Source organism: Podarcis melisellensis (genome assembly GCF_964234715.1).
Source record: "Podarcis melisellensis genome assembly, chromosome: 9".
NCBI lineage: Eukaryota > Metazoa > Chordata > Lepidosauria > Squamata > Lacertidae > Podarcis > Podarcis melisellensis.
In genome coordinates this window covers 56,522,228-56,762,340 of record NC_138541.1, presented here as the reverse complement: position 1 = coordinate 56,762,340, position 240,113 = coordinate 56,522,228, and the positions used below count along the sequence as shown (strand labels likewise).

The 240,113-nt window shown below is 42.9% G+C and overlaps 3 protein-coding genes and 1 long non-coding RNA gene across 18 annotated transcripts; 1 reads left to right on the top strand and 3 right to left on the bottom strand.

Moving 5' to 3' along the window:
• Positions 1-25,068: 25,068 nt before the first annotated feature.
• On the bottom strand, positions 25,069-35,126 carry UCHL1 (ubiquitin C-terminal hydrolase L1). The gene is made up of 9 exons (XM_081924646.1): positions 34,932-35,126; positions 34,319-34,330; positions 32,614-32,742; positions 28,899-29,049; positions 28,622-28,707; positions 28,485-28,532; positions 26,951-27,020; positions 25,918-25,976; positions 25,069-25,515 (listed from the first exon to the last, which is right to left on the bottom strand). Exons 1-9 carry the CDS (start codon positions 34,962-34,964, stop codon positions 25,429-25,431), a joined length of 675 nt encoding a protein of 224 aa, XP_081780772.1. The 5' UTR covers positions 34,965-35,126; the 3' UTR covers positions 25,069-25,428.
• On the bottom strand, positions 29,140-30,146 carry LOC309377465. The gene is made up of 2 exons (XR_014171600.1): positions 29,987-30,146; positions 29,140-29,911 (listed from the first exon to the last, which is right to left on the bottom strand). It is a non-coding gene; the product is annotated as an uncharacterized lncRNA (long non-coding RNA).
• A 7,385-nt stretch (positions 35,127-42,511) lies between the features above and the next one.
• Positions 42,512-212,465, top strand: APBB2 (amyloid beta precursor protein binding family B member 2). Of its 12 annotated transcripts, none has more exons than XM_081924472.1 (17): positions 67,970-68,136; positions 98,502-98,618; positions 108,480-108,594; positions 115,497-115,565; positions 121,580-122,404; positions 142,475-142,680; positions 148,767-148,829; positions 149,253-149,338; positions 150,342-150,402; positions 163,189-163,335; positions 164,717-164,844; positions 202,125-202,239; positions 203,102-203,189; positions 203,686-203,769; positions 207,094-207,209; positions 208,949-209,128; positions 210,204-212,465. In XM_081924472.1, the coding sequence occupies exons 4-17, from the start codon at positions 115,547-115,549 to the stop codon at positions 210,369-210,371; spliced, it is 2,286 nt and encodes a 761-aa protein (XP_081780598.1). In that variant the 5' UTR covers positions 67,970-68,136; positions 98,502-98,618; positions 108,480-108,594; positions 115,497-115,546; the 3' UTR covers positions 210,372-212,465. The 12 variants fall into 12 exon arrangements, with proteins under 12 accessions (XP_081780594.1, XP_081780595.1, XP_081780596.1 ...); XM_081924471.1 differs by having other exon boundaries at positions 67,971-68,136; positions 108,480-108,590; XM_081924468.1 differs by lacking the exons at positions 67,970-68,136; positions 115,497-115,565 and adding an exon at positions 42,512-42,752 and having other exon boundaries at positions 108,480-108,590.
• A 565-nt stretch (positions 212,466-213,030) lies between these two features.
• Positions 213,031-239,423, bottom strand: NSUN7 (NOP2/Sun RNA methyltransferase family member 7). 4 transcript variants are annotated; one of them, XM_081924481.1, is made up of 14 exons: positions 239,223-239,423; positions 238,412-238,491; positions 234,854-235,224; positions 231,647-231,705; positions 229,908-230,038; positions 227,392-227,544; positions 225,898-226,081; positions 223,751-223,961; positions 223,309-223,449; positions 222,517-222,618; positions 221,178-221,295; positions 218,956-219,079; positions 216,707-217,171; positions 213,031-214,836 (listed from the first exon to the last, which is right to left on the bottom strand). In XM_081924481.1, the coding sequence occupies exons 3-14, from the start codon at positions 235,164-235,166 to the stop codon at positions 214,825-214,827; spliced, it is 2,013 nt and encodes a 670-aa protein (XP_081780607.1). In that variant the 5' UTR covers positions 235,167-235,224; positions 238,412-238,491; positions 239,223-239,423; the 3' UTR covers positions 213,031-214,824. The 4 variants fall into 4 exon arrangements, with proteins under 4 accessions (XP_081780607.1, XP_081780605.1, XP_081780606.1 ...); XM_081924479.1 differs by having other exon boundaries at positions 213,031-217,171; positions 239,121-239,423; XM_081924480.1 differs by having other exon boundaries at positions 213,031-217,171; positions 239,133-239,423.
• Between the last annotated feature and the right edge of the window lie 690 nt (positions 239,424-240,113).

The following is a 240,113-nucleotide window of genomic DNA, read 5'->3' as shown; positions in this document are numbered from 1 at the left end:
CTGCTAGCCAAGTTACAGGCTAAGTATTGAGTATTGAGTTAAATTATAAATGCGTGTGGCAATTCACTTCCTTTTTGAATTGTGTTATGTTTATTTGCATTGTCGCAGTGTGAAAGATCGGAAGATATTGTTTTTTTGCCATGCCTCGGGGAATTATTATGTGCCATCAATAGCCCTTGGCTAACTAGTAAAGATTTGAACTTGGCCATTTCACCACTAAAAATCCCCACCAACTCCAAGTTGCTTTTCTCTCTGCAAGGGAAAGATACAAGATACACACCCAGCTTGTGCCTTAGACTGAAAAACCTTGGAGCCACAGTGCTATGTAGTAAACTGGACCATTTCACTGGTCACTTGACCAAAAATTCTACTCTGCCAGAAACTATTCTGAACCCTCTGGAGATCTAAGAGATGGAATCTAGGACCTTCTTCAAGCAGAGAATAACTTTGTATTCTACCACTGAATTGTGGGTCCCCCATATAGGAACAGAGACTACAACACAAGAGAGGCAGTGTAAATATGCATCGTACAGGAAAATGACCCCGACTAGATTCTCACATCCAGGTAAAGAGAGCCCAGACACACTGCTGGATGAACCACAGGCACTCTATTCCAGCCACTGTGTGTGTGTGCTGGGCCCAGGGGTTAACCCGAGCAATGCAGTCCAGGTTCAGTCCCGAATCCAAGGATTCCACGAGGTGTCCAGCAGGAAACCAGGCTAGGTCATGCATAGGGTAACAGGCAGGTTCCAGCAAGCTGCAATGTTGCTCCCACAACCTGGGGCAGGGTCCAGCAGCCTTTTATCTCTGACGGGGTAATGGCCGGTCCTGACCCCCCAGGGACTCACCTCCCTGTCTCGCCCGAAGGTGAGCACTCCTCCTGCGAGTACTCAGGTCTCTCCTTGTCTCAGACCTGAGTCTCTGCAGCTTGGGAGATGTTGGTGGGTTACTAGACCCAGAGGCCGCCTTAGCGTCTCCTGACCCAACCGGTAGTGGAGCAGCTGCACGTGATTGCCCAGCAGAGGGCACCGAGGTAATCCCCGCATCTGGAGCCAGGGCAGGCTCAGGCCCCTGACTCGGCCCAGCTGGTGCTTGTTGCAGGGGAACCTATGCAGACTGGGCCTCTTCAGAATCAGGCACCAGACTTGGTTCAGGTGATGCCTGAGGCAGAGGATCCAGTGCGGACCGAGACTCCTCCGGTTCCGAGTCTGAGCCCGAGTCCCAAGCCATCACAGTGTGCAAATGAACGAATCTTTATTTGCATCAGCCTTCAGCCATAGAAATAAAACAACAACACGATATACAAAGAATAGAAATAAAAAGTCAATTATATAAAATACATTTTAGGGTTTTGAATCAATAGTCAAATAGTGGATATTATTCTGATTGCCCCAGCTAAAAACCTTGCAACCTTTGCTGTCACCTGCTCATCTTGATCAGCCAAGAGAAAGGACACTGTGGCAGTGGCTGGGCGACCCAGAATGGACAATAAAAGAGGGGTGATAACCTCATTCCTCAGGTCTTTATAAAGAGTGCAAGCCAGAAGGATATGCGCCACCGATTTGGTACTGCCATCTCCACAGGGACATAAGCGTTTTTCGTGTTGAATCTATTGGAACTGTCCCTCAAGTACAGCCAAGAGCAATGCATTGTGTGCATATAAACTGAGGCATGGTTCTTGCAAACAGCAGCCAATGTGCTAAGAACCTTCCCTGCCCTGTAACTCTTATGCAGAAGACAGAAGCTTTCAGAAATGGCAGCAGATCCCTGTGTGAGAAAGCCCCACCCTGGAAAGGTCTAACATCTGGCTGCTCCAGCAGCCATTTCCAGGCCAGGTTGATTTCCCCTGAAATTTGAAATCCAGGCCAGGATTATTTCCTTTGAAATTTTCTGAGCCTACGAAATCGAGTCACAGGGAGGCGGCTGAAACATCTAAGGACCTGTGAAAACTCATATACACTTTTGTCCCTCCATAGAAACCTACTTTAGTATATTTAGACACACACACACCCCAACTATATTACCTGGGTTATGAAGGCGCCCTAAAGACGTTAAAGCAAAGATTATGGGATAATGCACACAGTGACTTGCAATCTCGATCACACACAGTCTGTAGTCTGCTGGTAGTAGGAGTACAATATGGGCATGTCTTTAAGTTAACATCTTACATTAAAAACCTGACAGTACCAAACTATTGAAGGCTTTTCACCAAAGCCAGACTAAACGTCTTTCCTTCTGCAGTGTTGGATGGCAGGTTGAGAGGAGTTCCCTACCAGGACAGACTTTGCTCGTGTGCTCAAGACATCGATTCCATAAAACATATTTTGTTGCACTGTGCAAAATATGAGCAAGCCAGGGCTGAACTGATACTACCCTTGCTGGTACCTTTCCCTGGAAAATCAGAGGCTCACTATGTCAGGTTCCTATTGGAAGACCGGACAAATGCTAGAACATTAGCAGTGGCCAAGTTTTTATCGGTGGTTGCAAGAACCAGTGATTCCTATATTCTGAACAAAATGCTTGTTTAACCTGGAGGTAGGCTGTATGAATTGTGTATTGCTTTGTAACGATTTGTTGGGTCTCTGGACCGTAATAAAGATTGATGATGATGATATTTAGAATCGATGGCAAGCAGTCTCTAGAAGTTACGCTATTAAGATTTGGAAGACTCCAAATAAATAAGCGAGCCTCGGTCGGGACTGTGTTACTTCAGAGCAATGGAATTCTCCTCTCTGTAGATGGTGACTATTGTAAAATAACTTGTGACTTGCGGATTGTTTGTACATCATCCTGTAAGACAATGGGGTTTATGTTGAGGAACCACATGATAGAAAGCTCCTGGGGCAGGGACCCGAAGCTTTCTTTCTCCCTGACATCTAGCATTTTACATGCAAGGGAATTTCCTTATGTCTATTTGCATGGAGCAGCATTTCGTTACGCCGGTCCCCAATAGCAGCCAGTCCTGTCTAGATGCACAGCTGCAGTATCTGAGAATGAGGCCACAGGGACCTCTTTATTTTCTTTTTTTTTTAATAAATTTTTATTAGATTTTCCACAGTGATAACACAAACCACAAAGCAAAATGGTACACAGAAAAAGAAAAAGAAGAAAGAAAGAAAGAAAGAAAGAAAGAAAGGGGGGAAATAAACAGATAAACAATAACAACAAACTTAATTCTTCACAAATCCAACCTTTTAAACATCTTGGTTGACTTTCTCAAATCTCTCCCTTCTGAGTTTCCTTGTAATTAAAAGTAACAGCTTTCCAATATCATTATTAAACTAAAATAATTTCCCATTATAGTCCATCTTATTCACTTTTCTTAACATTCTAAATCCCATTTATTTAATTGTAACTTAATTTAATCCTAGGCCTATTTGTTTCTTTCAAGTAATTTCTAATTTTTTATATTACAATGTTTATTCAAATAGTCCTTGAATTTCCTCCAGTCCTCTTGAAACTCCTCTTCTTTCTGGTCACGGATTCTTCCAGTCAGGTCAGCTAGCTCCAAAAAGTCCATCATCTTCATCTTCCAATCTTCCACTGTTTGTAGTTCTTGTGTTTTCCAATTTTTAGCAAGTAATATTCGGGCGGCCGTTGTGGCATACAAAAATAATATAACATCTTTCTTGGGCAATTCTAAACCTGTTATTCCAAGAAGAAAGGCCTCTGGTTTCTTAATAAATGTATATTTCAACATCTTTTTTCAGTTCATTGTAAATCTTCTCCCAAAAGTCTTTCACCTTGGGACAAGTCCACCACATATGGAAAAAAGTACCTACTTTTTCTTTACATTTCCAACAAAGGTTATCACTATTGTGACAAATCTTTGCTAGTTTTACAGGGGTCAAGAACCATCTATACATCATCTTCATAATATTTTCCTTTAACATCGTACATGCAGTGAACTTAACCCCTTTCTTCCATAGCCTCTCCCAATCCTCCATCATTATACACAGAGACCTCTTTCTTTGCAAAGTGCATGAGATTGCAGCGCTGAGTTTCTGTACATGAGGACCTGCGGTGGATTTGCAGTAGTTTCCGGGGATGTGACTGAAATGCAGTGGAATCCCCTTCTCTGTAGACGGTGCCTATTGTAAAATAATTTGTGAATTATTGTTCGTTTGTAAAAAGGAAAAAAGGTAAAGGACCCCTGGACTATGGGGTTGTGGCGCTCATCTCGCTTTTAGGCCGAGGGAGCCAGCGTCTGTCCACAGACAGCTTCTCCGGGTCATGTGGCCAGCATGACTAAACCACTTCTGGCGCAACGGGACACCGTGACAGAAACCAGAGCGCACGGAAACACCATTTACCATCCCGCCACAGCGGTACCTATTTATCTACTCACATTGCCATGCTTTCAAACTGCTAGGTTGACAGGAGCTGGGACAGAGCAACGGGAGCTCACTCCGTCACGGGGATTCGAACCTGTAAGGCAATGGGATGGCTTTGTGAAGATGACAAATTTAGGACTGGGTGCTGAGTGGCTGAAAAAGGCAAGCCTCCTGCTGAAGCAGCATGCCTCTGTTGAATATATCGAGACAGTCAAGTGTAAAGATTGAAGTGATGGCCAAGATAAGGCCTTATTTAGTTTTGCCACTGCTAAACCTGTTTCCCTTTCAGCCATGCAGTATCTTTGCTTCCCTGTTGCCATGGCAACGTGCCTAGAAAGAGCCTAAGCTACTGGCTACCTTTCTTCTTCTTTTTTCTGCCATCTGCCTGTGGCTCTGAAAGAGCTTTCCCTCACTCTATGCTCCAGAACAAATGATTTTCCCTTTATTCTGACCCACATTGTTATTCTCTCAGGTGATGAGAGGGTGCATACTCTCCAAAGGAAAGAAGGCCGACTTGTTCCCCCACCCAAGTTTCCTGTTTTCTGGCTGGCAAACCCCTTTGTCAGTACAGGGACAATACAGCTAAAACAAGGATCAGGTTCAGAAGCAGTGCTTTTAGGACAAATTTTTAAAAATATGAGGTGCTGGTACTGATATATTGGTAAAGGTACCATGTTAGTGCAAAAGTACCATGTCAGTTTTTTGCAGCTGGGCACTGGGAATCCGGGACACGGGTGGTGCTGTGGGTTAAACCACAGAGCCTAGGGCTTGCTGATCAGAAGGTTGGCGGTTCAAATCCCCGTGACGGGGTGAGCTCTCGTTGCTCGGTCCCTGCTCCTGCCAACCTAGCAGTTCGAAAGCATGTCAAAGTGCAAGTAGATAAATAGGTACTGCTCTGGCGGGAAGGTAAACGGCGTTTCCGTGCGCTGCTCTTGTTTGCCAGAAGCGGCTTAGTCATGCTGGCCACATGACCTGGAAGCTGTAAGCTGGCTCCCTCAGCCAATAAAGCAAGATGAGCGCCACAACCCCAGAGTTGGTCACGACTGGACCTAATGGTCAGGGGTCCCTTTACCTTTACCTTTTTACTGGGAACCCACGCTATGCCACTGCATAGAAATAAATTGTTTCTTTCTCACGCTTGCGCTAAGAAGCAGCCTAATTAATAGCTCTGCCCTGCGCCTGAGCTGTGGCCCCTCCCCTCTGGTCCCCACATCCTCCAGCAATACAACAGAGAAACACCTTAGGACAGCCTGTGAGAACTGAGCATGCTCTGTGGCCGTGGAATGCTAACCAACTGAAGGGACAGTAGGAAAGAGAATGAAATGGAGGGACAGGAATGCTGGAAAGGAGCTTTCTGCGCTGCAACATTTCATTGCAGCGTCACACTTGTTATTCCACAAAAATCTAGAATAAGAACTATTGCTCTTATGCAGTGCTTGAAGAGCACTGATCAATGTCTTCTGTTGGCAGGCAACAGGTGGCTTAATCCTGTTTCTTCCAATCCTGATGAATCCCCTTAGACTCTGTGCCCATCTTCTTCTTGGCAGAGGAAGGCACAAGCATAGCTGCTGCAGCCACTATTAAAAGTCTGCTCGTCTTGGAGAATGGCTGGGATTGTGTGCTCGTGGTGGCCAAACCCAGGAGTTATGAGTTCCTCTGTGACTCATTTGTACTCACGGGAGAGAGAAAGTGCATTTGCAGAGATGGACTCAAGCCTAGCAGACACATGGCAGCAGTGGCGTAGTGTGGGTTGTCAGCACCTGGGGCAAGGCAAGTAATTTGCACCCCCTAACCTGTGGATTTGCGCCCCCTAACCCTAACCCACAGATGTTGCGCCCGGTGCGGCCGCCGCCCCCGCACCCCCCACACTACGCCACTGCATGGCAGGGAAAGGGGATTTTGAAAAAGGGGAACGACGTAAAGAGGGAGGACATGATTCACAGATCATTTCTACTAGCTTCCCACAACTTGAATACTAATTCTGTAGTGGAACAGTTCGTGTTTCCATTTCCTTCTGCTTGAGATCGAATAGACACACCAGATTTTTCCTCTCTTTTTTAATGTAAAGGAAGGCCTGGGGAAAATATATAAACAGTGATGTAGCGTGGGCACAAAACACAAAATTTCAACAGCCGGTGCTGCCTCAGTACTGCTGCATGCTTCCGTTGCTGGGCTCTGTGGAACCAGGAAGGGAACTCTACAGACACTGAAATGACTCTTCTTTTCTTATCTCTGCAGCTGTGATCTCCTGGGTGACACAGACAGGTGGATGCACATGCGTACTCCGTTTCCCTCCCTGACACACAGCCCTGGGCACTGGGAACCCACGCTATGCCACTGCATAGAAAGAAACTGTTTCTTTCTTTCTCACGCTTGCGCTAAGAAGCAGCCTAGTTAAAAACTCAGCTCTTCCATTTATTGTATTACCGAGGCTGTCGTTTGCACACAGACCATTGATTCATCTTGTCCAATATTGTTTGCTGTCGTCGTAGTCCCTCCAGGGTCTCGGGCAGCCTCACCAGCAACCTGATATTTTAACAGGAGATGCTACGTCGCCTGGGACCCTCTGCATGCGAAACACGGGCTCTGCCCCTGAGCTGTGGCTCCTCCCCGTATTTTTCTTCCATCATGCAGATAAATGCTGCAACTTTGCGACGCAGTAAAGACATCTGCTGCGGTCCGCAGCGTTTGCCTGCTGGCACCTGTTTGTTTATTTCTGTCATGCTGCCTTCTGTCGGAGTCACACACATCTTGATAGGCCATTAATCCTAGCTAGCGTATTGTCAAGCTTGGCGTCAGCAAGCTGTGCGGTTCAAGATGCAATGTATCATCTCGTCTGCTTTTGCTCTTTTGGCACGACTCTGTGATCACTGCTCATGCAATGGAAATGTCAGACATAAAACCATCCTCAGTAGTCATCACGAGGCCATTGAGACCTGAACAGTGTCGTGCAGTGGTTGATGTGGTAGAATTAAAGCAGGAAGATCGGAGTTCCCATTTCTGCTTGGCAATGAAGTTCACTGAGGGAGCTTTGGTCAGTCGCACTTCCTGCCTAAGCCTTCCTCACAGGGTTGTTGAGAGAGTAAAATGTCTGTGCACCTGCGCGTGCGTGGGTCGTGATTTGCCGCTTCTGCGCATGCACATGATGTCATTTTGAGCGTCTGCGCATGTGCGAGCGGCGAAACCCGGAAGTAACCCTTTCCGGTACTTCCGGGTCTCTGCGGGATGCAACCTGAAAACGCAACCTGAAGCAAACGCAACACGAGGTATGCATGTAATATTATTACATATTATAATTATGAATAGTTATTATTACAGTGGTACCTTGGTTCTCAAATGCCTTGGAACTCAAACAATTTAGAACCCAAACACTGCAAATCCGGAAGTAAGTCTTCCGGTTTGCAAACCTTTTTCGGAAGCTGAACGTGCTCCGTTTTGAGTGCCACACTTCCATTTTGAGTGTTACGCCAAGGTCTGTCTGTTTCTGCTATTTATTTTGCATTTTTTGCTTTTTTACGGCTCTTTTTTGTTTTTGTGACTCTGTGGAACCCAGTTCAGCTACTGATTGACTGATTGACAGTAGTTCAGCTACTGATTGACTGCAGTACATTGTTTATTGCTTTCGTTTTATGGATCAGTGGACTCATTAGATAGTAAAATTCATGTTAAATTGCTGTTTTAGGGGTTGTTTTTAAAAGTCTGGAACGGAGTAATCCATTTTGCATTACTTTCTACGGGAAAGTGCACCTTAGTTTTGGAGCGCTTTGGTTTTGGAACAGACTTCCAAAACGGATTAAGTTTGAGAACCAAGGTACCACTGTACTACTACTACACTTACTTGCCTCTCAAGGTGATGTACAAAATATAATAAAAATAGTTTAAAAACGTAACAAAAAACCACACACACAAAAAGAAGTTATTCACTGAGGAAGAAAGCATTGCCTGCCATATTTCTTCTCCCTGTTATAGCTGCATGGAGAGCCAGCCTGGCAGGATTCGATCAAGGAAATGCCAGCGTCTTCCACCACAGTCTGACATAACATTTTCTAATTTATGTTCATATTCTAGCAGCTCGTTAAATCGTAGAAATAAAACATGAATGCAAACATTTTTTTCTGAGCATTGTTGTTTTGGGATAGTCCGAATAGCAGAGACATTAGGTAGTCTTAAGAGAGATTCTGCCTGTAGGAGCAACACACAGCTCAACGTACGTGCTGTAAAATGGCACTTAACTAATTGTTAAGTGGAAAGATAACAACCAGCCTTATCCCTGTTTTGAACTGAACTGGAACCAATCCAAAATGTCTAGCAGCATTTCCTTAAATTTGCCTTCAGAGTTTTAATGTTGTTTCCAATATTTCCTTCCTCTGAATAGCTTAGCCGTCTCTTCCCTTTCCCAACATCTCCTGCCTCATTTGGAGGCAGCTGACACATCGAACAGCACCCAGAACAGAACTTTCAGCCAGTGCCAGGAAGAATCCAGCCTCCTGTGCGTCTTTTTAAATGTTTTTGCTAGTTTCATACAAGCCATTCTGCTGAGGTTACCACTGGACGTTTTTTTACTGGCTCCTTCCCTGTGATTTGCAGACATTAGCAGGTGATTTATTTCCATCCCGTTTGTAAAAAAAAAAAAAAAAGGCACCTGCTAAGTTTCTGCAAAACAGGCTACTGTTGAAGGCACAGGAGCTGTTATGCTGAGTTATGTCTTCAGGACTTTATTAGGATTAATAATAAGCATACATAGTAACAGTGACCCCCATTCTCTGAGTGCTGCTCTTCCTGTGGCCAAATCAATACCATTCACACAAAAGTTGATCTGCTATATTACTGAGGTTGTCATGCACTCAGACCATTGTTTGCTCTGATGGTCCATCTCCAGGGTCTCCCCATAATTTGTAACTGGATCCTCTAACTGGAGGTGCCAGGGATCACTTGGGACCCTATGCATGCCAAGCATGTGCTCTATGGCTGAGCTATGGAATCCATGTTTAAAACAGGATTAGACCATTTAATGGAGGACAAGCCTATAAACAGTTAATAGTTATGATGACTGTGTTCTACCTTCATTGTCAGAAGCAGTGTGCCTCTGAATATCCATTGTTCAGGAGGACATGAACAGGTTTGCGGGCTTCCTGCAGACATAGAGGTTAGCCACTAAGAACAGGAACCTGAGCTGGATGGACCACTGACCTGATTCAGCAGGCTCTTCTTATGTCCTTACGATTCTATGTGTTTAGGAATGGGATTGAGATCTTTCAACCCAAACTGGACCTCTGATCCACTTCATATTCTACCTATATTCTTGGTCACATTCAGAAAGTGATTGTCAGAGTGAAACAAGACAGACGTTGTATTGCTGAAGAAGACCCTTTCCCTCCCAACGCCTACATTAGCATCAGCATTCAACTGATGTCTGCCTTCCATCATGCAGCTCTTGAACTCCTAGTAACATGGATTATGCGATAGTAGAGGCATCCTGCAGTCTCCTTCCTCCTCATTCCTTGCACATGTTATCTGTGTATGTCCTGTGTTGCCGGAAAACGGCTTTGGAATAAATGCTCTGCAAAGTGCTTACTCGTGTAAACACGGCGGCTTGCTGGAAAGACGCCCAGGAATGTGGAGGAAAAGCAGAGATCTCGCCCAGCAGCCTTTCCTTGTTAGAAAAACCATCCAGGAAGAGCGGGTGAATAAACAACCTAGCCTCTTTCTGGTCTCCTTTGTAGGATGAGGGGGACCGAATCAGGAATGAAGACTTGGGCTTATGCCAGAACAGTGTTGTTGTCATATTGAAAACTTGATGGAATGCGGTGTCGATGTGAGATAAGGAAATGGGAAGGGAAACTAAGATAAAAGTCAGAAAGCTTTGGAGCAAAAGGGACGGGAGTTAAGCTAGCAGAGGCAACAGGGGGAAATGCTAAAACCCAATATGTTGGGCCCCAGATCTCGTTGAACTACAACTCCCATGAGACCTACCCAACAGGACCACTGGTGAGGAATGATGGGAGTTGTAGTCCAACAACATATGTGGGCCCAAAGTTGAGAACGGATGTTTTAATACCTGAAGGATGCAGCATTGACTCATGGCATCTCCTGGAAAGCTCAGGTGGTTAGAGTGTGATGCTGATAATGCCAGGGTTGCAGGTTCGATCCCCAGTGGCATATTCCTGTGTGGCAAGGGTTTGGATCATATGATACTTAGGGTCCCTTCCAACTCCATGATTTACTTTTACACTGTGACCATCCTGATGTTCATATGTATTTGAAAATTTATATATAAATATGTGAAAGGAGAACAAAAGCATAGGAAGACAGCATATTTTGGAAAGGAGATGTATCTTACACTCGCTTGTGAAGAAATGTATGTAATTCTAAACAAGTAGCCAGAGAAGACCTGCAGAATTTAAATGGGTTTGGCAGGTCACCTAGATCCATATATTCTGAAAAACGAGCGTGGGGAGAATCGGAACTGGGCTCCTTGGTTGGCCTTGAATAAATCACTTGTCCTGTCAAATGTGAACATTAACAAATTAGCTCACATGCTTGTGATGAGATGAGGTAATTATTGGCAACCATTTTGCATAGGAAATAGGCTATGGAAATGGTAAACAGAATAAAAGCCCAATTATCTTTTTGATACCCTGAGTGGTTCAACCTGTAACCCTATATACACTTACATGGGAGGAAAGTCACATTGAACTCAGTGGGGCCTAGTTCTGAGTAGACCTGCATAAGATCGTACTGTTAATGTCTCAGAATGTTTCCTACCCTGATGGCTGTCCAGCATCACCTACGTAGCAGTCACTTAGCTATAACTGGAGGAAGAATTTCTTTTTCTCAGCAAGAAGATACTGGTATTTGGGGGGAAATGTCACATCCTTAAGTAAGAACAGAAGGCAGGATTAGGCCAATGGATCATCTAGTCCAACCTTCTGTTCTCACAGTTGCCAACCAGATGCCTATGCAAAGCTCAAAGACAGGACTGCATTAAGACCTTTGGTGGCTCTAAGCACTTAGATGATTTGGGCGCCCCCATATATATCTAATTCAAGATATAAACAATAACAAACCGCAAAGTAAAATTTTATTTTTCAAAATGAAACAAAGCCTACGGCAAGATGGAAATTAATGCTGATCTTTGTGTGCTTCCATCCACTTTATTTACATTTGAAAAAGTTTTATCCCACTTTTTCTAATGGCAAACTCTTCAGATCCTGAAAACGAATCTTATGTGGCGCATCTGCTTCTATACTTAGTAGAGATAAGGCATCCAGCCCGCCTTGTTGCATAGTTGTTCTGTTGGGATTTCTAATGAACGCTGAGCAATTTGTGACCATTAATGTTCAAAAACCGGCAATGGAAAATTTCTGCGGTGCTCCTCTTCCCTTGGTGTCCTAAGCATGTGGTTATTTCTATACTCTCCCCACTTGTGAGTCTTAGCAACTGCTATTCAGAGGCCTACTGGCTCCATCAGTGGAGCCAGAACGTATCCCCCATCATGATATGGTACCTCAGGTTAAGAACTTAATTCATTCTCGAGGTCCGTTCTTAACCTGAAACTGTTCTTAACCTCAAGCACCACTTTAGCTAATGGGGCCTCCTGCTGCTGCCATGCCGCTGGAGCACGATTTCTGTTCCCATCCTGAAGCAAAGTTCTTACCCCGAGGTAATATTTCTGGGTTAGCAGAGTCTGTAACCTGAAGCGTCTGTAACCTGAAGCGTCTGTAACCCGAGGTACCACTGTAGTAGCCAATGATCATCTTAATCTCCAGTATAGACAAACACACCCTCCAATGCACAGATCTCTGAAATGATGCATCCCTGTGGATGGTGTAGAACTCATTTTATCGTTATTATTTATCTTCTAACTGCTGGTTTGGAATCTGTACCATTCTTGTCTCTCCCCCCCCCCTCTATTTATTTATATTGTGTTGACCAGCTCTAGGGGGAAATTATATTTTGCTTTTGCTGAATTACTGAATGAAATAAAAGCAATCACAACCATAATGATTTTAATATGAGAGCTGCCTACTTAGAGAAAACCAGACGGTTGTTAGTGTCAATAATTGTGGGTGGTCCGACTGTGTGCCACCAGGAAGTCTCACTCTTAACAGACTTCTTTTTTTAAAAAAAAAGTAAGAAAATTCTTGCTAGACTATTTTTATCGGCTCCGTATCTTTGCATGTGTTATTCTTTCTGTATTGCTGTTTTCGTGTTAAGTCAGCAAGTCATGCCTGGAAGGCTTCCCAATCTCAGAGGCTCTGTGGCTTCTCCATAATGTCCCAATGAAAGTGTGTAGTCAACAAAACACAAATTGGATAGCCAGGAGGGACCACACCACCCTCCCCAAAATGAAGAGCTGTGTCGCTTTCAGATCAGACCAGAAGAATATTTATTTGCATCAGCCATAGCAATAAAATGTACTGAAGATAGAGGTAAAAACTTAACTATACAAAATACATTCTGGAGGTTTACATCAATAATCAAATAATAGATCGTATTCTGATTGCCCCTGCTAAACAAAAAATGCAGTTTTTGCTGTCACCTGGTCATCTTGATCTGCTAGAACCAGGGATCAGCAAACTTTTTCAGCAGGGGACCAGTCCTCTGTCCCTCAGACCTTGTGGAGGGCAGACTATATTTGTGGGGGAATGAACAAATTCCTATGCCCAGGAAATAACCCAGAGATGCATTTTAAATAAAAGAAAACATTCTACTCATGTAAAAACATGCTGATTCCCGAACTGTCCGCAGGGTGGATTTAGAAGGCGATTGGGCCGGATCCAGCCCCCAGGCCTTAGTTTGTCTACCCTAGAAGAAAAGATACAGTAGCAATAGTTGAGCAACCTGGCATGGACAGTAGTAGAGAGGTAATAACCTCACTATGTGTCCCTCCACAGTCATATTCATGCAGCAGCTAAACTGGTGACTGGGAGTGGCCGCCAAGACCATATAACACTGATCCTGAAAGACCTACATTGGCTCCCACTACGTTTCCGAGCACAATTCAAAGTGCTGGTGCTGACCTCTAAAGCCTAAATGGCCTCGGACCAATATACCTGAAAGAGCATCTCCATCCCCATCGTTCAGCCCGGACATTGAGGTCTGGCTCCGAGGGCCTTCTGGTGGTTCCCTCCATGCGAGAAGTGAGGTTACAGGGAAGCAGGCAGAAGGCCTTCTTGGTGGTGGCACCCGCCCTGTGGAACGCCCTTCCTTCAGATGTCAAGGAAAGAAACAACTAGGTATCTGATTTTTAGAAAGCAGCCCTGTTTAGGGAAGTTTTTAATGTTTAATGTATCATCCTGTTTTTAATATTATGTTGGGAGCCGCCCAGAGTGGCTGGGGAGGCCCAGCCAGATGGGTGGGGTATGTGATAAATAATAATTATTTTTTATTATTATTATTATTATTATTATTATTATTATTATTATTATTATTTCTGAAGAACAAATACATGCCAGCTGAAAGATCAGTGAGAGCAACTATTTGTGCGCTATGGCATGCTCCAAGAGTCCTTGGGTAGATCTAGACATGGGGAGGGGCACTATAAATAAGTCAAAAATTAGATCATTATAACAAAAGAAAGAAATCCCTATGGAAAACAGAGTTTTAAAATGTCCTGCTCTCTGGCACCACCTGGTGTTGCATGTTTATAGCTCGCTCAAATCGCTGTTCCTTTACTAATGTAGCTGAGTCCCTTCTTTCCAATCACCTTTCTTTCTCTTTGCGACACACAACAGTCATGTGTAGGCATGTCCAACTTCTATATTTTAATATAATTTGAACTGCAACACATGAACCTGTGCACAAACACACAAGCAGAACCCAAAGCACTGTAATACAGGACAAACTTAAGTCATTTAAGTGACTCTGCAGGCGTTTCTGTCCCTTAAGCTACAACTTTGCAGTACAGATACTGTACTGTAAGGAGCTACAATAGTCTTGAGACAGTGAAACAGTTAATTTCTCTTTCAATTCTCTTTCCCTTAAAAACTGCTGCAGCCTAGAATAAAGCACCACTGTTACTGTAAATAACTATTATACAGTGGTACCTCAGGTTACGTTCACTTCAGGTTACATACGCTTCAGGTTACGGACTCCGCTAACCCAGAAATAGTGCTTCAGGTTAAGAACTTTGCTTCAGGATGAGAACAGAAATCGTGCTCCGGCGGCACGGCAGCAGCAGGAGGCCCCATTAGCTAAAGTGGTGCTTGAGGTTAAGAACAGTTTCAGGTTAAGTACGGACCTCCGGAATGAATTAAGTACTTAACCCGAGGTACCAATGTACCATGCTTATAACCTATTAGCAGCAGTGGGTATGTGACTATTTGTTTAGCTGTATGGTGTGGTATGTTGTCATTCTTCATTCCAAGGACTCCTATATTATGGTAAAATTGCTCTTCTGGGTCATAAGAGAGAGAGAGAGAGAGAGAGAGAGAGAGAGAGAGAGAGAGAGAGAGAGAGAGAGAGAGAGAGAGAGAGAGAGAGAGAAATTCATTACAAATTACAGCCTAAAATCTAGGCCACTGTACAATGGTTTTACCTTTTAAAAATGAGCTTTGTTCTCTAAGGACAATATTTCAAATTAGCTGCCATTTTAAACGAGCTGTGAAATGAGTTGCTCGTTCTTCAATATAATTGGCAAAAGCATTGCATCAGGAGACACTGATAAAAACATTTGTAGGGGAACCTGGAAATAATTTCAAATAATTGTTAGGAACCATTTTTCTTTTTCCCAAAATGAAGGCCCGTCCGAATTCAAAAAGCAAGTGGCACAACTGTGTTGCAAAACATTTTAATTAGCTATGAAATTGCTTCTGCTGGCCTGTGGATTGCTAACAATAGCATCTGCTTCTTGGCTAAGACCATTATTTGCACTTCTAATTAGATCTGTTTAATTGAATGATGCTTGGTTGATCTGAATAGTTCCACATTATCTGCTAGTGCAGTAATCGATAATAATGGCTCGTTTTCAGTTCAGAAATTAAGCAAATAACTAGCCTTTGGCATTAGAAAGGGCTTTTGGCTTATCAGTAAAAAGCTTTGCTTAAAGGATGAGCACTTTTGTGAAATGCTGACCCTGGTCCAACACTTAGCAAACTTAGGCAGTAACACAATTGCACGTTTGTTCTTTAACTAGGTTACTGGTTCCCAGTGCTGGATTTACGTATAAGCTAAACAAGCTATAGCTTAGGGCTGCAGTCTCCCCAAAATTTTAAAGGGAAAAAACACTGGATGTACATTTCCAAAATCTAAGATACAAAACAAATACAGTAAAATAAAACCTGCATACAGCAACAGTGTTTTGTGTTGTGTAGGCTCCTATGATGTAAGCAATTGACCCCGCCTGCTAGCCTGCTCCCTAAAATATCACTGGTTTGCTCTTTTCGATATATAGGGTGCCTACATTCCACATGGACTGGTTGCATGGCCTTAGATACCATAAATTACCATATAGCATATAAAGGTAAAGGGACCCCTGACCATTAGGTCCAGTCGTGACCGACTCTAGGGTTGCGGCGCTCGTCTCGCTTTATTGGCCGAGGGACCGGCATACAGCTTCCAGGTCATGTGGCCAGCAGACTAAGCCGCTTCTGGCGAACCAGAGCAGCACACGGAAACGCTGTTTACCTTCCCACCAGAGCGGCACCTATTTATCTACTTGCACTTTGACACGCTTTCAAACTGCTAGGTTGGCAGGAGCAGGGACCAAGCAACGGGAGCTCACCCTGTAGCGGGGATTCAAACCGCCGACCTTCTGATCGGCAAGCCCTAGGCTCTGTGGTTTAACCCATATTCAACACAAAAAACAGCAACAATTTGTTGTTGACAAAGGAGAGCTGGACATACAAAGGGCCCCATTACCTTCAGTAGCTTAGGGCCTCATCAAACCTAAATCTGGCCCTGGTGGTTCAGAGACTTTTCCCAACATGACATTTAATAGGGAGCAGCAGATCATCACAATTCCCTGACAAGTGTACTGATGCAGTACATATATTTGCAAGCATACACCTTAATAATGCAACGTGTGAAGTGGCTGCGTAAGTTGCCAAGTAAGCAATAGAAATATGGATCACTCATGCTTACACACCTGTGACTTCATTTCAGCAGGAACCTGTGGCCCTCACAGAATGATGGAACTGCCCAGCTACAAGGAATCAACCCCCTGCAATGCAGGAATAGACAGCTGTCCCATTTGGGAATCGAACCTGCAACCTTGCCGTTATCAGCACCATGCACTAACCAACAGAGCTGCTGAGATGTTGCTGGAATTACAACTCCCATCATCCCTGACCATTGGCTATGATGGCTGGAACTGATGCTTGAAGTACTGAGATGGAACATTTCACAGAAATAAAATAGCAAATCTTAGCTTGCTTCCGGATTTCCTTGTTTGTTAAATGCAAGTTAAATAAGCATTCTCTAACACCCACAGAATCAGAAAATGGTCCACAAATTATTCTGCTACGGGAAAGGATACTAAAACTCAGGTTGAAGATAGCACAAGTCTCATATTTTCTCATCTTAGTAAACCGCCATGTTATTTGAGCAAACAAATACATTAAAAGAACGTCAGTTTGAGTCATTTTATTTATATTTATTTAGCTCACTGTTATTTTTAAAAAATGTTTTGGAAAAGAGTCGCATGCTTATGTTTGGAGCATCAGTTAGATTGTTAACATTTCCAGCATGCTTATATCCTTATAAACATACTTTTTGATCAATGCTAAGCTTTTCCTTCCAATTCACTTTAATTTCCTAAGGTAAATACCATTTGATTAATGTATATTTTAGATTAAATTGGTGGGGAATGCTGCTTTCTCTGGAATGATCTAATCTGATGCAGCTCACATGGATTTTTGCCTAGGGCAAAGTTTAATTTCCACTGATTTCTTATGATCTTTTGGACGACATCCCAGCTATTGTCCCGTCCCATATCCTTCAACGGTATTGGACCTTTTCGAAATGCTTTTTTAATCTGATGGTGCACCACCATCCTGCTCACCAGCGTCCACATAGTTACCTGGCTTCTATTTCTTTCCTTGTACAGAGGTACCTCGGGTTAAGTACTTAATTCGTTCCGGAGGTCTGTTCTTAACCTGAAACTTTTCTTAACCTGAAGCACCACTTTAGCTAATGGGGCCTCCTGCTGCTGCCGCGCCGCCGGAGCACAATTTCTGTTCTCATCCTGAAGCAAAGTTCTTAACCTGAAGCACAATTTCTGGGTTAGCAGAGTCTGTAACCTGAAGCGTATGTAACCTGAAGCGTATGTAACCCGACGTACCATTGTACACCCCATTTTACAAGCCAATCAAACACAAAGTTCCAGTCACCCTTTAAAAAAAAACTCCAAACCTGTACATAACCCAAGAAGGTGTGAAGCCTTTGCAAGTATAGTGGTACCTCGGGTTACAAACACTTCGGGTTACAGACTCCGCTAACCCGGATGTAGTACCTCAGGTTAAGAACTTTGCTTCAGGATGAGAACAGAAATCACGCAGCAGCGGCAGTAGGAGGCCCCATTAGCTAAAGTGGTACCTCAGGTTAAGAACAGACCTCCGGAACAAATTAAATTCGTAACCAGAGGTACCACTGTGCTGTACGGAATGTGTGTATTTTGCTTTTCAAACCCGGCTAAGTCAATGAAACACTCATCTTTTCCCACCTCTTAAAAGTGTTCCATTATATCATTATTTTTAAGTTTTTATTTACACTTTTCAAATCTATACATTTCATTGATTTTACAATCATTTTAATATTTCAAACCTGGACTTCATTTCCCCTCTTTCTGCAGTTCCTTAAGTTTATTTTTAATATCTTCTGCATATCCAAATTAACTTAATTTGCTCATTTATTCATCTACTTTAAATATATACTCTTATGAAACTGCAGGTTATTACAGTAATCCTGCCAATGTTCTTATCTGTTTACAATTTATTTGTAAATATTCAATAAAGCATTTCCATTCTTTTATAAAAAGTTTGTTATCTTGATTTCTTATTCTTCCGGTAAGTTTCGCCATTTCTGCATATTCCGTAAGTTTTTGTATCCATTCTTCCTTTGCTGTGACTTCTGCTTCTTTCCATTTTGGGCGAGTAACATTCTTGCCTCTGTAGTAGCACACATGAATAAGTTTCTATACAGTTTAGGTAGTTCTGTCCCTATAATTCCCAAAAGAAAAGCTTCTGGTTTTTTTACAAACCTTATTTTAAACATCATTTTCAATTCATTATATATCATTTCCCAGTAATCCTTAACCTTACTACAATACCACCACATATGATAAAAAGAACCTTCTTTCTCTTTATATTTCCAACATACGGTATATTCGATTTAGATTTAGACATTTTTGCCAATTTAATCCATGTTGGATACCATAGGTATATCCTTTTCATATAATTTTCTTTTAGACTATAACATGCTGTAAATTTTATATCCATATTCCACAATCGTTCCCATGCTTCCATGTCTATATTATGGCCAATACCTATTGACCAGTGTATCATTGAGAATTCTACTTGGTCATCCTTTATCTCCCATTCCAATAATATTTTATACATTTTAGATAGCACTTTTACGTTACATTCCAATAGGTCTCTTTCCAATTATGATATTTGTTCCCCAAACCCTCATATCCCATTGCTGAATCTCAAGAATGCTTTTATTGACGGATATCTATTGGAAGGTCACGAATAACAAGGAAGGTCTTTGTCGGTTCATCTGTACACTTAAATTGACAAGCGCTTGCCTTGCAGGAATAATTGGGAAAATCTCCACTGGGAACGTAGAGGAGCTTTAACACAGATGCTTCTCAGAAAGCCTTCTCCTACGTCGGTGCCTACAGGCTAATGTGCTGGTACTTTCCAGTTCTTATAGTGAAGCCCTGGCATTTGGGCCAAAAAGGTCACATTGTGACCTTCTCCTAGACAAAGGAAGCATAGACTTCTGGCACTTTGTGGAAGAACGTTCTCCCTGCATGGGGTACATTTCTTCAACTCTGATTTCTGTCGGGACACCGTCAGAGGTAAAAATAAACAAAGCAGCAAAGCCTAAATTTGACACACATATACTGTCCAATTACACAGTCTAGACAAAGGAAGAAATAACCCCTTTCAGGAGGAATTTTAACAAACAGAGAGGTTCCTTCCTGCTGTTGCTCTCAGAAGTCACAGATAAGTAGAGCAGACCTTCTCTACTTTCTAAAAGTGTGTGTGTGGCGGGGAACACTTCTCAGTGTGAGATGTTAACAGTGCCCCCTCACAGAACTCTTCCATTTTCCAGATGGTTCTGCCATGTGGCATACACAAGTGACAACAGAAGCTGCAACCTGAGTTTCTGCTAGAAATAATTCAAGATCTGAACAAGGACTTGCGGCTAAGGATGTCCATGTTTTGAATGAGCGGTTGTTTAACATGTACATTTTATGTGTAGTCCGATCCTATGCATGCTTACAAAGTCCTACCAAATTCAGTAGGGCTCATTCCCAATACAGTGGTACCTCAGGTTAAGAGCATAATTCATTCTGGAGGTCCGTTCTTAACCTGAAACTGTTCTTAACCTGAAGCTAATGGGGCCTCCCGCTGCGCGATTTCTGCATGATTTCTGTTCTCATCCTGAAGCAAAGTTCTTAACCCGAGGTGCTATTTCTGGGTTAGCGGAGTCTGTAACCTGAAGCATCTGTAACCTGAAGCATCTGTAACCCGAGGTACCACTGTAGTGCATATAGTATTATTAATAATAATAATAATAATAATAATAATAATAATAATATGATTTCTCATCCACTATTCACCATAAGGCCCCAGGGCTGGCAGATCAATATTAAAAACACTTCAAAATATATGAAATGATATGATACCAGCCTTAATATTTCACCTTTTGCTTAATTTTTTGTTATGTATTTCTACACGCCCTGGTCCTTCGCTGTTAAGAGCTGCTAAAACAGGGGGGAAGCAGGAATGAAGAGAGATGCCCAATTTAAAAGGTCGTAACAGTAAGTTCTTTCTCTGTGATGCAATCCCAGCTCATTCATTGGCACACTTTCCATAGCAAAGATGCATAGCCAGAGGCTGTTATCAGCCACCAGCCTTCCTCCTTTTCTTAGGAGCAGGTAGGCTGTTCACCTTAAAAAGAAAAAATGGAAAGGAACACACAGGTGTTTGTATGGCTATGCATTCATCCTTTGGCCTACAAAGAAAAAGAATCTTAAACATTTAAAGTCATAAAACTACACCAGGATTTGCTGGCAGATTCATTTATATTGTCTGGGGACGCACCAGGGTGTTCATGCACATGTGAGTTGCACAGGTCTAATTTTTGTGTGCGCGCTTTTGTACATACTTCTTCGCACACAACCCTCAGTCCAGTATACCTGAAGGAGTGTCTGCACCCCCATCTTTCTGCCCGGACACTGAGGTCCAACGCTGAGGGACTTCTGGCGGTTCCCTCACTGCGAGAAGCCAAGTTACAGGGAACCAGGCAGAGGGCCTTCTCGGTAGTGGCACCCGCCCTGTGGAACGCCCTCCCATCAGATGCCAAAGAGAAAAACAACTATCAGTCTTTTAGAAGACATCTGAAGGCAGCCCTGTTCAGGGAAGCTTTTAATGTTTAACAGACCATTGTATTTTAATATTTTGTTGGAAGCCACCTAGAGTGGCTGTGGAAACCCAGCCAGATGGGCGGGGTATAAATAATAAATTTGTCGTTGTTGTTGTTGTTGTTATTTCAGCTGAACTCTGTCTGTGTTTCCTGTCCACACTAGTAGGCAGTGCTTGATGGGATGTATTTGCACTGTGTGGATGGCCTCTCCCTTCAATTCGTACATAAGGTAAAGGTAAAGGTACCCCTGCCCGTACGGGCCAGTCTTGACAGACTCTGGGGTTGTGCGCCCATCTCACTTAAGAGGCCAGGGGCCAGCGCTGTCCGGAGACACTTCCGGGTCACGTGGCCAGCGTGACATCGCTGCTCTGGCGAGCCAGAGCCGCACACGGAAACGCCGTTTACCTTCCCGCTGGTAAGCGGTCCCTATTTATCTACTTGCACCCGAGGGTGCTTTCGAACTGCTAGGTTGGCAGGCGCTGGGACCGAGCAGCGGGAGCGCACCCCGCCGCAGGGATTCGAACCGCCAACCGAATCTTAATTTAAGGGTCATGGGTTCGAGCCCAATCTTGAACAGAAGATTCCTACATTGCAGGGGGTTGGACTCAAGGACCTTCGTGGTCCCTTCCAACTCTGCAATTCTATGATTCTCCACCCTCCCTGAGTTCTGGAAACCTGAGTTCCATTGTGGGGATGCACACAGGTATTTGTTGACCTGCACGCACACACACAAAAAATTTAATTTTTAAGAGACACATTCTCTGATATACCAGACTTGCACAAAACTATGGGTTAGCAAACTCACACATCTCATGCCCTTCCCCACCAGAAGCCCACTGAGAAGCGCCTCCTTCATGTCTGCTGTAAAATTAGACAGTTCCTAAATTTCCCCAGCAGTACAATACTCTGTTTTGATTCAGGGGAAATGCGGTTTTATTCAAGACCGAAGCGGTTTCCAAAGGAAATTAAGTCTCGGTTGCCTGTAACAAAGGGTGCTATTCAACTAAGTTTTACTCACAGAAGACACACTGAAATTAATGAACATGGTTAAGTTAGGACCATTAATTTCAGTGGGCCTACTCTTGAGTAAAACTTAGTTGATTTCCTAGAGAGATGTCTGATTGCTACAAGAGGGGACAGACCCACTGTAATCCTTTATTGGCATTTCTAGAAACTGAATTTAAGTTTTTGCCACTCAGTGCAAAACAGAATGCTTTGCCCAGAGAACAGTCAGACACCATATTATATTGGAGACTTCGGTCAATGATGGTTTTCAGCTTAAAACTGGAAGTTCAGGCTATGTACTTGTATTTCCAGAGCATTTATATCTTGAAAATACCATTTGGGTTTCTTTCAATGCTTGAGTATCTTAACAGTATCCCAAGTCTGCCATCTAGAGAACAAAGCATAGCACTAACAGTCACCGAGTTTGTTAGCATCTAACTGCATTTCCAACAGTCCAACTGTATGCACACCTTCTGTAAGAGGAAGCAGATACCTGTTGCCCTAGTCCAATGTCAGTGGAAGCAAGCAAATTATCTTGATTGATTTCAATAGGGGTTTTGAAGGTTTTACTGCTGTGTACATAAAAGTACTTGCAAGAACAGAGCTCAAATGCCTAAGACAGGGGTCAGCAAACTTTTTCAGCAGGGGGCCAGTCCACTGTACCTCAGACCATGTGGTGGGCCGGACTATATTTTGAGGGGGGAAATGAATGAATTCCTATGCCCCACAAATAACCCAGAGATGCATTTTAAATAAAAGCGCACATTCTACTCATGTAAAAATATGCTGATTTCCAGACCATCTGCTGGCCGGATTTAGAAGGCGATTAGGCCGGATCCGGCCTAAGACATGGGTAAGCAAACTAAGGCCCGGGGGACGGATCCAGCCCAATTGCCTTATAAATCTGGCCTGCGGATGATCCGGGAATCAGTGTGTTTTTACATGAGTAGAATGTGTGGAGGAGTTTGGATTTGATATCCTGCTTTATCACTACCCGAAGGAGTCTCAAAGCGGCTAACATTCTCTTTTCCCTTCCTCCCCCACAACAAACACTCTGTGAGGTGAGTGGGGCTGAGAGACTTCAAAGAAGTGTGACTGGCCCAAGGACACCCAGCAGCTGCATGTGGAGGAGCGGAGACGCAAACCTGGTTCCCCAGATTATGAGTCCACCGCTCTTAACCACTACACCACACTGGCTTTTATTTAAAATGCATCTCTGGGTTATTTGTGGGGCATAGGAATTCATTCTTTTTTCCTTCTTCTTCAAAATATAGTCCGGCTCCCCACAAGGTCTGAGGCACAGTAGACCAGCCCCTTGCTGAAAACGTCTGCTGACCTCTGGTAAGCAATCCTCAGCATCGCTTGGTAGTAAATGTGACCTTCCTCAGAAAGGCATATAGAGAGGCCTATATATTGTTGAAATACCTATGGGAGGTTGTGTGACCCATCTCAGCTCATGTTTACAGAAGACATGACCCACCTTTCCATTCCTCCTACTCCTCTCACTGGAAGACAGATTTTGCCACGGCAACACCTTTTCTCCGTAAGAGTATATGACCTCCCATTAGCTGAGACTGGGGAAAGTTAACACTGTTGGATAGCCACAAAATCCCCAGCTTTCAATTTGCTGCTTACGAGTGCAAATAAATTTGGATTTGCATTATCAGTTTATAGCAAAATTCACAGGGATGAGAAACTCCTGCCCCTTACAAGCGACAACTTTCCTATTGAGCCAATTCATTTTGTTCCGCATTTTTTCAAAATTCAGGAACTAGCCGGCTACAGCAGTTTCCTGGTATTCAAAGTGTTTTGTTATTGTGAAGTTTCTTACAAATTCAGATCTGGAACTGAAACCTACCATAGGTTCCAATTTTGTCCCAGGAAACAGGGAGCAAGAAACAGCTAGTTCTAAAAACTGTTAAAAGCATTCGTTTATATTGTGTGGTTTTTTTTGCTGACAGCTGCTTGGTATTTAGTTGGCTGTCTTTGCTCTTCTTTGTACTGTCTGTTCTGCTAAGTACAGATGGCATTTCCTTTTTGTTTCTGTAGCTTTTCCTCCCCAATGACGACACACGCTGGTTCCTTCCATGCACCAGCCTGTTGCCTGGTAGCAAAGGAGCCTATGATACAATTCAGTGCAATAGGTCACCTTGACACCTGTTGGCAGTCTACCTAGCAACAGCTTCCCAGCAGCGTTGTCATTTGGCAGAGACCGTACCAGTGTCCCTTTATGGCTTAGGGAGTCTTACATGTGGCCATAGGCTTATGTTATTTTGCTGCCCATGCAAAAATCATTCCCCTCTTCCCTTCTGTGGTATAGGCAGCTACCTAGCTCCTATGAGGCCAGTTCACTTACACAAAGAGAAACAATCCATTCTTATCTCTCCCCCCCCCCAGGGCGTAGCAAAGGTACAAGCAAGGAGCCAATGTATATTTGAGCAGCAGCAGCAGCAGCAATAATTTTATTATTTATACCCCAGCCATCTGGCTAGGTTTCCCCAGACGCTTCTGATAGGCAGCTAGGTAACGGCAGTAGAGCATTTTCAACAGCTTCCTGGGCAACTATTCCCCCTGTGGCAAGAGCGGGGTCTTCTGTGGCTGGAGACCTCCACCCTGCCATGGCCAGAAACAGGAATTCTGCCCAAATTACAAGGACTAGAAAGCCAACACAGCCCAACTCACTTTGCAAAGTAGAAGCAGCATCTAAGACCCCTCCCATTTGGCATTCACAAAGCCTACCGGGTGTTTAGACTATGCCTGCCCTTCATTGGGCCTCTGTTCTTGTTTGTTTACAGGGTGGCTCTTAAACAATGAGCATGCATCCCAATTTGCTGGCAGGACCATTATGTGTCTTCCCATTAGGCATGTGTTCATCCTGCACTCCAGTGCATTTTCCAATCACTTTCCTAACCTGGAGGCTTTTTATTATTATTATTAAAGGAGGCTTGTTCATGCTAGGACTAGGGAGAACTTTAATCCACATTTACTGTGCAAATTTAGTTTTGGAATGTGCTTGAACCCCACCAGTAAAACAGTGACACCCCCTAGCTAATATCTTGCTTTAGAAGTAGATCACCTTCCAACACTGGAGACGAAGATGGCCGTGCAAAAAAACAAAACCAAAACCTTCTGCTTTGGAATACCAAGAAGAGATTTATTTTTGTGATTGACAAGAAGTCACAACAGCTTAAAAAGAAACTTTGGAGGCACACGTCCAAGGAAGCCCTATGAGGCGTTTAAACAAGTTGCAGTCAAGAAGGGACCCAACATATCTGAAGTGCCAAAGACTTGGAGCTAAACTTTTAAGACTAGCTCTGCTGAAGCTGCTGTGAGTAAGTGAGGGGGGAGGAACGAGGCTAGGATCAGCAGGACACTTTAAACGGAAGATCAAGAACAGCAGTGCTTTTGTTTTTTAAACACAAGTACTAAAGCACTAGGGGCCTGGATTGCTTTCTGTGAGGGCCTACTATGGGGTCGCTCTAACTCCTGAACTTCAGGCAGACTTGCTCAGCGCCACAGCAGAAAAGCGGACCTCTCCTTGCTCACGTTCCGTGAACTGCCGGCAGACCTTGGCAGCAGCCTGAAAAACAAAAAACACAGGTAGTTATCCTACTGTTTTAAATGCATGAACGCAGAGCCTCAGTAGACCTGGCATCAAGTCGACCACATCCATGAACAGTGTGGGCTCACATTGTAGTTTTAGCCAGACATTATGTAGACAATCAGCATCTATACTTCTCCCCACTGAAGTTGTGAGCAAGGAGTAGCTATAAACAGCGTTCTGATAGGATGCTGGGAATAGCAGAAGCCATCTCGCTGAGAGCTCCCATCTCTAGGCACTGTGTCTTGCTCATCCCCATATAGTTACAGAATGAGAAATACACAAAGCAAAATCTGGAATCTGCCAAGTAAGGAATGACAACATGTGTAGTGCAATCTAAAAGACAATTATGTCAGAAATTTCAATTATAAGAACGCTTACCTTCAGCATGGTGTCATCCGAACTCGCTCCATGATTTACAGGAAAAGGCATTCGTCCATCTGCAACCAAGTTTTAGATCAGGTTTATGACTTAACCACTTAACTTACTTCAAGTATGCCAAAGGTAAAGGGACCCCGACCGTTAAGTCATCGCAGACGACTCAGGGGTTGCGGCACACATCTCGCTTTACTGGCCAAGGGAGCTGGCGTACAGCTTCCGGGTCATGTGGCGAACCAGAGCAGTGCACAGAAACGCTGTTTACCTTCCCACCTCAGCAGTACCTGTTTATCTACTTGCACTTTGATATGCCTTCGAACTGCTAGGTTGGCAGGAGCAGGGACCGAGCAACGGGAGCTCACCCTGTCGCGGGGATTCGAACTGCCAACCAGAACATCGCTAGTATAGGAAGAAGCAACTTAGGCCATGCCCTTGTGGGGCTGCCTTTATTTGCTTCTGGACCTACAGCACTTTGCAGTAGAGTTGCAATGCTGGATCTCATCCCTTGGTTTTCTGCTTGCAACCCAAGCAGCTCCAGACATTTCAGAAGCAGAACAGATTTACTGCAACAATTTATATACAGTCTCTCTGCCCCACCCAACCTGCCACCCTCAGGAAGTTTTGGATTCTAAGCACTGGCCATGCTGAAGCTGGGTCCCAACAACTACTGCAAGGGGCCAGGTTACAAAAGGCCCAATTTAAGGTTTAGTATTAGATTCTCACCCTACCCAGTGCTGCCTTCTTGAAATTCTTGCTATTGCAACTTTGCTCTCGAAAAAGATCAGTTGCCCCGGTGAAAGTGGTGGTACATGTTTTGGGGGAATGCAACAAACCGCTTCAGACAAGCCAACCCCTGAATTCCAATGGGAATCCTTGCCGATGTTATGCTCATCTCCTAGGTAAGCCACAGGCTGTTTCTAGATAATGTGGGCAGAAGCTGGCCACCCCAATTCAACTCTCCTCCCCACCCAGACCCAAGAGAATCCCAATTTGTTTTACTCGGTGTTATACTGGGGGAGGAAGCACACAAACCTACCCAGTTCATAGAGGTGTCCATCCACACTGGCAAAGAGAATGAAATGGAAGTTGACTTTGTCATCTTCAACCTATGGAGGAGGGTGCATAGGATGATCAACAAAGAAGATTTTAGCGACACTCTGCTTCCTGATTCTGCCCTTTTTGGTTCTCATAAATAACCTCTCTAACAACAACCACCTCCTTCCTTATGTTCCAAATATATACAAATAGACCGCTACTGCCTTGTCATCTGGCGCTGCACAGTAAAAAGGGGTCATTGGGATGACAAACCATAGGATTTCTCCAGGATTACAGAATCTCAGACTTGCTGGCCAAGTAGGAATCGTAGACTATTTTTCTATTGCTGGTTTTGATACCAGGAAGAGGACAGCCAGAGATTTTATTTTGGCTATTTGTATAATGCAGAATTACCAAAGTTTTCCCGTGTTCTAAAAACATGTGGAGGAAAGTATCTCACAGGAAGCATAGCAATGAAATATTATTGTTATTGTTAAACAATGTCCATAATGGAGAACACCTTAAGTAGCCTGAGGGTTTCAGGCACCAGAAGCCCCACTAAGCAATTTACCCAAATGGCCCATTTAATGACACAGATGTGGGAACTACCTGCAAGTTCTCTAACACACATCTTGAAAAATGCTGGCCGCTGTGGCATATTCTACTCCAAGCACAGAGATTTAGATGCACACCAGCAAGCAAGTTTTGCCTATGCAGTCAGTCTTTTTGGTAAGACCACCTATTTTAGAAGCCAAGCTATTTAAAAGGACTATGGTTTCCCCAGTAGTGATGTATGGAAGTGAGAGCTGGACCATAAAGAAGGCTGATCACCGAAGAATTGATGCTTTTGGATTATGGTGCTGGAGGAGACTCTTGAGAGTCCCATGGACTGCAAGAAGATCAAACCTCTCCATTCTTAAGGAAATCAGCCCTGAGTGCTCACTGGAAGGACAGATCGTGAAGCTGAGGCTCCAATACTTTGGCCACCTCAAGAGAAGAGAAGACTCCCTGGAAAAGACCCGTGTGTTGGGAAAGATGGAGGGCACAAGGAGAAGGAGACGACAGAGGACGAGATGGTTGGACAGTGTTGTTGAAGCTACCAGCATGAGTTTGACCAAACTGCGGGAGGCAGTGGAAGACAGGAGTGCTTGGCGTGCTCTGGTCCATGGGGTCACAAAGAGTCAGACACGACTAAAGGACTAAACAACAAAGCGCTGTGTGGAAAGGGAAGAGATTTCTGTGAAAATACCGGGGAGGGAAAGCCAAAACACTACGTACAGCTGGTGCGCTTCAATAATTCCACGATACGTGGAGTGTGAAAAGCATCACTCTCAAGAGCTTGGCCTGCACCAGAAAGCAATTTTGCCCTAACGGCTCCATTGCCCCACATATCCCATCCATCTTCACCATTTGAGATGGGAAGAGAAGAGTTTACATTACACGGGGCCTGTACTAATATACCCAACTATCCACCGCCAGTTCTTGGTACCAACGTTTTACCTTTGGAAGCCTATTTAAGTTCAAGAGAAATTTACCCGACATTGGCCTTCCTGTGCTACTGCATTGTGGGCTTCTTGAATGGCCTGCAGAGGATGGTAAAAAAAAAAACAAGGCATTTTTTTTAAAAAAGGCACCATTAAGAAGCTTCCACCCAAGTTCCCATGTCATTTACCTTGTTGTTTTCAAGACGTTTTGCCCTCTCATCAGGAGAGAGGTCAGCTGTTGCAGTGAGAAACTCCTTTAGTGCAGACCCTTCATCTGCCAAGAAATAAAAATTAGGGGGATGGCAGCAGACCACAAGATGATGAACCAACTGCAAGTGCAAGCCTTAGGTTGTCCAATGAATCAACTTCCACCCTGTTTAAGTCAGCAGTTGCACAGGTTAGAGCCAATATTATCTCCTACCAATGGGTTTATATCCCTTGGATGACGCTTCCCCCCATACTTACCAAATAAAATTTTATCTTGGTTGTTGGCCACTGCATGTAGAAGGCCAATTGTTCCACAGGAATTACTGGCCGTCTGCTTCACAAAATAGACTTTGGAGCTCACTTCTTGGCCCTTCAATTCTTCCATCTGCTTTTTTCTGAAATTTTCATGCTACAAATATGCAGGTATATTGGTCAGGTAACATTTTATTTTTTCCCCATACAATTTATTTACTGCTTGATTGGGTTTTTTTAAAACAACAACAACAACAACTCTCAAAGCAAGTACAGTGGAACAATGGTTCTCAAATGCCTTGGTTCCCAAACGCTGAAAACCTGGAAGTGTTCCAGTTTTCAAACATTTTTTGGAAGCCGAACATCCGATGCGGCTGCTGGCTATTGTTTCCGGGGCGCCTGCACCAATCAGAAGCTGCACTTTGGTTTTCGAACAGTTTCTTCCAGAACGCATTAAGTTTGGTGCTTTTGTTTTTGCTATTTGTTTTGCGTTTTTTTGCAGCTTTTTGGGTTAATTTGCTTTTGTGACTGTGTGGAACCCAGTTCAGCTACTGGTTAATTGTGTGACTGCGGAAATGGATAAAAGCACCCCATCAGTGCAGGTAAGAATTTTGTTTAATTTTTATCATCTACAATGCTGCCTTATTTATTTTATAGTACAGTACATTGATTCTTGCTTTCATTTTAGGGATCAATGGTCTCGTTAAGATAGTAAAATTCATGTTAAATTGCTGTTTTAGGGGTTGTTTGGAACATATTAATCCATTTTGCATTACTTTCTAGGGGAAAGCGTGCCTTGGTTTTGGAATGCTTTGGTTTCAGAACAGACTTCTGGAATGGATTAAGTTTGATAACCAAGGTACCATTGTAAAAACAGTTAAAAACAACTAAAGCCTTCAAATATTTTAGCAACAAGCTAAAAACGATTAAAACACATGTAATTGGTCTACATAACTGGGCAGGCCTGTCTAAAGAAATATGTTTTTAGTAGGTGCTGAAATAGATTACAGGGGAGACACCTGCCTAATGTCAGTAGACAAAGAGATTCAAATTGTGGTTGCTGCCACACTGAAAGATCAAATGCATCTATTAACAGTGCCAGTTCCAGAGATTAAAGATGTTGAATGGACATTTTATGGGGTCAGGTGATCTTGCAGGTAAACTGGTCCCAAACTGTTAAGGGCTCAAAGCGTTTATTGACCAATGATAATAAACTTTCAGCAATCAGATGTTTTGCTTGCACTTGTTTTTATAAATGCACAAGTCAGCCAAGAGCCCAAAGTGAGGCCGCTTCAAAATCTCAAGCATTTAGCAAGTGATGCATGCTATCTACCTTATTACAAATGGTTTGTGGCCAATGCCTACCACAGAAAAATCATACAATCCAATGGAACAAGTTCAGGGAAAGCGACTGAAGCATGCTTCAAATGAGCTACCGCTGGCAACATAACTTGGCCAAGTCATTATGTTCGTGCAGTTATAACCCTTAATCATTAATTCCCGTAAAGACTTCTAGTGCAATGCAGTTTCATAAATGTATTCATGAGCCCTTTTTACAGCCCACAGGCAAAGATTTCCAACTATCATGACGTCACTTCCTAAATATGAAACTGCTTCAAGTAAATCTCCATAGATTCACCAGCCAGGGTAGATTTCCACGCCCCAGGTTGAAAGAGCAGTGCCCCATTTTTCTGGGTATAACTCTGGGTCTCTTGAATGTGATACATTCCATGTTTCAGCCTTCAAACTGCTGTTGAATACCTTAATTCTGATACCCTGCCCATCCATGTGCATTCTCTGTACATACATTGGCATGCATTCCTTACACGTAGACTCTGCTTGAAATATACTGCTCAAAATAGCTACAAAATAGGAGCGTAGGTCTCAAACCAATGGCTTCAAGTTGCAAACATTTGGATAAACATTCTGACAGTAAGAGCTGTTCAGCAGTGGAACAGGCTCCTATCAGAGGTGGTGGACTCTCCTTCCTTGGAGGTTTTTAAGCAGAGGCTGGATGGCCATCTCTCATGGATGCTTGAGCTGGACTGGATGACCCTCGGGGTCCCTTCCAACTCTAAGATTCCATGATTCTATATCAAATACCTTCACCTTCCAACATAAGACCATTTTACAACGGGGGGGGGGGGAACCCTCAAGAGGTGCACAATAAACAGAAGAAGAACAAGGGAATAAAAGAACTCAAAAGAGACATGCAGAGAACAAAGTAGATACAGTAGTAAAGGTAAAGGTAAAGGTACCCCTGCCCGTACGGGCCAGTCTTGACAGACTCTGGGGTTGTGCGCCCATCTCACTTAAGAGGCCAGCGCTGTCCGGAGACACTTCCGGGTCACATGGCCAGTGTGACATCGCTGCTCTGGCGAGCCAGAGCTGCACACGGAAACGCCGTTTACCTTCCCGCTGGTAAGCAGTCCCTATTTATCTACTTGCACCCGGAAGTGCTTTCGAACTGCTAGGTTGGCAGGCGCTGGGACCGAGCAGTGGGAGCGCACCCCGCAGCAGGGATTCGAACCGCCGACCTTTCGATCAGCAAGTCCTAGGCGCTGAGGCTTTAACCCACAGCGCCACCTGTGTCCCTAGATACAGTAGTACCTCAGGTTAAGTACTTAATTCATTCCAGAGGTCCGTTCATAAACTGAAACTATTCTTAACCTGAAGCACCACTTTAGCTAATAGGGCCTCCTGCCGCCGGAGCACGATTTCTGTTCTTATCCTGAAGCAAAGTTCTTAACCTGAAGCACTATTTTGGGGTTAACAGAGTCTGTAACCTGAAGCGTATGCAACCCAAGGTACCACTGTACAAATATCCAAAGCCAGCCTTTTAACAATCCCATCAGTAGTAAGAATCCCACAGCACAGAATTCTAGATGCAGCTGTTACTGGAAAGGTAGATTCCTCAACGGACTTTTAGTCCTTCCCATAATCACTCTCTTCAAGAATGACGATGCTTTTTTCACCCGACCCTCAGAATTCTTTACTTAGAGAAGCTCTTTCATTACAAATCCACCTGTTCTAGTTTTTCCTACCAAGATGAAGTCATCGTAAGCAAGGCTGCGTTTCTAGAGACGGCCACAGCCAATCCAGACACATCATCACAAGAGATCTAATTTTAATGACTGCTCCTTGTTTTCAGAGGCCTCAAACCCTCACGTTAGAAAGCTGCCGATTCATAGTGGCAGCCACTGCACAGGCGTCCACAGTTATTTAAATTGCAATAGGATTCACAATTTGCAGGTCAGTAAAGGAGGAGACAGATCAACAGTCCTAGACCACGTTTGTATAAGAGTTTTGGAAAGCAGGCAGAGCGACCCAAACCTTGATCTGCTGCACTGAAAGCACGAGCGAAGTGCTGCTTTCGCTCAGACAAGCAGACACTAGTGCTAGCAGTCACTCCGCAAAATGGGACATTTCAGGGGGCTGAGTTGGGATAGCTACGAATCTGCTGGATCCTAAGCCTATTAGCTGCAGGAATCCTACAGGACATGGCAAAACAGCAGACTTTTCCTGGCCACAAGGCCTGGTTCTGTGCTCAGCATCCCAATTCAAAACATTAACTCTGCTCATTCACTATCGCAGTTGAGGATTATTACCATCCTTTGCACGCCAACAGCGTAATATAGAAAGCAGAGAGATTTTCCAGAGTTCTTTGCCTGCCCAGCAGCAGGTTTCACCTCCCTGCCCTTGCTCGACTTCCATTACTCACCTGAGCAGTAAGGGGAAAGAGTAACAGCAGAGCGCAAGCTGGGGTGGGTACAGCATTCAAGGCATCCTCCTCAAACCCCAGCACATCCACAAACCTCCAGCCAGGGGCAACTCCAAGGCGGGACAGAACCTGCCGGGTTAAGGGAGGCAGAAAACCAGGGAGAGAATCAACCTCAACATGACACCCTAGCGCTCTGCATCATGAATCTGGTGTAGAAAAAAAAACATTCCCTTGTCCCAGTACTCTCAGGTTAGTCCTGGCACCCTGAGGATATTTCTGGACTCCAGCGCCTATCATCCAAAAACCCATTGGCTAGGGATGGGTGCTGCCACCCATCATCTCCTTAAAGGTACCACGTTAGTTATGCCTACTATTAAAAGTTGCACTTTGTCAGTAGTGAAAAGCTCCCCCCCCCCCAAGTAATCATCACTTTAGGTATGCTAACGAGGGCAGTCAGTGCACATTAAGCAAGACTGTTGTTGTATCTGGAGAGGGGAGGAGACATTAGAGCTGTGGTTCCCCACATGGGGTACACGCCCCACATGGGGGCAATTATTTGGGGAGAGAATTCAAGAATGAGTTATTAACAGTGAATGGCTCTTTAGGCTTCCTCCACGTGAACAGGAGTTCACTTTTTGAAGTGAGGTTACAGGGAACCAGACAGAGGGCCTTCTCGGTAGTGGCACCCACCCTGTGGAACACCCTCCCTTCAGATGTCAAGGAAATAAGCAGCTATCCTATCTTTAAAAGACATCTGAAGGCAGGCCTGTTTAGGGAAGTTTTTAATATTTAATGCTGTATTGTTTTTAACACTTGATTGGGAGCCGCCCAGAGTGGCTGGGGAAACTCAACCAGATAGGTGGGGTATAAATAATAAATTATTATTATTACATGTCAGGGAGTGGGTCAGGATTTTAGAGATGCTTAGGTGGGGCATGGCCAAAAAAAAAAGGTTGGGAACCACTGCATTAGAGGCATCTATGACTCAGCCTCAAGATCCAGTTTCCGCATCTCAACTTCTATTCTACAATAGATGTTGCTGCATCCCTGACGACGTGGAGCGCCTGAGCATATGCAGAGTGCCTCAGCCGTTTCCTAAAGACTTGGAAGGCAAATGAAAAGCTGACTTTTTGGTACAGTACATCAGGCCAACAACATTTACGTAAACCACCAAAGCTTCCCCATTCCACAGGAATACTAAATAGGGTCCAGGAATAGCACCCACGTGGCAAGACAAGGTCTCCTAATAAATCTTCCAGATTCAGAGATGCCCCTAGGACCTTCTGCATGGCTTATAATGGAATCAGGCTCAAAGCCTGCAGGGAAGTGGGGAGGCAGGAGGGGGGGGGTCTCCCCTCCCGACTCTCTTCCTAAGGGCCCCTTGCCCAGCCGTGACACAGCACAAAACACGGGGCTGCAGCGCCACCTGCCGCCCATTCCACGAGCAACCTGCCCATCATGACTCGATGTGGGAGCCCCCGGCCCCCTAACCTGTTTCCCCTTCCCGTTGGCCTAAATATGCCCACGAGCAACATCAGTAAGGATCCAGGATGAGAGTTATGTATCTAATCTATGCTCTAGGGTTCCAGGCGTTCAAGCCTCCCGATGAGTTAACTGAATGAATGAATTGAAACGGAGACTTAAGGAAACGCCCAGCCAAGAGGAGCTGCGCCTTATTCCTCCCCAGGTCTCCGCGGCCACTCACTTTGTTCAGCATCTGAAAGACAAAAGCGGGAGAAAGATGAAGGGAAGGGAGGTTAGCCTGTCTCTGGGCGGGGCCCGCCTCCCATCTTGTGTCTGGATCGCGGAATCGGCGAAGAGAAGGGAGACCTGGGCGCCGTAATGTCTGCATTTGGGGAATCCCGGGGGAGAGGGAAAAGAGGATCCTTTGCCCACGCTTCCATTCCGATTTTATTTTTTAATGCCAGACAGACTGCTGGCTGCCTTTATCCCTCCCCTCTAGGGCATCTCAAAAACGCCCTGGGGCAAGAAACTGCATGCGCCTGGAGAGACCAGCCATGTACAGTGGTACCTCGGGTTACAGACGCTTCAGGTTACAGACCTAGTACCTCGGGTTAAGAACTTTGCTTCGGGATGAGAACAGAAATCGTGCAGCAGCGGCAGCAGGAGGCCCCATTAGCTAAAGTGATGCTTCAGGTTAAGAACAGTTTCAGGTTAAGAACAGACCTCCGGAACGAATTAAATACTTAACCCGGGGTACCACTGTATAGGGCACGCCTTGGGGCGGAGGACCCCCACCCCACCATGCATGCATGCTTCTCCCCCGCCCCCCATCTAGCCCTAGATTTCCCCTTCACCTCCGGGTTGATCTCCATGGGCTGCCACGCCATTGTCTCGATCCTGCAAACCTGCCCGGCCGAACTGCGCCCAAACCTGCAAGGAACCGTGCGCCCCGAAAAAAAACACACACACGCCTGCCTCCCGCCCACCGCTCTATATATATCGCCACCGGGCGGACTCACTGCAAGGCAGGAGGAGGGGGGGAGGAAGGAGCTGGGGCAAGAGGCGAGCCCGGAGAAAGGCGCTTCCCCCCCCGACTTGCAGCAATGGTACGCTCCCGCCCTCTTTCCCCACCCCCACCCCACCCCCCAGCTCCCCAAGGTGCGCAAACCAGCCGCGAGTGGGAGATAGGCGTGGTCGCGCCCCCCTCCCCGGGGCTTAGTACAATCCTCAGGTCGCCTGATCTCGCTGGGTCGGGGTTGCTTGCAAAAAATGCACGCGGGGCTTTCGTCGAGACTGGAACCCCTGCAAATGGACGGGCGTTTGCAAGCGGTGGTGCAAAGGCGAGCCTTTAGCAACACGAACCAGCTGCATTATTCTCCGACGTCGCAATCCAGCAACCGGGGAAAGTGATCTTTCTCCCCCGCTACTGTTTGCAAGGGGGTGGGATTGTACGGAGATGCGCCCACTTTGAATCGCGCGCTAGCAAATAATACATTTCTTTTTTGCTTGTTTCCCCGGACGCCTAGCAAGCCCTGCCAAGTCGCTGTTGCAAATTCGGCTTGCTATTCCTTGGGGATAAAGGGTTTATTTTGCTTTGCAGGGATCCTGCTTCTTTTAACAGGTGTGTGACGAGCGGAAATTCAAGAGGGTGGGGCTTCGATCTCATCCATGAGTAAAAGCGTGATCTGTCTAAATTTTTGCATTTTTTTTCCCACCAGTGAATCTGGTGAACTGCAGGTCGTTTTATTGCTGTTTAAATTGCAACGTTGCCTTCAATCCCAATGAAAAAAACATTGCTTTTTGCTGTTTTGCCTTTCTCACTAGAACATGACTTGGCAGAATTGACATTGTTCAGAAACGGTACTTATTTGAAGCCTCACAGGCCTTGTTCTCATGTGTTGCTGAAGTTACTTAGGGTAGACAAAAGGACCTTTCCTCACACTTTAGAACTTTGTTCAGCTCCATCCTTACTTCAATTTCCATGTCTGCTTGCTTTTTTAAAAAAGCAAGCATTCTGATGTGGGTAACACCTATCTGACACACTGCTGCAGGGATTCTTGCTGTTACTAATCTTAAATGATCCTTACTGGGGAAAAGAAATGCTGTTATCATGAGTGTGATTCCCAGTTTGATTTTTTTCTTCCAAAATCTAATGATTCATATACCAGAGCAAATGTTGAGGAAACGGCAGATAATAAATAAACCAGTTTATTTAGGATTCTGGAAAAGCAGAATCACTAAAGAAAAAAGGTTTTAAGGAATGGAAAGAAGAGGATTGGGTGTCCCAGCTATTGAAGCATGAATGCACCAGTCATTTCTACATTGGTTTGAATACAAATATGTTTATTTTAGGTCGGGGAAAGAGTAAAAACGGACTTGAGATAATTGTGGGTACCAAAGAAAGAAAGGGGGGAAATGCTATAATGGATCAAACCAAATTATCAATGCTTGTTTAACAGTGTGGGAGAAATTTAAAAACTAATTAGCGCTGGATATATTGCTAGTAGCATCTGTATTATCAGATGAAAGATTCGACCATGAGGTCAAATTAGCTAATTTTTTTTAAGTGGAAAAAATGAGGTTTAAATACCTGGTGGAGAATCCCAAATACAAAGGCATGAACAAGCAGTAAGTGTCAGTTTCTACAGATAAGAACCTACTAGAATAAGAAAGAACAAGGATACAATAAAAATAGAGAACACACTGGCTTTGAGAACCTAGTAGAGAAAATTGAGAGGGGAAAATACAGTGGTACCTCGGGTTAAGAACTTAATTTGTTCTGGAGGTCCATTCTTAACCTGAAACTGTTCTTAACCTGAAGCACCACTTTAGCTAATGGGGCCTCCCGCTGCCGTCGTGCCGCTGCCACGCGATTTCTGTTCTCATCCTGAAGCAAAGTTCTTAACCCAAAGTACTATTTCTGGGTTAGCGGAGTCTGTAACTTGCAGCGTCTGTAACCTGAAGCGTCTGTAACCCGAGGTACCACTGTACTCTCTAAGCCAGTGCTTTCCAATCCTTTTTCCCCCGCCCCCCATGGATCACTTGAAAATTGGGCATGAGTAGGTAAACTAAGGCCTGGGGGCCGGATCCAGCCCAATTGCTTTCTAAATCCCGCCCAATCAGCATGTTTTTACATGAGTAGAATGTCCTTTTACTTAAAATGCATCTCTGGGTTATTTGTAGGGCCTGCCTGGTATTTTTACATGAGTAGAATGTGTGCTTTTATTTAAAATGTATCTCTGGGTTATTTGTGGGGCATGGGAATTCGTTCTCCCCCCCCTTCAAAATATAGTCCAGCCCCCCACAAGGTTTGAGGGACAGTGGACCAGCCATCTGCTGAAAAAGTTTGCCGACTCCTGGTCTTGGGAGACCACTTAAATCCCTTTTCTGCCTCATCCTACCCTCCTATCAAGGTTGGCCTGGGGTCAAGTGGGGAAAAATCTGGCCATGAGGGGCAGGGAGAGGCAGCCCCCTATCAATAAAAATACAAAGCAAGCAGGTTCTGACCCCCCTCTAACAAAAGGCCTCTTCCCCCCCAACAAAAATCCTGGCTACACCCATGGATCTGGCCCACCAAACTCAAAAGCTTCCCTTCCTCTGGTCTAGGTAATCTGGTGATACTTGTTCACCCCTGGGTGGCAACATATTCCCCTTATCCAGGATCCTGCTGTGTTCAATGGGGCTTATTCCTAGGTTAACGTGCATATGACTGCAATCTAACCCTACTTCTGAATGAGATCTTTTCCTTTTCAGATATCCCTGTTGGTGGGGGCCAGGTACTATCTTTTTTCTCATATTCCTTAATGGCCATGGTATGTATGCAATGGCTCCTAAACCTGCTCCTTGTCCCTTGTGAACCCAGCTACGCTAGGGTTGAAGAGTTGGCAGGGACCATGGAGATCAACCTTTGAGACAACCTTTGAGATCAGGATTATAGGCAGTATTTGGTGGAATAAGTTCACGAGCAGAGCAACTTCCACTTCTGCAATGGGACTTTCCTTCCTTTCTTCCAACCCTGCACTGTCCCCGAATCTGGGTTTGGGGGAACCAGTACAAAGGATTTAGGCAGATCACAGGGGGAAGAGAGGGAGGAAAGTCCCATTGTGGTCCACTCATGCAATTATTTAATTGAATATCACCCTATGTCTGCATGTCGAGCTGCTGTTAAAAGCACAGCTACAGTGGCCGCTTGAGAAAACTACTTAGGCAGAAGGTGGAATCTTTTAAAATCATAGGCCACCCACAACCAGTAGCATTTGGTGGGGGGAGGCACTTAGCATATCTCCCAACGCTGACATCACTGTGGCTTACAAGAAGGTAGAGGAGGAAGGAGAAAGGTTGATGTGAACACACTGGCATGAGCACCAGTTTGCACTGCGCCAACCTTACTCAACTCTGCCAGCACCAGCCATGTCAGTAGTGGGAGGTCATGTAAGTGCCAGGGCCTTACCCTGCCAACAGTGCTAGCTGCAACCCAACATGGAAACCCTATTCATAATCCTACTAAATCTAGGTGGTTTAATAGCAGTATTAGGCTAGGAAGATCTTGTGAGATCTTCCTGAAATCTCACAAGATCTCATGAGCTCTGTAAGATTTTGCAAGAGCTCAGTGAGATCTCACAAGATCTCACCAGAATACCGCTGCACAATCCAGGTAAGGGAGGCTTGGGCGGTGGTGAAATTCTCAGTGTGCTGGTCCCGGGGGCTGACCGAGAGGCGAGGTCCAAGTCCAGTCCGAGGTCGATGGTGTGGTATGGAGACTGTCCATCAAAGCTGTAGCTGGGTCCAAGGTTGGGGTGGGGTCAGGAACTCTGGCAGAAGAGCAGGACAGGAACAGGCTAGCAACAACATTGCTTCCGCAACCTGGGACTGGGGCTGACTGGCTTTTATCTGCCCCGAGGCATAGGGCAGCCCCGGTCCACAGGTGACTGGAGGCGAGCACCCCTCCTGTAGGAACTTAGTTCCCTCCATCTCTCTACCCTGAGTCTCTGAAAATGATGTACCGGTAGTATTTGACTCCTAGTAAGCTTGCAAAAATGTATAAGAGAAGTGCAAATATCTGCTGGAAATGTAAGCAAAAGGAAGGCACCTTTTGTGGTGGACCTGTAAGTTTCTAAAAGCATTATGGGAAATGATATACATAAGTTGACAGAATATGCACAACTTGCAGACTTAACATAAAGAATAAGAGAACAAGAAGAACATACCTTTGAAGAAGATTGGAAAACGTTTATTGAATATATGGGGGGAAATAATTGTGTACGACTGCAAACACTGGCAGCATTAAGATAAAGTAAACAATGTAAATAAGTTTTGAAGGACACAATAATGGTATAGTTTTTGTAAAATATGTAGGGATTTATGATATGTAAAATGAACCATGTAAAGAAGAAGGGAAGTCATTGATATTTTAAGGATGTAAAATGAGTATTTTAAAATGCATAACAGAAAATTTAATACAAATTACATATAAACAAAAAATATTGGTAGGGTTTTGCTGTACCTTACCCTAGTGACCAACCTCCAATGAATTAGAAGTTGAAGTTTTCTCCTAAAAAGTTTAAATCTTGGACAACTCTCCTAAAAGGAACTAAAGCATTTTGTGGCATCTTAAAGACTAACAAATTTATTATGACATTTGCTGATCTTAAGGTACTACAAGACCCTTGTTTTTGCTGCAACAGCCTAGCACAGGGATACCCTTTTGGTCCTGTGACACCACCTTCAAGATTAGCACATTCCTTGTGTTGGCCCCTCCGCTCCCAATCCTAAATGTGTTTATTTATATTAATATATACAGACATGCACAGGGGCAGGACATGGGAATGTATCAGATGAAAACTCTAAGGGCAGCTACTAGGATTGTAAACTTGAATGACAGGAAAAGCTGAATATATAGGGAATTTTATATCGAAAGTACATTCTCCATCAGATGTGCTAAAATTTGAGTTGGTTGCACAATGCTTGGCCCCTATATAAGAAAGTTACGATTTCAAGACCAAAAGCATTTCACTATGCATGGTTTTCTAAATATTCTCTGGTGTTTTGAATGGATCTATAACCTCATTATTACATGAGGTAACAGCCCTGAGATCTGTGAACCACTCTGAGACCTCTGGGTTTAGGGCAGTATATAAATTCAATAAATAATTATATAATAATGATGATGATGATGATGATGATGATGAAGCAGTAGAAGAGCTACAAAGTGGGTGGCATAGTTGTTCACATGAAGATGCTTTAAGTTTCTGTCATGAAGAGGAAAAGTTGTTAGTTGAACAGCAATGGAAATAAGGCATATGGGAGAGGTATAGAAGAAAATAAACAGAAACTGTACTCTGTAATATCATGTTTATAGCTTTCTGTTTGGTGAAACCTGCCTTTGGTTGCCTTATTAATAAATTTAAAATAATATCAACCAATGTGTATTCTGGGTTACATGACTGTTGGTTGTGTTAAGAAAAGTACCACAGGTAACAGGATAGACCTTTTAAACACACACACACACACAAACAAACATATATATGTAAAATTGGTTTCCCTCCCAGAATGTCCAAACCTAGTTACATGATACTATATAACTTATAACATGCAAATAACAATAAACAGAAACAATTGAGTGTCCATAAAGAAAAGCTGAAGACCTATCCCAAGGAGAAATCTATAAGAGAATTTTTTTACTGTTTTAGCCAAGACCCTTAAAGACTCCCGTTTTAATGTAAAGAACAAACTGCTTTGTATTATATTTTCCTTCATGTTATGGGCAGACGACTTTAAGAATAAAAAAAAATTCAGCCTTTGGATTTTTACATTTGGTTCATAGCCCTAAAGGATTGTAGAAAGGACACTGTCTTTCTAGCAGGTGCCCAGGCCATTTTGGCACCTGAGGCGAACCATAAAATGGCGTCCTCCCAGGACGGAAAAAGGGATAGGTGAAGATTTGCATTGGGAACGAGGAGGGAACAAAGATCTGCAAAGGGGATAAACAAAGGGGCAGACCAGCTATTCGCCAAAAGGCCCCATAGAAGCAGCATTTGGCAGAGGGGCTACCAAGGAGACGGCAGATCTGGGACTCGGCTACCCAGCTGCAAATAAAACGTTTTAAATGTGTTGTAAAGTGCAATACGCAAATGTGTCACCAAGACGGTGACAGCAAGCCAGGCAAAATTCAACGTAGTTTTCAAAACGTTTAAAAATAAAGCATTTTATGTGTGTGTAGATTCCATCATGGCGGCCCGGCGCTGCTTTCCAGCACCTTCCCTTTACTGTTCCAAGGCTGGATAAAGCCATACAAAATAAAATAAAACTATTAGGAGGTAATTTGCCAGGGCCCACCCTCCCTCTCAATGTTGACTGCCTAGGGGCTTCCACAGGGTTGAATCCTGCACTGGCAATTTCTTGAGACCTTAAATCCTGACACCTGCAATTCCCACAAGGCCCCGCTATTCTGTGTCTTTCTTTTTTAAAAAAACAACAACTTTATTTCAGATCTGAAGTTTACAGCATGCTATTCTTTGCAGGAGAACTACTTGAAAGTGATTTATAGATGGTCTTTAACTCCAAGTAGGCTTGCTAAGATGTATAAGACTGAATCAGATAAGTGTTGGAAATGCAATGAGGCTGAGGAACATTCTTTCATATGTGGTGGAAAATAATCCATAATCAATGGGGGGGGGGAGTTTAAAATAACTTTTCAAAAAAAATAATAGCCCAGCCTTTGTTGTTGGGGATAATTCAGATGGAAATTCCTAGGTGTTAAAAAGGGTAATTTATGTATACCGCCAAGGCGCCTGCATTTTGTTGGCCCCAAAATGGAAAACAAGCGAGGTCCCAACCAAAGAATGACAGCTTAAACTGATGGAATATGCACAGCTTGCAGCATATAGGATAAGAGAACAAGAACATACTATAGAGAAGAATGGGAAATGTTCATTGAATATATGGGGGGCGGGAGATTGAAAACGTGGGCAACATTAAGATAAATTCACAGTGTAAGTTTTGATGGATGCAATAATGGAATACTGAAAGCTTTAAATATTTAAAATATGCAGGGATTTATGTTATGCAAAATGGACCGTGGAAAGGGAAGGGGAGTCACTGGTGTTTTGAAGTTGTTTAAATGATTATTCTAAATTGCAAAATTGCAATTTAATACCAATTATATATAAAAAATAAAGTTTTATTTCATATGTTTGTTGTGAACCGCCGTGGGATCTTCGGAGGAAGGGGCGGCAGGCGACCCCTCCTCCATCCCTCGCTTCTCCTCAGCGCCCTGTTAGGGCGCGAGGGCCGCTCTCGGCCGCCACGACCACCTGAGGCGGTTCCCGGCCTCCAGGCCTCGCCCGCTTCCCTGGAAGCGCCAAGGCGGGAATGGAGGGGAGCTGCCTCCTTGCAAGGCCCGGCCTCGGCCAGAGGACGTCGCCCTCTCCCTGAAGGCGGCCTTGAAGGAGGAGGAGGAGCCGCCACAGCAGCAGCAGCAGAAGAAGAGGCAGCAGCGGCCGCCGCCAGAGGCCGGGATTGTTTCCTGGGGAAAGCGCAGCAGGCTGGGAAAGCGTTTCCGGAAGGCGGGCGGCCAGGCAGGCAGGCAGGCAGGCTGCATCCCGCAGCTGGGCTCGGAAGAGCGGCGGGGACCGGCCGGAGGAGGAGCAGCGGCGGCGGCGGCGGCGGCCGAGCAGGTAAGTCTTGACGGGCGACTCTCGCCCCTTTCGGCGCGGCGCTTCGCCCTCCGGAGGCGGCGGGGAGACGCAGGGAGGAGGCGCATCTTGCCCCTGCCAGCTGCCACATCTGCAGCAGCGCGGCTGGATCAGGAAGGCGGACGGGGGCGGAGGGTCCTGCTCCGGCGAGAGGCGGCTCGGGGGGCCGGCGTTGGGCACGGACCCCCGGCTCGCCCCGGTGCCCAGGAGAAGTTGCGGGCACGAAATGCCTCCCGTGCGTTGCTGCTGCTGCTGCTGCAGCAGCCGATCTCGAGTTGCAAGGAGCAAACTCCGGTGTGTGCCTGCGCGGGGGTGGGGAAGGGCACCCCCAATCCGCATTGGGCTCCGAATGCGGGATCCGCATTGGACTCGGGATATTTCTGGGCGGCGGTGCCCGCGGTGCCTGCGGATGGTGGGATCGGTGGCAGAGGAAAAGTCGAGGGAGGGGAATCGGGGGCGAGCTGGGCAGGAAGGGAAATGCAAAAAATACATATGCGAGGGAAGGGAGGCGAAGGCGAGGGCCGGAGGTGGGGGGCTGCCTGGGGTCGTCTTTGTGCATGGAGCTGCTCCACGCCCTGGTTTGGCCCTTGCTGCGTGTCCCTTGCTGGCATCCCCGGCCCTGTCCTCCCCCCAACCTTTTGCCAGGCTGCGGTGCCTGCGTCTCTCCTCCCAGGGCCTAAGGAAGCCGAGTGCTGCACTCGCCGTGGGCATGCACATTGTCTCCGTTATGCGCTATGAGCATTGCTGTTCTCTCGGATGCTTCGGTGGGGTCTCCTCCTTTTCTCCGGGGACTGTGATGCCGCATCCTTAGGGACACCCCGAGGGAGACGCGTGGTTGCAATGCGATGAGCTGTCAGAGGATCTGATGCATATCCGATGCAAGACTGTAGGGAGCCTGCTTCTGAGGACATGGGTTTGGATGAACAGATGAGGTGGTGGCAGTGGCGTAGCGTGGGTTGTCAGCACCCGGGGCACTGCAGTGAGAGAGAGTGAGTGAGCCAGGTAGGGGCAGAGAGCTGCGAGTGTGAGCGCGCCCTCCCAGATGTTGCGCCCGGTGTGGCTGGGCCCCCCTGCACCCCCCACGCTACGCCACTGGGTGGTGGAGGCAGGCGACCTTCATTGCTGAAGCCCCCATATACTGGCTCCTTCCCCTCCCCTTTTTATAATTTTTTTATACATTACAACAATTATTCAACAAACATTCTGACATTTCAAACTTCAGCTCCCTTCCCCCTCTTTCTGTGGTTCTTTGCATTTATTTTCATCATTTCCTGCATACTCCAAATTATCTTAACATATTCTTTAGTTCATCTATTATCATATCTATTTCATATACATTTTTGAAACTGCAGGTTTTTATAATAATCAATAAAACATTTCCATTCCTTCCTAAAGAGTTTATTGTCTTGAATTCTTATTCTTCCAGTAAGTTTTGCCATTTCTGCATACTGCATTAATTTTTGTAGCCATTCTTCTCTTGTCGGGATTTCTTCTTTCCATATTTGGGCACATAACATCACTGCAGCTGTAGTTGCATACATAAATAAATTTCTGTGCTGCTTTGGTAGTTCTGATCCCATAATTCCCAGCTTCTGGTTTCTTTTTACAAACATTATCTTAAACATCTTTTTCAATTCATTATATATTATTTCCCAGTAAGCTTTAACCTTACTACAAGACCGCCACATATGAAAAAGATATTTTTTTCTTTACATTTCCAGCACTTATTCAATTTTGATTTATACATTTTTGCCAGTCTGCTAGGTGTTAGGTACCATCTACAGAACATTTTCATATAATTTTCTCCTAAACCATAACATACTGTAAATGTTATATCCATATTCCTTCCCCTCCCTTTTTAATCAAACTTCACATATAAAACTTTGCAGGGCCAAGTGCAGTATCATCTATACACCATTCTAGACATAAAAAATTAACATATGCAAATTTGTGCCATAAGCCTGCACCTTTAAGTACCTGGTTGAAGCAGTGCCTCTGTTGTGTGAAGGAATGAAATATTGCCAATTTTCAAATAACGGAAAGCAGAATGCCATTGTTGCTTAGCTGGTAGTTTGTTGGTTTTCCAGGCACTCTTAATTCCTTTCTCCAAGGTACAGAAAATGCAAAGGCAGCTGTGTTGATCCATAAAGTGAAAACCAAATCCACAGTCGGATGACACCTTTGTTAAGACTAGTGAAACATTTTGGTTGGTCCCAATAAAGGAATTGCCCTACTGTGGTTCTTGGAACCCCTTTGACATGCCAGAGGATTTTGGCTGTGTAGAGTGAATTAAGATTTAAACAGCAAGGCAGCTGTGGAAGGAAGTGACTTCTAGAAGATGTTGTAGGCGTCCCCCACTTTATTTAAAAGATCACAGATCTAGAACTGAAGTCAAGGTTGTTTTCAGGTTTCATTCATCAGGAAAGAGAAAGGAAAAGGTCTCTGGCATACGTTCAGTCAATATTCTACCAGAATGTTGAATAAGCAGGCATTGGACCTCTTCAGTGTTCAGACAATTAATGCAAAGGCATCAGTTGAAAGAGAAACATACAGGATTGTAGCATTTTTAGTAATAACAAAAAAACTTGAAACAAAGTTATATTTCAGTGAGTGTTGCTTTTTTTGCATTGATTTATAATACCTCTCCCCACCCCACCTTTTAGGCCTGACCACCAGTGTAACATTTTTTTTGGGGGGGGGGAGTCTTTGTCAATTGAGAGACATGTTTTGTGATGTCTGGGGCAGATGAAGGCATTCGGTTGTACCGCTGCAGATAAACCATGGCTTTTCTTCTCTCTTCCCTCCTCCCATATTTAAATCCCATCTTTAAAAAATGATAAAAAATATATTTACCATATTTAAAAATGGTAAAAATAATGGCATATAAAAATAAATTATGGCATATTTTTAAATGGTAAAAATTATCTGCTAAACTTCATTATTAGTTAATATATTGAGCCATGGAAGTGGGTTGGTTTCTTCTAGGCCTTGAATCATGTGGCTTCAGAATGTTTTATCAGCTTATTGTTGTTTAATGAGATATTTAAAATAATGTAATGAAAAGGCATGTTTGAAATCTAATACACATTGATGTGCCTGATGGGATACACTTTAGAGCTTTAATTTAAGCCTGTGGAACGATGGGAACTTGCTAATTAAAAAGCAGATTGTTTTCACTTCAGCGCCATAGCCAGAAATGTGGCTGCATAATAGACATATTCAAACTGGAAATAAATTTGCATTATGAATTGGAACTTAAGATTCTTTCTTCTCTTTTCTAAATTTTGAGGTGCTTCATTACCTTTAATTTTTACCTGTGCTAAGGAATATTGGCGTTGCTGAGTTCACTTATATTGAATGGTCAGGTTCTGGTGGACGACAGATCTAATTTAGAACTGAATATTATTTATTTGATCTTGAAATGTAACATCATGGTGTATTGCCTAAATCTGTGGTGGCTTAGTTTGATCATGTTAGAATTTGCTACGTGTGCAGTGCAGTCCTAAGCATATTTGCTCAGAAATAAGGGCTGTGTTCAGTGGGAGATACTCTCAGATACATATGCAGAGGATTGCAGTCTCAAATGCTGTTCGCTACGCATGCCAAGGACAAACATTTGGGTTGCAACCCCCTATGTGCTTACCTAGAAGTACTGTAAGTCCCAGTGGAACTTACCTGCGTAGACAAATAGGATTGCACTGTAATCAAACTTCTCTCTGAACAATTTTACATGACTTCATTGTGTGGTTTTCTCTTTTCTCTTCCCCCATCACTACTGGAATTTGCTTTCCCCTTAGCATTCCTGTTTGTCTCAACTGTGCTGCCTTTGCAACCTCTTTTCTCCTGTTGCTGTCACAACTTAGCCTTGGCCACTTGACAAGTCTTGGTATCGTTGCTGCTTCACTCCCTCCACTGATCTTGAACCTGGACATTTATCAGGACCCGTGTTCTGCTGTGTTGTCCATTTCCAAGACAGTGTTAATGTATTTTATTTTATTTGTATTTTATCTTATTAAGATAGTTGCCTTGTTTGTCCTAGGCAGTATTCTGAAGATATATAGGAAGTCAATGGACTGTCTGAGATGTTTGAGTACAGTAGGACTTAGTAAGTGTGCTTAAGATTTCATCTTCTGTTTAATAATGCTGACTTGCCTTTATAATACTCCATTAAAATTCTTCATGGCTCATTGGCAATTGTCTTAGATTTGTTAATTCCCAGATCTGGAATACATGCTTGACAGTAAGTGGGGTCAACTCAGGATATCCTTGCACTAGAGCAACCTTTTCAAAACTAGTTTCTTCCAGAAGTTGTTGACTGCATCTCCCCATAACCGCAGACCATTGACTACACTGGTTGGGACTGATGGAAGTAGGCGGGCACCGGATTGAGGAAGACTGCACTAGAGGTCTAAATTTGAATTGTGCAGCAACCTGCTGAATTCAGCAGAATTTACTTCTGTGCATTTGCTGCTGTCGAGATGTCCCCTGGAATTCAGCAGCTGAATTCCAAACTCATTTACTTGGAATAAGAGGGTGCTATGGTGTTATGAAAACTTTTGAACAAGTGTACTGACGCAGGTGGCGCTGTGGGTTAAAGCCTCAGCGCCTAGGACTTGCCGATTGAAAGGTCGGCGGTTTGAATCCCTGCGGCGGGGTGCGCTCCCGCTGCTCGGTCCCAGCGCCTGCCAACCTAGCAGTTCGAAAGCACCTCCGGGTGCAAGTAGATAAATAGGGACCGCTTACCAGCGGGAAGGTAAACGGCGTTTCCGTGTGCAGCTCTGGCTCGCCAGATGCAGCTTTGTCACGCTGGCCACGTGACCCGGAAGTGTCTCCGGACAGCACTGGCCTCTGGCCTCTTAAGTGAGATGGGCGCACAACCCCAGAGTCTGTCAAGACTGGCCCGTACGGGCAGGGGTACCTTTACCTTTACCTTTTATGGTGTTATGAAAACTTTTGAACAAGTGTACTGAATTCCTGAGTAACAGATTCCAAAAGGGAAGCCATGGTAGTTTGTTGAGCTTCTGACCACACCTCTGCTAGAACAGAGGTAGGGATGGAGCAAGTTGTGATATCCCTGTTCATAAGGCTTGCAATGCAGTTGGTACCTGGGCGCCTGCTCCTCATGTTGTGTGTTTGTAGCTCAGTTCATTATTGATGGTCAGGTTGACTTTCACTTCTTAGCTGATCTTTCCTTCCATAAAAAGTGATGTTTTACAGGCATCTTGTGTTCTGCATTTCTCACATGGCATGTAAAGGGTTACTTAAAATTGAATTGATGGAACAGAGATGCTGTGTAAACACCAGTGAGATTTACTAAAATGTATGCCCCTTTCTCTTTATGTTGTTTGTCTAGTATCCACTTTGGTATAAGTGTTCTGTACAACTGGGAGAAATAAATTTGAGTTGAATGTAGTTATTCAAATGGGAATCCTTAATTATATAAGTCTTAAGGTTAATTTGAGTACATTATACTATATTAAAAGCTCTCTTTAATGGCTGAGGTTTCTTTAGCTCATGCACTACAACTACACCATCTGTGTCAATACCTATCATTTTGTTTTGGCACAAATGTTACCTGCTGATATCGAGCGAAGTCCTACTGAGACTAGACCATTGACATTAATGGACATTGAAAATCACAGATTGTCTGCGGACTTGAGCTGTAATCCTACATACACACTTGTGGTAACACAATGAAGCTTGGTTTTTAGTAGAAAAGTATACAGCTGCACTGCAATGTGCAATTCTGTGTTACATCAGTCCATGTTCTTAAAATTATTGCGCAAGAGCCCTTAAGAGTCTGGGGGTCTGTTGCCTGGTTCTTTTTGGCAACTCTACTGTGTTGTCAAAATAAAAGTTTCAATAGCCTCCAGGCCAGTAACCATTTGACACAACCATTCTCTCTCTGGCTCCTGCAGCATCCAGGAAAAGAGTATGAGAGCAGGTTTTCTAATGTATCTATTCAAGAACAATTTATACATTGAACCATGCAATTATACAGTAGGTAAGCAATAAAAAAACAAAGTTGAAGGTCAAAGTAGTAAAACTCTTTTAAAACAGAAAGGCAACAAGGGAAGCAATAGTAAGAACAGCAAAGGAAAGAGAAGTTGGTTTTTAAAACTGCAAGCTTAAAAAGAATTGAGCAAGCATATTTCCACAAGAAATCAGAAGGCACATCTAGGTACATCTAGGTGACATATACGGTATTCCTTTCTTTCCATGTTTAAGCTGTTACATCTCTGAACAAGCTTGGTCTCAGGAACTATTAGAAGTTAACAGTCCACCAGATGACTTGGATTTCAATTAAGAAGGAAGAAACAAGGGAGGTTTTACAGCCTCTGGTCCATTCAGGTGCTTGTTTTCTCAAACGATGCAGGAAAGTAGGAGACCTGAAGGTTACTGATCTACTAGTACCCATACTTAAGAAATGTACAGGATGTATCTAGATTTTCATAGAAGGCCTTGAAGCAAGGATGCATTGGCAAATAACACAGTGGGGCGTATTACAGTTTAGTAAAGATTCAGAAACAGTCAAAGCTTGTTTAATAGACCACTGTATTTTAATGGAAGCCGCCCAGAGTGGCTAGGGAAACCCAGATGGGCAGGGTATAAATAATAAATTATTATTATTAAAGCAGATGTACTGTAATCATGGCCTTCTTCTGACAATCCTTTTGTAATTTCCAGTGACATTTATGTGTGTACATATAAATCAGACATGTATGATAATCAGTACATATGTATGATAATAAATACATAAAGTAAGTAAAAGGGATCTGACTTCTGCCCACCTATATAAGCCTATCTCCATAGCTTTTTTTAGAACTAAAATCATTAGGTGACATTTATTTATTTATAAAATTTGTACGCAACCCTTAATCCAAAGATCTTAAGGCAGTTCACACACATACAAAAATACAAGATAGAAACTCAAAATACACGATAAAAATCATTGTCCCTTGGCCTAATGTGACCAATTTTAATTCCTATGATGGTGCATGGTCTGTTTGCCATCTGCCACTCAATTTCTATGGTAACCAGGTCCCAAACCTGAGAAGCACAGATGCAATTCATTTCCTGTAGTTAATATTTTCATTAGCTGACCACCTGCATCCTGCACCAGGCAATGCTTATGATTTGTCTTGATAAAGTAGAACATATCATAAGTATTCTAGGGCAGACCTTTCCAAACTTCATGTTGGTGACACACTTTTTAGACATACATCATTTTGTGACACAGTAATTCAGTTTTACTAGAAAACTGGAGGTTAAAGTAACCCCTTTCCAGCCCCAGGAGGAGCGTGGGGGAATGTTCGCGCGACACACCTGCACCCTGCAGCCGACACACTAACGTGTCGCGACACATAGTTTGGAAAGCTCTGCTCTAGGGGTTCTCATACTCTGCCATTGCAACACTACTTCCACATATGGGATAAAAGTTGTCCAAGACTTCCCTAAATAAATATAGATTTGCAGAAGTGTGTCTCTAATGTAAAATCACAATATCCACATGATATGTCTGCTATATTTTAATGAATAAGGTCTTTTCATCATGTGGATGCTGTGCCCATCAAAGGAGATGGATCCTTGCATGTGATACACCTGTCGCATGACAGGCACCACCAACCGTGTTGATGTGAATGCACCTTAATATAAAGCAAAGCTTTGGTTGATGTTGCTTATGCTTGTCCTGGAGCCAACCTGTTTGGTATTACAAATCCAGCCCAAAGCTCAAGAGAGTGTCACTTTAGAGAGAGACAGAGAGAGAGATGTGCGGATTTGACTCGAGCCTGTGAGTTGGGAAGTGGGTAGTAGCCAGGGAGAGGCAAGCAGGAGTGTACGTCTGGTGCTGTCATATAGTCCAGAAAGGCAAGCTTTCTCCCTCCCACCAATGAAAAGAGATATTTGCTTTCACAGTGCATTCATTTAGTCATTCAGTCGCCCCCCTGCATTCCAGTCTCTCATGGGTTTCAAAGATATGCATAAATGCCTCTTTTTTTAATGCCGAAATCTGATTTATTTATTTTATTCGTAAAACACAATTGGAGAAGTACATCAAAGTCCTTTCCTGAAAAAAATGTGAAGTCTTTCTTTCCTTTCCAATTTATCCTCCACTCCTTGTTACTGCCATTGCAAGTGGTAGCAGTAGCAACTGTGTTAAATTTGGCATAGCTGGTATTCAGTTTAAAGCACTGTATGCTAAAGCTGATCTGCACGTCTAGATCCAGAGCCTTTGGATCCTAATTTCTGTTTGCTACATTGCGTCACTCTTGTGAAGGTGCTGATATACGCTTCAGGAAGTGCAGAGGAAGTCTCGAGTCTGGATTATTTTACTGGTATGCATGTGTCAGGATTTAAAATAAGACTCCCAATGTGTGTTGGGTAGTACACAGCAGCTGCACAACCAAGAGCAGATCAGGCTAATAGCTGTGCAAAAGCATTTGTGCCATTTGTAATTAAATCTGGATTCTTACTAGATTGGAATATTGATCAAGCATGCTGCAGTTGTTTTATTCTTAATATATGAATAATTACTAAAACTATGCAGCATTTAAGGGAGAGCTGATATGGAGGAAGTGTTTCTCTCTGTGCATCTCTGTCTGAGATGTTACTGTATTGCACAGTTCACGTAAGGAGACTGAGAATCCCGTGTGCATCTGTCTCCCATTCAGGAAATGGAAATGCCCAAGCTAAGCTTAAGCGCCCTAACTGCATTGTATATAGTCCAACATAGCTCAGTTGGTAGGGACGTGGGTGGCACTGTGGGTTAAACCACAGAGCCTAGGACTTGCCGATCAGAAGGTTGGCGGTTCGAATCCCCGCAACAGGGTGAGCTCCTATTGATCGGTCACTGCTCCTGCCAACCTAGCAGTTCGAAAGCACGTCAACGTGCAAGTAGATAAATAGGTACCGCTCCAGTGGGAAGGTAAACGGTGTTTCCGTGTGCTGCTCTGGTTCGCCAGAAGCGGCTTAGTCATGCTGGCCACATGACCACGCCGGCTCTCTCGGCCAGTAAAGCGAGATGAGCACTGCAATCCCAGAGGCGTCCATGACTGGACCTAATGGTCAGGGGTCCCTTTACCTTTACCTAGCTTAGTTGGTAGAGCATGGGACTTACATGAGACCCACAACCCTTAATCTCAGGGTTCTGGGTATGAGCCCCATGTTGGGCAAAGGATTCCTGCGTTGGTCCCTTCCAACTCTACAATTCTACGATTCTATGATATACCTCCAGACCGTTCTTGGGACAAAGTTAATTCTTTATCCTGGGACCACCATTCACATTTTGGCTGTACAGTATTTAAAAATTGGGATTTTTAAAGGGAGAAATTAGCACTGTGGGATGCAATTCTGCATTCCTTTTCATTCCTACAAGGCCCCATTGAACTGAATTGCACTGTTCTAGTGAGCATTTCTTTGTGGGCTTCTATGTTGTTAGTGTGGTTGTGTAAAGTAGATAAATAGGCGGTGGGAAGATAAACGGCATTTCCGTGCGCTCTGGTTTCTGTCACGGTGTTCTGTGCTCCAAAGTGGCGTAGTCATGCTGGCCACATGACGCGGAAAACTGTATGTGGACAAGCGCCGGCTCCCTCTGCCTTTGACTGGACTTAACCATCCAGGGGTCCTTTACCTTTTTTTTTTTACCTTTAGTATGACTGAGTGTGGGTGGTGCTGTGGGTTAAACCACAGAGCCTAGGACTGGCCGATCAGAAGGTTGGCAGTTCGAATCCCCGCAAAGGGGTGAGCTCCTGTTGTTCGGTCCCCTGCTCCTGCCAACCTAGCAGTTTGAAAGCACGTCAAAGTGTAAGTAGATAAATAGGTACTGCTCCGGTGGGAAGGTAAACAGCATTTCTGTGCGCTGCTCTGGTTCGCCAGAAGTGGCTTAGTCATGTTGGCCACATGACCCAGAAGCTGTCTGCGGACAAATGCCGGCTCCCTCGGCCTATAGAGCGAGATGAGCGCCTCAACCCCAGAGTCGATCACGACTGGACCTAATGGTCAGGGGTCCCTTTACCTTTTATGACTCAGTGCTGAGTGTATGACTGCATACAGTAGATCCTTCCATAGAAAACCAGTAGATCAGAAGGGGGCTGGGGAACCTCTATTTATCTGTTAATGAAGAAAAAAGTTGAGAAAGAGGTTGGACACTGGCAAGTGCTATCTTTAGCTTAAGTTATACAGTATTCATAGTTACATAAGTTATTTCCATTTGATTAGCATTAAATGTTTTACTTAAAATTGACTTGACTCTCAATCTGTTTAAGGCAAAGCAGAACCCCTTAGGAAAATTCAGAAAGATCTTTATTGCATATAGGCTTTGTCAATGACTGTTTAAAGTATCTGAATGGACCTGGGGATGAAAGAAAACACCGGACTTACCGGTAATTAAATAATAACAGACCTCTATTTTGAAACAGTTTGCTAGTGTTTACAGACCAGTGAAAATACCAAATCAGGTGTAGGAGTTAATCACAAATGCAGAAAAAAATAAATGAAATATTGGTGGAGTTAATTATTTTGAGTGACACTGATGACAATATTGAAGGGGCTTTATGGACTCCTGCCAGAAAGATGGGAGATGACTCGCTAACCATTAATTCTGCTCTCAGTGGTGTAACATGAATTCTGTGGTCTGAGGGTCAAAGGTGTGAAGTAGAAGACCTATAAATGATCTTGCACTTCATAATAATAATAATAATAATCTGAAATGCAGTTGCAATTTTAGTATAGCTGTAGGGAAAGAGGGGCTGTTTAACTGTTTAAATTGTAGGTTTTTGGGCGGAGCAGCTGTGGAGTTAATATGATTGGAAAAACAGCCCACAGGAAAAGGGTTACGCCCTCCTCTTCTACTGATGCTCTAATGAACTTTATAGCCTCCCCCCATTATAGTTCAGTAAATATATTACAAAAAGAGAGGGCAGTTCATACGTCTCCCATGTCATGCCTAGTTTTATTTGGAGGTCTGTCTATAGCTGCTGGCATTTCATATTCACAGTGATGCCTGCCTTCTCTACGTAGAAATTCTACGATTAATCTTTTGATTGTGTCATTTTATGAGGTTTTTTGTGATTTTTAATCTGTGTAGTGGGCTTTGTGGCTTAATAAAAAAAAAGGTTTTGTGATGTTATCTACAGAGTTGCTTTCAGAATACTTCAAGAAGAATTAGAAGCAATCAGAGATGTTAATAGAAAACCTAGAGAGTAGCTTCAGGGCATTTTGCGGGTACAAAAGTATTACCTTTGCTAATTACAGATTTGATCTAGAAACCTGCGCAATTCTTTTTCTTTTTCTTCTCTTCCATTAACTAGTGTTCTCAAGAGAGCATATTATGGAGCAATTAAGCCTACACAAGTAATATCTGGTTTCCACTGTTTGTTGTGCTTTCCTAGATTACATTAATGCCATGATCTTTATATTATTGTTGTTTATATTATTGTTTAGAATAGTATCTCAATGTGTGTGTTTTTGGATATATATATATATATATATATATATATATATATATATATATATATATATATATTTGCTTTCGTAGATTTTCACGGGTACAGGAATGCAGGTTTTGGTGTCCTCGGGTGTCTTCCCGTGTAAAAGTTGGGGTGTCTAGGTGACGTTTCGACGAGGTCTCACTCGTCATCTTCAGGCTGGTGCTTTCGGCTTCTTGTTACTGGAACAGAGCAGGATCTCAGTGTTTGAGTTCCTATAAATACTGTTGAGGGGGTGTGGTGTATAGCCTCCAATGTTCTGGGCAGAGAGGAAGTTCCCAGGCTAGTGTGCCTTTTCTTCTTTTGTTCCTTAATTACTTGAGGGATATCTTGAGTGATTTCTTGAGTGATATCCTGAGTACCACTTAGGTGGGTCATTAGGTGTGGATTAGTTGCTAAAGTCTTTGTGTCTTGACCTCTTGAACTTTGTGAAGAGTTTTTCTGAGAAGATGGCTGTACTACACTTAGTTGTGCTCTAAGTGTACTACACTTGTGCTCTAAGTTCAAGAGGTCAAGCACCAGCCTGAAGATGACGAGTGAGACCTCGTCGAAACGTCGCCTAGACACCCCAACTTTTACACGGGAAGACACCCGAGGACACCAAAACCTGCATATATATATATATATATATATATATATATATATATATATATATATATTGGGGGGGGGAAGCTCTAGCTGAGTAAAAAGGCCCACTCTTACTGTTCTCAGCCAGCTTAGCCAATAGTTGGGAATTATGGGAGTTGTAGTCCAGCAATGTCTAGGTACCCAAGGTAGAAAAACACTGTGTTAGAGGTTATATTAATGCTAACATTCCCCCAAAAGCAAGGAACTGAAGCCACATTAAGTTAATTGAATTTAGGTCCCTAAAGACTTGAGTTCTGTGGATTTTAATGGATCTTAAGTGCAACTGACTTACAGTTTAGTCCTATGTGGGCCTACTCAGACGTAAATCCAATTTAATAAGACTTTCAGGTAAGTGTGTATAAGAGCTAGCCTTAGTCTAGCTCCAGCCCAGTGTTTCAAGATAATTTGTATTTATTTATTTTTTAAAAATCCATTAAAAATATTGTAGTGGTACTAAATAGGACAGTTTCCCCTATTTGTGGCAATACTCCCTCAGGATAGTGCTACACATTACAACCAATGTGGGAAACCTGTTGAAGGAACTCTAGCAAATAAGTGGCCTAAGCATCTTCATGCTTACCATCAGCTGAGCAGAGTTAATTTCAAATACATTGGACATGTCTTTATCTTGAAAGGGAAGGTTTCTTTGGTGCATATTTTAAAAGTCCTGCTAAGATCTCTGAACGCGGCCCATATTTTTGTTCTGTTAAATTTGGCCGTAATAGAAATGTTCTTGGGAGCCTTGTTCGCTCTACAGAGACAATTTCAAGGAGTTTTAACGCACGTGAAAATAAATGGTTTTTTTTTCTGACTGTGACATTGTTTAATAGAATGGCTTCAACTCCTCTCCGTTTTTGTCTCTTTTCAGATATTTGTATTGCTTTGTGGTGACTAAAAAATATTCTCTGCTTGCATAACCTTAACTGATCTAGCTTTAGTTTGAGAGATATGCTTCTTTCCAAAATCCAGTCTACCTATTTCACTTCTCTTGTCTTTCACTTATGAGAGTCCCTTCTGTGGGCCATGCCTTTTGTCTCAGTTGGGGGGGTAGTGAAGTTGTGGTTTGCTCTGCCTCCCCCCTTTTGGCTCCATGACCCCTTCCCTCTCCCCCTCATTTGTCTCAGTTTCTCTGCCAAGACAGCATCCAGCTTTTTTCTCAACTGCACCTTCAGCAAAATGCCAGCTTATAAAATTGTGACAGCTGCCCATCTAATCAGCCCTTGCAAAGAAGACTTCTGATTCAGTCTGCTAAGGTTTTGTTTTTTTTGTGCTCTGCCAGTGAGAAATAGATGAGCTGTGAAGGTTTAACTGAGCTGCATCTATTTTTGGTTTTGCAAATTCCAGACTTTGCCTGTTTGTTTTGGCACAAGCCATTCAGTGGCACTTCCTCTCAGTGCGCCTTGACTACTGAAGCGCACACTCTGTGTTATGGTTGACTTGGGGATAAAAATATAAAGGAACTGTGATGGAGCTCATTTCCTCTTCCCAGTAATCTTGTTGAATATAAGCAGGATTAGGATTTGTACTTGGTTACAGAAGAGAGGCTGGTTTTTGAAAAGCAAAGGTCATATCTGAGCAAAAGTTAAGCGCTTCTAAATCCCATTGATTTTGGTGGGAGTTAAACATGTGCTTAAATGTCTCTCATTGAAACGAGGGTCCTAAACATACGCAAGGACCAGGCCTGTTGTCAGTTTGTGAAAACGAATTTAGATGTATCTGTGCTAATATAATAATAATAATAATAATAATAATAATAATAATAATAATAATAATAGTAATAATAATAATAATAATAATAATAATAATAATAATAATAATAATAATTTATACCCCACCCTCTCCAGCCAACATCGGGCTCAGGGCGGCTAACGCCAGGTATAAAACAATTGATTAACATACAACTTAAAACAAGATTAAAATACAACATCAAAATTGTGACAGCTGCCCATCTAATCAGCCCTTGCAAAGAATACTTGTATAATGGTTCAGGTCAGACCATGGGAATGTCTAGTCCAGTCTCATGAACTGATTTGTAGCAGCTTTTGACGGCCTTAGGCAGAGATCTTTCCCACCAGAGATTTTTCTTTCATTGGAGAAACCACAGACTACTGTAAACCTAAGACTTTCTACTTTATGACTGAGCGTTGCCGGAGCTTACTTAGGGAAATACGTTTGGATGCTTTCACCGTAGGAAAAGTGTGATATATTTTTTTGAAAATGATCACTGAAATTTAAATATAAATTTTATACATACCAGTACATACATACATACATACATACATACATACATACATTCTGTGATCTAACTGCAGAGAGACAAAATGGCTTTGACATCTTCATTTCTTATATTTCTTGTACTTCCTGTTTGATTGCCTCTGAAGACCAAGCTCAGGGGCCTCCCACATCAATAAAAGAAAAGAAGACACATATTTGCATAATATTTACATATGCTAAATTAGACACAAACTTAATTTTTTTTTTACTATAACTTAAATAGAAATCATAGAATCGTAGAGTTGGAAGGGACTCTGAGGGTCATCTAGTCCGACCCCCTGCAATGCAGGAATCTCTGCTAAATCATCTGTTACAGATGACCATCCAGCCTCTGCTTAAAAGCCTCCAAGGATGGAGAGTCTACAACCTCCCGAGGGAGACCACTCCACTGTTGAACAGGTCTTGCTGTCAGAAAATATTTCCTGATGTTTAGTCGGAACCTCTTGCAACTTAAAATGCAACACATAGTATAATAGTGTGGAATATTCTGCCCGTGGCAAGTAATACAGCAGGCATGGTCTTACAAGAGATATCATCCCTTCTCTTCCTGCCCTATTAGTTATAGTTGAGCAAAACGTTTTTAATCAGTTTGGTCACCTAACTGATTAAACCTTGCAGCTGCAATTATTTCTAACATGTTCTTATTTCTAAAACATTGGCAGTGCAATCCTATGCATGGTGACTCAGAAGATTCTTAAATTATTCCCAGGAAAGGCTAGGTTATTCCCGGAAATTATTTATGGGATTGTGGCCTTAAATCTTCTAGAATGCAGAAAGTTGTGCCCCAAAGAAAGAGCAGGATGCTGCGATGAAAAATTGTTTTGTTTTTAGTGGAATTGAATGTAATTAAATGCAGGAGCCAGAATGCTGCAGCCAGGAGAGAAGTTGCAAGTTTAAAAGGCGTCTCTCTAAGAACAACATGCCTGTTAAATCTCTCCATCCACTAAAGTAGAAACGTGTTCTTTAAACTTGCTTTCTTCAGGCTTTGAGGTTTGTTCTGTGTGATTCCTGGCTGCAGTTCTAACAGCACGTAAACCCAAGTAAATGATAAAATATCTTTGTGATTAAATTTCAGTTCTCTTGAAATATATTTTGTGTGTTGACAGAAGAAAATGAGCCCTTGTCTTGTGGCCATAAATGACCACACATGCATTTTTGAAGACTGCGGGTGGTTAAAGCACTGGAGGGCTTGCAGTATTCTTAAAATCAGAGCTGTGTTCCTCTCCCCCACCCGCCATGAGCAGCAGACACTTCCTGAAGCTCTGTGCTTAATTTCTAATAATTAATACTTATCTGTATATGCTTACTTTGTGGTCTTTTAAAGCACTTGTTTTACTAATGACTGCCAGACTTACTGCAGTTCTCACAGGGCTGCTGCACATTTCATTCCAACATTGTCTCACTCTTTCCTCTCTGCCTCATCCTCTGTTGGAAATTAGGTACTGAGCTCCTTTTCGTTTCTTGCTTGGAAGCCTCTGTAAGATGTAGGGGACTGTGTACCAGGAAACTGACCTAAGGCACATAGAGATGTATTAACTGTGGCAGATATTGATCCAACACTCATATACCTGCAGTGCCATGTAAAGCGTGAAGTTGCCTTTAATGCACAAATGCGATTGTTGTTTTGTTTTGTTAAGGGTGCCCACCAGTACCTCCCACAGTGTCTGCAAAGGGTTTCACTATATATCTTCTCAAAATATTCAAGATACTGTTTCTCTTCCTGCTCAGTTCCTGAACATAAGGGATGCGGGTGGCGCTGTGGGTTAAACCACAGAGCCTAGGACTTGCCAATAAGAAGGTCGGCAGTTTGAATCCCCGCGACGGGGTGAGTTCCCGTTGCTCAGTCCCTGCTCCTGCCAACCTAGCAGTTTGAAAGCACGTCAAAGTGCAAGTAGATAAATAGGTACCACTTTGGCAGGAAGGTAAACGGCGTTTTCGTGCGCTGCTCTGGTTTGCCAGAAGCGGCTTAGTCATGCTTTGCCAGAAGCAGCTTAGCCGGAAGCTGTACGCCGGCTCCCTCGGCCAATAAAGCAAGATGAACACCGCGACCCCAGAGTCGTCCGTGACTGGACTTAATGGTCAGGGGTCCCTTTACCTTTACCTTTTACATGGAACATTCCCTCTTAAATACTCCCACATTTCATTGGGTGTAAGGATTGAATGAACAGAGGAGAGGCGCAAAGAGATTGTGTATCTGACTGAGCATAGTATTTCTGATATATGTGCCTTTCCCCCCATTGGTGGAGGCATGCCAGCGCCTTTTTATGGTGTCATGTGGTTGCCATTTTGTGTTGTGCCATGCCTCCCCTGCAGCCATTTTTGTGGCTGGTGCCCATGACACTTTGTCAGAAGTGCCCTCATGTGTCCACTGGCCTAAAAAGATAAGCTACTCCTGGTTAAAGCCTTTGGCCATAACCAGGATATTACAGAAGCCAATCACAGCCCAAAGCACTATGAAATGAACCAGCTGAAAATGTGTTCTTTCATATACATAAAGGTGGTTAGAAGTTAAGTTCAACTATCATTCATCAATCAGCATTCAGATTAGTCTACTGTGTGCTACTCGGTTTTCATTTGCTGCTCCTTCATGGTCACCAAGGTAAAGTTGGCTATAGTTCACACGTTTCTTTTCACCAGTCAACAGATTTTTTTTTTGCTGATTTGGCCAGTGCTCGCAGTCTTTTCAAAATGGGTTCTGTGAAACAATGTAGAATATCCTCAATTTCATCTCTACAACTACAGAAACATACCCCTTAGCATATACAAAAAGCATGAGGTTATAGTCATCTCTTGGTATCGGTAGCTTAGAATTGTTGAGGCTATTGCTTGAAATTTCAACAGCTGTATAGGTTTTCCAGGCCATGATTAACCTTTATCCTTGTATACCAGGATAGTTTAACATGAGTGAAAGAGAATTTTAAATGCTCTGGTGCAGTTTATAGTGTCGATCCAGCAAAGTAATTCAGAGGGGAAAAGCTGTGATTGGATCAGTTTTGTCACACCAAATATTTGATCAAAGGGGAGTTAGTTGAGATTGTTCACATATGCATAGCCCCTGAAGTGTATAATTTGTCATATGATTTATATCTTAACAGTGGAGAAGTAGCAGCCTAGCTTATGGTTAACACACTGCATTCAGAATAAGAACTGTGGAAAGGAGACATTTTGCGTGACCTACCTCCACTCTGTCAATTTTCAAACCAGTTATGCAGTGATTATTCCCCACAAAGTTTAATTACTCAAAATGCTCCATGTAGCCACATTGGCACATTATGGTATGAGATTGATATGGGCCACTTATTGCTGCATCGAGTTCATCAAAGTTCACATTCAGTTTAGCATTTTGGGTCTGATCAGGACAAGTTTGGGATACTAATAGGATGTAAATGGAATTTTTGGTTCTCTGCCTTTTCCACTCTTCAGACCTTTCTCAAGTAATGGGGCCTCCAAAGTATTCAAATGTATCTTAATACTTTATTTCAAGTCAGTAAGACTGTTGGCTGTTACTAGTGACAGAGAATTATTTGGATAAATGTGTCAGGGGTATTAATGTTCTAAGGAAAACATTTTAACTTCATTGTCTGTCCACTGCCCCCACCTCTGCCATTTTCAAGGGCAAACACTGTGGTAATTTGTAAACACATTTCCTATTTTTTCAAGATTTTTTTTATAAACATCACATTTTATTCTCTCTATACTTTCCTTCTCCCCTACCCCCAGCTGAAAAAAAAAACAAAACCACAAGGTGCAATGCAGAAACAATGAAATACAACCACATATACATCTATACTAGCTTGGAATAATCATGGCATCCTCATCATTTTGGAAACAAAGTGGTTGGTATTTGTATGTACTTGCAGAGCGCTGGCGTATTTGGAATCCAGTTCTGCGTGGATTCAACCACGAGAAACTGCTTTATTATGCTTTCCATTAAGCACCTTGCTTCCTCAGGTTCATGTTTCAGAAAACACAATAGTTTTATATCATTTTGGCCCTCAGGCGCCCTTGAAGTACAAAAGCCAAGAATGTTTGGTTTGCAAAGGATGACTAAGGGCAAACCAAATCCAGGGAGAGATTTGGGCATGCCCTTTTGGCACGTGGAGTGATTTTCAAAGGGCTTTTTTCTTTAACAGTCATTTTCTGTTTCCTAGAAATATTGGTTTCTGCCTTTATTTCACAATACAAAGCCTTAAGTACCCAGCTAGACATTCCCTTGTTTGGCTTCCATTGGCACATAAGCATGAACCCTCCTCACAGCACTGTGAAAGAAGGAACAGCTTAGTTTCCTTACTGAAAACGCAGCACAGCTGTAACAGGGAGATGTGATTCATTTTTAAAGCTAATTATTAGTTCACTGGTGCAAACCACCATAAACGCCACCTGAAAGTCACTGAACTCAGAAGCTAATGGGTATTCACAAATGCCGTACCATTACATTACAACTTCAGCCCAGGGAGAACTGTGGAATAGTCCTCGAACATAAAGCGTGCGTCTTGCTTCAGCTAAATAACTTTTATGTGTGTCAATTAATTCAGAGCTGAAAGAAAGGAAAATGCTCTTTTGAGAAGGGAGTGGAATCACAGGGGTGGAACACTTTGAGATTTTGCACATGGTTAAGCACGGATAGAAGCAAAGGTCCTGTGCTATAGAATAGAGAGGCCATAAACAGAGACATCTGTTATTTGGCCTTTTTCAGGTTTTTGTGGCATACTGGAATTTAAACAAAAGCTATCCTTTTTTTAAAAAAAAAAATGTTCATTATTTGTTTTTGTTTAATTTGACCATATATTATTACCTTTTCTTATAAAATAAAAGACATCCCTCCCATTAGGGTTTTTTAATATTAAAAAATCACAAGCATCAGAACCATAGTAGATGAAGTGCATTTTTTTATGTTTCTACACAGAATTGCTCCTTTTTTGTTGTTCGCAGAGCTTATCTTTGTTGAGCAAGAAGCTGTTGAAGCGGATCAGGACCAAACATGGATAGGATTGACAGCTGACTTGGGGAGTTGCAGGCGCAGTTTGCTGGCAGGTTAAAGCATCACACATATTTGAAAGAAGCAAAAATTAATTCCCACAGGGAATATCCTTCTAGATTTTAAACAGGGAGAGAAAGACCAGAGACTAAATTTCCTGTCAGTCAGATATTTCTTCCAAATTAAAGATTTTCAAACACATATTAAGCCAGCTGGTCCTGGCATTACACTGGCAAGTTTCCAGTAGGGAAACTGACTTTGAAATTGTAAGTGCTGCTTTTATTCTTAATTAGGGAATGCATATGAGTTGTTAGAAAATAAATTATCTTCTTGGAAGCCTTTAATTAAAGCCTCCTGTCTGTGCTTTGTTTTTGTTTTTAAAGCCAAAAAACAGTAGTACCTAAGGATTATTTGGAAATGGACTGACACAAGAAGGTGAAATATGCTGCATATTTCAAAACATGGGGCAGCTTTGAGATTCAAGGAGGGAGGTATTGCAGCATGGGTCTGAAGTACGTAGTTGCCTCATGCCAAATCTGGTTTTGTTATTCATCCAGAAGCAGCTGAAATGTAGGCTGTGGTGATCTGATGACTGATACACAGTGGTACCTTGGTTTGCAACCTCAATCCATTCCGGAGGTCCGTTTGGAAACCAAAACAGGTTGTAACCCTGCTTTCGCAAATGGGGCCTCCCAAAAAAAAATTGTGATCCAGAAAAAATAGGTTGTAATCCAAAAGAAGGTTGCAAACTGGGTTTGACGTGTTTGTAATCCAAAAGGTATGCAAACCAAGATGTATGCAAACCAGGGTACCACTGTATGTGGTTATTATTCCAATCAAATATTAGTGTACCCCATACAGGGCATTTCGATGTTCAACTACTCTGTTTTTTATAATGATGTTCCAACATCTATGGCAATATAATGAGACTAAATTCCAGTGATTTCACACAGTTCCAAGCTCTGTAACAGACAACAACAGGATTGTCTCACTTGCAGATAAAAATCTAAAAACATGGTCCAAGTTTATATTGTGAAGTGTCAAGTACAAGTAAGAAGGTTACACCAGGGGATGATATCTCCAGATGGAATTTAGACAAGCAACTTTAGGGTAGATTCTCACATGGCTGCTCTTCACTTTTGATGCTACTGTGTGCTTGTGAGGATGAGGCAAGCTGCCACAAATGGAACTTGTATACGATTGTAGACAGTACTGCTTTGAGTCACATGTTCAGCATCAAGAATGAAATGTCAAAAAAATGAAATAATGTGCAAGCATGTGTGAATTGGCACTTGGCTTTGCACAGGGCTCTGTGTCTACTTAAAACGGAGTTAAACGGAGTGTGATGTTACATGGAAGTTGCCGGCTTGAATGAAACCTCTCTACTGCTGCCTGTTCCAAATTTAATTTAGTAATAAATAGAAAATAAGAAGCACCACTTAGCCTTTATAGATCATTCTTCAAAGGATGCATATGCACACATTATTTATTTACTGCCTTTTAATATTGTCCTTTCTCCAAGGAGTTTAGGACTGCATACTATATGGGCTTCCCCTTTGTCTTCACAACAAAGGCCCAATGGATCCTTGGGCAGGGAGGCAAGAGCTTTTACTTGATGGACAAACCCTTTTTGTATAAGGGCTTCCCCCGCCTAAAAAATAAGGATTGCGATAGGCTGCCACCACACAGGATGACCCTCCTGCCAGTCTATCTGGTTTCTTGGGGAGTTTCAGAGCCATCCAGCCCAATTTCAAAGAATAAACTTTTTAATTTACTTTCCCAAAGCTCAGAGGACACAGAGGTGAACAAAACATTGTAAAATATCCACAGGGCATAACGGTGCCTTTGACAACTCTGCAGTCTTACACATGGGTAAAGTTCTGGTGACAAATTCCAGAGATGTGCCTATTTATTGATGTAACTTGTTTTTATTCCACAGATCATAAATAATATCTGTGATACACAGAGGAACAAAAACAATAAAAATCAGAACGAACAGTATTAAAATGTGTACAGGACATTAAATTGCAAGGTATTGCCTCATGGGAGAGCTTTCTGAAATAGCAAAGTTTTCAGCTGGTTCCTCAAATACATCACTAATGGTAAACATTTTTAATGTATTTTTTACTCATTTTCAGTATGGACATAAATACCCATATATTGCCAAAGAAGGGAGGAGAAGAGAAAGCACAACAATTATCTACATTTACACCAACGTTTATTTAATAAAGCAGGTTGAGCAAAGCATTATTGCCATCAACCAATAAATATTTATAATAGTGTGTTTTGATACCGTATGTCTTTTAGTGAGGGTGTGGTCTTTTCTGGTTTATTTTAAATATATTATAGTATCTTAACAACTTGCTTTGTATAATTTTGGAGTAAATTGCATGTACAGTGGTACCTCGGGTTACATACGCTTCAGGTTAAATACGCTTCAGGTTACACACTCCGCTAACCCAGAAATAGTGCTTCAGGTTAAGAAGTTTGCTTCAGGATAAGAACAGAAATCATGCTCCGACAGCGCGGCAGCAGCAGGAGGCCCCATTAGCTAAAGTGGTGCTTCAGGTTAAGAACAGTTTCAGGTTAAGAACGGACCTCCGGAACGAATTAAGTACTTAACCTGAGGTACCACTGTATTCAAAACGAGAGTACTAAGAAAGGCATCAAGTGAATCCTGCTTTCTGCTCCACCTGTAATCCTTGAACATGTATGTTGATTATTTGTCAACAGGTCACTTTATGAACGTATGTTTTTGGTTTGTCATGGGAAAGTATTATACACCAATCCAAATGCATTGACTTGGAAGTTAGTTCTGTTGATTTTAGGGAGAACGTTCAAGCAGAGATGTCTCCATGTCATAAAATTAGGATCAAGTTCTTTTGAATCGTTCCTACCATTAGTTTGCTTCACTTGAAAGCAAGCAGAATAGGTGGCAGGAATGTTTTCACAGAAGGTAGAATGAAGAGTGATTTAGCTGAGTGACAGATATAACCTTGTGAGTGACATTGTATTACTCCAGCAGTTGCAGAGTGGCGAGCATGTCAAAGGTGATAAAAAATTCATCTTGTAGACTTCCAGCGTTCAGTCCAGACACAGCAGTCAACTGGAGGGACTGTAATAGCCAGCCATTTGGTACAAAACAATGCACCTTGTGATATGTAATGCAATGTACTTAGTGGATTCTGTGAAAGATGATGCGAGATAGTTAAATGAGCAGCTGGCAGAGAAGCAGTATATGGTGAGTTAGGAGGTAAAATACTGTATTTTTTGCTCTATAAGACTCACTTTTTCCCTCCTAAAAAGTAAGGGGAAATGTGTGTGCGTCTTATGGAGCGAATGCAGGCTGCGCAGCTATCTCAGAAGCCAGAACAGCGAGAGGGATTGCTGCTTTCACTGCGCAGCGATCCCTCTTGCTGTTCTGGCTTCTGAGATTCAGAATATTTTTTTCTTGTTTTCCTCCTCCAAAAACTAGGTGCGTCTTGTGGTCTGGTGCGTCTTATAGAGCGAAAATACGGTATATAAAAAAGGAGGTATTCTGCTAACTTGTAGGCACCTCAAATGACCTGGTTGGCCAACCTATAGAGTGTGCAAGTGGGTGGGCTTTGAGTGTGGTCAGTGGGCTGCGCGCTTCTGTGGAAAGGATAGAAAAAGGAGAGTTAGATGGATCAAAGGTCTAACATGGTATAAGTCAGCCTCTCCCAGTCCTATGATCTTCTTCCTCTTCTTGTTCTGCTCATTCTAGGTTTTGCACTGTAAAGCTAGGAGCCCTTGTGTCCTTTTTGTTGGACTTGGGAGACCTGCTGTGTAATGGACTTTGTATAATGGACCTCTTGCACAGGTCCACACAGGAAAACCTTTTGCTTTCAGGTTTTCTGTGGCTGCTGGCTGTTGTCTCTAATATGTCTTGTCTAATACGTCCTCTATCCCCAACCAGCCCCCAAATCAACGAGCATTTCCTTGCTTTGGAAGGTTTTCCAGGGCAACTTCCAACAAATTTAAACACCAAGCACAGTAAAACACCAAACATTTAAAATTTCCCCATATGGAGTTGCCTTCAGAAGTCTTCTAAAAGTCAGATAGTTGTTTATCTCCTTGACATTTGATGGGACGGCATTCCACAGGGCGGGTGTGACTACCAAGAAGGCCCTCTGCCTGGTTCCTGTAACCTCACTTTTTGCAATGAAGGAACCACTAGAAGGCCCATGGAGCCTCAGGGTCCGGGCTGAACGATGGGGGTGGAGATAGGTATACAGGGCTGAGGGTGTTTAGGACAGGGGTCAGCAACCTTTTTCAGCCGTGGGCCGGTCCACCGCCCCTCAGACCATGTGGTGGGCCGGACTATATTTTGATTTATTTATTTATTAAATGAACGAATTTCTATGCCCCACAAATAACCCAGAGATGCATTTTAAATAAAAGGACACATTCTATTCATGTAAAAACATGCTGACACCGTCCGTGGGCCGGATTGAGAAGGCGATTGGGCCGCATCCGGCCCCTGGGTCTTAGGTTGCCTACCCCTGGTTTAGGGCTTTAAAGGTCAGCACCAACACTTTGAATTGTGCTTGGAAATGTACTATTAATACAAAGTTATGAAGAGTGAAATAAATTACTATTTATTTGTCTTATTTACTTTTTAAGTAAGTACCTAGCTCATTATTAAACTATATGATAATCTCTACAAATTCTCCTTCCCTATCCTCCTGCACAATATGTGTCTCCTGCACATAAGCCATGCCTTGTAAACTACTTTGGATTATGGGTGCTCAAGCCCCAGAGCAGATATAGAAGGGCTATGCAGCAATGACCTCTCTGATTGTTGCATCATGTTAATCCTTTGGGTGGGCAAGGTATAAAGTACAAGGAACCTGACCTTCTGCTCTGGCCTTATTACAGGCCCTGGCTGATTTCCCCTCAAGCTCTTCTTCCAGCTTAAGCTCATCTCCAACTGCAACTCACGTCCCATATTTCAGCAACTGTGCACACACAGGTAACGTTGAGTTAAAAAACCTCCATGCAAAGCCTGGGCACGTTCTCCTGTATATTGGGTCCTGACAATATTGCTAGCAATTCTTTGTGAGTAATAATAATTCTTTTATGCTTTGCTGTAACCTAAAGGAACATTCTGCAGCTGATATAATTCCAAGGGTGGCAGAATATGGAGTTCAGTAGGCGCAAGAGGGGAGTAAAAAAGTGTAGGGTGGGAATTAATTATATGATGTGGAAAAGTCAGGGATTAGCAAGACTTTTGAATCTTAAATCTGTGGCTCACTTGCATTTTCTCAAAGCTTTCATTTCTTTGTGATATCTGAGAATTCCACAGTATGAGTTAATACTGAGTAATGTGAACCTTTTTCTCTGTTCTCCTTATAATATGTAATGTGTTCTTAGTACCCAAATCGCTGCTATACTTCCATTTAGAGAGGTGTTGAAGTAAACTTTTTGGCTTCTGATTAACATATTGCTATTTGTTCTGCTCCGAGGTTGCATATCAGCTTTTCATCAGTTCTTCATACAGTTTTATTCTTTGTTGAATAGGGTTATAAAAATGCTTTTTCTGAAACATACTGTCTTCTAAACTCATTGGGAAGGGCTAGATTAACATGAAAATAAATATTGTAGTTACTTATGCCTTGGGTATGTTGTTACTCACATACTTCTTCCAAAACTGAATTAAAGGAGGCAATGATGCAAACATGCATAAATTGACTTAATTAGTTTTTATCTTCTATATTTAGCATTAATGTTCATACTTTATTTTCCCCTGCCTCTGCATGCTGTCATTTCTTTATTCCCTTGTTTTGCACTGTCAAAAAAACAGCTTCAGCTTAATAGCTTTCTGAGCTGCTAAAACTACCCACCCATGGGTGATGCTGCTGGAGTTACAAGATCAATTGAAAGGAAATCAAAATTCCCAGAGTCCTGCACTAACTGGGGAAAATCAATACATGAAGCTTAGGAGGAGATGGTGAAAACAAAGAGTAGTTTTGCAAAATAGGTATGCGTACCTTACTTCTTACAGTTGCAGCCATAGCCTTCTGCAAATCTCTTTTCAGTTCTGTGTCAGCTACAGTTAGAAGTACATAGTTATTTGGTTGTAGAAATATTGGTGTTAATTTTCAATAGTTTGTAAGGGGTTAAAGGAGGGTTATATTCAATGGTATCATTCAATTGATGAAAAGGCTTCCTTCCATTAGCATAATAATAATAATAATAATAATAATAATAATACAGTAATAATTTATTATTTGTACCCCGCCCATCTGGCTGGGTTTCCCCAGCCACTCTGGGCAGCTTCCCAAAAAGATGAAAAATACACTAAAAATGGGGGAGGAAGTCGTTTTCACCTTTCCCCCTCCCCCTGCAGCCCCTCCACCCTGCAAAGTTCCACAACTCTCTGGAGTGAATTTAGAGATTTAAATTTAGATTTAAATTTGCTCCAAAGAGTTGTGGGATTCTCCAGAACAGATTTAGCAGGTTGGGCGGGCAGCAGGGAAAGGAGAAATTGTTGCAAACTTCTTCCTTCCACATTCTGCTAATGGAAGCCTTGCCATTACTTGGGTGATACCATTAAATGCAATCTTTTCTTTCCCCTCTTATGTTTATGCATCTTAGGGGTCAAAATCTGGAGATCAAATGTGCCTTTCTGCACCCATCACCTAGTGCCCAGCTGTGGTGTGGAAAAGAACTACTTCTTGGCAGGGCTTTTAAGAGCCAAAAGTTGCTTGGTTGCTTGCCAAAGTGGTCCTCCAGGAAAAAAGTTGCCTCTTCCACATGGACAAGAAAACCACCATGTAAAGCCTCTAATAGTATGAAATAGCACTGCAAATATTCCAACCTGCCTCTTTCATGGAAGCTATTATTCGTGTAGGCAGAAAATGTTTAATATCCTAACCTCATGTTATAACAGAAGAAGAAGAAGAAGAAGAGTTTGGATTTGATATCCCGCCTTTCACTCCCTTTAAGGAGTCTCAAAGCGGCTAACATTCTCCTTTCCCTTCCTCCCCCACAACAAACACTCTGTGGGGTGAGTGGGGCTGAGAGACTTCAAAGAAGTGTAACTGGCCCAAGGTCACCCAGCAGCTGCATGTGGAGGAACGAAGACGCGAACCCGGTTCCCCAGATTAGGAGTCTACCGCTCTTAACCACTACACCACACAGGGTGTCTAGATTAGAACATCTCCCATACATTAGACAAGAAAATGAATTTGTAAACTTCAGCTCAAATCCTTATACAGCTATGAAGCAGAGGCCATCTTCGATCCAAGAGCATTTCAGACAAGCAACAAGAAGGGAAGGGAAAGGGACTTGCCCTTCTCCTGCCACAATTTAGAGTTGTGCTCAGAGGTGGAAGATACATGTTCTGTCCTTGCATGTGGGAAGGGTTCTGTATTACCTAGTTTCTGCAGAATAATAAAGCACCCAGACTGGTGTGTAGTTGTTGGGATGTTGTACTACACTGAATAGACAAGGTTCAAAGTCCCACTCAGGGGTGGCTGCAGGTTTGTATGGGCTTCCTAGCCACATAATGGGTGACCCTAGTTCCTTTCTCTCTCTTTCTTTCTCCCTCTCTCTCTCTCTCTCTCTCTCTCTCTCTCTCTCTCTCTCTCTCTCTCTCATCCTTCCTCCCCTCTGCCCTGTAGAAGTCTGCTATTGGTGAATGAGCAGGTAAAGTCTCTGCAAGCAGCATGGTAAGAACTGGAGGTGGCAGAAGAGCCGGGGCAAGGAGTCAGATTTGGTTGAAAGAGCAGTTGCCCAGCTGTGCCCCCCTAGTGCCACTAGGTCTGTCCTCACTTGGCCATGAAGTTCCCTTCAATGGACCTTGAGGCAGTAACTATCCCTTTGGACCTAACCCTAGCTCATAGAATAGATGGAGAATAAAATGGGGCAGAAGACAATGTATGCCACTTTGAGGGAAGGAAGAATATAAGTGCAGGTAGAGCTCATCTTACCTTACACGGGGGTTACGTTCCTGACTATTGCGCATATAAGCAAAATCATGTCAAGTCAGAATGACCCACATGACTATCCCTATCTGTCCAAAGCTGGCGCTGAATGGGCCTTGTCTCTTTCCTGCCCATTGCAAGGATGAGAGGTTTTTTAAAAGCCTCCTGCCTTGCTTAACACTCTCTCCAAAGATCTCAGTTGGCCCTTTCAGGATTTATTTCCTGCTCTCCCACCCCTTTTTATTTATTTAATTTTTTGGCATCTGGGGTAAAATGTGATGTACCTGTACTAGAAATACTACCGAGGCTCATTTGGAGCTATTTCTGGCAACATGATTGGAGTCACTGTGATCATAATACAGGTCTTATTGGGTATTGAAGTCACTACGTTATGGTAAGTGATGGCATCTTGTATACAACATGGTATGACCAACTTTCTTTACAGTTGTGTACAGTCACATTAGGAGAATATGTCCATAGCCAGTACCTTAGTTGCAAACTTACAATTCTTCATGCAGTTCCTGGTAGAAACCTATTAGTTAAGTATATGGGGCCGGAATCATTATTAGCCAAATCATCTTAGCTGCTGCAGACTCTCTGCTGCCTTGTTTGGGTAGGGGCAACCATATAGATCCTTTCTGGCTGTTTGTATTTGGTTGCTTTAAGGGGCTTCCTTCAGCTTCGAGATGAGCTTGCTATGAGCCTGCTGTGTGTTTGATCTTTGCAATGGAGAAACAAATAGATGGAGGATCCAACATGCAGCTTTTAAAATAGAAAATGAAAATAAAGGATAGAGGAATCTGCTTCAGTTGGCCAAGAATGTGCTGTGTTTTCACAGCCAGAAAGATGTCTTAGAGAGGCTTTCCCCTGGCTTTCCCTTCTACATAACATTGTTGTGCTGCTTCCAAACTGGCAGATTCATTAAACTTTGGCACTTCTATAAACCTCATTTGCTCTGTCTGCGTTTCTGCCTTCAGGCAACCTATTCCTTCCGTTTGTGGCGGGGGGCGGGAATTGATGATGGGGAAGGAAAACAAGAAAAGAAGGCAGATTGGTTGTGCACTGTACTTTGACTTGGTCAGTGGCGCTACTGTTCTTTCCTGCTTGCAGCGTGGGGGATAGACTGCAGTTGCCACTTTCATGGATAGCTGACTTGACTCCGGCTTGGATTGACCATGTGGGTGGATGGCTTCTGCCTGCAGACGATGCTGTTCATCTTTCTATTTGGAATCTGATTAATTTGCTTAGGCAAGAAGCCAATCCTCCAATCAATCATGTGTATGTAATGTAAGTTCATATAGTAGGTGCTCCTCTTGTAGGGCAGGTAACAGCAATTTCTCATAAGCAGGAATATACAAGAATGTTTCTAAATGTCAAAGAAATAAAAGCCACTGGTGTCACGAGCAATTGGAAGTCAGCCTCTGTGAATAAGTAGGCTCTTTCCAATCACATCAGTCAGATGGTTGAGGTATCAGAGTATTTCCAATTCGCAAGGTAATGTTAATCTTCTGTCTCTGTGGAATTAGTGGAAAGAACTCCTGACCCCTTCTAAAACTGGGAGACCCAGGCACTTGATCAGGTACTTCCTATGGAGGATGACTATCATCAGGGATGAAGGAATTAAGGAATGCCCTCCAGATGTGCTGGTCTCCAACTCCAGTCAACTCCAGTCAGCATGGTCAATGGTCAGGGATTATGGGAGTTGCAGTCCAGCAAGTTGTGGAAGAACAACTTCTGGTCTAGACCGATTCATGTTGCAATTCACTGAGGTTAGAGCGCATGCATTGAGTGCCCTGTTCACCTTATTGGGCTCAAGCTGATGCAGATGTTTTTCAGATCAGGTGAAGTGCAGACAAAACCATGCTGCAGATGTTGAATGGCTGAAAATGGTGGAACTCTGGGATTTTTCTCATCATCCCTTTCAAGGTGAAGTTGAGCCTTCAGTGGGCCAGAAGTGGTCCTTTCTTGAGTTGATTGAGCTTCTTGTATGCCATTCCTTCCTGTAAATAGATAAGATAAAATTAAAATAAGGGATCATTATCCCAGATGAAAAAAGCCAAGAAACAGCAAAACTAATCTTTCTGGGGCTTCTGTTATTGCTGGTTCACTTTACTTGTCCTGTGCAGAAGCTGTTTGGCTGCCCAGTATCCTGACCATTCATCCTTATTTGTCTTTGTTTCTTGGCTTCCAGAGATGTCAATCTGTTCCTTTCTGGCTCTCTGAGGCATGATTCTTTCCATCAGCCGTTACTGGAACAATATAGCACTGCCTTCTACAGAGGGCATATTGTTGAATCAACAATGAAGCCCATTGATTTTACCAAGTGTTCAAAGAGTAAGGTCTTGCTCAGTATTAGAAGGCATAGAATTTGACTTTCTATGAGCTTCCTCTCCCTACAAACTTGAGGTGTGGTTAGCCAAGTTTTTGTTCTTGTTAGTCAAGGTATTTGGGCTTGTTCTGTTTCCAAGGCAATTCTCTGTAGACTGAAGGTGTATTTTGGTGCTACAGTCCAGACAATCAAAAAAATGTAAACTCTCCATGTACCTATTGGCTAGACCAATTACAGGCCAAAGAGATGGGAGTATCTCATTCTTATAAGTTTTTGATTTTTGATTTATTTAATCAATGAAACAAGGCAAAAAAATTACCATACTAATACAGTATGGTAGATCTCTTGGTCTAGAAGTCGGACCTGGCCTGTGGAGTGATTATTGACCAGCCCTTGTCCTAAAAAGGGATCAGGTATCATTTCCTCTATAGTCAGCATAGAAAACAAACAACTAGCCGTTTTTGGGTGTGGTGTGGCGGGCAGGCTAGTAACTTTTGTGGGCTTATTTACAAGGTTGGCATATATATATATATATATATATGCAGGTTTTGGTGTCCTCGGGTGTCTTCCCGTGTAAAAGTTGGGGTGTCTAGGCGACGTTTCGACGAGGGCTCACTCGTCATCTTCAGGCTGGTGCTTTCGGCTTCTTGTTACTGGAACAGAGCAGGATCTCAGTGTTTGAGTTCCTATAAATACTGTTGAGGGGGTGTGGTGTATAGCCTCCAATGTTCTGGGCAGAGAGGAAGTTCCCAGGCTAGTGTGCCTTTTCTTCTTTTGTTCCTTAATTACTTGAGGGATATCTTGAGTGATTTCTTGAGTGATATCCTGAGTACCACTTAGGTGGGTCATTAGGTGTGGATTAGTTGCTAAAGTCTTTGTGTCTTGACCTCTTGAACTTTGTGAAGAGTTTTTCTGAGAAGATGGCTGTACTGCACTTAGTTGTGCTCTGGCTTGGCTTCGTGTATAGGGGCGAGCTGTGGTTTTGTGGCCTGTGTCCTCGTCGAAACGTCGCCTAGACACCCCAACTTTTACACGGGAAGACACCCGAGGACACCAAAACCTGCATTCCTGTACCCGTGAAAATCTACGAAAGCATATATATATATATATATATATATGCAGGTTTTGGTGTCCTCGGGTGTCTTCCCGTGTAAAAGTTGGGGTGTCTAGGCGACGTTTCGACGAGGTCTCACTCGTCATCTTCAGGCTGGTGCTTTCGGCTTCTTGTTACTGGAACAGAGCAGGATCTCAGTGTTTGAGTTCCTATAAATACTGTTGAGGGGGTGTGGTGTATAGCCTCCAATGTTCTGGGCAGAGAGGAAGTTCCCAGGCTAGTGTGCCTTTTCTTCTTTTGTTCCTTAATTACTTGAGGGATATCTTGAGTGATTTCTTGAGTGATATCCTGAGTACCACTTAGGTGGGTCATTAGGTGTGGATTAGTTGCTAAAGTCTTTGTGTCTTGACCTCTTGAACTTTGTGAAGACTTTGCAGGGTATTTCATAGACCCCTTGGTTTTCCAACTGGATTTTATCCTTGGGGTTTCTGAGGATATTGGCTATTTTTTGGTTGGTGCAAAAGGCTGTTTTGATATTGTGTTTATGGAGGATTTTGCTAATTTTATCTGTAGTGCCCTTGATATAAGGAAGGAGGGCCATGCCATTGTTTTCTTCTGTGTCTTGGTTTTTGGGGGGTGTTTCTTTTTGGATTAGCTTCGTAACCCTGTTTTGCTGGTATCCATTGGCAATTAACACATTTGAGAGATTCTGTAACTCAGTTGTCAAGTGGTCTTTGTCAGCCAGGCGTTTGGTTCTGGAGATGAGAGTCTTGGCTACGGAGTTTATTTGTGCAGGGTGGTGGTGTGATTGTGCAAAGTCTGCCCAGCCACGTACATTGGACAAACAAACAGACGAATAAATGCACGTATCGCAGAACACAAGAATGCCGTCAAAAAAGAAGAAAAAACTTCCTCTCTTTTCCAACACATGAAAGAAACAGGACACGAAATTAATTTTGCAGATTCCAAATTGCTCTTTAACATGGAACATCACCACAAGAGAATAATCATGGAAGCCATCGAGATAGAGAAACACCCTCACAACATGAACAAGCGTGACGACACATCCCGCTTGCCAGACATCTGGAAATTAGCCCTCCCCACAAAAACTGACACCAGATCCAGAGGCACACAGAACGCCATCACCAATCAACCACACCAGACCCAAACCCAGACCCTCTCCACAGATAAATTACAGACACCATCCAGTAGCCAAACCATGGTGGCACCTCCGGATGCTGCACCCCCCTGCAATCCCTACACAGATCTGGCTGACACAGGCCACAAAACCACAGCTCGCCCCTATACACGAAGCCAAGCCAGAGCACAACTAAGTGCAGTACAGCCATCTTCTCAGAAAAACTCTTCACAAAGTTCAAGAGGTCAAGACACAAAGACTTTAGCAACTAATCCACACCTAATGACCCACCTAAGTGGTACTCAGGATATCACTCAAGAAATCACTCAAGATATCCCTCAAGTAATTAAGGAACAAAAGAAGAAAAGGCACACTAGCCTGGGAACTTCCTCTCTGCCCAGAACATTGGAGGCTATACACCACACCCCCTCAACAGTATTTATAGGAACTCAAACACTGAGATCCTGCTCTGTTCCAGTAACAAGAAGCCGAAAGCACCAGCCTGAAGATGACGAGTGAGACCTCGTCGAAACGTCGCCTAGACACCCCAACTTTTACACGGGAAGACACCCGAGGACACCAAAACCTGCATTCCTGTACCCGTGAAAATCTACGAAAGCATATATATATATATATATACAGTGGTACCTCATTAAGTACTTAATTCGTTCCGGAGGTCTGTTCTTAACCTGAAACTGTTCTTAACCTGAAGCACCACTTTAGCTAATGGGGCCTCCTGCTGCCGCCTTGTCACCGGAGCCCAATTTCTTATCCTGAAGCAAAGTTCTTAACTTGAAGCACTATTTCTTGGTTAGCGGAATGTGTAACCTGAAGCGTATGTAACCTGAAGCATATGTAACCCGAGGTACCACTGTAAATCTTTTGCTTTCCTGAGTTCTAAATCCCAGCAGCCTTAAAGATGAATAAATCTGATGCTCTGTCAGACTTTTAACTGGACAGGTGTCCTGATAAAAAGAACTTTCCATTATTGTTTCTAGAAATGCCTTACAGCAGCCTCATAAGCAACTGGTCATGGAGGTGACCACCTACACAACCTGCTCCACTTTCCAGCTCTTTCTTCTTTATGAAGAAGAGGATAGACTTTGGTCTTGTGCTTGAGAGACGGTGGCCTAGTTCTTACAAACAGCAGGCGGAGCTGCACTAGTTGCTAACACCTGCACTCTCATCAGGGCTGGAGAGTAATGAGCTTGTAATACAGTTTCATTTCAATAAGATTGACCCCACGATGATTGCATTTTCTCATTAACTGCACACAGGAAATGTGTCTACTAGAAGTAATTGATCTTTCATTTCCTAAGGTGAACTTTTCTTGGGCATGTTACAATAATATTCCATTCCACACTTGGGTTGTGTTTCTCTCCTGGTCCCTGTTTTTCAAAGTGTTAGGCACAAAACCACTCCTTAGAAGCTCACTGTAAATTTATGTGAAATAAAAGTGACAGAACTTACCTAGGCTGAAAGTAAAAAATAAATAAATACCAGAATACAGTGGCACCTCGGGTAAATAACTTAATTAGTTCTGGAGGTCCATTCTTAACCTGAAACTGTTCTTAACCTGAGGTACCATTTTAGCTAATGGGGCCTCCTGCCCCTGCCACACGATTTCTGTTCTCATCCTGAAGCAAAGTTCTTAACCCGAGGTAATATTTCTGGGTTAGTGGAGTCTGTAACCTGAAGCGTCTGTAACCCGAGGTACCGCTGTATACTAAAAGGGAAATTTTGTAAAGTTTAGACCATCAAAGGAAAATGTTGGGCAATAACCAGTCATCCTAAGAATCCTTAAGTCCATTTATTTCAATGGGTCTACTTTGAGTATGTTGGGGATTACCCGATGTTTCAGGTTTGAATTCTTATTTCTGGCTGAGTGTGTCCATATAACTCAGTGGATAGTAGATATTGAAAACTACCTGGCGTTTAATTTGTTAATCTTTATAAGTTGATGAGAAGGTAAATTGCTGTCCATTAAGCTATTTGGAAATAATACCTTTTGTTTTGAGTCATCAAGGCAAATAAATATAAGTAAATGCAAAATAAATGTTGAAGATGTCAATGTCCATCTATGTGGCTGCTGAAACCATCAAACAGGGAATTCTGCAGAGGACCCACAGTTCTGACTTTCTCTTTTTTCTGACCTTCACCAATTTTCTTACAACCACTTGCCTGTTCCCCAGACTAACACATTTTCCACTCCTGCCACTAGGAAATATCCTCAGCAGAAGACAGTGTGCAGACTCTAGGCTTCAGCCTGCTACTGCAGGGATTTGGGATTTGGCTAAGAGCGCTTTAAGAGAGTCGTTGTTTTGGGGTGGGATTCAATCACATACCGGTATACTTATAGTTGATTAGATCTCTTGCAGAACAAAGCTATTTCTCCAAAACGCCAGGCTTTTTGCAACAAGGAAAGTGACAGGAAAATGCATTGGAAAGTGTAGGATAACACTTGCATTAACACAGCAGCATCTAACCTCCCCACAAACAAATCAGAATGAATGCTCATTAAATATCCAACTAAATCTGATCTCCTGCAAACAAAACAGGATGAATGCTCCATAAACAGCTCATCTATAAATGCCCAAAGAACCCATTGAGAAGGCTGGTCTGAGCTAAATTTTCTCAGTTTTGCTTCAGTTGCCTGGAAGACCAAGGGAGTCAGAGCAAGAATAAATTTGTTTGCTGAAGCAGTCCTTTTGGAATGCTTTGTTCAAGTCGAAGCGCTACTGTACCCACTTACAAGTCACCCAAAAAATAGATAATGCATCTTAAAAAAAAAAAAGGACCAGTTTTGCATATGCTTTGTATGTGTCCATTCATTTGCGTAAATAGAAATTTGCAGATACATATGATGCATTAAATCAAAATACAGTACAGCACACCGTAATGGGAAAGACTTCGTGCAGGGACCTGCATGCCTGATCAGTCTGCTGTCCAGGTGGTCACTGTTGATGGGCAACATCAAGGCCTCTGATCGCCCTTCATATGGTTCTTAAACTTTAAACCAGACTTGGGCCAAGTCAAGCAGAAGATTGTAAAGTCAGACACATGGCCATCCTACTAGTCGTTTCAGAGACATCATGAATGGGATCAGCTTTCTTCTACTGTTGAGGAAATCCTTCCTCCTCTCATATTTTGTCAATTTCTACTTGTGGTATAAACCTCTCAAGAATATGTGGAAACTGCTGAGTATATGGAAACTCTCTCTCGCAAGTCTCGTATATTGTAATGGATCTTGTTTAGAAGAAGTATTTAATGGATTGTACTATTATTTCCTTATAAGGAGCTGTTTTTTATAATACCCCATTCGCTCTCTACTTTCTAAATTTGGGTGCAGGAAGTTTCTGCTGCTAGAACTTCACATGCATCCACAAATAGAGGAGATTCTTAACCCATTGTTTGGAGCCAGTATGCAAAAGAACAGTGCAGAAGAATGTTTGCCAGGAAGAAGGAAGAAGCAGGCTAAGAGATGCTTAATCCTTTTCCTGCTTGCTTGCTGTCTTTTCTTTGCAACATTATTCCAGCATTTGATTAAAAAATGTATTGGTGTGTTGGCTGGGCTCATAATGCTGAGGAAAAAGTAGGGGTGGGGAAAGGTTTAAGCACTTCCTCCCAAGTTAAATGGGCGCGGGTGGCGCTGTGGGTTAAACCACAGAGCCTAGGACTTGCCGATCAGAAGGTCGGCGGTTCGAATCCCCATGACGGGGTGAGCTCCCGTTGCTCGGTCCCTGCTCCTGCCCACCTAGCAGTTCGAAAGCACGTCAAAGTGCAAGTAGATAAATAGGTACCACTCCAGCGGGAAGGTAAATGGCGTTTCCATGCGCTCCTCTCGTTCGCCAGAAGCGACTTAGTCATGCTGGCCACATGACCCGGAAGCTGTACGCCTGATCCCTCGGCCAATAAAGCAAGATGAGCGCCGCAACCCCAGAGTCGGTCACAACTGGACCTAGTGGTCAAGGGTCCCTTTACCTTTAACTTTTACCCAAGTTAAAACTGGCTGCCATCAATCGTGAATGGTGCAGATACATTTAAATTGTTGGGTTTTCCAGCCATGAACACCAGAGCTGTGTAAGAAAAGGAGCACGTCCTTTTTTTTTTAAAATTGCAAGAAAACCCAGCCCTCAAGAGCTTCCTTCCTTCCTTCCTTCTGTATCAAAGTAATGCAGGAATCCAGCTCTGAGTCACATCATAGATCCATCTATGAACCATATCCGGCAGAAGCTTGGGAGCTAAATGCCTGGGCATCTTGAGTAAAGCTCTGTCACAGCCTTGCTTCTTGAATCAAACCTGTAATATCGTACGTATGTTCAAAGTACCGTATGTTATGTTAAAACCCTTCATCTGGTTTTGGAATTCTGTTTCTCTTTCTTTAAAAAACAACACACATTTATTTTAACTTGCTGTGAGATTTCTTGATGTAATGACTCCTTGACATATCCAGTCTTTTTGAAAACAAAGCCACTCCTTGCTTAAAAGAAAATTAAATGACTAAAAATTCAGGTAAGAACTTAGTATTTAATTTCATATATTCTCAGCTCTCTCTGTGTGTGTGAATCAGAACTATAGTACTTCTGGAGAGTCCTTTTTGTTTATGGAGCCAGTCAGCCTGTAGGTTGTTAATTTTATCAGTCATTCAACATTTTTCACTTCCAAGCTAACTGAAAACACCCTTCCTGGAGATATTTTTTAATCACTTCCACTGTGATCTCTGGACTGATAAGGATGCCTGCATCCCTAGAAGAACAGCATTTAAAGCAAAACATTCTCAGAACGCTGCATTCCTTTTCCAAAGAAAGGTTATTTTTTTAAAAAAATGCTTGCTTTGTTACATAAATTACTCATTCAAAATGTCAGAGAGAATGTTAAGTAAAGCAAGTAAGCACAAAGATATTTCTCCTGTAACACTTACTCTCACCACAGAAATAATAACTGGAAGTAGAAGCAAAATAAACAAGGGCTTGTATGATGTGCCAGCCAGTCATTTCCTTCCAAAGCAGTTGGAGCTACTTTCAGTATACATTAATCACAAAGCAAATTTTACTCAGTTGGTAGTAGCCTTATATGATACATATGGATAATATCTCTTCATATTGCAGGTATGGCGTTAAGTATCTTAATGTATTTTTAATCTTTTGTTGGAAGCCGCCCAGAGTGGCTGAGGAAACCCAGCCAGATGGGCGGGGTATAAAATAATAATAATAATAATAATAATAATAATAATAATAATAATAATAATAATAATAGTTTGAATGTTCCTCAATATCAGATATCCCTGCACACAGATAACTAGCATTCTACAGACAGAGAGGTTAGTCTAGAACCTTCTCTCTAATGTGCTATTTGTGGATTTACAGAGAGCTTTTTTAATGTAAGGGAGCATTTAGACACTTACACTTTCATGGCCACCAGCTGTCTGAATTGATACAGTCTGGAAATGGGTAGGTCACATGAGGCTGCTGACTGCATAGCTTGGCTCTTAGACAGAAAACAAGTAACATTTCCAGGTCAAGCAATTTAGAAATTTATTTTTGAAATGCAGTTTTTATAGCTCCAGCAAAATGGTGTGTGCTGCAGTGATGGTCTTCTGCTGATTTATAGAATTGTGACTCCTACTTTTTTGCCAGTTACCCATGATGCTTACACTCTCTTTTCTCTCCCTGCATTTAGCGCCTCAAGCTGTCAATTCTGCCACGCTCTTATGATTCTGTCCATTTCTCTTCCTCTCGCTCTTTCTACCGCAACACTGATTAGGGGAAGCAGAGAGAGCTGAGTGGCACTGAGACATAATAGGACTGTTTTCCTTTCCCCTTCCTGCCCTTTGACATAACATTACAATCAAGCGTTATATGGCAAGCATGTGATACCGTGCTTAGCATCTGGGTTCTGGTAAAAGGATAATTTCCCTGCTGACAGCAAGGAGGCCCTACTGTCATGTGAAATGATGGCTCTTCTAATTTGGAAAGCTTCTGTTTTCAAACCTAAAGTGAATACCTTAAATCAGTAGTTAAAGCGTAAGTGGTGCAATTTTTGGATAAGTTGATTATCCAGAAAGTTGAATTAAATCACTGAGAACTACAGGAACAGGTGATGGCTTTAACAAAGTACGACATCAGCAGTAGCATAATGGGTTTTTTTATATATATCATCTCAGCCCATTACAGGTTAACGCTTTGCGGTTTCATGTCTTCGGAAGTGTGGCAGGGTGAGCTAAGTATGATGTCTCCGCTTCCCTTGTATTCTGCTGGAATTCCTGATCAACTGGTTCAGATTGTCTATGTTTTTGAGAATATATTGCCTGGCTTTTTTTAATCATTGGATGTGTCTCTTGTCCAACAAGGTTGTGCCTTGTTTGGAGCTATTCTAGTGCTCAGTGTTGTATACCAACATCTACAGTGGTACCTCGGGTTACATACGCTTCAGGTTACAGACTCCGCTAACCCAGAAATAGTGCTTCAGGTTAAGAACTTTCTTCAGGATAAGAACAGAAATCGTGCTCCGGCGGCGCGGCGGCAGCATTAGCTAAAGTGGTGCTTCAGGTTAAGAACAGTTTCAGGTTAAGTACGGACCTCCGGAACGAATTAAGTACTTAACCTGAGGTACCACTGTACATGTTTATCAAAACATGTAACTCAACAGTACAGTGGTGCCTCGCTAGACGAAAAGAATTTGTTCCGCGATTCTCTTCGTCTAGCGGTTTTTTCATCTTGCGAAGCAAGCCCATTGACAGCTTAGCGGATTAGCGCTACAGCTGTCAAGCGGCTTCCAGCGATCAGCTGTTAAGCGGCTTATCAGCGGAACAGCTGATAAGCGGCTTAGCGGTTTAAGAAAAGGGCGAAAAAGCGGAAAAAAACCGCGGGGGGATGCAAGATTTTTTTCGTCTTGCGAAGCAACCCCATAGGGAAATTTGTTTTGCGAAGCGCCTCCAAAACGGAAAACCCTTTCGTCTAGTGGGTTTTTCGTCTTGCGAGGCGTTCGTATTGCGGGGCACCACTGTAGATGGTATGCTTTGTGTATAAAAGATCCCAGATCTCTGGGATCCTTGGCATCTGTAGGTGGAGCTTGGGAAGACCTGTCTAAGCCCTGGACATCTGCTGTCAGACAGCGGCAATTCTAAGCTAGTATTGGCTTGTTGGTAGGCCATGGAACCTCACCACTGATTTATGATTGACAGTAGGGTACGGAAAGCTGGTACATCAGCTCCACCCCCTTTTTCTAGTGGGCACCTATTTGAATTCCCACTAAAGAAATTGGCCAGTTTCACCGCTGTGCTCCCTTAGATACATCTGGAGTGTGGACCTAGAGGCACACAGTCTCACATTTGCACGTCACGATACTTTAATGGATCGTCTGTCACTATGGAAATTATTCCCCCCCCCCTAATATTTTCCTTAACCTCCAAAAGACAAACTTCTTCTCTTAATTATTTAAATCAGTCTTATCTAGCGCTGTTTGAGCCCCTCTTGCAACAGCAGCAGAGTTGTCTCCTTGTAGCAACACGTGTCAAAATAGAAGGGCATTTTGAAGCTGAGGTGTAACAGCAATTTGCTGAGGCTCTTCCTTGGCTGAACAAGGGTCTCCCAGAAGCAAGCAGTTTTCCTTTAACGTAAGTTTGAAGGGGAAGTAAAAAACCATACTCCTTACAGGGCGCTCTGGAGACACATGATTGTCTCATTTTATCCTCTTAACAAGTCCTGTTAGGCTATCTAGTGAGGCTTATAGATGAATTTTATTTGAAACCAAGGACTCTGGTTCATGTCTGTCTGCTACTACACCATACTGGCTTAGTACAGTGGTACCTCGGGTTACATACGCTTCAGGTTACAGACTCCGCTAACCCAGAAATAGTGCTTCAGGTTAAGAACTTTGCTTACAGTGGTACCTCGGGTTAAGAACCTCAGGATGAGAACAGAAATCGTTCAGCGGCGGTGCCGCGGCAGCAGGATGCCCCATTAGCTAAAGTGGTGTTTCAGGTTAAGAACAGACCTCCAGAACGAATTAAGTTCTTAACCTGAGGTACCACTGTATTTGTGAACACAGAAGTACACAGGTGTGAGACCAGGGTTGGAGAACCTGCTGGCATCCAGATACTCTTAGCACTCTGAAGTGTGCAAAGCTCTTCACATAGATTGTTTTGCCGTCCTTACACCAACTCTGTCAGATAGCTGATCATAAGCCCTCCTTTTGCAGATGGGGGCTGGGGCTGAAAGAGAGTAGCTTGCGTAAGGGCCCCCGCTGAGTTGATCCAACAGGCAAGATGGGAACCAAGATCTTCTGGGACCTCAACCCAGGTTTTAAGTCAACATATAGCACAAATTCTTGATGTAACAGAGTTTTATCCTTTTTTAAACTCCTTAAAACCTCTGAAATGCATAATCCTCTACCAAATGAGTTTCCCCCCCAACTTGGGGGGGGGGGAGCACAAGAAAGACACTTGCCTTTTGAGGTCAAGCATTATAAACATGACACTAACTCACTATATTTATCATTCTGTACTAAGCCTGGAGACCTAGGATTAGCAAATGGTCACATGTGCTTTTGGAGACTCATCATGATCCTCTGTCCTGTTCTTTTATTTCTGTTTTGTTTACATAATTCAACATATCTAGTCCTGCCCATTCAGTCAATTTACCGACATTGCTGTTTATATTGAAACTTGCTTAAAAACTTAATTACAGTACAGAACTAACAACAATAAATCATTAATATAAACATGTCTTCCATCATGGAGCTCAAGGCTCATGGATTGAGAGATACCATATAAACTGAGTACCAGATGCATTCTTTTTTTCCCTTTCAGTAAGTTTCAGTAACTTACTTTCTTTCAGAAATGCTTCAGCAACATTTATTTTAAATTGCAATTTGCATTTCAAAAGATCTGAAGTGTATTTCAGATATAATGCAGTCTTATATGCAAAATTTTAAAATTTACTCATTTCATTTAGATTCTTTGGTTTAATTTGTTTTATTTCATTCTATATACAATCTTTACAACAGAAGACTTTACAACCAGAATACACCAAATAAACCAAAATACGAGCAAGAACATGACTTGCGTGTTTTCATTTGTACCAAATTCTTCTCAGTACCAGATGCATCTATGGTCCCATCTGCACTATACAGTTTAAAACATTACTGTATCACTTTGAACAGTCATGGCTTCCCCCCCAAACCCTGGAAATTATAGTTAAGTGTATTGAGAGTTGTCAGGAGACCCCCCCTATTCTTTTCAGAACCATAATTCTCAGAATTCCCTTTGAAATGGAATTGACAGTTAAAATACTCTGCGAATTTTAGCTATGTGGGAGAAATAGGGATCTCCTAACAACTCTCAACACAGTTAAACTACAGTTCCCAGAATTCTTTATATGGGTAGCGCAGAAGCTCATAGAAAGCCCCCCGATTCATCATTAAGGCAAACTGTACTGTTGTTTGGATTAATTTCTTATGAGAAACACATAACACTACTAAAAATATGGACAGTAACATGTTTCCACATATTATGGACTGAGTTCTGGAAAAATGAGCAGCCAGCCAAAAATATACCTCTCAAGAATGCTTTGCCATTTCCTGGCTTTTGTTTACTTTTTTTGGGGGGGGGGTATACACCAGCTCCCCAGTACCAAATTGTACATCCTCCAGATATTTTTTTTTTAAAAAAAACCCTTTTTACCCCATAGCAAGACTCAACTCTCCTTTCCCCACCTATAATATTGACTTACCAACAACAGCTGATATTATTAAAAAGTTCATTGCTCCTAGTCACAGAATACATCGCATGAAAGATCAATTGTTGTCCCAAAGAACATTTACTTGTCATAATACGGAAACAAATATAATAAGACTGTCAAATTACAATATGTCACAGGAGTAGCAAAAAAAAAAAGTGAATAATTGAATGGCAATATAATGCCACTGGGGATGTATTGGGACTACTACTAATATAGTTTTAGAGCAGATTGTTCTTTTGTCTGGAAATGACTTTAATCTTTGCTCTGTGTTGTTGGGAGGACTTTCCATTTTAAAATTTAAACCCCCTTGCTAAAGCAATCTACTCCATGGTGATATCTTAGCCTGGAGAGGGAACTTGTAATAAAGTCTAGGCTATGAACAATCCATTCATGGGTGCGGGTGTGTTCTGAGTAACATGAATGAGATTTCAGAAAAGATCCAAAAAATATGTAGGTATTCTCATCTTATGTAATTTTGATAAACATGTAGGTTTTGGACTGGATTTGTATTCCATGCCAAAAAGAACAAAGGGAGGAGGATTTGCACAACTCACACAAACCCTGTACAGTTGAGAGATACAACAAAATAAGATGATATTCTTTCTCCCATGTTGTTTAACGTCTGCATAAAATTACCAGGGGGGATCATTTGGAGATTGGATAGAGTTCGTAAAGGACTGGAGGAGGGTTAAGAAGCTGTAACTTAATCCAAATAAGACTCAGCTACTGATGATGGGCAATTTGTCTGGTCAGGGAGGCAGTGTCCACCCTGCTCTTAATATCGCTTGTAACTTTTGGGGACCTCTTTGCCATGTTCCCATGTAATGGGAAGCCAAAGTGGAATAAACCATACTTTGCATGAGCTGCATGTTGGGGCCTTCAGCCTGATTGCTTCCACTTTGCTTCTCCCTGGCATGAGAAACGCAATAGCTTAGCATTGTGTCTGAACCTATAATCATTGTTTGTTTCTCCCTAACAAACTGCAACCACTAAGCCAACAACAAATTTTGGTTTGAGGCTGGCTAGTGGTTGTAGTTTGCCAGAGTGAAACAAGCCATCATCTGAGTACAGGCACAATGTTTGCTGTCTTGTGCCCAGAAAGGAGCAAAGTGGGAGCTCTTGGACTGTGTACACCATCCTTTAGCTTGTGCACAGCATGGTTAATTTGGATGTAATTAATACATGAATAAATGATTGTACTGTATATGTATGTAGAGAAATGCAGTTGCTATCTCATTGGACTAAGGTTGCAGTTTTGGAGTAAAGCAACTGCTATGTTTCTATATTCTTAACTGCAAGAAAAAGGGTAAGCTGCAGAATAAACCAGTAAATTAGAAGAACATTTAGGCCTTTCTAGAACATTCAGTTCTAACTTAGTTGGTCTTTAAGGTGCTACTGGAAGGAATTTTTTTATTCAGTTTTTTGTTTGCTTTCGTTGTTAAAGACATCAGAAGTTTACTTGTCACCAAAGGGAATGGAGTTACCCCTATGCAGTTAAACAGGCTACAGATTACTTGGTTTCTTAGCAGCTCAAGATGACTTTAATATAAGGCCATGGTTTCCACCCTCATAAACAACAATGCTTGTATTATACTTGCACATAAAAGAGGCGAGGAATGGGGTGGGGCAGGACTGCTACGAATTTGCCCCTTACATAGTCTTGGGGGTGAAATCCTTGATGAAATAAGGGTGTAATTTTTGCGTTCTTAAACAAATACAGCAAAGTAATAGCAGGTTTCAGAACGCGGGGAAAAATTGAAACCAGATGTTTTTGATTAACCAGAGAAATAACAAATTAAACAAAATAGAAAAGTCGTGACCAGTTACTCACTGAGACAGCTGCTCCTCACTTGCCTGCCGGAGAAGGATGATGGATGGCTTGCTGCAAGATGAGAACAATCTGCTTCGTTTTGTCACCATTTTCAAAGAGGGTTTGAGTCTGTCAGCTGAAGCATTCTAGCTGTGAGTGAAGAAAGGGTGAGGAGATCTTAAAGTGCTTTACTTGCAAAGACTATATCCCTTGAAAAAGAGTTCAGCACCTCTCAGGAATCAGAACTACAAGCTTGTTTTTCTATACAGCTGTGTCCACCCCACCTTTCAGTGTATTTTATGGTCTCCCTCTCATTTATAATGGCACCTTCTTTGAGGGCTCTGCTCTTACCTGAATGTATAAAACGCTGGAAAACCCCACAAGCCTAGATTTTGCAAGTGTGACTTTTTAATTCTTAAAGTGGAATGCAGCAAGTGAATTAGACAGCTCTACACATATTATTAGAAGGGACGCGGGTGGCGCTGTGGGTTAAACCACAGTGCCTAGGACTTGCCGATCAGAAGGTCGGCGGTTTGAATCCCTATGACTGGGTGAGCTCCCATTGCTCGGTCCCTGCTCCTGCCAACCTAGCAGTTCGAAAGCACGTCAAAGTGCAAATAGATAAATAGGTACCGCTCCAGCAGGAAGGTAAACAGCGTTTCCGTGTGCTGCTCTGGTTTGCCAGAAGCGGCTTAGTCATGCTGGCCACATGACCCGGAAGCTGTACACCGTCTCCCTCGGCCAATAAGTGCCGCAGCCCCAGAGTCGGTCACGACTGGACCTAATGGTCAGGGGTCCCTTTACCTTTACCTTTACACATATTACTAAGACTGCAATCCTATTCACACTTAACCTGAGGGTAATTTTTCATTAAACTTGGTGGTACTTACTTCTAGGTAGACATGGGCAGGATTGCACCGTTAAATTCCTCAGTATCAGAAGTCCTAATGAGTTCAGTGAACTTTAAAGGTAAAGGGACCCCTGACAGTTCAGTCCAGGCGCTCATTTTGCTTTACAGGCCAAGGGAGCCGGCGTTTGCCCGCAGACAGCTAAATGTGTAAGGGACTGCAGTCTGAACCTCTTTATGTCCTGAAAGGTTAAGGTCACATCCACACCAAACATTTAAAGCACTCGTATACCTCTTTTGCAGTAATGGCTTCCCTCAAAGAAGCATGTGAACTGTAGTTAAGGGTGTTGAGAATTGTTTCCTCACAGAGTTGCATCACCCATAAAGAGTGTTAGAAACTCAGATATAGAAACTAGGTGCCAAATGGCTCCTTAAACCAGGATTACAGTCGCCAAAACGGAATGCCTAGTTGCCATTTTGGAGTCAGGAGACTCAAAAGTCATATTTTTCAATGCCACTTGTTGGTTCCTGAAATTTGTTCTGATTGTGCAGATAAAACATAGGATAGAATTCTGCAGGATTTGTTGTTAGTGTGTGAAAACAGTCAAGATCCAAGGACTCACAGGCACGCAGCTCCAGATGGCAGAGACATCAGGTGCAAGTGGCCAGTAGTCGGGTACAAAACGCGCCTGGCGCCTGACAAATTTCTAATGCTGCCCATAAACCACAGTTCCCTGTATTCTTTTTGTTTGGGGTTGTGAGACACTATAGCTGTTAAAGCTGTGTAAGAGTGTTTTAAATGTATGGTACAGATTCAACATCACTTTTTTGTCATTAGGTTTTTGTGCTTTATCCTTTGACCAACTTCCTGCAGCTGCCAATTAATAAGTGCACCTGGGTTCCAGCTTTCTCACACTGACAAGGCCAGTGCTATGTATTGCTACAGCCTTCTTGCTAAAATTGCTAATAATTCATTTGAGTTATGTTCTTGGATGTGTTTTGCATAAGCCCTTCCCTGTGTTTTGTTAATGACAAAGTCTCTCTTTGCATTACCGTTTTTGGGTGTTTTCCCCCTTCCCTAGGAAACTGTATAAACATTAATGTATGGGATTTTTGATTTAAAAATAGATTTTATTAAGCTACAATAGGACCGAAATACTAACAGTTGTAGCTTGGTTAAAGTAATAAAAATAGTAAAAATAAACAAGCGTTTCTAACAATTTTACAAGGCACTCATGAATCACATCTTGGCTAGAGATTAACATTTGCTAGATGGATATTCATAAAAGGCACTATGTTTAATTGTAGACTAATTTTGTACCGAGACTTAGATATTTGCACCTTCTATACACTTTATTGGGCTGGATCCAAAAGTCCTTCCAGGAACGGAAGAAGATTTGGTTCATACTTTTGTTAGCAGTGCAGTCTAGGTCTAATATTGTAAATTCCCTTTGTTCATGTTTTCCCTTAAAATTGTTCCATGGGGCACAAACATTCTCTCACACATACCCATTCAAGGCTGTTTCCCCTCTTCTCTGTTGGGCAAAGTTGGAACCATTTTGTTAACAGTGTGTTTTTAAGCTTATTTCTGGGTGAAAGCAAGGACTATCTGGCATTGTCGTCATGCTCATAGTCTGGCCAGTGATGTGTCCAATCACCGTATTTTGGCCTACCTGACAAGGTGGTTGTTAGGATAGACTGGGGAAGGGGAGATCTATATATGCCACACCACCCTGAGCTCCTCTGAGGAAGGATGGGACATAAATTCAAAAAGTGCATCTGAGGATCCCTGGTTATGTTGAATTTATCTCTGATCTATTATGGTATCTCAAAGTTAGTTCCCCCAACCCCTGTTTTTATGCTGAGAAGAAAGTCTTGCTGAAAGAACCTGTTGTCCAAAGCAAATAATAAGATATTTGCAATCAGTTTAACTTAACAACCTGAACTGTTGTTGACTTAAGAGAAGCATAAGTGTTAAAACCAACAGAAACTGCTAAATGAGTGGGTATTAGAAAACTGTGCTATGATTATACAGTTATGTAAATGCCACTCCCTCTGAATTGGTTCATTCTTAACTACAAAAGTGTTAACTTTTAAGAATAATTGAACATACAGCTTGATGTAGGTGTGGACACTATGTGAATATTACTCCTCTATTAATATTAGCCCCTAGAAAAACTTGAGTACATTTTAACCCTCGGTTGATATGGAGGATGATGGACATTTCCAGGGCTTGCACAGATATTATTTTGGCTTTATTTTAATTCCACTAGGTCACCCTAGAACTGAATTGACTTGTCAGGTTGCCTTAGGCAAGGCATAGTTTTCTTATTTTACACATTGCATTGTTTAGACATAGCCTTAGATTTCTGTATGCAAATGTAATGCAGCAACCACACCTTAGCAAATTTGTATTGTACAGTTTCTGCTTTTTAGGGAGCTGTGATCGTCTGCATCTGTTTGTTGGAGATATACTGCAGTGGGTGGGACTTGAGTTTGCCTCTGTATAACATGTGAAACTCACCCAGCTTTCATTTCCAACTTGGAGATAATAGCGCAGTCGCCCTGTGAAGGTAGATCAGCAAGGATAATTGTGGTAACATATTTGAAGTACTTTGAATAAAGTGTTCTTGTTATTATGGGGACAGCGAAATTAAACTGGGAATTCTAAATAAATCTTCTAGCACGACATAAGATTGTAAAAAAGATTGTTCAAAACCTTGATGAGGAGATGCTTCTGCGCTATTTTACCAACTAATGTCTGTCCCTACCTTTTCTCCCAGTTTAAAGCAAGACTATAATAACATTTATAGTCACATCTGAAGGCTAAAAAAGGGTTCCAATAGCTAACAATTTCCAGGAGAACTTAAAAGTAATAGATTGTAGCTGCATGAATTGCTTTAGAAATGGTATGTTGATGCCTTCAAAATGCTGTGAGAGCCATTGTGCTGCTGACACACTGAACCAAAACAAATTATGTGGACATAAATCTTATTTATTTCAATGGATCTTTCTCGGACATAATATGCTTAGGAGCACAGTATTTGATATCTAAGGCAGTTGGGAAGCTCAGATTTAGGTTTTTCCCGCCCCTCAACAAATGACTACAATGCATCTTGATTACATAAAAGCTGCCAAAAACAAAAAAACCCTGAAAACCTAGGGTGGTCCTTCAAATGCCGTTATGGAGACAGACTTAAAAAAAAAAAGTTTTGTAGACTTCACAGTATCATCAAACAAGAGGCTTGTTGCAGACTGCATTCAGACAGAACTTTCTGTTTTCCTGACATTTCCTTTCCTGATAATTCTTGCAAATTATTCAAAGTGATTTGAATAATGCCTTCTGAATATTCTGGACTACAGCTCCCATAAGCTCTGGTTGCTGGCTGGAGCCGACGGGAGTTGTAAGTAAATTGAAAGCTTTGCAGGGCTGTCACCCACAACAAGAACAACCCCTGTTTGGGGTTATCATAAAGTTGGTCAGGCTGTGAACAGGAGCAGATTTGATTTCCCCCCCTGGCTTTGCTTATCAAAGATCACACAGCCTTTGCTCTGCAAAGAGGACAAACCTCCAGGTTCACTGCACCTTATTTATTCAATGGGTATCTTATTTTTAAGGGACGCGAGTGGCGCTGTGGGTTAAACCACAGAGCCTAGGGCTTGCCGATCACAAGGTCGGCAGTTCGAACGGGGATTCCCGCTCCGGCGGGAAGGTAAACAGCGTTTCTGTGCGCTGCTCTGGTTTCACCAGAAGCGGCTTAGTCATGCTGACCACATGACCCGGAAGCTGTACGCCAGCTCCCTTGGCCAATAAAGCGAGATGAGCGCTGCAACCCCAGAGTCGGTCACGACTGGACCCAACAGTCAGGTGTTGCTTTACCTTTACCTTTATGTTATTTTTATGACACAGCAACTTTCTCTTCAACCCTCCTCATACCCTACCATGCTTTGGGTGGGCATGCTTAGTCCTCCTTGCCCCCCCCCCATTATGATTGTCGTTAGTTCAGCAGTTTATTTTTAAAATGAAATTTTATAACACCGCGTTAAACCATTTCTTTTTTACTCTTGAAAAACAGTTTCGTGAGAGGTGTGCTTGTGTGCGGCTTCATGATTGACGTATGAACCAGCCAATCTGTGCTGTCCAACTTAGGCATCTTCTGCAAATTGGTGAAAGTTTCCCCCTGACTTCAATCTAGGAGCAGTAAACTGTGGTGGTTGTGCTTCTACTGGACATGGCATTAAAGGGGCGTATGTTGGTGTACTTACCAACATATTTTCACAGTCTAAAGCCCCATCAGGCAGTCTGACTCACAAAATAAAGGATTCTTTCTTATGGAAGGACATATGCACTGACAAGCATACTGACAGACACTTGGTGATTCAGATGGTGCTCAGCTTTATTCAAAGTATTTCATTGCAGGGGGAAATGATAAAACAATTTTTCATGCTTATGTCACCTGCTTGTATCCTGGTTTGTAATACATGAGTCAGCTTTCAGCTTAAGTACTAAAAATTCATGTATGAGCTTGCAGGAAAGAAGCAACTAAAATAATAATAATGAGAAAATAACAAATAAGAGCGTTTTTGAACATGCCTTTTTGCTAGCTAGTATTTCCTCATCTGAAATTCTATTTTTACTACAATAAGCTCCAGAGCTGAATATATACTTGCTCTAGTCTCGTTCACAAGTGTTTAAAAAGTCATTCTAGGTGCATCCAATTGATGCGCAACTAGCAGTGCGATATGGACCTGGTTTTTGGACCTGGAAGACGGCAGGGCTGGGGTGGGTCATAACAGGGTGAAGAGTCTTGATGCACGTGGGAACCGGGCACACACAACTGAGTGTGGGTTGAAGGTCTACTGGTCTTTCAGTTACATAAGTACAGTGGTACCTCGGGTTAAGTACTTAATTCGTTCTGGAGGTCTGTTCTTAACCTGAAACTGTTCTTAACCTGAAGCACCACTTTAGCTAATGGGGGCCCCCGCTGCCGCTGCAGCACAATTTCTGTTCTCATCCTGAAGCAAAGTTCTTAATCCGAGGTAATATTTCTGGGTTAGCGGAGTCTGTAACCTGAAGCGTATGTAACCCGAGGTACCACTGTAATTGAATTAAGATGTTTAAAACAGTGAAGAAACTGGTGTGAATTACAGGCCATCGCCAAACCTTTGGTCAGGAAGTTTTTGTACCCAATAATGCCATTTTGTTAATTTACAAAGGGGGTGGGGAGCTTATTATAACATACAGCATATCAAAACTGTTGGTGAATACATTGTGTAATACCGCTGTATTCAATTTCTGTAATAGTTAATTCGGCACTTTCCCAGTTATCTCTATCTTTGTGGACATCTCTCTAATCTGTCCATAATTGACTCTCAGTAGAAGCTTGTTTTTCCACAAAGAGGAATATTTCCAGTGAGTGGCAGAGTAATTAACCTTTGCTTCAGGAGAAGACAAGTCAGTGGCTTCTGAGCCCAGACCTGGGAGTTGACTTGGCACTTGAGTTGTGAACTCTATTCCTGACTTTTGTAGCTGTTCAGTATGACCTTGAACAAGCAGTGAAAACTCTAGCCTCAAGCTTTTCTTACATTTGAGGCTTTATTCATACATATTATAGCTTTATAGTAATGGTACATGTGCTAAGGTTAGTATTCCTTGCGAAGAAAAATTGCAGGGCGATGAGGAAAGTGGCGTAATTATCTTTGAGCCCAAAGCCACCACAGGACTTGTTTTCATTGCACCTTACAGGATTATGCGTGATTTTAATAACTGTCCAGTGGGGAGAGATAATTTCCCTCCCTCCTTTTTATATTTTCTATAAAAGGATATGTCAGATTAAATAATCATGAGGCTTTAGATCCCAAGTAAGACCCTAGAATATGTGCGTAATTGTAGGATTGTGGCAGAGAGGGACATGCATTCCAAGCCCAAAGAAATGAATCCATTAAGTGTTATGGAACTCCTTTTTATTGGTCGTAACATGGTTTCTTCTTGTAACATCACTAAACTGAGGATTTTTTGGTTTCTGTGAACTAACAATTGTGAAGACTGTTAGGTTGCCAGCTTGGATAGCTCAGCTGGTTAGAGCAGGCATAGGCAAACTCGGCCCTCCAGATGTTTTGGGACTACAACTCCCATCATCCCTAGCTAACAGGAGCAGTGGTCAGGGACGATGCCTGGGTTAGAGTGTGGTGCTGAAAGTGCCAAGGCTGCATGCTGGATTCCTGAATGGGACAGCTGCATAGGAGGTTGGGTTCGATGATCTTCAGTGTCCCTTCCAATGCTATTATTCTATGAATATTTGGTTTTGAATGCCTGTTAACTGATTCTTAGATCACACTCTTGCTTAGAACTACTCTGTTGAATGGTGTTCCCCAGTAAGCATATTTGGGATTGCAGCTTTAATTGTGCAGGTAGAATGAAGAGCAGTAAGATTGTGAGGGGGTGCAGGGTTATGTTCCAAGAATATTCTGGCAGTAATACTTGGGAGTATTTAAACAAGCCGGATTTCACCCCGTAACAGGTTTTCGCTTATCAGCACCTTTGGAAGCCCACATTTCATCCTGAGCAATGTTGTGAATCTTAACTTCCGAAGTGGTGTGCTACTGAGCGGGCAGAACATTTATCTTCATCTGTACCATATTCTCCATCATTGCAGTGCAGTGATCTGCAAAATCAACTTGTGACAAAGCTTGCCTCTTTGGGTTTCTTACTGCAGTGCAGAAATAGGCTTGGTGCGGAAAGGCTATGAACTTCATTTAAAGGATACTTCATTGTGAGCTCTTTAGTTAATCACAACCCCCTTCTAAATAGGTATTGATTACTTTGGGTTTTCCCTTGCTAAGCAGTTTTCAAATGGCTGGCTTTTGCTAAGCTATGAATACTTTCACAGGTCATGCCACTGATAAGCCAAGCATGGGGATCCCTGGAGGCTGACTTTATGATGTGTGAATTGAACTAAATCTGTGCTGTGAAGAGTGGTGATGGTGACTGTGACAGGTGCACAACTTTAGTTGGATTGGCCTGGTTTATTTTAGAAAGCCCCATTTGTTCCCTTTATCCCAAATACTGATAGTGTCCCTGTGGTGGGAATAGTCACAACTTTATTTAAATATCCAAGTAGCAGGGGACAAGTGATGGTGATTTCAAACTGTTAGGTCTCTATCTCATATCATTCACTTATATCCTATGCCTACTGGATTAATCCTTAATCCTATTCAATTACAGGTCAGGTTCTGGTCGTATTAAACTCCCGACACCTCTTATGAACAGTGTTAGAAACTCAGATACATAACTGGTTGCCAGATAGCACCTTAAACCTAGGTTATGTCCGCCAAAACGGAAGGTCTAATCACGATCTTTTTTTCAAGACTACAAAGCAAAAAACCTTACCTTGCATAAGGCAGAATGCAGGCTAAGGTTCAGGTGAGACTCGGGTCGCTTCTAGACACCCAGTTTGTCCAGGATTATACCTGATTTGTTTGTAGGGAGGTTATACGACAGTGACTGTTTATTAAGCATGCATTCTGATCTTTTTGAAGGGAGGTTAAATGATGTTGCCTCTGAGGAAGCAGGTTTGTTGTGGATGACATCTCAATCAACTGTAATTGAGCAACCTGAATTTGCCATTATGTGATTGAATCCTGAAAATACCGACCATCTGGAAGCATCCACAACTGAGATTTGAATTGGGCAGAGTTCATATTCTCAGCTGATACAGTAGATTTGGTCTTAGTGAGACTTGGTTTTAGCCTCTTCATCTACAATGCTTACTTTTAAAGGGAAAATGTGCAAAGAAACGGCTCTGTTAGACTATCTGGTGCTTAGAAAATGCATTTATCTCGCTCCCACCCATTTCAGTTGTTGGTAACATTGGTGCGTTTTGCCTTCTGTTTATCAAAAACATCTGCCATTTGGACATTTCCTTTCAGATACCCATTCACAGCTTATCATGGAAAGGAGCATATGCCGGCCACTTTCAAACTATTGTTTTGGTCTTTTGTTTGTCTATCCATTAAGCATGCTGGACTTTCATCTTTCTCCCATCCTTTCACTTTTCACTATGGTCATAATAATCAAGCATCTGTCAGTCTTTCTTGGCTGTTCTTAGAAAAAGAAGCACATATAAACTAATAATGTGTGCTCAGATTTTATCCTCCTGATTTTTAATAATTCTGGCTTTGTTGCAATGCAATATGAAAACCAAGAAAGAATACTGAGTAGTTCCAGTAGATTTTGAATTAGATGCATAAGAAGGAGACTCATTGTGGTATTTATTTATTTATTAACCAGATTATGCTCAAAATGGGACAATAACATATTTTTGAACTGCTTAGATTTTTTAAAAAATACTAAGCAATATATAAAAATACTTACTTTTCCTGTTTAGTTATGTGTATTGTTTTCCGTGTGTACACACACACACACTATAAAATAGGATTTTGGTACATGAAAGCGTTTAAACAAGTAAAATATAAACTACTGGGTTTTTACTTTCAAATGTTTATAAACCCTTCATCAATGTCAAATGATAAAAAACAGGTAGATTCTTCTAACACAAAAAGCAGGCGAAATCATAGGACAAAGAAATAATAATAATACATAATAACACATAATTTTGAAAAACACTTGATTATTAAATATGAAAGGTAAATACAGTACGTGGAGTCATCCACAGTTTATTAATCATCTCAAGACCCTCTGAGCATTTTAGTAACCTGGACTCCAGATCTTCTAGTTATATTCTGTATATGTCCACAGTTCAAATATAAGTCATTCTTTTACTTGTTCGGCATACGCCTTTTAAACCATGAAGTATTAATCATGAGTAGTGATCCTGAATATTCCAATATATTATTGGACTAATAATGATTGTATTATATTGTGCTCATGTAAGCTCTGTGTGGGTTTAGTTCAACTACGGTAAAACTTGCAAAGATTTAAAGTGAGCAAAATTTCTTTAGACAAAATCTCAGTTTAAACAGGCCAATGCAATTGCCCGTAAGGATGTAATTGCAGATGTAATCAGTTTGAACAAATGGAACCAATAATTCTTATTTGCAAACTTTGCAGTCAGGTAGTCTGAAAACGTTCCTGCAATCCACCCAAGTGTTGGATGCTTCAGTTGAGCTCTCTCCTTTCGCCCCAAAGTCACTGGGCATCTGCAACTAATGGCAGCATATTAAATATAGTTTGAAGGATCTATTCCTGGCATCAGAGTACAACCACAACAAATAATACAAGATATACAAGAAACTGATTCCCCCATTCCCAAGCTAATTATATATATATATATATATACAGTGGTACCTCGGGTTAAGTACTTAATTCGTTCCGGAGGTCCGTTCTTAACCTGAAACTGTTCTTAACCTGACGCACCACTTTAGCTAATGGGGCCTCCTGCTGCCGCCCGCCACCGGAGCCCGATTTCTGTTCTTATCCTGAAGCAAATTTCTTAACCTGAAGCACTATTCCTGGGTTAGCGGAGTGTGTAACCTGAAGCGTATGTAACCCAAGGTACCAGTGTGTGTGTGTGTGTGTGTGTGTGTGTGTGTGTGTGTGTGTATGTGTACGCGCACGCACACACACACACTACTTCAGTTTACTTCATACAAGATAAGGGCCCAGAACTTTTATACAGCTTCCACAAGAGACCAAAGCTATAAGAATATTGCACAGGTATTTGCAAAGAATGATTATCTCTCATCTTTCCAGTCATAAACCCATTAAGGCGTCAGACCTTGACAAAGGTTAGAAGTTTATAGTTTTGTTGCTTCCAGGAAAATGTTTCGGCTGTCGGTGACCCCGCGTTCTGTGGTACCTGTGAGCAAAATGCTGCGCATAGTTGTAATTCCGTACAAAATTGTCAGCCTTGGGAATTGCTGGGGGGACCACAAGCAAGCGCCGTGACATGTACTTCTGCAAGACTAGTCTTGCCGAGAAGAGAACCGCAGAAGTGGTCGGCAGATTTGTTTTGGCTTTAACTTGGTAATGCAAATTTAAATATCTCTGTCTCTTTTTTTAAGCAGCTGAGACTATTCAGATAAATTAACTAATTCAAAATACTAGATTGACGGGTATCTCAAATCCTGCTGGCAGGCACCTCTAAAACAGGGAGTGCCCAGATGTAAGTGCGCTCTCACTGATGGTTTGGGAAGCAGTGTACAGTGGTACCTTGGGTTAAGTACTTAATTCGTTCCGGAGGTCCGTTCTTAACCCGAAACTGTTCTTAACCTGAAGCACCACTTTAGTTAATGGGGCCTCCTGCTGCTGCCGCGCCACCACCATGCAATTTCTGTTCTCATCCTGAAGCAAAGTTCTTAACCTGAGGTAATATTTATGGGTTAGCGGAGTCTGTAACCTGAAGTGTATGTAACCCGAGGTACCACTGTACACATAATGTTAGGCACAATTCACATCTGTCCTTTAGTTTCTTATGAAATACTGTGTTTAGATGGAGCTGATAGTAAAAGTGACTTAGGAACATAAGGAGAAAAAAATAAGTGCTAAAGCCAGAGTGATGCCATTTATGAGTACGTTGCATAAGGCACTCATATATGAGCTACCTGTTCAATATCTCTCCTCCCTTCAATCTCCTTTTTATTATATATCCAGATGCTTTGGTTAGCAACCTTTAATTATTGTATTTTCCTTCTTGGTTTTGGGTTGAGGTTGGTAGGTGGGTTTTGAGGTTGTTTTTGTAGCCTGTTTGATTTCAATATTTATTTTTAAGCTTTTTTGAACAAAATTAATTAAAAAAACCTGCAACGTAATTGTATTATTATTATTGAAGGGTTCAAAACTTTTATGTGAGAAAGAATTCTAATTACTAATTAAATTACTAATTACTAATTAATTACTAATTAAAGTAAATGACATGCTGAAAAAAGGATACACAGCAATAACAAAATACAGTCATAATAAAACCATCGTTAAAATAGCAACTAAAACCTGAAGCAGCAGACTCAATAACACTTGAGTTGATGGATTCATCATTATATATCTTCGTTATATAACTATTTCTTCTTTTATCTTGTATTATTATCTTGTGGTCTGCCCTGATATCTTGTGATGAAGAGTGACATAATAATAATAATAATAATAATAATAATAATAATAATAATAATACAGGTGAAGCCACTGTAGCACAGATCCCCAGCTCACAGAGCCACTGTAGGAGGATAACATGATTTATGGATTTGAGCACCTCTGAAAAGTCTGGGATAATCAATAGGATAGCACCCCCACCCTCATCTTTCTCATGATAAGGGTAATCAATTACAGCAACCAAAGTACAGTAGCACCCAGGTCTGAAGTGAGATTGAAATGGGTTTAGATAATTCACCATTCAGACATGCCAGCAACTGGCAGCCAGCACTCAATATTACAGCGCTAAGTTTGAAGTATGAAATATAAGCGACCTCTTGCTGAAACAAGAGATATTGTGGGTTTTGTAATTGATAACTACAAACTTTCAGCTTTCGTTCTCTCTCTCTTTTCAGCATTTTCAGATTAATTCCTTCAAGATAGCATATCAGAAAATTAGTTCCTCTGGTGCTTGTGTCAAGGGCTAAGAAAAGTGGCCTTCTATCGAAGCCTTCACCCAAAGGCTGGAGAGAGTAAGTATTTCAGTATAACTACTTTGATTTCTTCCAACAGGACTCGCCAGCCTGTGGCAATAAACCAGGGGTTGCCAACCATCTGCCCAGTGACCTCCAGATGAAAGAGAAATAGCAATAGTGGTGGAATGCCAATTCTGACATTGCACCAAACTAGTAAGAAGAAACAGTTGTTTGCCAATCCTCTTCACACCATGGCTTGTCAATTCAGATGTCACATTAAACTAGGAATGGCAAACCCATATCTGGCCAGCAAAGCCATTTTCAGTTGACCATTTCCTGTAGAAGGTTTTCCCTGTTTCCTGCATTCTAGGACCTTTCTAGCAATGGTGCAGTGGCAGAGAGAGGAGAAGGGCCTTTGCTTTCCTTCATATTGCGGTGTTGGGCTGAGAGGAGAGGTTCCTTTCCTTTTAAACTAGTGCTACGGGGTGGGATGGGGAGGGAAGTGCAAACACTTTCCCTTGCTCTTCAGAGATTGCATTTCCTCTTCTGGAACCAACTAGAACTTTCTACTTTGGCAGCCAGAGGGAAGATAATCAGTAGCCCATTCCCTCCAACATTTCTCCGATGAAAATAGGGACGTCCTAATGAAAAGCAGGTGACGTGGGTGGCGCTGTGGGTTAAACCACAGAGCCTAGGGCTTGCTGATCAGAAGGTCGGTGGTTCGAATCCCCGCGACGGGGTGAGCTCCCGTTGCTCGGTCCCTGCTCCTGCCAACCTAGCAGTTCAAAAGCACGTTAAAGTGCAAGTAGATAAATAGGCGTAAACGGTGTTTCCGTGTGCTGTTCTGGTTCGCCAGAAGCGGCTTAGTCATGCTGGCCACATGACTCGGAAGCTCTCTGCGGACAAACGCCGGCTCCCTCGGCCTATAGAGTGAGATGAGCATGCAACCCCAGAGTCGGTCATGACTGGACCTATTGGTCAGGGGCCCCTTTACCTTTTAACGAAAAGCAGGACATTCCAGGATCAAAAAAGAAGCCAGGACAGCTTCTGTAAAGCCTTGCCCAGGTCTTCTCCTTCATAGACCTTGATGCCATTTGTGTCTTTGCTGCCAAAACCAGCAGTCTCACGACTACTTCTCCTCTTCCCCTCCTCCCACTTCTCTCCTCCCAGCCCATAGTGATGCCTAGTAATGCTAGATACGACCTGACCACATTCTAAGTTTCTCTGCTCCCACAAACGGTGGCCAATGAGGAGGGGCAGGAAGTTGGGTTGACAGCGTGTCATACACTTTTGGTTAGTAGACATCACAGGGAAGTCAATGGGGAGAAATGGTCTCCTTCAGTCAACTGCCAGGCAACCCCTCACCATGTTTATTCCAGCCTTACCAGGTTTGCCTGATGCAGAGAGACCATGGCTACTATTCTGCTGTTGCAGCATCTACTTTTAAAGGAGTCTGATTTGCATTAGGAAATTCTGATTCTACAGAATATATTCTACAGACTGATTTCTGTCCTAAAAATTTTAAACGCCCAAGGGGGAGGAATTAGAGCAATTCAGATATTCTGCCTAAGTACCACATGCTTCTCGTTTGAAGGGTCCCAACCAAAATCTCCAGTCCTTGATGACGCTAAAAGCCCGAGAGAGAGCCAGTTAGTGGGTGTTAGTGGGAAGAGTGGTGGGTGTGGACTGATGAGCCCTGGCTTAAATCCTCTGTCACTTGGGAAATAATTACTATTTTTCAGTGTACAGTGTACCTTGGGTTAAGAACTTAATTGGTTCTGGAGGTCTGTTCTTAACCTGAAACTGTTCTTAACCTGAAGCACCACTTTAGCTAATGGGTCCTCCTGCTGCCGCTGCGCGATTTCTGTTCCCATCCTGAAGCAAAGTTCTTAACCCCAGGTAATATTTCTGGGTTAGTGGAGTCTGTAACCTGAAGCCTATGTAACCTGAAGCGTATGTAACCCGAGGTACCACTGTAACCTACTTCAGAGCATGTTTGTTAAGAATACGTGAGATACTTGAAGAAGGATAACGTGGCATGTTTGCTTTAGGGATTTTTTTGCCTGGGCCTGTTTCCTACCTGAACTCGGAAGTAGCAGCATTCATGAAATAACAGTTTTGTCACTTTCGGGATTTTGGGTGCATGTTGTTAGGGAACATGGCTTTGTCTGCCACTGTGGGCTAGTGGTCAAGCTGTAGGTGGGCTGTGAGACGTAAGACTGCAGGTGAAGGAATCACTTGATTGAAGGCTCTCTCTACTCTGAAGACGGAGTGGGAAGGCGTGTACCCCTCACCTCTCCCTGGAGGAAACCATGGGGCTTGAGGGGCTCAATGTCCGAACAAGCCCTAAGTGGCATTCCAGACAGTTCCTAAAATTGTTGGCAACTGATAACGATAAAATGTCTGTGTTGTAGGATTCTTCTTTGAGAGCCTGTAGAGATATGGCATGCATAGGTTTTCTGATGCGTTTGTTCATACTGACAGAAATATGAAGTCATTTTCTTTTTCCTGCAGTATCGATAACAGTGTTCTGCCGATTTTCCTAATGAGTGCTTTTTTGGCCTCCGTTATTTATTTTTTGTACTGGTACATTTTTACTATATCTTTTGTCAAATTGAGTATGCAGTACTTCAGCGGGGGAAAGGGAGCCCTCAAGCTCTGTATTGCTTTTCGCTTACCATGCACTTTTTCACCACACAAAGTACTAGAGTTTATCTGATTTCTAATCTGATATATAATCACTGGTATTTCTTGGCACACTTACTCAGAGGCTAATTGTAAATATTTTATTGGCAAATGGTGTATAATTTATTTTGCCATTGTATTTGTTGTCCAAGGTAATCAGAAGAACATAAAAGCTCTCTGGTTTGAATGACTATGACTAAAGCTTTGCTTTATTCTCAAGCTTTATAAAAGTTGTACAAATGCGTAAGACTAATAATTAAACTGGAAGAAAACATTGAGTACTATTTTGCATGGCTACCATTTTAAAAGGTTGTTTTCTTTCCCTAAGATCTTGTTTTTTTCCTGTATAAAATTACCCCACTGTTCTTATAAGCCTGAATTTCTGATAAACCACTGGGTAAAATATAAGTCCTGTTTTTAGCCATGTTTCAGGTAAGAATGAAAAGAAATTTGGGGTTCCTTGGAAGCTTACTTAGAGGCTTTTCAATGAGATTATAATTAATGGCGGAAAGTTTAAAAGCAAGGTAGACCACTGCTATCAATCTTAATTTGGGATCTGGAGTTTCAGTGGACAGTTGGGTGTCTTCCAAGAAATACTCTCAATTGATACATGGAATCTCTGTATCTTGCACTGAGTTCTAGGGCATGTGCAGTGTTCATTAGCTGTGGCCTTTGTAGTATTATTTTTTTAGCTCTCTCAAAACCCTGCGTCACAAGAAAGGAGGCAGAGAGTTCCAGCTTCATGTCAGCAGATTGCTTTTCACGTATCCATGAGTTTGGGGTCATGTCTTCCAAAATTGTCCTGAGGGATTCTGATACATGCTTAAAAATTGTTTTTAACTAAAAAAGCAGAACTAGTCTAAGGGCTTCGGCTTTAATGGGCATTATAGTGGTACCTCAGGTTACATACACTTCAGGTTACAGACTCCGCTAACCCAGAAATAGTGTTTCAGGTTAAGAACTTTGCTTCAGGATGAGAACAGAAATCGTGCTCCAGCGGCGCGGCGGCAGCAGGAGGCCCCATTAGCTAAAGTGGTGCTTCAGGTTAAGAACAGTTTCAGGTTAAGTACAGAACGAATTAAGTACTTAACCTGAGGTACCACTGTATTCCATTTTGTTGGCTTGATTTCAGTAGGCTGTGAGAAGGAAATATATATAAGCCCCAAAGGGAAACTCACGTAGCCTGACAATACAGTTGTTATATGTAGAGCAGAAGGTGAGAGTCTCTTGGGGTGTATCTCCCTGAGCAAAAAAATCTCCATTTCATGCAGCTTTCTTGAAGGCAACAGCAACCATGGTTGCTGGGCAGTGCTGTGACAATTCAGCTCCTGGTATGTTGTCTTTTACAAATGGAATTATTTGCAATTATATCAGGTGTTGTGGAAAGTTGTCCACATCACATGGGGAGAAAGAAAAGCTCAGAAGGCAACTTGAAAACAAGTCATGGGTTGCAGTGTAGTTGTTTACTTGGCTTCCCCTTTCAGAGATAATAATGTAGGACAGCACCACAGGGAGCAGACATTTTTCTAAACCTCAAAAACAAAATTAAAATGCACAAAGTTCATTTTGTTATTTGTTTTGTGTTCCTTCAGTTTTTTAAAAGAGCCCTCACTTGATTATTAGGCATATACATTTTGGTTTTTTGTTTTGTTATTTTAGAGAGCCCCCTTGCACTTGTTTTCTTTGCTCCAGAACACATGCTTATGTTTTAGGCTGGCATTCCTGATCTTGTGAAAAATGAATGGTTTTATTTTTAGAGAGGGTAACACATCATCATTTCTCCATAGCATGTAGCTTGATAATAAATCTTGGCACTATCCTGAGGTTCCTTGAGATCTGGAGGAAGCAGCTGGTCACAGTACACAATATAAATTAAGCAAATGAGGCAATTTGGTGGTGGGGACACAAGTGGGATTCCTGTGATATGTGATGCTCAGGGTGACCTCATAGACTATGCCCAGTGGGAACAGACCTGCTAGTTCTTTCCTGTATGCCTTATTCCTGTCTCTGTATTATCTGAAAGCACCTGATTTCCATTACTCTTAACACAAGCCCAGCCTACAAATTCATACTTAATTTTTAAAATTCCTTTCCTGCTTCTCTTTTGCTGGCCGTTGCCTCCATCCCAGAGCTTTTTCTCCTTCCTCAGCTGTTGCATGCCATCCTTTTTATGCCTTTCCCTTATATATCTGCCGTTTCCTTGGGGAAAGATGCAAACTACCTTGGACCTACCTTGTCCTGGCAGCCTCAAGACCGACTGTTAACCCAGGTGTGTTTCCAGCACTTTAAGCATTTCCCTGCTATAGTCCAGGATGAAAGAATATGCTTGCTAAACAAATGTAAATTGACACTGAGGGAGACCCCTCCCACCTGGTGATTCTGTATAATACATAAAGATGCTGCATTTGGGAACTTAATGCAAGCTCAGCAATGGTGGAAGTGAGGTGGAGATTACATTTTTCCGTGAGATGCTTAAAAATGCACTTGAGCCTCTCTTGGAGTGTTTGCATAACACCAGAACGGATGTTTATGCAGGAGGGATATGCAATCCCTCAGAAATATATCTGTATGACACCGTAGGAGGAAGAGATGGATGGTCATTCTGGCATTAGATCCCTGATGGTTTTTTTATCAGTCAGAGGAGATGTGCCAAGCATAGAGCTATCCGTCAGCGGGTTGGCAGGGCATAGAAATTTTGCTGTACAGAATTCTTTGGAGATGCTGGGCCTGTATGCTTTTGAATTCTGTTTATTTTATGAATAACTTTAGTAGAAGGCCTAGTTTGTAATGCATATGTTTGTACTCTGTTCCAAAGACTGATGGTTTACTTCTGAGGAAAGCCCCTTAAATCAACTTCAACAACTGCCCCCCTTTGCATTTGTGCTTTTAAAAACAAAATATGCATAATGTAAGGATGGGCAACTTCAGCACCTCCTGCCATATCACAAGAAAGTGGACTACAGTGGTACCTCGGGTTAAGAACTTAATTCATTTTGGCTGTCCGTTCTTAACCTGAAACTGTTCTTAACCTTAGCTAATGGGGCCTCCCCACTGCTGCCGCACTGCCGCCATGCGATTTCTGTTCTCATCCTGAGGTAAATTTCTTAACCCTAGGTACTATTTCTGGGTTAGCGAAGTCTGTAACCTGAAGCGTCTATAAACTGAGGTACCACTGTACTCCTAGCTACTTAATGTATGGTTGTTTTGTTTTTTAAGTGGGAGGTCCACTTACACTTATTCTGATTCCCTTGAAATGTTGAAATCAGCCTTTAGAAAAATTCTTGTCAGATGGATTACAAGCCAGGAGTTGAAATGAATGATTAATTTGATTTTTAAAAAAATAGTCCAGCATCTTCTTCATCATGGTTTCAACCGCAAGGGCTAGAATTTTTTTTAAGTAAAAGCTGAAGCATGCACAGATGTTGCCCACATTTAGTATAATGGGATAATGCCAAATAATACTAATACACAGATAGGCTATCACTAAATAACTGACCCTTGTTGGGGGCAGAACAGAATGTTAAACCTGAATTTAAAATATACACAACCAAAACATTTTTGAATGTTTATGAATAAAATGATGTATCATCATCATCATCTATCTTATGACAATACCTTTATTAGACCAACCAAAATATTGTGGGGGCATATGAATTCTTCAGAACTTGTCAGCAGCTTAGATGATAAACAAAGGCAGGGGGAGTTGGATGATGGTAAAACTGTAATATATAAACTTTATTTTATTTGTATGCCTCCTTTCCATGGTTAAAAACCATGCCCAAGGCAGCTTACAACAGTAAAATATTTGATTAATTACAAACATAACAAAAGTAGGCATAAGCAATAAATAAAACGCATCAAAAAGTACAAAACCAAACTGAATGATTTCCACATCAGTCATGATAAGATCTAAAAATAAAAACACAAAAAAATAATATCAATAGTGTTATGTATTGAAGTTCTCACCCTGGCCACCAGGGGTATTATGTATATAGTTTTCATTCAGGTCCACGTCAGTTACTTTAGGCGGGAAACCCTGGATTGCTACAATGTTGATAGCTGGCTGCCTATAAAAGCAGGCTGGCTGAGCTATTTGCTGTTCAGTTCTGTTCCAGCATACAAATAAAGAGCTGCTTTGGAAGAATCGCTGTGTCGTCTGATATGTTCACCCACAACTTAACAAATAGCAGCAGTGGAAAATCCTTAAACCTAACAGTCTGTCCAGCAGCCTCACCTTTTGTAGCTGGAGTCAGTCAGGGCCCCACCTTCCCAGGCCAGGTGGGAAAACAACAACAACAACAACATTTTTTTATTTGTACCCTTCCCATCTGACTGGGTTGCCCCAACCACTCGGAGTGGCTTCCAGCATATATAAAAACATAGCAGAACATTAAACCATAAAAAGCTTCCCTATACAGGGCTGTCTCCAGATGTTTACTAAATGTCATATAATTAGGCTTGCAAGGCAGTGAGCAGGTCTTTAGGACTGACATCTGAGATGGTCTCTTGAATCCATCTATCAGGGTGTGCAGAATTTAAGAGTCTTAAGATGAGGCTTGGGAGCAGATGATAGCAGACATTCAACTTAGGCTGTTTCAGGTGCTATGCAGGTTTCAGGTAATTTTATATGTCATTCTAGGACGGGGCTGAAATTGAAGTCAGGTTGCTTTGCTTCACAGTTGTAGGGAATTTTTCTCTCAGAGAATGAATTCCCATCTTCAGATAGTATAATATATTCTCCCTCCATGTTAGGATCTCACTATTGCACAGCTAAATTTGGTGTTTTCCATCTCAAACAAAATGTAGAGGTAGCTATGTTGGCCCATAAGGCAGGTGGTTCCACTGTGTCTTTTGGGTGCTTACGTGAAACATTTTTATTTCAACAAGCCTATGTAGATATGCAAATATTGATGTGCTTGATTCCCCTTGCTGTTCATTTTAATTATATTTAAATATTTATAAATGTTTTTAACTTTTTCATTGATGTTTTTATTATTTCTTGTCAACCCCAGAGGCTTTATTGCAATCAAGCGGCATATAAGTTTTGTTAAATAAAAATAATAAATGTGAAAAAAGAAACCAAATGCCGCATTGGAGCAACATCTCTGTTTGCCAACCGAAACATCACAAATTAGTGTGCAAGCTTTCATATTCTCCAGAACTCTTCATCAGGTTAGGTAGTAAACAACGCAGAAGGGTGTGTATGTTTGTGTAAAGTTGGCTGCTGGTAACGCCATCTGTGCCTGCATCTGGTATGAAATTATTTGGAGCTGTGTCCTCTCTGCACTTAAAAAAACAAAAACCCAGAATTCTGCAAAAACCCAGAATTCTATACATTGTGCAGATTAGAACACATTTGTTATTTCCTATTTTATGCAGTGGTTTTTACTGTTTTGCTCAAATGATTCAACTTCTCGGGTAGAGGCAAGGACCACACATTTTCAGGTATACCTTTGTGCAAGCAAATAACTTAAATAACTGGATTCTGCAACCAGCACCACATTCCGTGGCTTTTTCTGTGCTCCTGCAAAATCATGGCTGGCACATAGCTCCTTCTGAACATTTTTGTTTAGAGTACTGCTGTAGTTGGCTATTTTTAAAGTGCACTGTGGTTTTCTTTTATACTCTCACTCCTATACAGAGTGATGGTATATTCTATTTCATCCATAGCTCCATATGGTGTTCTCTCTCTCTCTCTCTCTCTCTCTCTCTATATATATATATATATATTTGCACATTGGAACGGCTGTAGATAATTAGTTCCATCCAAGAATTCTTGAAGCTGTTCCACCACTTCTTTCTCAAGCACCTTGCCTCCAAAGGAGATATTGGCAGCTGGGGAATAGTGGTCCAACTTGAATGACTTGCTCCCTTGTATAAAAATAAGTAAGGCTCAGCAAAACTTTCACATGTTTCAGCTTGGGGGTCAAAAGAGTGCCTTGCCCCCCTTTTTTTCTTCCTAGCATGCCAAGGAGAAGGCGAGGCTAGAATGTGCTAAGAGGGCCGGTGCTAAGGGATGACTAGAGGTTTCCTTTATTCAGGTTATGGCAATAACTTCATTGCCATGTGAATTAACTTTGCCCTTATACACTGGTACCTCGGGTTAAGTACTTAATTCGTTCCGGAGGTCCGTACTTAACCTGAAACTGTTCTTAACCTGAAGCACCACTTTAGCTAATGGAGCCTCCCGGTGCCGCCAGAACACAATTTCTGGTCTCATCCTGAAGCAAAGTTCTTAACCCGAGGTAATATTTCTGGGTTAGTGGAGTCTGTAACCTGAAGCATATGTAACCTGAAGGGTATGTAACCCGAGGTACCACTGTATATCATCTATATATTTAAAATATAGTAATCCTTATTATTTTGTGAAACTTTATCCCATATTGAGTCACTCTCAGCTACTGAATGGAGATCTTGACTTGGACAATGGGTTCATATTAATAGATTGATTTCCCAGTTCCACCTGCTTAAAACTGTCCTCCATTGAAGAAGCTTCAAGAAACTCAGAGGGGCCCTTTTATCCTTACAACATCCTTGTGAGGTAGGCTAGGCTGACAGGTAGGGACTGGCCCAAGGTCACTCAGCAAACTTCCTATAATAAAGGTGGTACTCATTCACAGCATAAAAATGAACTCTCATACAGCGTTCCTCCGCTTTTAATCCAGTAAAAACTTGGAGAAGCATTGAATTAGTGGGGTTTTGTTTGTTTCCTCTTCTTGCTTCCTTGTTAGGGCGTCTCTTGGCTTTGTGGGGCTTGGCTCGCTTTCTTGAGCCGTCCACAGCTGTCAGATCCCTAGAGGAGAAGCAAATGGATTTTCTATCACCTACAATGATTTTACACCGGTTGTTCACTGCACCTGAAAATGGAGGTTATTTACCCAGTGCTGAGCTTTGCTTAAAACCAAAGTCAGTGCCCAAAGAAACACAAGCCTGTGCATTGAGGCTGTGAAATCCCAGAAGAGCCAGTGTATCAAGGCACTGTGTTTGCCTTGAAATTATTTATGCCAATCGGCGGAGGATGAGCGCAAACAGTAAACTTGCTCTGCATGGGTAGCCCAGCAGTTCGTCTCTGCTGCTGGTGCGACAATGAATAATTTATAAACACATTATCCCCCCCCCCAAAAAAAAACACCCGGTGGAGAGGGGTCATTAGCATTTTAATGAGAACAATACATGCGTTGTACTAAATCCTTTGCCTTCTGTTTCTTCTTCTCTTTCCTTCTCTTCCTCCAGTAAAACAATTCTGCCGAGCGCTTTGGAAATAGCTGACGACACGGGATAATGTGCTGAGTGGCACTATGGGCAGGCGATACCCAGGGGCTCACTATCGTCAGAGCAATTCATGTATGTATGTGGATTTTCTCCCTACCTGTAAATTTGAAAGCAAAGCAAAACTTGGCAGCATCTCCTGGCTGACTTCCTGCTTTTCTGATTGCACTGCCCCCCCCCCGCTGTTGCTATAGCCTTAGTGAATTTTGGGGGGCCAAATTTTCCAAGTTTAAAAGTGCAAAGCGGGTAGAGGTTTTATAATCTCTGCCAATGGGAGAGCAAAGCGCTTGCTGTGTACTAGTTGCCAATGTCACCGTTTGAAATTCTCAGGAAACTTTGATAAGACTGCATGGTTGGAATCAGGTGCACTAAATTTTCATGCCATGTTTTCTCTTGCATGCTGTGGCGTACATCAGTCTGTCCATACCCTTGCCTAAGCAGATTTGGCTCCGCAGCTTGGGAGGGGAAGGCGTTTCCGTAGGCCCTGAGACCAGCAAAATGTCCACTATACCCCTAACATCAATGAGATAATGATAATGATAATAATAATAATAATAATAATAATAATAATAATAATAATAATAATAATAATTTATTATTTATACCCCACCCATCTGGGTAAGTTTCCCCAGCCACTCTGGGCAGCTCCCAATCAAGTGTTAAAAAAAGCATCATTAAATATTAAAAACTTCCCTAAACAGGGCTGCCTTCAGATGTCTTTTAAAGATAGGATAGCTGCTTATTCCCTTCACATCTGAAGGGAGGGAGTTCCACGGGGGGGGCGGGCGGGCGCCACTACCAAGAAGGCCCTCTGTCTGGTGCCCTGTAACCTCACTTCTCGCAATGAGGGAACCGCCAGAAGGCCCTCGGCGCTGGACCTTAGTGTCCGGCCAGAACGATGACAGTCAGGGGGCCCTTTACCTTTACTTTAAGATACACCCACATAACCTCTGTTCTCCATAAGCCGTGCCCCTGATCTAGCTGAGACATATTTTGTGTTTAGTTACCCCTTTCCAGTGTAAACTCGTTGCTTTCTTATTTCTTGTGTCTGTCTTGCTGAAAGGCAGTTCAGGTAATAACACCGCAGCTGACCTGGGTCTCGCGTCAAGGTCAGTTTTCCGTAAAAGGTTCAAAGACCTCTTTAAAGTTTGCAGCCTGTCCCTTTCATCTCCTTGAAATGGCAGGTGACAAGTGGCTATCCCTGTGGCTACTTTACTGCCAGTGATAATCCTTGAGCCTTAAGGCTTGCTATATTCCAAGCTATGTCAAATAATCTTCTCAAGAGGCAGTACATGAAAAGTTCCTTGCGACTTCCCCCCTTTCCGAAAAGCCTCTCTTGAGTTAAGTCTTGGTATTTTTTTGTTTATGCCCTAAGCTACCATTATAATGCCATCTACCTTTTCTTCCCTTTACTGTATAGTGTTCTTAGGATCATGGAATCATAGATTCATAGAACTGTAGAGTTGAGAGGGACCGCGAGAGTCATTTAGTTGAGTCCGTTGCAATGCAGGAATCTCAACTAAAGCAATACAGGACAGGTGGCCATTCAATTTCTGCTTAAAAACCCCCAAGGAAGGAAAATCCACTACCTTCCGAGGAAGTCTGTTCCACAGTCAAGCAGCACTTATTTCAGAATTCACCTCTTCTGTATGTTCAGAATTTCCATTTTGTATTATTATGTAGATGAAATCTAAATCCTTGCATGCAGGCAATTTAATTATTACTGTGATATGAATAGCGGGGGGAAGTAAAAGCAGATGCAGATAGGGAAATTTAGCAAAGTTTTTCTTTTTGCTGTAGCAAGGCTTCTTCTCCATTACATATACACTGTTACAGTGATGCCAATGCTGCTTCAGGTCTAGAAGAAGACTAGAGTTTGGATTTGAAATTCTGCTTTAACACTACCCTAAGGAGTCTCAAAGCAGCTGACAATCTCCTTTCCCTTCCTCCCCCACAACAAACACTCTGTGAGGTGAGTGAGGCTGAGAGGCTTCAGAGAAGTGTGACTAGCCCAAGGTCACCCAGCAGCTGCATGTGGAGGAGCGGGGAAGCGAACCCGGTTCACCAGATTAGGAGACTACGGCTCTTAACCACTACACCACACTGGCTCGCTCTAGTAGCACAGTAGCAGTAAAGGAAAGTTGCTCTATGTTTGAAACCAGCTACTCAGAGTCTGCTACCTGTTTGCTGCTGCGGGCAATTCTGGGTCAAGAGCAGTCCCCTTCGGACTTTGCTTACCACCCCATGGTCAGATGCTACCGCAGTGGAAGTAGAAGCAGTGGTGGAAGATGAACCAAACACTGGAACCTGCGGAGGGGAGTGTAAGAAAACTGAATGGCAGTAGCCAGAGGGCGTTACAGTGGTGCCTCGCAAGACGAAATTAATTCGTTCCGCAAGTCCCTTCGTCTTGCGAGTTTTTCGTCTTGCGATGCACGGTTTTCCATAGGAATGCATTGAAAATCAATTAATGCGTTCCTATGGAAAACGCCTTCCCCCGACCTCTTCTGGCGGGCGGCATTTTAAAATCGCCCGGGACAGCGGAGGACTTCTCCGCTGTCCGGGGCGATTTAAAAGCCCCTGGGAAGGCAGGCAGGGGGGACAAAGGCTTTCTCGCCCCGCCGCTCGGCTTCGGGACATCGTTCCGATGCCGGGCGGCGGGGGGAGGCTTTCTCGCCCGGCCGCCCGGCTTCGGGACATCGTTCCGATGCCGGGCGGCGGGGGGAGGCTTTCCCGCCCGGCCGCCCGGCTTCGGGACATCGTTCCGATGCCGGGCGGCTGGGGGAGGCGTTCCTGCCCCACCGCCCGGCATCGGGACGATGCCCCGATGCCGGGCGGCGGGGGGAGGCGTTCCTGCCCCACCGCCCGGCATCGGGACGATGCCCCGAAGCCGGGCGGCTGGGGGAGGCGTTCCTGCCCCACCGCCCGGCATCGGGACGATGCCCCGATGCCGGGCGGCGGGGGGAGGCTTTCCCGCCCGGCCGCCCGGCTTCGGGACATGGTTCCGATGCCAGGCGGCGGGGGGAGGCTTTCCCGCCCCGTCGCCCGGCATCGGGACATGGTTCCGATGCCGGGCGGTGGGGGGAGGCGTTCCTGCCCCACCGCCCGGCATCGGAACGATGCCCCGAAGCCGGGCGGCTGGGGGAGGCGTTCCTGCCCCACCGCCCGGCATCGGGACGATGCCCCGAAGCCGGGCGGCGGGGGGAGGCGTTCCTGCCCCACCGCCCGGCATCGGGACGATGCCCCGAAGCCGGGCGGCGGGGGGAGGCTTTCCCGCCCGGCCGCCCGGCTTCGGGACATCGTTCCGATGCCGGGCGGCTGGGGGAGGCGTTCCTGCCCCACCGCCCGGCATCGGGACGATGCCCCTAAGCCGGGCGGCGGGGGGAGGCTTTCCCGCCCCGTCGCCCGGCATCGGGACATGGTTCCGATGCCGGGCGGCGGGGGGAGGCTTTCTCGCCCCGTCGCCCGGCATCGGGACATGGTTCCGATGCCAGGCGGCGGGGGGAGGCTTTCTCGCCCCGTCGCCCGGCATCGGGACGATGCCCCGAAGCCGGGCGGCGGGGGGAGGCTTTCCCGCCCCGTCGCCCGGCATCGGGACATGGTTCCGATGCCAGGCGGCGGGGGGAGGCTTTCCCGCCCCGTCGCCCGGCATCGGGACATGGTTCCGATGCCGGGCGGCGGGGGGAGGCTTTCTCGCCCCGTCGCCCGGCATCGGGACATGGTTCCGATGCCAGGCGGCGGGGGGAGGCGTTCCTGCCCCGCCGCCCGGCATCGGGACGATGCCCCGATGCCGGGCGGCGGGGGGAGGCTTCAAAAGCCGTCCGGGGGCTTTTAAATCGCCCCGGACAGTCCCGGGGCGATTTAAAAGCCCCCGGTTAGGCAGGCAGGGGGGGCAAAGACTTTTGCCCCCCGCCCGCCTTGGGAAGAGGTCCAGAGGGCGTTACAGTGGTGCCTCGCAAGACGAAATTAATTCGTTCCGCAAGTCCCTTCGTCTTGCGAGTTTTTCGTCTTGCGATGCACGGTTTTCCATAGGAATGCATTGAAAATCAATTAATGCGTTCCTATGGAAAACGCCTTCCCCCGACCTCTTCTGGCGGGCGGCATTTTAAAATCGCCCGGGACAGCGGAGGACTTCTCCGCTGTCCGGGGCGATTTAAAAGCCCCTGGGAAGGCAGGCAGGGGGGACAAAGGCTTTCTCGCCCCGCCGCTCGGCTTCGGGACATCGTTCCGATGCCGGGCGGCGGGGGGAGGCTTTCTCGCCCGGCCGCCCGGCTTCGGGACATCGTTCCGATGCCGGGCGGCGGGGGGAGGCTTTCCCGCCCGGCCGCCCGGCTTCGGGACATCGTTCCGATGCCGGGCGGCTGGGGGAGGCGTTCCTGCCCCACCGCCCGGCATCGGGACGATGCCCCGATGCCGGGCGGCGGGGGGAGGCGTTCCTGCCCCACCGCCCGGCATCGGGACGATGCCCCGAAGCCGGGCGGCTGGGGGAGGCGTTCCTGCCCCACCGCCCGGCATCGGGACGATGCCCCGATGCCGGGCGGCGGGGGGAGGCTTTCCCGCCCGGCCGCCCGGCTTCGGGACATCGTTCCGATGCCGGGCGGCTGGGGGAGGCGTTCCTGCCCCACCGCCCGGCATCGGGACGATGCCCCGATGCCGGGCGGCGGGGGGAGGCTTTCCCGCCCGGCCGCCCGGCTTCGGGACATGGTTCCGATGCCAGGCGGCGGGGGGAGGCTTTCCCGCCCCGTCGCCCGGCATCGGGACATGGTTCCGATGCCGGGCGGTGGGGGGAGGCGTTCCTGCCCCACCGCCCGGCATCGGAACGATGCCCCGAAGCCGGGCGGCTGGGGGAGGCGTTCCTGCCCCACCGCCCGGCATCGGGACGATGCCCCGAAGCCGGGCGGCGGGGGGAGGCGTTCCTGCCCCACCGCCCGGCATCGGGACGATGCCCCGAAGCCGGGCGGCGGGGGGAGGCTTTCCCGCCCGGCCGCCCGGCTTCGGGACATCGTTCCGATGCCGGGCGGCTGGGGGAGGCGTTCCTGCCCCACCGCCCGGCATCGGGACGATGCCCCTAAGCCGGGCGGCGGGGGGAGGCTTTCCCGCCCCGTCGCCCGGCATCGGGACATGGTTCCGATGCCGGGCGGCGGGGGGAGGCTTTCTCGCCCCGTCGCCCGGCATCGGGACATGGTTCCGATGCCAGGCGGCGGGGGGAGGCTTTCTCGCCCCGTCGCCCGGCATCGGGACGATGCCCCGAAGCCGGGCGGCGGGGGGAGGCTTTCCCGCCCCGTCGCCCGGCATCGGGACATGGTTCCGATGCCAGGCGGCGGGGGGAGGCTTTCCCGCCCCGTCGCCCGGCATCGGGACATGGTTCCGATGCCAGGCGGCGGGGGGAGGCGTTCCTGCCCCGCCGCCCGGCATCGGGACGATGCCCCGATGCCGGGCGGCGGGGGGAGGCTTCAAAAGCCGTCCGGGGGCTTTTAAATCGCCCCGGACAGTCCCGGGGCGATTTAAAAGCCCCCGGTTAGGCAGGCAGGGGGGGCAAAGACTTTTGCCCCCCGCCCGCCTTGGGAAGAGGTCCAGGACCTCTTCCCAAGGCGGGCGGGGGGGCAAAAGTCTTTGCCCCCCCTGCCTGCTTTCAAAAGCCGTCCGGGATAGCGGGAAGCGCTTCCCTGCTATCCCGGACCGCTTTTAAAATGCTGGCGGTGGGGAGCAAAGCCTTTCGCCCCCGCCGGCCTTCCTGGACCTCTTCTGAAGTCCGGAGGGGGGGAAAAGGCTTTGCTCCCCACCGCCAGCATTTAAAAAAAGGTCCCCGAGATTTCCCTATGGGCTTTCGTCTTGCGATGCAAGCCCATAGGGAAAATCGTCTAGCGAAGCGTCGCAAAACCCGAAAAACCCTTTCGTCTTGCGGGTTTTTCGTCTTGTGAGGCATTCGTCTTGCGGGGCACCACTGTATGAGGAATGGAGGCATGCAGTGGTACTTCGTTCACGTCACAGTCGCAGGTTACCATGTAAAAAAGACAAATAAAAGAATATCTGCTTCTGCTACTGGCACCTGAGTGTAAGATCCTCTCGGTGTCTTTTAAATCTGCCACCTGTGCAGAAAACCTAAATGCTCAAAAAAGGAATAAAACCTCAGCTTCATAAGCTTTCCAGTGGAAGGGAAAGAGCTGAAATTTTTGAATTTTAGCTCGTGTAGTAAGGTTGTTGGCATCAACCAGCAGTAATATATATTGGTTATACTTCACAAGCTGTAACCTTTCTTCTGTTCGGTGTGATAATGCCCTCTCATCGTTTTATAGCTGGCTGTGGGATATGTTGCTTTCCAGGAGGGGAATTGGTGAAAAATATTCTGATGTACTGAGAACTTGAAGCTTGAGAGAGTTTCAAATAGAAGACCTAATAAATTCTCTTCTTCTTAGATGTCTGCTATGAGCAGGCTTTGTGCTCTCTATAATTTAGTCCAACTTCAGCAAATTCTGCATGCCAGAAAATCCACCTTGCTTGTGTTAAGATTTTTCTCCCTTCAATTTGTTTGTGAAGAACTGAGCTTAGAGGGCCACCAAGAATGCTTTATGTTTACGTTTGCTTGGCAAATATAATTTATTTTAAGAATTAGCATTAGAGAGAGATGCTTTGCAACATAAAAGAGCAAGACCGAGAACGCTTCTGCTACAGAGAAGGCATCTAGCAGCCGAAAATCATGACTTATTCTCCACTAGCACAACGCAATATTTTGACACTGTTACAGTAAATTTTCCTTAAAATATGGAATGCAATTGGGAGTTAACTCTGGGAAATTCCACCTTTCTGAAATGTACATGGAGAATTTTTTCCCTTTTAAACATTGCTAGTGATATAGATTCTGCCCCCTGCTTCTGTATTTGCAATAATTAATTTTACTGAATAATTTGTCCAGCGCTGTTCTGCACTGGCTTTGTTTTGTGGCTTTCTTTGTTTTTAATTTCTTAAAATGATCCCTCTTTTCAGATTTCAAATAATAATCTATTTCCTGATCCATTGCTGAAGCCCAGTGATCCATGTCAGAAGTACCTCCAGGTCAGATGCCCTTTCAGATATTTTAATATTGTACGCATAGAATTTCTTTCTCTCCTTCTGGGCCCATGGTCTTGCATTTATGATTTTAAAAATATATTCATTCTTTCTCTTTCCCTTTCCCTCGCTCTTCTGGTGTTTTCTTTTCTTTAAAACAACACAACCAGTTTTTCAAAGCCAGTACTTGCCAATTTCTTATCCATTGTTTAAAAGAATTGGGAGCAGGTTGCGGGATCAAGCAGAGACTTCCCTTTCTCAGCGCTCGGCTTGGCCCAACTGCAGTTAACCGTGCAGCTGATGTAACAGGTAACTGTAGATGGAACTATGCATTTCACTCGACAAAAGTGTGTTTCGAAGCCCATATATGTCAAGATAACTTGAGTACAAGGCCAGAATGGGCATTTATAGGGAGGCAACTGGTGGGCTGGAGTGAGAATGAAGGCTCAGCAGGCACCAGAAGAACTGATTCTGTATCCCCTTCTGCATCTTTCAATGCTTGGAGATTCTGTAATACTCCAGTGAAGTGGTCCTGCGTAAAGCACTGTTGTGGTGTTAGTGACTAGGACCCTGGTCCGAATCGCACCTCTGCCATGAACTCACTGGGTGCCCTTTTTCTTTTTCTTCTCCCTCTCCCTCTCCTCCCTCTCCTTCCTCCTCCAGCCTACAATCTCCCATGCTGAGATAATACTGTAGAGTTGTCATATATAGGAGTGTCTTGAATGTTCCACAGTGAGATATAAATATTCAGCAAAATGGAGGATGAAGTGATATTTCAGTCGGTAGAGCACAACGCTCTTAATCTCAGGCTTATGGGCCTGAGCCCCACATTGGGCAACAGATTCCTGCATTGCAAGGGGTTGACCTAGATGACCCTTGTGGTCTCTTCCAATTCTACAAGCTTTATAGGGCAGAATCAGTACATTAGATCAAGTTCCTGCTTATTCTCCACCCTCTTGATTTTTTTTTCAAAAGATGGGACACTTGCTCCATCATCTGGTCTTGGCACTTAGAAAAGAGATTCTGACCAAACATCAGGAAGAACATTATGACAGTAAGAGCTGTTTGACAGTGGAACAGACTGCCACAAGAAGTGGTGGACTCTGACCTTCCTTGGAGGTTTTCAAGCAGAGGTTGGATGGTCATGTATGATTTAGTTGAGATTCCCACACTACAATTGTACAATAAATCTCCCTTCATCCAAAGGAAATGCTTCCTAGGCATGGCTAATTATAGTCTTGTTCATGGGTAGGCAAACTAAGGCCCAGGGGCTGGATCCAGCCCAATCGCCTTCTAAATCCGGCCCGCGGACGGTCCAGAAATCAGCATGTTTTTACATGAATAGAGTGTGTCCTTTTATTTAAAATGCATCTCTGGGTTATTTGTGGGGCAAAGCAATTTGTTCATATTTCCCCCCCCAAAAAATATAGTCTGGCTCCGCACAAGGTCTGAAGGACGGTGGACCAGCCCCCTGCTGAAAAAGTTTGCTGACCCCTGGTAGTTGTACCTATACTGTCCTTATTAACTTAATAACATTGATTTGTTCAATTGTTTTAGTTTTTCATTAGCAGTACTGAGAGAGTAAGTAATGGCCTGTCTACCTCTCTTTAAAGTTCCTGTCAAGGCACTCGGAATTATTCTCCTTGAAGCACAAATTTATGTAGCATTTATTTTGAGGATGCTGTCAGGAGGTTCGCAAGATTACTGCCCCGGGAGCATAATTTGGATCAATAAGAATGTGCAGGAGTCAGGCACAATGTACACCTCGGGCATCTCTTTGACTTGCTAGGTTTTAAGCTTTTGTAAGAGAACCATCTTCCTGGTTTGATTCTTTGTGTTTCCATGTGGTCCACTCAGCTCTCCTTGCAGCTGAATCAGAAGTGAGCAAGGAAGATGAGAAATTCTGCTGTGAAAAAAAGCAGTGTCTCTAACCATCAGTTTTAGAATATGATTTGGGCTATGCAGCACAGAAGATTCACTCCTCAGATAGGGTCGATTTTACGGAGTTCAGCCTCAGGTGATTTCTCCTTAACTCACCAAACTTTTTCATTTTTCTTCTCCTTCTCTACCTTTGTCTTTCAGGGGCACGTGGGGTTTTGTCACTGCTTTCTTTTGTTAATAATGGATTAGAAAATCGGAAAGTGGACTACAGCACTGATGTGAAAGCCCTTGACTGATACAGGGTCTTCCTGGCCATAAATCTTGATTATCTTGAACCCTTAGGCACTGTTACACAGAAATATAAGCTTCCATCTTTTTATTAAGCTGTGCAAGGCGGTAAGAAAATTAGCAGCCCTAACATTGGTGAAGTTAGGTGATATTAGACTCTGGACTTCATGGTCTTTGAGATCGTGTGCGTGTCTTTAGATGGCAATACGTATCACTTCACATTTTAAAAAATATGGTAGGCAGCTGTCATTTGTTTGGGGGTCCCGAACATCTCCCCCAAAGTCCTGCCTCAATGGCCCCACTATGTCCTGTAGCCTTCCAACGTGCTTTCCAATATTCTGCAGATGAAAATACGGACAGTGTGGTAGGATGTATGCAGAAAGGCTAAAACCAACAATGTGGTGAATATGTACAGACAGGGCAGTTCTTAAATTGTCATTTGAGGTACTAATTCCACTGGCACAAATCCATTTCAGGCACTATGTACATTTTCAGGTCAACAGTAATGCCAGAAGGAAGAAGTCAATGTAGAAAAAGGTGTAAGAAGCTTTATAGGGTTGAATCGGTACATTAGATCAAGTGAAGTCCAATTGCGGCTACACAGTGGAACGTGGGAAGGGACATAGGTCTGTGGTGGACCACATACTTTGCATGCAGATGATCCTGTATTCAAGCCTTGGCATCTCTGGTACACCTGGGAAATACTCCTGTCAGTCAGTGTGAACAATACTAGCTATACAGATCAGTGGTCAGGCTCAGTAAAAGGCAGGTTCACATGTTCCTAAATGCCTGAAATTTAGTTAGTTTTTACAGCATCCACATATCAGTGCCTTCTAACATAATAAATCCAAAGGATGTGTTAAAGAATAGAAGCCTGGTATATTATACCGTGATTTCCTCGGTGCATCAGGACATAATATTCTGTCACAATTTATTTGCTAAATAAGTTTGTGTGTGTGTGTGAGAGAGAGAGAGAGAACTGATAAAGAGTGAGGAACAGAGAAATCAAAGTAGGGAGGAGGAGAATATAGACAGCATCCCCATTATTGGCTTTGACAACTGGAGTGTGTCTTGATGCTGAATTAGTGTTCCCGGTATCAAAGCTGTAATGAAAGAGAAAACAAAGAGGTAGACAGCTGAAGTGATTCTCAAAGGTTTTTCAAAGGAGAGGTCCATGAAATCAGAAACTTTATCAAGCAGATCAGACAGTCTAGCATTTTTCTTGCTTCTCTCTCCCCCTCCCCGCTTGTTTTCAACATTGCATAACCCTAAAATGAATGAGCCATCTGCTTCATGCAAATCTGTTTTGACAAACAGGAGAGTGCTAGCTATGATCTGCACTGACCAGCACCAGACTATTTATTCAGCTGGATGTGTTTGCCCGTCCCTGCCCCTGTTTTAATTAAACATTTCTATAATCACTTAGATAATATATTATAATAATTTATTATTTATACCCCGCCCATCTGGCTGGGTTTTCCCAGCCACTCTGGTTTGGTTTTTTCAAAAAAAAATTCGTTGATTTCCACAAAATTATAAACAAACAAATAAACAAACAAACATAAATCATAAACCTTATTTAAATTACACTTATTAACATTGTTAAGTGACTTCCTCGCTTCCCCTTGGTTGAATTTCAATGCATATCCTTTTAACAGTTTTCCAAATCATAGTTCTTATAAATTTAACTTGAACATTGACATCCTTAAATCTTTTCATTTTGAAATTAAACATATTACTTCATCACTTAACTTATATAAAATCCTAAGCCAATCAAGTATCTGCAAGCTGTTTCCAATTAGTTTACCTTAACATATTTAACTAAATAATCATTAAATTTTGTCCATTCTTCCTTGTATTCCTCCTCCTTCTGGTCGCGGACTCTTCCAGTTAGGTCAGCTAGTTCCGAAAACTCCATCATCTTCATCTGCCATTCTTCCACTGTAGGTAGTTCTTGCGTTTTCCACTTTTTAGCTATTAAAATTCTCACAGCAGTTGTGGCATACAAAAATAAATCAACATCTTCCCAGCCCCTCTGGGCGGCTTCCAACCGAATATTAAAAACAATACAGCATCAGACATTAAAAACTTCCCTACATAGGTATCTCTTTTCTTATTCAGCAAACAGAAGCCCAAGAACCAGAACCGCTCCATATGTCTGCATGGCACCCCGGGTTTATTAGTGTTTTGCCATGACAAGCAAAGTATGAAAGAAGAGCATGCATCTCAAAATACTTGGGGATATGTTGTAAACACCTACTGGAGAGAGCTAGGATTGGTTCTGAATTCCTGGCACGTGGCCATTATGTGATAGAGATTCACATTTCCCATTCACGCTTCCTAAAGCCACTGAAGTCTCACGCAGAATTTAGCCCTGTGTGTTTGCTGTAGGAAACTGCAGTGAAAACAATGGTATATCTGCAGTGCCATGTGAAAAACAATTATACCCCGTTTTGTTCTTTAGTGATACCGAAATGCCACTGAAGCTCCTTTCCTATTGACCAAGTCAGTGGCAGTCTTGATTTTTGTACCTTAACTGAAAAGTCAAAATAGCACCCAGAGAGTGTTAAGAGGACGAATATGAAGACGTTTGGTCATTTTTTTTCTGATGACTGATGTTCAGAAGTTGTCAATTTAGCGTACACCACTTCTTCCATTTCATGTTCCTGAAACACCACAACCCACTTTCTTTTCCTTCCCTTCTTAGTATCTCCCCCACCCCACTTTATAAATGTTACTCCCATTTTTATAGAGTTACCACCTCTTTTTCTTTATTTGTGATGAATTGGGAGGAGGGGGACAACTGTTAATTTTAAAAAGTGATAGGGACCGGAGTGATGAAAAGCAGTCCCCTTCTGCTTGCAATCTGCTGGCCACAGCATTACCACTCAGTGGTGGTGGTTTATGTGCCTTTAAAGGGAAATTAGGCAAATCTGTGGAGGATGGGTCGGTTAACAGCTCTTGAACCATGAATGTTATATGCAGACTTCCACAGTCCTGGAAGTTATATTTCTGAATGTCTGGGGATAAAAAATGAGAGAAGACACTTCTTTTCATGCCCTGCTTGTAGGTTTCTCTGGTTGTCCACTCTTGGAAGGAGGGTTCTAGATAGGCCCTCAGTATGATTGAACAAAGCTTTTCCCTTAAATATAATCATAAAGGAAAAGTTCTGAGGGCCTACCAAGAACCCTCTTTCTATTCTGCCCTTCATAGTAACAGACAAAATCAATACCAGCTCTCCCCAATTTAGAAGGCCATATATTGTTCTTAAATACACCTTAACCCAGGGCAGTGCCTTGTCAGTCTCCACCAATGCACTCTTATTTTAGTATTGTTACACTGCAAAACTGGGTGGAAAAGCAGAAATCAGAAAGGCTACGGTGAGATTTTGCCATGTTCTTCCCCTACGCAGAATGCATGAACCAGGGGAGGGAAACTTCTGGGCCTCCAGATGGGGTGGGCCAGGAATCCAGCTCCCATCAATCCCAGCCAGCATGGCCAATGGTCCGGGATGAAGAGAGCTGTTGTCCAAACAACATCTGGAACCACAAGTTTCCCACCCCTGGCATAAACCTTTCAATTTCGCTGCTCAGTTGTATGAAGCTTTGGAGAGTTGGCATACCTGGTTGCGCCTAGGGACCATGAAGGAGAGCTGTATTGAATGAGCTCACTAAAACCCTTACCCCTCCTCTGGTTATCTGCGACCTGCCATTAAATTCAAGATATTGTTGCTTATTCCATGGGTGGATATGCATGCAGGCTTTTCAATCCTGTTTCCAAGCACACTTAACACCTGTTGATTATTATGCTTAAGGATACCTCATGAGTGTTTGTTTCTTCTACTTCCCCAGTTGACTCCGGTGTGGAAACCTTGGCAGGGTTTATGGCAAGCAACAGCGCGACGGACATTGTGAATCGGAACGGTCCTGCCACTCCGCCCAACACGCTCCACCTGCGCTCCTCTCACAACGAGCTGCTGAATGCCGAAATCAAGCACACAGAAGTCAAGAACAGCACCCCTCCAAAATGCAGGAAAAAATACGCACTGACTAACATCCAGACAGCCATGGGCCTTTCGGATCCTGCTGCGCAGCCCCTGCTGGACAACAATTCTTCCAACATAAAGCTGGTGAAGAATGGGGAGAACCAGCTTAGGAAAGCAGCGGAGCAGGGGCAGCAGGATCCTAACAAGAACCTGACCGCTCCTACCACTACCGCAGGCATCAACATAACTTCTGAGAAGTTGGAGGGGAAGGAGCCAAACCAGGAGGATTCCTCAGGCAGCGAAATACTACCCACACAACGCCGGAGAACCAAGAGCTTCCTAAATTACTATGCAGACCTTGAGACATCGGCAAGGGACGTTGAGCAGAATTTGGGGAACAGCCAAGTGGCAGGGGAGGAGAAACTGTCCTCGCAGTGCAATAGCCAGGCATCCACAGTGATTGTTAACGGGGACGGCTTGCTTCGGAAACAAAACAAGCCAGCGAGTCCGGAAGATGGACAGGTAGCCACCGTATCGTCGAGCCCGGAAACGAAAAAGGATAATCCTAAAACTGGTGCCAAAACAGACTGTGCGCTACATAGGATTCAGAACCTGGCTCCGAGCGACGAAGACTCTAGTTGGACAACGCTGTCTCAGGATAGTGCATCTCCCAGTTCCCCAGATGAAACAGGTACAGATGCTTCTTTTGTATGTTGTGGGTGTGTGGGAAAGCAAAATGGTATGCGCTTGAGTAAATCCTTGCAAAGAGTGAAGTTTAGGCCAGTATATCAGTTGGCCTCAAGGAATGCAGCTGAGATTGCAAATTTTGCCGAGCTTAAGTTTTTATCTTTATAGCGGGACTTTCTACCCTTTAGCGATGCAATGACTCACCTTAAGAAAAGTTTAATTCTTTTGGTCATATAAATGGCTGTGATAAAACTAAAGAAAGTTCAGCTAGCCTGTTAATAATGATCAAATGACAGTGTTACTGATTCTGTCCAGTTGCTACACGAAATTGTTGTTTTAAAACTCGGAGCTTTTATCCCCTGGTACTTTCTGCTTTGCATTTAAATGTAAATTGCGGCAGCTCAATCCTAATCACATTTATTTTCAGAATGTGGCTTTGAGTTCGGTGGGACTTTGCTTCCTGATAAGTATTTTTAGGGTGGAGCTTTGAACTGTTACGGAACTGACAATCAATAATATTCAATAGGCAAAGCGGTGCTGCAGTAATACATAGGATTGCATCCAATTCTGGCTTTCTGCTAATGGAAACACTTCCACAAGAGGGGGTATCTGATATTTGTAAAGTCCTACTATGCAGACTTCTAACTCCTGAGGTTTGTGGGATCCTCTGGAACAGAATGGGATATGGCATAAAGGGCTTCTGCAGTTGTTTGGGGTACAAGGATTGTTTAGAATCCGCTAGTCTATTTATACATTTTAAAGTCACACTGTTAGCTTTCCTGTCTATATCATCTGAAGATAGTGAATTACAGACAATAGAAAGTGGACGGGTTCTCCCCCCCCCCCAGCTTTTACTTGTCAAACTCATGAGTGTTTGTAGTGATGGAACCAGACAAATAGTTATCGCAGGGACAAGTGATACTTTTAGTTTTATGGTTTGTTTGTAACCCATGTGATGGCACGTCCACACAGCAAGCTGTTGGTGTGAAAAGCCTCTCCAACATGATGGTGGCCATTTTGGCTATGCCAACATGCTGCCATTTCCCCCCATTGAGTTATGTTGGTGTGATTCAAATGACAACAGCTGCATTTGGAGAAACAGGGTCTCAACAGCTTGGTGTACGATAATGCTCCTGTGTAGTTATGTTTCAAACGTTGCCCGTCTCACTGATTCGGCCCTTGGCGTTTGTTCTGCATAGATGAGGTATAAGCAGCCACAGGATTGACTCCAACCCAGAGGGCGATCTAGCGAAAGCCTTCCCTTCTTGGGTTGTTTTCTCCTTGTTCCATCTTTTTGTCTCCTCTCCATACCCCATATCTTAGTGTTGCTGCCTGCTATTAACCTGGTTATTTATCAGGTCTTGCCCAAATCACCCACTGCTGCTACTCATGCCCTGCTTCTCCCTTTCTTCCCTCTCCACTTACTCTTCCAAACCTTTTGCATCCCTTCTCTTAAATCCTCTGCTGCGCCTCTATATCCCAGAGGTGCTGGGCTCTGGCCCCAGCCCAAGTATCTGTTGCTAAGGAAAAGGAGAAGAAAGAGAAGGCAATCATAATTCAGACCACACTTTTAAAAACATGGTTTTCAGGTTTCCCCAAAGCTATGAAACAAGACATTGAAATATGAGTGAATTTGGCCTGATAAATCTATGCTTCAGCATTTTTTTTAAAGCAGCATAGAATTCCTGCCAAAATTGTCTACTTGATATATGCTCCTAAGTGGATACTTAAATCTGTAAAAAGAAGGGAAGGGGCTGCCATTCCTCCCAGTGGAATGGAATCCAGCAGCTGCTAGTCTATCTAGCAAATTTAGAGTGCGTCAGTGTGTTAAAAACTGTGCTTCTGCATAATGTTGCATTAATGCGCAAGCAATCTAATTCCAATGGCTATATGCAAAGAGGATGCCCAATCCTGGGGCAAACCTATAGCCTTATTTCCTTTCCTGAATAGCAATGTTAGGCACGTAAAAGATAAAGCTATGACAGTACATCAGGTAAGTAGCCTCAAAATTGACGCACATGTGAGGGAAACTGGAATTACAGGTGTCATTCCTAGTGAGATAGAGTGTTGATTGGGATTGCCTTGTTTTTGCAACCCTCTGACTTACCCCACATAGATTTCCACCCCACCCCACCCATGAACTCCAACTGAAATATGTCACAAAATATATATTTCAGATGAAATAATGAAGTGTGGGGACAAGAAGCATGAGGCCCCTGTGTGTTCTGTTCTCCTTGCACCTGTGTCCTTCCAGAAGGCATTGTAGGAAACGGAACCATTGACAGAGGCATTATCAGATGATAAATTGATCGCTTGACAGGTTTGCCCCTATTGATGCTGAGAACAAAGCATCCTTGGAACAAGTGCTGTGATGCAGACATCTGTATTGTCTGGTGGTTGTGTTTATTGTGTTTATTTGTTTAATTTAGTTGTTCAGTTTATATCCTGCCCTTCCTCAGTTCCGTTGATTGCAGAACTGGTTACGTCTTAGCAGACATTTTATACAATAAAATGTAAATAACTGCTATCCTCTAGCATACAGCAAATGCCAATAGAATGGTCACATTCACACACAATATATTTATAAAGCACTATTATGCCACTTCAACAATCTCAGAGGTTTCTGGGAACTGTAGTTTGTTTAAGGGGGCTGGGAATGGTAGCTGAGCATCCTTAAAAGCTACAGTTCCCAGGATTCTCCATGACTGGCACAAGAGTGGTTTAAATGTATCATGTGGATAAGATTACAGCAGCTCTGCAGATAATTCACTCATCCCCCTGCCAAAAGCCTGGGTGAAAAGATTAATGAATAGCAAAAAAACAAATAATGGCAAATGTGGTCATAAACAGGAATTGGTCCCAATCTTTAGGTAAAGGTAAAGGTACCCCTGCCCGTATGGGCCAGTCTTGACAGACTCTGGGGTTGTGCGCCCATCTCACTTAAGAGGCCAGGGGCCAGCGCTGTCCGGAGACACTTCCGGGTCACGTGGCCAGCGTGACAAAGCTGCATCTGGCGAACCAGAGCCGCACACGGAAACGCCGTTTACCTTCCCGCTGGTAAGCGGTCCCTATTTATCTACTTGCACCCGGAGGTGCTTTCGAACTGCTAGGTTGGCAGGCGCTGGGACCGAGCAGCGGGAGCGCACCCTGCCGCAGGGATTCGAACCGCCGACCTTTCAATTGGCAAGTCCTAGGTGCTGAGTATAACTAATAAATATGAGGTCAACAGATTAAATGGCCCCAGGTGGTAGGTACAAAGAAAAGGAAAGAGAACAAATAAATGATGCAACAGTCGCATCTTTAAAAGTCAGGTGACACTGCAGAATAGTTTATCTGAGGTGGCATATGTCAAAGCACCTTTCAATGTTCCCTAGAATATCCTGAGCTCCCTTCCTCACCCTTTTCACTTTACTAGTATCTTCCTTGACTTTTGAGTTCCAAAATGTCCCCTTAAAATGTGGCTTTCCAAAATTTCCCTCTTCCCCAGCGTAGGAGACCACACCTTTGGTACGTTAAAAATGGCTTACTTACAAACTGTTCAAAGGCCAGATTCATATGCTTCAGAAAAGGTTTCACAGGCAGTAGAACTGAGCTTGGTGGTGAAAGTTCCTAAATGATTGGTTTAGGAACTTGAGTCACTGGTGAGAGCCATGCAGTTTGAGCTGGAGCAACTAGCTCAAACCTCGTCACATGCTGAGCTTCTCAGGTAGCCTGGGAAGTACAAAGGTTTGATGATCTAGTTCCTCCCAAGGTGAGGGGGAAGTAAGGTAAAGGTAAAGGGCCCCTGGACGGTTAAGTCCAGTCAAAGGCGACTATGGAGTTGCAGCGCTCATCTCGCTTCAGGCTGAGGGAGTCTGTGTTTGTCCACATGCAGCTTTCCGGGTCATGATACCAGCATGACTAAACCGCTTCTGGAGCACCGGACCACCGTGACGGAAACCAGAGTGCACGGAAACGCCGTTCACCTTCCCGCCACAGTACCTATTTATCTACAGTGGTACCTTGGTTTACAACCATAATCCGTTCTGGAGGTCCGGTTGTAAACCAAAACAGGTTGTAACCCAAGGCGCACTTTCGCCAATGGGGCCTCCCCCCAAAATGTGTTGTAATCCAAAAAAAGGGGGGTTGTAAGCCAAAACGGTTATAATCCAAAGCGGTTGCAAACCAAGGTACCACTGTACTTGCATATTGTCCAGTTTCCTTAATATTTTGTACACCTTGGTCACAATTTCTGTTGGACTGGATGTAGATGGAACAATGCAATGAAATCCTTGTGTTCCCTTGATAACTTTCATTCTTTCAAAGTGTCATTTTAGGAAGAACTTTCTTCTTTTTCTGTATTCCTCATTTGTTGAAAATAAGAACTGGATAGAAGGGATTTTATCTTGGCACCAGGTTAACAGTTCCAGCAGTGTAATAATTTTGTGTGATATGTATTTTGTTGTAATGTTCATGAAATGAAGTAGTAAAGAATTCTTTCAAAGCGTTAATTCTATCATGCAAGCTATCACTCTGCTTTGGAACACCTTTTTAAAAGAAAAGCCTGACTAGCTTTTCAGACACCTTTTAATTGAATAACTTTCAAAAGAAATGTCTGAAGTAACTGATATTATAGTTAAGTCTTTTTATTCCATTACATTTTACTCCAAGAAGACCCATTATCCTAAAAAGAAACCAATAAAGCAGACGTGTATGTACAATTTTTTTATATATCCCATTGAGATCCCAAGATGAAATTTAGCAGGTATTATTTAATATTTCTGTTAAATAAGCAATACATTTTTTGAAAAATCTAAATCATATTAATTTTTTTTTAAATTTGATTTTGTAGCTTAAATGTAAAATTTAAAGTAAGTACATCATGTGACATATCATATTAAAGCCCATGAAGTTCTGAAGGGATTGGTGTTTTTAGTTTTGACGTATCTCAGTTCTGGCCTGAGCTACTAAGGTTTTTGTGTAGTACAGCACAGCTAAAATTGTCATTTTTTTCAGACCCTCATAACTCACAAACGGAATGAAATAAATAATTAAAATTTTAGATTTAAACTTAGTTTTGATTATTCAGCAAGTGTACAAAATATTAGGAAAATTGGATGACATGAGGTAGATAAGTTGGATCACTTGGTATGATATGATCCTGGTGGGTATGATATGATCCCTGATGGGACAAACAACGGTTCACCCCGTTGCACAGTTTCAAACCTCCAACCTTCCTATCGGCAAGCCCAAGAGGCTCAGTGGTTTAGACCACAGCGCCACCCTCGTCTCTGAGAGGAAGTAGACTTAGCTAAGCCTGGCAGGACAGTTTACTCTATGGTATTAACTCCTTCGTGTGTTATTTAGACTTAACCATGTTGGTTATTTGAGACTGGTTTTCCTAAAGTTTTGTCTTGCTTGAAGCTATTGGCTGATCTAGTCTGATGGATTATATTAGTAATATTAATATTAATAAATTGCCTTATTATTAACTGTTCACCCCAGGGTGAACAATCTTTCAAAACAGAACATTAAAATCCAAAATTAAAATCACAGGAATAAGTTGGCTCCCTAAATACATGCATCTTAAGTGTCAAAGTCCAGGGTAAAGTCTTAGGACTTTGCAGTCAGGAGTGTAATGCCCCTCTTGCGGCCATTGTCTTAGCTGTTTTAATATCATAGAGAGGTTGATGTGACAGAGGGGTGTCAGCCCATAGCAAGGGGGCCTGAGTATTAAAGGACAGTGATATGGGCTGGGTCAGGGCTTTTGGAGCCTTGTAAAAGTTTCCACATTAGTGGAATCCATCCCATGACTCCATCTCAGGACTCCATCTAATTAGTTTTAGAAGGTCTAGAATTCTGTACTAAAATCATTTGGACATGAACGTCCTGGAGGCAGTATAGACTAGAGCATCAATCAATGTTACTGAACATATGTATTTCAGTGAGACTGACATTTCTGAAACCCTTAACGGGATTTCAGCCTTGAAATGTAGTGTTGTTTTGAGAAAAATTGGGGCAACGATGGGGATAGTGGGCAAAATGCTCAGCCTATAGATTTAAGATATTCTGTGTAACAACATTTTTATCATTCCATTAATTTGGGGAAACAGAAAAAAATATGCCTCATTTCAGTATACGAGCAAAGATACCCAGAGTTTCAAAAAAACAACAGCAGAAATTTCCCATTCAGTTTTTAATTGGATTTTACTACTATTCCACAGAGATATCTTTTTTTAAAAAAAAGCCATTTCCCTGGTCATTTTGGCTGACACGATTCTTGGCTTTGCTTAAATTATTGATTACAGCAGGGGGGAGGGACTTCCTGATGAGAGCAGCACTCTCCCTAATAGAAGCCTCTCACTAAATCAATTTCTACCATTGCTGCAATGCACCTTCGGGGAGTTGAAGGTTAGGAGCTTCAAGAAGAATTTCTTTTTTTGCCTTCAAGGAGTGGATCTTTGCAATAAATTTTACTGAACTCTTCCTTTTTTTGTGTGTGGCTTTCATGTTTGTAAAAGCAGCCAGGAACAAGACATTTTAATGAATTTTTGGAGGTGGAAGGAGGGTTCTGGCATCCGTGCGCAGATGAGCTGATTAAATCGTGATGTGATTGATGCCTGTAGGCTGTGGGGTCTTGAAAGCTTGTCACTTTGAGCAAAATCAGTCAAGAAATACTTGAGCGTCTGGCAATCTGGCAATCGGTTCAGTATTGTGTGCACCCACCGCTATAATTCCTTTACAGCTGTCTTGGTTTCTGCCGTCTTGGGGAAGGTAGTCATTTATATGGGCAACATGTGGCATTTCCACTCTGAAATCTACGGGCTGCCAGGTGGCCTTCCTTTCACCCACCCCAAACTTCATTCCTTGTTAGACTAATTAAATAAATGTCGCCTACGTAGCGGTAGGTCCCCCAGCCCAGCCCCATTCAGCTGGCAGACAGATCTGGAGGCTTTGCAAAGAGGGCGAGCACGAGCGAACATGAAGCTGTTAGAACATGTGCAGAACAAACTTAAAGGATGCTGGTGGCAGATCAGCTAAGGCTGAACTGCAGAGGAGGAGGAGCGAGCAAATGTGAGTAGCGAGAAATCATATATGTTATTTTTTCCCCAGCTTGTCTATGCAAGCTGCCTATTTCTGTATACAGATGTTTAGCAGCTGTTGTCATTGGGGAACATGGGGGTACTTTTAAGTCCTGTTTGCATGTTGTCTGTACCAATTGCAGAGAGAGCTTATCCACTAAGACTGGAGTAATCATCACAGTATGAACTTTGTGTTCTGCTGTTAGCTGGCGAATCGAGTGATTAAGTTAGAAAGCTGTGATCTGCAAAGCTTGAACATTTTCACACTGGTTCTGGATTCCAGATTCCCTTGGACTCCTCGCCTCCTGGTTTTCTTTGACATGCCCCTAATCTCTTCCCTGTGTCTGCTTTAAACACAGTCTTGGTCTTCTCTAATCATGTTCTTCAACTTCAGGGTAAAGCAACTTTTTTCTATAATGGAAGGTTGGTTTTGAACTAATACTCATTTGTTTGGCAGTGTCTAATTGGTTTCTGGCAGTTAATGGGGAATCATTTTCCAGCTCATTTTTAGAGGGGTCACTATTGTTTCACGCTGTGGGTTAATCACCAGGACAGTTAAATAAATCAAAGTTAGAAGCCATTGTTAATTCAGTGAACAGAAACTGATTTATAAATCAGTTACATATTTTTATTCAGCTAGAATATAAATATTTTTAAAATATATTTTGCAAAGCTTAGTGAGCTCACCTGGCTCACATGGTTTGTGTGATATTTCAGAAAAAAAGCCAATAATATACTGTTAAAATGTGGAAGGTACAATACAACATTATTTACTATCAATTGGAGAATATCTCCTTATTCAGGGTTGACCAGTTGGTATAATTGCATTCATTGTGCATTAGCATAGGAATCTGGTGCCTGCAACTTAAAGCTTCAGGCTGCCTCATGTATTGTCATTCTACAGACAATTGATGAAGAGCATTGTCTTGCTTAATTGAATTCCAAAGCAATCAACTTTTTTTGTGGGGGTGGTGGAGAGAAATGGGAGGCTTTTTTAAAAAAAAGAACCAAGATTTTGCTGCTAGAAGACATAGATTTTTAATGACAATATCCAAAGATGTTTTTACATTACAATATTAGCCACAGTAGTTGTAAGGTTTATACAGCCAGCCAATGAATAGGAAAGGATAATCATCTACTGCAGCTTTCCCAAACCTGGTACCTTACAGATGTTTTGGATTGCAACTATCATAAGCCCCAGCCTGGCCCAATGGTCAGGCACAATGGGAACCCTTCCCTTTTGTGCATAACGAGGGCTCACAATCCTAATAAAGCCCCAATCTGAGATGGTGGAATTATTGGATTGTAGAGTTGGAAGGGATCACGAGGGTCATCTAGTCCAGCCCTCTAAAATGCAGGAATGTCAACCGATCATGGACCGAATGGGTTCATTTGAGCAATGTGTCACTGTGACCATTTTACATTAAGTAGACAATTCCGTAAGTATTGCACACCACTGATGGCATTATAAATACTGAAATGTAAGTATCACAAAGGCAGTCTACTGCTTGTGCATCTGTTCTCGGAATACAATATTTGTTGTGAAATTGTGATATAAAGTGTCAGGTAAGATATCGTACCTTGTTTAAGGGCAGATGGGACAGAGAGGCATTATTGGGTCAAGACCTGCAGTTTTGGCAAATGAGTTGGCTGATTGTGCATGCATGTTAGTTAATAAAGCACTCGGATATTCAGTGGTTCAGAACAGGCAGTTTTGTCACCAAGACTGAGGGAGTGCAGGTTTGGAATTTCTAAATTTTCAGTTTGTCAGCAGACTTTGTAACGTAGAGCAGGACTCTGCCAGGGCAGCAAAACACCAACCAAAAATAATAAATTCTTTTTTAAAATGGGAATATTAAAATGCTTTATTAATGGTAACTAAGCTTGATGGTGAATTTTGAGTGAATCATAGGAGAGAAGCGACAGGAGGGCGACTTCTCTAATGTCTCTGCACATTACTGTAAATGGACTGTCCGAGCAGTCCGGTTTTTTATTCATCCATCAGCCAGATTACATCTTGGCACCACTTTTGTTTGCCCAGCAACAGCAGGCTTTAATTAGCGGGATGGATCGGATAAGTTAAAAAACAACCAAAAACCTGTTTGCAAAAATCTACAGTTTTATCAACAATGCAGCAATTCCTCTGTTGTGCACTTTCACTTTATAAAACTTTTGCTTCTTCATATTTGGTTTTATGATGATATACTGCTTCCCCATTACCTTTCCTTCCCTCCCCATTACTTATTTGGTTACAAAGCCAGGCTTCATTTGGAGCATGGCGAATTGCCATTTGATGGCTGCATAATATTTGCTTGGCTGGCTGTGAGCTGATGTTCCCTACGATTTCCTGAAGCACATACCTAGGTTAGATTGCCTGGTAGATACCTAGCCTGCAAGCACCATGGTGGCTAAAAAATTTTTTTAGAACACTTTTCAAATAATTTATTGCATCGTACCTTGAACAGCAAATTCAGAGCATCCCTTTAAGATTTTGATGCATTTGTTTCTATAAATTAAAACTAGCCTCAAAATTCATGCTTTTGAATTATGGTGCTGGAGGAGACTCTTGAGAGTCCCATGGACTGCAAGAAGATCAAACCTCTCCATACTGAAGGAAATCAACCCTGAGTGCTCACTGGAAGGACAGATTGTGAAGCTGAGGCTCCAGTACTTTGGCCACCTCATGAGAAGAGAAGACTCCCTGGAGAAGACCCTGATGTTGGGAAAGATGGAGGGCACAAGGAGAAGGGGACAGCAGAGGACGAGATGGTTGGATAGTGTTTTCGAGGTTACCAGCATGAGTTTGACCAAACTGCGGGAGGCAGTGGAGGACAGAGGTGCCTGGCGTTCTCTGGTCCATGGGGTCACGAAGAGTCGGACACGACTAAACAACAACAACAAGCCTCAAAATTGCCTTGATAGCATGCTGCATTAGTTTTGTTGTTGTTTAGTCGTGTCTGACTCTTCGTGACCCCATGGACCAGAGCACGCCAGGCACTCCTGTCTTCCGCTGCCTCCCGCAGCTTGGTCAAACTCATGCTGGTAGCTTCGAGAACACTATCCCACCATCTCGTCCTCTGTCGTCCCCGTCTCCTTGTGCCCTCCATCTTTCCCAACATCAGGGTCTTTTCCAGGGAGTCTTCTCTTCTCATGAGGTGGCCAAAGTACTGGAGCCTCAGCTTCAGGATCTGTCCTTCCCGTGAGCACTCAGGGCTGATTTCCTTAAGAATGGATAGGTTTGATCTTCTTGCAGCCCATGAGAATTAGTTAGCTGAATTAGTTAAAAAGATAAAGGTAAAGAGACCCCTGACCATTAGGTCCAGTCGCGGACGACTCTGGGGTTGTGGTGCTCATCTCGCTTTATTGGCCGAGGGAGCCGGCGTACAGCTTCCGGGTCATGTGGCCAGCATGACTAAGCCGCTTTTGGCAAACCAGACCAGCGCACGGAAATGCCGTTTACCTTCCCGCCGAAGCGATACCTATTTATCTACTTGCACTTTGACCTGCTTTCGAACTGCTAGGTTGGCAGGAGCAGGGAACGAGCAACGGGAGCTCACCCAGTCACGGGGATTCGAACCGCCGACCTTCTTATTGGCAAGTCCTAGGCTCTGTGGTTTAACCCACAGCGCCACCCGCGTCCAGTTGAATTAGTTAGCTTCCAGGAAAAAGCAAGTGAACTGCCACAGGGCTCTGTCACCCAGCACAGTGCCTAGTTAAGTGGTAGTTGTAATAAAGAACTTGTATTGGTAAGTAGTTTTTCCTTTCCTCCCCAATTTGCCTTTTATTAATGAATCCAACACCTATAAAGACATGCTTCAAGGCCAGTTTCCCCAACTGGCTGATCCCAAATCTGCAAAGGACAACAAGCTCCAAGCTTCTAGGCTTAATTGACTAATGGTGCAAGCCTAACCATGTCTACTGCAAAGGAAGTCTGGTTGAATTTACACCCAGGTAAATGGGGTTAGGATTGCAGCCTAGGGGTTCCAAAGAAAAAGCCTATGTATGGGATCATCATTTTGGAAAACAGGGGCATTTCCCCATTAAGATGTGGGTCAGAACTCATGCAGCCTGGTGAATTGTTTTCCATTAAGGTTCTGATCCAGATGTTAATACAATATGGGGATGCTGATTTTTAGCCTAGTAATTTTCTAAAATCATAAGTGCAGCTGATTAAAACTTCCACAAATGGGAAGACCAGACTGAAGAGTTTGGACTAAATACCACAATGGGTGGTATTCAACAAAGCTTAACCTCTTGAAAGTAATGAACCTAAGTTAGTCGTGTTCTTTAATATCATTGAATCTCCTCTGAGTAAAACTTAGTTGAATGCCACCTACAATTTATTTTGTGGATTCGTTTCTCAGTTGCATCATTGGTTTTATTTCTTGATATTTACTAATAAAGCTACCTTTTTAATTTAAATACTTTAAAGCCCTGTTTTTTGTGCAAGCATGATAAAAACCTCACATGGCCAGATGCTCAAGTATTGCCGTGTGGACATAGCAGTTTGAAACCATACCAGCTCGAGTAGATAAATAGGTACCGCAACGGCGGGAAGGTAAACAGCATTTCTGTGAGCTCTGGCCCTCACCACGGTGTTCTGTGCACCAGAAGTGGTTTAGCCATGCTGGCCACATGACCTGGAAATGCTGTCTGCGGGCAAAGGCTGGCTCCCTCAACCTGAAAGCGGAGATGAGCGCCACACCCCATAGTCGCCTTTGACTGGACTTAACCTTCCAGAGGTCCTTTACCTTTACCTATCTGTGTTGGGATGACCATTCACCCAGCAAAGCATCCGGGGGGACAAAGGTGGGGGATACTCCCAAGCTCTAAAGCAGAGCCTTTTGTACACTCTCTCTTCCCAAGGCCAATTCCTTTCTACCTCTGAGTAGGAAACAGTAGTATGCTTTTCCCTCTGATAAATCCCAGAGGAGATTTTTTTCAGAATCTGCAAAGCCCTGTGCGAAAGGTCTCACAAATAAGTTCCTAATACCCTTAATTTTTGTAAATAAAACATGGGTTTGATCCATCACTTGTAGGAACACAGGAAGTTGTCAGAGCTCCAGTTCAGTATTGCTTATACAATGGTACCTGGGGTTACATACGCTTCAGGTTACAGACGCTTCTGGTTACAGACTCCGCCAACCCAGAAATAGTACCTCGGGTTAATAACTTTGCTTCAGGTTGGGAACAGAAATTGTACTCCGGCGGCGCAGCGGCAGCGGGAGGCCCCATTAGCTAAAGTGGTACCTCAGGTTAAGAACAGTTTCAGGTTAAGAACGGACCTCCAGAACAAATTAAGTTATTAACCCGAGGTACCACAGTACCAGGGGAACCTCTCTGTCTGGCACTTGGGACTCTCCCCAGGACACCTCTGACCTCCCCTGCTCAACACAACCTCAAGTGCTTTTCCTTCTGCATGTGTCCTTGAACTGTGAAAATGTCTGTGGCATGCCTGGGTTAGATGTGTGAGTGTGTGTGTGCGCGCGCGCGCGTGTAAATCTATGGCTTTTGCATGGCTAGAATGTCACCCACTGTATAAAAAGGTAAGAACTGCATCTGTTGCTCTGGCCCTGTTCATCACTTTCATGCGGCCCTCGAAAGGTAACGTATGATAGAATATGGCCCTCGCACTGGAAGAGGTTCCCTTCCCCTGATCTATATTGACTCAGAATGATACAGGTTTGACTAATACATTTCTGTGTGTGAAAAAGTAAGACTTTTTGAGCACATAAATACAATATTGTCCAATGAAGGAGCACTTTATCATTCTAAAAGTCATTGTTTTTAGCTGTTTTTGGAACAGCTTAGTTCCTGAATGTTTTGGCTCCCGAACACAGCAAACCCGGAAGTGACTGTTCCGGTTTGCGAACTATTTTTGGAAGCCGAACGTCCAATGGGGCTTCTGGAGCTTCCAATTGGCTGCAGGAGCTTCTTGCAGCCAATCAGAAGCCGCGCTTTGGTTTTCAAAGGTTTAGGAATTCGAACGGACTTCCGAAACGGATTCTGTTCTATTTCCAAGGTACTGCTGTGTATAAATAGTGTTATCTGTGGAGCAAAACTTGTTGCAGATGGCAAAGGAAGGTTTTTGAAAGAGTTTGACATGAACCGCAGTAGCCTTTTTAAAAAGTGTAGTGCTCAATGCCACCTGGTGGACAGCAAACAAAAGACAAGTTTGAAAATAATTGTTGGAAAAAGGAAATGCTCATGTTGCAGGTTCTTGAATGATCTGTGGAGTCATTTCTGATTTCCCCCCTTTTTATTAATGTAATCCATAGAAACATACAAAGTACAGAATGTAACACATAATAAAGTTTAGGACATAAATAAAACTCGAGTCAAGACACAGCAAAAATCACACAATAACCTCTACCAAGTATAGTTGAAAAAACAAATATTGCTATAGTTTTAAATGTTACTACTGCAAAAACAGACAACTGTGAGTTCTACAAAGTAGCATTATGGGGATTTTTTTCACTCCAGAGATTAATGAATAAGGTTGCTAATTAAACTGTGCTCAAATGCTCATTAAATTACATACAGTGGAACCTCGGGTTGCGAACGTAATCTGTGCGAGAGGCAGGTTCACAACCCGCAGCGCCGCATCCTCACATGTGGGTCGCTATTCAGTGCTTCTGCGCATGCGCTAAGCACGATTTAGCACTTCTGCGCATCCAAAACCCAGAAGTAACCAGTTCCGGTACTTCTGGGTTCGGCATGGTGCGCAACCCAAAAACGCGTAACCTGAAGCACCTGTAACCCAAGGTACCACTGTACAACTAAATACAATGGTACCTCGGGTTACATACGCTTCAGGTTACATACGCTTCAGGTTACAGACTCCGCTAACCCAGAAATAGTACCTCAGGTTAAGAACTTTGCTTCAGGATGAGAACAGAAATCGTGCTCCGGCGGCGTGGCGACAGCAGGAGGCCCCATTAGCTAAAGTGGTTCTTCAGGTTAAGAACAGTTTCAGGTTAAGAACAGACCTCCAGAACAAATTAAGTACTTAACCCGAGGTACCACTGTATATGTATATTTGTTATAGTGCAGAGGCTAGACTTAGACTGAGTTCTCACAAGCATAAAATAAGATGGTAAACCTGTACCACTGTTGACCCCAGCTAGGGGCTCACAGAATGGAACACTTTTCCTCCCTCAGTGTCATGCACAGAGAAAACTAGGTGTGCTAGAAATCTCCCTGCCATTGGATTTTCCATGTGGAGTTGTTGTTGTTGTTGTTGTTGTTGTTGTTGTTGTTGTTGTTGTTATGCGCATTGGCATGATAAATCCCAGATTCAGATTTACAGCTTCATGTGACCTCTCTCCACACCTTCTCACCTTCTATGCTTAGTGTATTGAGGGAGGAAGGCTCCCCCCATTCTGCTTGTGGAGCACAACATCTCAGACGTCTGATTTGAAGTGTCATGAAAAGGCAGCACACTGATAACGATTATATTTTTCCCTAATTAATAGTATAACTTTTTGTAGTCAGTGAGTTGGCTTGCAGCGTCTGGCTTGCAGTGTCATACTTTGAAAAACAAAATGAAGAATTGACTGCTCTTTTATACCAAGTTAGTATATTGTGAAACTTGTAAAACTTGTATAAATAAAGTAAAATAGGAATTAAAGGTGCATGCGTGCAGCTAAGCATATACTGTGCCTGCGTGCGTGCACACGGCAGATATTGTTTTCTAGAATTATTGTGGATTGGGAAATACTAATTGAAGGGAAGGGACAACAGACAGTGCAAATATCTCCCATCAATCACCACCCGCTAGTATGGATGGGAAACATCAAGATAGATTTTGGAGGCATTAAAAATGCTGAAAGCCCTGGTGTGAACTCAGCCACTCTCTCAGATTTAGCTTCCTATAGGGTGACAATATTTTTATGTGAAACACAGCACTCTAAAACAACATATGCAAACACATCATCTTATAAAGTAGGTTCTCTAACTTTACATGAAGAACTTTAATTAAGTTGTCTTCAGTTCAGTTTGATGACTAAACTTCCATAGGTTTCATTGAGCTGGCTCTTAACTGTTGGAACTAGATTTTTTTCCTCTTTTTCCTTTTTTGAACCATCGTTGGACTTCTTGAAGGTTTTTTTTGCAAGGAAGAGGATCCTGTTGTCTTGACAACCAGTTGCACGCTGTGAAGGAGGACTGTTCCAAATGGCCAGCTTTTGGCTGTTTATATCTCAGTTTCTTGTTGAGTAATGCTGCCAAAATTAGACATGCTTGTTCGGCTTGCGATGCAGTTATTTGTCCTGTCAAATGTTGCTTTTCACCACATTTTAATTTTAGGGCGGCACTCAGGTTTCTTGCCATGAGTTTTTGAAGGACCTATCTGCTGACTGTCATTGTGAACTTTGAGGATAGGTTGTGCTGCTGCAACACATGCAGAGTAGTGGAAACATTTTTAAATAAAATTGTTTGGCATTGAACTGTGATAATCACTTGCATGCGAAGTATGGACATTTGCAAAAGTGGAGTTACAATCTACAGCTGTTACATAGCCGCTTCATTTGAATCCTATTTGAAACAACACATCAAGATTCTTCTGTTTATATTTTAAATCTGTGTGCTCCCTTCGTGACTGTGTGTATCTCTTTTGGCCTGTTATGTCTCACTAGAGCTACTGAGTTTTATTTATGTCCAGAACTTTGTTTTGTGTTAAATGCACATAATTGGGGGGGGGGCACTGTCATAGGAAAGAAACACGCTCAAAAGGGGGCCACAGTTGGAAAAAATGTTGGAAACACTGTTCTGTATCTATTCTGTATCACCTGTGGCCGTCTTAGAATATTCGGGGGGGCGCCATATGTCCCCCAGTTGGGAAACACTAATATAGAAAATAGAGGTTCTCACTCTAGAACAATTGACTGAGTTTTGCCCCTCTTTTGTAGCAATGAGCTATTGAAACTTCCATGCTTTTTATAAATGTAATTTGTAGAATATCTTGGTGGTGAGAAACCTCCTTAAACCAAGGTTTAATTGTATGCCTTCTAATTTTAGACACTATAGTATGCATAGTTATATTTCTTTGCACTCAATATTACATTATCCTTTCCTTTCCTGTATTCCTACTGTAATAATATTTTATATAAGCAGTGTGGTTCTCTGCTGCCTTGAACCATGGAAGAATATATAGTACTGTGGTACCTCGGGTTAAGTACTTAATTCATTCCAGAGGTCCGTTCTTAACCTGAAACTGTTCTTAACCTGAAGCACCACTTTAGCTAATGGGGCCTCCTGCTGCTGCCGCATGATTTCTGTTCTCATCCTGAAGCAAAGTTCTTAACCCGAGGTACTATTTCTGGGTTAGCGGAGTCTGTAGCCTGAGGCATCTGTAACCTGAAGTGTATGTAACCCAAGGCACCACTTTACAATACTGATAAATGTTATATAAGGAACAGTGATGTCAATTCGCTAAGAAAAAACAAGAAAAACCTAAACCCGTTTTTGTTGTTGCATCTATGAGACTCTTTCTGTTTTGTGACTGTTGACCTTGTAAAACAGCCTTGGGGTGCCTGCCATACTAGAAAAGATATCTTCATGAAGTTGCAAAATAATGGAAGAGAAAATTGGCTCCATTTTACTGCACTTTCAGGTCAGTCGTGCCATACGGAGATACTGCTGCCTCCTGCAATTTTTATCTCTGTCTAATTGAATTGAGGCCAAGCAATGATTCATGTTATGGTACTTTTTGATTTGCTATCTTTTTCCTTTGGAGAAAAAGCAGTAAAAGAAAAACTGTTAAAATTGTACTATTATTCCAAACACTAATGACCACCAAATCCAATGTATTGTTTACGGCACTGTCAAGTTGTAGTAGCAGTTGATTTCCATCTTGTTTTAGGAAGTCGTCGTAATATTTTAGTACAGTGCAGTAAAACCATCACAAATTGAATTCCCAAATTTGCTTTCATCACCTTGCCAAATTCAGCATCTGAATTGGAGCATATCATATGGAATGGAGTTTATTGTAGCAATAAATCAGCTCTGTGGTAGACTGTGACAGCTGGAGGAGAGAGTTATAAAACAGCAATATATTATTTTACTCAGATTTTACTGCACCTTACATTTCCCCCCCAAACTCATCCCTAACCCTCTAACCAAGCGTATGCCCTGTGGTTCTAAATACTGTTATGTTGAAACAAGAAAAATATTGCAACAGAAACCGTATTTAGAACCATAGGGCATAAATGATGCTTGGGCCACATTCTGTCATCTTTCATGATGATGATTTAAGGCTGGGTTGGAGAGCCTATGGCCCTCAAGATTATGTTGGATTCCATCTCCAGGCAGCCTTGGGAAGCACCATCAATGGTCAAGGATGATGGAAGCTGAAGTCCAGCAATATCTGGGCTCCAACTCGTCATCCAAGGACTGCATGTGGCCCTCAAGGCATTTTTGGCAGCCCTTGGCAACATTTGACCACATACACACAACCCCACATAAGCGAGGCGCTGGCAGAGCCCTCATGCCTCCTTCCCAAAAGCCTGTTTAGTGCTTTCCCAGCTTTGGGTCGGAGGTCGGAGGACTCCAAGACACTGCCAGAGCCTTGTGCCCCCTTCCTGTTCCTGCAGCCAGTTGGAAGCCGCAGAAGCCCAGTCAGACGTTCGGCTTCCAAAATAGTTCGCAAACCGGAACAGTCACTTTTGGGTTTGTGATGTTCGGGAGCCAAAACGTTTGGGAACTAAGCCATTCAATTTCCAAGGTACGACTGTATGACAAAAAGGCATTCCAGGGTGGATCTGCTACACTTTTGAAATAGAGATCTGGCTCCTCAGCTGTCCTCTCAGGGGCCATGGAATTGCAGCCTAAATAAATACATTTTGTTAATAACCATAATACTGTTTTGCTATTACCACGTGTGTTGTTATGGTCCCCACATTTCAATATTAATTAAGATAGAGACTTCATAGGCTACACTTGTAGAAAGCCACTCACCTGGTCGCCTATGGTAAATACCGTAATAATCACCTCCAGGCAACCAGGCCGTGAAACCAGTCTGATGCTGCCTCTGTCCTCAAGACCTAAGTAAACCAGACTTGGTTTTCAGAGGAAAGGGAGGAACTAGCCGGAAGGCAGAATCATCAGGCTCATTCTGACTAGTGTGAATCTGATGTTCATGGCCAACAAAATATAGTGAATTCTTATTGTTTATGACTTCCCTGGGCTTCCCATAAACATCTTTGTTCACTTGCAAGCTGCTATTTGGAGCAAAACTGACAGTATATGAATTCTGGGGTGCTTTACATGGTCTTTCTAGCAAGTGAGGCAAAATTCTTTCTCATTAAAGAACAACATTTTCAAGGAAACCCTGGATAATACAACACTTCAGTGCTCAGAAGGCTTTCGTTCAGTTTAGCAATTGAGGATTTCTGTGACTTAATGGAAATAATGGGTCCATGAAATGTTTATCCTAATTCAGAAAGGGCCTTTATATTTCTGTCCATTTCATGCAGAAGGCTTGCAGATTATGTTGTCTTGTGATATACAGCAATCTATAGCTGCCTGAATTAATAGAAAGATATTATTTCTCAGTGTGATTCCTATAAACATTTTTTCTCTATGTATAATAATAATAATTATAGTTGATATCCAATTAAGTCCTACTCAGAGTAGATCCATTGAAATTAATTGACTTGTCCATTGAGTATGATTAATGCTGGATATTTGTAATTAGTCTCAGAAGCAACTAGAGCAGAATGAAGTGCTACACACTTTAATAGGCAGGCATATAATGTTTATAGTACACGATAGCCTTGTTATATTTAAAATAAAAGTATTCAGAGAATTGGACACAAGCCTTAAAATTCTATTTAATAAATTTCTTTTTAATTTGGTGAGGCTCCTCACTTAAAATATTCTCTTGTCTTAATTGCAGGGGTTTCTGTAATCATCTTGCAGTGTGTATTCTTTTGCTTGTTTAGTTATATTGTCCTTATTGAAGATCTTACTGAAATCTGTTTTGCTTTTTTGTTTCCAAGTCAAAACACTGCTGGAGGCTTCTAAACTTCAAAGACATTCATATTTGGTTCTCTAACTTTTACGGCATACTATGCTGTAGTCATGAATAATTACATGTAATTTTCCTTTCATCTTTTGTTGGTTGCTTGGTTTGGAAGAAGTGGCTCATTGTGATCAGCATTGTACATTTTTGCCTTTGTGTACATACCATGATTTGAATTCCAGCTACTACCACCAAAGGCCTTTTCCTGCAAAAGGTACTGCGTCTGCAGTACTGTACTGTATTAAGGGGAGGGATGTTTTGTGGCAAACAATCGAGGGTGCTTGGAAACTGGCTTGTTTCCAGAAACAATTTTCCCATTTCACCTTTTAAAACAGACAGTGTGTGTATAGAATAATTAAAACCTTTCATTCTCAGCGGATCTTCATTGTTGGCTTAGGTTTATGAAGCACATCTGAAAGCTATGTACAACGTAATAAGGAGCCTTGCAAGTCACGTGGCAGAATCGCAATCAGTACACAAAAGTTAGCGTGATTCTGGCAGCCTTAATGCCAGTAATAGGTTATTATTCAAGTTACTGCATGACCCGACATGTTCTGGGTATCAGAAAATAATCTTCAGTAAAAAATCAAATTAAATGGTTAAGTGTGTTAGTCATTACAAGAGATTCTGGCTTCTTTGCGGACTCCTTTGTCTGTTTGTAGGCCCATTATCCCTGAATACCCCTGGAATGCAGGAAGCTGCCGTAGGCCAAGTTAGATCATTGGTCTATCCCAGCATTGTCTCCACCAAGCGTGGACAACCATGTTTTTGTCCCGGGCCACATATGCTCAGGGATAATTGTTTGGGGGCCCCATGCCAGTGACTGCTGTCTTGTTGTCTTCAGAAGCAAAATTTTGTCTTACAGATTCCTTTTTCTTTAACCTTGCTTCACCGATGACAGGACTGTAGTGTTTCTGCAACACTTGATTTTGGGGGTTTTTGAACTTGTTTCACATGTTAACAGTGTTTTGGGTTTTTTTGTTCCCTGCAGATATATGGAGCGATCACTCATTTCAAACAGATCCTGACTTGCCTCCAGGCTGGAAAAAGATCAGTGACATAGCGGGTGTCTATTATTGGCACATACCGACAGGAACAACCCAATGGGAACGTCCCATATCCATACCAACAGAACTTCAAGGCTCAAGAAAAGGCTCCCTTAGTTCGATCACACCATCTCCCACTCCAGAAACAGAGGTAACGTTTGTTTGTCTGCTTTGAGTCATAGCTGTCAACCGTCCCTTGTTTGGTAGGAAACTCCCTTATCCCAGTGCCGTGTCCCGCTGCTGTCCCTTATTGATAATGTCCCTTAAATTTCCCGGGTTTCAGAGGAAGCAGCTCCCCTCCCTGCAACCCTCCCTGCCAGCCAGGGAGGAGGGAGGCTCCAACTGTGTTGCTTGGCTGCCCGCCCCGCTCCGGCCTCCTCTCACCAGCCTCGGCCCCGGGAGCCCCTCCCCACCGGGACTGACAGGAGCCTAGGGCAGCCTGGCAGCCGCTGAACTGAGCTTCTCTGCCTGGGGCCTGCCCGCCACCGCCGCTCCTGCTAGGCCGTACTGTGGCTGCACCGCCAAAGGACCCGGATGAGATGGGCAGCCTGGCGCGGCCTATCAATTGCTGAGGAGCCTTGAGAGGAGAGTGAGGGCAACCATAGAGAAAGCAGTTCAGAGAGAGGAGGCGGAGGCGCGGGCAGGTGTTCCAAGGGCTAACCATAGAGGTGGAAAGTGGAGGAAGGACCGCAAGCGCTTCTCCCATAGATTTGTAGTGGTAGACTAGCATAGATGGTCTGATCTGCGGGTTTACTTCGGGTACTATTTCCCCCCCCCTTCCTCCTGCCCCGCCTGATGGAACTGAGAGCTGCAGATGGAGCACGAGAGAAAAGATACAGAACTGCACCAGCATCTTTGTAGCTTGGACTTCGTTTTGTGCGAAAAGTGGTTGCTGCTTGTAGTTATTTAATTGCAGTGTTTCATCAGCTGGTGTCTTGAGCAGCAACCTCTGGAAACGAAGGGCTAAAAACCGGTGCTGCTCTCCCAAATTATCTGGTCCCTTTTAACTTCGTATTTCAGCCAGTTGACTAAAATCCCTTATTTTGGCTGCTGATCTGAAGTGAAGGCCCAAGACAGGTGTTGATCATGATGTGAGCTGCGCACAGGTGGGCTGAAGCGAGCTACCACCATTCCTGTGGAGCCTCCTTTTATTGAAACAAATATGCAAGCTAGGCAGATACATTTTGGGCTGTGACCTTTACACATCTTCCGTCCCGAGATCGTGGGGTGGTACAAAGCTATTTTGGCACCTGTTTCCACAGTGTCATTTTCCCCTTGCACAGTGTATGACGAAGGAGACAAAAGGTCTCAGGGACAAAAGTTTACAGACAGGACACCACTGACTGCTGAGACTGCAAAAGTTCAGACATAGGGAACGATGTTCCGGACAGCCATGACTTGTGTGTGTGTGGGGGGGGGATTTTCCTGCACCCCAGGGTCACGTGTGCAGGCAGGCTGTGACCCGCCCAAAAATCAGGCAGTAAAACACCTAATTGGGCAATATGACACCACAGACCACTTTGAATAAGATGTCCTGGCAGTAGCAATTGTTTGAGCCTGGCAAGTAAAACATAGGGAGGAATCTTTTGTGTTTTTCAGCTGGTCCTCCTTACATCCTCTAGACTAGAGTAAAAAATGATTGTCCCTCAGCAAGGGGAAATGAAAACCAATAAATCCAAACACACACAATAGATACGATCCACAACACATTACATTCCTCCTTTATATTTATGTATTTATGTGTTTATTATTTAGATTTAAATCCTGCCTCTCCACACATTAATATGTGCAGCTTGATGGTTGCCTAGACCAGTGTTTCCCAACCTTTTTTGGGCAAAGGCACACTTCTTTCATGAAAAAAATCTCGAGGCACACCACCATTAGAAAATGTTAAAAAATTTAACTCTGTGCCTATATTGACTATATAAAAAGTACAGTGGTGCCTCGCAAGACGAAATTAATTCGTTCCACAAGTCTCTTCGTCTTGCGAGTTTTTCGTCTTGCAATGCACGGTTTCCCATAGGAATGCATTGAAAATCAATTAATGCGTTCCTAGGGAAACCGCCTTCAGACCAGGTCCGGGGACAGTCTGTCCCCCGACCTCTTCTGAAGGCTGGGGGGGACCGGGACAAGGGCTTTTCTTCCCACTGCCAGCCTTCAGAAGGCTGTTCTGAAGGCTGGCGGTGGGAAGAAAAGCCCTTCTTCCCACCTCCCGCCCCGCAAGCTCCGGGGACAGGAGGGCTTTGCTGCCGACCGCCAGCATTTTAAAAGCCCCTGCTGTCCTGGGGCGATTTTAAAATGCTGGCGGGCGGGAGCGAAGTCTCCGCTGCCCCGAGGAGATTTTAAAATGCTGGGGGTCGGCAGCGAACGCTTCGCTCCCGCCCGCCAGCATTTTAAGATCGCCCGGGGCAGCGGAGAAGTCTCTGCTGTCCCGGGAAGGCAGGCGGGGGGAGCAAAGACTTTTGCCCCCGCCTGCCTTCAGAAGAGGTCCAGGACCTCGTTCCGATGCCCGGCGGCGGGGTGCGAGGTTCCCGCCCCACCGCCCGGCATCGGGGCATCGTTCCGATGCCTGGCGGCGGGGGGAGAGGTTCCCGCCCCACCGCCCGGCATCGGGGCATCGTTCCGATGCCCGGCGGCGGGGTGCGAGGTTCCCGCCCCCCCGCCCCGCTTCGGAGCGGGGCGGCTGGGGCAGGTGTTCCCGCCCCCCGCCCCGCTTCGGAGCAGCGTTCCGAAGCGGGGCGGCTGGGGCAGGTGTTCCCGCCCCCCCCCCGCCCCGCTTCGGAGCACCGGGAGAAGCGATCTCCCCGCAGCCCCTTGCTTCAAAAGAGGTCCGGGGGCAGCGGGGAAGAAGTGCTGCGCTTCCCGCTGCCCCCGGACCTCTTTTGAAGCAAGGGGCTGCGGGGAGATCGCTTCTCCCCGCAAAGCCTTGCTTCAAAAGAGGTCCGGGGGCAGCGCTTCCCGCTGTCCCCGGACCTCTTTTGAAGCAAGGGGCGGTGGGGAGAAGCGATCTCGGGCGCCGCGGCGTGCAGGCGCACTGCTCGCTCCTCTTTCCGCGCAGGCGCCTTCTCTCGCTCTTTCGCCTCCTTTTCTTTCTCTCTCGATGGTCCGCCTACAAAGGAGCGAGGGAGGCGCCCGCCATGTTTGGATTTGCATCCAGCAGGAGATGCCGCCGCCGCCCCGCCTCTCCCGCCTCCCTCCCACGGCACACCAGGCAAGGTCTCACGGCACACCAGTGTGCCGCGGAACACCGGTTGGGAAACACTGGCCTAGACTCATCAGAGCATATTCTTATTTCCTTTGGCCTTGAGCTCAACCTAAGAATCACATTATTTTCTTTGTGCGTAGAATGTGCTGTGCTGTGGTTTTAGAAAAATTAATTAGATATATATAAATTGCAAAGAAATGGTTTGAATCAAAATTGAGTTGGTGTTTCCCAATCCAACATGGGAAAATTGTTGGACAGTTTGCGTGTGGATACTGTTAAGTAAAAGGCAGGAGGGGTGAGGTGGACTGCCTCAAGTGACAGATTGTGGAGTAGTTTTGAAAGGGCAACAGATTGTCACATACTAAGTTCATTATTATATTTTTACCACCATAGTGGGACATCATTTGGCTTTTCTGCCTTTGGCACCAGGATGTCTTGGGCCACCTCAGATAGGAGTATTTAGAATAAAGAATTTCAGATGAGTTCAAATTTACCCTCCTTTAAAAAATATTTTCTTCATATTTACTATTCAGCCCCTGTTAGAAGCATCTGGTATTGATATACTTAGTCTGGGATGAAGATGTTTGAACCTTTTAGCTATCTCAGAAACATGCTTTGGAATGTTTTATAACTGAGCAATTTGTCATTTTGCTTATTATTAGATATAGTCTGTCTCCTATTATTTTCCTTCTGTGCCTTTTCATATGAGGTCTTGCTTTTAAAAGTAGCAATCTGGCCTGAGTGGAAAGCAATTCAATTTTAATATATTTTCAGTGTAATAATAATGTTATTATTTATACCCTGCCCATCTGGCTGGGTTTCCCCAGCCACTCTAAAAACATGATAAAACATCAAACACGATAAACATCAACCATTAAAAACTTCCCTTAAGCAGGGCTGCCTTCAGATGTCTTCTGAAAGTCAGGTGGTTGTTTATTTCCTTGACATCTGATGGGAGGGCATTCCACAGGGCAGGCGCCACTACCGAGAAGGCCCTCTGGCTGGTTCCCTGTAACCTCACTTCTCACAGTGAGTGAACTGCCAGAAAGCCCTCGGAGCTGGACCTCGTGTCTGGGCTGAACGATGGGCGTGGAGACACTCCTTCAGGTATACTGGGCTGAGGCCTTTTAGGGCTTTAAAGGTCAGCACCAACACTTTGAATTGTGCTCAGAAACATACTGGGAGCCAATGTAGGTCTTTCAGGACCGGTGTTATATGGTCTCGGCAGCCACTCCCAGTCACCGGTCTGGCTGCCGCATTCTGGATTAGTTGTGGTTTCCGGGTCACCTTCAAAGGTAGCCCCACGTAGAACGCATTACAGTAGTCCGAACCGGAGATAACTGGAGCATGCACCAATCTGGCAAGACAGTCTGCAGGCAGGAAGGGGTTCAGCGGGTTTGGGAAGGCTCCCTCGCAGAGGGAAGCATTCACCACCCCGCCAAGTCCATCACTTTTATGAGCCCGGATGGGCAAGGATCAAGGAGACAGGTGGTCGGTTTCACTTGCCCAAAAAGCCTGTCCACATCCTCGGAGGTAACAGATTGTGAGAAGATTTTAAACGAGAAAACAGAATATAGCATTCTGTGCTGTTGTGTGACTTGGGTCCCATCTGCACTATACTTTTAAAACAGTGTCATACCTCATTAAACAGTCATGGCTTCCCCCAAAGAATCATGGGAATCTTAGTTCATTAAGAGTGCTGAGAGTTGTTAGGAGACCTCTATTGCTATCACAGAACTACAATTCTTAGAGTGGTTTCTCAATCCGTCCCTCTTCCCAGCAGATACTGCATTAAATAGGCCTATGATCTGAGCCAGCAGGACTCTTAATACAGTGGTACCTTGGTTTGCAACCACTTTGGATTACAACCACATCAAACCCAGAAGTGTGTGTCCCTTTTTTTGGATTACAACTCATTTATTTATTTATTTTATTTAAACCCTTTTTTGGGGGGGAGGCCCCATTGGCGAAAGTGCACCTTGGGTTACAACCTGTTTTGGTTTACAACCGGACCTCCGGAACGGATTATGGTTGTAAACCCAAGGTACCACTGTACTGTATTTTCTTGCGAAGTCGTGGTGATTTTCACTGCAACAAGAAGCCTGTCTGTATTTCTTATTCCATTGTTCATTTCCCCTCCCTCTCCTTTTTATGTCCCCACTAACATTTGATATTGTCTGTTCTAGCAGCTTGAAAATACTAACTGATCAAACACTGGGAGATGGAAATAGTTTTCTTTTCTTTTCTTTTTAATTGATATTTCAGAGTAGGCCAAGACCATCTGGTCAAGCTCCACAATTTGCTTCCTTTCATTCAAATATCCTAATGATAATGCAAGCACATTGTGTGTTGTGTCTGTCTCTAATTCGTATGAACTTTCCCTTGTCCCAGTTCCTTGTCTTGGTAAGTAATGTTAGAAGTGGTCCTCACTTCTACTGCTTCCAAATACCTCTGTACTCAGGGCCGGCTCAACAATAAGAGACAAACAAAAGAGGCAAATAATTCAGGGGCACCTGCTTCAGTTAAGTAAATGCCTTTGAGAGGGACCCAGCCTACAGGTGCACAGGAGCAATTTAGCAGCTCCAACCAGAAAATAATAATTTCTGTGTTCCAGGGAATTGGAGAATTGATCTCTGCTGGTTACTGAAGGGATAGGCACAGTTTGTAAAGGAGGTTAGGGCATATAAATCTAAAAACAATAAAATAACATCCCAACCAGCTATTACTTAATGTGCTATTATAATGAGGCATAAGTGCAAATTTGGGGTGGAAAATTTAAATTTTTAATTTGCTTGTTCAGCATCAAATGTTGAGCCAGCCCGGATTCTACAGCAAATTGAATGAGTTGAAACTTGAGGTGACCTGTTCCCTAACCCAACCTGCAAATATCAATGCTAACAGTGTTTTTGTGTTCCCCCTCCCTTTTCTTCCTTTCTTCCTTCCCTCCCTCCCTCCCTCCCTCTCTCCCTCCTTTCTTTCTTTTATTTTTTTTATCAATGTGCTTCTTCCTGTGTGAATAATTACATATCTAGAAACAGCCATGGAGTGATTTTGCTGTACTGAATGGGGGAAAGATTAATAGTGACATTTGGAAGGCAAGTATATTGTCAGATTTTAGAACACTTTAATGCTTTTTTAACCTTTTAAAAAATTCATTTTGCATGGCCATGGCTGTGTTTATTGTATTTATCCTCCCAAAAATATCACTCATGACATCCAACCAGCCAGAGAGAACAGGAAATTTGGTCTAGCTCCTTAACTTGCTACCTCATTCTGATATTTTTCACGCACAGCGCATTTGTTCAAGTCAGCAGGGCAGATCCTCACCCATAACAGAACCATGCCTGCGCCTAACAAACTGTAGTGTTCAAAATATGTGCATGCCTTTATATACATACATATATATTCGCTAAAAACACGGTGCTGCTGCTTTGCAGGAAGAATATTCTTTGAAAATTAAAGCAAACCCATAGAAGAAATGCCTCACATCCTGTATAACAAGCTGTTTTCCCCTTCAGGATCTCCATGCAGCCACGGTAAATCCAGACCCCAGTTTGAAAGAGTTTGAAGGAGCAACATTGCGCTATGCCTCTTTGAAGCTCAGGTATGAACAGTTTGTCTGTTTATCATTTTTACTCCTCAGTCCTAGATGCATTTGGTCTGACAATAGGTCTCATTGATTGCTAAGGTATTTTCCTTGAAGTAAACGTGTTTTGGATTGCAGCTGTAGATTACTGGTCTCTCTCTCTTTTTTGTAATCCTATTTAAATAACTGGAAAACAGAGCTGGCCAGGCAGAGGGCCTTCTCGGTAGTGGCGCCCGCCCTGTGGAACGCCCTCCCATCAGATGTCAAGGAAATAAACAACTATCTGACTTTTAGAAGACATTTGAAGGCAGCCCTGTTTAGGGAAGTTTTTAATGTTTAAAGTTTTATCGTGTTTTTAATATTCTGTTGGGAGCCGCCCAGAGTGTCTGGGGAAACCCAGCCAGATGGGCGGGGTATAAATAATACATTATTATTATTATTATTATTTATATTTTTAAGTCTGGTGCCCACATGCTTTAGCTCCAGGGTCGCCAACATGGTGCCAGAGTGCCCATCAGTTCCTCCTACAGCACCCATGAAAGGTGTCTCTTAAACATGCCCACATTTATTTAAGACACCTATATGCCACTTATTCAGATTTCTATAACACAAATAGTCTTTTAGCTTTGGAAAAGTCTGGAAGGAACCACATTGACTTTTAATGTGTTTCTGGGCTGGTGCTAAAGCCCTATAAGGGTAACTGAAATAGTGCCTTCTTCACTATACGCAATGACATATGACAAGGGTGGTGCACGTGTGACCCCCCAAATGTGGGATTCCCAACTCTGATCAGCTCTAGCCAGCACAGACCACAGCTAAGGATGATGGGAGTTGTAGTCCATTAGGATATGAAGGGCATCTCCAGGCCCTCCTCAAAATCCTGGAGCCTACTATTCTCTGTTCATGTGAATGCAGCCAACGTTTGACAGGTGTCCGCCACTCATTATGCAAAAATATTGTCTTTGAGTTGTCCATTCTATTTGGCCCTAACACTAACAGTAGCATTTCCTTCCCACAACAGAAATGCCCCACAATGCGATGAAGATGATTCCTGTAGCATCAACAGTGATCCAGAAGCCAAGGTCTGTAAGCAAAATAATATGTGTGTTGTTTTTGTTAAAAAGTCACTAATCTAGATGCACAATAAATGTAGTGATCATATTTCATTTTTAAGACCTGATACCCGTAGACAGCATTTCGCAAACTAAAAGCATTGCAAATGGAATTATGAACTAGTTTAGTGAATGGGGGGTGGGTTATTGGTTTGCTTTCTGTATTTTTTTTAATCTTATATTTTTTTGTTGTTACTGCCCTGGGATCTGCTGATGGAGGGTGGTATACAAATCTAATAAAAAATAGAAATATTCTGCTTAATTGAGAAAAATATTGAAAGCATAACATCAGCGCGACATCTAAAATTTCACAAACCAAATGCAGTAATTAATTGCAAAGAGCCCTATGCACATTAGGACATATCTAAGGAATCTCACCTGCTTCTGCTAAGGGTAGTTCTCGCTCTCCCCACATGTGCAGTGGGGCTTTTCTGTACCCTATTCCTACTGCAGCCCCACCTGAAGCCAAACTGCTCCTAAGGTTGGGATGCTCCATACAGGGAATTGGACTTATCTCCTTGCAGTTTGTCAATTCTCAGTTGTGGTGTGTGAGAGAGAGCAGCTTGGGTGGGGATGCATTGGGAGCGGGGCAGAAAAGTCCCAGTGTGCGTTATGTGTTTACTGCCTTTGGTCCTTTAGCTCCTACCAGCATAATTTTATTTATTTATTTATTAGGGTAGTACTTAGGGACGTGGGTGGCGCTGTGGGTTAAACCACAGAGCCTAGGACTTGCCGATCAGAAGGTCGGCGGTTCAAATCCCCACGACAGGGTGAGCTCCCGTTGCTCAGTCCCTGCTCCTGCCAACCTAGCAGTTCGAAAGCACGTCAAAGTGCAAGTGGATAAATAGGTACCACTCTAGTAGGAAGGTAAACGGTGTTTCTGTGCGCTGCTCTGGTTCGCCAGAAGCAGCTTAGTCATGCTGGCCACATGACCCGGAAGCTGTACACTGGCTCCCTCAGCCAATAAAGCGAGATGAGCGCCGCAACCCCAGAGTTGGTCACAATTGGACCTAATGGTCAGGGGTCCCTTTACCTTTTTCTAGGGTAGTACTTGCAGGACATCTTTGGGAAAAGCAACGGCTTAAGGACCCTGCACAAATCTGGAGTGGAGTCCCTAAGGCCTTGTACATCTCTTTCTGGCAACTCCAGCAGCCAAGTTGGTGCTAGACATATTGCTCTGTTTTCCTTTGACGTACATCAGCGAGGCCAAGAGGGGACTTCTTGTCAGGGCAGCCCAGGGCCCTCCACACACTGCCCAGGCTTGTGCCCCGTAGAGGTCACTTGGGTGCTACTAACATAGCAAAACCAACACAGGAGGCAGAGGTTATGAGTTACCAGCCTCTGCAGCCACAGCAGGTGTTGCCATTCTCCAGCTGTTTGGCTTCACCCTGGAGGCACACTCCATTGTCTTTTGTACTTAAAGGTAAAGGGACCCCTGACCATTAGGTCCAGTCGCGGATGATTCTGGGGTTGCAGCGCTCATCTCGCTTTATTGACTGAGGTAGCCGGTGTACAGCTTCCGGGTCATGTGGTCAGCATGACGAAGCCGCTTCTGGCGAACCAGAGCAGCACATGGAAATGCCGTTTACCTTTCTGCCGGAGCGGTACCTATTTATCTACTTGCACTTCGTGCTTTTGAACTGCTAGGTTGGCAGGAGCTGAGACTGAGCAACAGGAGCTCACCCCATCGCGGGGATTCGAACCCACGACCTTCTGATCAGCAAGCCATAGGCTCTGTGGTTTAACCCACAGCACCACCCACATCCCCTTTCATACTTAGGGTATTTCTAATGTTATGGCTGGCAATTCCATGGCTCTTCACAGCTCTCCAAGCTCGTTTTGTGTATTGTTCCTTCCTCCCCTCTGATAAAACTGACTCTGAGGTTAAGATGGCCACAGGTCAGCCAGCCATCTCTGGACCTCTGCAGATCTAAATTGACTTTTAATGGATTTTAACCTGTTTGCCTGGAGGTGAACTGGAGGAGAGGTCAAGACAAGGGAGCCCAGATGTGAGCCTTGGCCTGCCCAACTTTGAGGGCCCAATGGGATACTCCCCACAGCAGCTGGCCACGCCTGCTGCAGGGGATTTTCTAAAAGCCAAAGACTCTGAGGTTAACCCAGAGGACAGGTTTCTAGTTTGGCCCAATAGAAAAGGGGTGAGCCAGCTTACTCAGGGGAACAGCTTGTGCTCTTATTGTTGGCTTCTGCCATTCTAACAACAGGGCTGACTTCAACTGATCTAGCAGCATGGGCAGAGAAGGGGTGGGTGGGGTGAGGAAGTTCTAGTTAATGTAGGAATTTTAGAGAAAGTGCATTTTTTTTTTACAAATGGGTGTTGCTGCCACCTTGTGGACATCCGCAAGACATCTTCACAGAATACAAAGACTATTTTACTTTTGAAAAGATCACTTTGCAACCTTGCATAAATATTGATGCACAAGAAAAGGAAGAAGAAATTTAGAGCAGGATATAGCTAATTAAATGTTATCCATATTGCTGCAGGATTTGGATTTTAAATCTGATGTAATCCTGTGGGAGGTGGGGTGGTGGAAATTGGAAAGACAAAATCCAAACAGCATCTCTGTCAGATTCAATTTTGGGAGCAGTTTGAGCTTGACATGGGCTGCCAGAGTTAATGCATTTCAGATCTGTGCTTTGGACTGATTCCACATTGGTAGTGGCATTTTGAACAATATGTGCATGATTTTGTTGTACGTTTTCTGTCCTAACGGAATATATAGCCATGTTTGCTCTATTGGCTCCCAAGGCAAACTAAACATCGCTGACTCCAAGACCACAAATGCGGACCTCGCCAAATCCATAGAAGTTACCAGTGTATAACATCAAATATTTTGCCAACCTTTCTGCTTGGACTTGCCCATTGCTGTAGCGTAGCGACATGCAAAACAATTCAAAGTAAATATATGCTTTGGATGCCACCCAAAGCTTCAGTCGTGTGGTGTCTTAATTTTTAGGGAGGTTGTTAACACCAGAGTTAGGCTTTCCAGACAACGTTTTGAAGGGGAAAGACAGAGAAAACATAAGGAGTGGGTTCATAGTGCTGTTTTACAATTGAACATACAATCTTATTAGTGAATTTGAGCATTTGTTGAAGAAGTCTATCAGTACTGCGACACCTTAAGGATAAATAGTGCCAACAAGCTTTCCTAATCCAGAACTCACTTTTTCAGATGCAGATTCCTCTTTAGGTATTGATATTCTTTCATTTTACTTGGCCTATTTATTACCAGACTAGATTGGATCTTTGCCATACTTTAGTGACCCGTCGTTTCATTTTAGAGACTTCAATCTTGCACCAGTTTTGGGTTGTTGTTTTGCAGTTTTTATTTAAGCTGCTGTCAGAAGTCTAATAAAAATATGAGAAGTCTAATAATATGCTGTATTATTATTATTATTATTATTATTTATATCCCGCTCTCCCCAGCCGAAGCCGGGCTCAGAGCGGCTAACAACAGTAAAATGATAAAACATTCTAAAATCATTTCATTATAAAATTAATTCGAAACAGAAGTGCAGTGATAGCAACAAAAGGATACAATGACACTTAGTACACTTGTCATTAGTTACTGGTTTTTTAAAATCTGAATCCAATGAGACTTTATTATTTGGTTGGACCATAACGTGTGGAAAAACTTTATTAAATTGCTAACATGTATGAATATTATCTCCATATATTTTATCCAATTTATGCTGGGTCAGATACTAATGATAAGAGTGTTTTACAGTGGTTGTGCCCACCTGCCTACATGTATTTATGTAAACTATTTGTGATCCAACAGGGGAAAATCCACCATTTGTTAATCTTTGCCTGGCAACTAGGAGGAGATTGTTACTAAAAAAAGTACATATTTACCGTTCGTGGTGCCATAAAATATCTAGCAGTCAGTGTGTGGCAGCTGTGAAAAATGCAGATTTCATGCTAGGGATCATTAGCAAAGGAACTGAAAGTAAAAGACAGAATTAGTAAACATTTTGGCTGAAACATGCATTGTTACAAGTATAAGGGAATTAACGTGGATTTAATGCACATCTTTTGAAGTTGTATAAAAAATAACACATTTTTGGACAGATGTATTGACTATTATACAAACAAATACAGGCAGCATTAGGAAGGTAGAGGTAAGGGTTATGCTGGTACATTTTGTGACCTTGTTGTTGACGGTTTGCTGTCTATATGAAATATTGCTGGACCAGTTTGCTAGCAACATCAATAACAGGTTTGAATGTTGAAGAGTTTGGGCTGCAGTGTGAGTTGTAATGCTTTATTTAAATCGGCCCTCTGTCTTAAAACATGATTTGGGAAATCTGATATCCCAGTGGCTGATTCTGTGAAGGTCTGTAGCTAGTGGTTTTTATTTTAAAAATCTCTTTTTAAAATAAAAATGTTGGTAAATATGAGACATGCTTTTAAATTTAAAAGATGCAGCAAATGCATAGCCTTTTGAAATGTTATATTTAAGAGATCTTTGTGCTTCAATTAACCCAGCTTAATAAATATGTCTGCTGTTATGCACCTTTGGACAGCCCAGTTCTCTGTGTGTGTAAATTCTTGGCTCAGGGCCTGCATTGGTTTTTTTTTTTTTTAAAGCCAGCAACAATAAAATGCCACTTCAGATATCATTCAACCTACAAAACACCTTCATGAAGAGCAGAAAGGAATAGGGGATGTTTCAAAGTCCTTAGAGCATCGCAGTTAAAATGAAGAGGGAATATTACATATTTAACTCCAAGTAGGTGCACGCTATTCATGAAAACAAGTTTTTTGTTTCTGTTTTAATAATACCTGCAATACCACTAGAGATTTGGCCCTCTGTGCCATAGCTTCTTTGATTCTGCCTTCCCTTCCATTGTGCAGATGTTTTCTAAACATCTGCTTTGATTCTGTATGGTGGAGGTCATCATCATCATCATAAATGTTAATTTGTGAACAGAGTCTTCAATTGAAATGGTGAAATGGGAATAAAATAAAATATGTTTGGACCTTTTAGATTAAGTGATTTGGAATTTTATTGAGATAAAAGAGTCCAATGACTTCTCGAAGGTGAGAGGTCCATTTAAATCTGGTCCAATCAAGTAAATGAATACCTTTTTGGTTCTCCACAGAAGTAAAGGATCGCCTCTTCCCTTCCCGCTTCCCTATTTTTCATGTGCAATTTGTTTGACATTTTCTAGTTTTTAATCTCTATATCAGTGCCAGGGGAAGCTGTTCTAAATATTGTTCAGTCTAGCTGGTGTATACGTTTTCTTGCAGTGGGGAAATTGCTTAATCTTCTGCTCCCAGACTGAGGAGTCCTCTAGATTGTGATGCCTGAGTAGTTAATTTTCTGACCTAAATGCAGCTCCTCAGATACATCTGTTCAGCGTTCTGTAATGAAAGGACTTCTTAAATAATGTAATGGCTTGCATAGAGTGTACATATAAGGAACCACCCTTTTCCATGTGAAATAGGAGGGGTGTTTTTCTAAAATATATAGTATTTAGTTGCAAATGGGAGATCAGGACCTACCAAGGGCTTTCCAGAGCAGTGGTTGCATGGTAAGGGATGGGGAAAAATGTGTAGATAGCACATTGTTTATGTAACAGAAGTAACAAATATTTCCCATTTATGTAATTCTTCAGAGTGTTCAAAGCATTTTATAAAATTGTAGTCCTTCCAACACTGGCCACGTGACCCGGAAGTGTCTTCGGACAGCGCTGGCTCCCGGCCTCTTAAGTGAGATGAGCGCACAACCCTAGAGTCGGATACGACTGGCCTGTACGCGCAGGGGTACCTTTACCTTTACCTTAGTCCTTCCAACGCCTATAGGTTATCAATGCTGTCCCCATATTATGTAGGACAGCCTCAATAACCTATATTGGTGGTTGGCTGCTAAGGCTGAGAATGCGTTGCTTGCCTAAGGTCCCCTTATAAATTCATGGCAGGTTCAGAGGCGAGATTTGAATTTGTGACTTTGTGGCTCACAGCTGTGGGAAGAAATGCACATCATGACAGACATTTCACAGTAAATAGCATCACTCTGTCTTTTTCTTCCAACTAAATACAGTGGTACCTGGGGTTAAGAACTTAATTCGTTCTGGAGGTCCGTTCTCAACCTGAAACTGTTCTTAATCTGAGGTACCACTTTAGCTAATGGGGCCTCCCTCTGCCGCTGTGTGATTTCTGTTCTCATCCTGAAGCAGAGTTCTTGACCCGAGGTGCTATTTCTGGGTTAGCGGAACTTGTTCAGTCTTATTAGTTTTTGCCCCCAAGCTCAAGCTATCTGGGCAAATGAAAACCAATATTTCTGTCTGGTAGAACTGCATGCAGGATGCTTTACAAGGTAGGTAGATAAATAAACATTACCAAGAAATCAAGGGCTTATATCTATATTGCATTACATGGTGCCTAGGCAACAACTTGCACCTTAATATCATCAAGACAAAGGAGATGGTGTTGGACTTCGGAGGAAGAGAGGAGAACTAGCCCCGCTGTACCTCAGGGAGGGCTGTGTGGAGAGAGTCTCTTCCTTTAAATTCCTAGGAGTTTATCTCAGTGAAGACCTTACTTGGAAAATAAATACAACCCAGGTGGTTAAGAAAGCCCAACAGAGACTCCACCTCCTCAGAGTCTTGCGGAAGAACAATGTCAATCAACACCTGATGATCTCCTTCTACTGGTCAACAGTAGAAAGTGTCCTTTCATACTGCATCACGGTGTGGTACGCTGGTTTGACATCATCTGATAGGAAGTGCCTACAGAGGGTGGTGAATACAGCACAAGATGTTATGGGCTGTCCCGTGAATCCGCTGGATGAAATAGCGGAAGAACGTTGCCTCAGGAGAGTGAGGAAAATTCTCAGGGATGATTCACACCCTGGCCGGCACTTTCTTGATATCCTGCCCTCAGGCAGAAGATATAGAAGCATGATTAGTTGCACCAACATGGTAAAGAACAGCTTCTTTCTGTGCGCTGTTAGGCTGCAGAATGAAAAGATAACAACAGGGCAACTGACTTTCGGGTTTGGTGGGTATGCGTCAGTAAACGAGGGGAATTAAGACTAAGAGAGCTGAGTGGGGGGTGCTCATGTAATCTCACTGTATACAAATTGTACAAGTACAAATTGTACAAGTATTTCAATATATTTCAATGTCAAATAAACATTACCAAGAAATCTAGGGCTTATATCTATATTGCATTGCAGTAATGGTAATGGAAAAAGAAGTTTTGGGAGCGATCATGTGAACCACCCTTATGCCACAGGTAGATGTGTTTTTGATTGCCATTGGCTAAACTGCTTGATCCCAAGGGTTTCCCTTTGTGCCATTGGCTGAGCTGCTCGACTCCTAAAGAAGCAAAGCGCCCCTCCCCCCAATGCCTAGGAAAGGAAGGTTGCAGGTGGCCAGTTAAAAAAGTGAAGAACCGCACACAGTGATTTGAAAAAAAAATGGCCAGATTATCAGCTGCAGGGGTCTATTTTAAATTTAAAATGGAAAACTTTAAAGATGTAAAGCTAAAACACGAACCTTCAGTTTAGCAGTCCTGGGAATTCCCTAGGCTTGCTAACCATCTGTCTTCAGGTATTCTGGCTCTGAAAATCTTTAGAGGTTTCCCTTCCTTGCATTCCAGCCCCCCACCCATGGCAGATATATTTATATCTATAGATATAGATAGATATAGATATATAGATATATTGCAAAGCTATGCGACGTGGGCAGGCATCTATAGCAGAACTCCAGCTAAAATCACTCAAGGTCCCTGCAGTATTGCTGAATTCATAGTGCTTGCTAGATACTGGCACAACAGTATAGCTTGTTAGTCACAGGGGGGCAGCAGTAGTGAAGAATTAAGAATATGCTCCGTATTTTACATGATTCACGACAGTCGTGCAAAATGGATAGATATTTATTATTCTGTAGAAGTCTGAGAACCAAATAGCTCAATCCTATGATGCCCAAGGAAATGGGGGTGGGGTGGATTCCAGTATTTTAGAACTCTGTTTATTAATGTTATTTTTATTTTTATTTTTAACATTCATATACCACCTTCTCTCCCAAGATGCTCAAGGTGGTGCGCATGGTTCTGCTCCCCATTTAGCCTCACAGCAACCCTGTGAGTAGGTTAGGCTGAGAGAGAGTGACTGGCCCAAGGTCGCCCAGTGAGCTTCATGACTGAACGGGGATTTGAACCTGTGTCTCCCAGGTCCTAGTCCAACACTCTTAACTGTTACGGCACACTGGCTTCTGAATGCATAGTTAGGGATGCTTCCGGTAATACTGACAATGCACAGAGTGTTTACATTTTAAAATACATTATTTTTGTGGATCTTGCTGGTACAGTGGTACCTCAGGTTAAGTATTTAATTCGTTCCAGAGGTCCGTTCTTAACCTGAAACTGTTCTTAACCTGAAGCACCACTTTAGCCAATGGGGCCTCCTGCTGCTGCCACACCGTCAGAGCACGATTTCTGTTCTCATCCTGAAGCAAAGTTCTTAACCCGAGGTAATATTTCTGGGTTAGTGGAGTCTGTAACCTGAAGCGTATGTAACCTGAGGTACCACTGTATATTGGAACCGGTCAATATGTTGGAAAATCTACACATCTAAATAAAATTGACCTCTTAAGGGTGTAATTCACATCTTCACTGGGCTGTGTGGAAGCAGCTGCCACCGGCAGTGACAGTGTAGGCATCTCAGCTGGGCAAATCCGCCGTCATGCCTTGTTGCTAACATATCGCAGCAGTGAAACACCACTAAGATTCCTACAACCAACACACCTTCCTGTCAGGAGCTGGGGGCGGGATGGCAGACCCTTCCCTCCACGAAAAAGACAAGGTAGCTGCATTGCCAGTCTTTCCTCCAGAGCACAGTAACCAAAATTAATACCAACGATTTGTGAAAATAATGGTTCCGAAAAAGTAAAAAACAAAACCGACTGCCTTTCAGAATGCTGCAAATATTTGTCGTGACAACCGATGTCATTCTCTGTGCTGATTCTCAGCTTTCCACCGTTATCTGATTGACCCATATGCTTGCAAGGAAATCATAGACGGTGCTGTCAGGGAACTTTAGCACATACAAAATTATTTCCATATTCTGTCTATGCTTCTTATTCCAGGGCACCATTAGCAGATGGGATTGTAGAAGGCGCCTAAAGGAACAAGCTTTCTGCATTATTCCTAATGGCTTCTGCATGTCAGATGATCTGCTCATTGTCCTCCAAATATTTATTTTTATTACTCCGCCACTGAGCCAGTTTTCTATTGCAGCGAGAGTATCTGAACATTACAGTTTACACGGATATGGGCACCTTTGCCCTCATCTCCTCACACCAAAGAGCCAGACAAACGAAACATATTGTAAGCAATAATGTGTATACTATCGTTTAAAGCCATGGTTCCCAACGTGGGGCACCCCCCCCCCAGGGGAGCAATCTGATTTTTAAGGGGGGTAATTTGAGAATGAGTTATTAACAGTGAATGGCCTTTTAAGCTTCCTCCACGTTTTGAATAATAAGTTCACTTTATTGAAAGGAGTTCACTTTTTGAATAATGATTATATGTCAGAATTTTAGAGATGCTTAGGTGGGGCATGGCCAAAGAAAGGTTGGGAACCACTGGTTTAAAGCTTCCAAAAGACAACTTCAATCCAGTTGAATGCTGCCTAATGGAAGCAGCTACTCTCTCTCCCCTAGACAGCATCTTAAAAAGCAGAGACATCACCTTGCCAACAAAGGTCCGTATAGTTAAAGCCATGGTTTTCCCAGTAGTGATGTATGGAAGTGAGAGCTGGACCATAAAGAAGGCTGATCGCTGAAGAATTGATGCTTTTGAATTATGGTGCTGGAGGAGACTCTTGAGAGTCCCATGGACAGCAAGAAGATCAAACGTATCCATTCTTAAGGAAATCAGCCCTGAGTGCTCACTGGAAGGACAGATCCTGAAGCTGAGGCTCCAATACTTTGGCCACCTCATGAGAAGAGAATACTCCCTGGAAAAGACCCTGATGTTGCGAAAGATGGAGGGCACAAGGAGAAGGGGACGACAGAGGATGAGATGGTTGGACAGTGTTCTCGAAGCTACCAGCATGAGTTTGACCAAACTGCGGGAGGCAGTGGAGGACAGAGGTGCCTGGCGTGCTCTGGTCCATGGGGTCACGAAGAGTCGGACACGACTAAACAACAACAACTCTCTCCCGACCTTGATGGGTTTTTAAAATTTATTTGAGAGCTGAAGGTAAGGAAGGAGTTACAACCATCTGTTTCAAGAGACAATGGAGTGCGCCACCAGAAGTGAAGTTAAGCCACTGGAGAATCGCGGCGCCTGCTGTGGCTGCAGAGACTGGTAACTTGTAACCAGTCTCCTGTGTTGTTTTTGCTGCGTTAGCACCACCAAAGTGAACTCCCTGGGGCGCAAGCCTAGGCAGTGTGCATGGAAGTCCTGGGCTGCCCAGATAACAAGACTCCGCTCTTGGCCTCGCTGATGTGATCCACAGGAAAGCAGAGCAATATGTTTGACACCCGTTTATCTGTGGAGTTGCTGGAAGGAGATGTACAAGGCCTTAGGGGCGCCACTCCGGATTTGTGTAGGGTTTACTCCTTAACCTCTTCCTCTCCCAAAGATGTCCCACAAGGCAGCAGAGGATTAGGATCAGAGTTTTCCTTCTCCTACATGGGCTACTTTCCCAGGTTGACAATCCCCATTTGCCCCTAGGCAGCAGGGGCAAGAAAATAAGTGTGGGTTGAAAGGGTTTTGATTTCTTTGAAATACCGTATTTTTCGCTCTATAAGACGCACCAGACCACAAGACACACCTAGTTTTTGGAGGAGGAAAACATGAAAAAAAATATTCTGAATCTCAGAAGCCAGAATAGCAAGAGGGATCGCTGCACAGTGAAAGCAGCAATCCCTCTTGGTGTTCTGGCTTCTGAGAGAGCTGCGCAGCCTGCATTCGCTCCATAAGACGCACACACATTTCCCTTTACTTTTTAGGAGGGAAAAAGTGAGTCTTATAGAGCAAAAAATACGGTACTTCTTTAAATTCTCCATATTTTCCTTTGTTCTCTCAGTCTATGCTCCACCACTACATGTATAATTTCTTGGAATTTTACAGTTTGAAGAAATAACCAGTTTTGTCATAAACCACATATGAGTTTTCTGTTTTTGCTGCAACAGACTATTAAGAGTCCTTAAAGACCAAGTGATTTATTTATTAGTCCACGAAAGCTTATGATGTAATCAATAATTTTTTTAGTTGCCTACCTGCCACAAGACTCTTTATAGTAAGCCATAGTTACTAATAATATACTCTAGCATTTTTCTCTCACTTGCCAAAGGAGCCATATGTCTTCAGTTTTCCCAAGCTGCAGCGACTGCATTAGTTCGGCTTCCTTCCGTTTTTATCATTTATAATCAACTGTCATGTGTTGTAAAAGATTGTGACAGGTGTCTCATATAAGTCCGGTTCTCTCAAATGCAATTTCATTTGCAATTTGTATTTCTTTGTCCGGCCGTCCTTGTAAAGTGTATTATAAAATGTTAAGTTTTCATATGGAAAGCAAGCTTTGCAGTCCTGTGGTCCCTGGGTGGGTGTCTCAGGGCCATGGGATTATTTTAGATCACCCTCTCGGAGTTCTTTGGTAAAAGCAAAAGGTGGATAAGGCAGAGGAGGAGAAGCATGGATTCAAAATATTCTTAGCCTTAGGATAGAAAAACACCTCTTCTACTCTGCCAGCGTGAACTTGGCAGTGGAAAATATGGTTTTCCCACCGTTGGGTCTCTCTCCCTGATTGTACTGCTCATATGTTTCTTTAAAACACGGATGTGAGATCTCTCTCAATCACAGTTAGTAACTGAGATATGAAAGCTAGGAGCTAAATATCACCTTAAACCTAGGTTATAGGCGCAACAACAGAATGTCTGGGCGTGTTTTTTATAACAAGAATACAAAGCTGAAAATGAATGAGAAGCTAAAATATTATGTTCATTTTTCACATGATCTAGTCTTCCCCCTTCCCATTCTCTTAATATTCTTAAGAGAGTCTCTTCTCCATTCTCCAGAGAGTAGCTGAAAGTGGGGAGGCAGAAAAAGGTCCTCTTTTCCTTCCACTCTGCAGTTTTAATCTGAAATCTTCAGTGCTGTACTGCACCCAGAACTCAGAAACTGCTTGCTCTAATGACATTCCCTGTCGCAAAATATGCCTGGAACAATGAGAGTTCCAAACACTGCTCCCAATCCCAGATTGTCATTGCTATCTAAGGTGGGCAGGGCTTTTTGCTGTCCTGACACTGAGTTCCCAGCAGTGTTAGAAACTCTGATATATAAGCTTGGCACCAAATGGCTTCTGAAACAAGGGTTACAGCCTCCAAAACGGAAGATGACATTAGATGACATTTGGGGGGCCAAACAGCTCAAAAGTTATATTTTTTGTTCCAGCGGTTCAGCAATAAAACTGCTAGCACATTTGCAAAGCTAAGCAGAGTCCAGAATGGCTTCAAATTGATGATGGGCCGTGTGTTGAAATTCCTGCATTACAAGGGGGAGCGGGTTGGACTAGATGACCCTTAGGGTACCTTCCCATTCTGCAATTCTATGATTCTCCTCTCAACTTGCCTTGTTGAGCAAAAGATGACAACAATATAAAGGCTTGACAGGCTGTCCTCAACATAAATGTGGGTTTGCATAAAATAAAATATGGCACAATCGTGCGGAGGCCATTAAGACCTAAAAGGTTAACGCTCCTTTTCCTTATTCCTTTACAGTGCTTTGCGGTTCGTTCTTTGGGATGGGTAGAAATGGCAGAGGAAGATTTGGCTCCTGGGAAAAGCAGCGTTGCTGTGAACAATTGCATCCGACAGCTCTCTTATTGTAAAAACGATATACGGGACACGGTTGGCATTTGGGGAGAGGTAAGAAATCTCTCTGTCTTATCGTACTTCCCCGTTCTCTAGTGGCAGCTGCTTTTTCTTTTTCCTTCTTTTTAATTGCATTCTTTACTATTTTATTCACATAATATACAAAATAACATACAAAATAATTCACGTAATATACAACAAACAACTCCAAAATAAATAGACAACTCCAAAATAAAATCATATGTAACAAAACCATAAGTCTCATGTTTTCATTTACACTGATATCCTCTCCAATACCTTTACTTGATATTTCTTGCTGCTTTCCTTATAGAATCTTTATGAAAATTTAAATCTCTTGAATCCTATACCAATCTTTAACAGTTTCAATTAATCCCTTCACTTCCCTTCCCCACAGCCCAATACTTTCCTCCACCTGTGTGCAATCTTCTTTACCTATATTATTTTTGTTATTGTTGCGTTATTCACTTTATTTGTTATTCCATCCTTAATATATTATTACCTTATCTCCTTGTGCCTTTTAAACTTTTGCATATTGATTTTTAAGCTCCAGCAGCGACTTTTTTTCATGCATTCCTTAACGCATTCCCACTCTTTATTAATTTTTTGATTAGAGCAGCCTCTAATTGATTCTGTTAATTTTGCCATCTCTGCGAAGTCAAGAAATTTGATTCTCCATTCTAATAATTCTGGTATTTTATCGGTGACACCTGCTTTTTCCTGCACTTTCATATTTCGGCAAAAGCAGCCACTGTCGAGAAAGAACAAGGAAGTAAAACAGCTAGTTTGGAGCAATGGCCTTGTTTGCTCTGGCAAGGAAAAAGAAGGTGCATCTGAGTCAGCAGTGGCTCTTTCCTTTCCCAAAGTGCAGGACAACTTAAGTGCTAGGAAGGGGCTCTTGGGTCGTGTCCCCCTGTAATCAGAGGCCAGTATGGTTACAAGGGGGCTCAGTACCTGTGGTCTCTTGAGTTGAAAAGGTAATATGGGTGCTTCCCTTTTATAAAAACATAAAAATTACAAGCATCCCATGTAGTCCAAGGGTGTAAGTTCACCCTTGTTGCTCATTTCAAGCATGTTATCCAGAGATAACATAGGCTCCATAGCTCCTGCTGTCCCCCCCCCCCCCAATGATTTTGCCTAACTCTTTAAAGCCACCTGCATTAGCAGCCATGGTCATAATTTATAAATAATGACCGCATTGCATGAGATGGTGCTTCCTTTAACCCTCTGTTCTCATATTATATGGAAGGGTGGAAGAGACTTAAGTGGGTGGAGGAAGGCTTAAGCATCCCGCAAATACCTTTCTTAGTAGCGTCTTGCGTGGTGGGGCAAAGCTATGTAATTAGCATTACATAGGGGCAAACGCTTCTTTGAGTGAGTAAGAGATTATAGCTGTTTTTGCTCTTCTCTTGATCAGGGAAAGGACATGTATCTTATCCTGGAGAACGACATGCTAAATTTGGTTGACCCCATGGATCGCAGTATTCTTCATTCACAGCCCATCGTCAGCATCCGAGTCTGGGGTGTAGGCCGCGACAATGGCCGGTGAGTTTGGAATACATTTATTCTATGATGTTAAAATCCGCTTCTGTAGAATGCTTGCGTTCTAGATGAAACACAGCATCCTAGTAATAAATGTTGTCTTTTATCGCTTCTATCGTATAGTTGTTCACAACAAGATGTTTTTGTTTTTGTTTTTTAACATCTTTATTGAAAGTTCAAAAAGTACATAATTATATGTGCACTAAACATGGTGAGACGTAAATAAAAGAGAGAAAAAGAAAAAGAGAAACAGGACCCGTGTAGAAGGGAAAATAAAGAGGGGAGGGGTGGAAACCCAAAACTGTATACTTTACAAGGTTGTTATTGTACTTTACCACATCTTAACCAATTACAGTATTTGTAAGAATGGATTCCAAATATTATTGAATTTGTTCATGGCAAGTTTGCATTTATATGCAGGTTGTTCATATGTTGCGAGTTCGCATAAGGCTTCAATCCGATCGTAGAAAGGAGCCGCATTTTTATTTTTCCAATTCATCAGTATCAGTCTTTTTGCTGTGGTAAGGCACGGAGAGTCCACTCGTATTGCCCTTTTGTAAGGTTCCATGTGCTGGGTATAATTCAAGAGGATATTTTGCTCTGTAAATGTAAGGTTGTTCCATAGAGTTCTGTTGATAGTTTCCATTACCTTCTGCCAAAAATCTTTCAATAAAGGACAATGAAAAAAACAATGTTTTAGAAAAGCATTATCCCTAGCAATGGGTCTCCAGGGTTTCAAATGGAGGACATTCCGATTGCTACTTGCTGGTGCCAGGGATTGAACCTGGGACCTTCTGCATGCTAAGCCTATGCACTACCCCTGAACTACAGGCCTTATATTAGACTGAGGGATGTGGGTGGCACTGTGGTCTAAACCGCTGAGCCTCTTGGGCTTGCCGATCAGAAGGTGGAGAGTTCGAATCCCCGCCACGGGGTGAGCTCCCATTGCTCTGTCCCAGCTCCTGTCAACCTAGCAGTTCAAAAGCACACTAGTGCAAGTAGATAAATAGGTATGGAAGGTAAACAGCGTTTCCGCGTGCTCTCCGTCACGGTGTTCCAGTCACGGTGTTCCGGTGTGCCAGAAGCTGTCTGTGGACAAACGCCGGTTCCCTCAGCCTGAAAATGAGATGAGCGCCACAAGTTACAGGGAACCAGGCAGAGGGCCTTCTCGGTAGTTTCACCCACCCTGTGGAACGCCCTCCCACTAGATGTCAAAGAGAACAACAGCTACCAGACTTTTAGAAGACATCTGAAGGCAGCCCTGTTTAGGGAAGCTTTTAATGTTTAATAGGTTATTGTATTTTAGTGTTTTGTTGGAAGCTGCCCAGAGTGGCTGGGAAAACCCAGCCAGATGGGCGGGGTATAAATTATTATTATTATTATTATTATTACCCCATGATCGCCTTTGACTGGACTTAACCGTCCATTGGTTCTTTACCTTTTACCTATACAGTGGTACCTCGGGTTACAGATGCTTCAGGTTACAAATGCTAACCCAGAAATAGTACCTCGAGTTAAGAACTTTACCTCAGGATGAGAACAGAAATCGCAGCAGGAGGCCCCATTCGCTAAAGTGGTACCTCAGGTTAAGAACAGTTTCAGGTTAAGAACGGACTTCCAGAACGAATTAAGTTCTTAACCCGAGGTACCACTGTATCAGACAGATGCTCTCCCTGTAAAATATTTAGAGTAGTGCAAATGACCCCTACTTTTTGTTGCTGTTAAGTCTTGTTGAATTATTTCGGCTTTCATTTGAAATGTCTCCTGCTTTTTGCCTGAAGACAAGCCTCCAGATTCACCAGAGTTTACTAAGGAGAGTTGCTTGAATAGGCCTGCAAGCATAGCCTGGAGCCATGACTGATTCCTTAAAGTCTCTGGCCTGAAACTTAAAGACAGGTGTCCAGCAAATAGAGGAAAGAGAGGGGTGGGAACTTCTGGTGCTTGCTTGTTGCCTCGGGGTATTAGTATAAGGAGAAAAGAGTTGGGTTTGAGAGAGTGGCTCAACATGCATGGATATGCTGTATATAGGAAGAGGCAGAGGGAGACTGGGAAGGCTAAATTTGTTGTTGTTGTTTAGCCGTTTAGTTGTGTCCGACTCTTCGTGACCCCATGGACCAGAGCATGCCAGGCACTCCTGTCTTCCACTGCCTCCCGCAGTTCGGTCAAACTCATGCTGGTAGCTTCGAGAACACTATCCAACCATCTCGTCCTCTGTTGTCCCCTTCTCCTTGTGCCCTCCATCTTTCCCAACATCAGGGTCTTTTCCAGGGCTCTTCTCTTCTCTTCTCATGAGGTGGACAAAGTATTGGAGCCTCAGCTTCAGGATCTGTCCTTCCCGTGAGCACTCAGGGCTGATTTCCTTAAGAATGGAGAGGTTTGATCTTCTTGCAGTCCATGGGACTCTCAAGAGTCTCTTCCAGCCCCATAATTCAAAAGCATCAATTCTTTGGCAATCAGCCTTCTTTATGGTCCAGCTCTCACTTCCATACATCACTACGGGGAAAACCATGGCTTTAACTATATGGACCTTTGTTGGCATTGTGATGTCTCTGCTTTTTAAGATGCTGTCTAGGGGGGGAGAGTAGCTGCTTCCATTTGGCAGCATTCAACTGGATTGAACTTGTCTTTTGGACCTTTGTTGGCAAGGTGATGTCTCTGCTTTTTAAGATGCTGTCTAGGTTTGTCATTGCTTTTCTCCCAAGAAGCAGGCGTCTTTTAATTTCGTGGCTGCTGTCACCATCTAGGCTAAATTTAGAATTAAGCAATTAGAACAAGTCTGTTCTGTGGACTCCCGCACATGACTCTTTCTAGCAAGTTAGGTATTTGGTGATCAGGGACAGAAGCATGACAAACAGCAAGGCCCCCGGGTGTGGGAACCAGAGCCTCTGCCATGAGCAGCTGCAACATGGCAGAAGAAGGGAGAGAAATTGCATCAGCGAAGTGCTCTGTGGGGGGAATGATGCGCTTACCGTAGTCTTTCTCCTGCCTACTGCTTTGAACAGGAAAGAGTCGCTTTTGAACATCTCACGTGTCCCTTGCCAGCGAAAGGGTTCTCTCCTGTTCATTGTCAGGTAGACAATAATTATGATGACAAATGCAGCAGCTCCTACCTCGTGAATATCAAGTTATTTGAAAGCAATTGCTATCTTGAGGTCCTTGGATTTTTTGATTTTTATTTTTTTATCAGACTCCTTCCTTGTAGTAATTTATTTGGTTGGATTTCTCTTTAGAAGATGAAAAGCCTTTTAATGGTACCTGACCAGATGATTTTCTAAGCCTTGTGCTAATGAAAGATTGATGAAAAACAGAGATCTACTGATGGGAGTTTAATCTAAGGGTATGTCTGCTGGTGCACAAGGCAGAAAAGCCTTCTGGGAGATTAATAATTCCCTAGGCACACACTAAGCTGTTATCTTGGACTCCAGCATTAACTTCTTTTTGCCACAGTAGCTTGGTAGGAAAATGCTTCATGATTTACTCCAGTCTTTCCCAACCGGGGCCCCCCAGGATATTTCAAGGAGGCCACAAGTAAAAATTACATAAATGGGGGGGGGGGACACAGCACGAGACATGGGGACCCCAGAGGGAAGTGAGAAGAAAAGGGGGAAAATCATTTTTATTTTTTTAAAATCCTGATTGGCTGGCTATCTGTTTGGCCAATCACAAGCAGGTAAGGGAGCGGTCCTCTAGGAGGCAGATTAGCTCTTCTTTTGGCTATGTACATTTTCTTGGAGCAGGCCTGGTTTGTTTCCAGCGGGAGAGGGCGATCGGCGAGTGTCTACTCAGAAGAAACCCACACTGTTCAGTGGGCCTTACTCCCAGGTAATGGTGTGGAGGGCTATAGTGTTTTATCTAGGCAGCCAAGGCTCCTCCGGATGACACAATCTTTTTTCCAACAGCCCAGTGAGGACTACAGTGGTAACCTCAAGTTAAGAAAAGTGAGGAAAGGCTTGGAGAGATTGGGTCATCCTAATTTGCACACCGCATTTTGTGGGAAGGGTCAGTGCTACATTTGCAGCCAACCTTAAAGAAGACGTTTGACAGAATTGTGCCCTAAGGGACAATCCAGGTTATGAGTTATATTTTGTCAGATCCGTTCTATCTGCAACTGCCACTGGTTAAGAAAAGGCTACTTGGTTGTGCATTTTCCTTCAGCTGAAATGACCCGTCGTCCATCCCACCCACTCTACTTGAAAGCGACAAAACGTTTATTCTCTTTCCCACTTAGGTTTCCATGTGTGGCACTTGTTCACTATCCGCCGTGGCCGCTTTTTCTCCTCCAGCTTCCATGCGTGCAACAAAATATTTTGGAATATAAAATTGGCAGGGGGATATTAGCAAGGAAATGTGGCAGAGCTAAGATCTGCTCACACACTGTTCCTTCATCTTTCTCCTCTGTGCTGTGAGCACAAGTGGAAAATTTGCATCCTCCGAAATAGATGTCAAGTGCACATTAATCCATACACCTCCCCCCACCCCACTCTATCTTTTGCTTCTCATCCACTTGAAAACTAGGTCATAGTCCACTATAGGCCTTGATGGTTTGCTTTATCCCACTGGGGCTTTCTGTTAAAAAAAAGTGACAGTCCAGCCCTCACTTTGCCTTCCTGCTTGCCTCATGGGACTTGGCTTTTCCTTTAATGTAGAAGTTCTCTGGCTGCTGCTTCCCTTTCCCCATAAACCTTCCTGTCAAGCTGACTCCTGGACAGTTTATAAAAAGTTGTATTCCCAGAGGTTCATTGTGCACGTCCTATGTATTCTCTTTTGTGTACCTGTAGGCGCCAACCCCATAGGGCTGTCTGAGACAGAGGCGTTTGAATACTGGGAATAAATCTTACCTGGAAATGAACACAGAACTTGCTCGCATAAGAGGAAACTAGAGATGGACTGGAGTGCTAAATAGAGAGGACTTAAAAAAAAACCAAAACCTCCTTGATTGCAATTAGGATCACAATCCCTCGAAAAATCGCAGTATGGGAATAAAAATACTTGCCTTACAGGGTGGTTGCATGTATTTCAAGAAGCTCAGGCATATGAAGTACTTTAAAAGCTTTATAGCAATGCTAAATATTATTGGAACAATTATGGCGTAGCAAAACAGTACTCAAGCCATTAAATATATTTAAGTGTCATCTATCTATCTATGGGATGCGGGTGGCGCTGTGGGTTAAACCACAGAGCCTAGGACTTGCTGATCAGAAGGTCGGAGGTTTGAATCCCCGTGACGGGGTGAGCTCCCATTGCTTGGTCCCAGCTCCTGCCAGCCTAGCAGTTCAAAAGCACGTCAAAGTGCAAGTAGATAAATAGGTACCGCTCTGGCGGGAAGGTAAACGGCGTTTCCGTGCGCTGCTCTGGTTCACCAGAAGTGGCTTAGTCATGCTGGCCACATGACCTGGAAGCTGTACGCCCGCTCCCTTGGCCAATAAAGCGAGATGAGCGCCGCAACCCCAGAGTCGGTCACGACTGGATCTAATGGTTAGGGGTCCCTTTACCTTTACCTATCTATCTATCTATCATCTATCTATCAATCTATCTATCTATCATCTATCCATTTTCCCATGGTTCTTGCCACATGGTGCATAGAGCTGAAATACAGCTCGCCCTGGTTCCAATTTTATAGTTTTATTTTTTGCACTCCTAATTTGAAGTGATTTTGTTTATTCTTGATGTGTACCCTTCATTGTACACAGCTGGCGAGACATAGGGAATAAAAATATGGTTCCAGGAAGGAAGAAGAGGGTACAGCATAAAAGAAATCCCACAAAAATGGGTTTTCTAGAATGCTAGAAAACCCAACAGAGGAAAGAAGCGACAGAAAAACAGCTATGAAAAATAACTCGGTGGAATTAAAATAATAGGGAATGACAGTGAATAACTGTAAGAAACCAAAGCCAGGCAAGAATATGCAGCAAGGGAAAGCCAGGCAAGAATATGCAGCAAGGGAAAAACTGAGGAAATTAAACCACCAAAACCAATGAGAAAATTTAAGAATCATGCAACATTTTTCTTTCCTCAATATAAGATGCCTAGTGATTTAAGTCCCAAATGTTAAAATGCCATTATATGCCCTTAGAGCCCATGATCTCAGTGGAAAGTGGATGTTCAGGGCTCTTTGGGGGACAGCTGTCCCATTTTATAGAATCCATGTTTAGCCAACAACAGCGCTCATAGGATTTTCTGTGGCAAGTACACGGTATGTGGATTGGGCCCTCCACCTGCAGAAGAGGAGACAAATTTGTACGCACCAATTTGGTTTATTACACCATGATTGGTTAGAGTGAAGGCAAGCCTTGTGCCTGCCCATTTCTGCGTAGATTATTAAGCCAAAGTTTCCCATTAAATTTTGAGCTGGGTCTCCATATTGAATGCCCACAGATAGTAAAGTATTATTGCATTCTGCAACATTGATATAAATAATTCAGAACATAGCATAATGATGGGTTGGATTTAGGGGGTGTTGGTTTTGTTGGCAGCGTTCCCCGTTTCTTTATATGGAAAACTGAATTTGCTAGTAAGTTAGTGAAGCAACAGCCGACGATGGCTGGGCCACGTCCCTCCTGCTGTAGTGTACCATCTGGCTGCCAAACAGTGGCAAAATGAGTTTTGAATGATATGACCACGTGAGTTGCATGCATCCATTTCAGAGGTGGCAAGGAGCAGTGATTGTCTGGCTGCCCGACTGAGGTAGGCAAGATTTTGGCCCTGCAGTTAAACTAGTACTGTATTGACAAGCATAATTTGCTGTACCTAAGTGGCTTCCTGCACCCCATGCACTAAGAGCAGATTAGCGTAAATTTAATAACTAAATAATAATCAATAATTTCTGTCCAAAGCTTAGAATATGCTGCTACTTTAACATTGCCATTCAACAAAACTACATAAATTAAGTTAGAAATTTATTTCAATTCAATGGACTACACTAATTGGCTAGCTTAGAGGCCCCTAGATAATTATTTAAACTGCTTGCCAGAATGCCCTGCGGTTTAGTGCAAAGAGCACCTGTAACCTAATTTGCATTCTGAATATTTAACTTATTATCGAATAGCAATCAAGCAAGTCAGAACATTCATGAACTACAACCTGGGTTTTTATAGAGAATAATATAAACCTGGCACTTTGTAATTTGTTTATGACTCACTTGGTCGTCGTTCACATTAATATGCCTACGGATATCAAATATGCTGCATATGGCATTCCATTTGGAGTCTGTCCAACACTGGCTTGCATTTCCTACAGTCGTGTAATTTGAAGAGAAGCTAGTCTGCTTCTGCCATGATTCACATCGTCACCAGTGTTGGCCCAAGACGTTTGCAGCCTGAAGCAGTCCAAGTGTTGTTACCCCACTACTAGGGCCAATACATCAAGAAATTTTACTGTGCAGTGCCAATTCCTGCCTTTATCTTTAGAGAGCCAGTGTGGTGTAGTGGTTAAGAGCGGTGGACTCCTAATCTGGTGAACTGGGTTCGATTCCCCGCTCCTCCACATGCAGCTGTGACCTTGGGCTAGTCACACTTCTCTGAAGTCTCTCAGCCCCACTCACCTCACAGAGTGTTTGTTGTGGGGGAGGAAGGGAAAAGAAGATTGTTAGCCGCTTTGAGACTCCTTAAAGGGTAGTGAAAGGTGGGATATCAAGTCCAAACTCCTTATCTGTCTCTTGCATAACAGTGGGATATATTGCTTTCTTTAAAAGACCACATGGCATGGCTAGCTCTGGCCTTCACTCTCTTTTCCCAACTGCAGAATCTCCATTATTTGAACCTACTATACCTGAAACATGCAGTTGCCTACAAATGCTTTCTGTTGTTTTTATAATCCGATATTTGAGCTACAGCTATAAGAAGCCTAGGAAAAGCTTTAACGAAATGTCATGTCCATGTCCATACCTGCCTATGTAGCCATTTTATTATTATTATTATTTATTGATTTTATATACCGCCCTATACCCAGAGGCCTCAGAGTGGTTCTCAGAAAAAAGCACAACATATATATAATCAGAATAAAAACAACAAACCCACCCCCCTCAGAAAAGAGCCATATTTTAAAAGGGTTAGGATGTATAGGATTTATGGCACTTAAGAAAGCTGAGATAAAGGCAAAAATATACATTTCCACTTTCATGAGTGCTTCCTTGCTTATTCACCTACAGATAATTCTTACACACCACAGATGGCTAGATGAGTGTGTTAATCTCAGGGGGGGTGGGGTTATCTCTCCAAAATTATGATTATCCCAATTTTTAATGATTCCCCAGGCATGGTTAGTTTTTCTGTGTCTTGCCATACATCTTCATAGTCACTTCTTAGATTCATGCGACTGCGCAGAAGTAAACATTCCCAGTGTAGATTGCAACAAAATATTAAAAACACACTACCTAATAATTTGAAAACAACTGTAAACAATAAAAGACAGTGGGGTGAGAAAATAATGTACACCCTGGATTTCAAACACTGATGAAAAGTATGAGTTAATACAGAATGGTGTTGCTAGAAACACAGTATCAAAATACATCCAGGTGTGGGGGATCTCCTGGTCCTGAATTGGGTATCTGTGCCCCTGAAGGATCAGGTACACAGCCTAAGTGTCATTTTGGATGCACAGCTGTCCATGGAGGTGCAGGTCAATTCTGTATCCAGGGTAGGGCGGCTGTCTAGCAGCTCCATATGCTTCACCGGCTGAGACTCTACCTGCTCATGCACTGTCTCACCAGAGTGCGCTGCTTATCCCTCACTTGGACTCCTGCAAGGCGCTCTATGTGGGGCTACCTTTGAAGGTGACTCGGAAACTGCAACTACAGTGGTACAGTGAGGGAGGAAAGTATTTGCCCGTTTGCCCTCTGACGAAGAAATGACCAGTCTCTCACAGCTACAATAAACCTACCATTAAAATTATGGACTGGTCATTTCTTCGTCAGAGGGCAAATGGGCAAATATAGCAGGGTATCAAATACTTTTCCCCCTCACTGTACCTCGGGTTAAGAACTTAATTCGTTCTGGAGGTCCATTCTGAACCTGAAACTGTTTGTAACCTGAAGCACCACTTTAGCTAATGGGGCCTCCCACTGCCGCTGCACGGTGGCAGTGGTGCAATTTCTGTTCTCATTCTGAAGCAAAGTTCTTAACCCGAGGTACTATTTCTGGGTTAGCAGAGTCTGTAACCTGAAGCGTCTGTAACTTGAGGTACCACTGTAATCCAGAACGCGGCACCTATACTGGTGACTGGGAGTGGCCTCCAGGACCATATAACACCTGTCTTAAGGGATCTACACTGGCTCCCACTCCTTTTCCGAGCACAATTCAGAGGGTTGGTGGTGACCTTTAAAGCCCTAAACGGCCTTGGCCCAGTATACCTGAAGGAGCTTCTCCACCCCCATTGTTCAGCCCGGACACTGAGGTCCAGCACCGAGCGCCTTCTGGCGGTTCCCTCACTGCGTGAAGTGAGGTTATAAGGAACTAGGCAGAGGGACTTTTCGGTAGGGGTGCCCGCCTTGTGGAACGCCCTCCCATCAGATGTCCAGGAAATAAACAACTATCTGACTTTTAGAAGACATCTGAAGGCAGCCCTGTTAAGGGAAGTTTTTAATGTTTGATGTTTTATAATGCATTTATATGTGCTGGAAACCACCCAGTTTGGCCACACATATGAAACACATACATATAACAAGAGCATGATGCTTCAGTCTTCTTTTTATGCATTCATATATTTAAATAATGGATGCCCTTGAATTCCTTTGAATGTCTGTTATGTTTAAGACGTTTAAAGCATTTATATGATGAATGCATACAGTAGGAGATCTGGATTATTGTTGGAAAATTGTTTTCTAGTGCTACGTTTTTGAAAGAGGTACATGTTCTAACTCCAGGCTCGTAATCGTGAGGATTATGTTTCGGCCCATTTCCATAACTGAGCTTCCACAAGGGGAGGGACTTTTGATGCTTCATGCTATTCAACGCGATGTGCCCTCTGGCAACAAATCTCTTTCTTGAATTGCATTTGATGACTGGAGTTGTCTGTGTGCGTGTACTTAAAGTCTCATTTCAGTTTTTAATTTCTCAGCATAAAAATTCAAATGACTTAAGTTGATGCATTAGCTAGATGGCAAAAAAAATAACAATTCTATGAGTCACAAATGATTTCTGCATGAATAATGTTGTGTTTTAGTGAACCTGAAAAAATGGCCTGCATTATATATCTCATACAAGATTGCCTAATGAAATACCATCCATCTTTATTCATCAGAGTCCCTTAAAACACATACACTCATCTGACTATTTAAATGGTACAGTAAACATGGTCTGAAGGATAATTTCAGTAGGGGGTTCACCTGCTGTGTTCAATCCTCAAGTTATTTTATTGATGCAAAACAAGTCCCTTCACTCATGCTTTGAGTCAAAACATAGTATTTCCATTGAAGAAAAGCACTGGGATCAGAAAAAGCTTCCATTCGGTCATGTCTCTTTCCCCATCAGTGACCAGCCAGGTTTTTTGGTTCTTGGCCTCTGCTTCTGGCCAAGGAGATTTTCCAGTTTCCCCCAGTGTGCCAACTGCATGGCTCATGTCTTCCTCTCTGACAATTCAGGCTGTGACATCTACCAGTGAGCCAGTGGGTAGCCAACTTACACTTGGGTAGCCAACTTACTTGCAAAAGTAACAAAGACCCACTGTGATACTGGAGAACCCTGCAGAAGCTTATCAAAGGAGAAATCGTGGCCTTTTCTACCTTAATTCATCTCTAAACCTAAACACGCCGTGTAAGGAGCTCAGTGTTTTGAACTACTGAGCAGAAAAGTCAGGTATCACTGTTGAAAGTTCTGTGTGATCAAACAGTCAGATGCAAAGACACTGAACGATTCCCTTGTTGCAACAAGGCTTCCTTTGTCTCTGTTTGTAGATTTCAGACTTGATGAGATCTACTGGATGATAGGCAGGACGAGGAGACTGAATAGAGACAGAGGAGTGGGAGGTTAGAAATGTCGGAGGTTCAGTATTCACAGCCCGCCATACTCATAGGCCCTTAGCTAATTAATAAAAGAACAATACTTCCCCATTCCTCTGCCCCAAGCAGCTTGGATCCAGGGATTGTGCAAAGCAGAAGCCAGTTACGCAGTGAGTTCCTTGCTTCCTTCTCTCACTACAGCCTCCGTGCCTCCTGAAAAGTCCCTCCAGAGGAGTCAGAGGACCCTTGGGGAAAGGCCTGGCCTGTGGTTTACATGGGTGGGATTATAATACAGTGAGGGGGGGAGTATTTGATCCCCTGCTATATCTGCCTGTTTGCCCTCTGATGAGGAAATGACCAGTACATAATTTTAATGCTTTATTGTAGCTGTAAGAGACTGGTCATTTCTTCGTCAGAGGGCAAACGGGCAAATTTAGCAGGGGATCAAATACTTTCCCCCCTCACTGTACATAATAGGTTTTGATGTTTTATAGGTATAAGACATATTTCCCAATTTTTGCTGAAGATTGCTTTTGTTGGGGAATGCAAAAAACAAAACAACTTAAGTTGGTGTTTTTCTCTTTTTAAATAAATAAAAACCCTCATGGGGTCTTTTTGCTTTGTTTTCAAGACATTCTTTTTGTTACAAGTTACCAAGATAACTGTGCATCCATTCATCGCCCTACAACATCTGTGGCTGTGGGGCCATGGATCACGCTGAAATTTGGATTTTATTGCTAGCTAATAGCCATGGATAGGGTTTGATTCTTACTCAAATTGGGGTTCATGTTTCCATGGTGTTTGGGTGGGAGTGCACTCCTCTTATATGTTCCTAAAGCAACATGGCTGCTCCACACAAAAGGCTGTGTACAAAGAAGGCCATATCACCTTTTAGTTGAAGGAAGTGGTCTTCCGTAGATGCGGGCAACCGCTTGGTGCACTTACAGTATGTCACAATTACATTATGTCTGTGGCCCATATTTGCTTTTCCATCCCAGGAAAAAAGCCCAGGTGTGTTTCCCAATCAGACCAATAGGCCATAGCTGGCCGCTGATGTTTGCATGTAATACTACCCAGTCTAATACAGTCGTACCTTGGATCCCAAACGCCTTGCGAGTCAAACATTTTGGCTCCCAAATGCCACAAACCCAGAAGCGAGAGTTCCGGTTTGTGAACGTTATTTGGAAGCCGAACATCCGACGCGGCTTCCGATTGGCTGCAGGAGTTTCCTGCAGCCAATCGGAAGCCGCGCCTTGGGTTTCTGAACTTTTTGGAAGTTCCGGAACGGATTCTGTTTGACTTCCAAGGTATCATTGTACACTGAAAAAGAAATGGTACTCCTCTTGAGTCAGTGGTGTCCCTGCACAGCTAGTTTGAGAGTTAAAATTAGTATGTTTAACACATGTCACTGTTGCTTTCTGGCTTAAGGGAAGAAATGCAAGAGGAATATTAACAAGCCTGCTTAGCAGCCTTGTAAGACTTGGAGGGGATTCAAGATTTGTGAAGGACTTTAGAAGCATCTCTAAAGCCAACTCTAGCAAAGGACTGTGGCAGTAGGATAGGCAATGGAAGTGAAAGTTTAAAGTTGAAAACAAAAGCCCTATTTGGCATGAGATGGACATCTCGTACTGAATCTGCGGCAACAAAAAAATCTTATAATGACAGCCATTCTTGCAGTGGGGCTCTTTTGTTGTTTGTTGGATTGCAATGTCTGGGATTGCAAACAATGTTTATAGCGCATTCAGGTCAGAAATCCGCGTAACTGTACATTAATAAAGGTTTGTTTTTCAGCAGCAGGCAGGCAGGCTCTCATTTGTTAAACAGTAGATCTGTTTTAACAGTGACAGAAATGAAGAGAAACAGTTCAATGAGAATCTCTCCTCCAGAAAGAGAGTTTCTCAGAGCACACTTATTATCTTAAGCCAGGCAATTCTTCATGGGGGGTTGCTAGGCTTTGGCCCTGAACAGTAGTGAACCATTTGTATCTTCGAAATTATGTAGTATAAAGCTCTGGAAAGGGGACGTGGGTGGTGCTGTGGTCTAAACCACTGAGTCTCTTGGACTTGCTGATCAGAAGGTCAGCGGTTCGAATCCCCGCGATGGGGTGAGCTCCCGTTGCTCTGTCCCAGCTCCTGCCAACCCAGCAGTTTGAAAGCATGGCACAAAGTGCAAGTACACAAATAGGTACCGCTCTGGCAGGAGGGTAAACAGCGTTTCTATGCACTGCTCTGGTTTCAGTGTTCCGTTGCGCCGGAAGCGGCTTAATCATGCTGGCCACATGACCCAGAAGCTGTACACAGGCTCCCTCGGCCTGTAAAGCGAGATGAGTGCCGCAACCCCAGAGTCGTCCGCGACTGGACTTAATTGTCAGGGGTCCTTTACCTTTACCTTTTTACAGCGCTGGAAGGAGAGAACTAATACTTTAGAAATCAAACAAACTGCAGCTGTGTACTTTATGCAATCTTAGGTATACCTTTTTGCAACCCAGTTTAAGTATATTCTCTTCTGAAAAGTGAGATGCAAACAGTTTGAGTAATTTTTATTCCATAGAATCGTAGAGTAGGAAGGGACCACAAGGCTCATCTACTCCAACCATCTTCAGTGCAGGAATCTTGCCCGATGTTGGGCTCAAATTCACACTCCTGAGAGTCTCACGCTCTGCCGACTGAACCTTTCTCCCCTACCTTTTGAGGCAAGCCCTTAACCACAGAAACGTTAGCAAAACATCCGGCATTGGCTCCAGCAACCAAAACAGAGGGACCGTTGTTGTTTTTCTGCACTATTTTCCATTTATTGTGCAGCAGGCATACAATTTCTTCTGCACACTTTTGACATCGGTATCGGAAGCTTGGCAGTTCTGTTTGGCTGCCGAAAGGAGCATCATCTGTAATAGCATAGATCTGTTAGGGAGGTGATGGGAGGGGCTCATTGCACGGAATATAAAAAAAAGTACTCAAAAACGGGGTGGGGGGGAGCAAGGCTGAGAGGAGAGCAGAACCCCCCCCCTCCTTCACAGCTGCATCCAATCACACAGCTGGGCTGACTGAGCGAGGACAGGAAAGAAGGAACGAGGGAGGGCATCTCGCGGAGGAGAGTTGCAGCTGAGAGGGTCTGCTCCAACTTGATGCAAAATGAATGAGCTGCCGCCCCCCCACGGGTATTCAACGCATGTCGCCGAAGCAGGAGCATGCATATGGCTGAGCTGAGAGAGCACTTTGCCCTGCCGATGCCTGTGCAAATGGAGAATCGGGGAGTGCAGGCATTAAAAAGCCCTCTCTGCTGCAAGAAGGAATAAGGTAAGGAACTTAAAAAGGGGGCCGCTCCCCGCGCACCCCGTCTGATTACTACAGATGCATACAGTATAAGCAGGAGCAAGTAGCCTTTTGTCTTCAGTAGCGCTCGTCTTTTCTGTGCAGATTCAGGGCAGAGATTCTTTAGAGATTGAGGGCAGGCAAGCAGCTTCTTAGGGCAGGTTGAGCCTCTTGTTTTCCAAGAACGACAACTTAATATCAGAATCGCAGCTGTAATGGCCAGATGGGACTTGCACTGTAAGTACAGTTTATTCGCCGTTTCTGCTTTCAGGACATGGCTGTAAACTGACGGACTGTTAGCTGACGACGAGACCCGTCTGGTGTTCAGCTGCTCTTATTGTTCACTGTTCAAGTCGCCCAAATACCTGCCGTTCGTTGGCTGCAATTACTAAGCCCTCTTATATCGACTTGCCTAAATTGGCAGTTTTGTAAGCTCGGACGTAATTTGTTCTCGATCGCAACCGTGCATGTAATGGGGGAGGGGGAGAAAACGCAATGAATTGCCAAGTTCACAATGACTTTCTGGCGATAGTGCAAATTGGCAGCTACTTGTGCTCATGGCAGATATAATTGTTGGGATGAAACCTATCTTTACCATTAGAGATTTACTGCTTATTTTTCATTCATAATCATCTCTTATTTGATAAGCATGTAAGAGAACTTGCTCTTTCAAGAGGTGGAATAACTTTATTGTTCCTTCGATTTATATTTCTGATGTATATTTAATGATGAAGATTATCAGCTTTAGTATTTAGATACATATGTATATGCATAGGTAAACAGAGCAGCTTTCCTTCGACACGAGAAAGTTCATGATTGAAAGGTTTTTGGATTCATTTTGATCAGTGAGGAATTTCTGCTTTCTTAATCCTTTCTGTATCTGCTGAAGAATGTGTAACTAGGGAGTTTATTGACTTATTAGCTGATGTATGGCTGCTAGGAATCTTTATTAAGCTGTTGGAGAGGGAATGGAAGAGAGGAAAAACCCATCAATCTTCTGCTTTTCTTTCTAATCACTCAGCACGTTCATTCTTCAACTTGGAGTGCTTATATATTTGTTTTCTGAGCATAAAAGAATATTAAGTGCTGCTGAGTTTTTGTTCTACTGCAATAAAACCCACAGCAAACGGCATATCTTAGAGCAATGGCTTTAATTACGTATTTATAGTTGTTACTTCAACATTAACATAATTTTAACAACTGGGAGAAGATGGGCTTTTTTATTATTCATTCCTGGAGCATTTCTTGGGAGGCGAAATAATAATAAATTATTTACTCTGGAAAGGGAATGTGCTTTCCTTTCCCTAACTTAATCCCTGTGCTGTATTTGTGGAATGTGCACATTGATTTGAAAAACTGTACATGCAATTTATGGTCAACAATAACCCCAACTCTAGAATCATTTTAATATTGCAACCAGGCAAGATTTAATGAAAATTGCCAAACGGACATTTAAAATTTGTAACATAAATTAATGTTTGGGCACAGTGGATATTTCAGTTAGATCTTAAAACCCACTATGGGACTGGTACAGATTATTTTTAATTCCATTAAATTGAATTTTATTCCAGTCCGGGTGTGGTAATAAAATGAAAGCTACAATTAATGTTGGATAAAATGCTGAATATCCTGGGCCATGGTGCTAATTTTAAGTTATTGATAGAGGCAGTGATCCAGATTTACTATACCCATATCATGGGCTGAATAAATTGTCCCATTTTAGTTTTAAAGGCTTGTTCCAGACCTCTTGTGGCTTGTCTTATATGTAAATGAGCCAGATAATTTTTTAAAAGGTGTGTGTGTGTGTGTGTGTGTGTGTGTGTGTGTGTGTGTGTGTGTAATTACTGCCTCTCCCATATACTATTGAGATCCTTTTGGGGAAGGTTGTGATATAAATCAGATAGGTAGATGAACTGCTTTGCATTTTTAACATTTGATTGTAAGCCGCTTTCTAGGAGCCCTCAGGACTGAACAAGTAGCATATAAAATTTTGTATAAATAATTTCAATATATCAGAGCCAAAGGGTCTATGGCATGGGTAGGCAAACTAAGGCCTGGGGGCTGGATCCGGCCCAATCGCCTTCTAAATCTGGCCCGCGGACAGACCGGGAATCGGTGTGTTTTTACATGAGTAGAATGTGTCCTTTTATTTAAAATGCATCTCTGGGTTATTTGTGGGGCATAGAAATTCGTTCATTTTTATAGATAGATAGATAGATAGATAGATAGATAGATAGATAGATAGATAGATAGATAGATGATAGATAGATAGATGATAGATAGATAGATGATAGATAGATAGATAGATGATAGATAGATAGATAGATAGATAGATAGATAGATAGATAGATAGATAGATGATAGATTAGATAGTCTGGCCCCCGACAAGGTCTGAGGGACAGTGGACCGGCCCCCCGCTGAAAAAGTTTACTGACCCCTGGTCTATGGCCTCCTTGACCATCTTCACATGGTCAAGACGTAACCCACTGCCTGCAGACCTGATCTGATAAATCTTCAAAAGTGTTGTCACTCTTAAAATACTTGTTTTTAAAAGGCCCCTAATTTCCATCAAATGTAGTTCATTGTTCCAGGCCCTTTTTAAAGACAGAGAAGGCCAGGCTGTTCATTGGAGCCCCCTCTAGCTTCTGACTGCAGCTCAGCTGGGGGGAAAATGTGTAATAGCCTTTCAACAACCATCTATACTTGACATCAAAAGCAGTGTGTTAAGACTTTGTCTCCAAAACTGAATATATATATATATATATATATATATATGCTTTCGTAGATTTTCACGGGTACAGGAATGCAGGTTTTGGTGTCCTCGGGTGTCTTCCCGTGTAAAAGTTGGGGTGTCTAGGCGACGTTTCGACGAGGTCTCACTCGTCATCTTCAGGCTGGTGCTTTCGGCTTCTTGTTACTGGAACAGAGCAGGATCTCAGTGTTTGAGTTCCTATAAATACTGTTGAGGGGGTGTGGTGTATAGCCTCCAATGTTCTGGGCAGAGAGGAAGTTCCCAGGCTAGTGTGCCTTTTCTTCTTTTGTTCCTTAATTACTTGAGGGATATCTTGAGTGATTTCTTGAGTGATATCCTGAGTACCACTTAGGTGGGTCATTAGGTGTGGATTAGTTGCTAAAGTCTTTGTGTCTTGACCTCTTGAACTTTGTGAAGAGTTTTTCTGAGAAGATGGCTGTACTGCACTTAGTTGTGCTCTGGCTTGGCTTCGTGTATAGGGGCGAGCTGTGGTTTTGTGGCCTGTGTCAGCCAGATCTGTGTAGGGATTGCAGGGGGGTGCAGCATCCGGAGGTGCCACCATGGTTTGGCTACTGGATGGTGTCTGTAATTTATCTGTGGAGAGGGTCTGGGTTTGGGTCTGGTGTGGTTGATTGGTGATGGCGTTCTGTGTGCCTCTGGATCTGGTGTCAGTTTTTGTGGGGAGGGCTAATTTCCAGATGTCTGGCAAGCGGGATGTGTCGTCACGCTTGTTCATGTTGTGAGGGTGTTTCTCTATCTCGATGGCTTCCATGATTATTCTCTTGTGGTGATGTTCCATGTTAAAGAGCAATTTGGAATCTGCAAAATTAATTTCGTGTCCTGTTTCTTTCATGTGTTGGAAAAGAGAGGAAGTTTTTTCTTCTTTTTTGACGGCATTCTTGTGTTCTGCGATACGTGCATTTATTCGTCTGTTTGTTTGTCCAATGTACGTGGCTGGGCAGACTTTGCAGGGTATTTCATAGACCCCTTGGTTTTCCAACTGGATTTTATCCTTGGGGTTTCTGAGGATATTGGCTATTTTTTGGTTGGTGCAAAAGGCTGTTTTGATATTGTGTTTATGGAGGATTTTGCTAATTTTATCTGTAGTGCCTTTGATATAAGGAAGGAGGGCCATGCCATTGTTTTCTTCTGTGTCTTGGTTTTTGGGGGGTGTTTCTTTTTGGATTAGCTTCGTAACCCTGTTTTGCTGGTATCCATTGGCAATTAACACATTTGAGAGATTCTGTAACTCAGTTGTCAAGTGGTCTTTGTCAGCCAGGCGTTTGGTTCTGGAGATGAGAGTCTTGGCTACGGAGTTTATTTGTGCAGGGTGGTGGTGTGATTGTGCATGTAAGTAGCGGTTGGTGTGTGTTTTTTTCCGGTAGATAGTGTGTCCTAGGGAGCCATCAGGTTTTTTGTAGATTAGGACGTCAAGGAAGGGAAGTTGGTTGTTGGCTTCTATTTCCATAGTGAATTGTATTTTGGGGTGTAGGCTGTTGAGATGTGTGAGGAAGCTATCCAGTTTTTCCTTCCCGTGTGGCCAAATTACAAAGGTGTCGTCAACATATCTGAGCCAAAGTTTGGGTTTGTGTTCTGACTTGTCTAAAGCATTGGTTTCAAAGTGTTCCATGTACAGGTTTGCGATGACCGGTGAGAGGGGTGATCCCATAGGTGCTCCTTCTATCTGTTTGTATCTTTGTCCATTGTGGATGAAGTACGTGTTGGTTAGGCAGTGGTTGGTCAGGTCCAAGATGTATTCGGGGGGATTGTATTTGTTTTGAATGGCTGTCAAGGCTTCATTAATGGGCACTTGTGTGAAGAGAGATACAACATCGAAGCTCACAAGTAGGTCATTAGGATGTAGGTTTTGCTTCTTTATTGTTTCTATGAACTGGAAGGAGTTTGGAACGTGTGAAGAGATGGATTCTGCATAGGGCTGAAGTTGCTTGGCGAGAAATTTAGCGAGATTTTGTAGAGGTGAGCCTATGGAGCTGACTATTGGTCTGAGTGGTGTTCCTTCTTTGTGTATCTTGGGGAGGCCGTAGAGTTTGGGGCATCTGGATGATTTTTCTCTGGGGATGATTCTTAGCTGGATTTCTTCACTGATAGGAGAGGCTTTTATTTTGGATTTGGTGGTTTTTTCCAGATAGGTGGTGGGATCTGTTTTTATAGGTTGGTAGGTAGGATCTTGGAGTAGATTTGATAGTTTTGCTTGGTAGTCCGATGTGTCTCTTTTCCAACACATGAAAGAAACAGGACACGAAATTAATTTTGCAGATTCCAAATTGCTCTTTAACATGGAACATCACCACAAGAGAATAATCATGGAAGCCATCGAGATAGAGAAACACCCTCACAACATGAACAAGCGTGACGACACATCCCGCTTGCCAGACATCTGGAAATTAGCCCTCCCCACAAAAACTGACACCAGATCCAGAGGCACACAGAACGCCATCACCAATCAACCACACCAGACCCAAACCCAGACCCTCTCCACAGATAAATTACAGACACCATCCAGTAGCCAAACCATGGTGGCACCTCCGGATGCTGCACCCCCCTGCAATCCCTACACAGATCTGGCTGACACAGGCCACAAAACCACAGCTCGCCCCTATACACGAAGCCAAGCCAGAGCACAACTAAGTGCAGTACAGCCATCTTCTCAGAAAAACTCTTCACAAAGTTCAAGAGGTCAAGACACAAAGACTTTAGCAACTAATCCACACCTAATGACCCACCTAAGTGGTACTCAGGATATCACTCAAGAAATCACTCAAGATATCCCTCAAGTAATTAAGGAACAAAAGAAGAAAAGGCACACTAGCCTGGGAACTTCCTCTCTGCCCAGAACATTAGAGGCTATACACCACACCCCCTCAACAGTATTTATAGGAACTCAAACACTGAGATCCTGCTCTGTTCCAGTAACAAGAAGCCGAAAGCACCAGCCTGAAGATGACGAGTGAGACCTCGTCGAAACGTCGCCTAGACACCCCAACTTTTACACGGGAAGACACCCGAGGACACCAAAACCTGCATTCCTGTACCCGTGAAAATCTACGAAAGCATATATATATATATATATATATATATATATATATATATATATATATATATAAATACTCTACACAATAGTAGAATATAGCTAGACCAGAGTTTGGCGATGCAGTGCTGGACTGGAGCCTCTCTCTGCTTGGCTGCAAGTACCGCTAGCCAGAGTGGGATGGAGGCAGCACTCTGGGAAGGAAAAAGAAAAGCAGAGTTGGGTGTTCAGCTGGATATACCGGTAGCTCATTCTTCAACATCAACTTCTTTGGACTGGTCATGTTGTGCGGATGCCTGATGATCGTCTTCCAAAGCAACTACTCTATTCCAAACTTTAAAATGGAAAGCGTAATGCTGGCGGTCAACAAAAGAGGTTTAAAGACTGTCTCAGGGCAGATCTTTTTAAAAAGTAGTATAAACACCAACAATTGGGAAACACTGGCCTGCGAGCGCTCCAGTTGGAGAACAGCCTTTCCCAAAGGTGTCATGGGCTTTGAAAACACTCGAACTCAGGACGCAAGGGAGAAACGTGCTAGAGGAAGGCACGCTTGGCAAATCCACACTGTGATCAGCTCCTGCCCGGAAACCAATCTCCCCATTGTGGAAGGACGTGTGGATCCAGAATTGGCCTCCACAGTCACTTACGGACTCATTGTTAAAACCGTGTTTATGGAAGGCAATCTTACTCAGCTACAAGTGATCACCAAAGATAGCTCCTGGTGTGTGTGTGTGTGTGTGTGTGTGTGTGTGTGTGTGTGTGTGTAAGTGTAAAATCCAGTCTGAGGAAAATATAGCCAGATAAGGAAGTCTCTGAGCTTAGTCTGAAACGCAGTAATTAGTGTCTTTTTAGGAATATACAGGCAAGAGAAAAACTGGGAAACTGAATTGGGGACAGGGGAAGTAGAGTTAATCGGGAAACTCTACTTGGGTCTCAATTCAATAAGAAAGGGATAGAACTTCTGGAAAGAAAAGGATCCCAAACCAGTTAGGAAGGGGTGTGGTGAACCGCTGGTCTGTTATAATACTAGAGAAGGTTCAGGAGTGTAATTTATAGAAGGCAGGGAAACTGACAGAAAATACCACATTGTTTAAGAACCCAAGGATTAAGACCAAATATCTTCGCAGAAGCTTACGAAAAGCTTGGCCTATCGCTCAAAATCTAAAAACCCAAAGTGCTGCACTAACAAGCACAAAACAACCCCTCTGCAGTGCCGCAAATCCAACTCAGTGGTATAACGTTGGAAAATGTTGGTTACTTCTCCTACCTAGGCAGTTATCTTTCCACAAGGGCCGACATTGATGCCGAAATCCAGCATCACCTGAGCTCTGCGAGTGCGGCTTTCTCCCAATTGAAGAGCAGAGTGTTTGAGGACCGGGACATTTGCAGGGAAACCAAAATGCTTGTTTACAAAGCTATTGTACTACCCACCTTACTGTACCCTTGCGAAACATGGACCACTTCTAAACTCCATCTCCAACTCCTCAAAAAATTCCATCAACAGTGTCTCTGAAAAAATTTACACATCACTTGGGAAGACAGGCGAACTAATGCCGTTGTACTGGCAGAAGCAAAGATCACCAGTGTTGAAGCAATGATTCTTCAACATCAACTTTGCTGGACTGGTCATATTGTGCGGGTGCCTGATTATCGTCTTCCAAAGCGACTACTCTATTCTCAACTTAAAAATGGCAAGTGTAATGCTGGTGGTCAACAAAAGAAGGTTAAAGACTCTCTCAAGGCAAATCTTTTAAAAATGTAGTATAATCGCTGACAATTGGGAAACACTGGCCTGCAAGTGCTCCAATTGGCGAACTGTCTTTACCAAAGGTGTCATGGGCTTTGAAGACACTCAAACTCAGGACAAAATGTAGAAACATGCTAAGAGGAAGGCACGTTTGGCAAACCCTCACTGTGATCAACTCCTGCCCAGAAACCTATGTCTTCACTGTGAAGGAAGTGTGGATCCAGAACTGGCCTCCACAGTCACTTATAGACTCACTGTTAAGATTGTGTTCATGGAAGACAAACTTGCTCGGATTGATCGCCAAAGAAGAAGATTAAGACCTAAGCTGTAGCACCAAATCCTACTGAACTCATTAGGACTATACAGTTAGCTTAAGAAACTGAAGTGAAAAGAAGCTGTGTGTTTACCACCTTGTTTAGAAGCTTGTAACATCCACAATTTTTTGAGGGACATCTCTTGCAACATCTTTTCTTTTATCACTTTTGTTCTTAAAATAAATTGCTTTTCTGTTTAACTTCTCTATGCCTCCAATTGCCAGAGCTTTTTCTTTAAGCAAAGGAAAAGCCAATAGTTAAGGTTTCCCTCAAATGGTTTTGGTTGCCGTGCTTAGCATTCCTGTATCCTGTGTCTCTTTCCATGATTCATCATGAAATATCACATACAAAATTACAAATCATGTTCACACATAACAAAGTCTATCCAGGCTCTTGTAACCAATACCCCTTTTCTGATCTTCTTGGCTGCAAATTCAGATACGAAATTACAGAAGAAATTTCTCTCAAAAGATCCCATTCTGTAGAGAGAACAGATAGTGAGGACTGCCTTGATGGAAGCGTTGTTGACCGTAATTTAATAAGGGATTGTTGTTGGGGTTGGCATACTTGAAGAAGGCGAGAAACCATGGCAACATTAGGAAATGATTCAGCCAGTTCCTTATTGTACGTTACAGTGGTACCTCGGTTTACAAACTTAATCCGTTCCAGAAGCCCGTTCTTAAACCGAAACTGTTCTTAAACTGAGGCGCGCTTTCCCTAATGAGGCCTCCCGCCGCCAGTGCCCTTCCACCATTCAGATTCCATTCTTAGACCAAGGTAAAGTTCGCAAACCGGGACACTACTTCCGGTTTTGCAGAGTTCATAAACCGAATAGTTCGTAAACAGGGCTGTTCTTAAACCGAGGTACCACTGTATTTTGATTTGGAACGATTTCTCTCAGATGACTTATCTGGCCTGTGGCCTTGACTCTTTCCAAGAAAAGCGGAACGAGACAGAGGGGACCACTTGCTACTCTTGTTGATGAATTGTGTGGATTGTCTCACGCAAAATAGCTCCAGGTGCCACTTATTTAAGGATTCTTCAGACCAGCCACACAACTCTGGTCCCATTAAGCAGAAAGGGGGAACCCCACTTGTGGAAATTTCCATCGGCTCCAGTCAACATGGGGAGTAGTGAGTGCTGATGGCGGTTGTAACCTAGCAAAATCTGAGCCAGAGATTTCCCAACATTCCTTTAGCTAATCATTACTGATAAAAATATGAAAGCCATAGTATTATCCCTACCAGGGTCCTTTAAATAGCCATGGATTCTGTAGACACCCACAGCAACACCAGCTGTTTCTATTTCAGATCTAGTAGCTTGATATTTTGATGCAAGAAACAGTTGCTGGCCCTACAGGGGCTTGTTCATTTTGGGGCTAAAAACAGCTTAGATGAATTTCCCACAGTGCGCTCAGTATTTTTTCCACAGTCTTGAAAAAGCCATGGTTCATTTACGATTAAGGCAGAGTTGAAAGCCCCACTTTTTGCCTTCTATAAAATATACGATTCGACTTTAGCCTTGAGGGGAATTTCTTGAAAAACACAGACATTCAGCCAAGCCTGGATCATCCAGCTGTGAAAGTATGCCAGCTGAATGGGTTTCTATCTTGTGTGGAATTAATTATTAAGTTGCAAGAAGTCCACGACACCACATAGAGAAATAGGATTAATTTCCAAACTGTAATATCCCCAGCAGTTACAAAAGAGCTTTTCAACCCTGACCCAGAGCATATTTACTCATAAAGTAAGTCTTAATGAGTTCAGTAGGATTTGCTTTTGATTTCAGTCAATGGCTGCAACCCTGCGCACACTGATGTGGCAGTTAACTCCATTGAACGCAGTGGGATTTGCCTCTGAGTAAACATGTTTAAGGTTGCACTCTTAGAGATTCAGGCAGCATTGGGGAAGTTCTGCTGTTTTCTGAGCATCTCTGTTGTTTCTTTTATGGCTTGAATGTGAGATAGATAGATAGATAGATAGATAGATATCAAATCAAAACTTTATTAGCAAAGCCAACAGGCCACAGCTATACAAGAGTTAAAAGTGAAAATAGGGATAAAAGGAAGAAAAGAACAAGCAAAAGGAGGTCCGTCAGATGAACAAGTCTGTCACTCAGATGGTGGCCCTCAATTTCGCAGCTCTCTCGATGTACCTCGCGACCTTCTCTGTTATCTGACTATCCGTATCAGATAATAGAAAATACAGTGTAATGTCTGGTGAACGGCCGGGGTTGGAGAGAATGAGTGGAGTAATAATCTCATTCCTTAGGTCTTTGTAGAGGGGGCAAGATAGAAGGACGTGGGACACTGTTTCCGTGTTACCATCTCCACATGGGCAAAGTCGTTTTTCAAATGGAGTCTTTTGGTAACGACCTTCGAGTACAGCAGAGGGAAGGACATCCCATCTAGCCAATGTAAAGGCACGTCTGTATTTTGGGATGGTTAGTTTAAACAAATATGAAGCTGGAGAGTCAAAATGAGAAGGGGGAAAGTAGGTATACCATGGGCACAGTTTCTTTAAGATAATCAGGTTGTTTTGTCGTTCAATGTCTTTCAGGCGCTGGCCTATTAGACTCTTTGCTTTAATGAGGCCCATTGATAGTAGGGACTGTGAATGCAGACCGCATGTAAGGAGTTTTTGATGCACAGTTTTGAACCACTTGCTTTTGTGAGGGTCTTGCATTACTAGAGGCAGTAGACCAGGTGGATTTAGATTAAGACGAAGCCAGTAGTTGAATGTTCTCTGCCAGGTCTGAGTTTCTACAGATGGAAGGCAGGCCTCGAGTCGTAATGCTGCGTTTGGAACACAGGAGGGGACGCCGAATATCTGCCTTAGAAATTTAGACTGAACGGTTTCAAGACTGGAGCAGTGGTTCCCCGTCCAGATTTGTGCCCCGTACAGTAACTGCGCCAGAGGTTTTGCTTGAAAAACTTCAAGGGCTGCTGGGATGTATCTGCCCCCCTTCGTGTAAAAGAAGCGGGACAGCATCTTGATACTTTGAGCTGCTTTTTCTTTGGCACATTTTTGATGGACATCCCAGGACCCGGTCGACTGGAAAACGATACCCAGATATTTGAAGGCTTTAACCTGTTCAATTGTCTGGTTATCCATCCTCCAGCTGTACTGTCTGTGTTTCCTTGCAAAAACCATAATTTTGGTTTTCTGATAGTTTATTGCAAGTTGCTCTCTCCTACAGTATGCTGAAAATTCACCTATGAGCCTATTTAAGCCTATTCTTGTTCGAGATAGGAGTATCGCATCATCAGCATACAAAAGCACTGATATTGATTTGTCAGCCAGTTTGGGGGCGTGGAAGTCCGGAGATGCCAAACAGTTAACCATATCATTGATGTAGATGTTGAATAGAACTGGGGCCAGGATGCAACCTTGCTTGACCCCCTTACTGACAGGAACTGGTCCTATAAGATGGCCATTTAACGAAGTTCTTACATGCAGCACCGTGTCTTTATATAAACAGCTGATCAGAAATAATAGTCTTTTGTCTATACTTGATGTGCTCAATTTATCCCAGAGTCTTACACGTGGAATTGAATCGAAAGCAGCCTTTAGATCGATAAAGGCTGCATATAACACCCCACGGGATTTTTTGGCATATTTGTCAATTAAATAGGCTAGGGTGAAGCAATGGTCTATGGTGGATCTGCCTTGCCTGAAACCCGCTTGCTCTTCCGCTAGAATAGCTTCAGTTTCCAGCCAGCTAGTTAGCTTGATATAAAGATGTTTGGCATATAGTTTGCTGGGTATAGGCAGAAGGCTGATTGGTCTATAACTCGCCGGGTCTGTCATGGGTCCTTTTTTATAGATTGGGATAATTATTGCCTCAGATAGATAGATAGATAGATAGATGATAGATAGATAGATAGATAGATAGATAGATAGATAGATAGATAGATAGATAGATAGATAGATAGATGATAGATAGATGATAGATAGATAGATGATAGATAGATAGATGATAGATAGATAGATAGATAGATAGATAGATAGATAGATAGATAGACAGACAGACAGACAGACAGACAGACAGACAGACAGGAATACTGAAATTCTCTTGGATCAGGAGAAATATTGGGAGGGATTTGGAGAGCAAGCGTTTTTTTCATTTTCTTTCCCCATTGCCTTTCTCTAAATACATACAGTGGTACCTGGGGTTAAGTACTTAATTTGTTCTGGAGGTCCGTTCTTAACCTGAAACTGTTCTTAACCTGAAGCACCACCTTAGCTAATGGGGCCTCCTGCTGCTGCTGCACCGCCGGAGTCCAATTTCTGTTCTTATCCTGAAGCAAAGTTCTTAACCTGAAGCACTATTTCTGGGTTAGCAGAGTGTGTAACCTGAAGCGTATGTAACCTGAAGTGTATGTAACCCGAGGTACCACTGTATATGGACCATGAACATGCCTTCAGCAGCAACTGGTAGAAACAGGCAAGCTGCATCATTGGAGCTGGTGACATTAGAATGGCTACGCTGATTTCAGGCAAGGAGCAAATGGAAACAGGAGGTGTGGTCATGGGGAGCACACAAGGAAATGCTGTCAAACATGTAAAGAGCTGCCCACAGAACTGCGCCACCATAATGTGCCTCACTACATTGACTGTTGGGCAATGTGCGTTTTTACGGTGGTTTTCCCCCTTATCAGAGGATCTGAAGAATCTGGATTCGGTTCCTAAAAGGTATAGGCTGGCATTTAGATGAGGATGCTAGGGGCATGTGTGGCATCAAATCCACATTAATCTTTTGTATGGACCAAGCTCTTGCCTTCCATTTATAAAATAGCCCGTTGCCCTATTTTTTCAGGATGGATGTACTTGTTCAGAATGCATCACCCTACCTGTGTCACAAGTATTTACATTATATATATAGATGACGTGGAAAAATATTATGGCAAGAAAATAATCGTAACAGGCTGCCAATACTCAGCAGTAGAGGTTACAATGTGGGATGATGTAAGGTAATGAAAACAACTTAGTAGAGAAAGAAAACACAGTTCAAAAAAACAGCAGATAGGAAACCAGAGAAAGAGTGTAAGGGGAGTAAAAGTTAAGATTTATAAGAGTCAAATCAGTTGGAGGAATACGTTATATTACCATTAGAGTGTGTGTGTGTGTGTGTGTGTGTGTGTCTTATATTTATGTTATTCTTCTTTCTCATTATCCTGTGTATGAGCGCCACAACCCCATAGTCGCCTTTGACTGGACTTAACCATCCAGGAGTCCTTTTTTACCTTTTCCCTTAAGCATTTATAATATGATAAAACAGTAAAGCAATTGAAATTGTTTTTTAAAAAAGAATTTATATGTTATTGATTATTAAAGAAAAGTCAGCCTGCAAGAATTTTTTCAGCAGTCTGTTAATAAATTTATTTGATGAGACCTCTAGGGCAGTTATTCAGTGATCTTATGTGACACTTTTTTTAAAAGCAGCAATTCCTGAGGGTGGAGGAAATAGGGAAGTTATGAATTTGAGGTCTTGACTGTTGGAAAGACAGCAGAAAGCAATAGGTTCATGTTTGCACAAGGGCTCCAATGCAAACTACTGTTAAAACATATGCAGTTGGTCAGCCAGTCACTCTAAGCAGTGGAGCAGAGTTTGCAGTAATGGAATATTCTCTTTTGGAGAAATGGTGTAGCCCAGCCTTTCTCAACTTTCTTCCCTCCAGATGTTTTGGACTTCAGGCTGGGGCTGATGGAGAAGGCTGGACTAGATCTAAATTATGGATCTAATTTATGTCTGGATCTAAATTATGTCATGGAATATTGCCAGTTGACAAGAGGAAGGGAGTCGTTGCATGCTATTTATGGCAGATACTTCAAATTCTTTACATGTCTGACTGTTCCTGGCTTGGCTACTGATAGAACTGGAGTGAAGTGACCAAAGGTTCAGAGGAAGAAATAACCATTGTGATTATAGAAGGGAGTTTCATACAGTATTGCAGAGACACAAGTTTGTAGCTGTGCTCTTTGATTCTCTTTTCTTGTCCATATGTTTTTGTGCTATACAGTGGTACCTCGGGTTAAGTACTTAATTCGTTCCGGAGGTCCGTTCTTAACCTGAAACTGTTCTTAACTTGAAGCACCACTTCAGCTAATGGGGCCTCCTGCTGCCGCCGTGCCCCCGAAGCATGATTTCTGTTCTCATCCTGAAGCAAAGTTCTTAACCCAAGGTATTCTTTCTGGGTTAGCGGAGTTTGTAACCTGAAGCCTATGTAACCTGAAGTGTATGTAACCTGAGGTACCACTGTATATCATTAACTCGCTTGTGTCCTTTCTACTCTTGTGTTTTGCACATTTGACGTGTTCTGGAAATAAGCAGTGGCTTATAGCTAATGCAAATAAATAATATTTGTTTATTTATGATTCACCCTTCCTCAGAAGAGCCCACAGGTGATGTTGGAAGTGCCAGCAGAAGGACTGTTCTAAAGGTTAATTAGCCACTACAGGGAAGATCCATCTGTGGTTTCGAGCATCCATAGGGATTTAGCTTGAAAAGGACATTGCAGATATTGCAGCATCTCCCCCCCAATTCTTTAAGCATTGCAAGCGAAGGGTGTGTAAAATAGCCACAGCGACTTTCGCAGCAGCGGCAACATTTTTTATTTGTATACCACCTTTCCATACTAAGCCATGCTCAAGGTGGCTTAAGTAGGAGATGTTAAGTCAACCCCGCCCCCCGCTAAATTTATTCTTCAAATCTGTAGCTGGAAACAGTCGGTGTGGCGTTATCTTTCAGACTTCTGCCTCTCTGCCTTCCTAACTATCAAACAATGAAATTAAGTTACCCGCGTGTGAAATGCTACCAAGAGCCTGAAGCAATAGTTCTGCAAATAGTGAACTCCATGCACTCAGTAATATCTCATCCAGTTTTGATTTAAATTCCATTATGCTTGCTGTCTTAAACACTAGGGTTTTTTTTAATGCTGTGTGAGCTTGAATTTCCATATCCACATGTAACATTGAGCCAAGAAACTTGGCTTGGTAGACCATAATATGTATGGGATGTGTGCTAGTGGACTTTACTGCTTTACTCCCTCCCTTTAGAGCAAAACAAACTGCAATCCCGTACCATTAGGCTACCTGCTTCCTGGTTTATTTAGGCTATTACTGAGCTTGTGGCAGAAGCAGAATTTGAACCAGCTGAAACTGTTAGCTACTGCACTTCACTACATTTAACTTAAATTCATGTTTCTTCTTCACTGGCTATAACAGCTAATACAACTTCCCTTGCATTATTATTTTTCTTTTTAAATAATCCCAAATGTCCATAAAGGTTACATCTTTTATTTTCCATCATTTTTTTAAAGCCCAGCCATTCTATTTCATCATCCAAAGCCAAAGCAAAGAATAAAGAAATGCAAATAACAAAAAATGGATGAGAATTTTGAAAAAGCGTAGGACGTTCGAAATGCTGAAACAGCCTTTGTGCAGTAGCGTTAATGCCATGATTTCCTTGATGTTGTCTCTTTAAATGCAATCGTCTTCTGCAAGCGCAAGGATTGTTGTGACTGGCTTTCCGTAGACACTTCTGCCAACTGCTTCCCTTATTTGTGTGTGATATTTTAAGCCTATCCTCCACAGCTGATATTTCTGGGCTGCTGGCCTTCTAAATTCAACTGATACCTGTTGGCCTCAATTGTATGTTTCCAAAAATACTTTACAGACTCGGTCATAAAAAAAAGAATTTATCCTAGAATAATGGCTGGATGGAAGCAGAATAGATTCAGTGCACCTTCGTAAGGAAAACCAGGCAAGGAGCATTGAGTGACTGGGGCTGTCTGTGTGAATGTTTTCTAACTCTCTCTTTCTGCTCTGTTTTTCCATGCTTTTCCGGGATTCAGAGAGAGGTAAATTGTTTTTCTCTATTCTGTTTTCTTCCTGTCTTTCATCACCAGCATTAGCTGTTGTTGCCTTGCAAATCCATACTTCTGAATCAAATGTGTTTCTTGCCATTAAAACCGTAATCCAGTAAGTTCCCCTTTTGCCTTATTAAATGGCAGTTCTCCAACCCCTTTAGGTAGATGCATTTTAGAAGCCAACTCAAATGTCATCCAAAAGAAAAATATTAAAACACCCATCTCCAAGGTGGGGGAAAGGATTTTCCATTCAATCTGGTTTTGTCTGCATGATCCTAGATATTCAGTCCCAATGCTGAATCTAGCTGAATCTTAACAGAACTATATTTTTAAAAACCCCATTAAATTATACTCCTAGGCTGTAGACCTGGGAAGAACATAGGTGCCTGCCTCGCTCCTGATAAACAGGTATTCTTCCAGTGAGCCTGAATTCCTGATCTGTCTCTGGAAGGAATGTTTAGGCTCCTTGAGATATCTCATGCTCCTTTTTAAAAAAGGAAATAGGATTCTGGGTTGGGTCTTAAAACAAGGGTTGCCCTCCTAAAACCTGCCTGCTATGCCTCAGAAGGGTCATTCAACATTTCTTTGGTAATCAGACTTTATCATTTCCTTTATAACCTTGCAGACTTCTGGAAACGAGCAAGATTTTGCAATATGTGAACGTTCAAGTCATTTCCACATATTACCTTCCCCCCCCCCCCCCGACACAAAGATTAAACTTGTAATCAAGAGGCAGAGAAGTAGCCTTCTCATGCTCAATGAGAGCAAAGGACATGTTAAATTTGCCAAAGTGTATATATCACAAACCCTGTTGCTTGTCTTTTTCCATTATTCTTGAAGGCCACAAATTTGGGATTAGGAAAGGATAGAGAGTTTGGACAAGTCGGAACTGCAACAAAATGTTGCAGCATGGAGCCTGTGTGTTCAAGATACTCCGCTCCTTTCCTCCTCCTACCTGGTTTTCCATTTCCTGCTGATACCTCCTGCTGAAAACTTCCCCCTTGTGCCTGAATGGTCTTTTGCAAACCTGCTGTTAGCGCTGCATAGAAATAGCGATGCTTTTATACCATGCTTATTGAATTTAGGTGAATATCTTTTTGCTATTTTATTCAGTCTGTGAAGGGGTGGGTGGCCTGGCTAGGCCTAAATGGCCTCTCTGATTCCTTTCGTCTCTGCTGTCCACCTTCCAAGTATTCTAAATTTCCAGAACCCATTGTATATGTTGCAAGACTGGTCAGAAGGATTATTCAAAAGAAGTCTGAGGTTGTATTCTTAATAGAGCTCAGTACTTTTAAAAGTCACTGGCTTTGATAGCATCAGGGAGTTCTTCTCTTCAAGGCTAAAGCTCTGTGAGCCACAACAGTACAATCTTCTTACAATGCCCTGGAGGGAGCAATGCCAGGGGGATAAGATAGCGGTTTTCCTGAGTATTTATATTTCATGGACTTTATGGAAGAATTGAAAATCCACTGTTTTGCTTAAGGTGGAAAAGAATTGTAGCGCTGAAATTCTGAAAGACAGATCAGCAAGCTGAGATCTGACAGAATTCCACAAGACAATGGATAATTCAGGCTGAAGGCTAAAGTCTGATAGGAAGACATTGTTCTCTATGTGATTTGTTTTGCTCTGCACCAGAACATTGACTGTCCAGGACATGCTTACTTGGGTGTCAACTTTTGCAGAATCAGTCTAACTTAACGCACAAAATAGTTAATTAGCTTTCATTTAACCATGAATTACAACTCGACTGGTGTGCTGATGAAGTTAGAGAAATCGCATCCAGAAATGATATAAAAGGATAAGCAGTGAAATGAGTGAAACAATTTGTAGAAATTGCCGCTTGTTGGAATATGTCGGCTGTGGGTGTTGCGTTCTTGAGGGCATCTAATTTTCCTCAGATCAAGCAAGTTTCTCATGAGCAGGAAGGAAGCGTCCATGTGGCCGACATGGAACCTCGTGTATGTCCATAAATTAATAACCCAACGTACAAGATTCAGGGCCCTTTGCACCTCTCAAAACACAGTTGCATGACAATTCAGGGTTTCTCTATGCAGCATTTACTTCCACAATATAAGTTCTTAGTGTGGCCAGCATCTCTGACCAAACCCACCAACCCTGTTGTTGATGAAAAGTAGGAGGGCCCTGGAGAAAATGAGCCCCTCGCTGAATAACTACAGGGTTGGTACTTACGTTGCAAATCTCACAGGTCAGGTACTAGGGCCAACTGTGGGTTTGGGTTTTTTAAAGTGTCTAATACAGTGGTACCTTGGTTCTCAAACTTAATCCGTTCTGGAAGTCTGTTCCAAAACCAAACCATTCCAAATCCAAGGCGCGCTTTCCCATAGAAGGTAATGCAAAATGGATTAATCCGTTCCAGACATTTAAAAGCAACTCCTAAAACAGCAATTTAACATGAATTTTACTATTTAACAAGACCATAAAGTGAAAGCAATAAAACAATGTACTGCAGTCACACAATCAATCAGTAGCTGAACTGGGTTCCACATAGACACAAAAGCAAAACAAAAAAAGAGCTGCAAAAACAAAAGCGCAAAATAAATAGCAAAAACAGACAGACCTCAGCATATCACTCAAAATGGAAGTGTGGCCCTCAAAACGGAGCACATTTGGCTTCCGCAAAAAGTTTGCAAACTGGAACACTTCCGGGTTTGCAGTGTTTGGGTTCCAAGTTTTGCAGTAGTTAATTCGTACACTATACATTTACTTTGTCTGAATCCACTCTGAAGCTCATCGGCCACTCCAAGAATAACCTTTAAATCTGCATGTCATTTTTCTTTGGAGTGTAGACAGAAAAATATTTAACGGGAAGAATTCTTAGCAAGGTTAGCTTATTGTCGTTGGTTATAAACGAATTCTGCAAGCAAATGGATTTGTGACATGTTAATGCTAAACAACAATCGACAACAAACAACAATGAAGAAGAAGAGTGGGGCTGAATCCCCAAAGGCAATTTAAACGCCACATGTGAAAACAGTCATTGTTTGCAAGACAGTGGATCAGTTGAGAACGCAGGAGCAGGGAATGGCTACACCCTCGGGAAGCTTCCTGTGTGCAATGTTTTAAAGGCTTATAAAAGTGGGTCTTCTTGCTACAACCCAAAGCATGAATTTGTGGCTGCAGCCCCTTCATTTTTCTAATAATAGAAATTCTTTCTAGCTGCATTTAATCGGGATGTCTCAAGGGGCAGTAGTATAATGACTAGCCTCGTTCATACCAGGCAGTGGTCACATAAATTCTGTTTTATGTCGCTACATAACCATCATTGCATGGTTAAATGATGCTTAACTGGGTGTTAAATAAGCACGGCCGTCCAATTAGTCCCAAAGAATAACCATTTAAAAGAATTAAAGTAAAAGAATGGAATATCTCTTCCCTGCCCCCAATATTTGTTCTATTTCATCCTTTTTCTTTCAGTTGAAGAGGTTATTTTGTGCTTGGGCTAATCAACAAAGCCGCAGCCTTGCATACAATAACATGTAATTGATTTTCTCCCCTCTAGCCCTGCCAAGAAATCTCCCTTGTTTTCCAGATTTGGTTCAGAATAACAGCTCAGTCTAGTTTTAGCTGATAATTGCTGTTACTACCAGGTAGAGTGTATGCATAAAGAATTAATATTTTGGTGAACGGCTGTTTCTGCATAAAACAGTACGTGGCAGGTGTTGGAAAACTATGCTCAGGGGCCTCGTTTGGCAACCGTTTTTAATAGGGGGCATATTTTGCATTGAGCAATGTTGAGAGAGCAGCCACATTGACTCCACCTGTTAACGTGTTCCTGAACCAGGCGAAACAAATAGACAATGGTTTCTTCTAAAGAGCAAAATAGGTTCCCTCAGTCACAGCTGTGTCCCTTTTGTCTGGACTCCAAAGCTCCTTCATGTGGTGCTCAGTTGCCTATCTAGCTGCTGAGGGTGAAATAACTGCATCCTCTCTCTTTCCGGGCACTCCTAGTTGTGATTTAAAGAAATGAAAACGGCGGAAGGCTCACCAAATTCGACACACAAACCCAAAGGGCAACTACCTCCCAGCTAGAGGGAGAATCAATGGGCCTGACTCAGGAAGAGCATAACCAGCAAAAGGGGATCGTAAAAAAAGCGAAGCGAGGGCTCTACCATGTAGCCTTGGGGCTGGTCTGAGTTTACAATTTGAAGCAAACAAAAGTAGCTGTACAGGAATGTAAGTTATAAGCAGCATGGCTTATAACTTTTGTCACACTTGCAGCGCCTATTGTTTCCTCTGTGGCCTCCTCTCAGCGCAGAACCACATCCTTCTGTCCTGTGCCCTTTAGCAGATCTTGCCGAGCTCACTTCAGCCATTTCATTTCTCTCCTCAGCCTCTACACAGTGAGGCTGTGTAGAGCGAGGCTGCCCCCCAAAAAAGACCCAACCCAAATACAGTGGTACCTTGGTTTACAAACTTAATCCGTTCCGGATTAAACCAAGGCATTCTTAAACCAAGGTGTGCTTTCCCATAGCAGCGGGGGACTCAATTTACAAATGGAACACACTCAACAGGAAGCAAAACATGTTCTTATTCCAAGGCAAAGTTCGCAAACCAAAACACCTACTTCTGGGTTTGCAGCGTTCTTAATCCAAGTTGCTCATAAACTAAGCTGTTCTTAAACCAAGGTACCACTGTAATAACTTCGGTGCATTAGGTCAGGGTTTACCTAGTCTTAACATACTACCTCTGATAAGCTTACAAGCTGGGTATGAAGGTCGTCCCATGTTGTTTATCCTCTGCATCGAAGAAAGACAGTTGTACTTCTTTTTGTCACAGCTTTTTGCTGAGAGTGGGGACTATCAAGTATAGGAATCCAGCAAAAAGGGAGTGAATACTGGGTCCATGTTAAAGAATTTCTAGATTCAGATGTGACCTAGCTGGACCTTTACACAGCGTGACCTTTTTTTTTTTTTTGCCTCTAGGACTTCCATAATCCATAATCTGACATTTTCATTGCCCCTGCCCCTCACTCCCTACTGAAGTACTATTGTGGTGAATCTTTATTTATTTGTCAGTTTCCTCTGAGCAGCTCAAGGAGCCATAATTCTCCCCCTCCCAATTCTACCTTCACAACAACCCTGTGAGGGAGGTCAGGCTAAGAGACAGCCACTGGCCCAAGATTGCTCAGTGAACTTCCCAGCTGGTTTCACCAGTACACCACACTGGCTCTCATAGCATTGGACTGGGGAGACTGGTATTCAAAAGCCTGAAAGTTCTTTTAGGACCAGTCACTTCCTCTCAGCCTAATCTCACCTCGGGGCAGTTGCGAGGATTAAATGGAATATATGCACACATGCCACCTCAGCGAGAGCCAAATGCAAAAAGGTTTCTGATCTCTTTGCCTTACAAAGAACTGTCACAATGCAGACCTCTGCCTCATCTTTTAAGTTTCCCAGCATGGAGCTGGGAAGCCTGTAAATTCCTTAGTAAATCAGGTAAACAGTTTGCCCATAAATCTCTCCTCGTATTAATCCGTTTGAAATGAGCTAATGCAGAATTGAGGTTAACAGAGCAAATGACCCAGAAAGGATTCCACAGTAAGAGAGATAGATAAGAAAGCCAAGATGAAGGGCTCCGGTGATGTATTCAATATTGAACACTTCTGTATCTGCAGAGACCATAACCTTTCCCCCCTCCCCGGCCTTTGTGCAAGAGATTAGCATTGTCATGGATGCTCAAGGTCACCGTACCTTGGTGACAGTACAGGGAAGGGGTGAATTGTTGCTACAGAATGGCTTACATGGGAGGAAAGTGTTTCAGGCGTAGCAGCTTTCGAACCTGTCTCATTCTCCAGCAGCCTTTAAACAGAACCTCTACTCCAGGGGAGCGCCCTTGCAAACTGCGCTCACGGATTTTCCTGAGCTCCCTATCTGATAGGATTAAATATTGAAGTCGCCCTGTCATTTGGACCTTGCCGGAAGGAAGGATCCACATTTGATTGCTAATGCTGATGGATAATTTTGCAACAGATGGTTGCCAGTTCCTTCCACCCTCCTCCCTCCCATCCCCAGTGATACCTGCCGATTCCATTTCTTTGCTTGTGGTGACAGCTTTGCCCCTTTTGTGGAATCATGGCATGTATAGAAAGCTGCACTTCTTATAGCCTTTAGCTCCTCCGTGGGGACTTCTAAGGAAGAGAATTGAGGCAGGGTGATCATTTCAGAGCAGCGGAGAGCAAACAGTGTCTCCCTAAGCAGATTCTCAGCAAAGGTTAAAGGCCTGGTCTTGGATATGTTCAAGATCAAGTGACAAAAAATGCAGTTTCCATTAAGAGCATTTGTTGTGGTTACTTTTCATCTGTATTAAGAGCATCTGATTGTGGTTATTATAACACAGTTATCAGTGCATTCCAAACCTTTTTTTTTTTTGGGGGGGGGTTTATCATAGGAATCTGCCTTACAGCAAGTGAGGCCCTCGAGTTAAGTATTGTTGACTGATTGGCAAGAGCTCCCAAGTCTTTTCAGTCCCATGTCCTTGCCAGCACTCCCTGGGGACACCAAAGGTTGAACCTGAAACCCTTTGCACAGAGAGCATGTACTCTGCTACTGCGACAAAGGGAGTTGTGCTTTGGAATCCCTCACTAGGACGCAGGCCCATTTAATTGTTTTTATGGTGATAGCTAAGGGATGTGGGTGGCGCTGTGGGTTAAACCACAGAGCCTAGGACTTGCCAATCGGAAGGTCGGTGGTTCAAATCCCCACAACTGGGTGAGCTCCCGTTGCTCGGTCCCTGCTCCTGCCAACCTAGCAGTTCGAAAGCACGTCAAAGCGCAAGTAGATAAATAGGTACCGCTCCAGCGGGAAGGTAAACGGCGTTTCCGTGCGCTGCTCTGGTTCGCCAGAAGCGGCTTAGTCATGCTGGCCACATGACCCGGAAACTGTACGCCGGCTCCTTCGGCCAATAAAGCAAGATGAGCACTGCAACCCCAGAGTTGGTCATGACTGGACCTAATGGTCAGGGGTCCCTTTACCTTTACCTTTATGGCGATAGCTACAAAGTATGTGGAACGAATAAGTTCTGACCATTCAGTTGTCATCTTTAAGAACATAAAAATAGCTTTCTGGATCAGGACAATGGTCCTGTTTTGACAGTGTCCACCAGGCACCTTTGGGGAACCTGCAAGCAGAATGCAAGCACAAGACCACAATCCTCTCCTGTGGTTTTCATTCAGAATCTGGAGGCAAGAGCATAGCTGTCAGGATCTTTGTTCCTTTGCGTTCTTTTTGAAGCAGGTATTTCTGTGGGCGATACTGTTTTGAATAAGGTAATTAATTTTGTTTGTACAGAGACTTTGCCTATGTAGCAAGAGACCGAGAGACGAGGATTTTGAAGTGCCACGTGTTTCGATGTGACACGCCAGCAAAAGCCATTGCCACAAGCCTGCACGAAATCTGTTCTAAGGCAAGCTTTCTTGTTGTTGTTTTCATTCTATCCTCTCCCTTTTCCTGTGCGAACATACCCCCATACGACATTCCCGAGCGTGTTACATGAAGTCTCCCTGATTTCAGGGCAATCTATTTCCATGCCATTTAAGAGTATAGATCCAAACCAAAGCTTTCACACAAACAGTTGCCTGGCATACATTTCTGTGCAGGAGAAACTGCTTTTAAAGATAATGTTTAGCAGCAGAGGAAAGAGGGCTCAACACATTCTAGGGCTGACCTGTTGACAGTATCCTATGGGAGGCTACGGAAAGAAATGGCCCACATAAGGTGTGTAGTGTTTTATCAACACCGCTAGCTCAGAGGGGAGACATAAAAGGTCTTACGATCCCTATAGCCTTTGTCCTTACCACTGCTTATGCTGCGGACAAGATCTCCGTACTCAATTGTTCTGCCCCCAAAGGTCATGGGGGTTGTTACACAGTACCAGATTGCAAATAACTTTTATATATTAAGCTTTTTGATGTGGTGCATTTGATGTGGTAGAGAAAACCTCCCATCCCTGTAAAGTTTTCCACCACCTCCATCAATATTTGCACTGCAGCTGTAGGTTGTCAAACATGCCTCTTTAAATTTAAATGCAGGCAGCCCAGTCCTTTTGGGAAAGAAACTCCAACGAGTTCTATGAGGCTTACTCCCAAGTAGGTGTGCATAAGATTGTAGCCGTAGTTCCTTAACCCATCTGGGTTATGGTGAAAAAGAGAAACACTCCTTTTTAAGGGCTTTCAGGATTAGGGTTGTACGACGAGATCTATGGATGAAGGGCGGCCTACAAATTTAATAAATAATAATCGTAATAATATGATCACTGTCTTCTCCAGATTATGGCTGAACGGAAGAATGCCAAAGCTGTGGCTTGCAGTTCGTTACAAGAGCGGACAAACGTCACCCTGGATGTTCCCTTGCAAGGTACTGTGTGACTGGGATGTTGTCTTCAATTTGTAGTCTCAAACAGGTGACTTATTAATTAAATACTAATAAATAACCACTTTAAAAAAATTAAAAAGAATTTTCACAGTGTGTTTCCAGAGGGGTAATGTTAAGTCTGTTGAAGCATGAATGTAGGTCAAAATAACTTCCTTGGTCTTTAAGATGCCACAAGACTCTTGGGTTGTTTCTCTGGCTTTATTTGGGGCAGGCAAGATCTGCTAAACAGATTTGTCTGTTTTTGCCTTACCAGAATAAAAGATGATGATGTACTTTTTTAAAAATTCCCCAGAAATTACTCAGGCTCATTTTTAATGTGCGATAGTAGGTAGGAGGAGTACAGATTTATTAGAATCGATAATGATATCCCTAAGAGATCGACAACCTGATGAATTATTTTATTCTGCCCTTGAAATAAGGGTATTTTGCCTGATGTGAATTTTGATAAGTTGAAATTGATTTTTTTGTTCCCATGCAGTAGATTTCCCAACACCAAAGACTGAGCTGGTCCAGAAGTTCCATGTACAGTACTTGGGCATGTTACCTGTAGCTAAGCCAGTGGGTAGGTTGAATCTTTGTCTATAACTCCCTTAATGTTTGCTCTTTAGCATCTGAGCGCTCTGTTCTTCATTGACGGAGGATTAAGTTAGGTGACGGATATGCATCTCACTTCCTCCAAACTTTCAGTGTGCATACTTTGGGTGTTATAGTTATTCAGATCTGTTAGCGATATTAACTGTGGGGCCAGACAGTGACAGTTTTATTCCAAATTAATTATATGGCGGTTGGGATTTGATCCAGCTTCTACTAGATTAGGGGTTACTGCAGAGATGTGCATGGCATGAAAGATAAAATTAAATTATTTCAATTTGCTTGTCAAATGTGAAATAACATGGTCAGAATGTTAATATGTGGATCTGAACTTATTGCTTATTAATTGATATGCCACTTAGATCTTTGCACAGAGCTTCGAATTGATATTTCTCAAAAGAACTGACCTCACCCAATACAGAATGGCAAAGCCCTTTTGACTGTAAAACGTGGCTTGGGGTATGGTATGTGGGTGCCCGCTTTTCCAAGAGAGAAAGAAAAGTCCAAACCTGTTAGTTGTGCCGAAACGCTTGGACACAGCTGAAGTGGCTCTTCGGAGCCCGGCCAGTTCCAGGTTTTGCAAGTCTGTTCCATCCTAAATACAGTGGTACCTCGGGTTAAGTACTTAATTCGTTCTGGAGGTCCGTTTTAACCTGAAACTGTTCTTAACCTGAAGCACCACTTTAGCTAATGGGGCCTCCTGCTGCCATCACACCACTGTAGCACGATTTCTGTTCTCATCCTGAAGCAAAGTTCTTAACCCGAGGTAATATTTCTGTGTTAGTGGAGTGTGTAACCTGAAGTGTATGTAACCTGAAGCGTATGTAACCCAAGGTACCACTGCACTGAAAAAGTGAAGAAGAATGGACCATGTTGATTCCCAGTGGTGGCTCACGAGAGAGGAGTGGAGGCAGGGGCAGACTTTGGTCGTGTTGGTGCCCCAAGCAAGGCCACAATTTGGCGCCCCTCAAATAATCTTCTCAGTGACGGATCTTTTCCATTTTGCGCTCCCTCAACCCAGCGCCTTGTGCAGGGGAACCGCCCTAAATCTAGTACTGGCAGAGGTACTGGCGTACTCCCGGCAGGTGTGGCATCCTTGTTGGGACAGGGATGTGGCTAGGCAAGGAAAAGGGGGGTTCAAGAGAGCTCTGGGTTGGTGGCAGCCCTGCATGTGCACACATACCTGTGGGGCAACCGCTTCGCCCCCTTCCTGTCCCCACAAACGCAGTCCCGCCACACCAAGGGAGCGCCACTTCCTCTGCCTCCTCCCCCCGGGCCAGCCACCACCACTGCTTCCCCTTCTTTCTACAAATAGTGGCCAAAATTGGGGAAACCTTTTGGAAAAAGTGTATTTCTGGGGGGGGTTAAAAAAAATTATTGGTTTCCACATTTATCACATAGGGGGAAAAAGAAAACATTACAAAACACACAACAAGAAAAGAAAAGGGGGGGAGAAAAACACAAAACAGAATTCTTACTTCAAATCTCTAACTCTCGTTACATTGATAACTGACTTCCTCAAATCCCCTCTAACTGAATTTCATTATAACCCCTGTATAGCAGTTCTCCAAATTCATATTTCTAATAATATTCACTTCTTTAATTTACTATCCTCATCTCTTTTATTAATATTCAAATCCTTAATACTTACTACCACCTATTCTTATTCTGCCCCTAAGCCTATTTGTTACTTCCAAGAATTTTCTAATTATCTTATATCACAATATTTAGCTAAATGTTCTTTAAGTTTCTTCAAATTCTCTTGTGTCTCCTCTTCCTTCTGGTCACGGATTCTTCCAGTCAGGTCGTCCAGCTCCAAAAAATCCAAACATCTTCATCTGCCAGTCTTCTATTGTTGGTATTTCTTGCGATTTCCAATTTTTGGCTAATAAAAAGTGTATTTCTGAGGTTTATTGGCTCATAACACCACTTTTTTGGAGTAATACCATAAAGTTATGTATCAATGGAAAGATAATTTAATGAAGAACGTAATGCAGCAAAGATTGTTCAATTATCTGTATTCTAGCAAAAGTTATAGCCAAATAACCAGAAAAAGGAAGCACAACTTGCTTAAGTTGATATGCCGTAGATTTCTTTCATTTGAATGTAGCCAATGAGCATGAGTGTTTAGACAGCCAATCAGGTGCTATGAGCCATCAAACCTCGGAAACACACTTTTTCCAAAAGGTTTCCACAATTTTGGCCACTAGTGTATATCAGTGTATAAATGAAGGAATGAAACAGCTGCTTCAGCTCAGATTTCTACATCTTTGTTGGCAGCTTCTCTTGGACACCCCTGTTTTTTATGACTTTTATTAACATGCCTAATCTACCCTTCCTCAGGGTAGCATATATGGGTTTCATCTCATTTTATTCTCCCGGAAACCTGCCCCCCCCATGTGAGTCAGGCTGGGAGTGTGTGCCCCAAAACCACAGTGAGAAGAGAAGAAAAATAAAAAGGACGTCCGATTTTACATCTGTCAGTTACATAGAAGACATTATTCAAAATACTCACTCTAGAGTGACACCTGACTGTTCCACTTTCTGCTAGGCAATATTTTCCCAATCTTCTGACCTACATAGATTAATTCATTTTCCTTTTAACGCAAAATGTCCAAAAGGGGTTCTCTAATTATTATTACAGTGGTACCTCGGGTTACATAAGCTTCAGGTTACAGACTCCGCTAAACCAGAAATAGTACCTCAGGTTAAGAACTTTGCTTCAGGATGAGAACAGAAATTGTGCTCCGGCGGTGCAGCAGCAGCAGGAGGCCCCATTAGCTAAAGTGGTGCTTCAGGTTAAGAACAGTTTCAGGTTAAGAACGGACCTCCGGAACGAATTAAGTACTTAACCCGAGGTACCACTGTATTAATAATAAATGTCAGCAATAGTTTTTCTCTATCAAACATAATGCTTTCTTCTATTTTCTGGGTTTTCCTTTGGTGTTTTCTCTTTCTTTCCCCGTTTTTGTTTTTATTTAGATTCGTTCAGTGCTTTTTGTCTTTAATTTTTTTGCAGGGGGTACTCTCATTTTCCTACTCCTATTGAAATACTGCCCTTCAATGAGGCCAAACTTAGATTCACATAATTTTTAGGGGTATGCGTCCCTCCGCGTCCCCTTCAGAAAAAAGCACTGGATTTGTTTCTTTTAGCTTACTGTATCATGAAAAAGCTTTAATAACATCTTGCTTTAAAACACCCACCCACCCCGTGAGCTTAATGCCTGATATTCTTCCTGCCATAAAACACTGACTCTCCATTAGTGATCTTGTCTCTATTGCTCTGCAACTGCAGGTATGGACACCCTGAATGCCGCTATAGAAAGTCTCATCGACTCCTCCAGCCGAGACGACTGGGTGCCTGTCACCATGAATGTCGCGGATGCTACAGTGACAGTCATCAGCGAAGGAGTAAGGCACAACCTGGCCTCTCTAAAAACCAGAAATGCTTCATATTTAGTTGATACTAGAATGTGGGCCTTCTTATTTAGCCAGTGCTTTGTTTTCCTCAGACTTTCCTTTTAGTCGATTTTATTTGAGATAAATAGAAGCCGCCATATGCACTGCCAGAGCAAATTTGGCAACCGTTGATGGTATGCATGGCATTTTAAAGATCTTCATTTCTGCCATATGTTGCTATTTTCTCCTGTAAAAATAACAAAACTACCAGCTTAATAAACAGAGAAGAAAACCCACTTGCCTAAGATTTTACGGGAAATATAATGTCTAATATAGATCTCAGTTTGATCCAACAGTTCAGTTATCCAGCTTTTTGGATAATATTAATCTGATGTTGGAGTCCAGTGAATCCCTTTAGAGCCCTAGCTAGAAATACAGTCCCTGTCTGTTTTCAAGAATGACTGCCATCTAACATAGAAAAATGGATTTTATTAATATTCCATTCCAAGGTACATTATACCCCACAATATTAACCTAAATTCCTTATTGAACTATCAGAAATCCCTGGAGAAGAAAACAGATGATGTGTTATATGTGCAATACTGGCCTCATAACCAAAGAGCGAGCAAATCGGAAACAAACAAAAAATGGCTAGATGAAATACTGGACTCATGGTAAAAATATATACAGTGGAACCTCTACTCACGACCACAATCCGTTCCGGAGGCCTGTCCTTATGGCAAAACGGGTTGCTGGGAGAGGCGCCGTTGTGCACATGCGCGGGTGGCGATTGCCCATTCCTGCGCATGCGCAAACAGCAGCAAACCCGCCGGTTACTTCCAGGTTTGCTGTGGTCGCAACTTGGAACGTCCACAAGTAGAGGCTGTTGTAAGTAGAGGTTCTACTGTATATATACAGTTGGTCCAACATACCCCAATAGCCTAATAGGGTTTTGTTTTGTTTTGTTTTTCGAAGGAACGTTATCAACAAGAAATCAGTGTATCAGGTTTGCACTATGAGATGGTTAATTTGTGTCAAAATAAAGCCAGTCTCACAAAATTAACCTTACTGGGTTAACATTTACTCATTGAGTCCAATGGTTCCCTGCAGTGCTTTGTAATAGGGTGGCTGTTGCTGTTGTTGTTGTCATTGTCATTTTTAATCACCTTCTAAACAACCATCTCAAAGCGATATATGCACAGAAATGTACATGGACAGCAGAGATCTCCTCTAGTCCCCTTGAAATGGTATAGCCATAAAAAAATGGAATTCATAGTATGGGCAAGATGCTTGGGTATTTTTCTACCCTACTTTGAGAAGTTGATGGGCACAGAATGAACCCCAGGTAGCTTAGGACAATAAGTAACCTCTAGTTTTTGGTTAATGCCCCTCAAATTAATTTCTTGCATATCTGCATACTGATTTAAGGTGATTTTTTTAATAAAAGAGAGTTGTTGTTATTTATTAAGATGCTTGGCAACCTTTAAAAAATAAATATGAAAGAGTGTTTTCATTGTGTGTGAAACTGCATGACCCTGTATGCCTATTTGCAAATCAGCCTCCAAGCTCAGGATGCTGTGACAGTTAGTCCACCTCTTGGTGCATTTTGGAAGGTTACACCAGGTTTGTTCCTTGGTCCATAACTGGTGACCTTCCAAGAATCAGAGCTTCCAGCGCTCAGACTAATAATTCTTCAGTGCTACCTCTGAAACTTTGATTGGTAGTAACATGAATTCTTCCTTCCTAACTAGAATGAAGAGGAAATTGTGGTGGAATGTCGTGTACGGTTCTTGTCTTTTATGGGAGTGGGCAAAGATATCCATACGTTTGCCTTCATTATGGATACGGGGAACCAGCATTTTGAGTGCCACGTTTTCTGGTGTGAGCCCAATGCAGGCAACGTATCAGAAGCCGTCCAGGCGGCTTGTATGGTAAGTGACCACAGAAAACTGTAGTACAATTTGTAGAAGTATTAGAAAATTAAAAGAAACCAGTACATGAAATCCCCCCTCAAATATTATTTTGTAGTATTTAGCGTGAACACAGAATGACAGGAAAACAATAATTCTATTCATTTTTCAGAGCGCCCTGATAAATTACAATTCTCTCCTCAGTTCTGCGCTCAGATGTTAACATTTAACACCACGATTCTAAATATTAGTGTCAGCTCTCTCCCCCTCCCCTGCTTTAATGCTATTAGCAGTCAATATTGTGAACTGTTACGTGCACAGACTGAAAACCAGATAAGTAGCATAAAGCATCAGAGTCAAGGAAACAAGCGCCAGCCTTTTGCAAGAGAACAATGTGTCTTTATAGAAAGGAGACAATGGGAAGAACAAATTATAAGATGGATGAGAATAACCAGAGTTCCCTGCTTCAGTGGTATTATTCAGCATCTGCTTCCAGAGGGTTTAGTGGGTACCATCCTTCAAAATTGTCATCTGTTCCCTTGGGCTAATAGAGAAAATACTAGCACTAACCTGAGCAAGTTCTAGCAATCAGAACACAATAACGTTCAATCCCAGCCACTACCATCAAATTATATTCTTTTAGATTTAGAGGTGGAAGACTTAAGACAAATCTGCCAACATGGTGAGTTGTTACTCCTTGCATTAGAAAGGACGGTTGTGTATCCAATATCTTAATGATGCGTTGTCCCCGCTAACATGTAATAATTGTGCAGAGAATGTAAGAAACTGCCAAAATGAGAAAAGACCCGCTCTAAGGATCTACGAGTGCCATGTCTAAGGGCAGATTTGCAAATCTTGTAACGAACCAATCCCATGCAGGTAGCAAAATTAGGAGGTTGATGAACCACCATACATAGTTGTTGCTTTTAAATTGACCATACATAGCTTGATGGGTCGCATTTAAGCTTGATGGGTCACTATATATGTGTGTGTCTTGCCTACTCGGAAGCAAATCCCAAATGATTTTGCAGAACATAGTGAGGAAAACTCAAGGTTTCCTTGCTAATGATTGCAGAACATCTTTGCTTTCTTTCAGCTACGATACCAGAAGTGCTTGGTAGCCAGACCTCCTTCACAAAAAGTCCGGCCGCCTCCTCCTCCTGCAGACTCGATGACCAGAAGAGTCACAACTAATGTAAAACGGGGGATGTTGTCCCTCATTGACACTTTGAAACAGAAACGTCCCGTTACAGACACGCCATAGCAGCCCTGCAGGAAGAGAAATGGTTTCTCAGAAAACATCTAGCAGAAGATATAGTAGCCACATTAAAGAAGATGAACTGATTTTTGGCCTTCCAGTTTAAATTGGTGATGCTTTGTCTTCAGAGAATTTACCCTTATCAAATAATATTAGACAAAAGCATGTTCTCTCGTTCTTGCCACCATCATGTGATATGAAAAGAAGCATGAGTAATTTTTTTGCTGTGAGGTTTCGCACCATGAAGTGGAAGGTCTGTTTTCCAACTGTGTAAATATTATGAACGTTACTTAAATTCACACATCCACCAGAAAGGATTATGGCACATTGCTCTTCGGAGAGAACCATGCCCAAATTGATATTCATCCCCATCCTGGTTGGGATTTTTCACAAGCAGTCCTTGTATCCTGCAGCACTTTGTCCTCATTTCTAACACTGAAGTACATACCAAGTATTAGTTACCATTGTATTATTGTAATATGAATATTGAGCTGCTTTTTTTTTAAAGAAACTGCATTCATTAACCAATCTTCCATCTTGTGCACCCTAGTAACCATTTTTCATCTTCTGTCGGCCAGTTGGGTTTGCTTCAACACGACAGTTTCCTATGCAGATTGCAGTTCGATTGGAAGGAGCGTGCAAACGATATTATAATTGTGACAATCACATGTGTATCGGTTTCAGTGACATGCCGGTGCTGGGAATGACCCTTTCCCAGGGTATGCACAAGAAAATAGATGTGCTCTATTGTCGCATGGTATTAACTACATTTGGTTTGCATGCTTTTTTCTCGTAAAGAAGCACTGCCCCCGTAGCAGATCATCACCTTTGAAATGCCCTTCAGTTCTGAAATCGAGCTTGTCATTTAGGAGTTCAGAGAGCAGTCCGGGAGGATATGCTGGGATTTTTGTTTCGAAACATAAATCGCAGCACTGGTGACACTAAGGCTCAAGCACTTCTTAGCATTTTCTGTAGATGCTGGTCTATGCTTTTAAATGTCTCTACCCTGATGCAGGCAGGAAGCAAAGGTAAGGACCTGATAGATGCATGAGGTTAAAAATAGTAAAAAGCCAAAATGTACCTTAATCCTTGGCCAGTCGTCTACAAGGATCAGTGCATCAGAAATGGAATTTCAGCAATGCAGCATGAGTAAAACCTCTTTAACTGAAAAGGGGAAGGAAGATTAAGGTATCCTTTGTTACTTTTCCTATGACAGGGTTTGCATTAGGTAACTGTGAATGTGCATGGGTTTTTCCTTATTTGAGTTCTATCCCTAGAACTATGTCCTCCATTTCATTTCTTCCCACAGAGGTTGGGTGCTGAGCGCACCTAAATGACATTTTTGCTGTGCAAGATCCATTTTAATTGGCAGCCTTCCAAGGAGCTATAGTTTACTTTGATTTTAAATTAAGAAATCATGTCATCTCCCAGTAGATTTTGAAACACCCACTGACCACCACATTTGACCTTTGCAGTGCCAAGTGAAACTTGTTGCAAATCCCACGACCAACTCCACATGCTAGTTCCTTCTAACTGCACCTTATGCTATGTGTTTTGGATGGTTTTTAATATTTTTCATGTGTCATGTGTAGCACATTTTCACTTGCGCAGCTGCCAAAGGAAAAGCCTTAGAACCCATTCATGCCTTGGGGCCGTGGCAGAGGTCAGGCCCCAGTGTCGAATGTACAATTGAAGAGGGTAAGGGAAGGCAAGCTTGTGTTTGTGCACTCTCCTCCAAAAACTATTAAAGAGGAGATCATATCAAAAACTACTAAAGAAGCGATTATATCAATGCATACAGGAGTAAACCACAAAACCTCCTGTTTGTTCACAAGTGGAGTCATGTGTGAATCAGTCTGTAGTAGCCCAACAATCTGTAGTATAAGGAATTAGGCAGAATACTACAGTCAATCAGTAGTGTCAGTCCTGAAAAGTGTCAAGATAAAAAAATGCTCCGTCGTTATTTCTTGCACAAATATTGCTTCCATTTAGGAAACGCAATGCGCACAATCATGCAAGTGTGTTTGGACGGAATTTGTACCCAGTTGTAGCTTGACACCATGAGTGTGCACTGCAAAACAGACATTATTCTGTCTGTGCTTCTGAAGCAGACAGACGGGTTGGCGAATGATAGGAAGAGGAGCAACTAGGAACAGTAGAGTGTTGGGGGGATGATGTCCGCTGCTCCAAAAAAACCCCAACCACATCTCAGCATCCACAGCTGCTTCCATTTGGCTCACATATCCTAAAAGGTTTCTCTTCCTTTTCCCTCCTCCGCTGAGGAACAGCTGCTGCCAAACCAAGCATTGTGCTCACTTGCTTTTACCTCTCTAAAGGCAGCATTGGGCTTGCTTTCATGCGCATGTTTATCACCTGATCAGTACCACCTCGAGCAGTGGCTTGCATGTGTGACTGATGAGACACCGGATCACAACCCCTTCCATATCACCTCAAACACACCGCTTCTCAGTGGAGCTAGGGTCACACATCCAACTGCAGGTCATCAGTTGCTGAATCATCAATTCAGGCATGTGTGAATTAGCCCACAATGTCCCAAGAGCTACAAAATGGAAAACTTAGCAACTTCCCATTTTTATGATGTATAGTTTGCAGGTTAACAAGACCAGAAATGAGCCTATGCATAAAGAGATTTTTTTTTAAAAAAAAAAGTCTGACTAAACCTTTATTATTTTCCAGTTAACTTTACAGAGGTAGTAAGGTCCGTTATCTTCCAAGAGAAGTAACCCTAAGGAGTGTAGCCTCCTGGCTTTATTGCTCTAAAAGTCACATCCATTGTGCTCCTAAAGTAGACAAATGCTTGGGTCTGCCTTTGCTAAGGTATTACCATTCTCACTTCCCTCCTGAAGAAAATAATCTGGCTCACTCTCTCCATTTTTAGAAAGTACATGCTGACAACTAGCAGCTCTCCTCCTCAAATAAAAAAAAATACAAAATCATAAAATTGCAAACCAATAGTTTCTGTTATATGGCCATGCTCCATTCTCATTAAGTACTTAAACCCAAGCAGGAAACCTTAACTCATTTGTGTCTTAATTGGCATAGAGTTTTTCTAGAGTATGAACTTTTCACATTCAGAAGAAAATGCAAGACATGCTTGCTGAAAACATTGAGTAGACCAAGCATTTCTTTTTCAAGTAGCTTTTGGATTAGTTGCAAAGTTTCAAAAGCTTTAAAACCTTTTTATTATTCTTTTCAGCATTTTAAGTCCCACCAGCTGAGAGTTGCATCCCACTCCTTGAAAATCAAACTTGTTATACAAGCTTATTTTATCTGAACCTTCTTTATGGAATCTCCATTGCAGAGGTAGTGTCTCTGAATACCAGATGCTGAGGACTAAACAATAGGGAAGGCCACACTTGTGAGCTCCCAAAGGGCATCAGGCTGGCCACTGCTGGAAACAGAAAGCAGCAAGGCAGTTCTTACCAGACAAATAAAACATAAAACATTTCTCAATGATGGCCAAAATACATGTATGGGTTGAATGCGAACAAATGCCAATGACTTACTCAATGTTGTAGTGACACTTCTGTTATCTATGCATTCTTTATAATTGCACAAGGCAGCCATGTTCACTATGCCTTGGACGTTTCATGTCTTTTTTTGATTAACTTGTTAAATACAGCTTAAATATTTTTATTTTATTTATTCTATTTTTACTGAAATATTCTTCGATTATGTTGACATATCTTTATTACTGGATGTGATCGCACACGATAATCCAGTGCTAAGTAATCTCAGTGTACTATAGGTTGCCTAAAGACAGAGGATTTTTGTAATTATTTGTAGTCACCTTTTTAATTAACTGAATATGTAGAAGTAAAATGGCAAAAATAACATGTAAAGCTAACTTCTATTATTTTTTAAAAACACAAAAAGCAAGTTAGATGCTGCTCTCACGGACCACCTCATTTGCGTACTCCGTTGAAGGAAGGGAGATTGTTAACCAGTCATTTGTGATAGCTTAATTAATGCCTTTTTTTCTGCCCCAACCCACAGCAGTTCTTTGATGCTGCTTGTTGCTTCGTTTATACAAAACAAGTACTATTTCTTTAAAAACATGTTTTTTCATAGAGATGAAGAAATGCCTAAAAACGGAAAGAAATTTGCATGAAACGCCATCAATCCTACTTCTGTAACAAAGAGGTCTTAATGATAAACTTTGTGTGCAAAGCCTTTAATAGCTGAGTAGAAGAAAATCTACAGAAAGCTGAATACAAAGATGGCACCGTCTACAAAGCTTTAAGAACTTGTTTATTTGTTAAAGAACTCTGCAGTCAATTAAACAGATCACATATGGAGGGCAACTGCTATTTTTATCGCATTAGCTCACAAAAGCTGAGCCTCTCTAGAGCTCTATCATTACCATCATTAGCTCCTCTCTCTGGCAGGCATAGTTATTTTGAGGGAGAGAAGTGTGAATAGCAGAAGTAGGTTTGATTTATTTCACTATCTGCAAAAGAGAAAGGAGAAAATACACACAGTTTATCAGTAAGAGCTCTTGCTATTACGTGAAGTAGTTGATTTTAAAACAGAAAAGTTTTTTCCACCATTGTCCACTTTTTACACATTTAAATGTAATCTGTTGCAAGAATAAATTTAGCTGCATTAACTACTGGCCTCTTGTGTTTATGTCGCTGGGAGCTTAGTGATTTCACAAGAAAAGCCACCACTCTAAAAATACTCGTCTTAGCTTGGTAAAAAGAAATGGTTATTATTCCTTTTCGGCTATGTAATCTCTGGATTAAAATATAAAATAGGGCAGATTTTAATGAGAGTAGGTTTAGTAAAGGAAAAAGATGATTTTTGAATATTTTACAAAAGTATGGGGAAAACCCAGCCAGATGGATGGAGTATAAATAACTATTATTATTATTATTATTATTATTATTATTATTATTATTATTATTACCTAACGCAATAGTACTCTCAACTGTAAATGCCAGCCAAAACACTTCTCGTTTGCCATGTTATGCATCCTCTTCAATTTACCCACCACCAAATGCTTAATTGCTTCTGATATGTTATATATAATGAATAGTTTCATATGGAACAGAAATTTTCTTCCAACATCTGAAAAGATACCTAGGCATCTCAGTTAACTATGCCTCATGGGTATATTTTACACATGATATATGAATGCCCTTCAAACATTACAGAAAGAATATAGTCAGCCTATAAGGAAGCACAGAACGCTTGTCTTTCCTGTAATGATCTAGGACTAATGCATATGTGTTACAACTGAGCCTATAAAATCCTTAGTTACAAAAGATACTAAGTGGCTAGGGCGCAGGGACACAGAAAATAACAGACTAGAGTTATGAAAGGCATTAATCAGCAATTGTTTAATAGGTTTGTTTCCATTTAACTATGCTGCCTAATGAGCCAAATATTTATATTGACGTCCTAGTAGAGTTCAGTGTCTAGCCGCAGCAACATGAAACCATCCAGTAATTATGCTCCCTCACAAAGAAAGCCCGGAAATGTTCTTGTCCTTTTTCTCTGAGGTTGTGATGTCCTATTCTTAAAGCCAAAATGGTCACAATTTGCTTTTTTAAAATAAAAAAAAACAGTCCTTTTGGAAGAGAAGATTTGAGCAGATTATTAAACAGGCTGAAGTCTTGAAAGATCACTCTGCAGACTGGAACCAATTTTAGAAAAAGATACAAGGTAAGGTATTCAAAATTCCCAAGGCTTTACACTGAAATATCTAGAAAATAAGAATTGAAATCCACTTCTACTTTTTAGAAGCCCTGTTCTTCTTTACAATTGTAATGGCTAGCCCTAAAATTCACCAAGTTTTTACTTAGACAGAATCTGTCTGCTGTATTCTAAGCTGATCATCTATTGCCCATGAAACCTCTGGTTTACCCCTGTCTGCATAATCTGAAACTGTATATTAATTTAAGCATTTTGACATTCAAAGTTCATTGAGATAAAAGCCTTTCTGCAGAACAGCCTCTCTGCTACCATAATAATAGCTTTGGAAAAGGCATGTGAGCATCTTAACTGCTGCCTAGAGCAGTTTGGTCCCTATGCAGATGAATACCGAATGCCCAAGGGTTTTCGTTTTTTACCATTAGAGGAATGCAAGTTTCAAATTTTGAAAGAATTACGGTTAAAAACTGAGTTACAAAAGGCAATCTTCAAAGCCATGGACGAGAATGCTTGACTGTAGAAGAAAGTGAGGGCTCTTTTGTCTTGATCAGCTTTTTGGATGTAGAAGGGCTAAGCGTGCCATGAGTTCCACCCCAATTATAATAATAATGGTTAGTCGAAATATGGGATCGGTTTCCTTGTGGGTTGAAGTATGGCACCATTACCGGAGGCAGGACGATTTCGACAGGTTTCAAGACCATCACACTATCGTCAAGCTTTGGTTTTCTGGTGTTTCGATGCTTTTCAAACATCTTTTGCATGGAAGCTGCAGTAAGAGAATTCTTGGACATCATCGGCAGAGACGAGTTCGAGGGGGGTTGGACTGTTTTCTTCAGGGGAACGGAACTATTTGTCTGGTTCACAGATTTTTGAGAGGCACTGGAAGCTAAATTAGAGACGGAAGTATCTGACTCAATCATGCCCGGTTTCATTTCTCTATCCAGGAACTCCTGAATTTTGGACTTTATCACTGCCTCTTTAGTAGGTGTCTTTGGCTGGGTTACTTTCGGTTTCTTTTTCTTTTTCTCTTCTCTCTTAGCTGGCTTTGCTAAGTCAATCCCTTCCAATAACCCTTTTGCCGCAGCACGAGCTAAAACATCTTTCACAGACACCGTCTCTGATGGATCCCTCTGTAAAGTTAAAAGGGACACATTATCAGCAAAACCAAATCACAGCTCCGAAGAAGGGCAGCCGGTGTCATCCACGGTACATAGAAATATAGGAAAATGACACCCTTAGTTCTGAGAAAGCAATTCATGTTAGCATTTGTTGTGCATTTCAGAGGAAGTAGCTGCTGTTCTAAGTATCTACTGTTACCACCATTCTGCAGACCTCATTGTCCTTATTATCATATAGGGCAGGAGTAGCTAACCTTTGAGTCTCTCCAGTTGTTGCTGGAACTACAGTTCTCAACATCCCCAACTACTGGCTATGCTGGTTGGAGTTAACGGGAGTTGGAGGTCAACATCCCCTGGAGAACCAGAGCAGGGGCTCCCTACCTGGGCGATTCTACCGTCCTTGCTTTCCAGCTCAACTATATAGTGGTACCTTGAGTTACAAACGCCTCAGGTTTCAAATGCCGCTAACCTGGAAGAGTTACTTCGAGTTGAAAACTTTGCCTCAGGATGAGAATGGAAATCGTGTGCCAGCGACAGCTCTAGTTAAGAACAGTTTCAGGTTAGGAATGGACCTCTGGAACGAATTAAGTTTTTAACTAGAGGTACCACTGTACTGTAGTAACAGTAAAGAAAAATAACCTCCCTAGCATCATATTAGGTGAAAGGTGAAGGACCCCTGGACGGTTAAGTCCAGTCAAAGGGGACTGGGGTTGCGGCGCTCATTTCACTTTCAGCCCAAGGGAGACGGTGTTTGTCCACAGACAGCTTTCTGGGTCATGTGGCCAGCATGACTAAACCATTTCTGGCGCAACGGAACACCATGACGGAAGCCAGAGTGCACGGAAACACCATTTACCTTCCCGACACAGCGGTAACTATTTATCTACTTGCACTGGTGTGATTTCGAACTGCTAGGTTGGCAGGAGCTGGGACAGAGCAACAGAAGCTCACCCCATTGCGCAGATTCGAACCACCGACCTTCTGATTGGCAAGCCCAAGAGGCTCATGGTTTACACCACAACACCACCCACTCCCCTTAAGCATCATATTATCAGATGGCAAACAATACGATTAAAGTAAGATAGCTTTGAAACAGATGGAGATCTTTCGATCTCACCTCCACCATGGAATTGTTTGGTGATCTTGAACGACTCACCATTACCTGCATTCAGTTTAAGAATACTTTTAGTTCTCAGGACACTACAAGATAGTTTTTAGACTAAATAACGTGAATAAGCAGGCACTTCCAATGGTTCTGGAGGCTGCAGGGAAGTTCTGCTGGCAGAGCATGAGGCCTGCTTATGAAAGGGGGCCTCGGGGCAGCCATTGACATTCTGCAGCTGCCCCTATGCTCTGTGGGGTGGTAGGAAGAGGAAAGGAAGGGTGAAAAGAAGGCTGCAATACAGGAAAAAAGGTTAATCTTTATCTGGGACCCTGACTTTTTCAGCCGATCAGTGGGGTGGTATGTTGGGGCAGGTGAGGGGTGGACACAGATTGCATACTACTGAACCGGGCAAAGGAAACAAGAGCACATTTCTTGGAGAGACAACATAACGGCCAAGAAATTTACAAAATGCAGTTGAGGGAGATTATGTATATCGACTGGGAATTGTGCACAATGCCTTCTTCGTGGACAGATTACTTGCACAATGGTTGGCTGTTAAGCATGTTAACTGTTAAATCTACACCACCTTTCATCTATATCCAAGAATTCACTAGCAAAAAAAATTCAAAATATCAAAACACTTCATTTTATTGGTTATATTACTTTTACTTTTCCTTTTACTAGTACTTACCTCTCGGGATAGAACAGCTATAAAACAGCTATTAGAAATATCTGATGGCTCCAGTCGGAAAAAGTTTGCTGCAGACAAGCTTATTTCTGATTTGCAACACAATGGAAGAACAGGTGGACAAAGCCTACAGTGGATATTAACACAAAGTATTGAATCACCACCATGTGCCCTTAAGTAAAATGCAATTTTAGTCAATTGTGGCCTCCCTGTAGTTTTCTTAAAAAAAACAAAAGCTAAGAGCTGTCATGAAGGGTTTTTCCTAAGTATATTAAACACACTGTTTTCATTTAAATGGGCAGCAACTGTTCCCAATTGTGCTGGGCGTTTTTTTTAAAAAAAAATCATTAAAGATTTCTTAGTTTACAAAAATACGTGCATTGTCTCTTTTTTTCAAGTTGCGTTTTCTACAGATCTGTTTCATTTGTTGTGAGACATTAGTGTTGCATACAGTGTTAGGTTAGCAAGAAAAGGGGGAGAAAAGGGGAGGGCGAGAGGGGTGGGTGACAATGCTTCTAGTCTTCTACAGTGGTACCTCAGTTTTCGAACGTAAACCATTCCAGAAGACCATTTGAGTTCTGAAATGTTCAAAAACCAAAAACTCAATAGCTGACAGTTAGGCCTCAGGATTTTGCACTCAGCGGAAGCCGCGTGGCATATTCAACTTCCGAGGCGTATTCAAAAACCGAAGCATTTACTTCCAGGTTTACGGCGTTCGAAAACCGAAATGTTTGTCAATGGAGATGTTCAAAAACCAAGGTACCGTTGTACTTAGTACATGTGTGGGGTTTTGTGTCAGCATCACTTGTGTGGGTTCTCTTCCTATTCGCTTGTTGTATTTCCTTGGTGGTGAGAGAGGTTGGGGTGGCCTAGGTGTGGTTGGTTGACTTTGGTTGGCTGTAGTGAGAATTGTTTTTGTGTCTGAGCAGTGTGTGTGTGTGTGTGTGTGTGTGTGTGTGTGTGTGTGTTTGGATCAGATCAGGTTAGCCAGATTGATTCATATGCTGTCAGTGGGTTCTTGTTGTTGTCTTGTCGGGCTGTGTATTGGGGTGAAGGTGTCTTCTTCTATTTGTCCCCATGTCATTTTCAGTTTGTTGGTTAGTTTTTCTAATAAGGCTGTTTCCCTATTCGTTCATGCTTACTCCTGACAGGTCTCTCCAGTGTCTGGCTATGATGCTTCTGGCTGCTGAGAGTAGGTGGGTTATGAGCTCTTTATGTGTGAGTGGGCATTATTATCTTGGAAGATTTTTAGTAGGGCCAGTTCTGGGGTGACTTCTAATACTTGCTTAGTTACTTTGCATATTTCTATTACGAGTGATGTCCTGAAGAGTTTTTAACTTCACGTACTTAGGTTTAGGGCAGAGCTTTCCAAACTTTTCAGGTTGGTAACATACTTCTTAGACATGGCTCCATGACACAGTAATTCAGTTTTACTAGCAAACCAGAGGTTAAACTTAACCCCTTTGCAGCCCCGGGAGGGTCACCAAATCACATTAGGTAAATCAGCAAACTAGGCAGAAATCCATTCTGGGCATCAGTTATTTTGCCCATTTTTTTAAAGTTGTCACAATGTGCAAACTGCCCTCAAAAAAAGTACTTGGGATTTTCCTGAAGAACAGCAAATCTATTGTTTCTGGTGCAAGAGAAGTGTTAATGACCAGATGGTGCAATAGCAATCCTTTTCTCTGTATGCCACAACCGTACAATCAAGGGCTTGGTTTGCACATCACAATAAACTATAGCTTGAAATAAACTCAAACTTCTGAGCATCTCAAACTACACAAAAGTTTCCGCCATACTCCTCCCCTTCTCAAACCCAAGTAACAATGCATGGACTAGGCTACACAATGGTATCAACGGGGCCCATGCACTCTGCATGGCTGGATGGGCTCTCATCCTGTTTTTTCTAGTAACACCTACATACTAAAGCAGACATGCAAAAACTGACATATGCAGATGGTCATCCTGACAGAAAGACACATCAATTTCATGAGTAGAAAGTTTGGGGTTGTTTTGTTTTTTTTAATTCACCAGCTACTAATGACATTGAATTAGCTACAATATTACAATATTATGAATTAGCAGCTGGACAGGATTCTATGCTCAAGCTCTGAGTACTCTCTACAGTTTTGAAACAGAATGAATGGGGTAGGGACTATATGGCACTGTAAGCCCTGCATCATTAGACGAATGTAATTCACAACCAATAAAAGCCTGTTCTTTACTTGTAAGGCTGGGCCTTGGGTCCTTCTGCTCCAGATGCCAGGGCTTTGTTCACCACAACTTCATTTTCTTCTGGGTAAACTGAACAGGTGCAGTAGACAATAGCTTGCACTCTGCTAACTGTAAGAATTTAAGTAACGAGAAAATCCAACTGTTAATAATTTTTAGTTTAAACACACTTTAAATATTAAACACATGTCACTAACTGATGTTAAAAACATTTAAAGTTGATCTAGTTTGTATAGATGTATTGAACATTACCATCTTATAACTAAAGCAACCAGGAATTCACATTTTGTCACGAGTAAATCTCATGTTCCATTAAAAGCCCACCCCAACTAGGGACCCACATGCTGATCCCCTTTCTTCTATATAATCTAAAACCTTTTCACATTCCCTACAACCATATTGTGCTTCTAACATGCCCTACCATCCATTTCCAGCTAGGATTATAAGTTTATGGCTGTGCCTTTAATAGCAACTTGATTTACAGACATCAGCAGGTAATATTTCTCTCACTTCCTAGTGATGTCTGTCTAGCACCCCCTGATGGATTTCCACTGACATGCAAGTACCTTTTCATTCAGACAGACTTATGGGTCACACTTTGATCAAAAGCTTTTGCCACTCCATTTTTAATAAGTTTTAATTTGCAATTGTTTTATTGATGAGTTCCATCTTTTTATCTGCTCTGATCCTGTTTCCCATAAAGACCATTTGGTCCAAATAATTTGCAAGATAGCTGCCTTGGGAACCAAATCTTAAAACCTTACTTTAAAATTAAAATAAACACTGACTTTCTCACAATTTTAGAAATATTATTCAGCAGAGAAAGGAATTTTCTTCTATTAAATTATTTTCAAGGGAGGGCATTTATTATCCCTTCCAGAAGGCAGGGGCAAGTGATGATTAGCTCATAAGGCTTTCCTAAAGTGGACTGGAAAAATCAGGGATTATAGTTCCAAAAGGAACATAAAGAACAACAGCTAAAAGAACCAATAAAGACTGCTAGGCTAGGCCTGTTTAGCACACTGCAGACTCCTTTCCTGGAATAGTCCATCATCAGCTGTCCTTCCATCGCAACTGCATGGGAAAAGATATCCCAAAGGATAACAAATGCCCCTAAAGAAGGCCATTGAGATTCCCTAAAACATCAAGGTGACTGTTCCCATTGCAAGACTATGTTTTCAGATGCCCATCAGTATTTGTGACATTTTTTGCTCCAGGAACAATTTTCTCTTCCAATACTTGTCCTCTCAGTACTTTTATTTCTCTGAATACTCAGGGGTTGTCTATACACAATATTTTACTCTAATTCTTACCAGTTAATGACAAACTTACACTGCATTGCATGTGACAATTCTTTCAGCTGCTGTTGAGCAAGGGAATTGAGTTTATCTTCTGCTACAGAGCCCTGAGAGAGATCTCTAAGTAATTCTGCATCTGAAGAGAATACAATGAGTAAGTTCAAACAAAAACCAGTAACTGACCATGACCTCATGAAACACTAGACCACGGCAATATGCACTGCCCTCAAAAAAGAACTCTCCCCTCTCCTCCTTTCCACATGACCAAAACAAAGACTTTGGAAGTGTTTACTTCAGCTCTATTAAACCAGTTTGCTGCATCATCTGGACTTGGAATGATGGTTAACACAACTATGACTGGTTTCAACAAGCCAGTTTCAAGCCACTTTGAAACTGATCACATTTTTATGCACCATTTATTACATTTCAGCAACTTCCACCCAGATGTATTACAAAGTTTTTCTTCTGGTCTAGGATTATGCAGGCAAAAGGGAAAAATTGGCAACTTTTCTGAGGACAGATGGGAAGTAAGAGAAAGACTGAGACCAGCTGACCAGACTCCCAACCCCTAATTCTATATCACTCTCGTTGGCTGATTTAAAACCAGATGAACCAACAAAAAACAGAGTGTGTCAAGTAGTGCAGCAATGCATCACAAAACGTTGTGCTTGAGTTACAGGTAGAGATAATGGAAATTGTTTAGGATTCCACTAATTGTTTAGGGTTCCACTAATGATGGTTCTCTATAATGAGCATAAAACCATCAACACCGATAATGCCAAGACAGGCAGGAATGCAGATCAAACATTTCATTTCAAAAAGTTACCTTCATGTTCTTTTAGAATGAATTCTATTGGGTTGCTAACCCCCAGGCCTGAACACCGAGGCAGTAGTAAAATAACTTTAACTTTCTGCAGCTTATCAGTTGGTTCAATGTTTGCAAAATCTTCACGTAGTAGCACAATATCTGAAGGGGAGGGGATAAGAACCAAATAAGTCTGCAAATTAGGTAAAGGTAAAAGGTAAAGGGACCCCTGACCATTAGGTCCAGTCGTGACCGACTCTGGGGTTGTGGCGCTCATCTTGCTTTATTGGCCGTATAGCTTCCAGGTCATGTGGCCAGCATGACTAAGCTGCTTCTGGCAAACCAGAGCGTTCTAAAACAAATGGGTCAATTTTGAATTTATTACTTAATCATTAATTAGTGTATATACCCTTCCATGTCAAATGGCTTCTAAGTGGTTTGAATAATGCTAACACATGCTTACTTTTACATTCCATCTGTGCAAACAAGTCCTTCAGTTCAGCTTCCTTTGCCAAAGACTTTACTCCACATACAAACACTTTGGAAGTCATCTGATTTGTCAGCACCGACATATGAGCCACAGTGAGCCATGAACCCATGTGTGCTATTAAGATGTCATCATCCATATTCAGCAAGGCCTTCGCCGAATGGACGGCAAGACTCCTGGATTTATCCTAAGAATTAAGCAGAGATGCCCAATTAAGAAAAGGGTGATTGACAAATTATTTAAGCGGCAAAGCTTGTTTATTTCTGCAGGTCCAGCACCCAAGTAAAAAAGTATTTCAGGAAAACTGAATTTGCCATTTCGAATGTGCAGCCGTTACTCACATTCTGCTTGTAATCTAAACCAACTGCTTCACGTATGGGCCCAGCCATCTGATTACATTCAGCCCCATAGTATGGAAAGCGTGACATGCAGTTTGGGGAAATTTCCCAACAGAAGGGGCTTCAAACATAATGTGCTAAATTCCACACATGTTCCAAGTGAACATGTAGTTGCCTCCATATGATAATCACACCGATTTTTGCAAGGCATACGGTGCCAATACAGAGGCAGGCTGGTGACTGCCGGTGCTCCCTGCCTTAATGGGTACAGCTCCCACATTAGCGGAGATCGTTTGCAGAGGAAAACAAGGATGATTTTGAGGGTAATTGTCCTTGCAAGCTCCCCCCAGGGCCCGGGGGAATGAACTTCACCCACAAATTGTCTTGATACCTGGGTTCTTGCTCTGGCATGGAATCCGGGAGGCAGGAAGACGCTGAGTGCCAAAGCACTTTCCCTATCAGTAACCCCCAGATGCAGCCATTAAGATGCAGAGGCTCTTCTGTTTATTAGGATGAAATTGGCTCTAATTTACAGACGTGTGCAGGATGGATGAGACAAGATTATAAATTGCCAAGTGAATCAGCTACTGAGTTGCAACGTTTCGAATTGGAAAGGTTTCCTTCATAGAAAGATACAGTATGTGAGGGGGAAGGGAAGCCTTTACTTTCTTTATATACACCATGTTTGCTACATAAATGATTCGGCAAACCTCCCCCTAAATGCAAACAAACTGATAAAAAGCAAGAGGAGAAAAAGAGAGTGGGATTATATTTATGGATTAATATGAAAATAGAACTGTGTGAGAACATTGAAAGACTTGAACCACAGCTTCCCAGATTGTAACGCATGTCTCTTAGTCACCTCAGAACCTACACTTGACATTGAACAAAGAAAACTCTAGCAAGTCCAGAGTAAAGCTGCCCCCAACGAAGCTCAAGTTTCAAGGACGTCATAGCTAGTCCTTCTACTCCAGCATTCAAGGTTATCACATTTAGTTCATAACGTGAGGGCCTTTCAAAATTAAAGCACTTACTTACAAATAAGTAAATGTGCTTAACTTGCCTTAAGGACATCCAGTGTTAGTTGCATGATATCCCTAGAACCCATATCAGGTGAAAGGGGCTTAGTAGGCTTGATGTTCGGAGATGAGGAACAATGGGCCAAAAGAAATTTCAAGGAGTGTGTGCATGAGTGCCTATAAATCACCTTGCAAGAAAAGTGGTAGTCTAGTGGTTGGCTGTAATGAAAAGCACTATCTCCAAAGACTGAAAAGAGACGATGTCATAGGACAAAGGAGAGGCAAGAACAGAAGTTGTGTAATCATAACAGCACGCAAATACAAACAATGGTTGTGAACTGAAGTTAAACAAATCAAAAGCTAGCAATGAACTACTGGAGACTGGAGAGAGAGAGATCCAGACCCAGAATTTAATGTAATTCAAGCTAATAATATTACTGCAAAGTTTCACAGATTTTTTCAGTTCGGAGCTTCTTGCTAAACAGTTTGGTGACTATTGACAAGCAAGTCTTTCGAGTCAACTGCAAAAGTGCACTACAGCTGTGGTCAAATTAGTGATGTTCTTTGTGGAAGAAGCATTCTAACAAACACACACAACACATCAAAACAGATTTTGCAGAAATTTGTAAGCACAGCCATAGCACCACAATTTATTTAAATTGCTTTTTTCTTTTAACAAGACATTGAAAAGAAATAGAAACATGCAACACAGAAAGACTATGAAGCATGAAGTTAGGACATTTATTTCAGTTTCATGTTAACATACCTGCAATAAGAGCTTGTAATCAGAAAACAGCTGCAGAGTAAGAAGCTTTTCTTTAAGAGTAGAAGGGAAAATGAGTACGTCTTCACAGTGCTTATCTAGGCAATATGAATAGCCACCAAAACTGGAGACCGATTCCACTCTAGTGAATCCCTCCTTGTGTAAAGTGCTATGAACATCTTCAAGGCTGTTGCAGAAACACAACTGTTTAATATAAGTGCTTAATATAAAAGTAAGAAATCACTTTGTCTTTTGTACTTGCATCTGAAACACTACAGATAAGTCTGCATTAATTAAATTTGTTGTTACTCACTATCCTGCTACAAATTGTTACACATTTCCTGTACATACAAGCTTCCTCCCCTGGGACTTGCAAACACAAAGTTCTTAAAAAATGCTGAATATGCACCCCACAGAAATAATTCTCCATGGTTCTACCTGTACCAGGTTCAACAAAGTCTGAAAGTACACTTCTGTTCCTTTTCTCGAACAACTTTCTCAGATCCCTTACTGGAAAGACCTACTCTTTCCTAGAGCAACATGCCACTGCTAAGCTGAGTATAAAGATTCACATGGCCTAGTTCAGCTCTAATCCCTCCAAGGTTACATACTCAACCTTGGGTCGCTCCCAAAATGGTGATGCTGAATGTATAGTAGCAAGTAAATATTGAGAAGCTGAATCAGACAGCTAGACTTTGGGTCACTTCCAAATGACATTTTTATCAATTAGGCATCTTCATCACTTTACACAAAGTTTGTAGAGAAGTAGAACAACAGTGGCTTTCTATTAAGTATTCTGTGTTCCTTATAATAAAAACTCAGATTCTGAGGGGAAGTGGGTTTGTTGTGCAAGGGTGCCAAATCAACTTTAGTTGTGCAGCCTGAATTTACCAGTATGTGATTTAATGCCACCTAAGAGACCGTCTGAAAGGGCCTTAGAGCACATTCATTGTTTTTGGTATCTAACAAAAATGTGTACTCTCATTTGGCAAAGCTCTCCTGTTTCTGTTTGCTGCTCGTGTCTAAATAAGATTGAATTTAATGTGTCACACAGGAATGCAAGGAAACAGTTGCACTGTTGGGCATCCAGATATAGAAATATGGTTCTAGGTGAAGTCTCTAGGTGAAGACTGGAGCTGGCAAGAATTGGCAGAAACAACATTTGTAAGTTGTGGTAGTCTACGTTGCTGCTGCCATAAGCAAGGGAACCAGTAGATTCCATGTAAAGGGTGCAATGGCGCACACAACAGTGTGTTTTGGTAGTTAAAATAGGCAGGTACAGACTACCAACAAAAGAACATTCCACTCACATTCACCACTAAGTTTAGAGTACTAGGACAATGTTATGGAGCTTTCAAGAAAACCATTTAATTTACTTGCCACCAACACATTTTCTCATGGAGAATATGCTTATATTATCTATGAGCATGTGATATAATCATGAAAGAAGCAAATATTAAAAACATACATGCTACACTAGCAAGCTTTCAACCTCACCTTATTTTAAGTGAATTGACCCACACATACAAGGGTAGCGTGGAAGCCCTTTGTTCTTGTTTCCTTATTGTTTCTGGCAGAATGTGTTCTAGAGAAAGAGCATCGTGTTTGATTCGACATCTTGCTAACGCAGCGGCCAGTTTTGTCTTAAAGCTATAGATTAAAAGAAGGATATGGATAAATCTTGTGACAAGCTTAATTCGTGATTATTTAATCTTGCAAAATCCTGTTTCCTTGCAACAATCAATACTGGTATTGAAATACATAAGAGAAAATTATGGCCAACTCCCCTGTCCCCAGGGCATTTACAGCCAGAGAAATCATCATAACAGATTCAAGTTGTGCTATAATGGACTGATCTGCTCCACATGTTTACTAAGCCAGAGGTGGGGAATATAACCCTCCAGATCTTGTTTTTCTATTATTCCCAACAACACTGACTATGCCACTGGGGCTTGAAGACCAACATCTGGAGAGCCAGTTTTCTCACCACTCTTCCCTCTGTTCCCTAGTTTAGCAAGCCAGGACCTGGATCAGATGTTCAGAGCATGATTAGTTTCATCCTGTATAAGTTGTCCCCACCCACACCCCACAACATCCCCTCTGCAAATACTCCAAAGCCTTTTGCTTTGCTCAACAATAGGTAAGTTGTCACTCAAGTCCCCAGCTCTCTTACAACTAGCCAGCAGCAGATGCTCTTCCTTCTAGAGATCATTAGACACATCTCTGTGCAAAGCCGCAAAGCCTTCCCCCATTCCTAGACACTCGCCAGGAAGATTTGCTAGCCCTCTTTGTTGACCCTTTGCTCCCAATCCTCTTGAACAAAAGTTCATACGGTAAGCAAGCAGAAGAAATGTCAGTAATTACTTTGGTCCACTGAACAAGAAAGGGGCTGGATGGGTTGCTGAAGAAATGGGCGTTGGTAGCTTTTAGATCCAGCTGTACGACTGCATCTGTTGATATAGTTTGCCAAGCTAAAAATGCTGTTTTTCTAAATGTCCAGTGGGTTGATAATAACACACTCAATAATTTAAACCACTTAGTATGAGTTCTTTTAATCCCTAGTTCAGTATGGTAAAAACTGCCCATGGACACTTTAATGGCCCATCCACGTCCCACTCCAAAGCCTCATCTAGGCTAGTGAAGAACAGCTTGTCAGAAGCAGGTGGGAAGGGAAAGGAGCCTGTCGCCAGGCAGAATGAAAAGGAAGGGAAAGTGCCAGTGAGAATCTCGGCATATGAGCCATGTTGAGTCATTCTTCCCCTGCAGCTCTGTTTCTAGGCTAGCAGCAACAAAAGAAACCAGGATACGAAACCTGCATGCTGCAACAAGCCAAAGTTAATTCAGGCCAAGATTCACAACCCAATGTCAAGCTGTGATTTTCGATCCCAGATTGTTGGTTCCAAATGAAACTAGGTTTTAGTAAGCCTGGTAAGGATCATAGATGCAAACAAACCAGAGACAAGTTAAACATTAGAGCAGCCCTGCTGGATCACATCAAAATACCTATATTGTCCAGCATATTGTCTCAAAAGTACCCAGTTAGCTACCTCATAGAAGACCACAAGAAGGACATAAGCGCAATGTCACTTGCCCACTTGTAATGTCCCCAAACTGGTTTTCAGCCATCATGACTAGAAGCCATTATCCTCCATGAATTTGTCCAATTCCCTTTTAAAGCTGTCCACATAGTTGGATTCTATGGTTTAGATACGTCCTGAATGAATTTCATTTTTTCTGTCCCAAACTTCCCACCATTCAGCTTTTATGGATGACCCCCTAGTTCTAGCATTATGAGAGATAAACCTCTGTCCGCTTTGTTCACACAAGACATAATTTTATGCAGCTCTATCCTATCCTCCCCCTTACTCTTTTCTGAATTAAAAAGCCCCAGAGCTATAACTGAGCCTCTCTCTCTTTGCAGCTTTTCATGTCCCTGCTCCCAGCAGTCTTCTCAATCTCCTGAAAAGGCCATTGGGGAAAGGCTGGAAACAAATGGTAGCAACACCAAGGAAGTCTGTCCTCCATATTCTTGTGGAAGCATTTTTCTCTTCTATATAGAAGAGTGCAGGGTGTTGACTTACTTTCACAAGATAATATGAGATTGAAAGAAGCACAGTTCAGAACAGAGTTAATATCCCATGGAGGGAGCAGCACCAGTTGGAGGCAGGGCCCCTCTGCTCTCCCCTCTTCCAAATGCTGAAGGGAGAAGTGGGGGCACAGGGAATTTGGTGTTGCACAGGAACATAAGGTCCAGATTGGTGGATTGGCTCCACCACACAGCACTGAACTTCCCACACCTTGCCCCACACCCCTCTGGTAAGCGCCAGAGACACAATGCGTTTGGAAGTCAGGGAATCAGCAGCACCCCACCTCCGCACCAGCCACTACTGGGGGGCAGCATTATATTATTCTAATCAACCTGAAATCAATCAGTCTAACTGATTGTGAAGCATCCGAAAATTGTTCAGTACTTGCTATCAGATGAGAATCCGTCTACTTTCTTGTACATATACCTGCAAAGATAACGCTCAACTTCCTGGACTTCTACTATTTGTTCTTCATCATCAATGTTTTCGCGAGCTTCAAATTTCCGATCTTGGAGATCATACAGCATCACAACAACTAGACTGGTCAATTGGTCTGACTGCAAAAAGAGAGAATCGCCATGTGGCAAGATAGGAAAGCAACAAAAAAGAATACCCAAATGCTAAATCTGCAAGCACAACCCTCCAAACAGAGAGAAGAGGTTCCTACATATTATAGTGACATGGGTGGTGCTGTGGTCTAAAACACTGAGCCTCTTGCGCTTGCCAATCGGAAGGTCGGCAGTTTGAATTCGCACAATGGGGTGAGCTCCCATTGCTCTGTCCCAGCTCCTGCCAACCTAGCAGTTCGAAAGCACACCAATGCAAGTCGATATAGGTACTACTGCAGCAGGAAGGTAAACGGCATTTCTGTGCGCTCTGGCTTCTGTCATGGTGTCCTGTTGCACCAGAAGCAGTTTTGTCATGCTGATCACATGACCCAGAAAAGCTGTCTGCGGACAAACGCCAGCTCCCTCAGCCTGAAGCGAAATGAGCGCTGCACCCTATAGTCGCCTTTGACTGGTCCTTATACATATTATAATGCAATGCAAAAAAAACAAACTGTTCAGATGCTGACTTTAAAAAATGGGGACTAATAAAAATGGGGACTAATAAAAAATGAAAACTATTTTTTTGAACCTTTTGAAATACTTCTAATTGTTAAAATAAACCAGAAGGCTCTCTTCAGTTTTAGAACCAATAGTTCCCAGTAGGCCATGATTTCTTATTTTTTATTTATAGTACACACACACAGTGAAGCCAGCAGTCCAGTAATTGCAGCATTTAAGAAAGCTTTTTAAAATGCAGTTTACAACCCCTGGGCACATGTGGAGCAGCTATGATGTTCAGATCTCTTGAATACAATCAACTGCAATGCTGGCCTTCCAATAGCAAAACAAACCTGAGTGTGGGGTATCATTTTCTTTCTTTACTCAAAATAAATTGCTGTGCACTTTCCTCTTTTTTATTGGCTTTTTCCTGTCCACCACTACCAATTTTTCTAGAGTTACATCGAAAGTGTGAACTGATAGCATTTTATTTGCTTAAAATAAATATGTGTTGTTTCTTTTTTCATGTTGTATAGCTCTAGGCTTGCCATATGTCAGGAAAGTTCCTGACATGTCCTAGTTTTCAGGTATAAACATGGTGTCAAGGGGAAATTTTGCCAAATTGACAAAATGTCAGAGAAAACCTGGATGTATGGCAACACAGGGGGAAAAGCAGCAGAAACAGCTCCAAAAGCTTGGTTTCCCCCCAAAAGCTCAAGAATTTGGGTTTGTTCCCAAAAATAGCCCAACAACTTTGCGGGTGTCAGGAATTTTACTTTCTGAAATATGGCAACCCTATATAGCTCAGGAAAAACCTAATTATCAGAGATCAAATTGGCAGGCTTCTGCCATATATGTTTACGAATACATAGGTGTCACAGGTATACAGAGAGGGAGAGAGAGGATTCTGAAACTCAAGAATAAGACATGCAAGTCCCTTTTTCTTTGAACACAAGCCAGTCCTTAAAGCTTTATACGCATCTGCACACAAAGAACATGGATTATTTTTAAATTAGTTACTCATCTAGTGATGTGTAAAGTCAGTGCATTAGTAAGTTATCTGCACAGGGTAATTTAAGCAATTAGGTACAACAAACACAAAACAAAATATTTACTCACTATTGACTGCATTGGATAAATGCCACTGTCTAGCAATATAGTTTCAAGAACATCTTGATCTACAGACGAAAAAGATGGTAGAAGCGATCTTCAAATTATTATAGCATTTGCTTTTAAAAAAATTTGTAGCAATCAGTAACATTTAAACATTTCTAAGGTGAATTCTGAAAATATGTGTGAATAAGTGTGAATAAAATTTAGTATTCCTTGAGTATAAATCATGCGTTTAATGTCACAAGATGTACAAAACCATAAGTATCAATATTTGCACATCTCACTAAACAATGTGCCACTCAGAGCTCATCCCACCGAAACTATGGAAACTGTCTATGGTTCCACAGAAAGAATGGCAAGCCATTTTCCAACTTTACTCATAGGTTGATTTAGTTACCCTAGCAGGAAGTGGTCACTTCTCTAGCTGCAGTTTTTCCCCTTGGGCTCAGGGAGCAGCCCCCTCAGTTGCTGTCTCTGGTCATGCTGCTGTCCCTGAGTAACACCATGGATTAGTGCAAAGTGCATAAGCCATAAATCTAAAACTAGATTTCTCCCCTACCCCTTCCTCCTCCTGCAAAGGAAGGCTTTTGGCTTTAGTTAGCCATGTATTCCCATAGGAATCTTCATTTACACCAGCTATGGTCAGTTTCAAAATGAGCCAACTTCAATGTAATTTATAGTACCTGCCTTTAAAAAACACACTCACAAGCTACACACAAACTTTTATCCCCATAATGAAATATAATCTACTGGCTGAAGTGGACATGTAAGAGAGAGGGCGGGAACTTATCTAATTGTGTACAAAGGTTCTTAAAAGTCAAGAACTGCAAAACACAAGAGCAGGAGTGCACACAAATGTTGAAACACATTCCTTACTAATAGCACGGTACATAACATCTTGTTCAAAAGGAAACTTGTGTCCATGGAAAGGTAGAGGGAAAAACACAAGGCAGCTCCCCCCCACCCCACCCCCAGTGTTTAACAACTGGATACCTGGCCTTGTTCCCATCCATGGTACTTTTAATGGACTATTGCTATCTTGTTGATCATTATAGTTTCAAGAACACAGAAGCACAGCACTTACTAAGTTTAATTTTTAGATTCATGGAAGTATTTGTGATTACGCTTTGCCTAGGGTTTTCCTCTGTTTAAGAACCACATTATATTCAATTTCAACTAGGAATGTGGATTATCAATGCGGGGCAGAAATAGTTTCTCCTCCCTGCATGAGCAATAAAAGCTGATGTCACCATATTTTAGGTTGTTGCTATGGACGCCAATAGCTTTCCCTCCACTTCTGCATACCAATTCAGACATGCTTATCTCAGTTCAGAAAGTTGGCCAGGTAACCTCCCTCACCCTCCTTAATTTCCTATTGGCATCTCAATGTCTGAATACTGTGCACTTTCCACCACAGCTTGCCCCTCTTAAAGATAAAAAGAACTGACTTTTGAGGGGAAAAATATCTTTTGGTGACTGCCTACATATGCGTGTTTATTATCTAAATGTCACTTTTGTCAGAGACTTGGTGTGTGTTTGTGTGTGCTCTTGCTTCATAAATGCATGCAGAAAGCCAGAAAGTTCTCCAATCAATGGATCTACTAGGGCTGGTTCATAATAAGTTATGCAAAGCATACACCAGTTTTCTTCAGAAGCATAATCATGGACTTTTTAAAGACTTCTTTAAAATATTTTTTAAAACCATGTATACATGATTCTGATTGTTTCCCCCACATGTTGTATGATGTCCCTGCTACAAAATTTAAATTTGGCAGATGGGCAGAGTAGGGAGCTCTTTTTCAAAGATCAAGGAATGTTTCAGAATTGGACTAGGGTTGGGTTTGACAGTAAAACCAACCCTAGACCATAGGGCTAGACTATAATTAATTTGTGGGAAACAGCACTAGAGCAGTCACTCAAACATTCTGTCAAAGATGAAGGCCAGCCACTTCTCAGCAGACAGACAAAATAAAAATGGATACATATATGTGCTGAAGGTGATCCAAAGGAATATGGAATGTAACATATAGATGAGATGGAGGAAGATACAGATGTATGGAGGAAAGGGACATGCAGATTATGCCAAGCTTATGCCAACCATCCCCTCCAGTGGTTACATCCAAGTAAAAACCGAAATAGCATATCACCTAAGCCAGGGGTCTGCAACCTTTAAGACAAAAAGAGCCACTTGGACCCGTTTCCGAAGAAAAAAAAACTGGGAGCTGCAAAACTCGTCATTATAAAAATAACCTTTTTGTCACTTTTTTATTATTTCTTCGTTTGACCCCTCAGAATTACTGCTCCTCATAGAAATAAACGTTAAATTAACAAGTTACCTTTTTGTGTGTGTGTGTGTTCTTCACTCCCTTTCAAAACAGTGACCAGCGTACATGCCCCCTTTCAATGCAGTGACCAGCGTACATGCCCCTTACAATGTAGCGGGCGGGCGGGAAGGTGACGTCGGGACGGTGCGTGACTAACGCACGCACCGCCCCCATGCGACGTCACAGCCAGTACAGCACCCACCACAGTGGGGAGTGTCAGGGCGCACAATGCGCCTCCTCCCTTCGCTAGTATCCGCCCCGGAGCCGCGGCAAAGGTGTAAAAGAGCCACATGCTGCTCCGGAGCCGCGGGTTGCCGACCCCTGACCTAAGCTGTATGTTTTGTCAGCTGAGCATTGCTCAGGCTAAATGTACTGATCCAGAAAGCCCAAGCCAAACATGCACACATTCTGTCTTTTTCCCCTTTTTTACTTAAAGCTATTAGCCCTCTAAGGAAGGAAAGGAATAGAGACACAAGACACATGCAACGTGAAGTAGCTGATTCTCCCCTAGAAAGCAGTGGTCTCTCAGGAGCAGGCTGTCCTTCATACCTTGGAAACATATATGACCTGCTTTTTTTCTTTTTAAGCCCTGGGCAAAAAGGCAGAGAAAAATCTGCCAAGCATGCAGTCATAGTTGTTGCAAACTGATCATTGGCACACATTCTTGATTAAAATAAACTCATTCAAGCCCTAAAGATTCAAGATTTGCAAAAGAAAAATGAAACACCATTGTGTGGTTGAAAGAGACACAGAAAAGAGGCTCTGCTCTCTATGCCAACTAGATTAGCTACAAATTACATAGTTCTAAACACAAAGGTGAATTATGTACACATATTAGTTTAATGGTTGGGGTGGAAAGAAGAAAAATTAGGACAGGCTTTCTACTTACATTTTAGAGCACTAAAAGCCAGTTCATAGGACAAACGTTGGAATTGTTCATCTTTGAAATCAGGGAGAGAAGGTAGTGGCCCATGTCCATATTTTACCAATATTTTATCTTGAGGCTTTTCATTATGAATGCCCTGAAAGATGTTGGCAGCGTTTAGGTAAATGGAGTCCTGATAGCCATTTTTCTCAAACAGGCTTGTTGAGCTTTTTTCAGAAATTACTTCTCCATTTGAAAAATTCATCTCGTGGAGACTCGAAGTGTCACTTGCAATATTAACATTTGAATGCCCCAAGCTACTTCTGAGAACCGGCATTGTTTCGGTATTGATGTATCAGTATATAGAAGGGTGGCAAGTCAGACTCCGAAGATCCCTGTGGAAATATGGGTTGTATATTAATTGCAACAAATCAGTTGACAAGCATTTTGACATTTGTTTTGTATTCTTCTTTGAAAATATAATCATCAAATCATTTTGTCTAGGTGGCTAACACAGTAGACATCACTAGCAGGAACAAATTTATTTATTTATTTATTTAATTGCTTATTTATTTATTTATTTATTTATTTATTTCCTGCCCATCTGGCTGGGTTTCCTCAGCCACTCTGGGTGGCTCCCAACAGAATAATAATAATAATAATAATAATAGCAATAAAGCGATAAACTTCCCTAAACAGGGCTGCCTTCAGATGTCTTCTTAACAAGTCCGTTGTTTATTTCCTTGACATCTGATGGAAGGGAGTTCCACAGGGCGGGCACCACTACTGAAAAGTGTGGTGCACCCTCTGCCACTGCAGGGAAGTATGGAAGGACCCTCTGGCCCCGCGGGGAGGCTCAGCAAGGCCCACCACCACCCCAGATACATATTGGGATATATCAAGATATCATGCTATTTCGCTGGTGATACATCGCGATGTTGAAAACCAGATATAGCCTAGTTCTGCATATATTTTCTAGGAAAATCCCTATACTGATCCTGTACCATCCTCCAATATCTAGTCCTAGACCTAGATCCTCAAACTGAAACAACCAAGGATACAATGCACCTGCAGGGAGATGGGACACAAACCAGAAGTTAATCACAGAATCCCCCCACCACCCAGACTAGGGCTGGATTTGGTTGAATTTAAGCTGCACACAAGAACGAAATGAGGAGAATGGGAGAACACATCTTGCTCTGTTCCACAGGTCTTCAAGTATAAGGAAAGTTTTCATAGAGAAAGTTTAGAAAGGCAAGTTAAGTACAAAACACTTGAGAAACACTGTGGTACTGCCAATAGGGCCCCCATCACCAGATGTTGTTGGACTCCAACTTTCATCAGTCCCAGCCGGATTTATGATGATGGGAGGACACCACACTAGCTACCCGTGGCAGGTATATATGTCAAGTCTGCAAGTGTAAAACGAAAGCATCTTGCTACCACTCAGCTCTGATCAACTAATTGAGCCTGGTGACAGATATATGTACAGTGGTACCTCAGGTTACATACGCTTCAGGTTACATACGCTTCAGGTTACACATGCTGCTAACCCAGAAATAGTGCTTCATGTTAAGAACTTTGCTTCAGATAAGAACAGAAACCGGGCTCTGGCGGCGCAGCGGCAGCAGGAGGCTCCATTAGCTAAAGTGGTCTTCAGGTTAAGAACAGTTTCAGGTTAAGAACAGACCTCCGGAACAAATTAAGTACTTAACCCGAGGTACCACTGTATCCACAATCAAAACACTTTGACTGGAAACCATTTGCATAACGGACACCAAGAAGAACCTCTTCAGCAACCTGATCCTAGGAACCGCAGGACCAGCAACTACCTATGCTGGCTCCAGAACAAAAAATACCAAGCCACTGAAATGCTGCAGCTTGTAATATGACCTAACCCTAGTTACTGCAAAAATATAATCATGTACAATAAAGTCATTTTGCAGAGCTGAAGGTGGTAACGGTGGCATGACTGGAGACAATGCAACACAGGTTTGTATTTTATGATCTGTTGCCATTATATTGGGTAGATTGAGGTAGAAAGGCAGGACAGATTTATAATATAACAACAGCCATCCCTAAAAGCCTTGTGGCCAGCAAAGAGTATGTCTAAGCAGGGCTTTTTAAAAGCAAATTTTAGAAACTCCCAGTGGTATGAGATTATAATTCACACATAAAGTGTGGACCGCAACAACACATCTGTGTGCTTTCTTCCTGTGGACATGCATGGTTTATTGATTAGTCACATTCCAGGACATTTAGAAACCTACATATACCTGGATAAAATCTTCAGGACTAGTTCTCTGACAGCACTAAAGCAGAAAAGTGTTATTGCTTTCATACTAGAAACACTGGTGAACACTCCATAGAGTAGAAGCGGACATGTCTTTGGTAGCGGGAGGAGAAATGGATATGCTTTTAAAATCCCTCTGTTTAAGTACTGTGCTTGTAGGTTGCTATCACAGGATTGTAACCAAGAGGCTGCTAAGACAGGAGATATGTCCACACAAGATGATGCTGTAGTATAGCTATGTCAGTGTGAGCCAGTATTTGAGCAACCGTAGCTCTGCTCACATAAAGGACTAAGATTTATTATTTGGGGGGAGGTGACTGAGATGTGACCCAAGGCCATTTTCTATTTTAAGTAAATTCAGCTGTCACACTTTGCATATGCTGTCCCCCGATTCGTATAAGTTTATGTTGTTGATAACAAGCACAGCATTACAAGAACCATTTCCTCATCAGCTAGGAAAGCGTAATGACCGTTTAATATAAACAGCAGCCACAGCATCAAGTAAAGAAGTAAACAAATCTGTTAAAAAATAAGGCAATTGTAGAACATCTTATCAGCTTTCAGCAGAATCAAAAACCTTCCAGGAAGCATCACTAAAAAGAACTGCTTCTCACAGATCCTACATGAAGATCACATTTGATCAACAAAATTGCATGCATCTTTTGACTGCCACAAGGATTCCAATTTCATGATATAGGAAACTTCTGATTGGTAACAAGTTGCACAGTATGGACATGAATATACCTGGTCAAACATAGCAAGCATAATCTGAAGTGCTATCCATAGAGATATAATCATTTGTGAAGTGGCCCTTGAAAGAATTTCTAATATTCCAAAACCTATTTAGTTGCTTAGTGGGACCATTCCCAGTACAGTACTAAACAAAATGTTTTTAAAGAAACCTTCCTTACACTTTGCATATCCACAGAAATTACATGCAGTCTACTGCAATGAAAAAGGTGGTAATGTCAGGTGAGCTGCCTTTCCGAGACACCCGAGAAAGAACATCCGAGGTATTACATCAACACGCACAAAAACTGGCAATTAGAACTTAGATCCTGCCCACCACTCTTTCAGATTAATTCATCCCCAAAATCCACATGGATTACGCATCCTAGCAGAATAGCTTTCATGTTTCTTCCATGTGAATTTCTTCCCATCGCTCATTTCTCTGCACACAGAAAGCATTACGCCTTAATGACTAAGGGATATTTGTCGTTGCCGATCCCAAAACTCTTCCATCGCTTGGAAACCGACGAGACCGAAGGACAACAAGGAAATGCACATACCTGCTGTTAAGAAATGACTGGAGTGCTTTATTTTTGTGGCGGTGCTTTCCCTGGTGAGACCTCTGTACTCTTCTGATCAGCTGAGAGAAAGAGAAAGGCAGGATTAAGGAAGCTTTCCCTGATCAATGAGGGAGAATACTGCACCTGTCAAATTTCTGCCGTCCTGCAGCTACTGCGTTTTAAGGTTGCCATCTTTCAAAAGAGTAAAACCAATGGTGCAACACCAGGGATGCTGTGTCCAGATTTCCCAGGATTTCCCAGGACTTCAGGATCCCCTTCCATCGAAAGTCCTTTTTTTGTAAAAAGAAAAAAAAGAGATTGACAACTTTGGGGTTTGTCCAAAAAAAAAGAGAAGGTTGACAGTTTGGGGGTGGTTTTGTCCTGGACCCTTGCCAAGTCCATCGAAAAATCCAGTTTTGTTGGACTTGTTGAGGGTCCAAGACAAAACAACCCCCAAAGCTGTCAATCTTCTTTTCTTTTCTTTTTTCTTTTTTACAAACGAGACTTTCAATTGAGGGACGCGTCGATACCTCCCTGAAGTCCGGGAAAATCCGGACACGTGGCGCGCACCGGTGCTGCACCTGTTGAATTCCTACCGCCCTACCAACTCCCGCGTTTAAAAGTTGAAGGGGGTCTGAGGAGAAAAGCGGGACGGTTCGCCTCAGCAGTGAGGCGGTTTGGGCCCCGAGTCCCTCCCGTCCACCCTCACCCAGCGACGGGCCAGCGCAGCCCTCGACGCCCTTCAGGGATGCTCCGGGCGGGAAAGCCGGCTCGCTCGCTCGCTCCCGCTTCTTTCCTCGGTCCTCCTCACCCGCCCGCCGCCGCGCGACTCTCCCGGGCGGCCTCGCGCATCGCCACCCCTGGCCGACGGAGGGGTGGGGGGGATTGATCCTGCTTGACCAGCGACGCGCCCGACGCTGCTCCTCTCGCGCCAGACGCCGCCTCCCAATCTCCCCTTCCAGGAGGGGAGGGGCTCGGGCGTCGCCTCGCCCCGCCCACGTGCCGCACCCGCCGCCGCCGCGAGCCAAAGCCGTTACGTTCAAATCTGGACTCGGCCATTCGCTCGCCCGCGGGCGGGTGTGAGCAAGTAAGCTCGGGCGGGCGTGGGTTCCTTTTCGGGGAGCTCCCATCATTTCCCAGTGCGTTGAAACTCCCTTCGCTCTTCCCCACCCCTTTCTTTGCGTCCCTTCTCCGTGTCCTCGCGCGCGCTTGGCGTTGCAGTGTCCTCACTCCCACCCTGCGTGGACTGACGCTTTGGTACCGCCCGGCGATGTCCCCCCTCCCGGTTCTCTCTCTGAGGGCGGGCGGAGTAGGAGCCTTTCGGGGTAGGTTTACCCTGCTGCTTTCTTCAGCCCGTCTTATTTTATTTTTTAATTATTCATTTGGCTTTGCAAACCACACTTTTACAATCTCATATCCAACATACAACATAAAAAAATGGAAGGGGGTGTTATTGGATTATTGTTTTTATTTTGATTTTATGTCTCGTGATCTTTTTTGTGAACCGCCCTGAGATCTCCGGCTATAGGGCGGTATATGTTGAATAAAAAACAAGAGTACAAGGTCCTTTGTGGGTCCTATTGTTGGTCATTTTCTCCTGCATCGTTTATTATACTAATCCAAATCTTTTACATCTCTATTATATCCAAAATTCACCATTAAACTACAAGTGTGCTTCCAATCCTAGTAACAATTTATAATT

What these genes read in the sequence shown, in the direction of transcription:
- UCHL1 (XM_081924646.1), bottom strand. Translation starts at nt 34,964, where the DNA reads ATGGCGTGGCAGCCCATGGAGATCAACCCGGAG. An exon ending in TCTTTCCCCTTACTGCTCAG is followed by an intron (nt 29,050 to 32,613) that starts GTGAGTAATGGA and finishes GCATATTTGTAG; the next exon opens with CATGAAAATTTCAGAAAAAA. An exon ending in CACAGGAAGGCCAATGTCGG is followed by an intron (nt 27,021 to 28,484) that starts GTAAATTTCTCT and finishes CCTCCTCCATAG; the next exon opens with GTTGAAGATGACAAAGTCAA.
- APBB2 (XM_081924468.1), top strand. Translation starts at nt 108,545, where the DNA reads ATGGGCAGGCGATACCCAGGGGCTCACTATCGTCAGAGCAATTCAT. An exon ending in CTATCGTCAGAGCAATTCAT is followed by an intron (nt 108,591 to 121,579) that starts GTATGTATGTGG and finishes CTACTTCCCCAG; the next exon opens with TTGACTCCGGTGTGGAAACC. An exon ending in TGCACGAAATCTGTTCTAAG is followed by an intron (nt 202,240 to 203,101) that starts GCAAGCTTTCTT and finishes TGTCTTCTCCAG; the next exon opens with ATTATGGCTGAACGGAAGAA.
- NSUN7 (XM_081924479.1), bottom strand. Translation starts at nt 235,166, where the DNA reads ATGCCGGTTCTCAGAAGTAGCTTGGGGCATTCAAATGTTAATATTGCA. An exon ending in TTTATCCAATGCAGTCAATA is followed by an intron (nt 230,039 to 231,646) that starts GTGAGTAAATAT and finishes CTCTTTTTGCAG; the next exon opens with TCAGACCAATTGACCAGTCT. An exon ending in GTCAATTCACTTAAAATAAG is followed by an intron (nt 226,082 to 227,391) that starts GTGAGGTTGAAA and finishes TTTCTGCAACAG; the next exon opens with CCTTGAAGATGTTCATAGCA.